Source organism: Stegodyphus dumicola, chromosome 3 (genome assembly GCF_044657685.1).
Source record: "Stegodyphus dumicola isolate Sdum_Otavi_A_Nest chromosome 3, ASM4465768v1".
Classification (NCBI taxonomy): domain Eukaryota; kingdom Metazoa; phylum Arthropoda; class Arachnida; order Araneae; family Eresidae; genus Stegodyphus; species Stegodyphus dumicola.
Window position 1 is genome coordinate 11,050,398 of NC_140770.1, and position 282,032 is coordinate 11,332,429.

At 32.7% G+C, this 282,032-nt stretch overlaps 2 protein-coding genes and 2 long non-coding RNA genes across 9 annotated transcripts; 2 read left to right on the top strand and 2 right to left on the bottom strand.

The window, feature by feature from the left end:
* The first annotated feature begins 361 nt into the window (after nt 1-361).
* LOC118204315 (uncharacterized) lies at nt 362-53,580 on the top strand. 2 transcript variants are annotated; one of them, XR_015040138.1, is made up of 7 exons: nt 362-550; nt 16,466-16,548; nt 31,578-31,661; nt 40,608-40,726; nt 43,158-43,200; nt 50,553-53,149; nt 53,274-53,580. It is a non-coding gene; the product is annotated as an uncharacterized LOC118204315 (long non-coding RNA). The 2 variants fall into 2 exon arrangements; XR_004760766.2 differs by having other exon boundaries at nt 52,779-53,149.
* On the bottom strand, nt 36,003-86,572 carry LOC118205202 (uncharacterized). 3 transcript variants are annotated; one of them, XR_015040141.1, is made up of 7 exons: nt 86,419-86,572; nt 78,328-78,440; nt 65,406-65,601; nt 56,520-57,082; nt 53,575-53,648; nt 39,097-39,216; nt 36,003-38,999 (listed from the first exon to the last, which is right to left on the bottom strand). It is a non-coding gene; the product is annotated as an uncharacterized LOC118205202 (long non-coding RNA). The 3 variants fall into 3 exon arrangements; XR_015040139.1 differs by lacking the exon at nt 56,520-57,082; XR_015040140.1 differs by lacking the exons at nt 36,003-38,999; nt 39,097-39,216; nt 56,520-57,082 and adding an exon at nt 53,143-53,413.
* Nucleotides 86,573-87,035: 463 nt separating this feature from the next.
* Nucleotides 87,036-101,723, top strand: ND-B17.2 (NADH dehydrogenase (ubiquinone) B17.2 subunit). Its single transcript, XM_035377495.2, has 4 exons — nt 87,036-87,203; nt 95,131-95,213; nt 98,643-98,715; nt 101,454-101,723. The coding sequence occupies exons 1-4, from the start codon at nt 87,109-87,111 to the stop codon at nt 101,617-101,619; spliced, it is 417 nt and encodes a 138-aa protein (XP_035233386.1). The 5' UTR covers nt 87,036-87,108; the 3' UTR covers nt 101,620-101,723.
* Nucleotides 101,724-101,836: 113 nt separating this feature from the next.
* On the bottom strand, nt 101,837-173,192 carry LOC118205437 (dual serine/threonine and tyrosine protein kinase-like). 3 transcript variants are annotated; one of them, XM_085812567.1, is made up of 18 exons: nt 172,856-173,191; nt 162,980-163,179; nt 156,444-156,572; nt 149,929-150,129; nt 148,389-148,765; nt 147,951-148,249; nt 141,979-142,131; nt 136,664-136,767; nt 132,443-132,505; nt 126,193-126,330; nt 117,290-117,520; nt 114,879-114,954; nt 114,184-114,340; nt 110,625-110,787; nt 106,391-106,474; nt 106,024-106,273; nt 103,407-103,562; nt 101,837-102,500 (listed from the first exon to the last, which is right to left on the bottom strand). In XM_085812567.1, exons 1-18 carry the CDS (start codon nt 172,977-172,979, stop codon nt 102,424-102,426), a joined length of 2,982 nt encoding a protein of 993 aa, XP_085668693.1. In that variant the 5' UTR covers nt 172,980-173,191; the 3' UTR covers nt 101,837-102,423. The 3 variants fall into 3 exon arrangements, with proteins under 3 accessions (XP_085668693.1, XP_085668692.1, XP_085668694.1); XM_085812566.1 differs by having other exon boundaries at nt 101,837-103,562; nt 172,856-173,192; XM_085812568.1 differs by lacking the exon at nt 126,193-126,330 and having other exon boundaries at nt 101,837-103,562.
* Between the last annotated feature and the right edge of the window lie 108,840 nt (nt 173,193-282,032).

Consider the following 282,032-nt stretch of genomic DNA (forward strand, 5'->3'; position numbering starts at 1 on the left):
AAGCACGAGGAAACCTGTGCACAAGCACTCTTCCTATCAAATTAAAATTTTAAGTTGCGAATTATTACAGGTCACTAGAGTGGTCTTCTTCTCAGCAGAAAAATTCTAACTTTCTTATTGTTGACGACGCTTGCAACGAAAGATGACGCCACCAGCAAAGAACCAATTCATGCGATCACTCCTAATTTTTAGTTATGAATTTTTATTATTTATACCAATGGTTAAATCTGTGTCTTGAAGACTGATTAAGAACAATTATTCTAATTAATTCCTTCTAGGTAGATTCGCAAAAAATTTTGCCGAGTTACCTGTCGGGCGTTCAACATTTAAATAAGTTTAACCTTTTTTGGCAACACCGGTTCCACCAGGTCATCTGTGAGAGAAGTCTGCTTTGTTTACATAGTTCATGTTTTCTTCAGTTAAGAAACTTTAGATATATCACACAAATTTTAATATGGCTAAGTATTTAGGTCTGGTTAATGTGAAGCGATGTTTGACATTATTAAGCATAATGTTGGTATTATACAGTCGGGTCTCAGCAGTAATGCAGGTAAACTTGCTTTTTCTTTTTTAATTCCATATTGTTTTAAGAACACGATAAATGATAAAGGAACATGCAGAACTTGCTCATATAGCTACAAAATTGTTGATTTTTCCCCGTTTATAATAAATATTAGTTGCTTAACTTTAAATATAATAAAATTCATATTTTTAGGTTACGTGCATGTAGAAATTTATGTTACCATCTTAGTTTTTGCTATAGTTATTAACTGTAAATGTAGATTGCTTTCAATTAAATTTGTTTTCAGCGAATTTTAAGATAATCATTTTTGATTTTAATGTAAATGAAGGCAAAATACAGTGGTATTACAGTATATGTTCTAGATCTTAGGACGTATACCATACGAAATTTTCCTATAACAGCGAAAATAATTAATATCTTTTTAAAAAAAGATTTCTTTTGCATAATAATCCTCTTATAACACTGTTTAATACCAAAATGCAAATACAATGAGTGAAATATGTACTGTGCATAAACGAAGCCCTGCAAATAATACTATGCATAAGTGTTTTTCTGCTATCCAGATGAAAAGCAGTTTTTCAATATGCACTAATTCTCAACCGGTTGTAGGGGGAGGAATAAAGTCAGCCTTTTACCTGTTATGTATTTGGTTTATAAGTATTAAAAACTACTTTTGTTCAAGTTTAATATACTTTTCCTTGTTTAATTTATAAATGCATTAAAAGATAATCTAAAGTTAAACAAATGTATATATATATTTCAAGTTTTAGAAAGGCAATGGAGATGATAGAATGATGGTCTAGCAATGGCGAAAGGAGTGCATGGAACAAAAAAGAATTGAGAACCCCTTACTCACTGATCTTTGTTTGGGTAATCGATTTATGACAAGTTAGAATCCATTAATTTCTTATATTTATAATTTCCATAGTTAAAATAAATCAACCAAAGTCAGTACTAGATTGAAAAGATTTTGGATGTTTTAGTGGTGTCTGAAGAGTAGAAATAACAACGGTCTCATCCTTTGTCTGGATTGTGAAGAATTGATTCTGTATGATTATGCAAGAATGTAGTAGTAATCACTCTATGCATTAGAACGTTGGTACTTTTATTCCTCATATTCTTACTAGAGTGAGCCCACAAGCAGGTGAGTGGTAAAGTCAATGAACACTGGTTTGGTCCGAGGTTTGAATCACAGCAAATAGACTGGATGCATGGACATTTTTGTAGTTTTTCTCCCATGTGTAACATGCATTCAAGTTAGTTTCTTTTAGGAAGTCTCCACACAGGCATCCCTGCCCTTAGGCAGATAGCCCTCAAATGCTTTGTCGTAATTAAATAAACTAAATCATCTTGCTTAAATGAATGTGTGTCAAAGATTTGTTTCTAATTTTCATTTTTTTGAAAGTTAAATACAACATAGTTACCTGTAGAATGTTTTCAGATTGCTCTTTAACTTTTTGGAGTTTGCTAACTTTTGCTAAATTGCTTCTGAATACATATTCTATGTTATTGAACTCTCTTCAGAAGCTATAAAAATGCAGCCTTTAAATATTTCATCTTAAATAGATAAAATTCCTCATTTTCACTTTAGATTTAAAATTTTAAATTACATATTTTTTGTGCAGATTGAGGGTCTCTAACCAGGGAGAATTTCATATTTTCCGGGAAAGGAATGCAATCAGCCTTTTACTCAGCTTATATATATATATATATAACTTTAGCTTATAAGTATAAAAAACTACATTTTTGGGTTATAGTATTTGTCGTACTTGTCGGGATGGCAGAGACATGACACAATACGTGATTGTAAATTTAACGCTTTATTATATCCAGAAACATGACTTTTATGTACAGAATATTTACATGCTGATACATTATGATTTAAGAAAATAACTCCGTTTTAACTCAAATGCCCTATCACAAGTTCTGCAGACAACTCTCGTGTGCCACTCACTCTGTCTGTCTCACCTGCTGGATTTTTGCCACAATGGGAGGCAGATGATTGGTTGACCATAGCCAGATAAATGACAGGATTTATCAATATTTTCTCTCTAAATCAATGCATACATATATATTTTGAATTTTTGAAAGTAGGGGGATGATTTTTGTTGTGTCTATGATAAAACCTATTGAAATAGGTCCATGGGTCACGATTCTGGCTATTGATAGCCAGAATTGTCATCGTGACCCATGTTTGAACGTTGTTTGAACAAGACTAATATTTTAAATATTCAGGAAGGATGGCCAGATAATCAAAAATTGTGTCAGTTCTGTGTCCGGGCAGCATCACAGTTTCTGTAGGTTTTCCTACTCTCTCTGTCAATTTTCAATCTTCTGTAATGGCCAGTTCTTAGTCTGACCATGGTTTTAGCCATAAGTCGATCTGCATTGATGTTACGGACCTGGTGCTTTATTGGAATTGAATGTTCCTTCAATCTGTATTTGGCCACGGCATTTGCATCCGAGATGGTGACATTTACGTTATTATTATTGTTGAGATTCCAAGTCTCTTTTACCGGTTTATCTGCATTCTCATTACCTGTGATGTTCACATGTACTGGCAACCATTGAAGAATGCAGACTTTATCTAACTTTTGAAACTTGCTTAGGTGAAAATGAATCTTGTTGATGAAGGGAAGATGGAGAATTTATTGTGATCGAGACTTAAAACTGCTCTAATATCTTTATCAAATTGATGACCATTTCAGTCTAGTACTGCCATTGTAGTTTTCAAAGATATTCGTAGCAATGTGTTGTGGTACGCTGTTTCTTGCTTTGTTTGTAAATTTTATTAAATTATACTCTCTTCTTTTCCAGGCCACATTCCTAAATTAGTTTTAAATTATTGGTGGAGGGTACTATACCAGTAATGATTTTTGCGGTGTTTGCCTGGACACTTTCTAATTTCCTCAAGACAGTCCTGGAAGTATGAGTCCAAATAGCAAAAGCATACTCTGTGATCTTTAGTGAGGTGTATGTTCTAAGGGTCCCAGGAAAATCTCTTAACTTCTACAAAGACTAAATGATTCTTAATCTTTTCTAAGCTCTGTCTTCACAGGTTTTAACATGTTCAGTGAATTTCAATTCTGCATCTAAGGTGATTCCCAAGTATTTTGGGCATGTTCGTTATATTATGCGTTATGAGGCAATATGATGGCATGATTATTATGGCTGAGTATTTTGCATGAACATGGAAGGCAAATGCATCATTATGCATAATGATGGATGTATAATTTTGAATTCATCATATCTCTATACAGTCAAAAGTCGTTAATCCGGACTCGTCGGGACTTCGCCGATTCCGGACTATCGATTTTTCCAGATTATAGATCATCAGTTTAAATCTGGTAAGATGGCATGCAGAAATTATAAAATTAAAAATATTAAACCGTAATTTATGAAATAAAAAACAATTATGATCTAAAGGGTATCAAAATTTACAAAAAAAAAAAAAAAAAAGCGTAATATTTATTTGTTTACTTTATTAAACATTTCTTTCAATGTAAGTTGTTTAAGTTGCTTCGTTTTTTATGTGATAATACATTCTCTTTAATTCTTTAAACAGACATAATTTCTTGTTCAGTTACAAAGTTCCACTATTCAAGTCCTATAATTGCTGTGTCGAGAATACCGACTAATTTGTCAATAGAAATTTTTTCGTTTTCAATAACCTTTGCTTACTTTCTTCGCTATCAGAAGTGAATCATAATGACGAGGAATTTGATTTAAATCATATCAAAGATGGAGTACATCGAGATGAAATACTATATTTAATAAGGAATTACAATCCAAATAAAATAAAAACATCTGCCCTGAAGATAAGAATAGTGCTGACAGATCAACTTCCAATTCATTGCGCGGCGCCGCGGCGTTACAGGTAAACAAAGTTTAGATAAACAAACGTTAAAGTTTAGACAAACAAAGGATATGCCTTTATCCATTTTTTGTAGCAATTCCACTTTTTGTTTAATGAACTTCGAAACATACTTTCGCTTTGTAGATCATTTACATATTAATAAATAGATATCAGAAATTCTATTTGACATAATCAAAAGTTCAAGCTTATTTTTATAAAATTGCTCTAACAGTCTGCAAAAAATGATAAGCCGGATCCAATTGGAAGATTAAGGAACAACGCAATCTGCAACATTAACTGAAATAGATAATTAAATAATTTTAGCTTAGCTTATACCGTCCGTTATACGTTAAACGTGCACTCGTAAACATATTTTGTGCACGTGTGAGAAGGGGGCTCAAACCTTACGGAACACCAAGGATTTACTTGCTCGTGCATGCACATCTGTTACACCATGCTTTAATTTTTCTGTCCCTCGAGAAATCATTTATCCAGATAAGGGCATTTTTTCCAATACAGTACAAAGTGTTTAATCCGGACTCATCGGGACTTTGGCGATTCCAGATTAGGGGTTTTTCCAGATTATAGATCATCAATTTAAATCTGGTAAGATGGTATGCAGAAATTATAAAATTAAAAATAGGAAACTGTAATTCATGAAATAAAGAGCAATTATGATCTAAAGGGTATCAAAATTTACAAAAAAAAAAGCTTAATATTTATTAAACATTTCTTTCAATGTAAGTTGTTTAAGTTGCTTCGTTTTTTGTGCTAATACTTTCTCTTTGATTCTATAAACAGACATAATTTCTTGTTCTGTTCCACTGTTCAAGTCCTGTAATTGCTGTGTCTTGAATACCGACTAATTTGTCAATTGAAATTTTTTCGTTTTCAATAACCTGTCTGTCACACTATTGGAAGCGGTACATCAAAACATCCTTTGGCAGCTCCAGAATCGGAAACTCTTTTTGCCATAATCGAAAGTTCAAGCTTACTTTTTATAAAATTGCTCTAACAGTCTGCAAAAAATAATAAGCCGGATCCAATTAGAAGATTAAGGAACAATGCAATCTCCAACATTAACTGAAATAGATAATTAGATAATTTTAACCTAGCTTATATTGTCCATTATACATTAAACACACATGCATAAACGCATATGCGCATGTGTAAATGCAAATGTGCATACAAAAAGTTTGTATCTTTGAGGTCCGGATTGTAGATCATTCCGGATTATGTATAATGATGTACTATATAAGTTTTATGAGTTCTTGTCTCCATACTCTATCAGATGCAGAAGACATGACAACAAAAATAGCAGTGGTCTTTTTGGTAGTCGTTCTTGGAAAGCATTGATCACAAATTTAACGAGATAGAATAATTGGTCTTCCGTATAATATAATTTTCTGTAGGCTGTTTGATAGAAATTTATCTTTTTGCTTTTTATGAGGACCATAGTGATTCTGGAGTGGATAATTCATTCCATCGCCTTATAAAGGATGCTGATGAGGACAGCAGGCCTATAGTTCTTGCTTTCGTAGCTAATTTGTTTGGTTTCACTAGAGGTACAACGATAGAAATTTTCCATGCGTTAAGCAGCTTGCCGAACTTCCACGATGTGTGTGTGTGATGTATAGATGGTCAAAAAGTATTATTTTTATTATTTACATGTTCTGCCCTGAGACACTGCACGGAAGGGAGGGATGCCTTTGTGGCTGCATTTCTAAAGGAAACTGGCTCGTATTAACAACAAAAAAAAAAAAAAAAAAAAAACCATGCAGCCAGCCCATTCATGGGATTCGAACCTTAGACAGAATTACCAGCGTTCAAGAATTTTACCGCTCGGCCACTGATGTGCCTGTCAAAAACTATTGTCTTGCTTTTTAACGAAGATTTTAAGCATAAATTAGCTGCAAAGAAAATTAACTTTTAGCAATGTTGAAAGGAATGCATGGAGCAAAATATTTTGCAAATGACTTGTATTAATTCATTGTGACGGAGTTCCGACTACTCTTGATTTCCTGCTATCCAGTTTGTAATCATTTTCTGATTTTTAACTTAAAGTTATTTTCTCTTTAATATTTTATTATTTTTCTGCAGGTAAATGTAACGGTAAATTTAGTTCAGTTAATATGCATGTGTTTTTTATCAATGCGTATTTGCTATAATCGACTCATCAGTACTTGTATATTAAATCATCAGTACTTGTAAAAATATCAAATTGTGCATTTACGTGTTGGAGAGTTTTTGTGGACACATTGCAACTGTTTTTTTTTTTTTTTTTTTGCTATCTGATGTTCAAACACCAAGAGCCATTTTCAAAACAGCCATGCACGGAGAATTTCGTATAAGAACAACAGAATAATCAGTATACATCAATAAATTTTAAATGTAAGAAATGTCAGTTAATAAAACACCTACCATTTTTGAAAAGAAAAATGTTTCTTTTTTCCACTGTTATTGTTCCCATGCTCTTAGTGGTCTGTTTTTGCATAAAAATCAGAGAATTGCATGAACTCGGCATCTGTGCAACTTTCGCATTGCGTACTAGCCTAAGCAGGCATGCTATGCACATACCTGGATGAATTGTCACATAATTATTTTGCTGACATACTACATTGCCTCATGAATGCTTTTTCACGACATTTCATTAGGGGTGCAAATAATCAGAAAAAACCCATTTTTTTATAAATTTAAAAATTGGAAAAAAAAAAATCTTTTGAATACTGTAAAGGCCCTTATTTTTGCGAGCCTGTCGTAATCGCGAAAATTTAAGCCTCGCGAAATACTTTTTTTTTCCGCCTCAAATAATAATAAAAAATCAGAAATTTTTCACTTACCCAAAATTTAATGATTTATTGCACAGTTACAAGCTTTTTCTTGACAACTTTCTTTCTTATAACTATTTTTTGAATAATATACAACTATATTTCTCGAATATAAAACAATAAAATTAATAGAAGACAGCTCGTTCACTTAGAATACTATTTATACCAGCTTCTTTGAAGCCATTCAAAATTATCTCATGTTTGGCTTCAATACCGTTAAAGACGCGCACAAGCCAAAAAGTGTAAATCGGTTTTAGTTGTAATATTTGCAAGTCGTGATATTCTTAAAATATTTTATGCAAAAGATGCACTTTTGGAATTTTTCAATACTCTCAACTTTACTTAGGTACTTTTGAAAATTTTCAACTTGTGGTTCTGTTCATATAAAATTCACGACATTTTCATCTCTCACGAAAATAAGGGTCTTTACATACATGATTAATATTTAGGTGTTTCCATATTATAACTCGGCCATAAAACTGTCGCCAAGCAGCATAATTTAACCCTTTGCGGCACAGTGTGTTCCGTCTGGACACACCTAAAAATTTCCTTCTGTACACACAGAAAAATTGAATGAAAAACGATTTACAGTTAAAAGTCGTTAATTAGGACTCGTCGGGCGATTCCGGATTACCGATTTTTCCGGATTATAGATCATCAGTTTAAATCTCGTAAGATGGCATGCAGAAATTCTAAAATTACAAATATGAAACCATAATTTATGAAATAAAGAACAATTATGATCTAAAGGGTATCAAAATTTACAAAAAAAAAAAAAAAGAAACAACTTAATATTTATTTGTTTACTTTATTAAACATTTCTTTCAATGTAAGTTGTTTAAGTTGCTTCGTTTTATGTGATAATACTTTCTCTTTAATTCTACAAACAGACATAATTTCTTGTTCAGTTACAAAGTTCCGCTGTTCAGTGATTAGACTGATTTTTGATTTTGCTGTAATGAGCATAGCTGTAAATTAACTATTATTGCTGTATTGCATTAAAAATGATTAAAATTTGGGACCTGCCTTCTATAGAACAACAAAGATTATTCCGTTATCAAAAAGAGCATGTATTAAAGGTCAAAATATGGTCAGCTAAACATGCTGATAAAACAGTTATAAATTGGAATAATTAGCTGTAGCAGTTTAATTCGCAACATTCTAAACAGAGCTTTACATAAAATCTCGAGTGTCTAACGAAAATAGAAATTGACAAAAGTCTTTTATGAAAAGCAGAAGTGAAGTGGGTTAAATATTGATTGTTTATTAAATAAGGAGGTATCAATTCTTCACACTTGTGCAGAAATTATTGCTGCAAGAGATGGGATGTCCACCAATCTTCATGATCACCTAGATTAAAGGTCTTCAATATGGCCCGCTGAAGGCATTTTAGTGGCCCCACGTTTGTATCTGGAAAAAAAGTGCAGAACTTTTAGAAATTTTAATTTCAAGAAAAATTGCTTTGTCAGCTTTTTGTCATAAAAAAAAACTTTTTTCTTCTTATTCTTGATATTTAAAACATTTTATTGACATGACTGATATTATTTTAGATAAAATTTTTTGAAAATGACGAATTTTTCAAAAAATTTCACTTTATCTTATGTAATTTTATAAATAAAAAATTTTATTACTCGTAAAATCTCAATTCCATAAAAAGGGTAGATTTATCTCAAAGAAGTTTGTAACAGATGTCAATCTTTTGTCAAAGGTGAGCTTGAGCGGGCTGCTACTGTAGAGGGGAGGGGGAATAAATTAACAGAATTCTATTTCTCTTAATGCTGCAATTAGTTGTCAAAGGGAACGGTGATCATAAACATCCTGTTTGATTTGGTGATAAGCAGATTTTCTACAGTTCATTTTAAGCTAGGTATGTGGATTAGCACTAGAATGTGAATTGAGCATGAGTACATGCTCAATCCACATTCTAAAATTCAGAAGTGATTATGGTTTGCATCTTTGAATGAGCTATTGTACATAAGGGTAAGGCGGTTTGCCTTATTTGCAACAACAGTGTATCTGTGATGAAGGAATAAAACATTAAGAGATATTATGATATTAAGCACAGTGAGAAATATTCAGCATTGGAAGGTCATTTTCGAAGTGATTAGGTGATTGAATTAAAATCAAACTAAATTTTCAGAAGTCTTTCTTCACCACAGCGAATAAAGAATCTGAAAATAGTGTTGACATTAGTTACATGATAGCAGAAAAAATTGCTAAGAGTGGAATACCCTTTGCTGGAGTGGAAAACATGCAAAAATTTTTTAATATTTCTACTCTTAGTGTTAGAATTCTTGGATATTTTAATTTGTTATAATCATTTTTACATTAAGTTGTAACAGGAAAAGACTGTTGATCAACTCTATTACATATACGCTTGTAAATAATATGAGCATAGTATCCAATTCCTTAAAGTATTCTTTTTGTGTCATATATGAATGTTAATTTACTTTTCATTTCCATTCAAAATTTACATGTATGCTATCTGTATTCAAAATTTATATTTATGCTATCAAAAATATTTTTGATAGCATAAATATAAATTTATATTTTTATTGGCTTTTCCGTATCAAACTTTAAAAAAGTTTTAGATATACACTCAGTCACAAAAAAATATATATGCACCCTGAATTACTATCACAAAACTTAACATTTATGTATTGTATGACGAGATAAACAAATGATTACAAATTCAGAAGAAAATGTCATTTTATTAAGAGGTTATGGTATGAAAGAGGCTACAAATCAGTAAGTAGTATAGCCACCTCTGGTGGTTATACAAGCTGAAACACGACATGGCATTGAATCAGGTAGGTCACGTCTGACTCCCTGTGGAAGATCATGTCTTAATCTTTGCAACCGGGCAGTTAATTTACCAATATTTCAGGGCAGCAGCAGTTGTTTTCCAAGCATGTCCCAAATGTGCCCTATTTGCGAGAGGTCTGGTGACCCGGCAGGCCACGAGAGTATGTCATATTTTTGAAGATATTGTTGGGTTTGGTTTTTGTGATTATGGCAAAGCCTCGAGGGCTGTCTGCCTTCGGCCAGAGATGCCTTTGAAAAGTGCTTTCTAAGGGGAACTGGCTTGTATACACATTACACATGGGGAAAACCACAAAAACACCCATACAATCAACCCATTTGGGGAATTCAGATCGAACTACCAGTGTTCAGTGACTTGGCAAAGGCCTTCAATCATGTATGTCTGGACACATTTACAAACTACACAACCTAGGCTTCTCAGGCTACATCATAGTTAAATCCTACCTAACTGGTAGACACTTTGTCATCATGTCTCAAACACATTATCAACACGTAGGACAATATTTGCTGGAGTCCCCCCAGGAGAGTCTGCTTGGACCCACTTTATTTACACGAACGACATTCCTACCACACAGAACACAACACTTGCAATGTATGCAGATGACACTGCGATCTCCTCACAAAGTGCATTCATTAGCCCAGCAATGCAACAACTACAAGACTACATAAACATACTCGAGACTTGGCTGACAAAATGGAAGGTCAAAGTTAATGTAGATAAGACTTAAACAATCCTTTTTACCAAGAAGAACAAATTCAATAAAAACCTGCAACTTTACAGAGAAGATATCCCATGGGCCAAGCAAGTCCTTTATCTTGGGGTGATCCTCAGTAAAACTCTCTCATGGTTACCATACATAACATATATCCTTAAAACGTTTCGAGTTGGTAAAGCTACACTTCACTCCTTAATTTCTCGAAACAGTGTACTTTCAATAGATAACAAGTTGTTTATTTATAAAACTGTATTGCATACCATACTATGTTAAGCTTGCCCGGTTTGGCCATATTCATGCAAATCATATAGGAAAAAGTTACGGTATGCATAAAATTGTGTCCTAAGACCGATCAGCAACTCGTCCTGGTACATTCGAAATCAAAAACTTTGATGAATTAGGCATTGAAGAACTGAAATATTTTTATTGTCGGCTTTCTCGGAATTTTAACCTCGCAAGTATCAACAACCCTGTTATAAGGGTCTAGGATTATGATGTAAATGACCCAAATAATAGTAAACGGCCTGTGGCCATACTTAGTACAGTCAAAAGTCGTTAATCCGGACTCGTCGGGACTTCGGCGATTCCGGATTATCGATTTTTCCGGATTATAGATCATGAGTTTAAATCTCGTAAGATGGCATGCAGAAATTACAAAATTAAAAATATGAAATCGTAATTTATGAAATAAAGAACAATTATGATCTAAAGGGTATCAAAATTTACAAAAAGAAAAAGCTTAATATTTATTTGTTTACTTTATTAAACATTTCCTTCAATGTAAGTTGCTTCGTTTCATGTGATAAAACTTTCTCTTTAATTCTATTAAACAGACATAATTTCTTGTTTAGTTACAAAGTTCCGCTGTTCAAGTCCTATAATTGCTGTGTTGAGAATACCGACTAATTTGTCAATCGAAATGTTTTCATTTTCAATAACCTCTGGGTCACTTTCTTCACTATCGGAAGCGAATTATAATGACGAGGAACTTGATTTAAATCATATCAAAGACGGAGTATATCGAGATGAAATACTACACTTAGTATGGAATTATAAACCAAATAAAATAAAAACATCTGCCCTGAAGATAAGGATAGTGCTGACAGATCAACTTCCAATCGGCGGCTGAAATTGATAAACAGATTTCGGATTTCAAAACATACTTTCGCTTTGTAGATACAAATTACATATTAGTAAATATATATCGGAAATTCTATTTGACATAATCTTTCTAATCTATCATAATCTAATAATGACGTTTCTGCCCCCCCCTCTGCCGCAGAGCAGCGTGAAATTGATAAACAGATTTCGGATTTCAAAACATACTTTCGCTTTGTAGTAAATATATACAGTCAAAAGTCGTTAATCCGGACTCGTCGGGACTTCGGCGATTCCGGATTATCGATTTTTCCGGATTATAGATCATCAGTTTAAATCTCGTAAGATGGCATGCAGAAATTCTAAAATTAAAAATATGAAACCGTAATTTATGAAATAAAGAACAATTATGATCTAAAGGGTATCAAAATTTGCAAAAAGAAAAAGCTTAATATTTATTTGTTTACTTTATTAAACATTTCTTTCAATGTAAAGTTGTTTAAGTTTTGCTTCGTTTCATGTGATAATACTTTCTCTTTAATTCTATTAAACAGACATAATTTCTTGTTCAGTTACAAAGTTCCGCCGTTCAAGTCCTATAATTGCTGTGTCAAGAACACCGACTAATTTGTCAATCGAAGTTTTTTTGTTTTCAATAACCTCTGTCACTTTTCTTCGCTATTGGAAGCGAATTATAATGACGAGGAACTTGTTTTAAATCATATCAAAGATGGAGCATATCGAGATGAAATACTATATTTGGTAAGGAATTATAAGCCAAATAAAATAAAAACATCTGCGCTGAAGATAAGGATAGTGCTGACAAATCAACTTCCAATTCATTAGGCGCCCGCCGCCGAGCAGCGTGAAATTGATAAACAGATTTCGGATTTCAAAACATACTTTCGCTTTAGATCCTTTACATATTAACAAATATATATCGGAAATTCTATTTGATATAATCGAAAGTTTAAGCTTACTTTTATAAAATTGCTCTTACAGTCTGCAAAAAATAATAAGCCGGATGCAATTCGAAAATTAAGGAACAACACAATCATCAACATTAACTGAAATAGATAATTAGATAATTTTAGCTTATACGTCCATTATACATAAAATGCGCACGCGAAAACGTATTCTGCACTTGCGCACACTCATATGCGCAGTCGTAAAAGGTCTTACACGCACGCGTGAACGCCTCTGCGCATGTGTCAACGTGGCGCATGCGCAGAAAGTTTTTAGTTTTGATGTCCGGATTATAGATCATTCCGAATTATGGGTGTCCGAATTAACGACTTTTGACTGTATCAGAAATTCTATTTGACATAATCGAAAGTTCAAGCTTACTTTTATAAAATTGCTCTAACAGTGCAAAAAATAATAAGCCGGATCCAATTCGAAGATTAAGGAACAACGCAATCAGCAACATTAACTGAATTAGATAACTTTAGCTTAGCGTATAACTCCGTTACACATTAAACGCGCATGCGCACAAACATATTCGCAGCCATAAGGGTCTTACGCGCTCTCGTAAACGCCTGTGCACATGCGTGAACACGACGCATGCGCAGAAAGTTTGTAGCTTTGAGGTCCGGATTATAGATCATTCCGGATTATGGGTGTCCGAATTAACGACTTTTTACTGTACTCGTATTGTTTAATTTGAATTACTGTTACTTTGAATTACCTGTACTGTACTTTATGACTTATGCTGTGATTTAAGTGCACCAGTTGACTCACACTGTCTGTATTGTATGCATTATATATATCTCTAGGACTTAGGTTAAAGCCAGCTCTTTTTCCCTTTCTCAGCTCTCCCAGATGGCATTTTCAGGTCTTTGTTGGAACTCGGCGCACACTTTATCCCATTACTCAAAAATATGATCATAATTTATTAAAAAAATATTATATCTTATGTTAGTTAGTCATCACAGCATTCGAAACAACCTGCGTGTTCGACAAGGGGTAGGGTCCTTGACCCAGGCACCCTGGTGTTACACTGCTTCTAAATGCGGCTTAGCCACTCGGCCAATGGTAGGCCCGAAGTTATTGTTGGGAGAGTAGCACGGTATGTGGATGAGCATTGTTTTGCTGATAAATGGCACTTGGGTTACTTGATAGCACAGGCAGTACAACCACCGTTAAAATGTCATCCACATAACTGCGAGGCATCATGCCTTGACGGATGACTAGAAGTGATTGTGTGTCCCAAAAAATCAGTTCTCCACATTGTTGCACCTTGTGTAATAGCCCTTATGTCACTCTACAGCAATTGCCAGATTGGATCGCTTTCCTTACCATCTCCACACATGTGTGCATTGATCATCATCACTGAGACTAAAGGGGATTCATTGCTGAAGATCACATGCATCCAGTCAGTCACACTCCAGCTTGCCTGAGTTTTTCAAACATCCAATCGATACTGCCTATGATGTAGGGTCTGTGTTAGTGTTGGCAGCATATACCAGCATCAGCCATTCATCTCCAAATGGTTTCACTTGATACCATCGGATGCCTGGAAAGGTGGTAAGTGGCTTTGAATGCTAGAACGTTGTTAATGCAGAAGTAAATGTTGTTATGATTGTGCGACCTTTGCACTCGTTTATATTCCCAGGATGCCTTGACACTTCATTATGGTAGATTATCCCTTCCATGATCCATTGTTGCCAACACCGAGCAACTACTACATCTCCCCGACTGAGGTGGTGCTGATCCATTTGTTCAATGAACCTGCTTCTCTAAGACCTACTATTCGCCCCTTCTCAAAGTCCAACAACTGTTCTTACTGCCACCAGTTATGCCTCAGAGGCATCTCTAGTCACAGTACAGTCCCTCCAAGTAAACAGATTTTTTTTAATAGCCCTATGGCACAAGCAACCATGTTTTTAAATTCTCACAGCTGAGCATCTCATACGTACATAGCACATTTACTCTTGTCTTATTGGTGTCAAAATTTAAAACATTTGCATATCTCTTACAAGACTACATTTCTGCCGAGTTTCTTGATTATTTCTCAATTTCTTCTGAGTGCATATAATTTTTTGTGATAGAGTGTATATTGAGTTAAAATATCTGCTGTCTCATAAAAAAATTATTAAAATTTATCAGTCGTACTCTAACTGTAGAGTGTGCAACAAATATTCTAATTAGGATGAATACAGATTTTAAAGCTTTGTTCAAGAAATCTGATTTATTAATAAAATTGGCATTATTTAATTCATTTTGTATTCATCCACTATAAAAGCTGTAATTATGTTAAAATATGAATATTTTATTAATTTGAAGTGTTACACAGACAACTGATTTTAATATAAAAATTGCTTGTACTAAATATGGACCTACAATAATCCTAATAATAATTGTTCTTTCATATGAGTTTTCTGATATGTAATATGATACTTAGCCTAACATATTAAAAAAAATGTTATAGGATATCAAGCTTAAAAGATAAAGCTGTATTCATTAAGTAAAACTTTGTAGCATTACTAGTAGTAGTTCCTAACAGTTTTCTTTTCTTTCTTATTAATTCTTTGCTATAAAATGTTTTAGAACCATGCATGCGCATATGCGTTTATGCATGCGATAATACCTATACGCATGCAATAATACCTTTACGCATGCACATAATACGTTTACGCATGTGCATTTAATGTATAATGGATGGTATAAGCTAGGCTGAAATTATCTAATTATCTATTTCAGTTAATGTTGGAGATTGCGTTGTTCCTTAATCTTCTAATTGGATCTGGCTTATTATTTTTTGCAGACTGTTAGAGCAATTTTATAAAAAGTAAGCTTGAATTTCGATTATGTCAAAAAGAGTTTTCGATTCTGGAGCTTCCAAAGGATCTACAGAGCGAAAGCATGTTTCAATGTACCGCTTCCGATAGTGAAGAAAGTGACAGAAGTTATTGAAAACGAAAAAATTTCGATTGACAAATTAGTTGGTATTCTCGACACAGCAATTACAGGACTTGAACAGTGGAACTGAACAAGAAATTATGTCTGTTTATAGAATTAAAGAGAAAATATTAGCACAAAAAATGAAACAACTTAAACAACTTGCATTGAAAGAAATGTTTAATAAAGTAAACAAATAAATATTAAGCTTTTTTTTTTTTTTTGTAAATTTTGATACCCTTTAGATCATAATTGGTCTTTATTTCATAAATTATGGTTTCATATTTTTAATTTTATAATTTCTGCATGCCATCTTACCAGATTTAAATTGATGGTCTATAATCCGGAAAAAACCCTAATCTGGAATCGCCGAAGTCCCGACGAGTCCGGATTAAAGACTTTGTACTGTAGTTCCTAACAGTTTTCTTTTTCTTTCTTATTAATTCTTTGCTATAAAATGTTTTAGAATAAAAAGTTGTATTTCTTAATTCCCCCCTCCCCAAATGAGAATATTGAATTTGACCATTCCTTTTATGCTGCATAAAGTATAAGAAATGTATTTAGTTATTTTGATTTCTTAATATAGCCTAATATTTCTCGTAATCCTTAATTTCTCATGCCTTGTACCTCTTGTAGCCAGATATTTATGTACTCTATTCAGTCTGTCAATAGATGCATCTTTCATTATTATTTATATTCTACTTTTTTTTTCTTTTTACAGAACAGATGAACTTTGCATAGGTACCTTGTTAGGTGTCTATGAAATTGGGAGCAAGTATTATGAAAATGAAATCTATTTTTATGGTAAGTATTTAGATTATTTAAGCAATGCAGTTAAAAAAAAATAAATCTTTATATGAAAAGTTAAGAAACAAGATTTAATCAGATTTAATGGATATGTAGGATATTACCACAAAAAGATTACACAAAGTTTATATTGGACTAGCAGCTGGTGAGTAAGACTGGTTGCAACAACTGATATGGTAATATTAAAGGGTGCTTAGGTATTAATTAGTATAACTATCTTTGTAAAAATCACAGTTTTTTTTTAGCAACAATGCTCCATAAAAATTCTTCAGTTATATTGTCTTTTTACTGTTTTTGTTATTATTATTATTATTATTATTATTTATTTATTTGTTTCAAGTTCTAATGATTTTTATTGAGAAATTGTGATATACTTTGTCCAAAATTCAATTTTAAAATACGTGCTTTGGGGATTTTCCTGCAAGGGAGGGAAAAAAGAAACTGTATTTTTCTCCAAAATTCCTGAATCTATACTTTAAGTGATTGCCCATTACATCAGATAGAAAAGTATTAGCTGCCCCAAAACCAAAAGTGTGGCTAGGATGAACATTAGTTGTATGGCCTTGTATGTTGTATGGTCAGTGTATTGTAATTTGGCCACAGGTTAATTCCCTACTTAGCAAGTGTTTGAAAGTGATGTGCAAGAATCACAGTTAGTTGAGTGGAAAATCACTCTTTTTGCACGCCTGTTTTTTTTTTTTTTTTTTTTTTTTGTGTGAGTTTTGCATTGTCCTTTCGTAGGCTTTACAAGAAAAATAAATTCTCATAAAAAGTATTCTGCTGATTGTCTGGAGATAGGACGTCTGATTTTCAGACCTACTTTGTTTATATATTTAACTTCATAAAAAGTCAAGTTAAGCTGTGACACATATAAGTCGCTAATATTTTGTTTTTTTAATAATATGAAAATTTGCAGAAAGTATAAAAAATTAAGCTTTAAAATTTAGTTTAATCCTCTGAGTAGCATGGTAATTTAGATCTGTGTGTGAAAAGCTGTATTTTAACAGCATTTATTAGCCATTATTATATAATTGCATATTTTAATCTTTGTTTTCATAAGCTTTCATTCATTGGAACGATATTTAAATTGCTGAAGAAACTAAGAAAACAAAATATTTTAAGTAACAAAGGAATATGTACCAAGTATGACAAGTTTCCTGACGAGATAAAAGTGATCATTCTACTTAAAGGACTAAAGTTTGCTTAGCGCTTATGTTTTTACCTTAAAAAATGTGAAAATCTCTTAAAATAGATATTTAAGTTGCTGTTAATTCTGCATTTTAGATTTTAATCATTATAAACATGTGGTTTACATAATTTTGATTTTCAGTACTTTTATAATATGTGGCATTAAATATTGTCTTCCATTGATTTTCTGATTTATAAAGAATAGAAATTGTTTTCAATATTAAGATCAGATTTAGAATTTGAATAATCTTTTTAACATAGCCTTTTAATTTAGAAAGTAATTACTATATACTGTTTTAGCCGCATAAGAGTACATATGATTTTTTCTTTTTATTTGATTAACTACTTTCCCTTTTATTTTGTACTGCAGAAAGACAAGTCATGATTCTATTTATATTTGATTAATTGTATATAATATCTAAGTTAAAATATTTGGTTAATCTTTACTGTACGGTTCCGTTTGGCGAATCGTTGATTTTTTGATGGCAACATGGGTGCCATGAAGGATTCGCATCAATTTCAAGATGGTGTCCATCCTTCCACCCCCTGTAGAAAATCAATACAAGAAATCACTTACACAAACTCGGTGTCCATGTACACATTGGCCTATTTTAACTTCAAGAAACATAAGAGAATTGTATAAACTAGGCATTGCTCACTAATTTAACTTTATCCATGTACACATCGACCTATTTTAACATAAAAAATTCAGAGAATTGCACAAACTAGGCATTGCGCACTAATTTCACTTTATCCATATACACATCGATCTATTTTCACTTAAACACATTTGGCAATATTCGCAGTTTTACCCCAAGACTAGTTTTGCCAACATTATCGACATTAGGGTTACCAAAAAATCTACTTCACGCAGCAGGCTTCCAGATTTCATGAACAATCAATAACACTTGGCTATTTTTTCAGACAGAAACCAAGCAGAACTATACAGTAAAGTTCAACCAAATATTTTAGTTAAACAAATGTTACTGTTATTCATATACATATTCAGCTGTATCTGTTTATATGTGAATATCAGCTATTAGCATTGCATAACTGACATACAAAATGGAATTTCATTATAAGTAACAATAATTTATGTAGGAGTTGCAATTCCCTGGTTTAATCTTTCATACAGAGTATCTCAGGAAAATTTCACACCAATTGTACAGATATATCTCGGGAAAGAAAACTACCAATTGTAGAGAAGCTGCTCCCATACAGAAATATGGTACTTTTCTGTTTCGCCGGCGCAAATCTCGCCAAGCAGAATTTATTGGCGACAACATACAGTATACACATAAAAAATATTAAAAAAATGTTAGTTCTAAGAATTCTTTTTTTTTAATATCGCTTAAAATTATATAAAAAGCCAATAAATAAAGACAATAAATTTGTAAAAAGACATCAATTTAAGAATTTACTATGTTTTCATGGTTCAACATTCTGATTCGCCGGTTCATATCACATGACCCTCAAGCGATCTCATCTCACGTAAACTACTCTACAAAAATCTAATGCTCTCAGTAATTATCTACATTAATTTCAAGTTAAATCTTAATTTGGAACACAAGTTTAAATGCAAGAAATATTTCAATTCGTACGAATAGCTTACTCAGAAATTATGTAAAACTGCAGTGCTTTACTTTGCTAATGCATTCTCATTAGAATTGATGAATTTAACCCTTGACTTTACCTTTTCTATATTTTCAGCTTCGGGTAAGCGCTGTGATTGCATCCTAATTGACTTAATTACCGAAAATGGCCTTTGACATAAAACTGAACTATCTGATAAAAATTCTATGTAATTATATGCCAGTATTGAAAGAAACAATCAATCTGATAAGAAAAGCTGCGACTTGTTTTCAAAATGAGGCGTAAAAGATTACCAGCGAGAATATTCCGTTTGGCATCGGTTGTACCATTATTGGCGACTTTATCGCTTGCGCCGGCAAAACGGAAAAGTACCAGAAATATTATACCTATTTTTTTTTAATGTTCTGTTTGATAACCATAATATCTTTCTGCACAGTAATTTTCAATAGGAGAGGTATTTTATCCCATTCCTCTTGAACAGCTTTCCAAAGTCCAAGCAGGGTTGTAGGTCAACATTTGGGCAAATGCTTTTTAAAAGTCCAAAAGCACAAAAATCCATGGGTGATACAATCCAGAGATTTAATAGGATATGAGTGAAGGATATGGCCTTGATACTTGTTCTATTTTTTCAAGAAAATTAACAGTAGATTTTGCCTGTGGCTGCTTGTATTCATTGTCTTGGTGCAATTTTACTGATTGATGGGACTGGGGTTAAAAAAAAAGAGTGTTTCATGTTTGAAAACTGGGTATAAAAATATGTTTCTGAGTGATTTCAACTTTTATCAAGTGGAGTTGATCTCAACTTTTATCTCCACTTTCTTTATATTTCATTTACCATTATATGAAAAACCAGCAGCAGTCATAAATCCCTTTGAAAAACTTTCTTTAGATTCTTTGAACCATGTTTTCATATTTTATCTCCTTTGATGATAATAAATGGATCTCTTTTTATTGCAGTCAATTAAATACACCCACTATTCATCTATTTTTTTTTAATTAAAGAAACACAATAAGTTCCCCATGTACCACATAGTATTACATGGGGCTTACAGAAGTAAGTATGAAACACAATACAAAATAAACAGAAGGAAAAACTGAAATAAAATTAAGGATGATTACAAAGTTTCACAACAAATTGACAAAAAGTGTTAAAAGCACTTCTCTGGGAAATAAATTGATAAAATTCTGGAGGCCAGTTAAGTTTTTCAGTTCCAGTTTCAAGACTTTTCTTTCGTTCTTATATTTAGGACATAGAAGAAGCACATGTTCAACATTCTCCTCTCCACCGAGGCTACAATCACAGACAGACTTGGACCTCAACTCAAATCTATTCAAATAACTTTTGAAATTTAACTGACTATTCATCTAGTGTGACATTTTTCATTATCCAGATAACATTTCACATATTCCAGATAAATATTTCTCACAAAAATTCTACAGCATGTTCTGCATTTGACGGTATGTCATGGAGAAAGATTAGGCACTTTGTTTTTTCACCTTTTTAAGATTCAAATCAGCATTAGTCACTTTGTTTATAGTTGACATTCAGCATTTTATTGATTTTGAAACTGTCTTTTGAGTTTGCAGATTTTTTTTTTAACGTTAACATACCTTTGCAACATTCCAAGCATTCCATTTTTTTCTTTGAATATGTATTTGGAGCCATTTTTCTACTTGAAGCTAAAATTTGATATTTTTTCCCATTTCTTATTGACATTATTTCCTATCATAGTTTTATATCAAAAATCTATGGCTTTCACAGCATTTTTCAATAATTAGATATGAATAATTTTCTTCGGAAAGAGCACAAACAAAGCCTTTCCCATATTTCTTCCTTAAAAGCACCATTTTGCATGAACACAAGTAGCAGACAATAATTTATACTTTCAGAAATAGAAATATAGTTGCAGTTAAAAGGAAATTTTCCAATTGATGATTTTTTATGACAAAGTAAAATCATCTAAAAAATGTGTGAATGCCCTCTGTATTACAATATATTTTAATAATAAATATTTTTTCAAGAATTAATTTTCAAGTTTGTTTTTAAAAATTGAAAAAAAAATTCGTGGAGTTTTTAATAATAAAAAAAATTATAAATATATTTTTAGTGGTTTATGGACATGATGGATCTGCAATTTTTTTTAAAAGCTTTCAAAATCTTAACAATTCTGTTCAGAAGTGAGATAAACTCATTTTGTGTGGTGAGGGATAAGTAGCTTGTAAATCTCTTGCCAGACTATTACTGGATTGATTGTTCTATCTTGATCAAATGTTCTCTTAATGCAGCCTTATATTTTGACTAGGAAATCTGAAGGAAGTAGAAAGTAATTTTTGCAGAACATTTTCTTTTTTTCCACCTGCATATGCTCTCTGTGGCTATGGAAGGGAAGATATTTAGCCAAACACTCTAGCAGTCTTTTTTTAAAGACCTTTCCATTTCCTTTATTCTTCAGATGCTGTCTGGATAACTTGGTCAATTATTCTGTTGGCAATTAGACTTGTTTTTAAAATTTTCCATTTTGCAAAACAAGCTTTGTGTTCTAAGGTTTCATGATTGTGAACTTTTGGACTAATCTTTCATCAAGCTTGAAAGCCAATAGCAGCTCTAGATGTATTATTCAAATTTCCATCTGTGCTGCTAAAAAGCCTACAAAAGCAATACAAGCTTCGATTTTTTTATTTGAGTATGCCATCCATGTTCTCAGAATTGTGTTACCATTTGGTTAACTTATAAGGAGTGTTCTTCGTTTCAGCATGCCCTTCATGGTGTAACTGGAAGTGCTCTCCATGTGTATTCAGGAGATCTGGAATTCAAATTCCAACAATAGCATTGTACATTTTTCACATCTTGAGCATAAAAAAAAAAAAACCTAATGACTCTACAGTAGCATCTGAATTGAAAGGCAGTAGACAGTATTTGGTCACCCTCCGAATTTGGCAAAAGGCCCTCACCCTTTAAAAAGGGGAGTTTGTAAGGAATTTTTCCCTCCTTTCAGCGTGCCTTCGTTGGGTAACTGGAAGTACACTCAACACATATTTGGGAGGACTGTAGTTCAAATCCCAGGAAGGAATTTTCACATTTTTCATGCCTCCAGCATAATGAAACCTAATGATACTACAAGCTGATATAGAACAAATTGATTGTCAATTGTCAGTTAACTTCTTTTGTTCATCCTTATATCCTTGTATATATTTATGCTGTAACTGAAATGAATGGTCCATCTTTGTTTTGAAACACTTCATTTCCTCTTTTAAGAAGTCAACTCTTGGATTTTTTGGAACAAGGAAAAGACCATTTGGAGGAGTCAAAAACAAAAAATATTACTCCTTCTTCATCATCATCTGATGTACAGTCTTCTAATTTATTTCCTTTTACATTATAATTACCTTGAGATTTTTATTTTCTTAATTTTCCAATTTCCAAATTCTATCTCAATATAATATTATGTCTTCGTCCACATTGTTCTGGTCTGTGGATTTTTAAACCTAATGTTGATTTCGTAAGTTTAAGAAATTTCAGCATCAACCTGGCCAGTAACTTGGACTTCCAAAACTTTCACCCACTATATTTTTCTTTGCTGTGCTTCACTAGGACAGTGTTACTTCATGCATATGAAATATGAAAAAAGTCCAAGTGTGTTGGTAGCATTAACCAAGTACTTCTAAAATCTATTAATTATAAACAACCTAGGCATTTCTAATAAGTAGATACTTATAATTTGTAATAAGTGTATTTACAAATAATAACCTAATGTTGATTAACCTAATTTTAAACCTAATGTTGATTTCGTAAGTTTAAGAAATTTCAGCATCAACCTGGCCAGTAACTTGGACTTCCAAAACTTTCACCCACTATATTTTTCTTTGCTGTGCTTGACCGTGATAATCTTCCAAATTATGGGAAAATGCTGTTGCACCCCAATTATCAAAAATATGTTTATATTTGTAAATAATCAGCCAGAACCATATGTAGGGTAAAATCTTGAATTATGTGCTTTTAGGGGGGGATGAAAGCATGCTTCCTGAATGTTTTTTCAGTAAATAAAACTGTAGAAAAAGCAATTTTGTCTATAAACCATTCAAAAATCAATATTTTCCATGCAAATGTAATTTTAGTGACAAACTATTTCAGTTTCTTTTTCTTAATTTAATTCTTCAATTTTCTTGCCTGTATTTCAAATTATTATTTTATCATTTATGATAAAATTGTTTCAGAAACTTTCAGCTGGGATGTAGGGAGTAAAAGAATACAATAATATGTAAAATTCAAATAAATAAATAAATAATAATAATAATGAAAGGAGTTTTAAAAAAATATTTAAAAAGTGCCCATGAAACACAGCAAACCGTTTGTTTTGGAAGTCAACTCGATAATAGGAATAATTTTTTTTATATATATAAAGTCCTGTCAAACAATGTTTCAAATAAAAGCTGTTGCTTATAATTTATGCTGTAATTTTTATTTGAAGACTGCAGGTAATATTAAAAATTTAGAAGAAACACAGATCTGAAATCACCAAAGGACCATTTGCCAGTTGACTTTGACCAAAATTTATCCTATTAATGTGAAACTGAAATATAAAGCTTCATTTAACCCTTTGAGGTTCGGTGCATAAAAAAAAAAAAAAAAAAAAAAAAAAAGGGAGGAAAAAATTTACACATAGATAATTAGCCCCTAATACAATGTTATTTCATGGGGGGGGGGGAAACAGGTAAACCTTTAAGGTGACCGTGGAGGGATACCGCTTGTCCCATCACACATCTAGAGCTGTAAAATGGCATCTTTGCCTGAGCGTAAATTCTCCTAACATGCTTATCTAAAGTGCTAGTTTTAGCAACCAAATGAAAATGTAAGATATAAAAAACGTTTTTGAATAATTATCTAGAAAATATTGATCATATTCATAAAATAAAAAATAGTTTTTTCAAAAAAAATTACATAATTTAAATAAAATCACTCTCTGTACGACTTTTTAGATATTTTTTAATGATTTCCTAATAGATTTGAAACAGAGGAGATTTTCGCTCCAATGCTTTATTTGCTACAGGTTTGAAAAGGAAGATATTTAGAAGGCTGTCATGTATTTATTTACATTTCACCTCTCTTTCCTCTGCTTAGGATATTTTTCTATGGTTTCTACACTCACATATCCATTCAGTATTCAATGACATTTCATGTTACAGAGTTATGTTTCATTTCTTTTGGAAAAAATACAAATATTCTTCAGTTTTGACATTATTGCAGTTTATTAAAAAATATAAATTTGCATTGTCCCACCTTTTAATTTCAACCATTCTTAATTAATATATATGAATTCAAATAATAATTTTTATTAGAAAAGGAAACTTTCACATCAAAATATTCATTCAAACACCAAAAGTTGTTGTTCTGACAATTTAAATTACATTAGAAATTAAGGGGGGGGGAACTGCTTCAGAATTACACCTGCAGAGAATTTTTATTTTACACTATTTCCATGAATGAATACTGGTGCTGCCATCTATTATACATTTAGAGAACTAAAAGGCATAATTGTATGTATTTTAAAATGGAATCTTGCAGCTTTCATCTCGGAGATAAAAACAAATAAAAAAGGTCATCCCACCACCCGTCAGAGGGTTAAATATAAATCCATTCATTCACTGTGCACATCCGAGTGGTGAAACAGATTGAAACAATAGGCATCATTTTAAAAAATATGATTCATGTTACTAAATTTGTAATTATGTATAAAAACTGATTTTTAAATTCACCTAACTAATGAAAAGTTTAATGCTACACGTAAAACAGTTTTTCAGTTATATATATATATTACATATAAAATTATTTTAGTCAATTAGAACAATCTTTCCTTGCTAAAAACAAAATAATAATAATAATTTGTTAAGTGAAATAAAGTAAATCTATTTGCAATAAATAGGACCCAATGGCAGCTGAGCAGCAAAAGCTGCTGAACACCGCTAGTTCCAACCTGGGTTCGAATCCCGGCGAATGGGCTGGCTACATGTGTGTTTTCATGTTTTTCCCATGTGTAACATGTATATAAGCCAGTTTCCCTTGAAAAATCCTTTGCAAAGGTGTCCTTCCTTTTTGGCAGATAGCCCTAGTGTGCTTTTCTCTAACCTAATAAGCCAATCAGCATTTGTAATGAAAAATATAAAACAATTCTGGAAAGACCACAAAACAGATATGTCCTCTATCCCCCCCCCTCCAAAAAAACCCCTCTTTTAAAGAATCACAGTGCTTTTTATTTATAGTATCTAGAAACTAGGGAGGAAAATATAAATATTGAATTTATTTTATTTTAGCACAAATGTCTGAGAATAATTTTTTACAGTTAAAGTAAGCATTTATTAAATGTCTCGGTTTATTACAAAAGTTTTACCATTAGTAGAAATGCTTAAAAATTTCAGTCTTTTCTCTTCTGCCGAAGGCTGGAAATTCAGCAGCTCGCTGCATAATATTGCCACTTTTTTAAAAGCATCACATCATTGGAGGAATTGGATATCTGTTGTTCCAAGTAGCATAAAGCCATTTCTAGTGCTTTTGCTGCATCTGTTTGTGATGTAATGGAGGCCACATTGTTATCAATGTTGTAGTCACATGATGAGAGTTGTAAGGAGTGTGTAATAATACAGTCAAAAGTCGTTAATTCGGACACCCGTAATCTGGAATGATCTATAATCCAGACCTCAAACCTAAAAACTTTCTGCGCATGCGAGGCGTTGGCACATGCGCACAGGCGTTTTACGCGTGCGCGTAAGACCTTGACTACTGCGCGTATGCGTGTGCGCAAGTGCAGAATACGTTTTCGCCTGCGCGTTTAATGTATAACGGACGGTGTAAGCTAAAATTATCTAATTATCTATTTCAGTTAATGTTAATGATTGCGTTGTTCCTTAATCTTCGAATTGGATCGCGCTTATTATTTTTTGCAGACTGTAAGAGCAATTTTATAAAAGTAAACTTGAACTTTCGATTATGTCAAATAGAATTTCCGATGCTGGAACTTCCAAAGGATCTACAAAACGAAAGTATGTTTCGATGTCCAACAAACAAAAAGTGAAATTGCTGCAAAAAATGGATAAAGACATGAAGAATGTGACAGAGAGGTTAGTGAAAACGAAAAAATTTCGATTGACAAGTTAGTCGGTGTTCTCGGCACAGCAATTAACGGGATTTGAACAGCGGAACTTTGTAACTGAACAAGAAATTATGTCTGTTTATAGAATTAAAGAGAAAGTATTATCACATAAAACGAAGCAACTTAAACAACTTACATTGAAAGAAATGTTTAATAAAGTAAATAAATATTAAGCTTTTTTTTTTTTTTTTTTTTTTTTTTTTTTGTAAATTTTGATACCCTTTAGATCATGATTGTTCTTTATTTCATAAATTACGGTTTCATATTTTTAATTTTAGAATTTCTGCATGCCATCTTACGAAATTTAAACTGATGATCTATAATCCGGAAAAATCGATATCCGGAATCGCCGAAGTCCCGACGAGTCCGGATTAACGACTTTTGACTGTACCATTAATGCACAAAGTGTTTCTTTTTTTTAAAGTTTGTTTATTTTTTATTTTGTATATAAAATATGTATTATAGAATTTTCAGTTCTTTTTTTTAATTTTTATTTTTATTTGATTTTCATACTTGGATTAATTAACGGCCAGTTATAACGGAGATCCGGTTAAACAGAGGCTGGTCAAGAGAGAATCTATTTGCAATCATGCAGCAGTTGCCTTAAACATAGTGACACATTGGTGTGGTTATGAAAAATTATCTTCAGTTTCCTCTTCATTTTTTATGAAATTTTCTGATTTCTGATAGATAATGCTTCCCTGTGATTATTTTTCTATGCCGAATGTAATGTATTATCAACAGCTATCTAACCTCTCAGACAGCACTGGTCATAGATTCCAACTGAAGCATTGTCATAATGATGTTAAAATCTTTAGATGATTCATTTTTATGTCTTATTTAACATTCAGGATAGCTGTCAGTCTATGACAATAATTTTGTCACTCTGTTCTATCAGTTGTTCATGTTGATGATTTTAATAAACACTATGTTTTATTTTCTTATAACACTTTGTGAATCAAAGTCTACAGTATATTTACAGAATTTTTGGGATTTATATTAATACCATGTTAAATCTCTCTTGTGACTTGTCACACTTAGTTGTGGCCACACCCTTCACTCTCTCAGAGCTGAAACTTTTTATTGTTTATAAATGGATGGCATAGCAACCTGTCTTTTTTTGTCTTGAAATATTTTTTACAAATTGATTCTTTGTTACCAAAATACACTCTACTAGTCATCTATTGACTTCACTCTTCTTTTGCAATCAGTCACATTTCTCTGACATCACTCTTCTTTTGGAAAGAATTATAAATAATTTCATCTGCAATTGGTGTAGGTGGAGGACTGGAGCATGGATCATTTAAACAGAAAATTCTGTTGGCTATTTTGCAGCAGTGAAGCTATGGTGCTATCTCCTAACATCTCCATAATTGCTAACTCTCCCAGTTTATCTCCTGTTAGTTCACTGATTCACACTGTTGTTTTATTTTTAGCTAAAGGAAATGTTTCTCGGCAATAAATGAAACTTAAATTGTGTCTTACTGAAAATTCTCCCATACTTAGTGTGTGATTTGAACTGTCTTAATCTGCTGTAGGCATTTGTAGAACGGAATTCAGCAAATGTTTAATCAGTTAATATTCCTATATAATTTTCTTTTGTACATGGTACATTATTAAAATTCATTCTCATTTATCTACATTTAATATTAATTTTATTTTCATTGAGTTTAAAAGTAATTTGATAAATAAAATTTTTCTTGCCTACTCGAGATTTTCTCAGATTAAAAGTTTAAGAGAATTAGCCAAAGAGCATAAAATTTAGAACATCTAATTAAATAGTAATATATTTTACATCAGAATCTTTAAATAGTTAAGTAACTTGAATTATACTAGTGAATTCAAGCTGATTTGGAATTTTTTTTGAAATGGCACTGCCACATGACAAGAAAAACCTACCAGAAACTCCCAGTTTTCCTTTCAGTCACCTTTCATGTACACTGCCTTCCAAAACTTAACAAACAGCATGTTTTCAAAGCTCACCGTTACAAAAATGTCATTTAGCATTAGTAATTATTAAGTAACATTTAAATTCACAGTTAATATGCATGATAGTAACAAAGCTTAAGAAAATATATGCAGAAACAATAGCTACCATTTTTATTATATAAAAATTAATATATTATGTAGAAAGAGTTGGAGAAAAATGCAAAACCTTTAAGTTTTCATGAGTGTTGATTTTCAATTGTTATTAGCAATATCGTTCACAGTATCCTGGACAATCTATCAATGTCCAAGAAATGTTATTTGCCCAATTCATTGAGGTGGTGGGTGATCAGATGGATGGAAATGGGGATGTCACAAGCTGATGGCATTTGCTAGGCATCTCAGTGTCGCTCGTAGTGTGGTCTGTCGACTATGGGATCAGTTTAAATCTGAGGATTCGTGTCTAGAAGACATGTACCAGATAGACCAAGTTACAACACTTGTGCGAGACCATTATTTAGCTCTTTCGGCCTAAAGGAGGAGCAATATTACTGTGCCTCAGCTCATGTTATATCATTTAGGGGCAACAGGAACAAGAATCTCAAATACTACAGTGCGCAGATGGCTGCACAATACAGGTCTGTATGCAAGACGACCAGTTGTTTGTGTCTCCTTGACCCGAGGACATAAAGGTGCTCGTTTATGTTGGCAAGATAACACGTCTCCTGAACTAATCAGCACTTCACAGACAAATCCAGGCTAACAATGGAGAGTGATTCAGGTCAACCAATCCTGCCTTGTGGAAAGACACATTTACAGAGGTGGTGGAATAATGGTTTGGGCTGGAATCTCTCTCAGTAGTCACACTGACCTGCATGTGTTCCATGGAGGAACTTTTGACTAGTGTGAGATACCAAGATGAGATCCTTGATCAATATGTCTGCCCATATGCCGCTGCTGTTGGTCCTGGATTTGTTTTGATGGATAGCAATGCATGACTATACTGAGCTCAGGTTGCTGAAGAATATCTTGAGGGTCACAATATGAAGCAGATGGAATGGCCAGCTCAATTCCCAGACCTGAATCTGATGGAGCATCTTTGAAGCTAACTTGGGGAAGAGGTTGCTGTTTTGAGTCCTCCACCAAAGCATTAGATAAACTTGAACAAGGATTACTCCATGGCTGGTCATTGTTTCCCATTTCAGTGGCCAACAGCTTGGAAGCATTGATAGCATGGAACATAGCTGATGCCAATGTATTGTAGCTAGGAGTGGACACATTCCTCATTAGAATAATGGGTACTTATTTATGTATTAATGCCACACCGCAGCTGCAGATTTGGCAGTTTTTAAGTGCTGCCAATCTACACCTAAAATTTTTGCGACAAATCATAAATCAAAACACTTTATTTAAAATCAAAGTAGTCAATCGGATTTCGGTGGAAAAACGGTTTGATACAGAGTTTAACATAGATTCAAAACAGTCTCTGTTTTCTTTGACCTGATGCTGTCACCATATGAACTCTGCTAAATAAGATTCTAAATGATGTCTCGCTGTTCCCCTATGCCTCTTGTTCATCCATTTAGCACTGCCCTGCATTCTCTCAACTGTTTGCGTATGAACTCCTATATCAGGATCAATAAAATTGTATTTATGATTAAATTTAGCATGTAAAAATACTTTTTCTATTCTATTTGTTTGGTAACCTTTCCAACTGTCAGAATAAATTGTGCTACCATCTGCAATGTTTTCAATAATTTTATTAAAAAGGGTAGAGCCACTTCTATCAGGAACAGTGACAACAAATGAATCTTTTGTTTCTCTACATATACTACCAAACACCCACTGTTCGGGTAATATTCGATCACAATTATTTTTATGCTTATTTCATCAATTTCCACAATGCAATCTGGTCCACCTACCTTCTTGTTTGGTTTATTCTCCATATCCAAGACACATAATTCACACATGTAATTGTTCCAATGTGTAACAGTTTTATCCAATAAATCAAGTTGCTTTTCACAAAATTTAATCAACGTCAACTCCCCGCACCAGCAGTATATGAATCTCAAAACTGAACAAAATGGAATTCTGCTTCTTTCAAACCAGTTGTCTTTCCTAAGTCCTACTTGCTGATCACACTGTCTTAAATTACATTTCCAAAACGTACGTTTACCAAGATAAAGTTTCATATCATGCGAATTTCGTTCATACATTTTTGTTTTTTGGTAAAATATTTTGCTCCTGAAAAAATAAAATTGCATCTTCTTCTGTGTTTGGCAAATCCCAAAGACGCATTTTTGTAGCACTAAAAAATGGCGTCAAAAATCAGCAAACAAGACGACAAAAAGGAATCCAAAAGATAACTGCGTGTGAACAACAGGATTGCTCTTTATGGGCGCAACTTCTGTTGCGGTGGCATTAATACGCAAGTACCGAATAATGTTACCATCACATTTTCCCTCAAAAAACTGCAATGTATTGTTTCTCCAAGACTAGATTTCTTTGTTTAGAGTGTAGTTTTTTGTTGTAATTCACGTTTGTGTTGAACTCTAGAAACATTCTGTGTCACATTCATTAAAGAACTGTTTAGTAAACATGTCTTGTAAATTTCTTGATTCGGTGTTGCTTCATTCTTAAATTAGACCCCCCCAAAAAACATGCCGTTCCTTAACTTTTGGAGGGCAGTGTATATTTTAAATTGTGAAATTTGTCAAAATGAGTAATTTACAAATGCTTTTATTGGAAGCAAAGTGATAAGTACAGAGTTAAGTTTTTGTCAAAATTTAAATACAAAATAGATCTATTTCCAATTGGCATGATTTTCAAAATGATTAATAATGATAAACATAATCTTATTTTTACAGCAGTACTATGCCTCACTTTTCATGTTTCCTAAAAGAATTTCAAGTGAATATTTATCAGTAATGCATCTTTACTGCAACAAAATTTAATGATATGTTTAGGAAATTGCTGATATAGAATGCCTTTTTGCAGTTCACTAAATCATCATTTTGTGTTGCATAGCCAATATATTATTTTTGTGCGTTATATAAGATACATTTTTCTCATTAATTTGTTTGTATTGAAACTTATTTAGTTATATTAAAAAAAACTTTAAAATTATTATTCATATGAAAATGTACTTTTTCAAAATTTGAAACTTTATTTCAGGTGCTTAATATGCAAAAATGGTTGTATTGAAGATATTAGCATGATTTTATTAAGAGATTGTATTAAGAGAATCAAGGCAAAAAGGTAATAAATTGTTATTATAATATAATATTCATAATATATTCTGTGTGACTAAAGTGTTTCTCTGAAATGTATGTTTGTCGGTACTCCCTTATCATAGCAGCCCTCAAAATTTAATCGCTAATGAACCGAGATGTAACATGTAACGAAGTATAAGAACATGAAGTTAGATATCTTGGTTGGTTGGATTTCTGTTTTGGGGGCCCCATTTCTGTGTTACGTATTGTTTCTTTGAAGTGCATGCATTTTAAAAAATGAATGCTTTGTTTAGTTCCAATGGTCGTACAATTTTTTTTTTGAGACAGATCGTTAATAATAAATAATAAAGAAGAATAAACATTATTTTGTTTTTGGTTGCTATGGGTTACCAGACTGGCGGCTTAAGACGGTCGATACTAATGACTTCTTTTTCGTTTACTATAATTTTAAATGTTTTTTCGTTTCGAGCTAGCACTTGATGGGGCCCTGAAAATTGTGGTACGAGAGAAGGCTTTAAATCATCACATCTGAGAAAAACATGAGATGAGTTTCTAAGTTCTTTATGCACGAACCCGAGTTTCAGTTCAGTTCATATTACTTAAAGTATTGGTTTCATAAAGCAATTAATTTGATATTAATACAAATGCTAGACATTTGGCCACAGCACTTGATGGGGCCCTGAAAATTGTGGTACGAGAGAAGGCTTTAAATCATCACATCTGAGAAAAACATGAGATGAGTTTCTAAGTTCTTTATGCACGAACCCGAGTTTCAGTTCAGTTCATTAACCCGAGTTTCAGTTCAGTTCATATTACTTAAAAGTATTGGTTTCATAAAGCAATTAATTTGATATTAATACAAATGCTAGACATTTGGCCACAGCACTTGATGGGGCCCTGAAAATTGTGGTACGAGAGAAGGCTTTAAATCATCACATCTGAGAAAAACATGAGATGAGTTTCTAAGTTCTTTATGCACGAACCCGAGTTTCAGTTCAGTTCATTAACCCGAGTTTCAGTTCAGTTCATATTACTTAAAGTATTGGTTTCATAAAGCAATTAATTTGATATTAATACAAATGCTAGACATTTGGCCACTAAGCCATTAGCCTTGATTTTGCTTCTGAGTACTTAATAAAATTAAAAGACAATAGTGCAGTGCATTTGTCAGTATGCTTCTTATCCATAGACTGTCTAGAGTTACAAAGACTACATACAGAAGAATCCTTAAGTCGAATTTAAAAAAGTTGGGCATTCAGACAATTGTGCCCAGTCAAAAGACGAAATAATTCCTTGGCTACAGAACGAGTAAAATGTAGATTAACTTGCTTTGAACTATTGAGATGCTCCCAGAGCTTTCCCTTACCTTTTTGATAGGTAGGAGGCAAACCTCCTTTTAAATTCTAATTTAATTAGGAGTTTTGCGGAATTAAAAGGTTGTACAATTATTAGTGGTTTGTAGAACAATAGGTTCCTTTCTTTGCCAGGAAATTGGCTCTTTCATTTCCCTCAATGCCACAATGAGTGGGAATCCACTGCAAGACAGTTGAGTTGGCCAGAGTCGAGAATTTTCCTACATTCTTGAATTCTTTCAAAAGTGCAAAATTTATTGTTGGAAATAGCCTGCAAAGCAGTTTTGCTATTGGACTAAATAAATTAATTTGATATAATTTATTTGAAAAAGCAAATCCTTTTATTTTTTCATTTGATTTTTCTCAAGGGGTAGAATCTGATTAATAAGATTTATTAGTAGTAGAGAAGCATCTGCCTTTTTTGAAGAAGACAACTGCTTTACTCTCAAATTCACATAATTCAGCAAATATGAAATTGACAAATTCACATCATTTGACAGTTGTTATCCAAAGTGTTAAATATGTTAAAAACCAGTTTTCATTATTTTATATCATTTAACTTATTTTATATTGCAAATGAATATACAATTTAAATTTCAAAAGTAATTTTTAAACTTCACCTAATTTATGTAATTTTTGGAAGCAGAGTTAGATCTATGGCTAGTTATTCTCATATTAATTCAAATAATATCTAATCGCTGTATAATTTCCAAAGTTGACAGTTTACAGTTAAATTGCTTAAATAATATTGTGATTATGTTTATTACTTTATTATGAAAGAATTGTTATCACATACATATGAATGCACCAAGATCAACTGCCTGTTTGCTAATTCAGAATTTCAGTTTACATATGCATGTTAGAGAATCAATTTGAAATTTACAATGTATGTTTGAGAAAAATTCAAACTGATGAAAATATTTGTGTTATCATTTACATTTTTTGAAAAGTTTAGTTTAATATTGTATACAAACTTGTAGTTATTATATTTTACTGTATAAGAAGTATCTGAAATAAACAAATTTTGTTAGCTCTTCGTAATATCGTCATACATTTCTTTTGCTAATATATATAGAATTATATAACTAAATTGTGCGAATATGAAACTGAACTGTAATTCCTTGAATCTATACCAAAATTACATTGTAACTGAAGTTTCTGATTTAGATCCATTTTGAATCAAATGGAAACTACTTTGGTCACAGAGATCCAATTTAACTATTGTATTCTATGTGTTTAGAATTTGTATATTATGAAATATTAAGCTAAAAATATTTTTTAAGCATATGTGTCCATGATAACAGTTTTATATTGCTGTGTTACAAAACTAAATTTCTTCTCAAATTATCTGATGTATATTTTCATTGGTTTCACAAATTTAATTTATTTTATTAATTTAATAAAATATTGTATTATCATAATTATAATTGGCCTGTTCAGAGCATTACCAAAATTTGGTAAATTTTCCGTTTTGCCGCTGCAGGGGATAAAGTCACCAGTAATAGTACAACTGATGCCAATTGTTGTACCATTACTGGCGACTTTGCTGGTATGACTTTGCTGGATGATTGCTGGTAACCTTTCATGCCTCATTTTCAAAACAAATCACAGCCATTTCTGTTGTTGCAGATTGATTGTTTCTTTCAATACTGGCATACAATTACGTATGATTTTTACCAGATAGTTCAATTTTATGCCCTAAGGCCATTCGTGGTAATTAAGTCAATTAGGATGCAGTCACACCGTTCAACCGAAGGCGAAAATATAGAAAAAGCAAAGTCCAGAGTTAAATTCATCCATTCTAATGAGAATGCACTAGAGAAGTAAAGAACTGCGGTTTTACATAATTTCTGAGTAAGCTATTCGTATGAATTGAAATAGTTAAAAATTGGCGATTTTTTTGCCCCATTCTTGTTTGCATCCAATGCCCTCCCCAGTAAAATGGCGTCCAAAATATAATGCAATAAACCATAATTAACATAAAAATATATAATCTCAATAAACTGCATTTTAAATCAAACAACAAAATAACATAAGAATGGAAATGCATGTTATGCAATCTACGTAATAAAAAAAGGAAGTATCGACTTAACTTTATTTGAAAATTTTTGTTTCTTCAGTATGCGAGACACACAGAACTTTATTTGAAAATTTTTGTTTCTTCAATATGTGAGACACACAGAATTCCTTAACAACATCCCAAAAACTATTTAAAATTATCTAAACTAGAATCTGTATACTGCTGTCGTCACATAAATTCATAAATGACCGTGATAATCCAAGGGGTACCATAAAATGCAGACTAACCCATCCTTGATGCTTATCCTCCTTGATGCTTTGAGAAATGCAGTGAGATGGGGTCCTTCAGTCCTGCTACATTCCATGGTAAAAACATTTAACCCCTTAACTGCTGCGGGCATATATATGTCTTGCTCAGCTGATGTATTAACTGCCCCGGGTGTATATGTACGCCCTACCAAACTACTATCATTTGCTTTGCGCTGCTACCCGTAAAATAATTCGCAAAGCTTTGGAATGCAACACCACAATGACCTTGACAAAGTATGCAAAGGGCGATACTATTTCAGAGAAGTGTGGGGAGAAATTGGAGAAAGGTGTGTGTCTAAAGCGGTGAGAGTAATGACTGCACGGTATTGGCTGGTGTTGTTTGAGTAAAATGTATTTTTTTTTATTCTGTGTCCTCCGTTTTCGTTTACTTTTTGTAGTAGGTTCCAGGAATAAAGAAAGACATAACGGATGTTTCAAACCCATTTATCTTTTTGGAATTATTTTTTGATGAACTGCTCATGCTTCATATTGTTACTGAAACTAACCGTTTTGTAGATGAGTACATGAACCAACACCTTGCAAATGAAAAATCAAGAACAAAATTGTGGCATTCAACCAGTTCAGAAGAAATGTATGTTTTTTTAGGCATATTGATTTCACAAGGTATAATGCTGAAACCTGATATTACACTTTACTGGTGTAAAAATGAATTGATCGAAACTCCATTTTAGGGATCTTTTTTATTATAAAAACATCATTTTTATTATACTTACATCTTTTTATTATACTTTTACTCAAAACATTAAATTTTGTGCATTCATTTTTTTCTTTTATTCTTTATTTTGTGAAAGTAAACAGTTTTTAGAAAGTAAAACTTGCACTTGTTTTTCCCCCAATAACTATGCGCGCCTGTGTGGAAAACCGTGGCACTGGGAAATGAATCTTGTACGTTTTCCGCTGCAGTTAAGAGGTTAAAACTGTATTCTCATAGTTACAAATTATAGAGACTTCAGTCTGAAAAATGTAATAGGATTAAATAGATTGTAACACAAGAGAGTTCATATGCCTTTGTGGAGGACTTTCCAAGGGAAAAAGGATCTTAGTCATGTCAAACAGTGTTCGGCAATTTTAACACTCGGTCACTGCTAGACCCAGGTAATAGAAAATGAATGATTCATTGAAATATAGGGACGAATTATTATAGTACTTGAAGTGGTATTGTATTTCTTTTCTTATCTCTGATCTAGTTTTTAATATACATGGAGAGAGCTAAAAGTCACCCAAGTTTGATGCTTTTTAAGGTCCATCGTATCAACTAATGCGAGTTCAGAAATCGTATTGCCATTATTACAGTTATTATGCTTTAGAATAGATTCTTGACTCATTTCTGGTTTATTGCATTTTTCCTTGAATCTTGATGAACACTTGATGACTACTTCTGGCTTGTTTAGACCCCAGCTCATTTCAAAGTTATTCATTAGGAATAAGGCTAAGTTTTGGATTGGCTAGATGTGCTTATCCAGTTGCATGTCTTCTGATCATGAAATCAAGGAACAAAAAATACTTTTTGCTGCATCAGAGATGCAGTCGTTGTTCAGAATACCTGATTTTTAAAAATCCAGACTTAGAAGAAAAATTAGAGCTGAATAAACAACACCAGATCATTTTGCTTTCACCGTCAAAGATTTGTTAGTGTAAAGCACTTCTGCAGATGCTTCCTGCAACCAAACATGTGCATCAGAATTTTACAATGATAGTCACAATGATATATTGTGACTCTCTAGCAATCTTGTTCATTCTTCTGCATCCCAGATTTCAAATGATACTGAGTATGAGACTTCTGCATTCCAAATGATACTGAGTATGAGATACATTCCACAAATAAAGAAGAAGAATAACCTTGTTTGTCTACATCAGCCACTCGTAAGTTACGTGATATCTGGGGTCATCAGAATGTATCTCATTATGTAATTTATCTTTGTAGCTGTGGTAACGCCATGAAAATCAAGTGTATTTATTCATTTATTAGTGAATAATCCATTTCTTGACTTTCATTCATGAGATACATTGGAAGTTACTTTTATCTCATGAAGTTTCATTCATGAAATAAAGTAATGCTCTGAGCATTGCTATGCTGTATTAATTGCATATTGGTTGATAATTTTATTTGAATTTCATTATTGGTTGATAATTTTATTTATTTTGTTTGATAATGATTGATAATTTTTATTTCTTTGTCAACTTCCTAGCCCTATAAGGACAGTTATTTGATGCTTCATCCATTTCGCCTTGCCAGTGGTCTAGTGGTTAAGACTGCTGAATGCTGGTAGTTCATCCTAGGTTCAAACCTAAGATAGTGGACTGACTGCAAGGCTGGTTTTAAGGATTTTCTCCATGTATAATGGAAATATGGGCCAGTTTTCCTTAGAAAATTTGCCACAAAGGTATCCCTGTCCTATGGCAGATAGCTCTCATGAGATTTGCCATGTTTCAACAGCCAACTGACGACCTTGCTTTCCCTATTTCATGATAACATAGAACAGTTAAACACAGGGTACAGAATTCTCTTTAAATATTGTAATTTGGGATGTCAGATATGCTATGTCCAGGTAGATTCATCTCTTATTCGCTTAACGGGACAGTAAGGTAATACGTATCCATACTGTGTTGCAGAATGATATTTCTAGTCCACTAGTTTATGAGTCGTGATATATTTTTGCATTTTCCACACTTTTCTACAATTTAGATATATTTGTTCACTATTGCTAATGGTTGTTCCAGTGAGACAGAAAAATATTAGTAAATTCAATTCATAAAAAACTATGAGTTTGCATTATGCATTTTTTAAATGAAATACTTAATAAAACTGATTATGTAGAATACCAATTAATTAATGTAAGTTGTATTTTGTATGTATATATTCCGAATACCTACTAAAATTGACTATTAGTGTTGCATCTCTTTTAAAATTTGGAGCAGAAGAGAAAAATTAATTTTATGTGTAATACTGAACTGTGTTCCCACAAGATAAATGCCTAGATTCAGTTTTTTTTTTTTTTTTTTTCATGAATTTAAATGGAATATTTAATAATTTGAAAATAATTAGTATTATTCTGTCATGTAGCAGAACAGTTGCTACTCCGTCATTAACTTGATCCGTTAAGTAATTGAAGCCTTATGAATTTATGGGAACTGCAGAAGTAAACTTAATTCAAAGTTATGTGAATGTTTTTTTTAATAATCGAATGAATCTATTTTGTTTTTAATAATAGAATCGAAATACCGATTGAAATATTCAGTGAACTGTGATAGTCTTGTAAACCCTTAATAAGTAGGCTTACCATTAGCATCAAAGTTTGGTGTAACTTTTGGCTGCTGGTTTGCTGATAATCTATACTATGTACGTCAGGGTATTAATTTTGAATGAAAATTTCTAGAATTTCTTCATTTTATGAATTAGATTCGCTGCTTTGATAGTAAGAAATTGAGATCATCCACTGTATTATCGTTGTCAGCAAAAGTGTTCATGCAGTCTAAAAAAGAACAAAAATGCTATATTTTTTACATTTTTCAAAAACATGTTATTGACCTGACTTATTATTATTACTCATACGATAAATGCTTGCATTTCAAAAATCATCTTCAATCAGATTCACCGTTTGGGGGTAAGAAATTGGGATCACCCACTGTATTATTGTTGACTTCAAATATGTTTGTGGAATCTAAAAAAAAAAAAAATTAGAACTATGTATTTATTTACGTATTTAAACTCATAGTTTTACTTGATTTATTATTAGTATTATTTATACGATAAATTACCTGAATTTTGTAAATCCTCTTTTGTGTTGCCTTCATTTTCGAAATAAGGTAGTGCAAAATAAAGCTCTACAGCATCATTGGTGGTTAATCTTGTCTTTTTTTCCAATGGGTTTACCTAAACTAATGTTTCATTACATTTAATTAGTTACTTAAAATTTGAAATCACTTGAACATACTGACCAAAATATTACCTTTATAGCATTCTAGCTAATGTAACATTTTAATTCTAATTTCTAAATATATAAATATTTATATAAGCCTAAATAAATGTAAAATATTTTCCATTATATTAAAAATAATTAATATTAGAAATAATTAATAATTGAAATGTATATAAAAATGTATTAAGATAAATATATGTACAAATAAATCAAGTACCTTGCCGAACAAAGTGCTATTTCTAAAATGAAACATTTTAGTAAAACTGTGGTTTGATGACGCAGTGGTAAATTATTTTACCACCTCTAAAATCACTAAGTATGCTGTGCTAAATATTTTACCACCAAATGCAAATATGTATAAAACAAAATATTTTGCTATAATCTTTTAAACACATAATAAAATTTAGCTATCATACATTTAAGGTACAAAATATATGAATGCATAGCTTTTAATGTATTAATACACAACAAGATAAAAAAATATATGTGTATAAGATAAAAAAATATGAAAGCGAACTTCTAAATTTAATTCACTATAACCTCTTTTATTTTTATTTCATCTGGGAACTTCATTTCTCTGTCTTAGAAATAGCGCTGTAAATCTAAACTGCATCATTCAAATTAATCATGCGATTTTACGCATCCCTCAATGCAGATGCCTCTTGACCAATCACCAAATTGTAAACCAAAACTTAAAACTGAAACTGTTTGACTCCCTCCGCTCTTTCTCTGCATTACTACTGCGACACTCTTTCTCTTTTCGCTTAAGCTTTCATGCTGTTCAGACCGCTGCTGCAATCACTCTTTTATTGGCATAGTATCAAAATTGTAAATTTTCTTTAATAGGTATGAGTAGAGTGCCAAGTGATTGTGGCTACAAGTGAATTTAAATAAATAATGAAATTTAATTTGGCTCGACTGTTTCTTCTTCAAAATGGATGGACACTCTAAGCATCAATTATCTTCGAAATCAGCATTGCTGCATATCTACTTCCGAGTGTTCTTACATCAGTTCTTCCAAATTTGTGTATTCTTTCAAAATATGTGCTATCATTACACATATACATGCTTACCCTCTCTATTTTACTTGAAAACCAAATGAATGCAGAGGTTTACATGGCCGCTGCTGCCATCTATTGGCAAAAATTTGAAGCTGTGATTCTAGAGAAAAATTTCTGATATCAGGTGCTGGTAAATAATTTTCGGTCTGGTGTTCTAAAACAAATTGCATAGTGGTAAGATATTTAGCACCGTATGTAAAAGGGTTCGAGAAATACTAGTTGAGGTGCTGTGGCTTCACTATCTGTGCACTTAAAGGTTAATTGGCTCATTATTTTCTTTTTTCTATAGCTTGAAGATGTTAATTATGCTCAAGAATGTATTCCAAAAGCTGCAACTCTGAGATAAACCAAAAAAGTTTCAAGAAGAAATTTAATAAGGAAGAAAGGCAGTTCAGTATATTAAAGACAGTAAGTAATATTGTGATCAAAAATGTACTGAATTAGTTTCTCACTTCTTGAATTTTTTTTTTTTTAATTGCAGCTCCAGAAAAGGGTATTAAAAGGATTATGAAACAAACAAATTAAACTGTGTTACTAGTGGTCACAACATATTAGCAATAAAATTTTTAATTAACATGTTTAAATTATAAATTGATTGTGGTGCTGAATATTAACTTGCATTAAAATATGTTGTTCAATATTCCTTTTATGATGCAAAGAATATTGGGATGATTTATGCATATAATTCACCCACTGATCTTAGACTTCTTGTTGAAACATGCCAGAAATGTTTGATTCTTATTTTAGGAAAGAAGGAAATGTTCCGAAATTTCTCTATTATTTACATGAGAAAAGAAATTTTGGAACATTTATTTCTTTAGTTCTCCTCAGAAAGAAAGACAGAACATTTTCAGTAAATAATGACATTCTTTATTATTTACTGGAAATGTTCCGATTTTTTTTTTTTTTTTTTTTTTTTTTTTAGGATTGCTGCATGCTATTTAATATTTAAAAAATGAGAATTGCATACCAAAGTATGTACTGAAGTATGAAGCAAACTAACACATCTCTGCAAAACTGGCTACTCTTTTTTTTTTTCCTATGCACAGATGCATTACAGGGATCAGCTTAACATGGGCAGACTGTTTTTAACCAAGCATTAAACCAAGGTATCCACAGATCTCCTGTGTGAAATTCACAATTATAGCGAAAACTCACAGATGTCGGGCGTGATTACATAATTATCTGTTTATGTGAAAACTAATGGCTGTTGCATAAGATTCTCTACAGAAGTTGACAGTAGAAGTTACATAGAATCAAAGCTTCTGGGTTGATATACTTCTTAAGAAAAAATTTTAATACTTTATTTATTAGTATTTCTTACTACATCGTTGTTTCACAATTCAATAGAAAGAATGGAAGTAAAGAAAAGAAAGAAATTAGTGATCTTATTTTTAAATTTAAAGAAATAATTGATTCTATATTTTATTATTATTATTATTTTAATATAAGTTTAAACACTTTTAAATAATATCATTAAAGACTTTAAAGTTGATAGAACAAGAATGGTTTATTAATCAAATTATACTTTTTATACAAGTTTTTTTTTTTTTTTTTTTCTTCCCTAGAATAAGAGCAAACGATTTCAGAAAATACTTATTTTAAATGAATTAATTTAACCCTCTCAGTGTTGGAAAATTCCAACTAGAACAGTGGCTTTCGTATTTATCACGCATGAAATTTTCTGCCAGCATTTAACATATCCGATTGCAGGTTGGATGTACACTGGAAGAAAGGGAATCAAGGTACAAAGTGAGAGTGTCATTTTTTAATTATGATCAAGAAAATACTATTTATTCACAACGTTTTGAGAAACTTTAAAATTTTAAGGCTAAACCCATAACGCTCAGAGGATTAAAATGTTAAATAGATTGGTCCAAAATAGAAGAAATGATAGTTTCAGTAAAAATATTTGCTCGAAAATGAATATATGACACCGGAAAATGAACTATTAGATGAAATATCATATTTGAGAAATCATGAAAAATTGAATAATGGAATAGGACGAAATACCTACCAATAAGTGTTGCATTTAAATTTTATTTCCCTGAAAATTATGTTCCTTATGTGCATCCTATAAAAGTTATAGAATTCACTTTCAAAGAACTTTGTTTATCTAATACCAAAGCAGCTACTGAAAGAGTGTTTCTATTATAAATAATTTGTTGGCAGCAGAAAATTCCCAGTTGAATGTTGATGCAATGATACCATGAAGGCAATTATTGTAACTTCAAATGCAATACCTGCGAAGAGTTCAAAGAACAAATTGAAAACTACAAGTACCAACTTAAAAAGGTTCATTTCATTTTAAAGTACAACTAATCATTTGTATGAATTATTTATACTTTAATTTTTTTACTGTATTTGTATGTTTAATTTTTATTTATTTACTTTTAAAATATTGTTTTGATAAAGAGAATGAATGCCCCAGAATGGCCTGTGAAGCAAATAGTCACCCTAATTTTATCAGATTTTGATAAAGCAAAGAGTGGCAGTAGAGCACATAGAAAAGTTATTCATACTGTATGATAAACAGACTGGTTTAAATCATAGCTTTGCTCAGTGTTTGTGATGTTGCCTGAAAAGAATATCAACATCAACATAAGTGTTATTAAAAATATATAAAACAATTTTCTTTTTTTCCATACCATAATTAGCACAGATAAATGAAATGTTAATGTATTTTAATCATCATTTTTGAATGGAACTCTGGTTTCATACTGTTTGTGCTTCTGATTTTCATATACTTAATGATTTATAAAGGTTATAAATAAAATTTTAACTGTATAAATATTATTAGTGAAATTAATCTTAAAATTTATGTATTTTTTTATTTCAGAATCTGGCATGGTGCTGCTTTTAATAATATCGAAGAAACTATGGTAAGTAATTATTTTATAATATATATATATTATAAATTCAAAATAAAGTAATTAAAAGTAAATTAAAAAGCCTATGACTTGCACTTAAGCTGCAAAGTAATAAACCAATAATTCATAATAATTTATAATAAGAAAACTTTCCATTTACCATCTCCAAAGAAGACAAATTCAATTTAAAACCATGAATGAAAAAAAAAATTTAGTCAGAATTTAAATTAGTATTTAAAAAATAGTAATTTCAATTTTTTGTTCAAAAACATAAAAATCTGCAAAGAAAAATCTTAAATCTCAAAAATACCAAAAGTAAATATTTTAAGTATTTAAAAAGTAGCTATTGCCATTAATCACAGTTTAATCGACTTATCAAGCGGATAAACCAATCTACCATCAATTAACAACAACTAAATTAGTAGAGAGTGTTTCATCTTACTTGGGAAAGTAAGCATCAAATTATTTGCTAGATCTAAACCATAAGTAACAATTAATACTCAAACCAAATAAAGGTAGTCCATTTAAGCCAAAAGAATCTTGTTAAACAAAATAGCAAATAATCTTGAAATTAAAGTTTCTCATTAAGAACACAATTAATCTGAAAGAGATGCTTACTTTAGAAGACATACCCCTACACTCTCTCTCTATATATAACTTAGACGAAGCACACAGATATAAAAAGTATGACTTAAAGTTTGTCAGACTTTATCATAAGTGATCATTTTTAGAAGTCCAGAGGCACTGTGTTATTATCACCACTGGTTGTTTTGGGACCTGACAGGTTTTGTGATGTTGTAAACCAGTCCTTATGGCTCAACTGGAAAATATTGGCAATGTTTCCCAATAGAGGGCACCTATGAAGGTTGCTGTTCATGTCTGAGTTTAAAATTCGGGAGCATAGGGACCATAAATTTATTGCTAAACCGATTTCATCAAAAACAAGCTGTCTGTGATGTGAGAAATTTGGGCAATATCATTCCTGCACAGTGAGCCCGTTGCCTCGGATGTTTCAGTTACCTAAAGTGAATGAAATATTTTAACTTCTCATTTAGAAATTTTCAAAAAATAAGCCCCTTATATTTCTGAAGCTAAGATGATAATTGAATCATAAAAAAGGTCCCCTAAATCTGAGGTTGTCTTATAGAGCAGTTACATAAAAAAATTAAATTGAAATTTATATAAATTTAAATCATTATAAAATAAAACATATTGCTTAATGTATCTAAAATCCTGCAAAATCTTGACATTCATCTCCTGAAGTACATCCTCACTTTTGTTGTTGATATATGGGTATGGAGTATTCGCTTGCTTACAGAATGGATCCATCATATGAACCCCATTCTGTAAGTAATGAGTTGATTTCTGCTTTGTCATCAGTATCGATAACAAATCGTCCTCAGTGTCATTAGCGTTAGAAATCCCACACTTTTTGAAGGATTTGATCACTGCTTCCACTTTCACCTTCCCCCCCCCATCATTTGATCACAAAATCATGCAGCACATAGAGTGATGCAGCCCACATAACTCCCTTTGGTGTATCATTTATCGCCACTCATCATCCAGTTATTCCATTGCTCATGCATGTGATCTTTCATGGTTTATTCAGAGAGACATCTAAAGGTTGTAGCATCGAAGCAAAATTTTTTTAGTGTTCTCAGTTTGTGAGACATGTCATGCGCAAACCATATTGATTTCATAGAGCAGCTGGTGCCTGTGTCACACATTTTTCATCCATAATTTTATATCATTCTCCATACACCCTTTTTCATGAAAATGCATGATAGGAATTTTATTCTAGGAAAACTTTCCTCTTGAAATTAATCATGGGTTTTAACTTTGTTCCATCTGCCATGCTTGTCACTACTACTGTAAACTTGGTCTTTTCATAGCATGCTGTACTCCTGACTTGAATAGATTTTATGCCAGAGTTCTTTTGTTTATATAGTTGAAATTATTCGTATTTCATCCATATTTCCAATATTAGATAACTGAAAGTTATATTTTTTTACATACCAATAACAAAACTTGTGATTTTGTGGTCAAGATCTTATGGTAATTTCTGAACAAATTTTGTTTTCTCTTGTACTACTAGATATTTTCTGTCCATGAAATGATTGCTTTAAATTCTCTGCCTTCTTCTGGACTGGCACGTGCCTACTCCAATTTATATGCCTTAATCATATTTCATGTAACAACATAATAAAGCCCTCCTGCAGCACAGTTAGATTTTTTAGCCTGTTTTATGACTTTTCCTTCTTTTCATTGGTTCTTATAGTACAAATTGTTGTCTGTTGGTAATTATACTATAAATAATTTGAACATGTGACACAGCCTACAACAAAACTCGTTAAAGGTATATGACCATTGAACTGTGGTGCTTAACCACCAGGGTGCCTGGGCACCATAGCCCTACTCCTCATCGAATAACATGATAAAAGTTTCGAATTATGAGTGTGCTAAATAATTAAATGAGTAAGAGTTTAAATTTATAATTGCTAATGGTTAAATACATATTTTTTTCCTTAAGTACCTAATTACTAACCCATACATAATTAACTATTTTTTTAACAACTATTTCACAGAAGAAAACATGTACACACAAGAGAAACAAAATACGAAGTGAGTTCATAATTCGGACCTACTTCTGTCGACAGTGCTGCCAGATGCAAGAAAATAAAACTGTTCCAGATGATGATTGTTGATCTAAACTGAAATCATATGATAGTTTGGGGGTCGTCTTCTAGGACAGATATATGCCAAAATTATAAAACTAACACAAAATTTATACTTTGAATTATCTATGGAAATATATGATATGTGCTAATTGAAAATACATGTTTCTATGGATGTGGATAATGTTCTTGTCAAAAAAAAATTAATAATAATAATAATAATGAACTGATTGGGAAAGAAATAAACTGGAGGGAGATTAGTTTCAAAATTCACCACTGGAGAAGTGCATCACTGCTTTATTCAAAATTTGATATTAAATTATAGTGTTGATTCACATCGTCGAGAGAGCAAAACATGTTCAGCAGGATGACCAGCACTGTCAGCTACCATCTGAAACCTTTAAATTGTATATTCAACCATCAAATACAATGCTCATGTGATGAGATGTGTTTTCTTTCAGATCTAGCAAAGATACTATTTCTGACAAGACATAACTTTCAGATAGCTCCAAGGCCAAAAATCACAGGAGACCTAATCTATGAGTGCTGATTGAATGCATTTACAAGGTGGTGATTCTAGCATTTAAGAAGTGACAATTGAGCGGTGTTTTAATAAAAAAAAATGGCTTTTGAACAGCTGTTTGGTAGCATTTAAGTTGTACTTGCATTTAGGAAAATTTTACACTCAATATCAAAACTAAAATACAAAAAGTTTGGCTTCAGTACAATAGGTGCTGAATTTCAAATTTTGGATATTTGACATTTTCAGCTTGTCTCGAGGGATCGGTTGATAAATACATTAGAATAATTCGAGGTTCATTTTTCACTCTTAAATGCCATCATTCAATAATATTCTTTTGTGATTGACTAATTTTTTAATTTATAAGCTTGTTACAACTGTTATGCCGGGAAAAATTTTTACATAAGTAAGTTTATAAGTTTTCAAATACTAAGTAATAATTATTAGTGTTAATAATGCTAAGTTTCATTCTTAAAGAATCATAATCTAATAGTCACAGAAAAAAATATCATTAACAAAAATATTTTTCATTTTTAAACTATAGATATAATGTTCGGAGATGACTTTGTTTGTAATGAAACTGTTTTCTAGAAAATAAGATTCTGTGAATAAGATCTCTTTTTAAAAAACTTTATATTAATCAATACTTTTTCAATAATCTGAATGGAAATGCTTGCCATTTAATAACATCAGACAAGTTTTTCTAAGCTCATATTTGTACACTATGTACAAAAATATTTTATATTTCAATCCCCTGAATACTATTTCCAACTTTCTGCAGTCAGTATGTACAAGAGTCGCACTTTTTGTATTTAAGTTTAAAAATTCCAAATATGAATTATTTATGTTATTTTTATAAGTGGTAGTATGTGTCTATGACCAACAATCGTAGAAGTAAATGGCAGGTAAGAACTTCTACAGAAACATTTTGTAAATTAGCATGTGCAGTATAAAAGGAAATGACAACTAATAGTAAAAGAGTTCAGCTAACTGAAGAATTAGATGACACATATGGTTAGAATGGAATGCCTTCCTGAGTGTCCTCACACACTAAGTAAGTCCAATTTGCATTATTGATTAATTAAATAAGCAGGGGTTGAAATAAATCTTTAGCACCTTTATGAAAAATGCTGGATTGACATAAAGGTCGTCGCTGTCAACCAGAGCAATTTCAGGTGGTATTTCTTGGAAGGGGACTCGGTTACTTATTGGCCCGAATAAAAGCCACACATTTATCCAAATTTAGACGGCAAAAAATAAGGATGCATCTTATACTTGCAACTGTCTAAAATTGTTACATTTTGTATGCAGTTCCATATTCGCTGTGACAGTAGTAATAGCAGAGAATAAGCAAATTTCATTGCCTAATAAGTTCCAGTAGTTAACAGAAAGCAACTAAAGTATGGCACACAGTTGTCTAGATTTAGATAAATTAAATTTTTTAATAACGATAGTGTATTTATGATAAAATACTAGTATGTATATACCTATTGGTAATTTCCCGATAGATAATTAACAGTAATATCTTTTCTACTCCCTCGAATTTCAGGCTGTGGCTTATGTTCGGGCCAATAAGGTATTTCAATAAATTAAATCTTATTTTTACATAAATAATAAACTGTTACATAGGTAAGAGGTACAAATACTGCATGTAATGTTTTAAATTTTCTTCTTTGGGTGTTGAATGAATATAGATTGTAAATTTATTACAATGTTTTATACCAAAATCTTCAGTACTTTGTCAAATGTACAATTTTTTATACATTATCTGTAATGATCTAAAATATCCTTTGTGTCTCAATGAGAGAGAAACACTCGAGAATTTTATTTTTGTTATTTCTTAGGGAGAAAAAGTGAAGACGTGGAGGGGACTTTCACACTTTTTGCAAAATGCGATCTCTAAAAGTTGTATCGTAATACAACTGTGTATTTTCCTCAGAATTAATTGCTCAGAGTGTTAACCAGTCACAAGAGGAGTTTTGTACTAAAAAATTAAGAATTGCCTAAGACCTACAAATGAGTTCATTAATAAAATCTTATTATACCGTAGAGAACGACAAGGTAATGCCAGATTTCAATTACCCCGTCGATTGTTTTGCCAACACTAAAACATTATAAATAGCATCCCGGAATATTGGAATCAAACAAAAGGTTTTAATTTAGTTCCTTGTACATTGTTTTGATGTTTAACAGCAATTTTGGTGTGTAGCGAGAAAGGCAGCAATCTTAAACCGCTCAAATAGAAAAAGCTCTATTTATGTCAGCGGTTTTACTGGTTCCTCATTTCAGGCCTGACTTGGTAAGAGTGATGTAATTAATTGTTTCGAGAACGATCACATCAATATTACTAAGGCTGTTACTAGAAAATATTAACAATTAATGCATTAAGCATGCTGTTGAATGTCTAGATATTTATCATTCATATATGCTTTTGTGAAATCAAAAATATTTTTTGTTTCAAATCGAATTTAGGTTAAGATTTTCTCACTCGGTGGTTGCATCACGAATCGGGGATTCCATGACCGTAAAACACCCTTGCGAAACATTTCATAAGCCCAAATTTCCAAATGAAGAAGCAGTAACATTAATTTATATGGGGGAAATCTACAGACAATCTCTCTTAAAATTTAAGATTGCAGTAAAAGAAATAACGATATAGATATAAAAATAAAGTACAGTATCCATATTTACGAAACTTCAGTTTTACGGAAGACCAATTTAACATGAAGCTCCAAAGAATATTTTCACATTTACAAAAAGAAAAGGTAAAAAGTAAATGTATGCTATGCTTCGGCTTTTGTCTGGTGCTGTTCGTGAGCAAAAGTACAATTAATTGTGACATAGTATATAGGTTTAAGTAAGTTTTGGGAAATAATTTGATTGCCTAACAAGAGTGATACAGAAAGAAAAAATGTTAGCAGTGAATGCTAGTCTTCACTGCTAACATTTTTTACTTCAAGCCTTTTGGTGCTGCCAAAGCACAAGTGATGCAAAAACAGAAAATATAGACACAGTGATCTAATGGATCCAAACTTCCGATGCTCAATCTCTGACAACTCAACACTGTCGTTACTACAGCACTTGCAACTTTTGGTGTGCTAGCTTTCTTTTCGGTATTGGAAGATAAAACTACACCTTGCACAGTTATTATAATTTGTATTCATGATACTTTTACATTTTAAAATTAATTTAATGAGAAAATTTCTGCATAAGCTAAGTTTCAAGAGTGCACAAAATGATAAATTTCTAGACATTCACACTCATAGAACTGTTGGATATGTTGATGATGACGGTGACTCGGCTCGAAATGGGGAACTGTCTACTTTGGTAAAACCTATGACCTTTTTTCGACCTGGGGCGTTTTCAGTTTGCTGTCACTATAATATATAGCTAAACACATCAAAATGACGTATTAAGGAAATAAAACATTATGCTTAGTTCCAATATTATGAATGCTATTTAGTCTCGGCAAAGTCATTGATGAGGTTGTCGAAATCTTGCATTACATTTTTGCAAGCTGTTTTATGGTAAAATTTCATTAATGCAACACATTTAATAGATCTTGGGTAATTCTTAATAACTTTTTATTTACAAAACTACTCAGAGTAATTCTGAGGAAAATTCGGTTATATTACGAAATGACTTCTACGGATTGCATTTTACAATGAAATGTGAAAGTTCCCTCCATGTCTTTACTTTTTCCCACAGAATAACATAAATAAAATTCTGAAGTCTACCTTTCAATCAAAAACAAGGATGTTTTAGATCATTACAAAGAATGTATAAAAAATTTAACATTTGACAAAGTATAGGTATAAAACATAGCAATAAATTTTACAGTCTATATTCACTCAAAATCCAAAGAAGAAATATATGCAGTGCACCTCTTGTGCTGTGTAGCAGTTTGTTATTTTGTGAAAATAAGGTTTCATTTATTGAAATGACCGAGTCCCCTTTCGAGAAGCCCGACTGGACGAATTGTTCTGGTTGACAAAAATTAAAACAGTTCAGAGGGTGGTACTAATCCAGGATTATACATAAAGGTGCCAAAGATTTATTCGAACTGCGAGTGAATAATGAGCAACCACCGAGGGATTACATATCCCCTTGTAAAAGGTGTTTCACTAAAACGTGTCTAAGGGTTTTTTTCTCTTGTTTGTTTTCTGTAGTACTTCTGAGAACCGATTTCCCTTATGCAAATGTGGCAGTTTCTATCTCTGACTCTTTCATGCCATGGTTTCTTGATGATTTCGGCTGTGTTCCATTCAATATCGAGTTTGGATACTCCAGGGAGTATTTAACGCGAGATGTTCTATTTTTGTTGTCGGCAGAGAATTGTAAATATCTTGCTGATAATTTTCTCAATGTAGAACTGATATATTGAGTTTTTGTGTTTGTGTCTTCATTACAGATATGAATAGTATACATACCTGAAATATCTGTTGTGGTAGCATCTGATTTGCGCGTTCTTAACAATTTCCAGATGAACGAGACTGGGGTTTTGGTGAGTTTATAACCAAATCTTTAAGAAATGGAACCGATGCATGAGGCAGATGAACGTTCCAATGAAATAATTTTCATTTGATTCTTCTCTCGGTAGCAACTTTACTTTTCAGAAATAACTGCAGAAGCTTATCTATTGATTTTCCTGTTGTACAGGTTTCCATCTTGGTGAAATCAATTGAGTTTTCCCGCAAAATTGGGAAGGTTGCAGTTTGTAATATGTACTTATATTTGTTTTCGCAAAGTTCGGGTGTAGAACAGAATTCGTTTGCTCCTTTTGAGGAAAATGAAAATTGGCTGGGCGAGCTGATTTAAGATACACAAATTTAAGTACACTGAAAAATGCTGCCATTTTTTAAAATCACATCAAGAAATAGAATGTTATTTATTAACTTCTCAGTTAATTGTAAACTGGTTGGGAAAGACTGCTTTCAATTTTTCAGTCACTGGATGAAACTGCTTTCAATTTTTACTTAAAATGAGTAAAGTCTGTTCTACACCCAAGTTTTATGAAAACGGATATAAATACTTACAAACTTCAAGACATTACACTATATGATCAAAAGTATCCAGACACTTATATTCTTGTTTTTCCCACAGATAAGCAAAAAAGTAATATGATGTCGGGCCACCTTTTGCTGCAGTAACACGTGCCAGTTGCCGCAGAAAGCTGTCTACTAGTTTTTGGAGTGTTTCAGCAAAAATTGCATGCCATTCCTGTAGAAAAACAGTGGTGAATGCCATCACAGACTTGGGACGATGTAGACATTGGAGTTCACATTCTAATGCATCTGATAAGTGTTCAGTGGGATTCAAGTCTGGGCTTTGAGCAAGATGGTCCAATTTCTAAACTCCCATGTTTCCAGGCCACCTCTGCACTAGCCATGTAGTATGGCCAGGAGCATGATCGTGTTGGAATGAGAATAATCCATTCCGAACTTTTGCCACAATGCAGGTAATGAGGAATTTCCTTATAGGTTTCTTTCCTGAGAGTGCCATTATGCTTGTACCTTCAAATTTCACTTGCAAATACAGTACAGTCAGATACAAAATGTTCACCAGGCACAATCTCCACAAATCCAAAATCGTTTAGCTCAAGTTTTCCTGCTATTGTACTTTTCCAAGATTTGAAATAAAGATTGCAGGCTTGTCTGGCTTCTTTTATACTTGCTGGTAGCTAGAAGCTCAATCTCACTGTCAGATCACTATTACGACGGGTGTCTAAATACTTTTGATCGCATAGTATAAATACACTCCCAATTTTATTGGAAAACTTGACAAGCTTCCACAGTTTTTTTTTAAAGTAAAGTTACTATTAATGAATCAAATAGAGTAAATTCATTGAAACACTCTCTCACTATTTCATCCCCCCACACATCTGCTACATTTTTAAGATTTGGTTATAAACTCACCATAGCCCGAGTCTCATTCATCTGGAAGAACAGGCAAATCAGATGCCACTAAAACAGATACTCAGGTGTGTATATTATTCGTATCCACAATAAAGACACAAACACAAAAATTCATTATATCAGTTTCACATCTAAGAAAATTATCATTAGAAAATGTAATGCATTAAAAAAAAAAAAAAAAAAAAGATATTTACAAGTTCTCTGCCAATCAGGGCATCAACAAAAATAGAACATCTTTGTTTAAATACCATATTTCCTCATATATCCCCCATTCTTTCACTAATTTTATCATTTGAAAATCAAGAGGGAAAATTATGCGAATAATTTAATTTTTTAAGACAAACCAGTTTCGGTAAGTACATAGCAAATGAAAAGTAGTCACTTCAGTCGATTTGATTTTAAAATATAGGAAAGATTCTTTCCTCAATGCACTTTAGAAAGCAAAAAAACTGCAAGAATATATTTTTTTTTAAATTTCAGGAATCTGGTGTTAAAAGCTGAGGGGCATATGCGAGGAAATACAGTACTCCCTGGAGCATCCAAACTCAATTATTGAATGGCCAAAGTCAAAATCATCAATAAACTATGACATGAATGTAGCCTTAAAAATGATAGAGGTATTAGAAATTGCCACTAGATCATATTGCATAAGAGACCTTTCAACTTACCAAGCATCTGGACATCGATTCAGAGAAGTACAGTTTTCAGAGAAGTTTTGGAAGAAAACTGGAAAGAGAGGAACTTGATCGAGCCATTCGTTCCAGCTCCAGCTGAATTCTTTCTCATCACTTCATCAACATGGATCAAAAAGTTGAAAACTTTAGCTTTCTTAACTGTAAAGAGCTTAACAGGTGAACTTTTATTATAAAATGTACATAGATAAAAACAAAAATGCTGATTTTATTAAAGCAAATTATATGTAGAAATTTTGTCTTACAAAATACATAACTAATGAAACTTTCATTTTTTTTCCAGCTGACTGATATGGCAGTTCGTTTACTATATATGTGAAGATTAAAAGAATCGCCATATTTTCTTGAAGGACGGTTTGTAGCAGCCCAACTTCATTCTCAAGATATGTTTTCATGTATGTACACTTTGAGTTGGAATACCACCTGCATAAATACGTTAATAACATTGAGCATAAAATACATTAAATTTCATTCATGTGTTATGATTTATAAACTGTGTTCTTATTATTATGCACAGAACATATACATTATGACAAAAAAGTATCTAAATAAAATCAAAGAGTAGTATCTAAATTCTCTCTTACAGCCAGGAGGTTTTGTATTTCCTATTCCAAAAAAGTATTTGTTTTTTAATTTCACAAAAACTGGAAGCATCACCCTAAAATAAAAATACATGAAAGATAAATGTTCATACCAATGATACACACAAAAATAAAATGAATAAAAAGTTGGTCTTTCCAATGATAAATAAATATTCCAGATGATAAATAAATATTAAATCTTATTTCAAAAAAAGAATTTAAAAAACATTGTTTTGTAGCAGTTAGACATAAAATGAAAACATATTAAGTAAAAAATAATTCTTATGTGGAGTATGACTGATATTTATTAACATTATTTATAATATAATTACAAATAAGAGATGACGTATTCTTTTCTATGAGACAAAAACATCTTAATATCAGTTAAATACATAATTTAACTACTTTTTCCTTAATCCAGCACCTCACAAATAGTCCTAATCGCATCAGCATGCCTACATTATACTATTTCATGATAGAAAAAGACTACGTTAGGTTATTTTGTTATATACGGTTACTTGTTGAACTACTAGTATTCAATGGTCTTAGTCATTGATGGGGCAACAAAATAAGTTATTTGATATTGCAGAGGGGGGATACCATTACAAAATGCATTTATTTTTTATTGGATACATTATTAAACATATCTAATGTGGACACCACATGACTTCCATCTACAGACTATTAAATTATACACATTTCCTCAAAGTGCAACATTTTTTTCTACACTTTGCTTAAACTATTTCAAATTCAATCAATTCAGGTCTCACTTTGTGACAAGGCAGCAACACTTAAAACTCAAATTATCTTCATTAAAAATTGTAAAATACAGAAAACATGAAACACCAAATATAGTTTAAAAAAATTTTTTTACAATTTTTACAATTAAAATTAGAGTTTTCTAGGTCAAAACATGGAGTTCAGCCAACAGGCAGGAAGACCATATTTTCAATATAAAATTGAAAATCAACTTTTGGTCCCATGGGGCAAAAAGACACTGAAGTTGGTGCACAAACTGACTTAATTTACTATTCTACTAAGAGATTCAAATACAGTGGAACCTCAAGATACAAGTTTATTTCATTCTAGCATTGAGCTCGTATATCGAATTTCTTGTATTTAGAAACAAACTTTCTCATTGAAAATAATGGGAAACCAGTTAATACATTCCGGACCTCCCCCAAAAAAAATCAGCATAAAAATCAATTTTTTCTAATAAATAACACTGGTAAATAATATAACCGTAGTTTGCCTTTATGACAGCTTCCGACACCAACCTTTTAACTGCTTCTCATTAATCCATACCAACAACAGCTTCTCAACATCTAGGAGTTTTGGACAGTGCATGGAAGTAACTGTAACTCCTTTGGCCACATCAAGTTTCTTAATTTCTTTCTGCTTCTTCAGAATAGTGCAAATCGTCAATGTCAAAAGGCCACAAGATTTCACCAATTCCGTCACTCTTACACCACACTTATTTATAATTTCTTTATTTTTCTTTGCAGCACTCTCTGAGGCAACAATCTCCTTGGGAGGCATTGTGAAATAATTATTTTCACGTTAAATGTAATAAACAATTGACTCACAAGCACACAAACATGTAGATGAAATAATAGAGTGATCTCACGAGGGGATTCCCCGAGTCAAGCCTGATTGAGAAATGGCACCACGCATACCAGCAATCTGGCTCATTGCTCCTTACTCAAATCAATGCTCATATTTAGAGGCAAATTTTTTGCTCATACTTTCCTCTTATCTTGAATTTCTCGTATATAGAGGTGCTTGTAACTCGAGGTTCCACTGTATAAACAAATGGTGGCTCCGCACCATTTACACTTTTAAATTGTTAATAATGCTACAACTATTGCATGCAGATTAACTAAAGGCATAACAAGCTTAACCAAAATATAAGAACAACATAATTCAACACTTGTAAACTAAAAATGCAAAATTTACCAATACGTAGGAATCAAAATATTAAGCTTGGCGAACCAGATAACAAGATGGGAATATAAATGCTTGGTACAGCTAATTGCAATAAGAAAGGGAAGTGTGTAATTACATGTTATAACATTCCCATATAGAAAGTTTCAACATTTTACAGCTACTTGTATTTGAGTTATGCGAGGTACGTACATGTGTCACAAATCTCTTCTGAATCCATTTTAAATAAATTTTACTATCCGTTTTGGAGAAACGAGTCCTTCATTCTGTCCAAACATACATATGTTATGCAAAAAAATTCTTCTAATGAATTCAAGAATAGTCAAAATGGCTATTTTCGTCAAAATATGATACTCAAAATTTTTCGCAATTACAATACTTTCTTTACTTTGTAGGTAGAATGTAAAGTAGAATGATTGTAAGGTAGAATGATTTAAATTATTAAAAAGTGCTGTCACTTTTAATTGATCAGTTTGTTAATCAGGAGCAGAATGATTGAATTTGAATAATAAATTGAAGATCTTATGCTTTGCCAAATAGCAACACCATGAGAATCAGCTTTGTGAGAAGGCTGTGTGAAAGATAAATTAAAAAGTTTTATTCCTTACACAGGAACAACATACTGATTTTCAATCAAAATGAATTAATCAAAGCTCTGAAGCTTTTCCAAATGGCAACATTCTGAGAATCCACTTGCTGCAGATGCACATGGAATATAAATTATGGCAGTTATATTTCATGTAGTGTTCATTGCCAAGGGTAGTTTCTACATTCTTTCACTATCTGTCAGTTTATAGAGTTTAACACATTTAATTATTATTTATTAATAGTGATGTTTTATTGTACCAAATTACATGCACATGTTGCTATGTGATATTACTGTTAACAGTAATTTACCTAGCTCAGATTATTTTATGTAAAAGGATTAAACATCTGACCTGAAAAGTATGTTATAACTGAACAAAAATGAGTAAGTGAAAAAATAAATCTTAAATGAAACTTACTTAATAAAAAGAACACTTTTTTTTTTTTTTTTTTTTTTTCATGCGTAACATGGACAGAAGCCATTTTCTCTTAGAGAGTCTAAATGAAAGTGTCTCTCCCCTTATGCAGATAGCCTGCTCGTGTTTCGTTGTAATCTAAATAAACCATTGAACTTTTAAGAATCTGTGATAATAATTTTCTTCCTTACATTTATTTTTCCTTCGACTCTTAGTGAACCATATCTTCTGACAAAAGCAATCAAGAATCTGCCAGTTTTACCGGAACAGTTGGTAGCAGTACAAGTATAGTTACTGCAACTTTATTTTCTTTTATCGAGTTATTGTATTCAGCAGACTACTCATAAAGTTTTTGGCCTGATTTTACCTCTTGATCTAAAATATAGCATAGCTCAACCTTCTTATTTTCTTTTCCTCAGTAATTAACCTGAATTTTTTTTTTTTTTTCTTATACTGCAAAGCCACATACATCTACATAGTTGGGGCACTAGATGAAGCAACTACAAGCATAAATCTGTGATGATAATAATCTTTGAGAAGAGTTAAATAAGTTATGTGGAAGAAGCCTAGAAAGAAAAAATCAAATCAATGTAAAGAAATGAGACAGGAAAATCACAGTTAGGAGATATTTCTATCATGAAATTTATTAATTAAAGAACAAACCCCAGTACCATTAAATGACATATTTTGGGATAGAAAATAGTTTTTAAGAAGGAAGATTAGACTCAAGTATCTATTCACAGCAAAGTGTAATATTACTATTTGTGCAAAGGCAGTTGACTTTGTGGATGAGTTCTTATAAGGTTGGTTTTCTTCGGAACATACTGGAAAGAACCGAAAGTCAATAAAAAAAACTGGAAGAGATTAACAGTGATCCATCCGTTGAGATGATATACAGGATAAATCTACTAACAGCTTAACTTATTAGACAATAAATGTTTTCCAGATACAGCAATCAAATGCAGAAATTTCTCAAAAAAAATTGTGATAGAAGGTTATCAGTGAAAGCTGTGATAGCATTCTTATCCATTTACTTATGATGAAGGGAAGAGATTATGTTCTGGGTAACAAGAAACAGAAAGTGACTCCAGAAGAAGGGAGAATCGAACTATTACTGTTTGTGTTCTTTTTTTTTTTTTTTTTTTTTTTTTTTAAATAGAAAGTGACCATTTTCAAAAACCTTACTTTACTGGTGCATTACATTCTGTTGTAAGGTGTGCAGTTTTTGAAATTGAACATAAACAACATAATACAGTCAAGAAACTTCTGAGCTGTTCTTCAGACTCAGCAGAATTACAGCAACGTTTCCATTAAAAATTACAAAATAAGTATACATGCAACGGCAGAATTTCTGAACACAGCTTTTCCTTCCTTCCTTCCTCAGTGACACAAGAGCCCAGGGTGGCACCTGGCCTTCTCAAGAATTTTCTTCCAGACCTCTCTTTCCTTGGCAATGGTCTTCTAGTAAATCACTCTTAAAGTGACGAAGTGTTCTAAGTTCTAATTGTCATATCCTTCAAGAATTTACCAGGTCGTCTCCTAAAGTTTGGTCTGCTAGAAGATTTACCATATTTGACGGCATATAAGACAAACCCTTATTTAGAAGGCCACACACAAGGAAAAAAAGTTTCAATAGTCTGCGCGATACCACAATAACTTAAAATGTGGTTTCTTTTAGTCAGCCAAATAAACAATTATTGAGTGCAATTACCAAACATATTTTTACTAAGGAAAATTAACAAATGGCAAGCTATTTTGAACATGATATCTAAATTTCAATAATGAATAAATGAATGAATGTCAAGCAATCAAACATAATACAAAATAAAGCAGAAACAATTAAAAATACAGATTCAAGGAAAACGTTGCCTATCGTGAAATTAGACTTTAATCACTTTTGAAACCATAAAAACCCTTTTCACTATCATCATCATTGAAAAGTCGACCGGTGGACCGAAATGCCTTGCTGCTGCTCTGTTTCCATGCACTTTGGCGTAGTTTAACACTCCTAGTTTATACTGAATTGTATATCTTAATCTCTTGTTTCCTGTAGTCATATTTTCCAGGGTATTTTTTTAAAACAAATAGTTTTAAGCACCGATACCATGTAGAAAAAGTTATGTGTGTCTAGACCTTTATCGGGGCTAAAAATAGCATTCAGTATTGAAAGTTAACCTGTGTCCTTCACGTATAAGATGCAGGTAACTTTTTTGAGACCAAATTTAGGAAAAAAAGTGTGTCTGATATGCCCTCAAATATGGTAATTACTTGAGATTTTGTAAGAAAGTTTTTTTTATATAGGGTAGAGTTGTTAGCACCATGTCCAACCCCCAAACTGGAAGACCAGGGTGTTGCTCTTCATCTGGTACTTTGCCACTGGTCTGTCCAGCTTAAGAGACCCTACCAGTAGCCAAGCAACCACCGGCATAGCCCAAGCGGGTTTTAAGTACACAGCAAGATGACAACACTGCTTTTACTTGATGTAAATGAATTGTGTACTTTAATTTCCTTTTCATTATGTTTGTATTACTTTTAAAGAATAATGTTATTTTTCTGTATAAGCTTAAATTCAGCTTCAGAATCTATCTAAATTCACAGATGTGAAAGAAAATCTCATAGAAACTGTGCAATATTAAAAAAAAAAAAAAGAAAGAAACATTATTGCAAGTATATAAATAAGGATAATTAATTAAATAGAAAATGAAAATACAGGATGCGTACACATTTCCACACATGAGAATTTAATCTTTTAACAAAAAAAATTTAATTCCCTATTAGCAAAAAGGAATTGAATAAACTAAAGCAATTATCTACACCAGAGCTTCACTTGCAATACCACTCTAGGTATAAAACCTGTAAGCCAGGTATATTATTATTAACCATAATCTAACATTTAACTTATTTATACAAAAGAATTCGAGAATAAATACATCTTCATAAAATGTTTCAAGTAATTACCATTAAATTATAAAATTTCTTGAAAGATTTATATTTTACATTTATAATAGTCAAACATATTTTAAAGAAAATTAGTGACTTTACATTTAAGCTTTAGATTTTATGTATAGTGGCATGGGTTAGATTGAGAAGTAAAATAATAATCAGCACGATTCATAAAAGACTGACGTTCACGTGGTAAGTGTTGTAGATTTGCTGGAGTAGTAACCCAGTTATTACACAATATTTAATATAAAGTTCCGACAAGCTGCCGAAGCACCAGAGATAAGTTGTTTGTATTATTTCAAGTCTTGTTAGATCTAAGGAATAATGTTAATGTTAGTTTTTAAATGTTTGTGTTGTATCTTGTATCCAAAATAATGCTTAAGCAAAAGCAGTAACTCACATCATACGTAGAGATAACTTCTAAGGATTGATTACAAATAATTAAATAACTAACCTGAGTACCATTTAATGACAAATTTTGCAGCAGAAATACACTTTTTAAGAAAATAGATTAAGACTCAAATATCTAATGCAAAGGGCACTATAATTATTTGTGCACGAATAGTGGACTTCGTGGATGAGTTTGTAACAAGGTTGGTTTTCTTTTGGAAGAGATATGTTTCTTCCACTATAGTCAAATTAAACGGAAGAAATTAACAGCTTAACTTATTTGAAAGTAAACACACTCAAAAGTCTTTAATCCGGACCTCAAAGCTACAAACTTTCTGTGCATGCGTTAACGCATGCACATAATACGTTTACGCATGCGCGTTTAATGTATAACAAACACTATAAGCTAAGCTAAAATTATCTAATTATCTATTTCAGTTAATATTGCAGATTGCGCCTGCTTATTATTTTTTGTAGACTGTTAGAGCAATTTTATAAAAGTTAAGCTTGAACTTTCGATTATGTCAAAAAGAATTTCCGATTCTGGAGCTACCAAAGGATCTACAAAGCGAAAACATGTTTCGATGTCCATCAAACAAAAAGCGGAATTGCTGCAAAAAATGGATAAAGGCATATCCTTTGATTCTCTAATCATTCCGAAATCTGTTTATCAATTTCACGCTGCTCTGCGAGGGGGGGGACGACGCGGAGCGCAATGAACTGGAAGTTGATCTGTCAGCACTATCCTTATCTTCAAGGAAGATGTTTTTATTTTATTCGGCTTATAATTCATTACTAAATGTAGTATTCATCTCGATGTAGTCTGTCTTTGATATGATTTAAATCAAATTCATTATAAATATCACGAATACACATCAAATAGTTTCTGGTTGCAATTTTCTAATTACGACTGCGTAATAAATGCTTTGCGCATGCGCACGTTGAAAGAAATGTTTAATAAAGTAAACAAATAAATATAAAGCTTTTTTTCGTAAATTTTGATACGCTTTAGATCATAATTGCTCGTTATTTCATAAATTACGGTTTTATATTTTTAATTTTATAATTTCTGCATTCCATCCTACCAGATTTAAACTGATGGTCTATAATCCGGAATCACCGAAGTCCCGACGAGTCCGGATTGAAGACTTTTGACTGTATTTTGTTAATTCTGCACTCAAATGCAAATTAATTAAATATTTTTTTTTCCCAGAAAATGTAGTGAAAGTGGTAAAATCTCTAGTCATTACAGATGATTAAAGCAAAGAGGTTAAGTTCTGACTAACAAGAAGCAGCAAGTAACTTGGGAGGGGTGGATAATGATATAGCACTTTTTATGATACTTTTCAAATACAGAGCTCAACATTTCCAAAAATCATACTTCGTCAATGCTTTTGCAATGCATTACATTCTGTTGTAAGGTCGAAATGAGTGCATACAGTTTGAGAAATGTAACATGAATAATGTAATAAATTTGAGAAACATCTGAACTGTCCTTCACGCTCCGTGTCACTGCAACAATTTTTTTTCTTCTTTTATATTTTATCCATTCAAAATTACAAAATAGAAATGTGGAGTGGAAAAAATTCTAATTTGTTATGATATGTTTTTCAAAGATAATGCAGATTTAGTCTTTAGCACTAATTAATTCATTCCTTCTGCTCCATTTTTTTCTGAATATGTTAATTTTCAATTGTTAGCTTTATAAATCAAAACTGAATTTCAAAATCCACCCAGACTGAGAGATGTCAAAAATGTATACCCATATGCCACTGATGGTTACTACAAGCATATAAATGAGGCACAATTTAAATACAGAATGAAAATATTAGTATCTAATAATGTTATAAGCGAATAAAATAAAAAAGTAATTATGTTAAATAAGTAACAATTTCTTCTGGCCAATTTTCCCTGGTATAGAAGAACTTGCCAAGCACGTTGCGAACACATCATTCCAAAATCTTGTTTTATCCTGATACCATTTGCAATATGTTAAATCTTGTATGGTAGACTGCTATGTTTCATTTCTGATTAACTAAGTAACATACCAAAGATTAAAGTTCAGTAGAATTAGAGTAAATTTATCCTCTCAAAATTACAAACTAAATTACAGCATGCAATAGCAACACTGTTCTGTCTTATACAGATTTGATTTAAAGTGGGAATTAAACTTTATATTTTAATTCCCACTTTAAATCAAATTTTCTTGTATTATTTCTAAATAATAATTATTTTTCTAGTTCATGTGAGCAGAAAGTCGGTTTCAGAACCTATCTAAATTTACAGATGTGAAAGCAAATCTTGCAGCAGCTAAGCAATATTTAAAAAAAGAAAAGGAAAAGTTATTTCAAGCTTATAAGTAAGGCTAGTACAAGAATAATAGTGATATAATGAACAAAACATAGATTATAATGATATAAAAAAATTCTGAAGCTCAAAAAGCAGTTTCCTAATTCTGGCTGATTTTTTTCAGCCATGGAAAACCAAGGGAAAATGTGAATGTGATTAAAGGGAAAAGAAACTTCAAGCAACCAGCCCTTCCAACGAATAAACACAACAAAACTAATGTGAAGCAAAACTGTTAGACTTCCATAACTTTATCTATTTTAGCTGCAGAGGAAGGAATAAGAGACACCTTCCTTGCACCAGGATTGATGCAGTGCTGCAAAGTTTTGATAGTCTAAGGGGGTGTGGCACTTTTGCTTACATCTGGAACACAGTACCTTGACAGTGACTTAATGGTACTTCTGCACAGTACAATTTCACACAAGTTGAAAAGCAGGAACACTTTTGTGCAAAGAAACATTCATTGCTGGATGGGCAATAGCAGTTTGTATAGTTTAATGGCATTTCTGCACAAATCACATCTTGGCAATCTTTTGATAGCTTGCAACAACTTTGATTATTAATGTTTTATAAAAGTCCAAGCTACTGGATTATAAAAATATAGAATTTTGCAAAATGTTTCTGTTATGGATGAAGAATGATAAATAGCATAAAATACCTTAAAAATATGCAAATATCACAAAAAAAAAAAAAAAAAAAAGACTTTAAGGCTCAATTTCCTTATAACTAACTGGTAAAAGCATTAAAATTTTTACATTTCTTTTGATGTCCTTGATAACGTATTTTCCACTTTTATTTTATGTTCCAAATAAGTCAAGTTAAATTTTATAAATAGGGTTAAGTATGTAAGCATAAATATTTATAAAATTATTTAAAAATATATTTGGAAATCAAGGATTTATTCATTGATAAACTCTGTGAATGTTACTGTGAAAAAATATAGTTATTAAATGCACCTAAATTTATAATGATTACAAATATTATCTAGATACATAATGTTCGCAGCATTTAATTATAAACAAATTAAAATTTTGTTGAAAAATATATTTATAAAACTATTTAAGCAAGAATTTTTAATACTAATAAGCAATCTCTTAAAAGGTGTCATAAAGCACGGTCTATGAAACACATACCTATAATACAGTAGAATATTTAAAATGTGTATTGTTGAATTCAAGGATAAAAAAAATCTGATAAGTATTAAAAGAATGATTTCCTTACATGTTATAATAATTCAGTTACAAGTTTTAAATAATATTAATAACCCTCTTTTTTAATACTTTCCCAAAATTCTCATAGAAAGTACATGGAAATCAGAAATTGGCATCAATATTTAACACATTTAACTATTTAAATAAAAGGTGCTCTAATTTGAAATGAAACAAACAGCATGACTATGATTTTTGGTTTTAAAGATGCCTCAGAAGCTGGGTTACATTAAAAAGAAAATCATCTGATATTTGAAAAATTATTTCAGAAGGAGGCTCTGTCAATATAAAAGAAATAACGCATGATTTTAAATCAATAATAAAGTAAACTTTGATTTTAATTTTTGCACTTGTTGACGAAACAAAATCGAATTACCTTAAAATTCTTTTCTAATGTAATATGCAAAAACTTATGGAAACATTTCATTCAAATTAAAAGTATTCTGAGTACTGGAAAAGTATAGTATTTAATTCAGTTTAGAATGAAATGCTCTTTAAAAATGCATTCTTTAATATAGTTACAACTCTGAAATATTGTAGCATAAGAAAATATATACATTTATACTTATATTTACGACATAATTACAAAATGTTTACCTCTGAACATGTCAAAACTTATAAATCCTTAATGGTAAATCATTGAATGTTTTGATAAACAAGAGGGCTATATCACTGTTTCAGGGAAGTGTATGGGAAGACCCAGTTTGGGCATCTCCTATCCTTCCATCCTGCAGGACTTGAATAAAAATGGCTCTTTTAAAAATCAAAATGAACCAAAACTTAAAAGCCAAATATGTCTGGAATCTTCACAGAATAAAACTGTGTGTTTTATTTTCACACTGTGCATATATATATCATTTTATGGTACTATTCAGTTTTAAGGGCCATAAAAAATCGCCAAACTATTGTTGATGCCAGTGCTGCCAAAAATAATTGTGGCAGCCCTAACGCAAGAAAGGAAGTATAATAGTAAATAACTACCTAAGATTGATATTTTAATCGAGATGAAAGGTTAATTTCATATAATACTTTTTATTATTATAACTTATATGAAAAAGGCTAAACATGACTGAATGGAAGCGTAATAGTAAATAACTATTTCAGATCATTATTATAATTTATTATATAAAAATTGCTAAACATAACTGAATGGAAGCCTGCATCGCTATTTCGCTACTGAGTTATCGCTAAAGCATAATTTCATCTCGTTGGTTGTTCAAGCATAATTTTATATAATGAATAATGCCTTTTCTTTGAAAAAATTCTCAGTAAAATGCAGAATCGCCCACTTATTTGTTTGCCACTTTTTACACAGGTAAAAACAACTGGATTTTTGTCCATTTTCTTTTACTTTTTAAGTGAAAATAGGTCAATGTGTACATAGATAAAGTCAAGGTGGGCACAGTGCCATTTTTGTGCAGTTCTGGGATTTTTTTTTTTTTTTTTTTTAGTGAAAATCGGTTGATGTGTACATGGATATGGAGCATATGCAATTCTTAAAAACATGATTGGTGATTCTTTACCCAAAATTCTGTCACAGACTCTTAGTCATGGGCAATTTCCAAATTGTTAAATCCATAGGATATCAAAAAAGGATTTAAAAATTAAACTAGTATTTCAATGGCGCCTTAAGAAATATAGAACTATATAAACTTATGCAATCTGAAATCAGTGCGTATGCTAGATTTGGCGCGCTGTTAAATGGGCGCGTTTGCTAGATTTGGCGCTTTTGCGCATATATTTTTGCTGCAATTTTTTTACGGTCCTCAAAACGGAATAGTATCTACAAACAGAAAATTTTATTTGTCATATCTAGATGTTCATGATTTTAAACACACATACAAACATATGTATGCATAAACAATTAATATATGCTATTAATTAGAAGGATCATCCACTTATCAATAACTTTATAGTGATAACTAGTAGCAAGCATAACTGATATTTTTAAAAAAAGCAATTTTCTTCATCATATAGCAAAATTTAGAATCTCAATTATTACCTTGTATTCTTCGGGTTCAACTTGAAAGATGACGAGTTTGCACTATTTACTGGCAACGAAAGTTTCCTCTTCTTCTACCTTTCTACTCTTTTCTTCTTTTCAGATTTATCAAAGGTAAAGATATATTGTTTGCACTTATCGATGATTCCTGAAGATCGAAGCATGCTGTCTCTAATGAAGCTCAACCAGGAACTTTCTAAAACACATAATATATTAATTACACCATGAAAAATTATAAACAAAGTATTTATATGTTATTAAGAATATATCTATGTAACAACAGCGCAAGATGTTACATCAAGTTATCTTTCTACTCAGTACATTAGAATTTTTCAGTATCATTTATTTTGTTGTTTATCCAATTTGAAGGTTTCTCAAAGGAATCGTAGACTAAACAAGTCAGTTTAAATATAATATATATATATTTACAAAAGTTATTTTAAAAGGTTTCTGAAAACCTGCAAAACAGCATGAAGATAAATATATAAGTATGTTGAAAACTATTTTAAAATAAATTCCTCACTATTTTTTTAAGGGAACATCTGCAAAGATCTGATGGATAGTGTTTAGTCATGCATTTGCACAGCAATACTGTCATATTTCTATTTAAAACAGGAAGAAAATCAATAGCAAAGTGTTATATAGTAAAAATGTAATCAGTAAAACAGGTAAAACTTTTAAAGATATGGCAACAAAAACTGTAATTCTGCTTTAAAAAAAAAAAAAAATCACTAGTTGCCTTGAACTAAAAAGCATCAGCTTTGTATAATAAACTTTATTGTTATTCTAAAAGATGAAATATTTAAGAGAAAAATTGCCTGCAGCGCAGTGCGGCTAAGAACGCTATTCTACTGAAACATAAACATGAACAACTGTTGCCACTCACACAAACTTAATAGTAAATAAAGCACGTTGCCAGTAACAAGATTATTGCAAAAATTATAACATAAAATTAAGCAGTGAGGAAATAAAATATACAAAGAAAAAAAAAAGGAATGCAAATATTAAATATGCATCCAACAATCACAAATCACTTTTGTAAACAGAAGCAAAGGGAATTTCATTTGTTATCAAATTGGGTTTCAAATTAGAATTTGGAAGATCGCAAAACTTGCAGATTCTCAATCACATAATTTTTTAAACAGTTTAAAGTTCTGATTGTGGCTTAAGCTACACTGATCGAAAGAAGTCTGATGGTATTTTCTCAAAGCAAATTTGCAATCAACGATAACCATAAACACATGATAAAAAAATTGCACTAATTGCAATTTTATCATAAAATTATCCGATCTCCAATTGTTTTTATCTTTTGCTCCAATCTGCTTCTTTCATACGACAGGTATCGGACATTTTCTCCATAAATCCTGAAAATGTTTCCATTCAATTCAAAACATAAAAATGCTGCAATTTTTTCTGTGAAGATACACTGCTAACTAAGCATATGATAGAAGAAAAGACATGGAAGATCAGAAGAAATCTAATTTTCTCATAACACTTATTAATTATCTTTCAGCACTACATTTTACTTCGTCTTCATGAAAATGTTGTTCAGATACATGAAAGAGTTCACCGTAAAATACACTGATGAAGTAATTTCAAGCTTAAACTGTGAAGAGGGAAGTGGTATGAAAAGCCATACAAGATATTCCCATTCATAGTATTATTTCTCATACAAGAGATTATTACCAAACATGCATGAGCAACCTCTAAAAGCATTTTATGACAACGCAACAACTGTATGGTCTCAAAAGTTTGTCTATCATGTTTTGGGAATAATATATTTTCAAAAGAACAAAAAATAATTACAAAAGTTACATTTATTCCACATGTTTTCTGTCTGCACAATCATGAGGCCTTCACACCCATAATTCCAAAGTGGAATAATATACAATTTCAAAATGATTAACAGCAAGCACTCTGCTGATCTTGTGTTCTTTTTGAAATAAATATGCTTTAAATAAATTAAATTTTATGGCATCCAACATATTAAAAAAAATACATTTATTATAGCACGTACCATTTTGATTTCTGCTCCGCATCCAATTCTCATATATTTATCAGAACATATTCATCATTGTCCTTTATTCTTCATATTCAAAATAAAATAAACCCTGTCATGACAGCCACCCAACTTCACATAACTAATTCTGAAATTTACCAATATTTCTAAGATCATAAATAAACACTATATTGAATTTCTGGTAAATATATATTTACAGGTGCCCCTTGGCAAAAATTGCAGATTTTTGGCGGTACATGTGGATACCGAATTTGTTCAATTTCATGCCAAAAATAACCACAACATAAAGCCAAAATAACAAATAAATGAATTCCACAAACTCAGCATCCATGTACACAACGACCAACTTTCACTTAAAGAAACATCAGAGAATTACACACTTCTTTGACATTGCCCATGCACACATCGATCTATTGGGTTGGCAACTAAGTAATTGCGGATTTCATTCATAGATGGCTTCAGCCGAATTTTTAGGTTACAGACGTAGTTCAAATGTAAAAACCATTTTGTTATTTGATAGTTAGCAATTCTATCAATCAGTAAAAAACGTTTTTTGATCGGTTGCGTAGTTTTCATTTGGCGTTCGTTGAAAAATGGAAAATCAAAAGGAACATTTTCGTCATATTTTGCTTTTTTATTTCTGCAAAGGGAAAAAAGCATCGCAAGCTCATAAAAAGTTATGTGCTATTTATGGTGACGAAGCCTTAAAAGAACGGCAGTGTCAAAATTGGTTTGCCAAATTTCGTTCTTGTGATTTTTCACTCAAAGATGAAAAACGCTCTGGTCGTCCAGTTGAAGATGATGACGACCTAATCAAAGCAATAATCGATTCGGATCATCAGAGTACAACACGTGAGATTGCAGAGAAGCTTCATGTATCACATACATGCATTGGAAATCACTTAAAACAACTTGGCTATGTTCAAAAACTCGATACATGGGTTCTCACGAACTGAAAGAAACGCATTTAACACAACGCATTAACAGCTGCGATTTGCTAAAGAAATGTAATGAAAATTATCCGTTTTTAAAATGACTGATAACTGGAGATGAAAAATGGGTTGTTTACAACAATATCAAGCGGAAAAGATTGCGGAGGAGGCCAGGTGAACCAACTCAAACAACATCAAAAGCTGATATTCATCAAAAGAAGGTTTTGTTATCCGTTTGGTGGGATTACAAAGGAATTGTCTACTTTGAACTCTTACCACCCAACCGAACGATCAATTCTGATGTCTACATTGAACAACTAACGAAATTAAACAATGCAGTTGAAGAAAAGTGGCCCGAATTGACAAATCGAAAAGGTGTTGTATTCCATCATGACAATGCAAGGCCACACACATCTTTGGTCACTTGGCAAAAATTATTGGAGCTTGGTTGGGATGTTATGCCACATCCACCATATAGTCCTGACCTTGCACCATCTGATTACTTTTTGTTTCGATCTTTACAAAACTCCTTGAATGGTAAAAATTTCAATAATGATGATGATGTCAAATCGTATCTGATTCAGTTTTTTGCTAGTAAAAACCAGAAGTTTTATGAACGTGAGATTATGATGCTGCCTGAAAGATGGCAAAAGGTCATTGATCAAAATGGGCAATACATTACAGAATAAAGTTATTTAGTTCCATGAAAAAATTGTCTTTGATTTTCTAAAAAAAATCCTCAATTACTTAGTTGCCAACCCAATATTTTCACCTAAAAATTCAAAGCAGCCAACGAAAAATATATAATCTCAATAAGCTACATTTTAAATTAAACGATCAAATAACATAAAAAAGGAAATTCATCTTAGCACTACACAAAGGAAATATCCACTTACCTCATTTAGAAATTTCCCTATCTTCAGTCAAATAAAATTCGTTAACAGCATCAAAAAACTTCCTAAAATTATCTGAACCAAAATCTGTATACTGGCATCGCCACATAAATTCACAAACATAAGAGTAAAAAATATCCTCTTTAGTACTGGTATCCTCCGACATTCAACCATACGCATTTCCTTCTTATAAAAGGGGCACTTATAATAGCTACTAAGCAAACCTTTATTTATGCACCAGTCAATTAATGCTCTTTTCCTCTTTCATTCCAAATCATACAGAAACTTCAAATGAATCTTACCACATTCAGCCATTTTACCATCTAAACCACAAAACAAGCAACAAACTTCCTAAACAACACACACCACAAGCCCTTGCAAATCTTTTCCCATCATTTAAATTCACTGCAATCACACATTCAATTACGTCATAATAGGGTTTCCATAACATTCAACTACTCAGGTTACCATAAATGAAACAACTTGGCGATATATAAACAACAACTTCGTGAAAATACAAGGGGCACCCTTAAATCTACTCTAACCGAACTTCTCTTTAAGAAGACCCTCCTCCCACACACACTGGCTGCGAGTGGTTATCTTAGAATAATAATTTATCTTCACATACCTAGAACCTTTTATAGACACCAAAACAGGCCACCACTATTAATACTTCTGATCTTACAAATGCAAGCTTTTATTTCATTGGTACAAAACCACTTGTCTATCAATGCTTATCAATGCCACTTTTGTATTGAATGGCACTTCTGAAACGTGTTTCGAAAACAAGTTCACGTGTAATTAATGAATTTATTTTTTCACCTTATACAGTCAAAAGTCTTTAATCCGAACTCGTCGGGACTTCGGTGATTCCGGATTATCGATTTTTCAGGATAATAGATCATAAGTTTAAATCTGGTAAGATGGTATGCAGAAATTATAAAATTAAAACTATAAAACCGTAATTTATAAAATAATGAGCAATTATGATCTAAAGGGTATTAAAATTTACAAAAAAAAAAAAAAAGCTTAATATTTATTTGTTTACTTTATTAAACATTTCTTTCAACGCGCGCATGCGTAAAGCATACATTATGCATAGCCGAAATTAGAAAATTGCAACCAGAAAACTATTTGATTTGTATTCGTGATATTTATAATGATGAGAAATTTGATTTAAACCATATCAAAGACGAAGTACATCGAGATGAAATACTACATTTAATAAGGAATTATAAGCTGAATAAAATAAAAACATCTGCCCTGAAGATAACGATAGTGTTGACAGATCAACTTCCAGTTCATTGCGCGCTGCCACGTTCCCCCTCCCCCCCACGCAGAGCAGCGTGAAATTGATAAACAGATTTCGGAACGGTTAGATAAACAAAGGATATGCCTTTATCCATTTTTTGGAGCAATTCCACTTTTTGTTTGATGGACATCGAAACATACTTTCGTTTTCGTAGATCCTTTGGGAGCTCCAGCATCAGAAATTCTATTTGACATATCGAAAGTTCAAGCTTACTTTTATAAAATTGCTCTTACAGTCTGCAAAAAATAATAAGCCGGATCCAATTCGAAGATTAAGGAACAACGCAATCATCAACATTAACTGAAATAGACAATTAGATAATTTTAGCTTATACCGTCCGTTATACATTAAACGCGCAGTGAAAATGTATTCTGTGCTTGTGCACACGCAAATGCGCAGTCATAAAGGTCTTATGCGCACGCTTAAACGCCTCTGCGCCTGCGTCAATGCGGCACATGCGCAGAAAGTTTTTAGCTTTGAGGTCCGGATTATAGATCATTCCGGATTATGGGTGTCCGAATTAACGACTTTTGACTGTATTATACAAAAGTTCTTCTGTACAATAGATTCTATTTCTGAAAATTTGCAGATAACTACTGCCAACAGCTTCAGTAATTTTTCCATAATTTTTGAAAAAGAAACCAGAGGTTACAACAGAAAGAGGAAGAGTTTGCACAAGGAAGAAAGAGGAAGAGTTTGCACCTGCCTAACAAGCAGTGGCCATGTTTACGAGATCAAACAACCATTCTATGCCAATGAAAAACAATTGCTTCTAAGATGTTCCATGTATGGATTTTTAAGTTAAAATGTATTAAATTTACAATTAAATTCAGCTTAATTGTCAAATTTTTGCTGCAAAGTAATAAAGATGATATATTTAATTTACCAAATACAGGAAATTATTAAGAAATAGTATGAAATTTAAATGCATATATATACTATAGCTAAATGCTGTTACTTTCCAATTTTTCCTTTAGAAACAGATACTTCTCATCTATTTACAATATTATCATAATTTAATAAAAAATTATTTCATGTAAAAATGTTTTCAAGAATAGGAAAGTTATTATTCCAGTATACTTTATAATTCAGCTTTAAGCTGCAATAAACTAAAGTAATAAACTATGTAATTCACATATTAAGTAACATATCATCAGTGAGGTATAAATATTAAAGCAAAATAAAATAGTTTTATGTAAATTCAAGATTTTCTTTTATACTTATTTCAAATTTATGAATTTTGATCAAAGAAATTAAATTCAATTTCAATTAAAGAAATTAAGTACATAAATTTTTGGATATATTTTTTCAAATGTTAAATTATAATAAATATTTTACTTACTTTCATCATTATACTGAACAATAAATGTATAAGTTTTAAAAATACACACACTTTACACAAATATCATACACTTTATATTTTACACAAATAATTTATAACAGAAAATTTATCTTGAGTAAATGCACAAATCATATTCATAACAGTTCACAATCCACAAAAATGCATAATAAATAAGAAAAAAAAATACTTTATTTAATACTTTTACAATTCACAAAAGTAGCAAAAATTAATTTCTAACTTGTCATGAAGTTTGTCGACAAACTCTTTAAAGGGTTCAAATAGCACAGTTTAAATTCTAGCATATATCATTGCACACTGATATTATTAGAAACAGAAAAACATGTTTAACATAATTGAAGCCTCTCTTTCCCCCCCCCCTGCCTGGAATAGAAAATGCATGACACAGTGACATTTTAAAACGTATTTACTAAATTCCATGAAAAGTAATCCAAGGAATCATCTTAGACATTCTATTTCTGGCATCCATATGCAACATGATATCCCATACTTCAAAATTTTTTTTAAAATAAAATTTACTCTGACGAGACCTAGAGGTCAGAGAAATAAGGGACAGAGGATTCACTTTTTGAGTTGAACCCTCCCTCCTATTCTAACTTTTTTGAAAAAAACTGATTACTTAGTTTATATGTGCAAGTGCTGGTTAGAGTAGAAAAAAGGATACCCCTGTATTATCGTGAAATTGTTGTTTCATTTATCGCCGAGTTGTTGTTTCATTTATCGCCAAGTTGTTGTTTCATTTATCACCAAGTTGTTGTTTCATTTATGGTAGCCCGAGTAGTTGAATGTTATGGAAACCCTATTATGACATAATCAGTTGCATGATTGTGGTAAATTCGTAAAGGCTTGTGTGTGTGTTGGTTAGGAAGTATATTGGTTGTTTTGTGGTTTAGACCAGAGTTTTTTAAACTCTTTTCAGTTGCAACCCCTTTCTATCAATTGCATTTTTTCGTGACCCCCCAGAATCCCATAATATTTACAAAAATTTTGTGGAACCCCATATTGCGCAAATCCAACAAATATGCAAGTGAAACTGTCAATTTTTTCAGTTGTACTGTAATATACTATTCCAGTTTTAGGTCATTAACTTTAATTTCTAATTTTAAGACATAGAACGATGTGAAATGTGAAATAAGTAACAGATGAAATGACAGCATCATGTGCAAAGCAAGGAAAATTAATGTTTATATTATAAAAAGAATGCGTCGAAATGTTTCTGTTTTTTACCTTTGTCTGTATCGTCTTATCTTTATCTATTTTCACCTACATTGTGTAAAAATATTTGGTAATTGTAAAATTATTATAATAAGTTAAAGAAATATCAAAACTGCTGAAATTTTTGACGACCCCCTGCTGCAAGTCGCACGAGTTACAGTTTAAGAAACCCTGGTTTAGATGGTAAAATGGCTGAATATGATAAGATTCATTTGAAGTTTCTGTACGATTTGGAAAGAAAGGGGAAAAGAGCATTACTTGACTGGTGTGTAAATGAAGGTTTACTTAGTAGCCATTATAAGTGTCCTGTTTGTAGGAAGGAAATGCGCATGGTCGAACGTTGGATGATAAACGGCGCTACGGAGGATATTTTTTACTCTTATTTTGTATATTTATGTGGCAATGCCAGTATACAGATTCAAGTTCAATAATTTTAGGAAGATTTTGGATGCTGTTAAGGAATTTTGTTTGACTGAAGACATGTTAATTCGTCAATAAGGTTAGTGGATATTTCCTTTGTGTAAGGCAAAGATCAATTTCCTTTATTATGTTATTTCATTGTTTGATTTAAAATGTAGTTTATTGAGATTATATATATATATATATATATTGTTGTTGGCTGCTCCTTTGACTTTTTGAGTGAATATAGTTCGATGGACAAAGTCAAGGAAGTGTGCAATGCCAAGTTTGTGCAATTCTCTGATGTTTTTTCTAAGTGAAAATAGGTCGATGTGTACATGGATAAAGTCAAGGAAGTGTGCAATGTTAAGTTTGTACAATTCTCTGATGTTTTTTAAATGAAAATAGGTTGTTGTGTACATGGATACCGAGTTTGTGCAATTCTTTGTCTTGTTATTTTGACTTTGTGTAGCAGCAATTTTTGCCACAGAAATCACCACTACACAAGCCAAAGAATTGCACAAACTCGGTATCCATTTACCGCCAATTTTCGCCAAGGGGTACCTGTAAATATATTTTTACCATAAATGCTTAGTGCTTTTTCAAATTTAATCTCCAACAGTATACTAGTTATTTTGGAACAACTATCCATAGCTGTCAACCTCGTAATATGATAAACCAAGAATTTCCAGCAGGTTTTCAAACTGCATGGCAGCACCATTTCAAAAGAACTTGAAATTAACTCACATCTGTTTTCTGATGCATGACTCAGGTTACCCAACTACACTCGTGTGCAAAAGTTAGAGGAATTGCAAATTACATATATTTTTATGGAATGTATTACACTAAAAATATAAATTATGCCGCCGAAGAATTATACAGATATTCAAATTCAAATACATAAGTGTACATGTGTTTGTCTGCGGAGCTGTCAGTGTAGAGGAGATATAAGGAATTTCCAGCAATTTGTGTGCTCATACTGCTTCATGACATTCACCATGTTTCTTGCTAGAGTTGGGTAAATTCTATAATGTATCAGGTAAAATAACACAAACATATGAATGATGGAATGAGATGGAGAACTGTCACATCCAAGCCAAATCACAAGTGCAGGTTGTTACAAAGCACATGCGTCTACAGTGCTCAATGTAATGCCCAGTGTCATCTGCTATTTGTGGAAATTTCAGACACTGGATCCACATGGAGGAAACCTGGCAAGATCAACCAAGATTCACGATTACAAATGAGGAGTGTTATTTGACACTTTGAGCATGGTGACACAGGACTGCAACAGCTTCACAGCTCTCACTCAGCTGTATGCTGCCACTGTAACCCAAGTTTCACAATCTATAGTTGCCTGAAGGTCTCATGCGTCTCGCTCAGTGCAGTACACAAGAAAGTGCATTTAGCATGGCACAGATAACATGTGTTTTGTACCAGACTTCAGTAGAGGACTGTACTTTTTAGAGATGAGTTGAGATTCAACCTGGACACCGATTCTCAGCATACCTGTATCTGGAGACAGTCTGGAACATCATACCATCCCTACTCATCACGGAAAAAGATCAGTGATGGAGGGATAATGGCTTGGACTGGCATTATGATGGATGGTCGCACACCACCGCATGTGTTTGACAAAGGTTCTTGATTGCTGTGGGGTATAGAGAGATCTTATAGCCCTATGTTGGACTCCCCTGGAGCACAAATGATCCTGGGTTTTTGATAAAGGGTGACAACCTTCATCCACATAAGGCTCAGCTGCTCAAAGATTACCTGGAAAATGAGAATATTTGCTATTTGGATTGGCCAACCATATCTCCTGACCTTAATCCTACAGAGCATGTGTGGGACGCTATTGGGAGAGTAATTTCATCTTGCTATCCCTCTCCAAGAATCATCCCGGCATTAAAAAACTGCCTTTCTGCAGGAATGGGATTGACTACACAGATACTCCTCAACTGCCTCCTATGCAGTACGCCATCATGCTGCACGATCTGCGTAGCTCTGAGAGGGGACCATATCCCACATTAGACTCATTTTCAATTCGATGTCACAACATGAATTTTCGACATCCCTATACTATGTGCTTTACTGATAATCATGTGTACATAAAACGACTTAAAATGGTACATTTCTTTCTATGTTATAAATATATATTAATTCTAAATTGCATTAAAATCTATCGACTGGTTTTTCCAGAAATTCAACATCATGCACAGATTCTCTTAATTTTGTAAACGAGTATATTTATAATATGATTCTGATGTAAAATATATTAATATTTAATGAGATACTCTAAAGTTTATGTTCTTTGGTAAATTTCATTTTGTAATTTTCTTACACTTTTATACTGAGAAAATCCCAAGCTAAGAAGAAATGCTTTAATTTATAAAATTACTTTCAAGCAGGAGGAAAATAACATTAAATAATCAATCAACATAAAATTTTATGGTTAAACTGAGTAATGCACCATATGTTGATGTAAAACAAAATTAAATACAAATATTTACTGATTAATTACTGGCTGAAACTTCCTACAGATGTCAAAAATAGATTAAATCAACTTAGATCAAATGAAATTTAACGTGAAAAATTGGTGCTTTTATGTTAATTGAGCATCAATCATCAAATGTGCATCAATGTGCCGCTGCACAATCTGCATTTCATTACTTTGATGTGAATTACCAATAAATGCCATTTCATTCAAAATGGAAATATCAGTTGACAAAACAACTTTTATAATAAAAGTTCAGATTCTCAGAAGTTTTGAATTTAATGGAAAAATTACCTAAATTAATAAATTCACTTTAATCAGCTCCCAATTTTGGGCGACAAAAATGTGTCATTTTTTGCTTTAGGCCAACTAAAACTTAGTAAATATTTTAATAGTTTAAATTTTTATTTTTTAAAGAATATGTAAAAAGTTCGATTTTTGTTTTATGGAACCTTCTACTGATGGTTAGAGTTTTTTTTATGAAACAAAATAAGTATCTTTTTATAAACTTCTTCACTTTATTATAAGAAATTTTGTAACTGAAAATACATGCCTAGGATCAATATTACCACCTTTTTCAAACACTCAAAAAACATGTACTCTACATATAGTGCTTGACAGAGAAAATATCACTCCATGGAGAAGCAATGCATTGCCATGCAATTTTGTATCAGCAAATTTTATTGTAGTCATGAAAATGGTTGTATTTGCAAGTCAATTAAATGATTAAGGCCTGTATAATATATAAATGGTAAAACACTATGTGAAATTATGTATTATAACCACTACGTTTTGGAAGCGCGATGGTTATAATACATGAGTTTTTCTGGTACATCCAAGTTGGGAATGATAAAGGCAACATAATGTCTTTTAAATGTCATCATATTTAGTATCAGCAAATGGACAAGTTTACGAGTGGTTTTGTGTTAGACTTCTGTGTTGCTGATTGGACCAAGGGATTTTGAATGTGTATCTTTTTTTACTTTAAATTTTTTTTAATATTTTCTGTGTAGTGCTTCAGTATGAGCTACATGTGGCAGATATCTGTAGAAAAAAATTAAGATTTGAGAATTAAATCCTATTACCCCCTACATAGCCGCTACTTCATCCATAATGGTAAACACGGAACTGACTGAAAGCTTACAAAAACAGATTACTGAAATTAGCTTTTAAGTTTCAACTTTATCCAGACAATGGTGCAGTTATCCTTATCATCATTCCCAATCCAAATCAAGAAATAGGGAATTACAGTGGTAACAAGTCCAGTGATATCTATTACTATCACAAAAAAATTCAGCAAAGAATAAATAACTTCTCATCAGGATCACAGACAAACATCTAGAAAAGAAGACCCTCTTCTCTCATTGATGACAGAGCGACAAGGGGTGGAACTGTCATTTTTTCATCAGCGGCAAAGAATCAACTACCAGTTTTTTAATAGATACAGACGCAGAATTATCCATTATTCCTCCATTACATGTAAATAAGAGAATCATCTTAAAATTAAAATTGTTTGCTGCAAATATCATAAAAATCAAAACATAACTAGCTGAACTACTAAATTCAGCTAACTCAGATACAAAGAACAGTGAGCAAAGAACTAGAAGTGGAAAAATGATTAGAAAGACGGCGAGGTATTTGGGCTGATTTTGGACTCTTTATAAAAACTTTTGAACTCTTTAAAATAAAGAAGATGTAGCATTTAGTATTTAGTAATTTGTAAATGGTACATTTAACATTTAGTACTTTGTGAATAGCAACTGTTTGGATGCATTTAAAAATAGAACTATGTTAATATTCCAGTGCTCTGTAATATATATTATTCTAGGTATCTAAATAAATAGTTAAAAGTGCACCCTCTTTATTTTATATGAATTAATAAATTCTTCATTTGATTCTTCTCATTTTTTATTTTCCCCAAGAAAGTTTATTATATAATATGTTTATCATGCGAGATGTTATTTGCCTAAAAAGTAGTTCAGAAATTTAAAATATTAATTTCCAAATACTTTCTTTCATTAAAATTATCTGAATTAAAATAATACTTGAGATGCATACCAGAAAGCAAAAGTCAAAATAGATAAAAGACTTGAAAGTTCTTAAAAATCCAAAGTCTTGAATCTAACATACAATAAAAAATAATAATAATAATAATAATGGCCAATACACAAAGCCGGAAATCTATCAAATAAGGAAAATAAAAAAATTCGGTCTGTAATAAATAATTAATGCTATTTAAGGTTAAATATTTTTATGTATTCCTTTTCATTATCAACATAAATCAGAACAAGACTTACCACTATTTTTCACATAATATTCTTTATGTAGCCTTCTAACTTTATCACTGCTACAGTATTTTCCACATGAAAACTTCTACGTACATCCTGTGTCAATCTTTTAAAAAAGTCATCTGAAAGGCAAAAAAAAAGAAACATCAACAATTAAATGTTTGTAACAAGATTAAACTAATTCCCATACTGAATTTATCCAAAATAGGTTCACAATTTTCCTTGCTCAATGATTTTTTTAAATTTTATGATTATTTGCCATTAATTAAACCAAACATATTTATCCTGTCTTAGTTTTTTGTAAATTCTTCCTGGCAGACTTCTTCCATCATCTGGAGTGGATTCAATGTCCATTTCCTTTACTCTGTGCTTCAAATGAAGGTGCTTTCGTATCATCACAACCATTTTAGTAGAAATTGTCAGAATGCACCCAACTCTGGTAACCATGCACATAACAATTATTCAGGCAACCATGCGCATGATAAATATTCAGTTTTCAACATCGCCATTTTCGTAAGCATTTTGTTGTATTCCAAGTTCAAACAGCTTTTACAGAAAAATTATGATTTATTTTTATCATAAAACTCAATTTTAAAATTTATGCTTGTAGGATTTTCTTATAGCAGAAGAAAGGCAGGTGAAATTTCTGCAGGAATACATTATTTTACCTCAAAATCGTTAAAGGAAAGATGCTTTGAATTCAATTCTTTATTAAAGCAATCACTACAAAATTTCCACCACAACAAAAACTCGTATGCAATTAGGCTTACTGACTGTCTTTTGGGATAAACATATAGTTGAAACAAAGATTATGTATGTACATGATACATAATTTGTTTTTTAAATAAAAGTAATTTTATTTTTAAAAAATTGAATAATGGTACAAAAGAAAATCTATTCAGGAGAATACTCTGTTGTCATCTATTCAGAAGATTACTCGGCTTTTCTTCAATAAATATGCTAATTTTAAGATGCAAAATTATGCAGATAAGACACAACATGCGAGCAGTTTTACTTCAAATTTTCTTACACATGTGTAATCACATTTGTTACATACTAAATGTACTTAAAAAATTCAAAACACGTTAATGTCTTCATAATTTAATAAAATCAAATGACTTATGAATTGTGTAATACAAATCTCTTAGATATAGAACACAATTATCACTATGGTGATTTTTGAATAGTTAAAATACAGACATGACTACTTATAATAAAGAAAAATATAATGTAATCTATATTACGTACTTCCATTTAACCCTCCAATCATTACGGGTTTAGCCCTAAAAATTTCAGAATTCCTCAAAATGTCAAGAATAAATAGTATTTTCTTGATAGTTATCAAAAAACAGCTCTACCACTTTATACCTTGATTCTTTTTCCTTCAATATACATCCAAATTGAAATTGGATACATTAAAAGCTAGCAGAAGTTTTCATGTGTAATGAATATGAAAGCCACCCTTTCATACGGCCAAAGCTTTTTATGTCCATAATGCTAAGAAGATTAAAGGACAGTCACGCTTGGTTGCCAAAATTCGCAAACATAACCTCCTGATCTATTATGCAAATTTTACATGTCACCAAAATCTTATGTAAAGGCTACTTAGATAGCACCTTGTATTATTTAAGTACCTTGATTCAGTTAATGCAAAAAAACGCAATAAAGCTGTAAAAAGGATGGCTATTTCAGTACCTTTCAGTAATTGTTCAGATTCAAGTAATATAAATATTGAACCTTTATGCATTAAAAAAATATTTATGAGTAGACTAATGAGTTACATCTCGCAGTAGCATTTTTTACACATATACACTGTAGTGACAAAAGTCATGGGATAGCAATATGCAAATATACAGATGGCAGTAGTATCATATAGAAAATGTATAAACGCGAAGTGCTTTGGCAGGGCTTTCATTTGTGTTCAAGTTATTCATGTGAAGAGGCTTTGACGTGATTATGGGCGCACGACGAGAATTAACAGACTTTGAACACGGAATGGTAGTTGGAGCTAGACGCATGGGTCGTTCCATTTCGGATATCGTTAGGGAATTCAACATCCAACAACATTCAACAAATCCACAGTGTCAAGAGTGTGCAGAGAGTATCTAATTTGAGGCATAACATTCCACCATGGACAGTGCAGTGGGTGACCACCTGCACTTAATGACCGAGACCAGCGACGTCTGCGTAGAGTTGTCAATGTTCACAGACAAGCGACATTGCGTCAAATAACCGCAAAAATCAATGTGGGACGTATCCGATAGGACAGTACGGCGAAATTTGTCTTCCTTGGGCTATGCCAGCAGAAGACCGACTCGAGTGCCTTTACTGACAGCACGACATCGCTTGCAATGACTCTCGTGGCCTCGTGAGCGTATCGGTTGGTCCCTAAACGAATGGAAAACTGTGGCTTAGTCAGATGAGTCACGATTTCAGTTGGTAAGAGCTGACGGTAGGGCTCGAGTGTGGCGCAGACCCCACGGAGCCATGGACCCAAGTTGTCAACAAAGCACTGTTCAAGCTGGTGGTGGTTCCATAATAATCTGGGCTGTTTTTACATGGCATGGACTCGGTCCTCTGGTGCAAATAAACCGATCATTGACTGGAAATGGATACCTTCTACTTGGAGATCACTTACAGCCATTCATGGACTTCATGTACTCAAATAACGATGGGATTTTTATGGATGACAATGCGCCATGTCACCAGGTCACAAATGTTCGCGATTGGTTAGAAGAAAATTTTGGACAATTCCAGCGAATGATCTGGCCACCTAGATCGCCCGACATGAATCCCATCGAACATTTATGGGACATCATCGAGAAGTCAGTTCGTACCCAAAACCCTGCACCGTCAACACGTTTACAATTATGGACGTCTATAAAGGCAGCATGGCTCAATATTCCTGCAGGGGACTTCCAACGATTTGTTGAGTCCATGCCACGTTGAGTTGCTGCACTTTGCCGGGCGAAAGGAGGACCGACAAAATATTAGGAGGTATCCCATGACTTTTGTCACTTCAGTGTATGTACCTTGCACATTGAAAAATACAGAATACAGAGAGTTACAAGAACAAATAGCATAACTTTTTTTCAAAATGGAATTTTATACGTATGTGGCTATTTAACCATAGTGGGACTTTTGAACTCTTATTTACTTTGTTTATTTAACTTCACTATTTCATGTACCTAAACTATAACTTTGTAAAGAAACCATATCTATATACTATTGTGTTCACATACAGATGCAAGCAATGTCGCAACTTCTTTTTGTTAAATATAAATGTTATGTCATAAAGATGATGAGTGATTTAATTAGTTAATTGCTTTCTTTCCAGTATGAGGAACATGTTATGTGAACACCTATTACACTATTAGTCATGTATCCGACTATCATCTATGGGACCCAAAGTAGGTCATTTGCCTTTGTCATTCCAATGTGCTTCCAAGATATTAATAATGGAAATTTCCATAAACTTAATATCTCTATTTTCACTAAAGGCTTCTCCTAATTCCTTTTCATTTGCATTATGCAAATAACTTTGGGAAAACCCTTTACATCATAATCATGTCAGGGTCACCACTATGCTAAATCCAGTACATGATTCTAATGTACCGGGTCATAACACATGTTTGTTATACTAGAAGAGATGTAATTCACTAAATTAATTAAATTGCTCATCACCTTCACAACATAAAAACTTTTACATTTAACAAAAAGAGGTTACAAGAAGAATGCTCTGCAAGCGAGCATGATCAAGGACTACTTACTAACTGATATATAGGTACAGTTACATATGTAGTTTCTTTGCAGTTAAATCTACAGTTTTAGATACATGAAATTGTGCAATTATATACATAGTTAGAAAGTAAATAAGAGTTAAAAAGTCAAGTTATGATTAAACCACAACACATACATAGAAGTGCAAAGTAACCAAATTTCAGCATCCATGTAAATGCTCAAACTACCGCAAAATTTAAAAATTATGGCCAATCGTTTTTTAGAATTTTTGGCAAAGAACCTATCTTCTTACTTCTTCTAAAAACAAGCAAACCATCATTTCATTCTAAAATGCAGAATCTAAATATATCTCAGATGAGCAAATTATCTGGCAGCAGAGAATCAGGAAAATAGCTACGTAAGTTCAATGGTCAATATTTAATTAAAAACAGAATTATGTTTAAATAAATACTGGTCAAAGCCAGCAAATCTCCCACTAAATGTATAGGAAGTTACAGCTCAAATGATATAAGGTACTTGGTAGAATCGCCTATGCTGAAATGAAATGGACCTCTTTGAAGTCAAGCTATACTAAGTCTGGAGGTTCTTTAACAGAATACACATATGATAACATGTTAAAAGATAAAAGAAGTGTTTGATTTTCTTAAATTAAAGTAACTCTTTCTTTTTACATTTATTCTTTCAAAACTTGTTCTACTCATCTCTTACAATATGAGATATTTAAGTTTAATAACATCAAGTGTTTGTGACAGAGAAATGTTAAACAAGCTGAGAGATTATTGCAGTAACATGCTTAATACACAGCTAGCATTTTCTGCATTATTTTTTTTAATAACAGATATTTTTACAAAACATTGACAGATATGAATTATTACACTCATTAAAAATTAACAGAAAATCAGATTTTTCTCATTTTTATTGCATTTTCTATCAAAACTTTCCCAGATGGAGTCATGCCACTTGTAGTCCAAAACCTTTACAGAACAAAGGCAATCTCAAAAATTGCATTGAGATAAACTCATAATGTAAGAGAATGAAAACACATAAAGATGAATAGAAGAAGGAACAATGATGATCACACTAGGATTATACTATTACACGGCTTTTCATATGCAGTGAGTGAGTACCAGCTAGCAGAAGGGTTGAGCTAAACTTGCAATGTAAGAGAATGAAAACACATAAACATGAATAGAAGAAGGAACAATGATGATTATACTACTATTACACTTTCCATATGCAGTGAGTACCAGCTAGCAAATGAGTGATAAAAATTAAATAGCACATACAGCCATTATAGTGCTATTAGATTAAATGAGTGAACAATATAAGTTAAATTTTAATGACACAGAAGTTTTGTGCACCACTTACAACAGTGCCTGTACGTATATCAGCATAATTCGATGACAGTAGGTATATCAGTACGACCTCAATTTCTCCTCTCTGAGAAGGGGGAGGGAGAAAAAGAAAGAAAGAAATACAGCAGATTTTTACTAGAAGAAAATCAAAATCTGCATAAAATGTATAATTATTATAACTAAATCATGGTTATAACACAGTATATGTTCAATTTAATAATTCCAAATTTCTGAATACTTTATTTTTATGATATCCGATATATTATTTTCAGTTTTACAGCACCATTTTTGGTTTATCTACATTTCCTAGTTATCTATAGGTTCATTTGCACATGTGATAAATAAATCAGGTTATACACTCTTTACTGAGATTAAATATGATATATAAAACAAAAATGGTACATCAGCCATCCTGAAAGAAAATGTACAAACACCAAATGTGCAATATGGAGGGAAGATAACCAAGCAGAAAACAAAATTTCACTTGTCATAACATAAAATTTAAAAAAAAAAAGAAAAAGAAAAAGAAGATTAATTATACTTCATTATTAGAATTACAAAAATTGCTGAAGTGGAAAAGGGTCTTTTATTTTAGTATTTTAAGTTCTCTTGCACTCGTGTTTCTGCACTGTTGCACTTGAATTCGCATAACTCACAAATTGCAAGTTAGAGAAATTAAGCATGGCATTTACAAGAATAAGAGGATCAAATATTTTTTAGAACAAAATACTTCATATTCTAAAGATCAAATTTATGTTATTATACAGTGTCTCAAAAAAGTGATGGGACACTTGTGCTTTACAAAAGGAAACTGCAATAAAATAAATTTTAAAAACATGTAAAATTTTTTGTGGGTGTGTTTCATATTTAAATTTAGTAACAATTATTACATAACATACATTTTCTCAAAATATTAAAATATTAATTTAATAAAAATACAATTGTTTAGAACGGAGCAGAAAATGGCTCACTTAAGTGATGGGACACTACGTACTATGCAACAAAAATCGTCTGAAGTAAGCAATAAAAATATCTTTTGGGGTATTTATTTTTACTCAAAAGCAATTGCCAATAATTTATAAAATCGTCTGCAGTATTTCTCTCCAGTTTGTTTTGGAATTTTTGTGTTTTTTAGCTCTGTGCAGCCATGAATGCTAAACGAAAAGAAACTTTGCCTGGAATTCGAAAATTAGTTATTAATTTGCATATTAAACATGGAAAATCTATTAGAGAAACTACTGAAACAGTTAACTTCAGTCATATCAACAATTTTCAATATCATTAAACGATATAAAAAGAATCACATGATTCAGGATAAAAGAAGACTTGGCCGACCATCAAAGCTATTCAATGGAATAAAGCGAATTATCGTTCGAAATATTTTAAAAAAATCCAAGAATGAGTGCTCCTAAAGTTGCTGCTGATTTGCAAGAATTATATGGAGTAATTGTTAATTCTGAGACTATTAGAAGAGTAATTCGATCTACTGGATATCACAGTAGAGCAGCCAGGAAAAAATTCTTCGAAAGTGAAAAGAATAGAAAACTCAGACTGGCTTTCGCAAAATCCGACATAAATAAGAATTCTGATTACTGGAATGAAGTTATATTTGCTGATGAGAGTAAATTTAATATATTTGGTTCTGACGGTAGAATCTTGATGTGGAGAAAACCCAGGGAAGAATTTCGCAAACAGAACTTGGTGCCAACAGTAAAACATGGTGGAGGAGGAGTTATGGTATGGGGGGTGTATGTCGTCTGCTGGAGTTGGTAATCTTGTTTTTATTGACAGTATAATGGATCAGTACAAGTATATTGACATTTTAAATCAAAATTTGAAATCTTCAGCACGAAAATTGAACCTTCATAACGATTTTAAATTCTACCATGACAATGACCCCAAGCACAGTGCTTTGAATGTTAGACTCTGGCTGCTGTATAACTGTCCTGAAATAATGAAAACATCCCCACAATCTCCACAATTAAATCCCATAGAAAATATTTGGCAAGAATTGGAATCAAGAATTCGCAAAAACACCATTTCTTCAAAGCAACAATTAAAATCGGTGCTTTAAGAAGAATGGGGTAAAATCACTCCAGAAATCACAAAAAAATTAGTCAATTCCATCCCAAGAAGATTAAATCATGTTTTAAAAGTAAAAGAAAATCCAACAAAATATTAAAACCTTTTAAAAAGTACAATTTTTGGATAAATATTTGATGGAAAAGTAAGTGTCCCATCACTTAAGTGAGCCATTTTCTGCTCCGTTCTAAACAATTGTATTTTTATTAAATTAATATTTTAATATTTTGAGAAAATGTATGTTATGTAATAATTGTTACTAAATTTAAGTATGAAACACACCCACAAAAAATTGTGCATGTTTTTTACATTTATTTTATTGCAGTTTTCTTTTGTAAAGCACAAGTGTCCCATCACTTTTTTGAGACACTGTATATGTTTAACAATTAATAGTACTCTGATGGAATATACTCACTTGGTATTCTTCTGTTATCAAGACCAGATTCAGAAATGTATGTATGTATGTATGTATGCACGAGTATATGTATGTATGTGCGTATATACGTGTGTGGATACACACACATACATACATACATATACACATACATACATGAACACATACATCTCTACACACGTACCTGAATTCGGTCCTCATAATAGAAGAGTACCCCTCATTGCTCTGAAAGTATATCTTTATTGCCTAAATACCTTACCTATGTATTAAAATATAGGCCTCATAAAATAAAAATTCCTTTAATTACATATTAAAAGGCATTTAAATTAAGTCATATTAACTGCCATACATCGCATAAAATGTAATGTTACATTAAAAAAGAATCTTCAGAACCTGAATGAGAGGGGAAAAAAAACCTCTTTTTTAACTCTAACTCAAAACTACTACTCACAGAACCTACAAAACAACTTTCACAAATATTCTCTATGCTGCGAAACTATGCACATAAATATATCATTTATCAAATACCTATTCAAATTATACTCTGATTTCAATACGGCAAATACCGGCTGCTCCAAAACTGATAACAAAATTTGATACATTTTTCACTTTCCTACTGCTTCTACCGACGCAAAATGTAAACAAAATAGGAGCAACGTGTGGTGCATCTTAGTTTGCGTGTTTTAGCCCGAGAAGAAAGAAATATAAGGAGGCAAGGAGAACTGGCGCAAGAACTAATAAGTATGAGCACAAGCCACTAAGGCTCCTCTAAACCTAAATATCTAAGGCTAAATATAGGAGCCTTACAAGCCACTATCACTAAGGGATGAAAATTTTGATTTGGTAATTATAGCAGTTCACAAAAATGTTTTTTAACTGAAGACTTGTTCTCCACAGAAGAATTCAGTATTTTTTATGACGGACGATACGTGATAGATGGCACCGCATCTTTCGACCACTCCTAATTTTTCGTTATTAATTCCATTTATTGTTTATAATATTTGGTGAAATCTGTGTCCTGAAGCCTCATCAAGAACATCTTCAAGAAATAGAATTCTTCTAGAAGCCTGCAGAAAATTTGGTAGTGTATAATTAATGCGTTAAACATTTAAATAAATTTAACGAATATTACTCTTGGCAACACTAGTGCTGTAGGTCATCTGTGAAAGAAGTCTGCTTTGTTTACATAGTTCATGTTTTGATCAATTAAGGATAGATATGGCTAAGTATTTAGGTTTGGATAAAGTGAAGCGAATTTTTGATATTATTAAGCATAATGGTGGTATTATACGGTCGATTCAGCAGTTATATAGGTAAACGCGTATTTTTCTGTCTAGTTGCACATTATTTTAAGAACACGGTAAATGATTAAGAAAAATGTGAAACTTACTCATTTAAGTACAAGTTTGAATGTTTTCTGATAATTAATTAATTGCTTAATTTAATAAAAATCCATATATTTAGAAATATGTTAGTTATTCCTAAATATCTGAATTAGTTAGAAATTTATGTAATCTTAATTTTTTTCACTACTTATTAATAGTAAAATTGATTCCAATTTAATTTGACTTTTTGAATTTTAAGAGGAAACTGCATGTTTTTAAGGTAGATGAAGGCAAAATACAGTAGTACATTAGTATACGTCATGAATTCCTTTCCAGATCCTCGGACATATGCCAAACTAACTTTCCCAGTAGAAATAAACGAGAAATAATTAATTCTTATTAAAGATTCCTGTATTTATTATTATTATAACACTGTTTAATACTAAAAATCCTTGAACAAATCTGTTTCAAGGATTTCTTTTTTAGTTTTTTCTTTGAAATTTAAATACAACATAGTTACTTGTTGAATGTTTTTAAATTGCAAAAGCAAATTAAATTTCATAGTAATTTTGGTAGGTATTTATTAATATGAAACATTTTAAAAGTGAGATATATTTTTATTTATAATTATTTTAGAAATTGAGCAGGGATTTCAATTATTTCCTGATTAAAATTTTTGGTACTTTCTGATTATCTGCACCTCCACTGGCAAGCTGCAATGTGCAGAGCCGGATTTACACTTGATAAGGCTCTAAGCTATTTGAGACATGGGGCCCTTTATAAGTCTGCTATATTATATTTTAATTTTGGGCCCTCCTTCCCAAGAAAGTTAGGGCCCTAAGCTGTAGCTTATATGTAAATCTTGCACTGACAATATTGTTGCCAACTTCGGAAGGCATTCTTGGATGCATACCCAACATTCACCACCTAATGCATGAAATTCAAGAGCCATTTTCAAAATAGCGATACACTAAGAATTTCATACAACAGCAATACATCAATAAATTTTAAATATAAAGAATGTCAATAATAAAACACCTTTGTTTGAAAAGGAAAAATCCTTTTTACAACTGTTGTTCTTTCCATGTACATAGTGATATGTTTTTGCTTAAAAAAATCAGAGAATTGCAGGAACTTAGCATCCGTGCAACTTTGGCATTGTGTGACAACCAAAACTGACATGTTAGGTTAGCCTATATTTTAGGGTGCCCCTTGGATTATTGTCAAGTTGTTTCATTTATGGTAACCTGAGTAGTTGAATGTTATGGAAACCCTATTGTATGATTGCGGTGAATTTGACTGATGGGAAGATATTTGTAAGGGCTTATTTCTGCATTGAATATCAGATAGGAAGTATGTGTATTGTGTGCTTTGCACCATAAAATGGCTGCCGGTGGTAAACTGAGTGTTAAGTGATATAAAACTAGAGAGAAGGTTTTTTTTTGGGGGGGGGAAGTGGTTGAGGAACAGAAGAGATGAAACTTTGTTGGATGCAATTCAATGGAATTATAAGTATCCTGTTTGTACGAAGGAAATGCGTATGGTTGAACATAAAAATTGTTTAGATGCCTTTGAATGGGTTTATCGCAAGAAAAGTTCAAATGCTCACCATAGTGTTCCATTAGAAAGGGAACATGGTTTGAGGAAAATTATTTTTGGATGCTGTTAAGGAATTTTTTATGCCACAGACTGAAGACACAGAAATTTCTAATTAAAGAAAGTAGATATTTCTTTGTGTAGTGTGTAGTGCTTTTTTGTGTCATTTCATTGTTTAATTTAAAATACAGCTTATTGAGATAATACATTTTTTTGGGCTCTACTCTTATATGCGCCCTAAGATCACCAAATGTGGTGATATGTGTTCTGTGCTGGTTTTTGGCGCGATTCCGTGCTGTGGGATGGTTTGGTGGACAATGCTGTTTGTATGACAACCCTTTTGATGTTAAAACTTAACTCTTTAGCTGCAGTGTCGTGCAGTTTTGAAATGGCCTATGTCGCCATGATAGACGTGGATGGAAGGTTTCAGTCGTGTATTTTAGATTGTGTGGAAAGTAAATTTAGCATTAAATGGTACGATGTTGGAGTTGTTAACGAGTCTTTTGTTTATGAGAATCGAAGTGTATTTTTGGAATTTCTATGGTACTTTTAAAACGGAGTGCGAAATGCAGAGGTGCTGTGAGAACTTGGACGAAGAAGGGCATTTCTGATAGTTCTTGTATGGATTTGCAGTCAAATGCTTGCTGGTAAAGTATATGGCTGTCAGCGGATTTGAAGATTTGGATTGTGGTTTTCATGTAGTAAGTTAATTTTGGAGGAAGTTTCTATCGTTACTTTCGAAATTTTGAATCACAGAAAGACATGTGATGTAGCAAAATGGTGGTGGCACTTTTGTTCACAGACGTTGTGTGACTGGCGAAAGTTTATTAACGAATGTATTATGGTAAGTGTATTTTATTTTGTAGAATGTTATGTTCATTGTTTTTACTATGAATTTCTGTTATTGTCATTTTTTAATTGTTTGTAATGTTAGTTATTTTAGTTTAACTTGTTGATTTGTGCGCAATGCCTACATTGTGCAATTCGTAGATGTTTTTTTAAGTTTAAACAGGATGCTGTGTACATGGTATTCTTTGAAATTTATTGTTGTTATGTTGATTTATTAAAGCGAGGTGCGCATAGTTTGTAGATTCGTTCCTTGTCTAGATTGTGCAATTCGTAGATGTTTTTTTAAGTTAAAACATATCGCTGTGTACATGGATTCTTGTCAAATATTTTTGGTTAGAAGCTTTATGTTTTTGCTATCTAAATTTTTTGTTTTTGTTTCCAAAATGTGGGTTTTTTTTTTTTTTTTTTTTTTTTTTTTTTCCCATGTGCAAAGTTGCGTTTTTGGAGACATTTTAGGCTTAAAGTCTGAAATATAGACAAAAAGTTTAGATAATAATTGCACCGTGGAGTTCCTCGCCAAAAATGTCTCGCGAGAAATTTGTAGCCGCATTTCGTAACTTGAGGGCGCATATAAGAGTAGTTCCAGTGAAAATAGATCATTGTATACATGGACACCGAATTTGTGTAATTCTTTGACTTGTTTGTTATTTTGGTTTTGTGTAGGGCTATCTTGAAATTGTGCCTTGCAGGCCAGTCGCCAATTTTCACCAAGGGGCATTCTTTAATATATTTTTACCGACATGCTGTGTTCATACTTGGATTGCCACATAATTAATTTTGTGACATACTGCTTTGATTCATGAATGCTTTTTCATGAGTTTTCATCAGGAGTGCAAATTATCAGGAAAAAAAAAAAAAAAAACCTAATTTTCTTATAAAATGTTTAAAATGAAAAATCCACTTTTAAATATGTGATTAATATTTAGGCACTTACATATTATCCTGTTAGTCAAAAAGCAGTTGAGAAACACCATAATTTAAAGCCAATTTTTTGATAAATGTGATGTACCTCTGATTGATTCTTGATAAGTTACTTTTTTTTTTTTTTTTTTTTTATGTAATGAACATGGAAAAAGTTAACTTTTATTGCTGTATTTTTTTCCGTTAAAAAATATGATTAAAATTTGGGACCTGATCTATAGAACTACAATCAGTGGATTATTTTCAAAAGTATTGGATCCCACCATCAAAAAAGAGCATTGGACAAAATATGCTCAACTGAACATAACCAATAAAATAGTAATAAATTGGAACAATTAGCTGTAGAATGTTTGGTGTGCAGCATTCTAAACAGAGCCTTTAGTAAAACCTGCCAAAAGTAAAATTGATGAAGGTCTTTTTATGAAAACCAGAAGTGGGTCAAATATTTATTGCTGTAGGAATAAAGAGACATCAGTTCTTTAGAATATTAAATAAAGAGACATCAAGAATATTAAATAAAGAGACATCAGTTCTTCGGAATTCTGCAGAAACAAATTTCTGCAAGTTTGGTGGGATGTTCACCAACTTTCATGGTCAACTAAATAATATGCAAGTATCGATAATTATTTGGTTGATCTTTAGATTATGGTAACTTGGCGATTTTTTGGCAAAAATTTGGCGACCAACTCTCCTACAGCAACACTCTATTTTTTTTTCCCGCCGCCATTTTGTCTTCACGAATTAAAGACATGTTTCTTTTCTTTTTATCTACTGAACACTTCTTCCAACAATCTACTAGCCGAATTACACTTATGCTAGAAATTTTATCTAACAAAACTGCTTAACCATGACAAATATTCACTGCAAAATTGGGAAAAAGTGCACAATACCATACTCCTTACGTGTTTTTCACAATAACACATACACATAAACCATGTACACGTCGACTTATTTTTACTTAAAAAAACATCCCAGAATTACATAAAAATGGCATTGCGCACACTCTTCACTATATCCATGTACACTGCTTTTTTCACATAAATTAGAAAAATTTCACGAAAATACATGACAATTTTCTGAATCTTTAAACCCGGTAAAAAGAACATATATGAAATTACCTGATCGCGAAAAAGTATATACCCTTTCCAAATATGAACATTTCCACATATAAAATAAATAAAATATCCAAAAACTTTTACCTCTAAATCATCTATTATATTATAAACGTCACCAACGAATTCATACCGCAAGCATTACAAATACTTAGTGTCAAATATTTAAATTATTTCCATGCACATTTACTTCAACTAAAACGTATACCAAATTCCTACAAACATAAAATTCACAAAATAACTATCATTTAATTGAAATATAATTAAATTCAAAAACACTACTTAAAATATAAATAAGCACATACATTAAATTAATAAAAATTAGCTTACAATCCTAATTACTTTAAACTAAATCATTGCTAATAACAATTTTCCCAATAATACCAAATTACTTTACTTCCACCTTACATTTAGAACAATGCATAAAAATAATATCCTCAAATAATTAAAAATACTAACTTACCTAATCTTCTTCAGAATCTTGATTACGTGTCCGATAAACTTTTCTTATTTCCTCCGCTAAATAAAAAGCAAGCGTATGTGCGCCTGTTTCAGGATCTTTAAAATCATACTTATAGTTCACAGCAAGGTACCAGGTAAAATAAATAACTTAATAAAACATCTTTACTTCTATCTCGCACAACCTTAAAGAAACACTTATTACTACCCCTTTCAATCCCACTAAATACCCATTTCGAATTCACTTTAGTTAGGGCCATGGGGTTCAAAAATTAACGAACACTGTTTCACACAACACAGAATAAATATATAATTTCCAGATTTTTTTCCCGATTTCCCCCCTTTTCCGATTAAAGAACCATAATTCATCCATTAATATCACATGACATATCCCATGATCTCTCATTTCCCTCACACAAAATAATGCGTAATCGGAACTGAGTACTGCTCACATTATTACCAAAGTCCCAAGTAGTAACCTTTATCACCTCCAAAATGTCACCAAACTACCAGTTACCATATTCTAAAGATCAGCCAATTATTTCATTCACCATAATTATTATGGTTTTTAATTTAATGACAAAAAGAAAAGTTGAAATTGCTTTCTGTCAATTTCTTCAGTGCACATAAATCTTCTAACATATAACCAATTTAGGATGCCTATTTACTGATCTAGACGTTATTAATAATATGTGAAAGAAAGATTGTTTTTATATATTTATTATCACCAAATGAATAAAATTGGATGTTTTCAGGTATCTGATCTTGTAACTTGATATTAAGTTGAAAGAAATGTGGCAGTATTTGCCACTTTAGACAAGAGGTTTATAATTATTTATTTATTTTTATGCAGCTTGACTCAATCTATAATGGATGCCATCTCACTGGTGTGCTGCATCAAGAACTGTGAAAGAAAATAAGATTTTAAACTAACTCAAATCAAAAGAATCTTTTGTGAAACAAACAGCAGATTAAAAATTTTTATAGTCGTACCTAATATTCTTTTATATTACACATCTGCAAACATGCAAAACTCTTTTAATATTTCTACTCAGTTAGTATCGGAATGCTTGGATATTTTAATTAGTTATAGTCATTTTTATGTAACTTGTAGCAGGAAAAGACTGTTGATCAACTCCATTACATACGCACTTGCAAATAATATGAGCGTTGTACCATATTCCTTAAAGTATTCTTTTTATATCTCATGAATTTATATGAATGTTAATTTGCTTTCTTTCAAAATTTATATTTATGGTATCTGCAAAATCAAATACTATTTTGTTTCCATACCAAATACTTTAAGAGTTGTAGTATATGGATTAGAATCGGATTAAAATATCTGGTGAAAAATTATCAAAATTTATCATCCATATTGCAGAGTGCACAACAAATATTTTACTTAGGGTGAATACAAATTTCGTAGCTTTGTTGTAGAGATCTGCTGATCTAGTAATAAAATTGGCATTATTTAATTCATTTTGTATTCATCTGCTATAAAAGCCAGAATTATGTTAAAATTAAAATATGAATATTTTGTTAATATAAAGTATTATAAGACAAATTTTAATATTTAATTCGCTTGCACTAAATATGGGCCTACAATAATTCTAATAATAATTGTTCACTCATATAAGTTACCTGTTATGTGATGCGATAGTCTGATTAGCATATAAAAAATATATGGTATATTTAGCAAAACATATAAAGCTGTATTAAAATTGACTAAAATTTTATAGTGTTACTAACTTAGCAAGCAGTTCAACCCCCCCACCACCACTTTTTTAAATTCTTTATAGTGTTTGCTATGAAATGTTTTAGAATAAAAACTGTATTTCTGAAAATAATTTCTTAATTTTTTGAAAAAAATACTTAATTGTGATTTTTTAATGTAAATGTAGTTATATATATATGTATATATTGTAGCCCATAATTCGGTACTATTTGGTTTTGAGGGCCGTAAAAAAATTTTCAAATTATTGTTGATGCCAGTGCTGCCAAAAATAATTGCGGCAACCCTAATGCAAGAAAGGAAGTGTAATAGTAAATAACTATCTAAGATTGATGTTTTAATTTAGATGAAAAGTTAATTTCATATAATACTTTATTATTCTAATTTACATAAAAAAGGCTAAACATGACTGAATGGAAGCATAAGAATAAATAACTCTTTTCAGATCATTATTATAATTTATATAAAAATTGCTAAATATAACTGAATGGATGCCTGCATCGCTATTTCGCTACCGAGTTATTGCTACAGCATAATTTCATCTCATTGGTTATTCAAACATAATTTTCTATAATGAATGATGCCTTTTCTTTGAAAAAATTCTTGGTAAATTACAGAATCGCCCACTTATTTGTTTGTCACTTTTTACAAGGCTAAAAATAATTGAATTTTTGTCAATTTTCTTTTACTTTTTAAGTAAAAGTGTACATAGATAAAGTCAGGGTTGTGCGCAGTGCCATTTTTGTGCAATTCTGATATTTTTTTTTTAAGTGAAAATAGGTCGATGTGTACATGGATACCGAGTATGTGCAATTCTTAAAAACGCATCAAGCAGGGGGTGATTCTGCTCTTTACCCAAAATTCTATTGCAGACTTTTCGTCATGGGCAATTCCCAAATTGTTAAATCCATAGGATATTAAAAAAGGATTTAAAATCAAAAAAAGGATTTAAAAATTAAACTAATATTTCAATGACATCTTAAGAAATATAGAACTACGTAAGCTTACGCAATCTGAAGTCAGCGTGTACGATAGATTTAGCACGCTGTTAAATGGGCGCATTTGTTAGATTTGGTGCTTTTGCGCATACATTTTCGCTGCAAATTTTTTACAGCCCTCAAAATGGAATAGTACCCATAATTCTTAATTATAGCCAGATATTTATGTGCTTTATACAGTCTATCAATAGATGCATCTTTCATTATATATACATTTTTATTTATTTATTTATTTATTTTTTTAACAGAACAGATGAGCTCAAAATAGGTACCTTGGTAGGTGTGGACAAATTTGGAAACAAGTATTATGAAAATAAAATGTATTTTTATGGTAAGTAATGAATGTTATTAAGCAATACAGTAAAAAAAATAATGTTCATATAAAAAAATAAGATTTAAATGTGTCAGATTTAATGAATATGTACGGTATTACAGTAAAAATATTACACAAAGTTTAATGTTGCCTCACTGAATATATACAGTGGCAAAATGGAAACAGAGTGTTCTGGGAGTAGTTAGACAAGCAGAATCTTTTTGCTAGGATGGCTACATTTCTAAATCTGCTACAGATACTTCTCATAATTAGTTACTGAACAACAACAACAATGGAAGAAAAACTGTGTCGTATTTGAAGTTCTATGCAGTTTAGCATATTTTTCTTCGAATTTTTTTAATGTTCCATTCGTACAAAGTTCAAAGTGAAATTAAAGTTTCATACAAAGTTACTTAAGTATTGAGAACTGAAAGTGAATGATTTCCAGAACTGCATGTAATCTTTTACCTGAGACAGGGCAAGGCACATGAAGATAAAAACGTCCATTCTTTTTGTTTTGAATAAAACTGCATAAAGACCTGTTTAATGTACACATTAAACAGTATGTTATAATGCAGAAAAATAAGATAATTTTTTAATATTCATAAGCAATTGTATAATTATTATGTTATTGAAAAGTTAAAAAACATTAAAACAAATTGTATTTTGAATTACTAGGTAAATTTTGAAACAATTTGCTAAAATTACTGAAAATACTAAAAAACTTTTAAATCATTGAATGATGATTTACTAAAGTAAGAGTGTATGACATTAAATTAGTTGTTTGCTTAATTACTGATTCTTCTATTTAAGCAATTCTTTCTCTTAATCAAATAAAATCAAAGCTTCTTGTTGCATTAAAATAATTTTTAAAGAATTATGTTATCATTTATCATTGTTTCAGCAAATGAATAATAAAGCAATTCATTCAATAAAATCTGTAATATGGTTCCACTTAATAATCTGTTATATGGTAAAAAAATTCAGAAATTGTATTCCTTAAACAAACTTTAACCATTTGAGGATTTAAAAAAAAGAAAGGAAGAGGGAAAAAAATCTTTCTGTGATGGCAGTAAGAATAGGCAGAGCAGATAGCACTTTAAACAAATGTAAATACTAAAAATAAATTTTACGTATAGAGTTGCACGACTAGGAGTTTTCAGGATGTCCTTTTTACTTTTTAAATGAATTAATCTATTAACTGCCATGATCTCGATTTGGGGATTTGTCATAGTAGCAGAAATTTGGTAACTTTAATTAGGTTGGCAAGAATGATTCCTTTTTTACATTGTTATTTAAACCTTTCTCAAGCTTTTGCAGGAGTTGTTGAGTAGTAGTTCTTAAGTGGGTGAGCTGAAGAGTGTTATTTGTGAGAAGAAGTAAAATTTCTGCGAGTTTCAAGATTTCAACATTTTCAAAACGCGATATGTCATATTATTATTACGTACATCATTTCCAACTCCTATGTACTGCCATGTTCTCTAATGCTTTTAGAATATGTTTACTAACTATTTATTGCAAATGTGAATGTTATTTTTTGGTTAGGGCTACTTGAATGTGGATCCCCATTTGGGGCTTATGTCAGATTCCATTTATATTCCAATTTCCAGTCTCTATGTCAATCTAAACACCTAGAAATAAATGTAAATTGGGAGGAAAAAATTGGCAGTTAATGGGTTAACTTTGAACTGTAAGTTTTTCTTACATAAAACATCTCTGAAACTACAGCTGATGTCACTTTACCATCAATTACGATTAAAATCAACATCACAAATATGTCTGAAAATTGTTAATATTTCTGAGGCAAACCATTTATTTATTATTAAAATATGCAATCAAACATGATTATCTAATGAATATTACCATTTCTAATCATATTACATATTCAATTCAAATTGTTGTTTGTATATTTAGTAACTTGTTGAAATATCATTCAGCATAAAATAATAATAATAATAATAACAGTGTTCAACATTTTTGTGATGATTTTTTCGGATGTTTTGAGAGCTAATGAATTTGCAAATTTTTAGAGTATGAATGGCATATAGCAGGAATACATTTAAGAAGATCAAACATTTTTTTTTCTTGATGAGTGCCACATAACATCTGGTCCTTTCATGTGAATACTCCTGACACATACCAAGTGCTAGTATTTTCTTCTATTAAATTTATGATATGAAAATTTGAAAGTGTGAAAAATTAAACTTATTAAAATTATTATTAAAATCAAATTAAGCTTAGAGTTCTCTTGAGTAGTATGGTTTTTTATATCTGCCTGTGAAGAGATATATTTAAATCTGTTTTTATAATCTTTCATGCATCAAAATTGCAAAAGAAACTAACAAGACAAAATATTTTAAACAACAACGTAATGTGTACAAAGTGATGACATGTCTCCTGACAAGGTAAAAGTGGATCATTCTACTTAGAGGGTTAAAATTCACTATAATTGTGTTTTTACTTAAAAGAAATATGAACTATCTCTAAAAAAAACTATTTAAGTGACTGTTAATTATTCATTTTAGACTTTTATCATTACAAGCATGACTTTTATAAATTTTGGTTTTCAATACCTTAATATGTGTTTTAAACATTGTCTTTTATTGGCTTTCTGGTTTATAAAGAATGGATATTGGTTTCACTATTAAGATATCCTCTGATTAGGTTGGATTGATTAAATATGTTAAAAAATATGTTTATGAAGTGTTAGTGCTAACATTTTACTATTTGCCTGAGCAACTTCATTTCTAATAACACTGATTTAGAATTTCAATAATCCCTTTATTTTAGAAAGTAATTATATAAAGAACTGTTTTATCCATTTAACACAATTTGTTTTTAAAATCTGATAAACTACTTTTTCTTTTATTTTTTGCTATAGAAAGACATTCCTATCATCTTACTGGTTATATCTGATTAACTGTATATAAAAGACATGATTTAGAAGAAAATATTTTAGTTAAATAAATGTTACAATCAGAAATACATATTCAGCTTTATCAGTCAATATACCATTAGCACTGTACAACTGACATAGAAAATAGAATTCCATTATAAGTTACTAACTTATACAGAAGTTGAAATTCTCTGATTATAATCTTTGCTGCAAAACAATCTCTGAAAATTTCACACCAATTATGAAAACTACCAGTTGCATGACAACACATTTTAATAATAAATATTGTTTCTTCAAGAATTTAATATTTTTATCATTTGTTTTTAAAAATTGATAAATTTATGAAGTTTTTAAAATAAAAGGAATTATAAATATATTTTTAGTGGCTTATATTCAAAAAATGTATGAATAACTGTAATCAACTATATGCTGCAAATACGTATTTTATAATTGAAAATAAAATTGTATATAAAACACAATATATACTTAACTGTCAGAATGCAAACAAAGTAGTGTATTTTCTAAAAGCAATTTTATTGTAATTATTTCAGCTCGAAATCGATGGGTGGATTATACTGAAGCTGTTAATTTAGATTATGATGGCAGTCAAGTCCCACCAGAATGGTAATTTTTTTTAAGCTTTCAAGATGCATGTTTTAGTACATCATTTAAAATTCATAACCCATCAAGAATTAGGATAAAAGTAAATATATATATATATATCAAAATTTATATTAAAAAAAAAGTCATTGCATGTCTCCATACTAAAGAGAATAATTAGCTTATATTTGGCATTGAAGACAGAAATAAAATACTACTAGCATTGTAAAGTAAAATTATATATTTCAGTATACTGACATATGTAATATACTATATATTTTGTAATTATAATAATTAACTAAGATAATGATAAATCTTTTGGTTATTAGTACTCTTTCGTCTCTTGAATTACACAATATTTACTTTGCTGTGACCTGTTTGATCAAGCTAGTTTTTTTTTTTTTTTTTTTTTTTTTTTCCCAATTAAAACTGCTAATTTTTGTGGACATTATTTTTTTAGCACATTTTGGGTGAAATAAGCTTCAAAATCCATTTTATAAATTCATAATTTCATTTGAAATTGATAGTAAAAATGGAAAAATATTATTATGACAATTTTTATTATTGTTATTAAAATTTAAATTACTGAATCAGTGTTTCCTGTAATGAAATTAGAAAATGCACGATGAATATTAATAACACTGCATGTAGCCTGAATTCGTGATTATTTAAAAAAGGGTTAAAAGCTTAGTCTGTAAACATCAGATTTCTCGTTTTCCATATAAAATGACATAAAACTATTACAAAATATATTACTGTTTAAATAAAATTAAGAAAGGGAAATAATGTAAAAAGTCTTGTTTTTTGTAAAATTTCAGAATAAGAAAAAATATAAAATTTCAAAATAAGAAATTAGACTTTTTTTGATTTAGTTGTTTTGTATCAATGGCTTTGCTGAAGCTACCTGATAATGATTTAAAAGTGATGCTCCTTGCTAGTAGTTTTTGTGGAAATAGGTGAATTCAAGAGAATATTTGATTGTTTATATATAAATTTATATATGAGTTTTTTTATAATTTCAGTAATAATTCCTTTATGCTTTTTGATAAAATTCTCTTGATACAGAACTGAAATACATTAAATCGATAATATTTCAAGAAAGAGATGTTAAAAGAATTCATCTGTAATGCAATCAGCCTTGCATGTTTCATCCACTGAAGCTGTTTCTCACTTTGATTTTGTTATTTTAATCAGTTAATAAAGTTAAAAAATCTTCACTATACAGTAAAAATAAAATCTTGTGACATATGGAAAAATATATCTATAATATGAAATAATTTTAAAATCCTGACATCGTAGATGCTTAAAAAAGTTCGTATTTGTGTCCTATTTAAGCATTCCCTTTCATTTTCGCTCATAAATATTTGCAGTTAATACAGATAAACGAACTTTTAAACTAGATCTAGAACTTTTTATATTTTTGAAGAGAGCAGGCTGCAGGAAATTGGCAGTCGTGAAGTAGAAAAGCAAATGCAATATGTTCAGGATGAAATCTTAGTTCAGAGTGAACGAGTTTCAATTTTGATGTATTCTGATTGACTTGTTATAATAACCATTTAAGAAATGACACAGTTTAGAGAGATTATAGGCAGTTATTATTTTCAGGACAAAAAAGCAAAAATAGCCAAATTAAAAGGGACAATTAAGAGACTATTGTAAATTCAACCAATTTATTGTAAATTCAACTTTTTTTAAAGACCTAAAATTTAATGTAAATTAAACCTCAGAATTTTAACCTATACTTTCAATCTTATGTATTTCTTTAATATATTATTCTATGTTATAACTGAAAAAACATTTGCTGAAAAAATGTGGAAACAAAGGAATGCATAACAAAATAACGTACAAAAAATAATACGTCCTCCAAATAAGTCTTCACTACCGAGCTTATGAGGAAACATAAGCATTTACTTCTCACTAAAATGGAAAAGGGATAAAATAACAGTAATAATTAATCATTATTGAAAATATATCGCATTCTGGAAATGAAAAAATACTTTTTTTTTTTTTTTTTTTTTTTTTCCCCACATGTTAAATTCCTTTTAAAGTGTTGCACTATAGTCTGTAGTTTTTCAGAAGTCTTTATATTATGTACATAAATTCATTTATGTGAGAAACATGATCATTTATGTGAGACTTTTCTTACTCAGTTGTACATTCGTACCATACATATTACCATATCAAAAATGACAACATTAATCACTGAAGGAAAAAACAATAGAATTTTGAATACTACATGCCACATGAATGCCCATAGATTTTGTATTTGATGAAAACAGTGTATTCATCCATTTAAAACCTTCACATTCAATAGGAATGGCTTATTTATATAAAGTCTTTTTTTTTTTTAAATAGTACAACCGTCTCCATTGCTTTATTTTGTATACTTTTAAGTAATCAGTAAAAAGAAATAATTCTTTCTAAATCAAATTTTTAATTCCTAAATCAAATGCGTATCTGCCAAATCACTTTTCTCTAATTGTGAAACATTTTTATTTAGTTTGAGGCAAAAAGTTTTGTACTGCCAATATCTAACACCATTTTGAAACTGAAATAATTTCTTGTATTAGAATATTATAAATTGTTGCTAGATTCTGGCTTTGAATTTATCTTTCAATTATGTAATTTTGTTTTTAAATTGCTACACGATATGGAAATAAAATATTTTAAAATTTTCTTAAATATATGATAGTTGAATTTAAAGTAATCACTAATTTATTTATTTTCTAAAGTTCTTAACTTATTTAATTTTTACTTTTTAGGCATCGATGGTTACATTTTATGACAGATGATCCACCAACTGTGAAAAAACCTGTAGAATACAAATGGATTATGGACCATACTCCAAATATGTCTGGAACAAACAAAGCTTATATGCCATATTCAACAACAAAACCCAAAGTTCAACCTTGGGTTCCACCTAAATAATATATTAGATGATTGTGGACTGAACTCATTTCGTGCATAGCACGAGATGTTTACTTTTCGTAAATTTGTTAGAATTCAAAATATAGTATATTTACTACCTTGCATTTAATTGTGTTTTACTTACAACAAATGGCAACACTTTATTTTATTGTGTGAGACCAATATGTCAACAATTTATGACATGATTCTACTTGTGAAGTCAATGTAATAAAGAAAGTAGGTTTAATTTTTTTAATAATATATAGTTGTAAACTATAACAAGAAGTTTATACAATGACACTATAAAATGCTATGAAATTAACACAGTAAAAACAGTATGGTACATGATTGAACTTCTAGATAAAGTGCATTAAAAAGTTATATAAAATACAGTTATTAGACAGGTACATGAGAAAATAGTATGCTTTCTTATTAAACTTTACAAAATAGATTACAAGAATTCATCACATAAATTGCAGATCTTGCTTACCATTGCTAAATTTCTCAATCTGTAGGCCAAAAAGATTTCTAAAATTTCACTATAATATTTACATATTTTACATCAATTTACAACTCTATAAACATTTTAAAAATTCATTTTAACAGCTATAAACATTTTACAAAACTATGTAAATACATTATAAACAATGTTATATATAACAAAAATCACATTCTATCTGAAATTATAACACATTTGTTTTCCAGTGCACCGAAGACAGCATAAAGAGAGGAAAAGTCATCTTTTGGAATATTAACTTCCTGCTGTACTTGGCACAATTATAAGCAAATAAATGCTTAGAAAATAAGAACGAGGAAGAGTAGAAACTATGTCGGGGCAAATTCCAAGTTGATATAGGGACTCGTCGAAAGGATTGCAACTTCCTTTTGCTCCACACCTCGGCCTACACAGCACATCAAGGGAAGGATCGACACAATCAGTACACATTAAAACAAACACATACACAGAATTCACACACAAAAAAAAAGGACATCACAAAAGCAAACACTATGAATTCTTAAACTGTTAAAACATGAAAAAATATATTAAAAACAACATCCTTGGTTATTCTATTAAATGATTATTCTCTTTTATTAAATATGAACAATTTTAAAAGGGAAATATCCTAACTTTAACAGCTGTTTCATTTAGTGTAAATTAATGTTCATAATAAAGTTTAACATAAATCGTTAATTCACTCAAAAACTGAAAATTTCCTAAACACATGCATGAAAATTAAATCTAAAAATTCATTGAAGACATTTTTTGGGGGGGGGGGGTTGTAAGTTCTATGGAGGAGAAATCATTAAATTTTTGTACAAAAATTATATTTTATTACGATTTTATATCATTACTTGCATGTACAGAAGAGAGCTAGAGAAAGCACACTAAGCTAGAAGCACTTACACCACAACTAATAAAAGAAATTCTTCAGAGATCCAGAAAGTAATGCAAGTTATATGTTAATACAGATGAATACCATAAACAACAGCAGAAAAACTTAGATATTTTATACAGTTAAAAATTTAAAAATATGCATATTAAGTTGTTAGTAAAAGAAGTGACTGCTATCAGCTTAAAGCATCAGTCTTATTAGGTACAAGTTTATCTGAAAGAAAATCGAGTTTAGCCGACACTTCACCTAAAATTTCAGAAAACGGGCAAATGTCCGACATCACTATGCTGTCGGGCAAGCGCAACAGTCATGCGTGCGGATGCGCGGTGTTTCGGCGGCGTGGGGTGTTAGATTTAAGTGCACGCCTGTTACGCTTAGAATAAGAATTGGATTTAATGAAGGATGTAAACCCACTTGGTAATGGATTATGCTCGTAGTAATCGATTATTTCCATCAGTCGAGGCTCCACTTCTCCTAACAGGGGCCTACGTGCAGGATCTCCATTCCAGCAGTCTTCCATGAGACGCCAGCAGTTTTCATCAAACTGAGGTAGACGTTCAGGTCTGGCTCCTATAAGAAAAGGATTCATCAGTGTAAATAAATCTTAACTGCATAAATAAACTCAAACTAATATATGAAAATACGGTATACCTGTAGTGTTAGACTGCTAAAATCATGTTTAAACATAAGTAAAATAGGAGCTTTCATAGATGACTCATCTGCTTTTCCGGATGGAGCTGAAATTAATGGCTCAATTAAGCTTCCCTACTTTTATTGCTTTTACAGGTTTCTTGTATTCAAAATCAGCATCCAGCTATTTGATAGGTTGAAAGGAAAGTCTCTCTTCTAATATGATCTAGTGGCAATTTCTAGCATTTCTGTGATTTTAATGCTGGTTATACAGGGGTTTGCTGATGATTTTAGCTTTTTCTCGCATGTTGTTGAGTTTGGATGCTTTCAGGGAGTATTTATGAAAGATTTACTGTATTTGTTAATGTACTCGTTGACCAAGAGGTTGGTATTTTTTAGCTTGGCAATTCTCACTTATAATTTTCTGGATTTCTGTTATCCAGAAAATTATAAGTGAGAATCTTATATCTTCATTGCAGATCGGAGTAGTACACATGCTTGAAGTATCTGTTATGTTTTCATCCAATTTGTTCATTCTTTATGATTACAAAATAGATGGAGCTGGGGTTACGATGGAATTTAAGCATGTGGTGATTAGATAATAACACTTTTTATTTTTACATAAGAGAAGACATACACCAGATTTTCATAAAAATATGAATACATCCTACAGATGAATATAAATACATCCTACAAATTGCAATAAACGAATACATTCTGCCTGATTTTTGCTGAAAACTTATCAAGAAAATCAAAAGGTAAGCTTCTGTAGTTATGTCTGAAAAAATAAAGTTGCTACTGACACAAGAATTCATTGGAACAATCCCCATTTGAATATGGAAAGTAAAGTGGATTTTAAATGTAATTAAATACTTTTAAAAACTGAAACATTTAGGAATATTAAAATAAATTATTCAAAAACTTCTTGTTCTTCAAGTTTACACATAAAATTTCCCTAAATTTAGGAAAGTATATTGCCACCCAAATTTGATGAAAATTTGAGTTCATATTTAACCACTTGCGCACAACTAAACTTCACAGTTGCAGTGCCATGCGCTACAATATAACAAGCGGTACAGTGTCTCATTTATGCTGCTCCTCGTCTGCGAGTGCAATCCAAAGCTTTAACTGGAGAAATAAACAATCTCGTTGTTAAGCGACGTGTGCACCACGTTATTTTCATTTTTGCACACGGTTTGAGACTAAAGCATCTCGACGTGCGTGCCAAGTTTTCTTAGCGCAAGTGGTTAATAAACACGCAGAAATTTTTTAAAGACAAGCTTTTTTTTTTTTTTTAAATTTTAATGCAGTATAATTCAATTTATTATCTAATTTATATATGATTGTTCCTACAAAACAGTTACATATTCTAATGGATATTTTGAATTATTTCTAGACAATTGTAAAAAAATTAAGTATCCATAAATGCTCCTTACAGAAGTATCAAATTAGCCAAGCATTTATAGGGCAGTCTTTACATCTTTTATATATGCTACATTTCATTACCAGGAATGCATGGCCTGGCAAACTGAAAATTCTCAAGAAGTGTAGCCATATGACATTCCATAATATCTTCATTTTCATCTTTCAGTTTAAAACAGTATACTGAGCAATTTAAAAGTAATATACATATTTTCTAATGATTTATTTCATTTTCAATAATATCTCTAACTAATGCAATTTAAAGTTATCTCAATTCATGTGATTTGTAATACAGCTAATTCTCTAATAATGATTCATGTGATTTGTAATACAGTAATTTTCTAATGATTTATTTCATTTTCAATAATATCTCTAACTAATGCAATTTAAAGTTATCTCAATTCATGTGATTTGTAATACAGCTAAATGATAATTTTTACAAGTATCTGTACTATTATTCCACTAAATAAAAAATGGTCTTCTGTGTTAATATTTAAATAATGTAACCTGTCTGTCTGGCTATGAGACTTCATTACCAATGATTTTGTGTATCCAATGAATATCTTCTTCGTTTAATATATAGCTTCATATATTTTTTATTATCCCTGCATTACACCATTAATCTTCTAAAATTTTAATCAATGAATCTTTAAAAAAAAATACATGCATTGGCCATATTTAGAGGGATAACAAAATTCATGAAATGAAACTTTTTTAAATTATTAACTACAGAAGTAACAAATTAACACAAGGCATTCCTGATGAATAATAGAAAATACTGATTAGTTACAACAGTATCATTTAAAAATGCTATCAGATACATCAACTGGACAGGAAACAACTTAACCATTCTATATAGAACTAATGAATTTTGAAATAATACATTTTGTATTTTATTCAAAATTAAAGAACCGAATGACAAAAATGGTCTGCTAATGAAAAAGAATTTTTCTTAAGGATTAAAATTTCTGTATTTTACCTTTTTTTACAGAATTCCACAACTGATCCTTACTCTGGCATTGTTCATATACATATGGGAGTCTTACATGATCAGCACATATGTACCAGAAAAGTATCCCAAAAGCATATACATCCACACTGTTGTCATATCGTCCACTGAATAACTCTGGAGCCATGTGAATTGGTGTACCCACGATGCTGCCAGACATCATAGCTTCTGGTTTGCAAAAACCTAAATCTGTGATCTTAGCCCTATTATGCTTGTCTAACTATATTCAGAAACAGAAACAAAAAAATTTAATTGGATTTTTTTTATAAGGACTCTAAAATAAAAACTGAATAAATAAACAACTCGCAAAGGAAAAATATAACAAATATTAACATACCAAAACATTTTTTAATTTTATATCTCTATGTACAAGACCTTGGCCGTGAAGAAAACGTATACCCTGAACGACATCAAGTGCAACCTGTTTAAAAATAACAAAAATTTAATAATTTTTTAAAGTGAGCAGACATTTAAAAATGTATCTGATCTAACAATATATCTTGAATTTAATCTTTCTAGGCAACAAAGCAATGCAGTGCTTCAAGTCTATAAATATGTGGCAGAGAATGGTGAGGTTTTATGAAGCTTCTGTGATGTATGTGTTATATGAAATAGATCAAACATGCTTTTCTTTAATCCATTCATGCAAGAAGATTACATGCATGTGTTATGTACACAGTTTGTACTGGCTCAAGCAACATTTCATACAAACAGTTGTATAATTTGCTACAGAGGATGGATTTACAGATCTGCATTTGACACAGAATGCATCTGAGTTCTTTTAAAGTTGATGTCTACAGCTTAACAAGTAATTAGCTTTAATCCTATTTCATTACCGAAAATAATATTAACTACACTGTATACTTGGGCATAATACAGATCTTTTTGTTTCATCAAATGGAAGCATTAATTTTAAGGATGGTGGACCGGTAGACATGAATCTGTCCCACAATCCACAAGAAATCTTGATCTCATTCTGTATTTCCTAAATTGGTCTTTCATCAAAATTGAGATTTAAACTGAAATAATTGATAATCTTTATCAAAGAGAAAATAACACGACTGCAATACATTACATTAGATGTTTGGTACTTACATATTATCACAACTTCCTTAGTAGTCAAATTATCAAAATGTGCCCAACTCGGGCAACTATGCTCATAACAATAAAGCAATCTCACTATTTTTTTTTTTTTTTTTTTTTTTTTTTTTTTTGTTCTGTTATCGGCAACGTTACAACAACTTTTATAGACAAACTGTGATATTATTTGCCTTACACTCAATTCTAAAGTAAGTGCTTGCGGAATTAGCAAGGTAACATTTTTGCAGGAATATATAGTGTTTGGCTGCAGAATCGCTGAAAGGGAATAATGATGATATATTTTTAGTAGATAGCCAGCGGGCAACGCTAAGGTTATACACAAAGCCAACTTTGTGTAACTCTCCATTTTTGTTTAAGGTGAAACAGATTGATCTGTCTGTCAGGAGAACAATGCCCCCCTAAAAAAAAAAATTACAGAAGGATATCACAAAAAATTTTTTGTTGATAATGAATGCCCACTTATGATAAACAACATCAGTTTCTCAATTTTTTTTAAAGAATATCATGAAAATCGCTAACTTGCACCTGATAAATAACTTTTACCTTTTCATATGTAAAAAACTATCCGATTGCACCGACGTGGTTGTGTTATAATCATAAGTACCAGGTGTTCTTGACATCTATATGGACCAAATATGAGTGTGTGTGTGTGTGTGTGTGATTATGGCAAAGCCTTGAGAGCTATCTGCCTAAGGGGATGAATGCCTTCGTCAGGGTTGCCACTCAAACAGGAGAATGAAATTCCCTGACTTTTCCAGGCATGTTTCGAGAAAATTCCAGTCTATCCGCATAATGTACGTTGGCTGTGCTAAGAGGTAAATTAATTATGGTATTACTTGTACTGTGTAGCAAATTCACTTTGTTTGATAATTTTGTTTACTTTTCCGCTTAAAAAACTTAATAAAATTTAAGAACATTGGATAACAACTGTGTGTTTTATTTAATTATTACTCATGATCATCCCCAGTTCAACACGAGGCTAATCCAGTTCTTATAAATCACAACGCAATGCTAAAAGTTAGGTTAGATTTTAGGTAAATTTAATTTGTGTGAGGTGTATTCTTAAAAGGCACCTTAACACTTGAAAACACAAATATAATTATATTAGGAGTTGTTTTCTCCACTGAAGATTGAGATTAGAATCTGCCCAATCTGGAATAAAATAAGGCTTTTTTTGCAGACATTCTGCAGCTAAACGAAAGAAAGAAATTTATTTAATGATATTTTTTTACTAAATTGAGGTATTTTATAATTATTTCGCAGCATACATAAGGAAAAAATATGTGCATTAAATTTCGTGATGTCATCATACTGCTAGAATTAATTTCAGAATTATGCCAGAGAAAATTTCCTGAAATTTGGAAATATTATTTACTAATGATAAATAAATTTAGAGGGAAGAAGCAACATTAAATGATATGAATAACATAAAAATAAAGATAATTACTTAAAAATTTAATTAGAATAATCAACAATATTTTAGCGAATATAATTATATTACATGGTTATCCTAGATGATTGATTACTATTTTTTTATTTTACTGCAAAATGACATGGTATTTATTAAAAAGAAAAGAAAAGAAAAAAGATTTTGCGGTAAAATCCTAGTATACGATACGGCCTTCCCATGATTTTGAAAACTGTCGCCAAGAACAAAATGACCCGTTTACTGCTCATCATCATGTCGCCAAATCCCGCTGTACCATACATGGAGATTATTCTCACCAAAGAACATCTATGTAAAAAGCAGAGGGAAAATTTGCCAAGGGATTTGACGACGGAACGGCCAGGATTTCCCTCTCCGCGATGTGTACAGGAAATTGAGAAACACGTGTTAGAAGAAACGTTCTTTGACAAAAAAGAAAACTACGAAAATCCGTTTTTTAATTATTGTGAAAAATACAAAAAGAAACGTTTGTTCTTGAAGTTTTCGCAATAATTTTTTTTTTTCGTAGATTTTCGTAGATTTTCCTCCCCTCAAAATAACTAATCCATGAATTAATTTACTTGCGCCATAAAATATTTTCTTTTCCTTTACAGTTTAAAGACATTTTAAACGATATTAATTTTATGAACTCTTGATAACGTGACCTTCGAACTTCGACACCGGTTTCGAGCTTTGGCGACAGATATATCGTGCATGCACAGCTGTTTCCCGCTATGATGGAACCGAGCCACGTCTGTTGCAGAGAGGTTTTCCTTCTTTATAATACATATTTTTTTAATTCTAACCTTCATGGTACTGTATACTAGGATTAAACCCATTTTGTTTTATACGAGAACAGGTACTTTCTTTAGTTCATGCACTGCACATGCGATTCTCGAGGTTACTGGAAACCAAAAGTTGTGGGAAACTTGCTTTGCCTTTCTAAAAAGGCAATCAAATTGGAGCTGCGAAAATTGGCTCTATGCCAGCTGCCCGAATGACACTCACATGATACACAATTCGCCAAAAAAGTGATCTCTTCCAACGTCGGCGCAAAACTCGCCTTTTTTGGCAGGGATCGTTGTATAAAATTCCCTGACTTTTCCAGATTTTGACTAAAACACTTAAATTCCCTGACTTTTCCCTGAATTTTTTGGTCAGTTTCCGAATTCCCTGACCTTTTCCGGTTTTCCAGGTAGCGTGGCAACCCTGCTTCGTGGAGGACTTTCTAAGGAAAACTGGCTCGTATATACGTTACACATGGAGAAAACCACGAAAACGCCCATGCAGCCAGCCCGTTTGCGGGATTCGATCCTTGGACCAAACTAACAGTGTTCAGCGACTTTACCGCTCGGCCGCTGGTGGGCAGACCAAATATGAATATCACTATGATGTCTGTTATGCTATTAGCAATATACATATTGAAATTTATAGATTTTGTTCATTATATTTTTGACTGACTGAGTTAAATAAAATTACTTTCAATCCAGTTTGTATAATACATACTTCACAGAGATTTCGTGAAACCTCGTAATTCATTCTCATAAATCTTGCATAAAATTAGACGCAAAACAACCTGTGTTGACACTGGTTTTGTAGAAAAGTATTAATTTTTTAGAATGTAATCGATGAGATCTTTTCAAGCAGAAAAATAATCCATAAATACTAACATGCTTAATACAGGAATATGAAAGGTCTTTTCAAATAAACTCAGTTCATGCTGTAGAAATTCTTTGTATATTTTACAGCAATTTTTTAAAAAATATTTACATTTTTACAGGTCAAACATTCAAGTTAACCATCAGTTTTTGAGGGGAGGAATTAAATTGAGAAATCCAATATGAAAAATTATTAAATTCTCTAATAAAATATTTATGCTAAAAAATAATGATTTTAATTTATATGGTATTTTATTTCTTTTTATGCAAACAGTACAAGTCTCCCATCATCTTCAAATATTGAATAATTTATTAGCACTATAATAATTTATTGATTTATGAAGCTGTGAATCTTTTACATTACGTAAATTAGGAAAAGAGTTTACCTGCAAACGATTTTTCCATGGCAGACTCATTTTTAAAGCAGAGTAAAGATCCCTTTGCAACCTATCCATGACTAAGAGGACAGCAGGTGTACTCCCACCAGCATATGTCAGATCAATAACAGAACCTCGAATTTGTACTATACGATCGTGTTCTGGAATGCTCCTTTTGGAAAAATAATTAAATTGTTACGATCAGAGAAATAAACAGTTTATGCATTTATCCAACATTCAGTAAAACAAAATATGACTATAAAATAGACAGTAATATTTATTACTGGAAAACTCATACATCATTAGCAGATTAACAAGTACTGGATCAGACCCATATGGCATACAATAAAATCATCAGGAAGCATTTTGAGCCTAATTAAATGCAAATAATAAAATGTTATATACAACTATTAGTATTTTTACACTTTTGTTCTTGACTGATATATTAAAAGTAAGATTCTGATAAAACTTTGGCAAATAATTTTATGTTACATTTATTACAAAGCAATATATTTCTGTTCCTGGGTTCAGCTATTATTATTCAGTTTAAAAACATGCCAGTGCCAAAAGCTTGTTTTTTTACTCATTCAAAGCTCTGTTTAATAATATAAAATGCATCAAAATGAAAAAAAACAGGACATTAATATGACTTGCATTACCAATTGAATTCATTCATTTTTAAAAACTTATATTTCACACATTATCCATCCTAAAAAGAAAAGAGAAAAGAAGAAAATCTGATGAGGACACATAACTCCCTTATATGGCCTATTAAGTTATACACAATTTTTTGCCGCACTTCTTTTAAACTTATTTCCTCAAATTATTCTAATTTAATTGGCTAATCCCTCAAGCAAGTTGAAAGGACATCAAAAATTGCAAATTTTTAAATATCCCAGTCAATTTTTGTTGTAAAGGAGTCAAACTTCTTATAATTTTATTTTCTGATAACAAGAATAGAACTTTCCCAAATATAATTTATAGGAACTCGGAGACTGCATTAAAAATTACATTTTTCTATTAATCAAAAGTTATTTTTTTAATTCGTCATTGCCATAACATAAATATTTTTGTCATTTAAAACACTTTTATAACTTAGAGAATATGAGTACAACTGATGATTGTGAAAATAAAGGCCAAGTAAGGGGGGTGGGTATCTATATGTATGTTTGTTACTGCTGACTGCAATAAAAAGGCAGATGTACAATTGAATGTTATAGCAGTCCCATACACAAAACTTCAGTGGTCTACCACTAAGTTTTGAGCTATGCAAGATGTCATGAAAGAAAAGAAAAGAAAAAAAAAAAAAACGATTTTAAAACCGATTTTGGAGGGGAAAAGTGTTCTTTATCCTGTCCGTGCGTACAGATGTAAAAAAAAAAAATTTCCAAATAGATTCAGCTGGCAAAAATGGATATTTCTGTTGAAACACGATACCTTTTTTTTTATTACATTACTTCGTTTATTTTGTATAAGGAAATAAAAAGAGCAGAAGCAATAATAAGCATTTTAAAGAGTTAAAGTAATATTTGTTTTACAATTTTTATTTCAGCTTTCTGGGGAGTTTATACTTCCCCCCTTAAAAGTTTCTCTTGCACTTAATTATAGAAATTTAATTAGGTACATGATTTCTTCTAAAAAAAATTTTTTTTTTTTTCAATCCAATGGTGGACACTTGCCTATTCAGCATTGGCCCCTCCTAAGGCCATTTTGGCATAAGGTCAAAATGGCGGCTATTTTATTCATCTAACAGGCAGGCACTGTTGCCTTCCTATGAAGGGACGTCTACAAGCATGCCTTCTGCCGGGATTCGAACCCTAGCTCTTCTTCTAAAAAATAATCTGAAATATGTCTTCTGAACGTATCATCGTTAAATAGTAATTAATGTTTAATAAACTCTTATAAAAATCTATGACTTAATTTATCAGAAAAATAACATGATGACTTAATAAAATGTCAGTTTTCAAGGGGGGAAATACAAGATAGCAAATATACATTCTAGTCATGCAAAGACAATCACAGAAATTGGAATACACTATTGACAATTATCATTCATCTTTCTATTTTTAAAACTAATAATATATACTTTACCAAATTTTATAATTTAAGATAAAAGTAAAATAATAGCTAAGTTATCTATTAAAATTATACAATTATCTTTTAATAGAAGTCATTCACATGAATAACATGAAGTCAGCAATAAATTATTTTCAAGTGTCTTCAGAGGTAACATTTGGTACAAAATTAATACTCAGGGACTACCTGAAACATCATTTTAATATTTTTCATTAGTTAGCTGTCATTAAGTAAAATTGGCAGCAAGTGATTTGCAGAACTCTGAACATGGCCTGTGGAAATTATGGTCAGAATGTGTTGCAAGCAGAAAACTTGGAGGATTTTGACACTTTGCACATTTTTTATTATCTATGATACTGTATCTCTTGGCTTACGGTTGATCAACAAAAGTGTGGAAAAGTGTGGAAGTGTTCTCCAATTAAGTCAACAAAAGTGTGGAAGAGTTACTTGAGGACCATAAAGTTGGAGTTAGCAAGAAAGACTTGCAGAAACTTTAGAAGCCATATCTAAAAGTGGTTGTGAAGGAGAAATGCCTGCTGATGAAGAGGAAGGAAACAAAAATGATCTTAAATTTTTTAACTTATAACATTTTTATAAAAGGAGAAAAAAATGGAAAGTTTTCACTTAATCTTTTGCTTATTTCTCTTTTAAAGTTTTTACTTGTCACACTTTAATAGAGTAGTAACACATACACTTGATATGACAATGCCTAATTCACTTTGTAAACATTTTAAAACATCAATAAATCACATGGAATAAATTTTGAATGAAAGTCCCACTCAGTATCAAGCAGAGTTAAGTGGTGCTAATTGGGGAGGGGGAAGATGAAAGAAGATGTCCTAGGAAAAGATATCCAATGTTTTTACAGAAAGGGAAGCATCTCTTCCTCAACATTGCACTATGTCATTTATTTTGCTTCATACAGATATAGTAAAATAAAATGAAGTGTCACTTTGTTTTATCAGTTTAACACTGTTTTTTTTTTTTTTTTTTTTTTTTTTTTTTTTTTTTTTTTTTTTCTTAGATGTAATACTTTCTTAGATGTTTGTGTTACGAACTTGCCAAGAACAAAGTAATCCATTACACATTAATTCCTATGTGAAAAATGTTTTCGGTTTATGAACAGCCTACAGTAATAAGTCATATCCATGAATGGAGGTTTCCTGTAATGTGAAAAAATTGATAAAAATAAATGTGAATTCCTACATAAAATTTGTGTTTAGCATCATTAAAATATGAAATACAGAAATAATTTCTATGCATGAGTGAAAAATCTTACCTATTATAAAACCTTACCTCTTTCACAGCATTAAAAAATATTAATGAAAAGGACACTTTTTTTAAATAATTGAAAAAATGAATTTTCAAAATGACGATTAAAAATTTGAAATTTTTTAACGAAGTGAGCTATATATGGTGCATTTTAACATTACAACTACAATTTTTATAAAAGATTAAAACATTAAAATAATGTGTTTTAATAAAATCATACCTGGTATAATAAAATTCCATTGCTAAGTCATTCCAGTGTTTATCGTCAGGAGGAACTACAGATTTTATAGCACATGGAGAATATCCGGCCCAAGAGTCACAGGAATACACTACTCCATACTGCCCCCGACCAATTTCACGTCCAATTTGAGGCATGCCTGTAATAAAAATATGTAATCCATCAAATGAGATTCTAGAATGTATAACTCATACCATTTTTAAGAAAGCAATAAATGAAATTACTCAGCCTCAAAATTTTAAGCTAAAATTTAATTTAAAAAAATCTTGCATAACAAATTTCTAATCATGCACCCAACTATTTCTCAAATCTGCATATGTAATTTTATTAAAGAGAAAATTCTACAGCAAAATATTTCGGTAATTGAGATATGAAGTATAAAGCATAATGACCAAGTTTTATACACAATAACTCTAATAGTTATTTTTAAAAGAATAGGGGTAGGAAATTCTTGACAATTTTTTACATACACACGATATCAAAAAAATTGTACAAGGTTTACTTATACTAAAACTGATTATAATGAGAATTTTTGAAAATGGGATTAAAAATTGTGGGATTAATTTCTCTCTTAGAAAAGTCACAAAGAGTAGACAGACTATACAGTAGATTTATCTAATACTACTTATGGAATAGCCTTAAATGCTGCTACAAAATATCTAGAAACACAAACTTACCATACAGTATGATATCCCTGAGAGAAGTACTTTCTAGAGCGAACTTTGCCAATTTAGGTGCATGCAATTTGCGAACCTTTAAAAATATAAATAAATAATATTTAACGAAACAGACACAAAAATTCTTTAAAATTTTCCAAAAAAATATTAAAATTAAAAATACACATTTCAATTCTACCCCTGCAAAAAAGTTTTAATGTAGGGCAAATTAATTATACCTAAACAGAAAATTGGCTTAATATATTATTAGACTATTCAGAAAGTAATTTCTTTTTTACACCCATAGGAATGAGTTCTATTTTTAATTAGTATTTTTACTCTTTCTTGAACATCTACAAAATCGCTCAGGGATTAAATTTGTCAAATTCAACCATTTATGATAATGGGAAATGACATGGTTCCAATTCAAAGCTTAATATATGGGTTCCATGCATTCTTAAAGAAACATCTGCTCTGTTGCATTAAAATCCATAGTTTGCTTTGCTAACATCAAGGAAATAATCCACTTTTCAAATGAATCATAACTGCGGATGATAAATGAATTGTTTATTACGATTTTCAATGCAAGCAATGAAGAAGAGATCAAGCAGCTCAAAGCACTTCGAAAGCCAATATTTATTTTTTTAAATATTATGCTCTTCATTTCATGTGATTTTAAGAGGAACATTTTTTTTAACTTCTACCAGACTATCACACAATCAATTTAAAAGCATACTATCACTAACTGGACAAACTGAGTGAAGCCATCAAACAGAAAAAGCCAGAATTGATCAACAGAAAAAGGTGTACTGTTTCACCATGATAATGCCAGACCTTACACAAGTTTGGTAATTTGTCAGAAGTTATTATAATTTGGATGGTATGTGCTACCACACTCACCATATTCACCAGATCTGGCACCATCAGATTATTATTATGTGTTCTATTCTTTACAAAAAATTTTATGCAGTAAAACATTTATTTCAAATGAGGATGTCAAAAATCACTTGGATCATCTTTTTGTAAAAAAAAGATTAGAATTTTTATGTGTATGGAAATCATGATGCTACCAGGATGACAAGAGGTACTGGACCAAAATGGTTCGTATATAATTCAATAAAACAGTCCCCTCCAACAGGCATACACATAATAATAGAATTTCAAATTATTTAATAAAATTCTGCAAGTAACATTATAAGGATAAATGTAACAGCATACTGATGAATCTAGTAAATAAAAAACAGCATATGTAACATCTGATAATAAATAACAGCTAATTCAAAAATGACAATTTTAATTATGATATATATATATATATGCAAAATACAAAAGCTGCCTCAAATTGTATCAACAGCATTCTATGCTGTTCCTTTAAATATCATCTAGCTTTTACAATCTTGAATATTTTGCTCAATAATACCTGAATTATGCTGATATCCGTGTTTTAAAATTAGCATTACAGACTGAATTCAGAACACCAGGAAAATAAAATTATCTAATATTTCCTAGCACATCATCATACATATTCATGGCTCATAAACAGCTAGTAATAAATTCTGCAAGTTTCTCAATATTGTATCAACTACAGCAACTCTCACATTCCCTTCCAGAACATTACAGAAATACTTTACTGGGTTTCAGGCATGCAAATTTGAAGGCTAAACAAATATTCTAAATTATTTTCTAAATTTCTCCCATCTTTCAGCAGTATGCAAGCCTGATATAACACTGTTGTCTTAGTAGAGATTTGGCATATATAGCCATATATGGTCAGTTAAAAAAGGATTAATCTTCAAAGTTTTCGTGGAATGACGGTACTTGAGGCGTGACATAGGAAAAAAATTCTAGATATGACCACCACTCTTATCAGTCTACTGAATACTGGTCATAACATAGGACTTGATTGTGCGTAAGTCATCTGTGAATTCAGTGTATAGTAGAAGAAACTAATTTCATCATTTCAGCAACCTTTCCATCTGAATTATTGTTACTATTCTTTGGAGGTATTTGGAGGTATGGAATTATTCATGTGAGGAATTTTAAATCTCTGAAGATTATGATGGCTATTCTTATTTAATTGTAAAACCCTAAATGACATTAGATATGGCTTATGATTTATGTGAAACTGCATCACAGTCATACTAAAAGTTAAGCTATACGACTTGCCGAAACCGTCTTGCATGCATTAAATATAAAAATAAAGTAGTATTAAAATTCACTGTTTCTCCCCTGCCTGGAAACAGACTGTCTTTTAATATAATAAAAGAAATACCTTACACATCTTTAAATAAAAATGGCCATTGCAAAAGGCATTAAATATGGCAACAGAATAATTATATTTAAGATAAATTTATCAAATTTTTTCAGTATGTTTAAAAATCAAATTTCTAATACAAAAGTAAAAATTGAGCTAAACAAAATTCTGAATTTACCTTTAAGCGTTGCTCTTCGGTGCGTTCTAATCGGCCAGAATGCATTGCCTCGAGATGACGCAAAGAAGCAGCAAACTGGTCGTGAGAAGCTTTTAATCGTTCTCTGAACTGTGAACAAATAGAACGAGCAAGCCGAGATTCACTGAGGCTCATAAGCATGTCATGTGCAACACGTCGTTTCCATTCAGCATCAATCACGGGGGGAGCTTTCCACGGTAGAGTTTGTACCAGCTTAATATATAAATTTAGAGGGAAAAAATTACAATAAACAAAATCACTAAAATAGAATTTATTTAGAATTATAAATTGACAAAATAGAATACACAGTCAAGCCAATCATTAGAAATACCGAAGTATTTATAAATTATTTAATATGTTATTCTGAGGTATTCTTTCAGAAAAAATACTCTATAATCTTCTAAAAATAATACATGCAATGCTTACTGCTACATACCAAAAATAAATTAAATACTTTATATCATGAACAAATTCAAAGTATACAATGAAATGCCTTATAAACATCGAGAAACTTATTGCAAAATGACACAGCTATTGTAAATAAACAATGAAAGTAAATGAATAATCAAGACACAATAAAATGCATATCTGAACATGTGCAGTAATTTTTGCACCGCAAAAACTAAAACTGCAATACAATCTCATAATGCAAAAAAATATATCACTATGATTCTTAATTTAATTATTTAAAAAAAAAACATCTAGTGAGATATAGGTTGGCAATAGCTGAAAATCAAAAAATGATTTTTAACAGCGGACAGAAATCATTGCAAGAAATTGTTAAAGGTTTGTCTTATGTAATAGAAAATTACAAATAAAGTATTTTAAATTTCTAGAATGACTACTTTTGACAATTTTATCTCTATTTTCAAAGCTCATTTGCTTTCATTTTATTCTATTTTATTTCAGAAAAATAATGATTTATAGCATTCTTATAAAACAGCTAATAAAGATAAAAGAATAAAATCCAGAATAACTAAGGGGGAAAATCCTCCCCAATTTTTTCTTTTCTAAGCCTTCATCAGAAAAGAAATAATATTAGTGAAAAACATGTTTAGCATTCTTGCATAGGGTTGAGTTATAACAGACAGAATGGAATTACAGTTTATATTAGAGGTGATTTTACAGATTTACTTTACAGCAGTGCGACCCCATAATAATGCAAACGATCCCAAAAAACAATTTTACAGCCCTGGTCACAAACCACAGTTTGAGTACAAGTTTTATGGGTTAGATGGGTTAGTGGTTAGTTAGTATAGGATTATAGTTATTTGAAAATTAGGTCTTCTCACAAGTTAATGCTTGCAAAAATTCACATATGGACAATAGCAAATACACTTGCACACTAAATTTGGATGAATATGATGACAAATATATTATCATTTTTATTAATAATGACTATTATTATAACTACACATTTAGTTCACAAATCAATGAAGGCAATCCTAGTATAATTAAGTTCTAACTGCATGATCTTCTATTATCTGATATTCTTCTTTTTATCTAACTAATAAATTCATACTCAAAATTTATATTATTGGAGTAGTAACACTGGAGAATACACATTAACTGGCTTTACTTGCTAAATAATTTGTTTAACTTAACATAGTACATTACTTTTCTTAATTGACTACCACACATACATATTTTTATGGTATAAATATACATATATATTTAATGCTTGCAAATATAAATATACATATATATTTATACCACACATACATATGACTAATACATATTTTTTTTTTCTTTTTTTGCTGTTGTACAGTTTTTATACAGTGTACCACATTATAGCAGACCAGTCTTTCAAAGGTTGTTTTACTATTATAGGCATGAAAAATTTATTGGCTGATTTCCATGTATAGCAATTATGCCTGCCTTTTATTACACCAGCTTTAAAAACAAAATGTTTATGATTTCAGAAATTCTATTTTAATAACCAATCTCAGCATCTTTATTTTATTTGACATTTACCAATTATTCAACCATCCCCCTCAATTTCATTCATATCACATTATTGGGACTCTAAGTGTACATGATATATATATGAAACAGAACATAACAAAATGTCAGAATGCTTTAGTGATACCTTATAAAAAACTTTGGTGGTCATCATTTGATTAATGGCATGATCATGTTTTAAAATAATAAATAAAAACTAATACATGCAAATAAACAGTCTAAATATGATTTTTTGTCATTTAAGCAAAAAATTGCAAAACTTCAAACTCCAGCCAATTCTATTTTTAGAATCAAATGCAGAAAGCAAGTACAAATATTTTACAACTGTCAGTCACTCTTGTGATTTCCTCCCACCCCCAAAAAAAAGAATTATTTGAGAAAATGGTATGATTTTTACACATGGTTTAGAGTTTTATTTAGTTCAAATGAATAGTGTCTCCTTCATCTATAATAATTTTAATAATTTGTTTACAAAAGGTGATTCATTAAGAAATGCAAAATATTATTAGAAATCTTAATCAGTTTGCAACCTCACGTACTTGTTACAGGATTACAAAGCCTATGTTCTAAGCAATCTTTATTTTACATACAGAAGATAATTACGGTAATATCTTGGTATAATGAAGCTTGGTATAATGAAGACAGTGTACTCCAGGAGGATATTCAGTATGAAAGTCACTGCTAAGCAGGATGCTTTTCTCATATAAATACACTATGTACATATCTAGTCTTGCAGATTTTTTAGCTCAGTTTGAGTTTCCCACTGAAAATAGAAAATTTTTCAATATTCTCACACACTGGCTTTCAATAATTTGATTCTTCCAAGTTTCACAAAATTGTCTGAAGTGTCTTAGAGTAGTGCACACTGTTATTGAGCAGATCTATCAATCTCCTCATCTCATTTTGATTAGGATGTCATTACCTGGCAATGTTTATGACTTCTTTACACTTCTTTCAGAAGGTTCTCGATGTCTGCAGTGGGTTGAGTCTCTTTGGATTCTCCTTCACACTAGAAGAAACTTTCCTTTGGGCTTTCGCATGCTCATTTCCCCATTTGCAGAGTTTGTAGCTCTTCAGTTGTGAACTCATTTTGATTCACTTCATCCACTCCATTGCTGTGGTATAACAATCTCCATCATAAATCTCCTCTATCTTCAATTATCATCCACTGTTCACCTTTCACATATGCAGAAAATAAACTTCACCAAACTCAGCTGAAGATCCTTTGACTTCGAAATATTCCGTCTGCAATAGTCTGATAACGTCTACAAGATTGAAATCATCCTTTCAGAATTTTCTAGATATTGTGTCAGATAAAAAATTATCAATTTCAAAACAGCTATTATGAGTAGTGTCTTCAAACTGGCAGTCCATTGGTTGAAACAGAGAAGTTGTTTTGGGAGATAAGTACTGGATCATTAGAATTATACTTAAGCCATACCAGTTCCTTCTCCAGGTCTTTAGAGATGACCAAGGATATTATCACACAAAACACAGCTTTCAATGGCAAATCTTTCGCTATCAGGCATTTTTTGGCACAGGATGCAAAGACTTCCACTTTCCACTCTGTAAAGATCGATGTGGTGATCCAAATGTTTCGGTTTGTACAAAAGAAGCAATACCATTAAGTAACAAATTAATAAGGCTCTAAGTGTAATAAACTAATATAGATCTAAGCTTCACAATGAGAAAGAGACACAAAACAATATTAGATGCCAATCTTTGAGGAATGCTATTAATAATACTTAATGGTATTATAATCACAACACTTGAGAACTATGAGATTGGAGAGAAGAGGTTTAACAATGTAAACTGGATGTTACACCTAATAAAACACAAATTACTTACAGCTTTATAAAAGAAACAAAAGGTTAAAAAATAAAAAATTAAGATATATTTTCCCATGTTACTGTTTGACCTGACAAGGTCAACTTTGCTGCACATTTTGCTGCTTCCAATTCTTCATGGATACATTTATTTTAATAACAAATAGTGTTGTGAGTAAATAAATCTGCACAAGATGTAAATTCACTGCGATAAATTTTGTATAAACTGAGTTCGATTCTTCTGCATAATGCTGAAAATCCTTTCAGGCAGTGCATTCATATTACAATGAGCTATCATCGGTAACCAATGCAAATAATGCTGTGATGAATTCGAAAGACAAGAGGTAGCGTAAATAAATTTATTTGGGTTCTTTCTAGGCTATATGCAAAAACAAATAAAAATAAATAAACTCATAAAATATTGTTCTCCCAGTAGGGTGAGGGGAAAAGAAATATAACCAGTTCCAGATGGTGTGAATAAAGTTCCTGTTTAGAACTCAGCCAAGATGAAAGTTCTTCTTTGGAAATAGTTCAAGATGAGGCTGTGTTGAATTAATCGAATCTCTAAGCCGGTGGTTGTGGACTGAACTGGTTCTGAGTGGGGTGCTCCTCCGTAAAGTAGCGGCGAACTCGGCTACCTCACTGTAATCAGAGGCAGAGGTACCAATATTGCCCTACGGAGAGCGAAAATAAAATTTGCTCGTAACCGAGCTGGAAAAACTGAGAAAAGGTTTCTCTCTCTACTTACTGCAATTCACTCTCACTTGCTCTCTCTCTCTCTGGAACTGCATTCCATGATTTTGTTCAAGTTGTTCTGGGCGTGTTGGAAAGAATCCCAGGATCCTCATTTGTCTGTAATTTTTAGAAGTGCCTCTTAATTGGCGATAGCACTTTAATTAACAACTGGAAATGATGAAGACAGCCTGGGAAAAAGTCCATGAGAACTTTTCGGTTCCAAATGTGAACTCAAACCGGGTGGTCTGAGACACTGAACCTATAAACTAATGAAAGGAAACGGTACAATGTCTCCCTTCGAACAACTATAAGAGAAACGAAAACCTGAGATTGTTTTGTGACTGCTGATCACTTCCTCTTTGCAAGAATTCGTTAAGAAATACTCTGTCCGTGGGAACTTTTGAGGAAGTTATTCTTTTTCTCAGAACTTCGTGGTGGTCGATAAAATAGCTTAAGACGTTACAATGCATTTGTAATATGCACAAAATTTCATACCACAGAAGCTGCCATGCATTTACCCAGGACAATCGCTTTAGTTGTTCTGCATGCAATTTTTTTTGGGGGGGGATGGGAGAATAAGGAAACACTGACCAAAATAAAGAATTCCCATGGATAGTACATACAACTGGGTATACTGTATTCCACCAGAAATGAGAAGAATAAAACCTCTGCACTTGTAACAGAATTGCCATTGTTTTTTTAGAAAAATTACAATACTATCTTCCAAGCAGGCTTTATTTTCTAGTAGTCCCAGTATTTATTAGATTGCATGCCTGCAGTCATCACAACAGCCATGCATGACTGAGAAGTCACAGTGGCACATACAACACAACATAATGTTTTGAAAATTTTGATCCAAGTAAATATGGCCTCTTTGAAAAATTATATTTATCACAAAAGTTTTGAATAAAAATATACACGAGCATCTATACATGTATTTACAACATCAACAAGCAATGTATACACTAAAACTTCACATAGCGATACTGCTTACATAACATGTACACATGATGTTCATACAAAACACACGATTTAGGTTTACAAAAATACTATTCCTAAAAACTGTAAGATTAAACTATTATTATTGATGCATTATGTATTAGAATGTAGATGGAACCAAAAAGTGTTGAATATAGAGGAGCAAACGATTTTAAGACATTTGAACTAAAAAAAAAAAAAAAAAAAAAAAAAAAAAAAAGTGGCCTTTTTCAGATTATTTTAAGATATTTCAAATAGATTTAGTTACTTCTTAGATATTTATTCTATACTAAAAGATTAAAAACTAGCTATTTATTAATAATTTAAGAAACATCTTAGTAACTATTAGTCTTTTGGTTCTATGTGTCGAATAGCTCTGCTGTATGTGAAGTTCAGATTTTCCAACAGAAGAAAAACTTTTTTTTACCAAAACTGTGGAGCAATGTCAGCTGTGTGAATGGCCCCTTAAGAAGTCTTGAATATCAATCATAGCAATCATCTCCAGTGAAAAGAGCTGTCCCCCCCCCTCTAGTCATTTTCCTATGCATTGCAATTACCAAATCTGATAAAATAAAAAATGTGTTCAAACAATTAAGTACAGTCAAAAGTCGTTAATTTGGACACCCATAATCCAGAATGATCTATAATCCGGACCTCAAAGCTACAAACTTTCTGCGCATGCGTCACTTTGACGCATTTACACATGCGCGTAAGAGCTGAGCGGCTGCGAATATGCGTGTGCGCATGCGCATAATACGTTTACGCATGCGCGTTTGATGCATAACGGACGGTATAAGCTAAAATTATCTAATTATCTATTTTAGTTAATGTTGCAGATTGCGTTGTTCCTTAATCTTTGAATTGGATCCAGCTCATTATTTTTTGCAGGCTGTTAGACCAATTTTATAAAAGTAAGCTTGAACTTTCGATTATGTCAAATAGAATTTCCGATCCTGGAGCTCCCAAAGGATCTACAAAGTGAAAGTATGTTTCGATGTCCATCAAACAAAAAGTGGAATTGCTGCAAAAAATGGATAAAGGCATATCCTTTGTTTCTCTAACCATTCCGAAATCTGTTCATCAATTTCACGATCCTCTGCGCGCGGGAGGGGGGGGGGATGTCACGGCGTGCAATGAACTGGAAATTGATCTGTCAGCACTATCCTTATCTTCAGGGCAGATATTTTTATTTTATTTGGCTTGTAATTCCTTACTAAATATATTTCATCTCAATGTACTCCATCTTTGATATGATTTAAATCAAATTCCTCTTCATTATAATTCACATCCGATAGTGAAAAAAGTGACACAGAGGTTATTGAAAACGAAAAAATTTCGATTGACAAATTAGTCGGTATTCTCGACACAGCAATTATAGAACTTGAACAGCGGAACTTTGTAACTGAACAAGAAATTATGTCTGTTTATAGAATCAAAGAGAAAGTATTAGCACAAAAAACGAAGCAACTTAAACAACTTACATTGAAAGAAATGTTTAATAAATATTAAGCTCTTTTTTCATAAATTTTGATACCCTTTAGATCATAATTGCTCTTTATTTCATAAATTATGGTTTCATATTTTAATTCTATAATTTCTGCATGCCATCTTACCAGATTTAAACTGATGATCTATAATCCGGAAAAATCGATAATCCGGAATCGCCGAAGTCCCAACGAGTCCGGATTAACGACTTTTGACTGTATATGTAATTTCTACCAAGCATAAAAAGCTGGTGTACAAATGTATTTATTTTGTTTATCAAATGTATTTATTTTGTTGGACCAGTAATATCCTGGCATACACAATTATTATAGTTTAAGAAGAATCCAAACAGGTGATTTTCATTTCCTTGAGTCTTTGAAAATATGCATTATCAACTTTTACAATTTTACAGCTGTCACTTTTCCACTCCATTTTTGTTATAAGCACTCGTCCACTTTTGTTAAGCACTTTTGAGCAGAGTATGATAACTTTTACTAACCCATATCTGTAATGAGAGGCATTCTGACACAAGCTTTTGTTCTTTGGGAACTTTTGCAAAAAAAAAAAAAAAAAACTTTCTTTGGTCTGCTTCAATTTTGGGTAAGTTTTCTTACAAATCTGCATATAATAGTCAAAATTTCTGAATGAATTCAATCATTCAGGATTTTCTTGCACAATTATCTCATAAATTCTTTAGTTATCCTTGGACTCTGCAATCTGTTTCAAAACAACACTTTGAATGTAGATTTTAAGCATGTTTCAATGTCTGCAGAAGAATTAATTACAAAGAATTTATTCCAAATGTATTTATATAACTTTACATTATACTAAGAATGCAAGAAGTGAAAGAAATTTTGTCCTCCTTTAATAACAAGAATAATTAATTTTTGCTAAAAATAATCTCTTATCTGTAGCCCATCCAACAACATCCTTACTGCAAACCTACAAATAAACTGCTCTATCTAACAAAAACGTTAAAAGAAGAATCTGATTCTTTATATATGAGTCTAATAAGCAAACATAAAAATAATGCTGCACTCTGTGATGCATTTTCGTAGGTCTCATTAAAAGTGATTATTTTTAATTTATATACATATATATATATATATATATATAAATGAAAATATTTGTGGATACTTGAGTTAAACTTACAATAAATTAATAGAAAATAATAATGTAACACTACGATACGAAATAGCATAGCTGTATATAATGTACGAGAAATGTACGAGTTTGCGATTTGGATAGACAAAATCCCTTTGTTTGGAACACCTTTTTTTTTTTTTTTAACATCATCAGAGTTTTTGTTATTCTAAATTTAAACAAAACTACCAAATGGACCAGGTGCAGGGGTTATTTTAGTATATTTTTAAGTTCCTTTAGTACTTGTTGTTAACAAGTCACTTGATTTTATCAAGCTAAAATGAGTATTTTGCCATGTGTGCAACGGTTTGGGTTGATATGGCATATTAATTATTATGTCACTGGAGTTAATACGAAATATCAATCACAACAACAAAATACAACAACAATTCAACAACACAATTATACTACATCATTCAATTTGCTCACTCGCACAAAGCAACCATGCAATTGAAACCTGCCATTTTCCAAAGGAATATTTATCACATCCATAATTCCATAACAGAGAATAGAAATCAGCAATAATTACATAAAACCCTGATAATTGGCATCTCTAAAATTTTAAAATATCATAATTACAACATCAATAATCAATATGATACTAACTTGAAAAAGATAAGAGTAAAGCTAAAATAACCTAATATATATAAAATTATTTATCCATTTATATTACCTATATTATTTATAGTATCTTATTTGTCTAATTTTGTGCATAAGTGTAACCCTAAGAGATTTAATAGCCTCATATTGCCTTACCAAAGATAAGAAATTGTCAGATGTAGATTTCTTTAAAAATGGGTATTCAGACATAATCTTCAGTGTATGAATATCATAACCCCATAGTTTGTTGGGCTGTTTGGGGGAATCTTTAGAGCACTGAAGAGCAGAAACTTTCTAAAGGAAGACAATATCATTAAAAGCTAATTTATGCCAGTGATGGAAATATAAACCACAGTATATAATGAATACATAACTGTTCAGAACACAACAATCAAAAAAAGGCTTATTAATTATGCCAATTTTATGCAAAGCATCGATTATGGCTTCCAAAACAGTGTCATGGAGCCTCAGCACATAGTAACAAAAAACTCTGCCAAAAAGGATTGAAATTGAATTTTAAGAAAATAAATCAACCCGCTCATTAAGCATACAGCTAAAATTCAAGCAACAAAAAGTTAGGTTTGCTAGTTAAAAATTCCAAGCATGAGCTTTTAGAGATTTGTGGCCTACTAGACAGATACGCTCAAAAGACAATTTTTCTAATATAAATATACCCAAATTATTCAGACACAAATTTTCAGAGATTTTTTAAAACAAACAGCTTGTGGCTGTTTACTGAAGGCATATACCGAAAGTGGCGATATACTGAAGGCATATACAGAGTAACATTCGAAAACGAAAATAGATGAGAAAACAAAATACCACGAAATATTTGAAATATGAATGTATTCAAATATATAGAAAACAGCAAAATAAGCTGACAAAAAAGTCTACAGTATAAAATCGGAACAAGAAAGAACTCTAAATTTAAGAGTTCCTATTGATAAAATGTTTATTAGGTAAATAAATTATTATTCTAAAGAATAATTTATTTATTATACACAAAAACAGGCGTCAAATATAGCAGCTGTATTTTTAAAACTTTACTTTTTTGTTTTGCTTGAAAAAGACAAATTTCCCTACAACAAATCTGAAATACTGAATGTTTTTTTACAAATAATCAATTTACTGAATGACATCTCATTCAACTAATAATGCCCTGTAAGCAATAAATGTTTAAAAAAAAATCAAAGAGATTTCAAGGAAAATTAATAGACTTTTGTATAACAAGTCAAACTGAAAGAAAGTCTGAATGAAAAAGATATTTATTAAAATGAATAATTCTCTTTTCCTATGGCATATCTCTTTACAAATTATTTCCATAACATTGTGTAACAGAAGATATTTTAACAAACATTATGCATAAATTATTTATGCTTCCTAAACTTTTATATGTTAAAAAGTGAAAAAAGGAAAAAAAAAACTGTAGGCTTTTTAAAAACAATTTTGAAATGTATTTGTTTTACACTTCTATGAAACATTTCAAAATGTGCAAAGAATTATTTAACTAATAGAAAATAACCTGGAAGCATTATAAATACATAATAAATATTTCAGAAATATAGCTCTTATGTAAAATTAACAGAAAGGTCAATCAAGAACTATGCAGAAGTTCTTATGATTAGCAATCATTTATGCTACTACTAAAAGAAATCAGGAAGAACCTTCTAATATAGTACATACTACATATTTAAAGAAAGATGCAAGATAAACGCTTTAAGCATACCACCACTCACCTTATTAGTTCAAAAGCATTTAACAGTGAGAAGAAAAGTAATGATCAGAGAAAACATCCAAATTGCATTCATTTATGCTATTACTAAAAGAAATCTGGTAGAAGCTTCTAATACAGTACATACTAGATATTTAAAGAAAGGTGCAAGATAAATGCTTCAAACTTACCACCACTCACTTTATTAGTTCAAAAGCATTTAACAGTGAGAAAAAAAGTAGTGGTTAGAGAAAACATCCAAATTGCATTCAAAAGCACTAATTATTAACTATTAGAAAATGCCTTTATATTCTATAAAATAAATATAAAGAAACAATTAGAAGAACTCCAGTATTCAAATATTTTTATGTAATTATACATACAGGAACCTGACATATTAGGAACTCGACCAAGTATAAACTGAAATTTGTAAATATTTGTAGCATTCAGGCACCAGTAATATTGCTTGTAAAATCTCTTCACTGCATTCTGACATTTTGTTACAGTATTATTTAATGATACAGACCCCCCTCCCATAAATTATCAGTAAATTTATTAATTACATCTAATAAACGAAAGCCTATGTTACATTTTATATTAAACATTTCGATCATCATTTGAAATCCAGCTGAAAATATTAGACTGATAGTAAAAAATGCCAATCTGTGGCATTTTAGTAGTCTTGCTCTAGCACAATGAAATAATTGAATATACACAAAAAAAAAAAAAAAAAAAATCCTCTCCCTTCTGGAGATATCAAAATAAATAATAGAAACTCATCATTACTATTGCCAATATTGCATTGCTACCTCTGCATGAATCTTGCAAAGGTAACAATACAAAATACTATCACAAAATGGTGCAACATATTTGAGAATGGATGTACAGATATTGACGATGCTGAGTGTGAGAGAAGACCATCAACTGCAACAAATTCGGAAATCGCTGCTCGCATGAATGAATGCATTCTTGCAAATAGACGCATCCCAATAGACGAAATCTGAAATGAACTAGATATTTGTCATGGAAGTGTGCATAAAATTATTCCTGTTCACCTTAAATTTCGTAAAGTTTGTGCTCGAAGGGTGGCACATCTATTGACGGAGGAACATAAAGGAAAGCGTTTTGAAAGTGCATTTGCATTTCTGCAACGTTACCAAATGGAAGGAAATGAGTTTTGGGACAAAATTGTGACTGTAGATGAAACTTGGATTCACCACTTCTCACCTAAAATGAAACGCAGCTTGCTCGAATGGAAACATTGCACGAACATGAACAAAGTGTCGAACTGTTTCATCTGCAGCAAAGGTGATGATGATGCTGTTTTTCGACAGAGAAGGCGTGGTGCATACAGAGTTCATGCCGAAGGGTGCAACAATTAATGCATCTTCTTATTGTGAAACACTAAAACAATTGCGACAATCACTTAAAAATCGACGGCCAGGTTAACTGTCGAACGGCATTGTGCTCCTGCAAGACAATGCAAGACTGAATGCAGGAAAACAAAAGTGTGACTTTCTGAAAAAGTTTAGTGTGGAATCACCCTCCTTACAGCCAAGACCTTTCACCTCCTGACTTCCATGTGTTTGGTCCCATGAAACAAGAACTTTCAAAGCGACGGTACCATTTGGATGCCGAAGTGAAAGTTGCAGCTCAACAATGGTTATTGGACATTGGATGGGATTTCTTTGCAGAAGGCATCGAAAAACTTGTACCACGCTTTGACAAATGCTTAAATAATGGAGGTAATTACATTGAAAAGTAGATGTTGAATGGAAAACTTTAAGATATAAATAAAGTTATTGTAAAATTTTGCTTCTGTTTTGTTTTCTTAGGCAGGGCAACTATCTTTTTGATTGACCCTCGTATGAATTCTCAATTGCCAAGAAGATCGAGCTTTCTTCTGTTTGCAACTCCTCCTTTCTCAACATACAAGAAAAAGAACAATTTCTTCACTAAACTGTCACTGAAAATGAGAAGTTTTATAAGTTAACAACATATGTAAAAGCCAATGGTTTTTTCAGGTCAGGTGTAACACCTAACAGGACTCCGCATACTTCAAAAACTTTCATTGAGTGTTTGACAAAAAATTGCCCACAGAGTTCATTTTGAACTAATAGAATTTAGACTAGCACTGCAAACCTCAGTTGCCAATAACTCAATCATCCGAATCAAGCTGTTTAAGTTAGGCATCCGATGATAATCGACCAAAAAAAAGTACTATCACCTCTCCGCCCCATCCACCAGAAATTATACTTATGACCATATGTTTCAATTTTTCAGAGCATTATTGATTAGATTAAAACAACTCTTATAATTTTGAATTCAAACCACATTTTTTTTAAAAAGAGGGTTTTAAACAGTTTCATGATGATGAACCATTACTGATAATGATAGTAGTAATGTGATTGATCACAACATTAAATATTTTCAAAATTTGTTTCCTTTTTTTTAACCAAGTTATACTTTTCTTTTGCATTATTTAATATTTTAAACATAATAATTTAGCTTTATTTCATATTATAAACAAATTAAGTGTTTTAAAATAAATGTCATTTAGTGATACATGGCTAATATTAAATAAACAATAAATAATTATAATACGTCATTCTATGAAAATACTCAATATTTTAAATTAGACTGATAACAAATTAAATGCATTTTTATTATTTAAATCAATTTGATTCAAAAATACGAAATTGAATACTCTTAAGAACTGCATCTATTGCTTTCAAATAACTTAGTTTTTTAATCTACAACATAGAAATTCTATCTGAAATTCTACATGGGAAGAAACACTGTACCCTACATAAAAATTAATACTAAAATTTGCAACCATATAAGTCCTTAAATTTAACCCTTTGCTCATTCAAGCCATATATATATATATATATATATACAAAAATATTTTAAAAGAGTCCAGGTTATATAATGTTCTTGAGATATTTTTGCATTACAACCAAGAAAATATATCTTTCTCACAGCAATTCGGGAAATTTGGACTTTCTCAGACAAAAGCTTGGCCACTTGGGTTAATATGCATTACTTATAGACAATTTCAAGAAATATGCAAGAACTGAGAATAATTTGCATGCAAGAAAAGAGAATAACTACTCTAATGGTTAGATTAATCACATGCAAGAAGCCCGTACAATACTCAGAGACAATCACTCAATTAAATTAATTAAACAAAACATACAAGACAAAAATTACACAAATTTTCAGATTACAAAATATTTTTAATAATTAAAATAACTAACAACATATGTATTAGGAAATACTTACTTGGGCATTTATAAAATGAAATTGGGAGAAGAATGCACTTTATAGCAAGAAGCGTTTTTTGCTTGTTTGCATAAATGAAGACTCACTCAAAATGAATAACGATGTTTTCAGAGATAAATAATTTCAGAGATGCATTTTGAATATCTTTCAAAAGAATGAAATTAATTTTTTTTTCAATGATTGACATTCTAAAAGATCTAAAGATCATGCTAACAAGGCAACAAAAAATTTGCTACATCTCATAAATAGCAAGAACTGGTTTGCATCAAAATACGTGCAATGAAATACAGACCCATGCACACACATTAATAAAATATTTGCTATGCAAGATTTTCTATTAGATATAATTTTATGCTATGAACAGAGTTTAAAAATGATAGCTAACTAACAAGTATCCATTCCTTTAACCATTTCAAAAGATAAGATATTTAAGAAATGACTTTGGTTTTTGGTTTATTTGATTATGGCAAAGCACCTGAGGCCTATCTGATTAAAGAGAGGAATACCTTCATGGAGGACTTTCCAATGGAAACTTATTGGTATACACGTTACACATAGGGAAAACCAAGAAAACAGCCACGCAGCCAGTCTGTTTGCTGGGATTCAAACCCAGAAATGAACTATCCATGTTCAGCGATTTTACTACTTGGCTGCTGGTAGGCTATTTATGAACTGATAGACATATTTAAAAATGACAAAAGCATATTTTATATCATTTCTTAATTCTGACAAATAGTTAACAACAAAATTTTATGAAATTACAACCAACTTCATATGAAACTTGTGCCACAAATCTTAATTATGGAAGGAACTATTATTATTATGCAACTCTCATAATTATTCTGTACGCATGTTTGTGTAACTGCATGCATGCTTTTCCCAAATTCCAAGCAAGAGTGACTATAAAATCAATTAAAACTGCACACTAAATTGATATACTATAAAAAGTATCTTTTGGTAACACAAAGACTGTAACATCAAAGCATTTCTTTACCCAGCATAATAAACTGCTGACTATTTAATTCAGCAAAAATATTGTCAGCAAAATACTGCTGTACTTTTCAGTTGATTTACAATTTTAAAATGCAAACTTTATGCAATTTAATATATATACATGTGTGTGTGTACATAAAAAATTTACCTAAGAAAAGACTGAAATAGCAACACATAATTTTTAATGTTGTTATCAAGGAGAAAAAAAATAAAAGGGCAATTATACATAATTTACTTAAGGAAAGAAAAACTTCAAACATTTGGAAAATTTATATAAAATGTAAATTCATCTTAAAATTTTTGGAGTAATTGTTTTAGAATAGCAATACAGTTTAGATAAAAATAAAACTGACATATAATAACACATTTCTTTTACTTTTCCAGCAATCAAAGATACGAATTTTCAAATCAAAATACCTGTTTCATTTTTTCAAATAGTACTCGTAACAATGAAGAACTTGTTCGCACTGTGACTTCAACCTAAGAAAAAACAAACAGTCCATGAAAGTAACATTACAACGTTTATAGAAAGTGAAAAGGATAAAACAGATAAAATTTACAATAAAACCATGAATAATTTAACGTTTAAAAAATATTAGCCTTGAAAGTTGAAAATTTGTTTAATCAACAGCAACAAAATTTAACCAACATAAAATTTTCAGGGGGGTGAATCCCTTATAAATTTATCTGAAAGAACCTTTTTATCCCAGAATTACTTTGGCAACACTTTTTTTTTTTTTAAATATATATATATTTGTAATAATAAAATTCCATAGTCAAGATTATACTTAAAGTTCTAACTGTATGTTCTTTTCATTTTTTAATGGTGACGGTCTCTTATATGAAAGTACGTGGAATTAAATCCACAGCCCCGTAGTCAAGTTGTTTTTCCCGCCTTTTTCTACACGTACAGTTATAGAATGTTCTGGAAATATTTAAAGCGAACTGGATTGGCTGACGAGGTTGACGTCATTACATCATTTCTTGGAAGCTCCTTCTTTCCAGAGGCTATAAAAGGACTTGCAAAAAAATATCGGGGGCTTTTTCTTAAATGTCATGATGCAGTAAACTTCATACAAAAAGTTATTAGTAATTCTTTTTATTTACTCCGGATATCTGATTTTGTAACTGCTATTTCTACTGAATAATAATAAATGGATCCTGTTTTTTTTTTTAAACTTATTGTCTGATAATTTAAGCTACGACTAAAGCTGGTACATCACATATATATATATTTAAAAACAATGATCAAACATTTAAAGAAAAAATTCACTCAGAATAAAGGTTTGGATTAAATTGTTATTTGGAAAGAAATCAGTGGCAGCAACAATAATAATAAAAATTTAAAAAATGGGTTGGCATGACAAATAGTTATTGTAAAATTCACAAAAATATTATAACTCTTGAACAGGATGTCAAGCCCTCATTATTTTGGATGCCTTCTCCTGTTTTCTATTGGTATTGATATTCATCCTTCAAATATGCCGCAGAGACTTCTCAGTGCTGGTCGCAAGGCCAGAAAGCCAATTTAAAAGCCACTTTTTACATGTCAAATGAAACAAAATGATTACTGTGGGCCAAAACATACAAATCTTGGACCACAAATGACTGGAAAAAGGTCCTTTTTAGCAATGAGACTCGTTTCTTTGTTCACGGTTACACATCTAATAAAGTTAAATGAAGCAAGGGTGAATCAATAAGACTTCAACCTATCTAACAAACTGTAAAATAACTCTTAAAAGCAAATGTTTTGGGGTTTTTTACATTACAGATGGCACTGGAAATCTAGTTCCTACTGATGGAATGATGAATTCATCAAAGTATACAAACATGTTAAAATGTAAGATTATACCATTCTTGAAAACCCTGCTTCCTGCCACAATTCAAAGTCTGTCAGAAGGTTCATTTTGAGAAATAAAATTATTGTGCTAGACTGGCCTGAAATTCACCAGACTTAAATCTGATCGAAAACTTCTTCCACATTCTTAAATCTTAGCAAAATGGATTATACAGCAAAAGAGTGCATGATTAAAAATGCTTTAAAAGTGTGGTTTGCTTCCATTTTGCTCAATCCTTAAGACCTCAATATATCCAACAAACCATAAAATACACTAAAAACAACTACTCTTGGGATACTTCCACTGCTGATGGCACTGAATATCTAGTTCCTAGTGACAGAATGATGAATTCAACAAAATACACAGAAAGTTTAAAATGCAGGATTATGGCATTCTTGTTCAACATGACACAGATCCGTGCCACAATTAGAAGGGTCATGTTGGAAAGTAAAATTATTGTGCTAGAATGACCTGGAAATTCACCAGACTTAAATCTCATCAAAAACTTGTGATGTATTCCTAATGAACATCTTAGTAAAAAAAACTGTATGACAAAAGAATGCATGATTAAAAACAATTAAAAAAATGTGAATGCTAAAATGCTTAATGTAAAAAACATTAATGCTAAATGCTAAAAAGTAAAAGTGCTTAAGTGCATTCTAGGTTTCATTTCTGCTAAAGAAGGGCATATCTCTTATTATTATCACTGTATATGAACATTCATACATAAATTATCAAAAAATTACTTTGTCCCAATTAATTTGCACATTATAGTAAGTACATGCACATATAATTAGTCTTCAAAAAACCAATCAGAGATTGTGCAAGTGACTTAATACCTACTAAACTGCAAAGCATAACTACTAAACTGGAATGCAGGTTACAGATTTACAAATTTTCACTTATGGCTACCAAGTCTAGCTTCAGTGAACTACAGTAAAATGTTAACACTAGCCCTACATTATTTCTACGATATTTAGTGTAGCAGATATTATGGAAAGGTATTTATTTTATTACTTAACATAACTAAAATAATAATTTAAAGATATATTATTTTAAATGACTAAACATTAATTTCCTTTATTATTATTTTATTTTTCGAAAAAATCTGATGTGGATACAAATTTTTTGCTGCATTTCATTTAAACTTATTTTCTTGAATTTCTTCAAAGATATATTTGCCATTCAATTAATTCAGTTCTCACTTTGAAACAAGGCAAAAATACATAAAAACTCAAAACATCTTCCTTAAAAATTGAAAGATATAGAAAAGCCATAAAACAACAAATAGAGTTAAAACAGTTTAAATTTTTTTTCTTACAATTAAAATTAAAGTTTTCACACAAAAGCAAGCAATTTGGTGAGCAGGCAAGAAAACAGTTTTTTTTTTTTTTTTTTTTTTTTTTTTTTTTTTTTGCGTACCAAACTGAAAGTTTACTTTTAGTCTCACTTGGCAAAAAGGCACTGAAGGTGCAGAAACGGACTTAATTCACTGTTCTGCTATTTCAAATGCAGTGGCGTAGCTAGGGTGGGGCAAGGGGGGACATCTGCCCCCGGGCGCAGCATCCAGGGGGCGCCAAATTGATGGTGTGGCATTTTAGAGTAAAGTGTTTTCCATTCGTGGCTAACAGAAAGGGCGCAAAATCTCCAGTTGTCCCCGGGCGCTGAAAACCCTAGCTAAGCCTCTGTTCAAATGTAAACTAATGGTTACTCCGTTAGGATTAGCCACATTTAAAAAACTTTTAAATTGTTGATAATTTTACAACTATTGCATGCAGATTAACTTAAAGGGATAAAAACCTTAACCAGAACATAAGAACAACATGATTCAATAACTCTTAAAGCAAAAAAAATGTGCAATTTCCCAACATATAATAAACAAAAACTGAACTCCGCCAGGTAACGAAGTGGATATATATATATATGTATATATGTATATATTTATATACTTTTGGTGTGGCCAATTGGCAACCAAAAAGGGAGGTGCACAACTAAATGTTATAGCAGTCCCATATACAAAATTTCAACGTCCTGAGGATACTCAGTTTTGAGTTATGCGAGATACATACATGCATACGTATGTACAGATATCCCTAAACAAATCACTTCTGAATCCATTTTAGGAAAAAGAAACCTTTATTCTGTCCATACATACAGATGTCATTCAAAAACATCATTCAGATAGATTCAAGAGCAGTCAAAATGGATATTTTCATTGAAATATGATGACTGAAATTTTTCCCGATCACAACACTTCTTTTACTTAGTACACACACTAAGTAAAAAGTACAAGGTAAAAAAAGCACAAATATTTTTTTAATAAGACATATAAAATATCTCATTTTTTATATAATGTTTGTATTATTTTTAATTCAGGGCTATAAATTTGGAAATATTATAATACTACTATAGAATTCTCAAAATACAGCTTTATTTTTTTAGTATTAAATTAGGCAATATCACTGTTTTCTATGTCATTCTTTCAAAGTCCCTTAAAAGCATTTATGTTGTTTGAAAAATTATATTATATTTTATATAAAATATATTTCCTTGCAAAATTTAGTAGCATATACTACCAAATATTTTACCTGCATATTCAATCAGATAGTTATAATCAATAAAGAAAATTGAGCATTAATTAAAAAAAAGAACATAAAATAAGAGGGAAAATATTTTTCCACATTGACTTTACATTTAAAAATGTGATCAAATAAAGATTATGTAAAATTAAAAGGGGGAAATCAGCATTTCTTCACATCAACTTTACATTTTTAACTTTGCACTTCCATATTCCTCTTACCTGATATGCAGCATTTAATATTTGTTTTAATGCATTGCTAGCTTGGGATGGCTCTGAGCCTTCTTTTTGATTTTCTAAACTAATTAAACAACGCTCAAGAGTTCCTGCAAAAAAAAAAAAAAAAAAAAAAAAAAACACTTTATAGAATCTAATTTCCAGTAAGAATCAAAAAAAAAAAATTTAATGCATCAAAATAATTCAAAATTTTAGCCCACTGAACTTTCTTCAGTTATGAAATTAGATCTATGAAAAAATTTAACAAGCAATGCACATAAAAACTACTAAAATTAAAGTCTGAAATTCAGATCTCCAGAACAACAGTCAAAAAATAAATATCATATAAAATATATTTTTCTTTTAATTCCCCCTATACAGAATCTAGGAATGGAGAATATAATACTCAAAAAGAAGCAGATGTGCCATAAATGTTTTACTCCACAATAACTGAAGATTTCAGCATGTCACTTTCGAACACCTGTTGGTTAAGGAATTGCATAGTGGTTAGTAACAATACATCAATTGGTATTGTATAGGATCACACTTTTGGCATTTTAGTAGGGTTAGGACCAGCACCATGCATTTGCTATCCTGTGCAATCCGCTTCCCTGAGGGTACTAAATTCTGGTGCCTGGTACCTTCCTAAATCCTAAAAATTTTGCTACCCTCAAATTCTGCTGCACAATTTTTCCATACCTAATTTTCGATGTTTGGTGCTTCTCTAAATTCTAAAATTTTTGCTGCTCCTGAATTCTGGCACCCAAACCACCAGTCCTGTTGGTGGGAGGTAGCATTCTTCTAACTGACATAAACAATAATCAAAGCCGCAAAGCAAAGTCAACATGTCTGCCTGTTGTCTTATTTAAACTTCTGATCTAAAATCTGGAATTGTTTAATCCAGACCTCAGAATTTGTTCTATATAATTATTCTAAATGTTTAAATTAACTGCAATTAATTAATTCATAAGCAAAGTGAAAAACATATTAGCCCTTTGGGGATAGCAAGGTTTTAAGCAATTCTTTCTTCCCAAATATGTGCAATATCTATCAGTCACATATTTGTAATGCAAGCTTAGTTCATCTGGGCAGACTTGTTGAAAAATCCCACAAATGATTTTGTATTGCCATTCAATAGCGCTTTTCTTCTAAGAAAAGAATGTTGGTTCAATTTTACAATGTAGAAGAAAAAGAACCACCGATGCATTCCGGATTTGTTTTTGTAAATAAAATGATTATTTTTGTAAAATGCTTTGAAGTATTGGCTTCTATTAGTACTAAATATGGCCAACTCTCTCTCATGAAGTCAAAATATACTTTTTTCAAGCCACTGCAGAGCGTAACTGCAATGTAAGATGAGCTCATTGAGTTAAATAATACATAAGCGATATTTATTGTATTTCTAAACTCTCAGTCTGTGAACAAATCCCTATTTGAAAGTAAATCTTCTTACATAGTATATGTCTACACATATGGTTGTTCTCTTGAAGAAATAAAGCAACAGTGAACATAACAATCAAACTTATCGTTAATTATTTATGTATTTACAATTTTTTCAATGAAATAATATAAACATTGACAATTTCAGTAATATAAAAGTTGACAATATAGTATGAAATACATTTTTAAGTAGCAAAAGAAATTAATATATGTGAACACATATAGCATTTGCTTTTATAAACTACAAAATTAAAAGCAAATGTTGTAACAATTAAGAATCAAGTTAAACTCTAACCTACCTTTCTTCACTTACGCTGAAATATTCACATAGACTATATAATTCTGTAAATTTAATGGCATGCAACATAGTTTGAAAATAGGAGGCTAATATTAGCAATGAGTTATTGGAGTTATTGCCGCTGTGTCTTGCTGAATATTATTCTTTGATATGTTTATGAATAGCTCTAGTCTAGTAATCACCATAAGCATTTTATGAATTTAGAGATACAGCAGAACTAAGAGCTTAGTTCTGAGTTTAGGTATTTAAATCTTAAATACGTACCTTTCTTCATTCGTGTTGAAATATTTAAATCTTAAATACCCAAACTCTTAAGATATGCATATACAGTGTCTTGCAAAAATGATTGGGCGCAATAATATTTTCACTTAATAGAAGAAAAGCTTTGCAGAAAAATAATAAAGAATATCTTCCCTTTGAATATATATTTTCTTAGATCTCTCCTTGTACTAAATAATGAAAAAATGAAATAGTAAATTTAAAAAATAATGTTATAGGCTGAAAGGAAGAAAAAGATACCACAAAATAAATCAGACTTTTTTATAATTTCTAGTTAAAATCATCTGTAAAAAATAAAAAAATGACATTTTATGGAATTAGTTTGGATAAAGAAGCTAGGCAAAAATCTAAAAATTGTTTGCTTTTATAATTCAAATTTTCTTTTTAGAAAATATTCGTTATTTTAATGTTTTCTTGCAATAGCTCGGTTACGAAAGGAAAGATCATTAAAAGCCCGCAGATTAGTTATTGATTTGCATCAAGAGAAAGGGAAACCTATTAGAAAAATTGCCTATTCACTTAAGTGGCTGTACAGTTTTTGATATTATTAAGCATGATATGAAACAGAATCACACTCAAAACAAAAGAAGACTGGAAATCCATCTAAGTTATCTCATGCAATGAAATTCTTTATTCTAAGGAATATTAAAAATAATCTAAGACTGAGTGCTCCTAAACTTTTTGCGGAACTTTGTGAATTATATGTAAATCCAGAAACTGTAAGAAGAGTAATGTGATCTGCAGGATATCATAGGCTAGTAGCACGAGAAAATTTTATGTCAGTAAAAAAAAAAAAAAAAAAAAAACGAAAACTTCGACTCACTTTGGTAAAATCGATGAAACAAAAGACAGCTGACTACTGGGAAAAAGTGTTATTTGCTGATGAAAACAAATTTAAGATCTTCAGCTCAGATGGACAAGCGTTGGTGTGGCGAAAAACCAAAAAGGAAATTTGGAAGCAAAACTTAATACCAAGTGTTAAACATCGCAGAGGAGCAGTTATGGTATTGGGATGTATGGCACATTCCATTGTTGGTAATATAGAGTTTATAGATGAGTATAAATATGATATCTTGAAGTGAAATTTGGCATCGTCAGCACAAAAACTTAATATACAAAATAGTTTTAAATTCTACTACGACAATGATTTAAAGCATACTGTGCCCAGTGTCAGACTCTGCCTGTTATATAAGTGTCCAGAAGTAATTAAGGCACCACCCCAATTGCTAGATCTTATTGAACATATTTGGCAGGAACTAGAATCAAAAATTCAAAAATAGAGCATATCTTCACGGCAGCAATTAAAAGCAGTGATTCAAGAGAAGTGATATAAAATAGTCCAGAAACAACAAACACACACAAAAATAAAAAAAACTTACAGAGTCAATGCCCAAAAGATTAAATGAAGTGAACAAGTGTAAAGGTTATTCCACAAGATATTAAGAAGCAGAAGCAGTGTAAGTTTTTGTCATTTTCGGCTGTTACTAAAAATGTCCGATTACTTTTGAGAGAAAAGTTTTCTTCTTTAAACAAACGATATTGATTTTTGAATTTAATTTTCATCTTTTCAAAAATGTATTTGCTATAAAAAATGTTGAATTTATATATAATTAAAGAATATGAAAATTTAGAGTGCCCGATCATTTTTGTGAGTGGCTGTATACTAAGATATGTATTTAAATCCTAGCAACAAGTAGACTCATTTTATAATATTTTGAGTACTTTTCTATCACCGGGATCAGAAACAGAAATGTATGTGTGTGTGTGTGTGTGTGTGTGTGTGTACACATACCGACATACATACATTTCTGAATCTACTCCTGATAACAGAAAAGTATCATATTTTGTATATGGCAAATCAATTGTTCAATTCCTGTTATCATTTCATTTCTGTCAATTGTTTTAGTTTCTGTTATCATTTTAGTTGTTGTCAATTGTTTTAGTTTCTGTTATCATTTTAGTTTTTGTCAATTGTTTTAGTTTCTGTTATTATTTTAATACAGATTTTCATTTTGGATAAATAAAACCTTATCAGAGATTAAATTGCACCAGAGCCCGGCTCTGGTACTTCTGTTTTCGATATAAATTATAATTTCAGCCGAAGCCCTAAATAAAAGGGCTCCTTTTATGTAAGTGAACCACAGTTTTAGCGCATAAATTTTGTTTTAATAGTAAGAATGCCTTAAAAATCTATTACTACTCCTGAATGCAAGCCTGTCTTTTCCTTGCACTCAAACCTTGCATTGAGGTTTAGACTTTTAAGGAGAGAAAAGGCTTATTCTCCAGGCTTATTAAGGATAAGGCTTATTCTCCAGGGTATGCAGTGAATTTATGACAGCGGGCAAAGTTTGTACTCCTCAAAGAACTAAAAGTGATATCCTGGTCGTGCACATTCCATGTTAGTAACTTCCTACTGCAGAGCTCCTGTAGACTTTCTCAATGATGTAACCAAATGGGGAATGGGAAGACCACTGCTGTCACCTGTACAGAGAAGTCTTATGCTTATTCTTAAGTTGTATGCAGGAACAATTTCTGCTTGACGGCTAGTTGCCCCGAGTAAGACAAGGTCCAATACTTTTTTTTTCCATATAACTATTGAAAATTAGTCATTTATTAGATTTCTCTTTATCTCTTTACATTTTTCTTAATTTAAATTAATTAAATAATTATAATTAATTAATATTAATTTACATTTATTGTTTTAACTTTTAGCTATTTTATTTACTCATTTCTCCCTTTTCTTCCTCACAATCTTCCATAGGGCTCCAGCACTTCTAATTTTAGAAATTAAGCTCTAATCCTTTTACTGATTTCAGTTTGACTTGCATTTGTGTTGACACTTAAATAGCTGTTAAGCGACTGTGGAAGTCAATAAATTAATATTACCCTAATGTTGCCTATTATGTGGATTTTAAGAGGATAGTTTCAAGGATTAAAGGCAAAGCACTTTACTGCTCAGCCACTGCGGGCCTGCTATCAGAAGGATAAGTATCTTAAAGCTATCACGAATAGATTGATATAAAATATTTTTGATACTAACAAGAATCACTTCTTACATAAAAAAAAAAAAAAAAAAAAAAAAAAAAAATCACATAAAGGATATATTAATTTTCAGGAAGATTATATTGAAAAACAAAAGATGCTTTACTGTTGTTTTCTGTCAGACAGTTATGTTTTAGATCATCACCCACTTCCATATTTTAATATCTATCAGCAAAATTAATGAGAAAGTAAGAAACGCTTTAACATTTTACTGTCTTGAATTTTAAAATTTTCATATTAATAGCAAATGTTATATACTAACCAACAAAGCTTTCTCTTAAATAATCTACAGAACCAATAAGTTTCCCAGCAACAGCACTATTCAAGGAATTCAGAACTAAGGCTTGAATTTCTGTTGTACAGATCTGAAGTTCTCTTGCTGATGGAGGTTCACCTTCATTTGATAACTGAACACCTACAGATTTTATAGAAGATTACAAAAATATCTATAAGGTATTTCAAAATCACACTGAAGCATATAAAATAATTTATATTTAAGATACTATTTTCAATTTATTAAAATAAAAATATCTATATAAATATATAAATATTCATAATAAGACATGTACTTAAATCAGAACCCTTTTAAGGATAAAAGTATGAAACTATCCTTTTTAACTGCAATGCAAGTTCTTTAAACTGAAAGTAAACATGCATGAATAAAAATTGTGAATATGATTTGAAATCCCCCCCCCAAGAAAAATACCAAAATTACATTCGTTCTTCAAGAGAATTATAGGCATTCATACACATTTGAATACACTTTAATTAACAGCAAATCAGTTTCTTTATATGATAAAATTGAGATGAGATGAAATAAATCTCTCTTGCATTTTATAGTCATATCTTAGAATGCAGTGGGTTCAATTCCAGTTCACTGCAATAAAGTGAATATGCAGGACATCTAATTTTATTTGAGAACATTCACATCTACATGGCACCCAAACCTTAGTTTTCATCTTGTACTATTTTTCAGAGTGTCTTCTTTTAGATTAATAATTTGCAGCTTTTGTTTGAAATAAAAGCCATAATTTGTCACCAACAAATTTACAAATGCTTTCCGAAAATACCGATAAGTTCGATACTTTTTGGTGGAAGGGGACAATATTAATGAAACAATAAAAATAAAGCACTGAAATTATTCCTCCGCATCATGCATTAAATGATATCATTTCCTCTTCCATCACAGCATGCATGTTTCAATAAAATTCAAAATTTTAATAACAATTTACAGTACTTTTCCATTTCGCTTGCGCAAACCTTGCGAAGCAGACTTTATTGGCGACAACATACAATATACATATAAAAAATGTTAACAAATGTTAGTTATAAGAATTTTTTATTTTGAAGGCATAAACATTTTAATAGCATTTAAAATTTTATACAAAGCCAATAAATAAAGACAATAAAATGGTAAAAAGACATTAGTTTAAGAATTTACTACGCTTTCATGTTTCAACATCCTCATTCGCCGGTTTGTACCACCACAAAACCCCAAATCATCTCATCTCAAGTAAACTATGCTACAAAAATCTAATTCTCTCAGTAACATTACATTAATTTCAGGTTAAATCTTAGTTTGGAATACAAGTTTAAATGCAAGAATTATTTCAAATTGCAAGAATAGCTTACTCGGAAATTATGTAAAACCGCAGTGCTTTACTTTGCTAGTGCATTCTCATTAGAATTGATGAATTTAACTCTTGACTTTGCCTTTTCTGTATTTTCGCCTTCGGGTGAGCGGTGTGATTGCATCCTAATTGACTTAATTACCGCGAATGGCCTTAGGGCATAAAATTGACCTATCTGGTAAAACTTCTATGTAATTGTATGCCACTATTGAAAGAAACAATCAATCTGATAAGAAAGGGCTGCGATTTGTTTTGAAAATGAGGCATAAAAGGTTACCAGTGAGGATATTCCGTTTGGCATCGGTTGTACCATTATTGGCGACTTTATCGTCTGCGCCAGCAAAACAGAAAAGTACCCAATTTACTATCATTAATTTTTGATAAATGTAATAATCAGTTTTATAAAAAGTACTTTATTCAAATTATTCCTCCTGCATTTCCATATCACGCACAATTTTTAATAAAGAAACAAAATCTTAACATCCTAATTATGAATACTAATAACTAAGAGCAATATACCTCTCTTCCTAATATTCCAGTCAGGTTTGTAAGAAATCATATAAAAATAATTCAAGCATAATAAAAATTTCCTAATTAAATTATTTCTGTAAACAAATAAGGAAACAGCTTTTTATCAATACTTTTGTTGCCAGTCGCACCAGGACATGATGGAGTGTTATCATCTAACAGCCTATCGTGCAACAGAGTGTGTTGAAATCTTAGTTAACATTTCATTTTCATGTTCTGGCAAATTTTTGTTTTCATACCCTAGCAGTGAATATACACTAATGATTGTGAAAAGTGCAACACCATATAGGAATTGTTGAAAATAACTGAAATTTATTCCACAAATTACTAATAGTGGTACAAATAAACAATTAAATTTAAAAGACCAAAAAAAAAAAATGAACATCAGAAATCGGTACTTCAAGGTGTCTGCCATGCTGAGCTACATGACGACAGGATGCTATACAATCAATCCATCACAGCCATGCGGATGAGGTGTCTATTGTTCCATGCCATTGTGCAATTGCGTGCCTCACTGCTAGCATTTCACTTTGTTTGATTCTCCTCTGCCCATTTCTTCCAAACACGGATGGCTGTTGTGGCATTACACTGCATGCGGGCTGCGATTGCTCGATACAAAAGTCCACCCTCTCGCATACTGATGATGCGGCCTTGTTCAAACTTCGTTAATTGTTAGTATGGCACCCTCCACTCTTAAAGAGACATACTGACCACTAATTGAATGTTCATCACAGACAGAGGATGATAAACAATGTAACTTTACAGTGTCCTTTATATACATCGAACAAGTGGCCAGTTCTCATTCCATGCATGTGCATTCACTTTGTATTTTTACTCATTTGCATGTCTTACTTTACGTTTCCTGTAAAGTTAGTTCAATTTGCATAATTCCTTCATTCTGTTGCAATTTTCACAAATATTAGTGTATTAACAATAAAACAACAGTTAAGAAGAAAATGATGAAAAGCGATATTTTTGCGAATGACAAGTTCTATGAAAAATTCTATAGTTATATCTTTAAACATACTTTGCATTTGCTTAATAAATGTCCATGCACTATTTTCATTCATTAATTATTCACATTTTACAGACAATATACTAAATACTAATAAAAACTCTTAGGAAACATTTTTTAAATCTTGCTCTTATATGAAATTTATATTTACGAAGTAGCCGTAAATAAAAGTGTTTTTTTAAATCCATACATTGCTTAAAATACAGTGGAAGGTATATTCCCACCTTACTCAAATTAAACAAGACAGAATGGGAATTTTTAAAATGATCCTATACATTACATCGAAAATGAAACAATATTTAAAATACCAAAATTCAGTGAAATTACTTCATGACTTCACATGTCACACAGAATACCCAATATCATTTCTTTCACATCAACTTGAATTCAAAGAAGACTAATTCAACACACTTAAAGAAATAACATATACATAATCAGACAGACTCGAAAATTAAAGCACAACAAGACAAATAGTGTTAGTGATTAAAAAACAAGAGAAAAATGTGCAAAAGATGTTCAATAATGAGGCTTGGAATCTTCTAAAATTAATACATTTTGATTAATATTGAAGAAAGAAATCAAATTCTCTAATATTTAGCATCCAGAAAGCTTGCATTTCAGGAGTTACTACAAAATCCTAAAGTTTAAGTATTTAACACTGCTTTAAGAGCAGGAAAACTGGTTGAGAAAATGTGGTATACTACTAATCGCCATAAAAAAAATTGTTAATTTCTCATACTTATTTACATTCATGTGGAATTTGAAACTTATCAATACAGAAAATAATTCCATTCAAAAAAGAAAAACTAATTAATCCTTATTCTTAATCTTTTTGGCATTCAGTTTTTTCCACCTCAAAAAGCTTCAAAAACTTCAAATGGTTTATTAAATTTTCTTGATGCTTTTTAGATTCATTAAAATCTGATGAATTTAATTACTAATTACAATTGAAGTCTTCATTTTAGGTCTTAATACGCTTTTCCCAAGAATTAGTTTTTATTTTTCAGGAGATGTTGCCAAATAGCATTAGTCTGAATATTGCTACTTTTTAAAGATTGCAGGATATACTGGATAAAAAGATATATCATATTTCCTAAAATATTTTCCCCTCATTTTTTAATTTTAATAGTCCAAAAATTCAGAGAGGAAAATTATGCAAGTAATTTATGAAACAACAAGTAAAAAATAGTTATGATAACAACAAATGAAAAGTAGTCAAGGATAAACTACTCAAGGTAACTACCATAATATTATTTCTCTAAAAGAAACCTACATTCCAATAAGAATACACAGCAATATTAGCATTACAATAATTGACGGTAATTGAGCCGTACATGTTATGCTCTTGCTCAATTACTTTATAAAGCCCAGAAGCACCTCATAAGAATGAGTCTTGACTGAATTTCCCAAGAGGAACATGGAGGAATGAAGGAGAGGGGAACAAAGAAAAGATCTGGATTTCGAAAGATTGAACACAACAACAGTAGATGAGACTAGAATGAGCTGGAACATAAACAAGAGAAGTAAGGTGAAATCATATGTTTGGAAAGTTTCTTAAGGGTGAGAACACCTGCCACGTTCGGGTAGCTTAATCAAGAATCTGCATAAAATATGTTTCAAATAATAAATTCCAGATAGTTATGAATGATATCCTAACACAAAAATGCAAGTACAAATTGAATACACTGAATAAAAATAATAAAGGGAATACAAGTATTCAACAAAAAAAAATGCTAAAATTAAATGGGTTCTTTGTGATTATCTACAGCTCCTTGCAAAGTGTTCATGACGTGACACACTATGTCACCAAAATGCATTGATATTGCAATCCACAAATGTGTGGCTGCAGCTTACAAGTGAGTCATTTCCACCTTCAAATTCAGCATTCACTTTTTATAGTGTTTGTTTTTGCATCCATTTTTTTCCCCATTGTAATTAATCATAATGGAATTGTGGAGTTGCCAGCTGATGGCCAAAAAAAAGGGGGGGTTATTTCTTCAGAAAAATTGTGTTTTGCATGACAAACACCATACTCTAACAAAAGAAGAAATACAAAAATATAGTAGTAGAAAATGCAAAAATTTACATTCTATAAAACTGTACTGCTTAAATGACAGAATTTTATGAATGGAAATTCGACCATGATGCTGAAGTTGTGTAATTCTGTCAATTTTTTTTAAGCAAAAACAGATGACTGAGCATATCAGCAGAACAATGGTGTGTGCTAAATTTCTGCAATTCTATGATGTTTTAGTACACTAAAATAGTGCCCCCCAAAAAATATATAAGGGTTTCTAGAAAAAAAAATTGTTTCATTACAAACATTTCTTATTTTTCTTCTATTATTACCGAATAATTTCTCTTTTGTGGAGTGCACTATTATTTTTAAAAATGGCTGCTGCTTTTCACATATTATGGTGAAAATGACTTTTTGGAAAGGGATGCAGATAATCAGGAAATATCATTAAATGCTTTGGATATATAGATAAAGAGGGTTTTTTTTTTTTTTAATTACAACTTTAAGTTTTATACTATATATTCAAACCCATAATGTTAAATTTAAACCAATCACTATTTTGTGAAAATGGGTTATATTTTAACAGGCTACGTATGCATAAAAAATATAATGTTTTTTATGCAAATTGATCGCTTGGTCATTTTCTGGTAAATATATAAAAATATATTTGCTAAGTCTACATATGAAATAAATGTTTACATCTTTTCCTTAGTTTATTCCCCCCCCCTTTTTTTTTTTTTTTTTTTTTTTTTTTTTTTTGTAGTTTTTACTGAAACATAACACAAATAGCAGTTATCAAACACTTCTACTAAAAAAACTATCTACAACAGTTTCATCTCCTTAATACAAAAAGAAATAATCAGTTTGGCACACATAAAAGCTTTAAATTTAATTTATATTACTTATTATATGAAAATATTACTACATTAAGTTTGTTAACAGCTGAAATATAAATTGTTAAGGTACTATCTGAATAAATAGTTATGTAATAATATCTAATATATGTTTTATGTGCAAATATGAAAATATTTTTAAAAAAATACCTTGAAATTCGTATTCTGAAGCTTTAGCCAATAATTCCTCTGTCATACCATCAATTGATTCAACTATAAGCTGCCTTATCTCTTCCTGTTTACAGTTCGCAATAGACATTAAAGATTCATAAAGCTCAGTTTCACGTTGCCTAGCGTAAGCAATTCTTTTAGGAGTAATTAACATGTCCCATGTCATATCAAAAGCACTTAAAATAAACATGCGCAAGCATGTATTGTGAGCTTCATTCAGTGTTGTTGCAACCTGTACTAATTCTGCTTGTAGAATTTGACGTATATGAAGCAAAATGCTGAAATATATAAATACAGGGAGTTATACAAAAAAATATCATTAAGAAAAATGACAAATGATACAATTAATTTTCATTTCAAGACAGAATAAGTTGAAAGCTCTAATTAAAAATTTTAAACTGAAATTAGATTACATACCTTGAAAAGTTATCAAAATCTTCTATCAACTTGCTTTCAACTTCAATTGCCCCACTCTGCTGCCTGCACAATTTCTTTTTCAAGTTTGGAGATAACATGTTTAAAAATCCTAACCCGCATAACTGTTGGCATAGAGTTAAAGATGTTGAACTTAACTTAGAATCAAGAGATTCTCTTCGCTTCAGAACAGTATTTTGATAAATAGGAGAAGTCTCATGATAAGAATGTGGTTTGAACATTGGCCTTCGCCCATATAAAGTTATATTTCGTGCATGCTGCTCTGATTCTGTGAGTTCAGAAGCTGGTGGAGGAACACAAATAAAGAATATGGGTAGCTTTGGATATTTTTTCTTCAATTCCATAAGTTCTGTAACTTCCTATAGAAAAATAATTAACATTGAATTAAATATATATCAGCAATTTTGATTTTGTTCACTAAATTTTAATATTATCTGATGCAATATATATTTAAGTAAAGTGACAGGAAATTAAATCAAAATATATTTTTCCAGTAAAACAGAGTGGTTGCAAGAACAATTTGGAACATGTTTTACACGAACATGTTTAACTTGATCATAACACCTGGTTAGACTTGCCTTTTTAAATTTTATCAAATATACTGCAGAATAATTTTAATTTCCTGAAATAGAACATGCAATAAATGGTGCTTAATAAGTACGAATTTTAAACTGAATTAAAAGCTTAATTTTAAAACTGTTTTAAATTTAACATTAAGTAATAGAGAATTAATCAGATTTTAAAAAGAAAAGATATTTCAGTTTTAAATAAGAATTTACAGCATAGAAAAATACTAAACAAAAAGATAATGGAATGCTATCTCTGTAATAATTAGGGCTCAGTTTAGTTCAAAAACCTATTGGTGCTATGAATACATGGGTGTAAAATAAAATTATGTTATTTTGTAGCAAATTACATTACTGTAGTGAGCAAAGACACAGTGTCACATTATTGCATTCAAGTCCAAATTTGTTAAGGTTTAGTTGGAATTAGCACATTATTTTTTACGTTAGTTCATTCCTGCTTTTCTACTATTTTGTGATTTTCCAACGAAAATATAACTGAAGTAAGTTTAGATAAAAAACAAAAATCTAAGTTTTGACACAAAAAAAAGAAAGCTCCAGCAACTTAAATCTGGTACGCAACAATCCTGTTGGGGTCAGTGGCAGGACAGCTACATAATCAAAGGTATAGGCCATTCCCAATGAATACATCAAGTTAAAAGCAGGTTAATTAAATTACATGTAAATAAAGATACAGAATAATTTACTAAATCCCCTTATTTAAGCACTGGCCACACTGGCTAGGTAGCACAGAATGGCACTGTAGCACAATGCAATGTTAATGGTCTGAGAAGTCTGAAATAAAAATGCTTCTACAATCACTTTTTTCTCTTAAGCCTACAAAATCTATTCTAACAAAAAACATGATTTTTAAACTAATGATACAGATAATTATGCAACTAAATAAATATTTATGATTTAGTTATCCTACTGCTTTAAGGAATATTAATATTTCATACTTTTTGTGACAGAGTATTATTTGCAACAGCATATATCACAATTGGTGTGTAACCTTCCATGCAGACAGCCATGATCTGTTCAAAACTTGCATTCACATTTGTAGGTGAAACCATTACCACAACATCATCTCTTAGCAACTGATGCCTTAATTTGATATCAAGAACAGCAGTTTCAAAGGCTGGATCCTCAGAATCTTTACCCTATAAGAAAACACTAATTAAACTTAAATAAAAATCTCTATAATTATTTCATGTTTCTGCGATAAAAAAATATAGTTACTGAAAGGAAGAATTTAAGAGAAGCAATCCATTTAGCAAAACTAAATGTCATCCAAAATGCAAATACAACTGTATATTGTTGCCACTTACATAATAATTACATTCAAGTTCAAAAAGTAATTCTGTCAGTCTACATAACCTACAGATATTATACATGATAAGAATACATTAAATTTTAAATAATTAATTTAATTTAATTCATTAAAATAATTTATAAGATTTCATTAAATTAAAAACTGGCCTAAAGTAAAATACGAAGCAGGCAAGTCTCAAATTAAATGGTACATTTAAATTTATATTCCTTAGTAGATTTAAGTAATGTAAATCATGAAAAACAAAGAATAATAATTTTTCAATGGAAAAAAATTAGAATAGTGATTTAAAAGAATGGTTTGTTTCATCGCTCCCCTTGCATTTTTCTCTCAAAATAAAGCAGATAACATAATCTTACTACAAATAATAAAACATAAAACATAAATATAGCAATTAGACTAAGAATATGAATAGTTTTAAAAAAAATTGTTCATTAGATTTACATTTGTAAGCCAACGGTTTTCAAGCATGTGGTCATGGAAAAACATAGTTCAGAAAATGATAAATGACAACAGTAAGGAAAAGCTTATAAAAAGAAAGCGATTTTTAGAAAAACTAAAGCAGTTTGATAACTGACAGTTAGCAGTTTTGCTAAATGATAAAAATATAAGGATAAGCAATGTTTTAAAAGGCTTTTACATGACTGCTAATGCTTTCTTTTTATAAAGTGAATATTTTGACAATAAAATTTTCTATTATAATACCATTCAGTGTTATGCTAGTTTTAATGAAGAAGAATAAAATATTTAAGAAGCTAACAATGCTTAGATTTATGGCATTTTTGTTAAGCATTTAATTATTTTTAGACCAAAGGAGCATTAGCTCAGAAGAGCTATTTAGTCTTGAAACGGCATTTTGGATCGGTTCACTATAAACAGCATATCACTTTTTAAATTGTTGGCACCAAATATTATCACACTATACTATATTTAAAGAAATTAAATAATGAACAATCTGCGCAATGTTTCTTGCTAAGAAAACAAGAGTACCTAGAGCCATCAATTCTGAATAACGTAATCCTTCATCCGAACATGCGTACCTGGAAGCCCGAATTTTTTTAAGTTTTGAAATTGTTTTATTATTTATTTTATATTTTGTTAAACTTTAATGACTTTTTGAATAACAAACTCAACAATTTCAAAGCAAGCAGTGACAACACTGTATGGGAAAAACACCTTTCTATCTCCAGGGTGCGAGACTGTGTATCGGAAATTCTAAACATTCTAAAGATAATTCTAAAGCCATTTTTAAGTATTTTGTGATATTACTATTGAATTCAATTTTATGTGGTTTAAGTGCGAAGAACATGGTAAAATTACATTCAATAAATACAGATAACACATGAAACATTAAAAAAAAATCCTCTGGGAAATCCTTTGGGAATCTTTCTGAATTTTTGTTTGTATTATTATTGCTTTTAATTTTAAAAATATAAACAAGTTTCCAGGGGGATACACATTTGATCCGTGCAAAAATTTTATTGCAACTAATGCGCATGGGATGCAATTTTTGGAGCTGAATTATAAATCTGCTTAATTTAATTCTTAGATCACCTCATTCAAAAATAATTCAAATTATTTCTAGTTCTCCATAGTATATTATTGACTAGACTAAAGCTTCCTTCTACTAGGTAGCAAGGGAAAGTTAGTAAAGATGGTTTGATAATTTGTATTTTGGGATATTTCTCCTGGATGACTTTTCAATTCCAAAACTTTGGGTATTGATGTGTTTGTGTTTTAAATAGGATTTGACTTTGCATGTTATTGAATTAAATCAATATGCAATTAAATTTAATTATTAATTTCATATTTTTTCTTTAATCAATGAGATATTCATTATGCAAATCAACTAACAGTACAAATTCAGCTATCGACCCCAATCACATCCCTGGTCACCACTGGAAACCCTTTTAAAATTCCATTCGACCCCCCAGGCGGTCAATACCAACTCTGCGGAAAACTCTTGCTTCAGAAGAAAGTAGAAATGCGATGAAACTGAATTATGTGTATTAAGTAGGCGTTTATTAAAAAATGCAATAAATAAAAAAAAAGTGAAAATAAATACTTATCATCATTAATAATACAAAAAAAATCAAACAACAAATAAAATACAAGAATATAAAATACTACAAAATTAAACTACATGTTTATGTGAAAGTACAGTAAAAAAAACTAAAATAATATGAAAATATACGCTTAAAAAAAAAATCTGATGTGTACACCACGACTTCCTTGTACGGAATATTAAATTATATGCATTTTTTCTTGCATTTTATTTAAACTTATTAGATTTAATTAAACCTACTTCGCTGAACAGCGCATAAACCACAATAGAATAAATGCATTCTTTAAAATTCACTTTGTTTACCATAGCGACACTCTGGCGCTAGGTTTACTTAACAGTATTATGGTTCATTCATATTATAACTCAGAATGCACAAAATGTATATCAATTAAAGAATTATCTAATCATTGCCACATGTTCTATTCAAATACTATAATAAAGCTAGAATGATGTACAAAAGAAATTAAGCAAATAAAACAAAAAAGAAACAGTTTTTCACAGACGATTGAGTATTTCTCATTTAATTAATTCAGTTCTCACTTCGCGAGAAGGCAAAAATACATAAAAACTCAAAATATTTATATTAAAAATTACGAAGTAAATCTCAAACGCTTATTTCCTCGGAAACATTCCAGAAAGAATTAAGCATGATTTAATTGCCAATAATAAATGAATGCGTTATCTTTGTTGTTGCGAAGCTAAGTTTCTCTAGATTGGCAACAAATCCACTAGTCTCCTGTTTCAAATGTAAACATCAATGGCCGCCATTAAAACAGGCTTAGCGGCAATTAAACAACTTTAAAATTGCTGATAATTCAAAAAATATTGCACACAGATTTACTAAAGGCATAAAATCCTTAACCGGAAGATAAAAATAATATAATTCAATCATTTTTAAAGAAAATAATGTACAATTTACAAACATATAAGAGTAAAGAAACTGAGATCACTGAGCCGGGTAATAGAGTGGATATATATATAAATATATTTATATACATTTGGTGCGGCTGATTGAAACCCAAATACGAGGTCCACATCTACATGTTATACTAGTCCTATATACAAAATTTGAACGTTCTGAGGCTACTGGTTTTTTAGTTATGCGAGATATGCACGTATGTACATACGTTCGTACAGACGCCACGAAAAATTCTCTTCAGAATTAATTTTAAAGCAGTTTTATAATTTTTTTGAAGGAAAAGAGTCTTTTATTCTGTCCTTACGTACAGATATCACGCAAAAACATCGTTGAATTGCATTCGATAGCGGTCAAAATGGATATTTTCGTTGAAATATGCTGCCTGAAACTTTTCGCGATTACAATACTTCCTTTTTACTTCGTACAAGGAAGTAACAAGAATATGTACTGCCAATACATAACGGTGCAACAACTACTAGCATTTCAACATTATCCCCTTCCCGACAGCATGTTGCTGAACTGAAAACCCACTGCAGATGGGTGTGTCATATATGCACTTTCAAAAATACATGTTCTTTTAGAATGTTTTTTATATCACTACATGGCGTTTCCTATCCATTACAGTTAGCTTATTTGAACATATAAATTGTTGACCTTGTGCCCGTGAAGTACTTTCTGGTGATTCATTTAGATGTACAAGTTGGTATAAAGTAAACAAAATCAAACTGACCCACAGTTGAGGCTTCAAGTGATATAAACATTGAATAATTTCTCATGCTTCAATTTTTTTTTTTTTTTTTTTTTTTTTTTTCTATAGGAAGATTTGGAGCGGAGCTGTGGTTTCCGGAACTCTGGTTTATATTCAGTTTGCATCTTCTTTAGATAGCAGACTAAATTTTTTGCATCAATTAAAAGAGTTAAACTAATAGTGTAATATCTAAGAGAAAGAAGTTTTTAATGAAAGAAGAGTATATTTGCATTGTAAAACCCATGAATGACCATTTCGACACCAAAGACTCTTTAGCGATTTCAATATGAAATTTTGTCAGAGACTGAACTGGAGTTTGTTTGGCTTCCACCTCACAATCCAGCAGAACAGAGGCTACTCCATCATGAACTCAATCTGTTAAGTAATTGAAGCCTTAATAATTTAGGGGAAATTGCAGAAGTAAACTTAATTCAAAGTTATAAGAATAAAAGAGAGTTTTTCACTTTTTTTTTAATAATTTGTTTGATGAACATAATAGTTGAAGAAACTAATAATTTCTAAGAAAAAAAGATGAGTGAAAAACCCATCTTCATCCAAAATCAACATTTTTTGTAGATGTGCCTAAAATGAGGGGATTCCTAGGATTCATTACAGTGGGTGATCGGTTAACGAACAGTTCGGACAGCGAACAAATCAGACAACAAACACTTTCACAAAAGATTTTTGTGTTCGAACAATGAACACACATTCAGATAATAAACTATAATGAATTCTAACGAACACTTCTCAGCTCTCGGATAAGGTGCAGTGTTGCCAAATCCAATGGACCAAAAATCGTTTTTCATCTCTCTTGAATTATGTTGCTTGTCTATTAAACTTCAAATTTCTATGTTGGATTCCCCCCCCCCTCCAATAGAATATTTATAGCCAAAGTAGACCATCAGTTTCGGTTTTGATTTCGTTCAAGTGATCAGGGAAACACCTCTGAAATTATGGATGAAATTTTGACAACTACTAGAGGTCTGGAATTGGAGGTGAACGAGGATTACATAGAAGAGCTCATAATGAAACATGAAGATGAACTGACAACACATCTCCAACAAATCTTGAATGAAGAACAACAAGAAACACAGCGAAATGTGTCTCCTTCTGAACAAGAGAAAGATGAAACAGGACCAATGCCGACATTTGCCATTAAAGACCTTTTGAAGAAGTGGGAGGATGTCAGAGCAATGGTCTTAAAATGTCACCCAAACCAAGCTGATGTCAGTAGGGTTGGGGACTTTTACAATGACAATGCTATTAACCACTGCCCGAAAATCCTGAAAAAAATAGAAAAGCAATCGACATTGAGCATGTTCTTTAACGCCTCATAAACAAAAAATGAAAAGGACTTATTAACCCCTTAACTGCCGCGGGCGTATTCATCCATAATTTCAGGGGTGTTTCCCTGATCACTTGAACGAAATCAAAACCGAAACTGATGGTCTACTCAGCCGATGCGTTAACTGCCCCAGATGCGCCCAGATGCGCAGCCGATGCGTTAACTTTGCGAATAATTTTAGGTGTAGCAGCGCAAAGCAAATGATAGCAGTTTGGAAGGACGTATATATACGCCTGGGGCAGTTAACGCATCGGCTGAGCAAGGCGTATATATACGCTCACGGCAGTTAAGGGGTTAATATGCAAGACTATAGGTATGTATTATTTTTTAATAAACTTACTAAGAAATTAAACACCTTTTTTTAAATTTAATTTTTAGGGTCACCAGAACAAATTAATCGATTTCACACAGAAAAAAAAAAAAAAATCTATGGTAAATCGATGATTGGTTAACGAACAATTCGGATCGTGAACATAGTCTTGTAACAGATTATGTTCATTAACCGATCACCCACTATATTCTGCTAGGACTAATTAAACAGTTCAACCTGAAAATGTGTTTCATAACTAATGAAAATGATAGCAACTAGATTATCACACACTGTCTCCTTTCTCAATGATTTATGCTATAATAATCATATATTTTATTATTTTTATGTATGTTTAGATATAGATTTAAATAAGTTTTTTACAACATTTCATCAAGATGAGTCAAATATTTTATTTGCATTTAGATTTTAATAAAAATTTTTCCAGAATCTCTTGATAGTTTGTATTTATGATTATATTACTGTTTGATAACATTACAGAAAAAATCAAAACAATTGATAAAAAAAATATTTTTAATGAATTTCTTTTAAAATCAAGCTTAACGACATGAAATCCCCAGTCTTGCAAGATCATACCACTACAGTAACATACCATCTCCAAGGTGAGTTGCACTAAGTGGCATGCCATCAGGCAAGAGCATTAAGAACTGATGAATGATACACCCATTGTAATATTGCTAGATATATGATACATCCATTGTAAAGGGGTTTAAAAAAAACATAACATAAGCATACATACTTTCAGTGCAAGATCCTCAATTGGAACAGTATGCCATTGTTGGTCATGAGAAACAAGATGTTCTAACAGTTCATAACTATTAGGAAGAGCTAAGGTAACTTGTGTCTGGACTCCATACATAAATCGTACCTTAAAGTGAACAAGAAAAACAAAGTTTTTTAACACATAATACAAAAAAGTAATAATAATAATAATTTACATAGAATTTTTTTATACAGTTAAGTAAATTTTTTATTTTTATAAATTAAGTAACATGTAAGGAAAAACATTCTATGTATCAATAGATTTAAAATAACAGTAATAAATTAAAAAATCATATTTATGTGGTAAAAATGTGATAGATTTAATCACATTATTAATTAATTTTACTTCCTGCAATAAAATCTACTTAATCTAATTAAACTAAAACACTAAGTAAATGGAGGTGCAAGCCAAAAAACATTTACTTTATTTTCATATTTCCCCTCATTTATAATGGCAAATTTTACCCTGCAAACAAATACTCATGGTAAATTTGTGAAATCAATAATCAATCAAAATAATCAATGGTGAAACTATGCAGCTAATCGTTAATATACATTTACTGATACTTATGTTTAAGGCAATAATTTTACTCTGGTGCAAGTTTCTGTAAATTTTGGGATTTTCTGAAATTTAGCAATTATGAAGTTTTTTCACAAATATCAAATAAGTAGACTAATTTGAGTTTTTTCCTTACTTTCTTTAATTTGTTTTATATTGCAAGATTAATTTTCATTTTTATAAAAAAAAATTTTAGGATTTATAGATACTTTCTGATTAATTGTACCTTCCCTTTCAACATGCGATAAAATATTGTATTTTTTGCATATTTTTTAATATAAATGCGACAATAGCCAACTGATGCATATGCATACCATAAACATGTTTGAACGCATAGGGATTTATATCTGTCATTTCACTAATCAGTATTCATGGCTGTAAATTATGTAAATATCAGCCACACAATTTGTTTTCCCTCATAAAATTTGTTTCCCAGAAATTACTTCTTTTCTTATTATTTATGAACAGACCAGTGCCCAAAAGCTGTAAAGAAAGCCAAACATATGTTTTTTACCATAAAAGATGTCACAGCTACGGCTCAGAATTAAAAAAGTATAAAATGAAATGCCAAATATAAAAAAATAAGTTGCCCAGCTTTACTTAAATGTGCTAAAAATTAAAAAATAAGTTCTTTAGCTATCATTATATTTTTTGTTATATGCAACTACAGTTAAAATCAGGTATACTAATAAGCAGACTGACAAAGATTAAGAATATGAATTTGCAATATGTGGACTATAACTTTTTTTTGGGGGGGGGGGTGTCCTAAAAAATTGCTGCTTTAATTTTATTCACTGGTAATCTTCACATAGTGATTTAACCTTGAATAATTTTCTTTATGCAGTAGAATAACAGTTATATATTAGGTAAAATTTCTCGGTACTTTTCCGTTTTGCCGGCGCCAATAATCGTACAACCGATGCCAAACGGAATATTCTCGCTGGTAACCTTTTACGCCTCATTTTCAAAACAAGTGGCAGCTTTTTCTCATCACATTGACTGTTTCTTTCAATACTGGCATATAATTACATAGAATTTTTATCAGATAGTACAGTTTTATGTCTAAGGCCATTTTTGGTAATTAAGTCAATTAGGATGCAATCACAGCGCTTACCCAAAGCCGAAAATATAGAAAAGGTACAGTCAAGGGTTAAATTCATCAATTCTAATGAGAATGCAGTAGCGAAGTAATGCACTGCAGTTTTACACAATTTCTGAGTAAGCTATTCATACGAATTGAAATATTTCTTGCATTTAAACTTGTATTCAAAATTAAGATTTAACTTCAAATTAATGTAGATAATTACTGAGAGAATTAGCTTTTTGTAGAGTAGTTTGCGTGAGATGAGATCGCTTGGGGTCACGCGATATGAACCGGCGAAGCAGGATGTTGAACCATGAAAGCATAGTAAATTCTTAAATTAATGTCTTTTTAGAAATTTATTGTCTTTATTTATTGGCTATTTATAAAATTTTAAGTGATATTAAAATGTTTATGCCTTCAAAATAAAAAATTCTTAGAACTAAAATTTTTTAAATATTTTTTATGTGTATACTGTATGTTATCGCCAATAAAGTCTGCTTGGCGAGATTTGCGCCGGCGAAATGGAAAAGTACCAATTTCTCTTTAACAGTGAAGCAAACAGTATCAAAACTATTCAGATTTGTCATATTAAGTAAATTGTTATAAGTGATATACAAGAAAATGTCATAGAAAATGAAATTGAATCACTGTACATTAAGGAAATGCAAAGAAATGCCAATGCTGAATAATATATATTTTGAAAATTAAAAAACATAACATCAATTAAAAGAATGCTAAAAAAGAATGAAGGCGCCATTAATGTAATGTAAACATATCAATAAGGATAAAAAAAAGTATTACAGGTGTAAGGAACAAAACCTATTTTTCAGAAAAAAAAAATATATATTAAATACAAAAAACAAATGGTAAAATCAAATAAAAACTATGTATAATAAATTTTCATGAGTTTATTAAACCTTCAAATTATTAAAATACCGACTTATGAATTTTTTGCCTTCTCATTTGTATAATACTTTTCATTTTTTTAGGCATTCAATAATTAAAGCAAGTATGCACATCTAAATTAATTAAAGTGGATGATGAACCTGTTCAGTTAAATTTTAAAACTTGAAAACTATTTGCTTTTCAGTGAAAGCAGGAATTACAAGAAAGAGATTTCAGCTTGAAAATTAGCAAATGAATACAGATTTTTTAAATTTTTCTTACTAGAGGATGTTATTATTGAACAATATCATTGGCTGGCTATTAATGGTAATAGACTATATGGGATGGGAAGATTTCACCATTTCCTAAAGTAAATATTATGATTTTCATAATATTTCACTTGAGTAAAGGCCACTTATTTACAGAGAAATATGTTGCAGTTTTAAAGACCTTAAACACACACATACACAGACTTATTTTAAAATATATATATGGCAAGATTTTAAAGGTTGATAGAGGGGACTGAAATAAGATTTTGTAATGGAAAGTACATACGGAAACAGGAAGTACAGGCATCTGGTAAATAGTAGGTAACAGCGTTCTGTTGGCATAAATCATTATTCCCAATGTGAATTTCATCTGGACACTTTATTTCAATTAAAGATAGTAAATGTCTTTGCATTTTATTATATTTTCTCAAGCATATTAACTTCATCAGAATGATTTCGATTAAATCATCTAAATTTATGCTGCAAGTTCAAATATTCTATCGAGATTAAGAAATGTGCATGAATTCTTACTGTTAAATAATAAATCGAAAAAAGGGCCTAACTGCTGCCTATGCCCACATGATTCAGAGCTGCACATCTTGTTGATAAAAAATTCATCTCAAATTTTTGTCTGATAAAAAAAAATACAAGGAAAGTGATTTATGTGGAGCCTAGAAAGAACCTGCACCTAGGGTTTCTAACTAAGTTAATCATAGTCTGATAAGTAATAATTAACATTGTCCAAAATGATATGTTAAAGATGTCATATGCATTACTCTGGTTACAGACAGCAATAGGATGTAAAAAATTTCCTTCAAAAAACTTTCTTGTATCCATCTTTCTTATATTTATAGCACCAAAATTTGAATATATAAGCTAAACTATTATGAGTCATAAAAGTTCATCTTAGAACGAATGATTGAAAAACAAAAATGAAAAGCACTAATTTTAAATAAATTTTCCTTATGTAGAAGACAATAGAATATGCAAGGAGGTAAGCACAAGCAGGAAGAGGGGATAAGTGATTTGCACTGAGCAGATGACCCCTTCTTTTAACTGACTGGTTGCCACAAAGCTTTGAGCCCCACGTGCAAGTGTTTTTTGAAAGATTCAATGATTATACTTTACAACATTTTTTTTAATTATTTAACATTCAGCACTTTGATAAACTTAAAGAACTATAATGACTTAAATTATGAATTGAATCGCAACAATTTTCTTTTCCCTTTCTATTCAATCCAAGAAGGAGATCAAAGACAAATATCATCATAGTTTTTTACAAAGAAGCCTCCCTTTAGCCCCAGAATATTAAAAAATCATACTCATCTGCCCAATGAAAGGGCAAAAAGGGAATGTCTGTTTATATGAAATCCCTACAACTAACAACCAGATACCTGTTACAGATTTATGTCCTTTAAGATGAGCATAAACAAAAGGCTGCCATGGTCCTCAGTGGCCGGTCGGCAGTTACTTATCCGTATGCCCGCCTGTAAGAATCTTTGGGGTTGAGAAAAAATTTAAATTGTTGGCCCAGAAGTTTTCCACAAAAAGGGGAGGGGGAATGCAAACTGTTCGCCAAATTCGATTGGTTAAAACATTTTTTTTTTTTTTTTTTTTTTTTTTTTTAATGCTGTTTAGAGAGGTGCAAATACATTCCTCTGCAGATCCCTGGCTGCTCCATTCAACCAATGCAAAGCTTTATATACATAATACATATAATAGTATTAAATTACTTCTATGAAAGAATCTTCATCAGACTTGCTTCATTAAAGAATTCTGAAGGAAAGTAAGAGTGGAGAAAAACTGTTTAAAATAAATAATTCTAGAATTTTTTATTATTATTATTATTTCAAAAGAACTTTTATATATAAATAGCCTGTCCAGAAAGTTTATGGATAAATGTCCAAAATTATATGTGGCTTTATTGAAGTACATCAATATAGTAAATTTCAAAACAATATTCTCAGCATATCAGTACTTACCCTAACACAATCTCCATTAGAAGCAATATTGCAAATATATCCAAAAGGTCCTTCAATCACTGCATTACTTTACCTTCACATTTTTTCCTTTTCCCAAACATTGCAATACCATTCTCATTTTTGGATTAGAAAAAAATCACAAGATGACACATTGAGGAAACAGAGGAAGTATTCTACAATGATTTTCCCATTTCTGATTTTTTGACTAAAATCAGGTGAATAATTCTCAAACAATCATTCTAACAATTTGTTGTCAACCAAGCTATATTCTAGCCAAAGTGCATCAGAGCCCTAAATAAGAAGGATCCAGTACATCTTTTATGGAATTGAACAACAATTTCAGTAGAAATTGGATCTCGAAAATTTTATTTTTAGCAATAAAATTATATTCAAAATGACTTATTAGATTTATTAAAATTAGAGATAAAGTTTTAAAAAAAATCTGAAAGGTTTCAGAGTTTAAATTACGTCCAAAGGGGTGTTTTTTTAACATTCTGTGTGTTACCTTTACTTATTAAATATCCTGTTCTTTGCACCTAAACCATAAAATTCAGTTCAAGATCAATAATCGCAAAATAATTTTAAATTGAGCATATCTTTAGTATTTCCGATACACAGTCTCGCACGCTGGAGATAAAAATGTTTTTTTCTGTGCAGTGTTGCCATTGCTCGCTTTGAAATCGTAGAGTTTGTTAATAAAAAATTCATTAAAGTTTTACAAAATATGAAATCGATAATGAAACAAATTTCAAATTTGGGCCTTCAGATGCCCATATTCTCAATAGGATTACGTCATTCAAAATCGGATTGCTCTAGATACCATTGTTTTATCACAATGCGAAAAACATACATACATTTATACAGATTCTTCATTATTTAATTTCTTCAAATATAATACAGGGCGATAATATTTGGTAGCAACAGTCTGAAAAGTTAAATGGACATTCAGAGTGATTCAACGCAAAATCGCAAAACAAAAACAATAGTCCCTCAGGGACAAAGCCCCTTTGGACTAATAATCTAATATATAAATATTTATTAGATTAAATTATATTTCAAATCACTTAAGAAATTTCAATATATTTCTTTAATTATTACTCACTTTAATCATTAATTATTTTAATGATTAATGATTTTATTTATTTATTTCTTCTTGTTCCTCTTTCCTGAGGGTCTATGGTAGGGCTCCGGCTCTTCTAATTTTAGAAATTAAGCCCTGAGCAAAATTATCTTATATAGTACATAAAAATAGCTATCTGGCACTAATAAAAAATAACAGAAAGAAGAAAAAAATGGTGGGTTTGGAAGCTGAGAAATTATTGAGAATATGTGGCACCTTTAATGTATGTTTTCGTTATAATAGAAATGTTTTTAAACTACTCAGTGGCAACAGTAATCTTAAATATAATATCTGCCTTTTGAAAAGCAGTTTTATTTTTGCTGCTAAATAATAATATACTTATTTATAAATACTTATCCTAAAACTAAAGGAATGAAATGTAATCATAAAATTAATGCTGCCCTATCAAATTAAGATAATCTACATTAGCATGTTTTTCCCCTTATGGAAATAGTCCCTTATGCTTTTCCATCATTGATTATCTGCCTATTTTCTTTTTCAGAAAATCCAAAGTGAAAGGATTTACCAGAAAAAAGTAAAAAGATTTTAAAAATAAACACCTGATTATAAGTAATATGTTATTGACCATTTAAGAAACAAAGAATTTTCCTCACCATACGCCAAGATAATTTGGGATTTTCACTTTCAGCATCATGAGGCTCAGTGGGCAGTATTTTCTGTCCAAATAATTCATTTGCTATAGCTGCCTTTGCCCAACAGTCTTGTCCTAGGATAGTAATGCCAATTGCACTGTAGATGATATCATTTACTGCTTGCTCAGCTTCAAGTTTTAACTGGATACTTAGTATCTGTTCTAAAATTCAATAGTATAAATTAAAACATAGTAAAATGTCTATTATAAAATTTACTTTTTATCCCCATACAAAATATATTATAATTTAAAGTTCTGACATACATAAAAAAATGTAATGCTTGCATTTTAATAGTTCATTATTTTAATAATAAATCAAATAAATTAGTAATAAAAGAAATAACTCTTATTTTCATGTTCCTTCCAACATCATTTTAAAAATTAGCAGGGTAGCACTGAATTAATACAAACAGTTTAATTAGCATTAATTAGTTTTATTAGCATTAATAGTAGCACTGAATTAATACAAACAGTGTCTTTTGAAATTAATATCTGCCTTTCATATTGTAAAAAAATCATAACATATCATCATTAGTTTCTATAAATTAAATTAAAAAGCTTCTAAAACATGCATTTGAAAAAGAACTTGAATATAGAAATTCATCATTCTTATATTTAAATGTGGAACAAGTTTGATAACTTGTACTTGATAAAATAAAATATCTGATAAGTCAAACTAAAAAACAACAAAAATGAACGTCAACTATTATTGATGACTGATGTAAACTATTACTGATGATTATTTGAATTTTTAGCTCAAAATGTTTATTAAATGAACTATTTTTGGATTATGTCAAAATTTTCTTCTTTTCTTTATGGATAATTTAAAATTTTTTATTATCTTAAAAATTTTAATTTATCTTAAAAACATGAATGGCACAACCTAAGTCTCATTTGCACAATTCATAAATGCAACGTGATTTGCTTTCTGATGGTTTTAAGTGTCGTTTAGTTGCTCCTGTTAGCAACTGCTCTCCCTTTATGTGCAGTTAAAAGTGCCCTTTAAAAAATATCATAATTTATTTTGAAAATGCAATTTATATTTTTATTTCAAATAAAGTAATACCTTGAAATAAATTGTTTCACACAGCATATTTCTATTCTGTGCTTTAAAATATTCAACATGTAATGAAACTTAGGTAACCAATTCTAAAACAACTTCTATTTCTAACATAATATATAATAGTGATACAGGATATCAATGACAGTATTGTTTCCTAATAAGACCATCTCCACAGAAAACCAAAATCTTCTGAAAGCATATGCAGTTATTTTAGGGAACTATATTTTAAAAAAATCAGAAGATATATAAAATACAACTTTTAGTGTTGGTTACATTAATATTTTCATGCAATATTTATTAAATACAAATAAAACATTTTACAAAATTTCATTAACATTTTGAGTCTATTTTGTCTTCTAATTTGATTTTGATGTCATATGCTGTGCCATTTCCATCAGATGCATATGATGTCATGCTATCATTACTTTAAGTAACACTTGTCTAATGATGTTCTATTACATAATTGAAAACCTTAATGAATTCCTTTTTTAATTTTAGCAATGCTTTATTATTTCTTTAATAATTTTCATCAATAATATTTCCTGTATATATGTTTCCACTGTTTTCAATACATTTTATAGCAGCAATTTATTTGTTCTTTATATAAGAAGAAAACAAAAAACTAATTCCATGTGAAACACAATTAAAAAAATTCCTGAAATGAACAAGTTAAAAAAAAAATTACACTGAAAAGTGATAAATTAACAGTAAAAAACTTTTTAACTAATCTAAATTATACTGATAAATGCATTAAAATAATAAAAATAATCACTTTCACTAACAATTATGAATTTTGAAACAATCTTGCCAAAAAGAAATTCAAACGAAATAAATGCAATAATTTTTAGATGTTATTTCTATGCTAAAAGATTTACTGCTGCTTCAAATTCTGTCAATATACTAATACTATTCTTACATTTGACACCATGGTTTTATACTCACTTTTATACATTAATAAGCCAAAATATTATGACCATCCTTGTATTTTTCAATGAACTCATCTGGATAACAAGGAGGACATGTGAATGGTCGATGGTCATGACATGTTAAGTGGAATGGTATTTAACTGCTGCTGGAGAAAGTAAGGCATCATTCTTGCACTTACTTTTGCGAGTGAAGGGAAAGTTTCCTGATCTAAGAGAATTTGACAGAGAGCCGATTGTAATGGCCCAAAGACTCGAAATGAGTATTTCCACAACTGCACGACTAGTAGGTTGTTCATGATCTGCCATTGTTAATATTTATACAAAGTGGATAAATGATGGTGAAACCAGCAGTAAATGCCAAGGTATTGAATGTCCATATGTCAGCAAAGAAAAAACACATCGAAGACCATCCCGTTTTGTACAGTAAAATTGGCGCCAGACAATGGTTCAGCTGATGGCCCAATTCAGTGTAGATCCAAATGCAAGTGTTTCAAAATGTACAGTTCAGCAGACATTGCTGGATATGGGACTGTGCAGCACAGCAGATGACTCACTTGTGTGCCTCTGTTGACCAAGCAATCATTGTCAACTATGCCTATAGTAGGCCTGAGAACATCAAAACTGGACCATGGATGAGTGGAACACAGTTGCCTCGTCAGATGATTCATGGTTTCTTATTTATCATGTCAATGGTCAAGGCAGCGTACACCCTCTTCCAGGTGAACAGTTGCTCTCCCCCCCCTCCCTGTACAACAGGTCATACAGAGGCTGGTGGTGAGAGGGAAATGCTAAAACAGACCATGAAAGCTGAGGACCATCTGAACATAACTTTGGATCAGTTGCACCCTTACATGGAGTCTGTCTTCCCAACTAGAAATGGAATCTTGCAGCAGGACAACACTGCATGTCACAAGGCTCGAATTGTGTTCTAGTGATTTGAAGAGCATATGGATGAATTCCCATTAATGTCCTGGCCATCTAACTCAATCTTAACCTGATAGAACACATTTGGGATGTCATGGAGCGACAGCTCACAGAACAAACACCAACATGTCAGAATATCTCGAATTTTCATGATCGTTGCTTACACTTTTGGTACAACCTGTCTCCAGTCTTGTGGTATCTATGCCAAGATGAGTTGCAGCTGTTTTGTGGGCCAAAAGTCACGTAATGTGTTATGAAGTAGGTTGTCAATAATGCTATAGATCAGTGGTTCCCAAATTGGTCCCTACTGAGCCCCAGGGGTGCCCAGTATCATTCAGGAGGTCCGTGCAAAGTAAAATTGATTTGCGGGTCCCTGAACAACATCAGGGGATCAACGCAAGGTGTAATATAAATAATAAAATTGTGATCCATTTTTATTATTATGGAAATTAAAAGAAATAACAATTAACAAAATAGTAGCAATTTTTACATCCTGAGTAAAATAAAAATATAGGTGAGTGTTTAAAATGTAGTATGTTTCTTAATAATGAGCATTATGTAATATCTTTTGTGAATGAACATTAACAAAACTTATTTCCACTGATTTGTCACTTAGAGTAACAGTGGTGTGTATAACTTGTTTTAATGTTATTACTAAAACTTAGTTATTGTTCAATTTACTTCAATAAATTTAAGCTTTCAATTTCCATCAACATGCTAACAATATAAAAAAAATGAAATAACAATTAAAAAAAACTGAGATAATACCTCAAAATGAAAATTTAAAAAAAAAAATCCACCAACACATGCCTAAGATTTAATAGTTTTAGATGGTGCTAGCTGCTTAAGTTAATAACAAAAATGGCACAGTGCAAGACAGATTTATACAGAGAAGCAATAACGCTGCTATATGCCGTAACCTGTCTACAATATAAACATAAACTATAAAAGAGTTGTACATCTAATCAACAATTTAGTTCTATGTTATGCTGATACAAAGTGTATAAACAAATTTTCCCTGTCTTGGACAAAAATAAGTTTTGTATTGTTAGTTGAAAGTTTTGGTATAGTTGCATTTTTTGTATTGTTACACATATAGTGTATTCTTGTTACATATGCATACTTGAATAAAACTGATCTCTTTTAAAAAAATTATATATCATATTTTTCAAATAGCCCTTAACTAACATTTAGGGATTACTATTTTTTTATTAAAAACCTAGAAAGAGATCGTAAGTTTTTTTTTTTTTTTTTTTTTTTTTTAATACAGATGTTTTTTGAAAGAAGTTAACTATTGAGAATTGTATTTTATTCAAAAACTACATGAAATTTTATCCCTCTGTCAAATAATTAATTCAAAAGGGCTTTGCTACAGCATTCCATTGCAAACATTAATAATAATTAAAAGCTTTTTGTTGCAAATAAGACATTTGATATACAAATTTTCTCATATCCTTTTTTGCCCTTATTAACAGATAACAGTATGAGTGAGCCGAAGAAAAAATGCCGGCTGAATATTTGGAAGTACAGCTTTATTTCATCATCAGGAAATAGTACTTTACATCTCTGTCTACTACGTAATAAAACTATGCCAAATGATTCAATGAAACCTTCCAAGCTCGAGAAACATTTAATAAAAAACGCATAACAACAACAAAACAAAAACAAAAAAAAAAAAAAAAAAAAAGAGGATTTAATGTTTTTTAAAACAGTCAAAGAAAAATATCTGAAAACACCATCACTGCAAAAACTCGTAGGGACAACATCTAAGAGAAATGATGATGGACTGTGTGCTTCTTATAACATTTCTTTATTGATTGCAAAGTCTGGAAAGTGAGGTAATACGCATTGTGCTGCTTTCGACACTATAAAAAGAATTCCACTGAGTAATAAATACAGTACAAAGGAGGACTGACGAAAGGGCTCAATGCATAGAAAATTATTTATGCGAGTACTTAAAAACATCTCAACTTTCTATACAGCTTGACGAGTCCACTTTACCAGGAAATGAAGTTTTACTTTTAGCTTATGTAAGATTTGTAAAAGAAGAAAAGTTTTGCCAAGAATTGCTATTTGCTAAATTTTTGGAAATCAATACGAAAGGTGAAATGTTACTTACTGAATTAAAAGGATTTTTCAATGCAAAAGCTACACATTTAACTAGGAAGATACTGAGGCTTTCTGGCATACTAAAACAAGCTAAGTTGTACCGAAGGTATTTTCAATACACTGTGTCATTCATCGGCATCATTTAGTCGCAAAAAAGGTTAGTGAACATTTGCGTGGGTCACTAGATTATGTCATTAGAGCAGTTAATAAAATCAAAAGGAATGCCTTCAATGAGAGATTATTTGCTCAACTTCATTTGGAAAATGATGAAGGATAATATTGTTTATTACATCACACAGAAATACGTTGGTTATCTAAAAGTGCTTGTTTAAATCAATTTTATTCGCTCTTTGATTCAATGTTGAGATTCCTAAAAAGCAAAGAAAATGATTTGTGACACAATTTTAATTAACACAAAAAAATGACATAGCCTATATGATTGATTTATTTGAAAAATTTAACAAAGCTAATTTGAAACTACAAGGTGACGAATTAAATTTAATCAAAACTAAAAGCATAATATCTGCGTTTGCTGCGAAACTTTTTCTGTACAAACAAAACTTAGGAAGAGGAGGATGATCTCAGTTTCCAAATCCTTTGAAATTGCAAAATAGAGAAACACCTAACAGCTCTTCATGCAGACCTGAACTAAACATTTAAAGACATTCTTTATTTGGATATTCCCAACTGAGTGTTGAAACCTTTTGCATGGAAACAAACTCAGATCCCAAACACAGAATAATCCATACTAATTACAGGAGTAGCTTATTGAAATATCACAAATGAGAAACTTAAAACAATGTTTGAACAAGGATACACAAATTCTGGTTACAAAAACAGATCCCAATTTTATGTCTTGTATTATGGGTTATTGTACAAAAGTTGTTGACTGCTTTCCTGTCTTCTTATATGGTAGAATGGATTCAGTGCTGTTATGAACCTCATCATATTTAAAAAAAAAAAAAAAAAAAAATCTGACTAGAAATTTTTGCATTTGCTACTCACATTGAGCCGGACATAAATACACTCATAGCATCTCATCAAGCTCATCCAAGTCATTATTTTTTTTTATTATTTTAAACAAAGGTTAGAATTCCAATAAATACTTCAACAATTTTTTTTTAATTTATAATTTTTATACTATGAATTTATGTAGCTTTTTCACTTGGAGGTCAGTGGGCACGTTTTGACTATAAAAAGGGGTCCATGGGTCAAAAAAGTTTGGAAACCACAGTTATAGATCTTCAACGCATAACCAAGAATACTGATGCTTTAACCCAGTGTTTTCAAACGTGGGGGCACATGCCCCACAGAAATGCCTAAAGAAAAATATTTTAAACTATGAACTAACATATACCAAGTGACAAAAATCTCATGATAGGATAAAACCAGTTATGTCCTTCAGGTGGTTAAAGCAATTATATTCATACAATTCCAAAGAGTTATTATTAAACTGGTTTAACTTTTAAAAAATATTAAGATTCTAATCATCACAAAATGTGTAAATTTCACCAACTAAGGTAACCAATCTCATTAAGCAACATAAACACAAAAAATTTAGAATTTTTTATGAAATTAACAAAAAGGTTAACATGTAAACTAAGCACAAACTAATATTTATTAAATAATTTTATTTAAAATACAAAACTGAGTAAATATTCTGTACTATAATCTAACAAAGTATATCTATATTTAAATTTATTTTTTAGTGACAAAAATTAGCATTTTATATAATTAAGAAATTTCATTCTAATTTGCTAAATAAACATTAATAAAAACTTACATCATGATGAAAGTTTCTTGGAAGTGTTTTTTTTTCCCTTACTTGAATAATACTATTATGAAGAGTTACTGTTAAATGTTTCCCTTACTTGAGAATTACTTTTAAGAACATTTCTACTATGGATGAGAAACAGATGAAACCTGTACTCATTAAGAGTGAAATTATATATACAGTCAAAAGTCGTTATTCCGGACTCGTCGGGACTTCGCCGATTCCGGATTCTCGATCTTTCCGGATTATAGATCATCAGTTTAAATCTCGTAAGATGGCATGCAGAAATTCTAAAATTAAAAATATGAAACCTTAATTTATGAAATAAAAAACAATTATGATCTAAAGGGTATCAAAATTTACAAAAAAAAAAAAGCTTAATACAAGTATTTATTTGTTTACTTTATTAAACATTTCTTTCAATGTAAGTTGTTTAAGTTGCTTCGTTTTATGTGATAATACTTTCTCTTTAATTATATAAACAGACATAATTTCTTGTTCAGTTACAAAGTTCCGCTGTTCAAGTCCCGTAATTGCTGTGCCGAGAATACCGACTAACTTGTCAATCGAAATTTTTTCATTTTCACTAACCTCTCTGTCACCTTCTTCATGTCTTTATCCATTTTTTGCAGCAATTCCACATTTTGTTTGATGGACATCGAAACATACTTTCGTTTTGTAGATCCTTTGGGAGCTCCAGCATCGGAAATTCTATTTGACATAATCGAAAGTTCAAGTTTACTTTTATAAAATTGTTCTTACAGTCTGCAAAAAATAATAAGCCGGATTCAATTCGATGATTAAGGAACAATGCAATAATCAACATTAACTGAAATAGATAATTAGATCATTTTAGCTTATACCGTCCGTTATACATAAAACGCGCATGCGAAAACGTATTCTGCGCTTGCGCACACGCATATGCGCAGTCGTAAAGGTCTTAACGCCTATGCGCATGTGTCAACGCGGCGCCTATGCGCAGAAAGTTTTTAGCTTTCAGGTCCGGATTATAGATCATTCTGGATTATGGGTGTCCGAATTAACGACTTTTGACTGTACTTTTTTTTTTGTTGTTCTTGTTCTGTTATCTATCCTACTTTGCATATGTTAAATATATTATAAAAGTAAAAATACTTCAATACAAATTTATTAAATACATAGGATTAGAAATACCCTTCATGAGACAGCTATTTGTAACTCAACATATGTAAATTGTACCTTAAACAGTTGATTTTACACACATATCTTATTAACAAAAATTTCAGTTTGACAAATTTAATCTGTTACAGCTGATTTTAGACTTTTATCATAAACCTTACCTTAAACAGTTGATTTTAGACACATATCTTATTAACAAAATTTCAGTTTGACTAATTTAATCTGTTTGAAATAAACTGAAAAATGGTAATATTAACATGTTTAACATTTAAAAAATATATATTTTGATAACAGATATTATTCATTTTACGAAATATACTTCTTTTTCATCTATATATAGATTGTGTTCAGATCAAATCAAAAATAATCTAATTTTCTGTATTTGAGACAAAATTTTGTATCTCTGACATATTAAAAAATATGCAATATTCTGTAATTTCAGTACCAAAACATTGTTATACTTTTTTAATATGATTTTAAAAAATCTCTTTTCAATTAACTTGTTTTCATTTGAACACTTTAATATATCTCAAATCAGGATACCTGTTTTTGGCATCACTATTAAAACAAATTTCAAATGTTATGAGAAATTCAAAACAGTGCAGTGACATATATAGTGAATAAGTGCATGTGTGTGTGTATGCATTAATATATCACTCCCCCATTTCCTGATTATTTAAATATCATAATCAGTATAGTGACTCCATTCATATTTAAACAGTGTGCAGGAAGAGAAATTTTTATACTGCCATAAAGATATATGTAATTGCAAATGTGTCTGAATTTTAAGATTTACAGAAAACTCAGAAATCATGAATTGCTTACTTTTAAGGTACCAAATAGCACTACATATTGATAATCTCGTAATCCTGAAGAATACCATAATGAAAATGCCAAATAAACAATGCACTACAAATTAATTGGTTTTTGTAGTTGAGCTATGCATACATAATCTCTGTATTCAGGAGTGGTAGCAAAAATAATGAATGTTTAAATCGACATAAAAAATTAACAATGTAGAAATTTGAATATTTTCAGGTAAATTTTAAAAATAAATCCCATTTAACTAACCAAATAATCCAAAGAGTATAGTTACAGTAAAAAGAAATTTAAAAAAAGAAAAGAATTAAAAGGAAAAAAAAAATTAAGCTCTTATGGCATTCTTAAGCACTCCTCTATGTACTTTTAAAAAGATATTTTTCGACACTACAGTATTAAAAAAAATATCATGAAATACGGTAAACGCAAAATTATATAAGACACATAATGAATACAGCAGAAATTAGGACTTTCAAAATAACCCCACTTTGCAATGTTGGGATAATACAAAAGTGATGCGGCAAATTAAAATAATTATCCGGCTTATGTAAACAGAGATCAGCACATGCACCTGTAGCTGCTCTGAAAAACACCTGACGTAGGAAGTAACTTTACTGAAAAACTTCAAATTTCATGCACTTGTTTTACGACATTCTTGCTTTTTACAGAATACGTACGGCAGAAAAGCATAACGATTCCAGATTTCATAAATTCAGCATGAGGATTTGCATCATACATGCTTCGTAAGTCGAACAAATCCAATATAAACACAATATCTACACAAAATTATACGTGCCATTCCATGGTTGAGAATTTATCAGAGCTGGTACTTGTTTACAAATTGCTAACAATTGTTTGCTTGAAAAACTTACGTCTCATCAAAATAAGTAATAATTATGTATTTATATTTATCGAATTTACACATTTATTTATGAAAACTTCTGACAATCCATAGAATTTCATCAATCTACGCACGGAAATAAATACGCGGATGGAGGAAAACATTGCATAAATCAAATACCAGCTACGTTTCTCATATTGGTTTCTTTTTGGCATATTATTTACCTTCATTAAAGTATCCACTTTTCTCTATGTCTTCAAGAGATTGTTTTGTGTCGCGTAATATACGCCTGAGCTGTCGGCAATGATTTCTGAACTTCGAAATTTCATACGGAAGGCTTGCTGCCATATTAATGTGTTTACATGAACATAGAGCGGGAAACACAATTTAGATTTTGACAACTGTCAGAACAATGGAGTATCCGATGATAATACAAAATTCAAGGCACAAAATTCAGATCCACAGCGATTTTAAATTCCAGCATCCCATTATCTACACTCAACCCAGAAGAGAATAAAAAACACTGTCCTGCAATAAATTATCAGCTGGAAGACTGCTTTTGCATTTATGAAACGGTTTGCGGTTATGCGATAATATATGAAAAAAAAAAACATATTTCCAAAGCGCCAATTTCCTGAAATTTTAAATTTCGTCTCAATGTAATTTTTCATGCAATAATTAAGGAAAAGTTTTTTAAGATGCAAAATTATTCCCCAAAAAGAGGAAAATATTCCGAAAATATGTAGAAAAAAAGAAAAAGAAAGAAAGAAAAAGAAAATAAAGTAATAATAATTACACTTTATAAATAAATGGCATAAGTAATAACTTTCAAAGTAAATAGGGCATATGATAGGCTTTAGAAAAACCTGCTATAGTAAAAACTGATTATTGTTTTCCCTTAGCAAAACAGACAGAGTTACTTTTTAGGTCTACTTTTTATATGGCCACTTTGCACATTAGCTTCAGATTCACAGTTTTTAATACCGTATTAACCATCGTCATTATAGTATTGCTCATCGTCGGATTGGTGAGGTATCGCTCATCGTCGGAAGAAAACCACACAGCATATAATGCAAAAATACAAAACGGGAGTTAGAGTGAAGTTAAAAAGTCTCATCATCAAAAATATTCCCCAAATTTAATTCAACTTTTTACAAATCCATTTAATTGTCACAGTTGTCAACTTCTTCCACAATTCATCTTTCTTCATATCTTTCTCTATCAATCTTTGAATTACGTCAGCACATTCACCACAAAAACTTCTAATTTTAGATTGTCATTAAGCATTTGTTGACCATTGTGATACTTCTTTGACGAAATGAAGCAATTCCAATGATGGAACACAGCAATAACTTTTATTTAACACTCAAAAAAATGGCGACATACAAACAAGAAGAAGAAAACATATTCTAACATTTAAAAATAAATTACATTCTTCGTGCGAGAGTCGCACGTGGCACTCGAGTCTGGTTTCGAATATTGCCATTCACAAATAACTTAATGTTCATCTATTTAAATTATTTAAACTACAAGATTTTAATACTATTTAAAGCTGTTACAACCTCTCCCCCAACGGAGAGACTTTTTCCGAAGGGAAAAGTTCTGTAAAATTTGACAGTTTAATAAGCTCGGCTTGCTCATTTGCTTAAAGAGCAAAGGTTATTTCTCTTATAAATTTCTAAATTTCAGGCCAAAAAATTTTAAGTTTTAAACAATACTTTTACACTACATTTAAAAAGAAAGAAATGGAGAACGTTCAAATACATTAGTTGAGCATACATTAAACAATAAAATTAATTCTAAACGTGGTTACATACACTAAGAGTTACATTACTTAATTCTACTCAGAACATCTACGTTCTTGTGCAAAGATCCTTTGCGATGAATGACCTTAAAATTATAAGGTTGTAATGAGAGTGCCCAGCGCATCAATCTAGAGTTACATTTGGCGTTGGATTGTAGCCAGACCAAAGGATTATGATCAGTTTGAATCAAGAATTCTTGCTGACCATCCAGATAAAAATGCAGTTTCTTGATAGCGTAGATGATAGCAGCGCACTCCTTTTCAGTAGTACAATAATTCTTTTCAAACTTAGTAAATTTTTTGCTTATATACAAGATAGGATGTTCACGTTGTTCATCATCTAATTGGCATAGTACTATACCCATGCCATTGTCTGAGGCATCGGTTTGTATAATAAACCTTTTATCAAAATCGGGAGCATACAGAATTGGTTTCTTGCATAGCAACTCTTTTAAATTTTTAAAAGCTCTGTCACATATTTCAGACCATTGTATATTTCCTTTTTTTGTTACCCCCTTCAAAGCGTCCGTGAGGGGTAAAGCAATTTCCGAAAATCTCGGTATGTACTGGCGATAATACCCTACCAGTCCTAAGAAAGCACGTACTTCTGTTTTGGTTTTAGGTGTAGGATACTCCTTTACAGCCAGGATCTTTACTTCATCCGGGGTTCGTTGTCCTTGTCCCACAACATGGCCTAGGTATCTCACTTGATCTTGTGCAAATTTACATTTTGATGGTTTTAGTCGTAAATTTGCTTTCTGTATTCTCTCTAGAACAGAAGTTAAGTTTTTAAGGTGCTCTTCCCAGTTTTTTGAGTAAATGGCAATGTCATCCAGGTATGGTACAGCGAAACCTTCGCATGCAGCCAGGACTTTAGTCATAACTTTGCTAAAAAAATATGGGGCATTTTTTAATCCAAAGGGTAAACGTAGAGGCCTGAAACTTCCAAAACTAGTTACAAATGTTGCATATCTTTGGGCTCTTTCTGTTAACGGAATTTGCCAGTAGCCTCTAGATAAATCTAATAGGGTAATATATTTTGCTTTTGCTACAGTTTCGATACGTTCTTCAATATTAGGCAAAGGATAGTGTTCAGTTTTAGTAACAGCATTGAGTTTACGATAATCAATACAAGGCCGAGGATCCTTTGATGAAGATTCTATCAAAATCATGGGAGATGTATAGTCCGATTCTCCCGGCTCTATAATTTTAAGATCGAGCATTTTCTGTATTTCCCTTTTGAGAATTTCAGTCTGTCGGGGTGACAGTCTGTATGGCTTTATTTGTATTGGTTCGTTATTTAATAGCTCAATATCGTGACAAACTAAGTTTGTTAGTCCAGGATTATTTGAAAAACAACCAGAATATTTCCATAAAATCTTTCGTAAATCTTCTATTTGCTCGGATTTCAACCTTTTCTCGAGTTCATTCTCTTCTATGATGTCCGAGAAATTTAATATACTTGGATTGGAAGGTAAACGAGGAATATCCATTTCTAAGTCTCCTTCCACTTCAGTTATCATATTAATCATTTCTGGTCTTTTGTAATATGGTTTAAGCATGTTAATGTGATATACTTGATTTGGCTCATTTTGTTCCTCGAAACTTACAATATAATTGGTTTCTGAAATTTTCTGCTCTATTTTTCCAGGTCCTTTCCACTGTACTTCTAGTTTATTTTGACGATTCGTTGATAAAACAAGAACTAAATCTCCTCTAGCAAATTCTCTTTTCACTGCGTTTCGATCGTACCATGTTTTCCTCCGTTGTTGAGCTTCTTTCATGTTTTCCACGGCAAGTTCCTGGCATTTCTTCATTCGATTAATAAGTTTGAAAACGTAACTGACAACATTATTACTTTCTTCAATCGGTTCTAGCCACTGCTCATAAAGTAAAGTGACTGGCGTTCGTAGGTTTTTGCCATGAACTAATTCTGCTGGTGTAAAACCAGTGCTTTCGTGTGTGACTGTTCTGAGAGCAAAAAGAACTGATGGTAGATAATTCTCCCAATCCGAAGTCGCTCCTATACATACGACTCTTAACACCCTTTTTAGCGTTCTATGGAATCGCTCAACGGGATTACTCTGCGGATGATACACAGAGCTTCTTACATGTTTAATGCCGAAACGCTCCAAAAATTCCTCTGTCAAAGCACTGACGAAAGAGGTCCCCTGATCTGTTTGGAACACTTTTGGGAAACCCATACGACTGAAAATCTGTAAGAAAGCATCAATCACAGATGGCGAAGAAATGTCTGTCACCGCTACAGCATCTGGATATTTGGACGACATACACAGAGCTGTAATAATATATTTTTTTCCAGTCTTTGAAATAGGTAGCGGACCAACGGCATCGACATTTATTTTAGTGAATATTTCGGAAATTACTGGTACTAATGTCATTGGAGCCTTCTTTTTGTCATTTCCTTTTCCAGCGCGCTGACAAGCATCACAGGTTCTTACAAAATCTTCAGTTTCTTTGTAACACCTCGTCCAGTAAAAATATCTAGCAAGTCTGTCTTTGGTCTTTTTGACACCCAAATGACCAGAAGTTCCTTCGTGGCACATCTTTATAATTGACGGCTTGAGTTTTTCAGGTATAACGACAAGCTGTCTTTCAAAGCCCATTTTATCCGTCGTTTTTTTAACTAAAAGTTCTTTTCCTGTCAGACTATAGTTCTCATTTTTGCATGTACCTTCTTTAACTTCTTGGATGATTTTAGACAGTTCCTTATCAGCAAGCTGAAGTTGTGCAATTTCTTCTGAGTCAATTTTTACCAGTTTCATGAGAGCTTCATCTTCCGTATTTAGTTCCGGTAAATTATCTTCTTCTTCAAAAACATATCTGGATGCTTTATTTTCTTCCTTCATCGGTTCCAAGAGCTTCTCTTCAGCTATTTCTCTTTTCCTTTGAGCTCTAGTAGAGACAGCATTAACCTGGTGAGGACAACTATCAGGCTCCTTTCTTTGTTTATTCAACAGTGCAAAAGTTCGATTGCCTAATAAATACCTTCCTTTGTCGAGTTCATTTCTAATAATGGCAGCCTTAGTTATTACTCGCCCAAGATCGCAATTTAGTTCGATCTCAGCCAATGGTAAACAGGTTGGATTCAAGTCTAATGGCTGTTGCACCCACACATTTTCACCTGTCAGCATTTCCGGCGTGATGTATTTGCGACAAACTATATCAATACTAGCACCTGAATCCCTTAATATAGGAATTTTATGACCATTTACGTAACCCATACTAGTATAAGGTAATAGAAATTTATCCTCTGGTTTTGCACTAATTCTGTTAAGATTAGCAGGAGATTCAGTACTATTCTTAAGTTTTGGACATTGGGGCCTTAAATGTTGATAGGACCCACACTGATAGCATTGTGGCGTCTTTCGTTTTTCATATTTATCATCTGGACGTGGACTTCTAGGTCTATGAAACAAGCTTTGCGTATTAAATCCTGATGACATTTTGTTTTCAGTTTTATTTTTATTATCTGAACTCAATTTACCTTGAGTTAGTGCATTGTATCTTTCTTTCTGCCTATCCACTACAGGCTTTTTTTTAAAGTTTCCGCAAACGTTTTCATAGGCATCAAGTTTTTCAGCTAATTTTTTAGATGAAATCATCTCTACCCACTCATCAAGAAAATGATCTCGAATTTCAGGAGGAACTCGACGCTTAAGTTGGTCAATCACCATCAAATCTAGCAACTGATCAAAAGTCTTAACTCCTAGACCAGTCACCCATTCCTTGCAATAATTTTCTATTTCATAATTGAAATCCACCCATGTGGATTCGGTACTCTTTTGATGTTTCATAAGTTTCTGCCTAAACTTTTCCGGGCTTAGTTTAAACCGTCTTAACAATAAATTCTTTACGTGTTCATAGTCTTTAGCTTTATCGGAGGGTTCTCTAGCTATTAACTGGGTTACTTCGTAAGGAAGTAGTCCTAGTAAATGAGATACAAATTCTTCTTTATCAATTTTAGCCCATTCTGCTTGCCTTTCAAACAATAGCAAATATAGACTGATATCTCCTTTCTTGTCATCGAATTTCTGCATAAGGTGACGCAGCTCCGTTTTCGGCCGGATCTGTCCGGTATTTTGAGACTTTGTCTCTGCTTCAAGTCTTAATCTCTCTAATTCATACTGTTCTTTCCTTCTCCGCTCTTCCGCTTCTTCCTGTCTCCTACGTTCTTCTCTTTCCCTTTCCTCCCTCTCTTTCCGTTCTTCTCTTTCCCTTTCCTCCCTCTCTTTCCGTTCTTCTCTTTCCCTTTCCTCCCTCTCTTTCCGTTCTTCTCTTTCCCTTTCCTCCCTCTCTTTCCGTTCTTCTCTTTCCTCCCTCTCTTTCCGTTCTTCCCTTTCCTCCCTCACTTTCCGTTCTTCTATTATTGTGTCTAAGACTCCTTTGACGAATACTTCATCATAATCTCTACTTTCAACAATTTTCTGTTTTAAATCGACTATTTTCAAATCTGCAGTCACATGAACTCCCAGTTCAGCCGCGAGATTTTGCAAATCTTCCTTACGAGTTCTTCCTAAGTAAGACATTGTTTCTATGTTTAAAATTAACGAACACTGTTTTCTTTATATTTCCTCAAAATAGCTCAATTCAATTACTTTAATTAATTAATGCAGTCAGGAATCACGAAATTAAATGTACTTTGTTAAGTACGTATACCTCAAAAATGAAATATTTAAATTATATGAAGTTCATTCTCTCTACCACATTAATTGTGATTAAAATAAGAATAATAACATAGAGCAATATATATATATGTCTACCGTCTGCACAACTAAAATGAATATTAAATATAATATCAAATACGGTAATAAAATAAGACAATTTAATATTAACAGGAAATAATAATCTGGTATCGCTAATATTGCGTTCAGTGATGAACTAATAAAATAAAGCAATTCTATATGAACAGGAAGTAATAATCTGGTATCACTAATATTATGTTCAGTGATGAACTAATAAAATAAAAATACGCACGATTATTCGATCTTGGTCGGTGCCTCCAAAATAATTATGACTGTGATACTTCTTTGACGAAATGAAGCAATTCCAATGATGGAACACAGCAATAACTTTTATTTAACACTCAAAAAAATGGCGACATACAAACAAGAAGAAGAAAACATATTCTAACATTTAAAAATAAATTACATTCTTCGTGCGAGAGTCGCACGTGGCACTCGAGTCTGGTTTCGAATATTGCCATTCACAAATAACTTAATGTTCATCTATTTAAATTATTTAAACTACAAGATTTTAATACTATTTAAAGCTGTTACACCATTTTGAATTGCTGCTGCTACCATTAAATCTATGGAGGTATGATTCATATGATTTTCTCAAAAGCTTCAACAAACAAAATTGAACATCTAATTCAAGATTTCCATCTTATTATAACTAGGTATTCTGGTGGATGAAGCCCAACGATTTCGCGGTACGAAAACTACGATTAAAAGAATACTACTTATTTAATGGTAGAAACAATATCATTTACTCGATTATATTCCTACCTGATAGTTTCATACAGCTACCAAAACCCCACGTGAAATGCATGATACATATTCCAGGATTTTTAGCTGTTGGAAAACCGAAATCATTTGATCGCGAGCAAAAGCTTGAGATTTTGCATTGTATGACTTCTCGTTACAGCTTCAGGCAAGAGTCACGGAATAATTTTGTTACACTACAAGTAATTGGTTTGTCCAGTTAATACACCTAAAAATGACCAGATAATAAAAATATTGACCATTGACCAGATAATAAAAATACCAGTATTTTCAAGATATATCCCTGTAGTTCACCATTAATTTCATTCAGCATGAATTGCAATTCTTGATAGAAAATTACCTGTCGAAAATCGTCTCGTAAATTTGCTTTATTTGCTCAGAGTCCTTTTATTTGTTATTGATCTTTGCCAGTACTTCCAAAGGAACTATATAAATGCAGGATTATTCATCCAGTAAACTAAAATTCCTGATTAACTAATGCCATGATGAGATCTACAGTGAACTCAATGGACGACTCCTGATGAAAACGCTTACGAGGGTAGTTTGCTTAACTCAGGATGCTCAGTATTCTTTGCATGCTTTTTGTAAGAAATCTGCCTATTGTTTTGATGTTTCTTGTCAATCCCATTATTTGCATCGTAGGTGGCACATTAAGGAAGTAAACCACCCATTTTGATGAACTCAAGTGAAGGACATGAAACTTTGCTTTTGTACTCTTTGTCATGCTTTTTCTTTTTCTGGCGAACCTCAAAAACGGCATTTTGATGAAAATCAGCAATAATTATAACCCTGTGAACTGCTATTTAGTATATAAACATTATAGCCGGGACAGTGAGTGCACAGCAAAAGGTTCCATCGAAACTCGAAATGCAACCTGGTTGCAGCCACGTCTCGAGACAATGTAATGCAAAATATATGGTTAATTTTAAAACTTTATATTTTAATTTAAAAAAAAACAATAAATAAGTACATAATACCCAGTTTTAAAACAATCAAAATATTTTTAGTTCCTTATTACGAATTAGATTGTGAAAGTTGGAATCTTATTCTGCCTTCCTTTCGTTCTTCGGATTCAAAAAAAAAATTAACAGGAGTATTTACATAATATTTTTAACGAACGGACTTTTTTCACGGATCTCTGAACCACGAGCATTGATTATTTGACCCTATTTTTACTTTTCCAAGTATGCTGTTCAAATATTTTAAGGATATACTGTTTAAAGATAGTTTGCTTCACACCTAGGCAAAGCATTTTGCTAGAAAAAAGCTCCGCCCAAGTGCGATAGTAATTAGTCAGTCTGACTATCGTACCAAAGACCTCGGGCTTGAATCCTAGAGAAGGCTTGCATGTTTGTAAATGTATAGTGGTTTCGTGGCATGTGTTGCACTCTAAATATATGGTGAACCGAAAAGTCCTTTCGTGTGGTTTGGTGGTAGGAGAAAAGGACAGGGTGACTCTTGGAACCCCCCCCCCCTCGAGGTGCTGTCCATCAAAATTGGAGGGAAACTGGGTGCAGACTTTTACAATTTGGTGCTCCAGATTCTTGCCAATGACATTTGTAATCTTGTACTGCTTGCCACTATGAATTTCATGGACTTGTTTTAATGAAGTGAGATTTTTGAAAAACTTGCTTTTTTCTCAGCTTTTCTAATACAAAAAACACTTTAACTTAAAATGTTACAATATTAATTTACGAAACTTTCCACAAATATTCTATGAAATATTGTGAATTAAGGTTTAGGTGTATGTACATATCTAAAAATTTTTCAGACAATTTTGTAAATGAAAGAGAGAAATTTCTCGAAAAATAGTTACTTCATGTACTCAAACAGGTATATTTAATAGCTATTTTATTCTATCACTTAGATTTTAATCTATTTAATTCTTTATACATTATAAGTGGCAAATATAACAGTAAAATATTAATAAATATTTGATGGAACATATCTAATAATCCTGAAATTTAACATATTTTTAGTCCAAAATGCAAGAAAAAAACCTCCAAATTATCCTTTAATCACCTATTTTTATCAATTTAAGCACTATTCTGCAAAATAATACCAATAATAAGTTTATTTGTACTATTTTCCAAAATTCGGGTGCCGAAAATAGTCAGATACCTGAAAAAGGAGCAAGATATTAAATAAGGTTTCGATAAATTTATAAAGATAACGGCTTATACTTTTGATAATGCAATTTGGATTAATAGATTTCGTTATCTAGGTGCCCATGCCTTTATTGTATACGAGATATAGAATTACAGAGGAATTTTGTGAAAAGATTTATTTAATCTCCTGTATCGGTTAAACTATATGATAAATTACAACATTTCTCAATTTAATTCATTAATGATTTTATGAGTTTTTGATAAAAGCTTGTTTTATAAAAAATTTTATGTATTTTAATTATTAGCCGAAAGGCTATTAATTTCCTTTGGCATTTTGTGGCGTTTCACTTTTCATATTGTCACCACCAAATATTATCGCCTCGTATTATGTTCAAAGAAATTAAGTAATGAAGAATCTGCACAAATGTATAGAGATATTAGGTACTTTTTTTTTTTTTTTTTTGAAGCGAGACAGTAAAAAATTAGCAAACCACGGACCTCTGCAATACGTGCCCACCGTGCAGACCATTACACCACGAAGGCACACTAAGAAGGCGGGAGAAATACCTTATGTACTTCCCCTTTTAAAGGGCGACTGGTGTTTCTAGGGGATCGAATGGCCAAATCCTGGATGTGGAGAATCATTACCCACCACCCTTTTAGTTCGTGCGCCACTGTAGAGTCATAAGGTTATTTCGAGGCCGGAGACATGAAAAATATGCAACGCCTTCGCCGGGAATCGAATGCGGACCTCTGGAATACGCTCCCAGCGTGCAGACCATGAAGGCACGCTAAGAAGACAGGAGATATACCTTATAAATATATATTTCTTACAATGTGATACGACAAGGGTACCTAGAGCCATCAAATTTTGACTAACGTACGCCTCCACTCGAATATGGGCAACTGGAAGCCCGATTTTGGAATTTGGAAATTTGTTTTATTATCTATTTCATATTTTGTAAAACATTTATCAGTTTTTTATGAAGGAACTCAACGATTTCAAAGCAAGCAATGGCAACACTGCACGGGAAAAAAAAAAAAAAAATCTGAAATGTTTCAGATTTTAAATTGCGTCCAAAGGGGCGCTTTTTAACATTTTGTGTGTTACCTTTCTTTATTAAATATCATGTTCCTCGCACTTAAACCATAAGATCCAGTGCAACAGCAATATCGCAAAATAGTTTTAAAACGAGCCTATCTTTAGAATTTCCGATACAGAGACTCACGCGCTGGAGATAAAAATGTTTTTTCTGCACAACGTTGCCATTGCTCGCTTTGAAATCCTTGAGTTTGTTAATCAAAAATTCGTCAAAGTTTTAAAAAATAGGAAATCGATCATAAAACAAATTTCAAATTTCAAATTGGGTCTTCCACATGCTCATATTCGTTGGAGGATTACGTTATTCAAAATTCGATGACTCTATGTACCGTTGTTTTATCACAATACGAGAAATATACATACATTTATGCAGATTTTTCATTATTTAATTTCTTCAAATATAATGCAGGACTCTAACATTTTGTGGCAACAGTTTGAAAAGTGAACCGACATTTATGAGTCCGACGCAAAATGCCAAAACGAAACTAATAGTCCTTCGGGATTCAAATCCCTTTGGACTAAAAACATTTATTTCTTCAGCGATCTGGACTGTGTATTGGAAATTCTAAAGCTATGCTCTTAAATTATTTTGCGATATTGCTCTTGAACTGAATTTTATGGTTTAAGTGCGAAGAACACGATATTTAATAAATAAAGATAACACACAAAACGATAAAAAAAAATCCTCTGGGCGTAACATAATATCTGAAAACTTTCAGATTTTAAAATATTTTTGGTCATTTTATTTATTTACTTTTATACTACGCCGTCCGCTGAACTTCTGCGGTTAAGCGACGAGCAGCCCAGTAAAATGAAGAAGAATCAAAATGACAATCAAAACTCGCGTCAAAAGAGTTGTCATTAAAAAAATTTAAAACAAGGTGGGCAGTTCTTGAGATGGTCGCCATCCATGTCACCCTGCTGATATAAAGGGCAACAAGCTGAATCCTTAATTCCAATACGACATAAATGCTTTTGTAAATAATCATGTCCCGTTAGCATTCGAAAACAAGCAACTCCAACAGATCGAGGCAAAGAATAGTCTTCAATTCAGTAAATTTGTCATGAGTTAAACCTCCAGCGTTCGAAAAAGAAATCTTAAAAGCAGGTTTAGTCCTAGTCTTAGAAAAGTCTTCTTGTTTCATTTCTCTCTTTACTTCTAAAAACCCTAAAGAACTTGCTCCTATCACCAAGTCAAAAATGCTTTTCTACGTCTTCATCAATGAGGGCTGCTTAAAGGTGATAATATCAGTCGTTTAGTTTAAACAGGGGGCACCAGTGAAGGCGACCCTTTGGTCATTTTACAAAACAAACTCTTCAGTGGTAAAAACATTAAAACACAGTCACTCTTTTATTTCTGACAAATTTATAACGTGTGTGTATGTGTCTTTCGTTCGTGCTGCGGGTAAGCTAATAAACACAGGGCATGCGTGCGTTGGTACATGCGTGCATCTTCCAGTGCACCTCGAAGCGATTTTTTTCAAAATTCGAATCAGATTCATTTTACTTTATCTATTTTGATGAAATGGCATCATTCTGAATAGTTTCATTCTTTTAGAAATGTGGTTTTTGGCAACAGTTTTTTATTCAATGCTTTGTATACTGGACTGCTGACTGTTGAAAATATGAGATAAAATATTTATTGCTTATTTCATTGTTTTTAAAATACTGAAAATTTCAGCAAGAATTTTTTTTCACAAAGGGAAGTTGGTTAATTTATTTATTAGGATAATTAATATTTGTATGAAGTGATATTGCTTATTAGTTCAAAGGGGCTTTGTTCCTGAAGGACTCTTGTTTTCGTTTTGCGATTTTGAGTTGAATCACTATAAATGTCCGTTTCACTTTTCAAACTGTTGCCACCGAATGATAGAGTCCTGCATTATATTTGAAGAAATTAAATAATGAAAAATCTGCTTAAATGTATGTATATTTCTCGCATTTTGATAAAACAACGGTACATAGAGCCATCGAATTTTGAATGACGTAATCCTACTGCGAATATGGGCATGTGGAAGACCAAATTTGAAATTTGTTTTATTATCGATTTCATATTTTGTAAAACTTTAACAAATTTTTTATTAACAAACTCAAGGATTTCAAAGCTAGCGATGGCAACTTTGTACAGAAAAAAAACATTTTTATCTCCAGCGCGCGAGACTCTGTATCGGAAATTCTAAAGATTATGCTCAATTTAAAACTATTTTGGGATATTGCTGTTGAACAGAATTTTACAGTTTAAGTACGAAGAACGTGATATTTAATAAATAAGAGTACCAGACAAAATGTTAAATAAGGTCCCTTTGAACGTAATTTAAAATCTGAAACCTTTCAGACTTTCTTTTATTTTTCTATTTATTTATTTATTTATTTATTTATTTATTTTTATTTTTTTTTTCATTGTAATTTTTTTTAATGTGTGATACATTTTATTGAACTTTTTTTTTTTTTTTTTTTTCTTTTGATAAAGTTGTTCTGCAGAGTAAAATTCTGTGCAGGTTTTTAATTTAATGTTTGGAATTTTTAGGCATTTTTACAGTATATTTAAAAACCAGACGAAGGCTGGCCGCGTAGCGTCTAGCTTGTTTTATAATTTTTATTGTTCAGTGTTAATTATTGACAATATTCATTTTTTATTATTTTGTTCTCCCTTACCATGGGCAATGATAACAGTATAGGAACTCATATGCACATAAAATTTTTTTAACCTGAAAGCTTTCAGATTTTACATTATGCCCAAAGGGGTGTTTTTTTAGCGTTTGTGTGTTACTTTTTATTTGTTAAATGCCATGTTCTTCGTACTTAAACCATAAAATTCAATTCAACAGCAATATCGCAAAATAATTTTAAAATTAACATATCTATACAATTTCGCGCGCTGGAGATACACATGTTTTTCTTTTCTGTGCAGTATTGCCATTCCTCGCTCTGAAATCCTTGAGTTTGTTATTCAAAAATTCGTTAAAGTCTGACAAAATATGAAATCGATTATAAAACAAATTCCAAGTTAGGGCTTCCAGATGCCCATATTCGGAGGAGAATTACTTAATTCAAAATTGGATGGTATCATTGTTTTATCACAATGCGAGAAATATACCCGCATTCATGCAGATTAATTATTTAATTTACTTGTGCAGATTAAGATTTATGCATTATTTAATTTCTGTAAATATAACACAGGGCTATAATATTTGGTGGCAACAGTCTGAAAAGTGAATCAACGCTGAAAGTGAATCGACGCAAAATACCAAAATGGAAATAAATAGCCTTTCTGAGCTAACGCTCTCCTTTGAACTAAAAATCCGAAAAATTTCCTGCACACTGAAAATCTCCGCTTTTTTAAATTCTTTTCTTATCGTATTAATGATTTAACTTCTTAAGATCACTTAGGATGCAAATGCTCGAAAATAAAATGCGCATCTCGTGATTCATTGTTGTCGAAGGTAGATAAAGGCACCACAAATACAATCAATTTAGTTCTTTCGCGCAGGATTAGTGCTTTTGATGTGTTGTCCTCCAACAGCACCCAGTTCGTTCTTAAGACATTCCGAAGTTGCAAACAACTTTGATGAGATTTCGAAATAATTTCGGCGAGATATGTTATTCACGTACCGAGGGTTACTGATAATTCTCTCATTTTGCACTCCGTATGCCAAGGCTAAGGTGTGGCTGAACAGATAGAAGTTATCTCGAAGCAAGTTCCCTGCTCTCTGGTTGAAAGAATTATTTGTAGCAAAATATTTGAACAAGATAGACGGTATGTACAATTTGTCCACAGTAGCACGTTTTTAGATACAGCTGAAAGCGTGTATGGGTGCTGATAAAATTCTTTTTGATCAGCCCGCTAGTGGCCGAGTAACTAGGGCGGTAATTAATTTAGGGTTGAATGGACAATTGAGTAGATGCATGGAGGTTTCTTGAGACTTTTCTAGTGTGTGACGTGTATGCGAATCATTTCCCTTAGAATTTTCCGCGAGAATATAAGTTTTTTCGGCAGATAGATCTTCATAATTAGTAAATTCAAAGCCTTCTCAGTTGATAAATGTTAACCAGTATTTGAACAAAATACATAAATCATTTACAGAGGAACAACAGAAAAACCGATTAGGCGTACAACGTTGAAATTTTGTGAATGGGACTGTTATTACATGTAGTTGTGCACCTCCCTTTCTCTTCGCATATATAAGTATATATTTTTCACCCTGTTACTCGGCTCGGTGAGCTCAGTATTTTTATTCTTATGCGTCGGTAAATTATGCCCAGTTAAGGTTTTTATGGCTTTAGTTAGTCGGCATGCAGTAGTTGTAGAATTATGAGTTCAGTTGAGTTGAGAGCAGAATCTGGACACCCGTGCGGCTTACTAAGACTATTCGGGTCTAGTCCAGGTTCCGCAACTATCCGGGGCAACACCTCATGGGGCCTATAAGGGCATACATTGGTCCTGTATACATGCTCACATAGTTCATAACATATGCTTATAGTTACATAGTTCATAATATATGCTTACATAGTTACATAGTTCATAGTACATGCTTATATACAAGTAGTTCATAATACATAGATCTTTCATAATACTTGCTTACATAGTTCATACATATACATGCTTACATAGTACATAGTTGCTTACATAGTTCATACTTGCTTACATAGTTCATAATATATTGAGCCTGTTACATACCGTATATACCCGCGTATAAGTCGAGATATTTTGGACAAAAAAAAGACTTCAAAGTGGGGAGGGGGTCGACTTATACGCGGGGCCATAAAAAATTAAAAGAATCGGAAGTTCAAAAATTTCTTTATATAATGCAGTTGTTTTCTTCCCGCACTCAAATTGGACGACTTATCAAACAAGTCACTTACTTGAAGTAATTTCATGACTTAAATTATGTGACGAACTAATCACAGAGTTTCATACTTTAACTAAAGTTTCGATTAAACCAAAGAATTTTCGGCTCCCGAACAACCGATCAATATCGAGCAATAAAAAAGTTTCGCCAACACGCCAAGAAAAGAGAAATGCAGATAGTTTTCACTTACGTATAAGTCTTTATAATAGTTATTGTTCATTCACGAAATACTTTTGTTAACAGGCGTTCGATTGGCTTAAAAATGTGTGGGATAAAAGACCGGGAGCAGCTTTCAAAAAACCTTCTCTTTTAGTGTACGATTCGTTTCGTGGACACTTTTCTGAAGAAGTGACAAAACACCTAAAAACGACTGTGGCCGTAATTCCGTTGACATCTAGGGGTTGAATGACATCCGTCATTCAACCCCTAGATGTCTGCCTCAATAAGTCCTTCAAAGTAAATGTTAGAAAATATTGGGGAGAGTGGATTAGTTCCAGTCGACCAACATTTACAAAGGGAGGCAACATAAAAAAGCCCGATATTACATTAATTGCTCAGTGGGTTAAAAGATGCTTGGAACGAAATACCCTCTGAAATGATTATAAAATCATTTAAAAAAAATGTATTAGCAACGAACTAGACGGCACGGAAGATGATACTGTTTTTGAAAGTTCAAATGACGACGAAGGCTCTAGGAGTGATTGTAACAATACAGAGTTCGAGACTGAAAATATGTATGACGACAGAAGAGTTCTATGAAATGTTTGGCGAATCTGACCATCGGACGTTGAAGGATTTTGATTTTGTTTATTTACCAAGGTACTTTTTATCGTATATTTACTTTTTTTTCTCAGATGATTTTGAATAAATGTAGTACTTAAAAAAAATTTTTCGAAGTTTCTCGATCGATTTCGGAAGTGGGGGATCGACTTATACGCGGGTTTCTTATTTTCTACGAATTTTTTTTGTCGAAGTGGGGGGGGGGTCGACTTATACGCGGGTATATACGGTAATACATACATAGTTCATAATAATTTTCATTGGCCATAGTACATACATGTTTCATAATATATTGAGCCTGTTACATAACACATACATAGTTCATAGTAATTTTCATTGGCCATAGTACATACATGTTTCATAATATATACAGCGGGCCGTAATACATACATGTTTCATAATATGTACAATAAAAATTTTAAAAAAATCATAAATTTAAAAAAAAAAAAGATAGAAGAGAAAGAGAGATATAGAATTTATGAACAATTCAGAAGTTTATGTTGCACTAAGTCTAATAAGGCTTAGCGCCACATATACTTCAAATGGCGATTTGTTTACTTTTTTCGGCCAATGGCGGGGATCAAGGATCAAGGAAGTGCAATTTACGGAGTTCATAGGCAATTACGCCTTTACCTCCACATCTTCAAAGGAAATTTAATCATCCGAAAGAGGGTATTGTCAAATAGGGTAACAATTTTGATAAGCCGAATGACTTGGAGTAAGTGCCTTCACACTGAGTCAAAAAAAGGCAAAAAACTCAGAAGGTCTTAATTTTGCGCCGAAAAAGGGCCAGAATAATTTAGATAGGGGCAGCCATAAAAATTTTGACTAGAAATATAAAAGGTGAAGTTTCCTTGAACATTGATAATCATTTTCTTGGCATACGTCAGATGAAGGGCACGCAGGGGAATTCCGATGCGCGCTCTTCGAGGTGGGGGGGAGGGGGGAACCTGTTTACAGGTCGAAAAAGTGGTTCTGTCAGTGATCAGCTGGGAGGGAGAAGTTTCATTTTATTTTTGACCGCTAGTCATTGCGGTTTTTAAAAGCCAAAAAGGACGCTGTTAAGCGCCTAAGAAAGTTCCTTCTTAAAAGAAGAGAGAAGTTAAAATTTAAAGAATATTTTTCAGTTTTAGAGGGAACTTTTTCAGTTTTATTTTAGTTGAAAGATGATAGTAAGTTAAAGCAGTCCTATTTGACTGTGATGTTTCTTGTTAAAGAAACGTTAAAGAGGTTCCTCGAGTTAATGCCGTGTGCATTAAAGAACTTTAGAGGCGGGGGGGGGGGTTAAGGAACGAGAGGTAATTATTCACGTGGTTATCGGTGTGCTCATATCTAGCCCGTTTAAAAGGCAGAGCCGAATATTCCCTATTGAGTACCGCTCTGGGTCTCTTTCGGGAAGAAGCAACTGCAGGATCGTATACGGGTAGCATATGAAGCACAGGATTAGCGACACGTTGAATATTTTTGAAAAATTTTTCCGAAAGTCGCTGTATATAGCGATTAATGGGCATAATTTTGAGGTCGTTATGAATCTCTTCGTTCCGTACATACCACGGAGCTTTTAGAATTTGCCGAAGCATTTTAGATTGAAAAATTTGGACATGTTTTCTGTTAGTCAGTGCGCATGGGCCCCATACGGGACACGCATACGTAAGAATCGGCCTAATCATTGATTTGTAGAGCAAGATTTTGTTATCAGTTGACAGGTCGCTATGACTAGCTAAGAGGGGGCGTAGGGCGGTCTTGACAGCTGTCGCACCCGCTATGATTTTGCGGATGTGAGGCTGCCAAGTTAATTTTGAGTCTAGTAAAACACCTAGATATTTGTAAGAAGAGACCCAGGGAATAGGTTCACCGAAGAGCATTAAATTGGGTAAATTTGGGATATTTCTTCGGATGAACATGGTGGCAGCACATTTTGCGACATTAATTTTGATTTTATACAGACCGAGCCAGAGTTCTAAGGTCGAAAGGTAACTCTGCAATTGTGAGATTACCTGGAGGGTGTTGGAGTGTTGAGAAATGATGGCTGTATCGTCTGCGTATAATGCAAGATCGATATTTGGGGCCTTAGGAATATCATTTACATAAAGGTTAAAGATTGCGGGGGCGAGGAGACTTCCTTGAGCCACCCCAGCATAGATTGGGCGGGGAGAGGAGAATTCGTGGTTAACTAGCACGCGGAAACTGCGTCCGGTCAAGTACGAGTTAATAATTTTAATGAGATGAGCCGAAAAACCAAGCCGCATGAGCTTGTAAATAATCCCGTCATGCCAAGTCCTGTCAAAGGCTTTGGCAACGTCTAGATAGACAATTCCAGTTCTCTCTCGCTTACGAAAGCCTTCATGAATGAATTCCACTACACGGAGTAACTGGTGTACCGTGGAGTGTTTAGGTCGGAAGCCGAATTGTTCCGGGATTAGTAAATTTTGATCCCGACAGAATTCATTCAGGCGATTAAGTAAGACAAATTCATAGATCTTAGAGAGAGAAGATAACAGACTGATGGGTCTGTAATTGACGGGCAGGTTTAAATTTTGTCCCGGTTTTGGAATGGGAACGACTGCTGCAATTTTCCAGCAGTCGGGGAAATAGCTTCTCCTGAGCATTAAATTTATGAGGACCGTGATCCATACGATAAACATAGGGGGGAAGTTTTTGATCATGCGATTCGAAATAGAATCTATGCCAGGTGCTTTGTCAGGTTTCAGTTTGTCAATGAAAACCATGACTTCAGAAGGGTCCGTCGGCCTGAGTTCTGGTGTGGTAGGTTGTGATAGAAAATCTTTAACCCGTGCTTGTATGCGCCCCTGTGTAACCGGACGGTTACAGTAGGAGTCGTGGTTTGTTGTGAATTGAGTTGCAAGGCTGTCAGCTATGACATTTGCCTTTTCTGAGTCAGTGTAGGCCATCTGCGCGCCATCGGCCGTTTGAAGGGGCGGAATGTGTGTTTTATGTTTGCGTAATCGGGCGGCTGCGCGCCAAATCGATTTGTCTTCAGTCGTTAGGGACTCAATGAATGTTTTCCACTCCGCTTGTTTTAATAAGCGGGTTTCGGTCCTTATCTCGTTCTGTATCTTGCGAAATTGGGCACGGATATTGGGATCTCGTGACCTTTGCCAAATTCTTCGCAAGTAATTTCGCTGTTTAATTTTGAATTTAGTCTCAGGTGGGAGCCTAGCACCTGGATGTTTACGTGGCTTTGAAGCCGCAGCTCTCGCTTCTTTCAGTAAAGACTCCAAACTTTTGATATGCCTGTCAAAGTCCGAATTGCTGGAAATTTTGATGGGAGGGAGTGAAGTTTTTTCCAAAATAAATCTAAAGTCGTCCCAATTTGTTGAGACTTGCTCCTCTAATTTTGAGTATCGATTTTGAATATCTAGGGATATCAAAACGGGGTAGTGATCAGAGTCCAATTCCTGAATCACTTTTGTCTCATGCCGAAAGAATATGTTATAAAAGGCAGCCAGATCAAGAACTGCAGGGGACCCTCTATGAGGGTAAAAGGTCGGGAGGGTAGGAGCAATGATCTGTACATGGTTACTCTGGCACCATGAATTTAGACTAATACCATACCTGTTCCTGTTAGAACAAAACCATGCGGTATGGCGTGAATTTAGATCACCAGCAATTATTAGGTGATTTGAAATATTCAAAATTTTATCAAAATCACTGACAGGAAAAGCTGGCCTTCCACGTGCTGTAGACAGTGGAGGTAAATAAGCTGAGACTATTGTCAGCGGGGAGGAATTTTGAAGGAAAATTTTGATGATAGTCGCTTCCAAAAAATTTAAATCAGGGGTCGGTATCATGTGGTGCTTTAACGAACGCTTCACATAGATACAAGTGCCGCCACAGGGATTTCTGCCCTGTGACACCCTGTCAGTACAATAAATGTCATAATTCCCAATTTTGGGAGTATTCCCTGGGGTAAGGTGAGTCTCTTGGACTAAAAACACGTCAATATCGTGCTCTACTACAAAATCACGAACTTCGTGAATTTTTGAAGTTAAACCATTGGCGTTCCATGTGCAAATGGTCAGTTCTCTGATGGTGTTTGAACTGTTATTTATACAATTGAATTTTATGCCGTTGTTAAAGGTTCATCACTGAAAAAACAGAAGACATGGGTCTAAAAAAGCCTAATTAGGTTGAAAGCTCAACATAGCTTTCATAAATATAAAATGCCCTCATTAAAGCATCTGCATGCCTGAGTTTAGGCATTGCTTTTTTGAAGGCAAGGAGCAGAATATGCTTATCTACCGCTGGGTCGCGGGAGATTTCAATTAAGCATTTTAGTGTAGATGAGAAGACGTCGTCTGAATCATTGCTACACTCTGCTGTGGCTGACACTGCTGGGGCTGCAGGGGCTTCTGCAACCGGCAGTCTTGGATTCGTGGATTTGAATCCGTGCTCGGTGGTGTTCTTCACCATCTGTGCATAAGATGGTGAACTGACGTTGCTTGGGGGAGCAGGCATGGGACGTATTGTCTCAGCAGTTGCTGGGGGCTTAGAAGAACCCTGAGGGGGGGGCTGTTTGAGCAGCTGCCCTAGTCCTAGGCGCGGAATTTTTACCGCGAGCCCGTTTGTTGTCTGGGTATCGGGGACAAGATTTGTATGAAGCTGGATGATCTCCACCGCAGTTGCAGCAAGTGGCTGGTACATCTAATCCTTTGGTACACTCACGTGCCCAATCCAATGGCGGGGGCTTGCCTATGCCGTCATTGGCCACTCCTACTGTCAAATGTGGTAGTCTCTTTGTAATGGAGGCACCTAATAGATGGGACACCTTTACCTTCTATGAAAGGATAGACAATTAACATCCATGCCTTCTGCGAGATTCGAACCCAGGCTTTTCGGTATCACAGTCAGGCTCTCTATAACGTCTGGGGGGGGGTGCGATTTGTTTACTTAGGAAATGACGATTTATTTAAGTTTGAAACAAATGGCGATTTATCATGGCCATCGAACAAATGGGATTTGTTTCGATCGAACATGGCGATGGCGATCAAATGGCTATCGAACAAATGGCGATTTGTTTATTTTGAAACTCTTAGTAGAATAGTGAATTAAGTCAGTTGGTGAACCAATTTCAGTGTCTTTTTTCTCAGTGTGACTAAAGATTAACCTTCAATTTTATGCACCGAAAATTTTGTTATCCTGTTCGCTGGTCGAATTGCTTATTTTTTCGTAGAAACTCCAATTTTATTTGTAAAATAAATTTTTAGTTGTATTTTGTGTTTTAAGTTTTTCTGTGTTTTTTTACAATTTTTAATGATAATTGATTTTTATGTATTTTTGCTTTGCCTTGCCGCGAAGTGAAAACTGAGCTGATTGAATGAGAAGTATATCTCTAATGAAGTTCGGGGAAATAAAAGTTTAAAATGAAGTGCAGCAAAAAAATATGTATAATTAAATAAGCCGTACAAGGAAGTCATAAGATGTACACATGAGATATTTTTGTTCTTGAGTTACAACAGAGTAAATATACCTGGAAATCTAATATTCTTCACTTATCTCTAAAATTTTTTGTTTATTGTAATATCCTTTAAGTAATTGCAGCACCAGAAGAAATCATTAATACTATTTTAGATCTATTATTTTTCAAATAAGTTTCAATATTTCTCACACAGCATTTTAAAACTATTTCTCTATCTTTATATACTAAAACAAAATTTTCAAAAAATGATAATGATTCAATTTAAATACTGATAAGGTATTTTTTGTGTTTATGAAAATTAAAGCTAGAAATATGATAAAAATTTTTATCTATTATACTGTTATAATCTTTAAAAAATGCCTTAAACAGTTGTTTGGGTATTTTAAATTTCGTGCAATAAATAAATAATACACGGGTATCAACAAAATGTGTTTGCTGAATTAACAGATTCTTCTTTCCATTTTTATGGTTTATATCTAGTTATTTTATCTTTATGCGATATAAGTAGCATTATTTGTCATTAATTCAGCATTTTAAAGAAGCAGATAAAGATAACTGATATAAATATTCAGTCACTGTAGTGTTTTTACAGTTCTTCTAATTCGATGCATCCGGATTTCGGTAATTTGCTGTTATTATCGTAAAGTATAACCTTCTCAAGAAATACAAGCATTTGAAAGTTTTAAATAATAGCATCGAAAATCACTTTCGACGAAAGTAATTAAATATTTTAAACTTTGCAGTTTCTGCCAATTTTTAAGCATGTACACCAAGGATGTCAAACTCGCGGCCCACAACAAATATTTTTGCGGCCCGGCCAATATATCGGCAAATAATAATATATAATAATAAAATAACATATCGACGAAGAAAAAAATGAAACGTTTACTGTTAAGTAATTAACGATAATTTATTCAGTGTTGTTAGATTACTCACAGCGAGCTGACACACACACTACTTAAATTACAAATGCGTGTGAGTAGCTTGCGTTCAGCCAACACCTCCTTCTATAAGGAGGTGTTGGTTCAGCTACCTTCGGCTTTTGGGGGACACGTGCACTCAGAACTTGTACCCATCCCCCGATAGCCGAATGTGGCCCAACTCATGGTCTCAGTTTTCCAATCATAGTTTTGTACGATATATTGGTGCATGCATGTGCATGCACTTTGCTTTATTATTAGTTATTACTTAATTCATATTGTTACGGATTTCATAGTTATTTATTTATTTAGTTTTTTTTATTTAGAATTGTAATTAGATTTGCTTCATGTTGCCTTAGCAACTAGTTCTTTGGGAAAAACAACTTAAAAATGAAGATTTGACGCACTTCCCGACGTGCAGCATGAACAAATCAAGTTTAGATGATACTTGTTCGTATCAAAAATACACAGAAAAAATTGCAAATTTAACAACTGAATTTGAAATGAGGTTTAATGATTTTAGTTCCCTCGAAGACATTTTTTTTTTTTTTTTTTTTTTTTTCCTTCGATTTTTCTCAATAAGTACCCAGCCATATGCAAATGGAGGTGATCCAGATTCAATGCAACTCAAATTTGAAAGCAAAATTCATTGAAGTGGGCGTGCCTGAATTTTACAAATATTTACCAGCCAGGTTTGAAAATACTCGAAAATTCGCATATGAAATTATTTCCATGTTTGGTAGCACTTATCGGTGCGAGCAGTTATTTTCAGTCATGAAAGGTAATAAGTCTCCTATTAGAAACCGTATTAATGATGCTCACCTTGGGTCAGCGTTGAAAGTTATCGCTGCAAACAATATTTCTCCCGAAATAGGAAAGATAATAGCAGAGAAGAGATGTCAAGTATCAGGACGTAAACATTAAATTTTTCTTCTTCTTTTCTATATAAATATATATACATGTTTATTATTGTATTATTCGAAATAAATCTACGTTTCTATGAATATTGATTTTTTTTTTTTTCGGCCCGCCTAAAGTTAAACCTTGTTTGTTTGGCCCAAGTGTACCTGTGAGTTTTGTAAGGATCTTAAGTTTTACTAACGTTTATTTTATTTTAAATCTTTACTATCACTTCTTATTTTCTACTTCCGGCCAGAATTATAAGCGTGAAGGAGTTTATGCAAAGTTGTCTGGCGAACGCCAAGTATTTAAGTGTGGCCTTTTTGCCAAGCAGAAGAGAGGAAGCCGTGAGTTCGAAGCAGGCCGCTTACCTTAGAAGTTACGCAGTTGCTACTTTGCCTTCCAGGCTAGAGGTTTTAATCCTCTTGATAAATTAAACGTATTGTAGTGTTCACAGTCTCTGTGCTACATACGCTTCCTGTTATTATAAGGCCAATCTTATTCTAAAGTTAAATTAGAGTTTAGTTTTATTTTGATATCTTTTAAGTTAGACCCCGAGTGGAGGGTCATTGTATTCCGAAGTACGGAAGTCATTGTATATAAAGAAAAAAAAAATAAAGGGTTTTGTATACCCTTCGTCTGTATCCTGTCTACTTACTACAATTAGTGAACATAGCTTTAGTAAGCTCTCTGTTCTAGTCAGGTCATTGTATGTTTCCGAAGAAGGTTAGAAGAAACATTGAACCTGATAGTGGCGCCCGACGAAGAATAACCATGGCCGAGTTTCAAGAAGAACCTGTGCTGCCTGCAGAAACAGCTCAGAATCCAGAAATGCCAGCTGCCGCCCTGGAAGGATTTGGGTATATTGTCCAGACCATGCGCGCTTCGATGAAACCAGAAGCAACGTTTAATGGAAACTCACAGGTAACCAGTTTTTTGGAAAAATTGGATGACCACTTCATGCTCTACCCCGTGCACGAGTTTCAAAAAGTTACCTTAGCTACCAGCGCTTTGAGGGGCCAAGCGCTTAACTGGTTCAAATGTATCGGCAGAAGTCTCTTGGGTCAAGCAGGAAGTCCCACCTATACCTACGAAAATTTCAAGACTGCCCTACTAAAAGCCTTCCCTGTTGTAAGGGATCGTGCGAAATTAGAAACGGAACTTTTCAGTATATATCAACAAAGAATCGAAAACCTCTCGAGCTTTATTTTAAGAAAAATTCACGTTTTCAAGCTCTTGTATGGAAACCGTCCGGATCCTGAAATAATTCAAGTGATTTTGCCGAGGTTACTACCCCAAGTGCAAGACTTTATTGAATTGAGAAATCCGACTACACTGGAAAAATTATTTGAGCTAGCAATCCAGTTTGAAAGTAGAAGAACGGCGGACGTCGAAAGAAGACGCCAATATCAACAGCGAAACCAATTTGGTACGCCAAGACTACAGCAAACTCAAGCACATGGCTACGGAGAAAAAGCGAATCAGTGGGCAAGGAAACCCGAGCATTCAAAAACAGCCGGCGAACGTCGACAGTTCAATAGCAACCCAGGAAAAAAGTCTCAAGGCCAGTGGAGGAAGAAGGAAAGCACCGAAAGGAAAAATAATTTAAACTAAAACGGATTTCTGCTGACGAGAGGGTGCGGAAATCCGAAGGCCACGAAAACCCCTCTTCCTACAAGTTAAATACAGTAATGGTGAAAAATTTAACTCTTCCGAAGATTGAAGTCTTGGTAAATAATATCCCGGCCACCGCACTCCTGGATACCGGCGCGCAGTGTTCCTGTGTGGCAGAAGTCTTTTTTAGAAAGTATTTTCGCAAATACCGCATATATAATGCGGATAATACAACAGTATTAGCGGCGCAAGGAGAACAATGTAAGTGCGTAGGTAAAGTACCTTTGTACATCCGTATCAAGGACGAACAAGTAAAGGTGATGTTTTTTATAGTAAAGAATTTGCAAGCACACTTAATACTAGGAATAGACTTTCTTTCAGACGCACAAGCTACACTGGATTTTAATGAAGCGTCTCTTAAACTGACGATGAAACCAGTGCGTGTAGAAAAGGTTGAACCGCCAAGGGTAAATCTCGACCACCTGCCTAATGACGAGCAAGATAGAATCCGACAAGTGGTAAGTGAATTTGCTTCCTTATTTAGTGATATTCCAGGATTTACCCAGGTTACTAACCATAGTATTGACACCGGAGATGCATTGCCGGTTCGTCAAAAACCATACCGGTATGATAAGAATAAGGAAAAAATTATAGAATGGCATATTACCGATATGCTACGTAAAAAGATCGTAACGCCTATCTCAAGTAGTTATGCTAGTCCGGTGGTTTTATGTAAGAAAAATAATGATTATCTTTTGGAGCATCCAAAAAGGTGGAGATTCGCTATTGATTACCGTAAATTAAATTCCATAACGAAATATCCGGTATATCCGTTACCGATTATAGAAGAAATTTTAAGGAACATAAAATCAACCAAATTTATGACAACTTTAGACTTAACGAATGGTTATTTTCAAATAGGGATCAGGCCTGAGGACGTGCCTAAGACTGCTTTTATAACCAAGTCTGGCACTTATGCATTTTTGCGAATGCCGTTTGGCCTTTCAGGCGCCCCAGCAACATTTCAGCGATGCATGGACATTGTGTTAAGACCTGTTCTCGGAAAGTCCACATTTATCTATTTAGACGATATCATTATTACTAGTGATAATCTAGACCAACATGTACAGGATTTAAGACAGGTGTTTTCTTTATTAAATGAGGCCGGTCTAAAAGTTAATGTCGAAAAATGCAAATTTGCAGCCCCTGAATTAAAATATTTATGTTACAAAATATCGCAAAAAGGGATCGAGACAGATGAATCAAAAATAATCGCTGTACAAAAGTATCCGACTCCAAACACGGCAAAGAAGCTCTCTTCTTTTCTAGGACTTTGTTCATATTATAGGTCCTTTATAAAAGATTTTGCGGCTATCGCTGAGCCATTGTTAAAATTAAAAAGGAAAAAGGCAAGATTCTCGTGGACGGCCGAAGCCAATAGTGCTTTCGAAAAATTAAAACAAGCATTAACGCAAGCCCCTGTGTTGAAATTTCCTGAAAAGGATGAAAATTTAGAAATTTCAGCGGATGCTTCGGATTATGCGGTAGGAGCGGTACTTTCGCAAAATCAGCAGCCAGTAGCATTTTTTAGCCGAACTTTAAATCAAACACAAAGAAACTATTCCGCGACCGAGAGAGAGGCACTTGCAGTTCTGTTAGCAGTGCAAAAGTTCCGAGTCTATTTTGGAAAGGCGCCGTTAACAGTATATTCTGATCATGCGGCGGTAACTAGATTGTACTCTGGAAAAAATTTATCCCCAAGGTTAATAAGATGGGCACTCAAGCTGCAAGAATATAATCTGGTAATCAAGCATACCCCCGGAAAGGAAAATATCGTAGCAGATGCCCTGTCACGAATTAAATTAGACGAACAAGGTAATACCGTAAAAGTTTCAATGCTGACAGCGTGTACAATAAATTCCCGAGAAACTGTAATAACCGAACTGGGTAAGGATCCTGAGTTTGGAAGTATTTATGAGTATTTGAAGGATCCTGAAAATTTTAGCCACCAAGATATTGTGGCGATAAGAAATAGGGCGGCCCATTACGAACTAATAGATGGTCTATTATTTTATACAAAAACTACGAATTCCAACAACGAATTTCGACCTGTTATCCCAGCTAGTCTTAGATTAAATATCCTGCAAGAGCTCCATGACAGCCCTTTAGCTTCTCATGCTGGTATTCGAAAAACTACTCAACGCGTACGCGAGGCAGTCTACTTTCCTGAACTGCAAAAGTTAACAAGGGCGTATGTCCAGTCCTGCCCAACATGTCAAGCCGTTAATTATATTAATTTCCGCCCGGCCGGGTTTCTAAATAGTATTAAATCCGAATTTCCAAATGAAATAATCGGCATCGATTTATTGGGCCCTTTCCCAAAAAGTCAGTTAAACAAAAGTCGCTATCTCCTTGTTATAGTTGATCATTTTAGTAAATGGACCGAAATTGTTCCCTTAAAACGAGCCTCCGCGAAATTAGTTACCGATTCTATTTTAAATAAATATATTTTAAAATACGGGGCGCCCCTAAAAGTTATATCGGATAATGGTCCTCAATTTGTAAGTAATATATTTGAAGACATGTGCCAAAAACTGGGCATACGTCATTTAAAAATGGTCCCGTATCGGCCGCAATCAAATATAGCGGAACGGGTCAACAGAAATATAGTGAAAATTATCCGTAGTTATGTTAAAAATTTTCATAAAAGCTGGGATAACTATGTCAATGAATTTGCTTTCGCCCTTAGGACCGCAAAACATGATACAACGGGAAAAACTCCTGCTGAGTTATTTCTAGGCAGAAAGATTATAACACCGTTAGATAAACTATTTTATGTGCAACAAAGAGCCCCAGAATTTAAAATGGGTGATATAGAAAAACTAATAAAAGAAGCAAAAAAGAATACAGAAGTAGCACAAAGAAAACAAAAATTGTATTATGACTTGAAACGACGGGGAGTAACTTATAAAGTAGGGGATGAAGTACTAAAAATTAAGCATTCACTTTCTTCAGCACCAGAAGATAAAACTGCCAAATTTTTCCCACGCTTTGAAGGACCATATGTTATAGAAAAAATAACTCACGCTGTTGTAGTATTAAAGGCAAGAAATGGTGAAACCTGTTCCGCAAACATTGACCAGATAAAACCATTCTATGACCGTAATAAAATGCAAATCTTTTCAGATCTTTTGCAGGATCCGGTACGGCAGACACCGCAGGTACAAGTTCCAGAGGTGGGAAAACGACAAGTACAAGGGCAAGCCAATGAGAGACAGAAGCAAGTGAAAAGAAAATTGCCCCGCGGAAAAATTGAAGGTACAAAGAAAAAGAAGCCGTTCCACCGTCCAAAAAACAGAGTTCACGAACACCCCCAGAATGAAGAAGGGAGAAGGACGACGTATGTGGAAAAGACCGGGAGAAAGGACGGCAACTATAACCCGGCTGTGAAACGGAAGATTGACTCATCCGACAGAACTCTCCGCAGCAAAAGTCGCCGAACTGCGGAAGGGCCATCAGCGGCGGAGGAAAAAGTACAAGAAAAATTTGAACGGCCAACAACGAGGTCCAAGCAGGATCACGACAGAAGTTTCCCGGTTCCACCAAGACCAGCTGCCTTCAAACGGCCAAGACCACAAGCAGAGGACAGAAGGAAGATGTTCAAGGGTGGCCGTAGTGGTGAAAAACGGAAGCTTCCAGAGGAAAGCACTGAAGGGCGAGCCCGTACAAGAAGGAGGATCAACCAAGCTACGGTTTGCAGCACCTTTAAAGACTGGGCCCAGAAAAGGATGTCTGAATATTACAAAGATAAGTAAAATTTTGTGTTACTTTACAAACTTAAGTTAATCTTTCATTCTTACTGCAAGTGGCAGATTTGAAGAAGTTTTACCTCATGCGAGGTCTACCTTTATCGCCAAAAGGGCGAGAAATGAGTTGTGACCGATTTTCTTATTATGTTTTTCAATTACTCGCGCGTAAAACTAAAGTTGATGTATAATAGCGTTGTCTAAAGACTTAAATATTGTAAAAAGTTATTGTATAAATTTTATTTAAAACATTCTAACAAGAAAGAAGTTTTAGTCTGAAAGACTTTTTGAAATGTAGTATTATTTCAATGTAGAAAGAATTGGCACTTGCTTTGAAAAGAATAGAAGTTAACAATGTACTACTAATGTATGTTTTCAAATGTGTAAAATTAACGGCATCTTGATATGTTCTTGTATACATGTGAACTGTTATTTTGAATGTTTAGAAATAACGTGATATGGTAAAAGTGAAAGTAATGTTAAAAAATTTGTTATTCGTGTGACTGTAAAGATTAAATCATGGTGAATATGTGTTAAAGGTTGAATGATGTAGTTAGGCTCTCTGACGCTACACTTTAGAGTTAGCCACTTTCAGAATAGTACCTCAGGGTCTAGAGTTGAAATTAGGGTGTGTTAAGAGGTCTCGTATGTTGAATTTTAACACGTTAGTGTTTTGATTGTAGGAGGAAGTGTTGAACACATAGACAGAAACACATTCGTGTTTGGTGTTTTTACAACACATGTCAGAGAGCACGGGGAGAGATAATTAAAATAGTCATGAATGAAATAAGAATGTTAAGAAAAGTATATTCTATATGTTATTTGCAATGTCATTCTGTAACATTTCATTAAACTAGTTTTCCTTCCAGATCTCTGGAAGGAACCAGAATTGAATAAAGCTCCTGTTTTGATGCAGTACAGATGAAAAAGAAAAAAGATTGTTGTATATTCCGGGAGCTGCTATTGTAACAAATTTCTTTCTTTTAAAATTTTCTAGTTTCTAGCTAAGTTATGTTTGTAAAAGTTTGGCCTCGCGTTAGTTTCTAGAGCTAAAAGTTTTCAACAAGGTCGTTTTAGACCTCAGTTTCAAACTAATTAACTCTGGCGGGAAGTATGTAAGGATCTTAAGTTTTACTAACGTTTATTTTATTTTAAATCTTTACTATCACTTCTTATTTTCTACTTCCGGCCAGAATTATAAGCGTGAAGGAGTTTATGCAAAGTTGTCTGGCGAACGCCAAGTATTTAAGTGTGGCCTTTTTGCCAAGCAGAAGAGAGGAAGCCGTGAGTTCGAAGCAGGCCGCTTACCTTAGAAGTTACGCAGTTGCTACTTTGCCTTCCAGGCTAGAGGTTTTAATCCTCTTGATAAATTAAACGTATTGTAGTGTTCACAGTCTCTGTGCTACATACGCTTCCTGTTATTATAAGGCCAATCTTATTCTAAAGTTAAATTAGAGTTTAGTTTTATTTTGATATCTTTTAAGTTAGACCCCGAGTGGAGGGTCATTGTATTCCGAAGTACGGAAGTCATTGTATATAAAGAAAAAAAAAATAAAGGGTTTTGTATACCCTTCGTCTGTATCCTGTCTACTTACTACAATTAGTGAACATAGCTTTAGTAAGCTCTCTGTTCTAGTCAGGTCATTGTATGTTTCCGAAGAAGGTTAGAAGAAACATTGAACCTGATAGTTTGACATCCCTGATGTACACCTTTCATAAAAAAAAAAAAAAAAAAAAAAAGAGGCGATAATTCTATATCTATTCTATTCTATTCTACTGGACCGATTGTCGAAATTTAACTTGCGTTTTCCATGTCTCGAAACTTAGGATATATATTAGATTTATATATAGGGTATCCCATAAATGTTGCAACAAACTTCTGGGGAAGGTAGGGCCCATCATAAGGATTAAGTATTTCCTAATTTTTTTCTGAACTGGGCAGTTTCTAGATTAATCTATGTCAAGACGTAGCCAATTCGGAGCTTGAACTCAAAATTTTGAGAACTGAAACCTTTCTAACCTAAACCCAAATATTCTGTTGGTGACCTCGCATATTGGATTAAGTGCGCACTTCAGCTTCTACCTCTGTGCTGTTTGGACGTTATTTCACTGTGCTCTCTTCCTATCGAAACAATGTCAAAAATGTAAATGTTCTTGAATAGGCGCGATTAGAGTGCCAAATACATTCTAACTACAAATATCATTGAAATAGGAATGAATATTTAATCTTACTCGGCTGCCAAGTTTCCTCTTCAATATGGATCGAAGTTCTGTGCTATCTACGTGCTTAGCCCTCAGTATATCTAAGTTTCTGCAGCATCACTACTTCTAAATTTGTTTTTATCACACACACACCTATAAATTTTAATAATTAACTTCAATTTAATTTATCCCCTAAGAAATGATAACAAATGCTAATATAATGTGATATTTTATATAATCAAGCTATAATAATTACATCAAAATTGATGGTTAACAGCCTAACAGGAAGAACGTACATAAAATTTTTTTATTAATTAGCTATTAATTTGCCCGATTTCAATATAATTGGCCCTCCGGCTTCTAATTTAGAACTTTCTGTTTTATGCTGTTCAGCTTTTTACAGTATTTGTTGTTTAGGGTCACATCAGAGAAGATTATACCTTGATGATTTATTAAAATTTTCTTTATTTATACTTTGTTGCATTTCTTAGTTTTTTTTTTTTTTTTTTTCCTTTGAGAACATACAGACTCCCCGTGCACCACATATGTACAACACGGGGCTTACAGAAGTAAGTTAACTAGAACATTAAAGGTTACATGTATAAATAAACATTAAAAATTACATGCATAAATAAAGCGAACAAAAGCAGAGAACAGCAGTCTGGACTTCACGAAAACAGATAAGTTCACTGGCCAAGTCACTCCGAACATTTTCAAATCGTTCTGTAAGCATAATCTAGGGCCATCAAATGTAGGGCACGAGAAAATCAAATGTTCCACATCCTGAGGAACTCTTTTTGAACATTCACATAAATTGTTTGATCGTAGATTAAAACGAAACAGATAACTTGCAAATTTACCGTGACCAGATAAAAACTGAGACATTTTAAAATTTAACGAGAGGAAAGACTCGGAATTCAGTCTATGGTAAATAGAAGGAAGGAACTTTTTGGTGACTTCAGCATTACAAGATGAAATGTATTCCTCATTCCACATAGCTAAAAGCTTTTTATAATGAAAGGACTTCCAATAATCTTTGGAATGCTAATGTTGATATCAATGGTATTTCTTAGTATTGAAAATTTTTTTAATGGCTTTACATAATTATTTTAAATTACTTGTTTTATATTCGGCAACTACTTTTGAATTATTTTAGGAATTCAGATATAATCATCATATATCAACCGGCTATAAATCAGAAACGTAGTTCTGTTGAAATTTTTCCAGCTGCTCCTCGATAAAAACGAAAGAATTTTCAACTAATTCTTATATTATTTTTATTGTTATTTTATTGATATGTTTTATTTTGTTTCAGTTTTGATATGTGTTCTTCCTGTTAGGTTTCTAACCATCAATTTCGATTTAATTATTATATCTTGCTTTTTTAATTAATTTCAAAGGATACTTATGCTTTGATAATTTATTTCTCACCTTAATGCTGAAATTTCTAAATTGTTGTTTATATACGTAGAAACCAAGTGTTCGTATATGAATATTTGAAAATTTGCGTATATATATGTGATGTACCAGCTTTAGTCGTAGCTTAAATTATCAGACGATAAGTTTAAAAAACAGGATCCATTTATTATTATTCAGAAGAAAAAGCAGTTACAAAATCAGATATCCGGAGTAAATAAAAAGAGTTACTAATAACTTTTTGTGTGAAGTTTACTGCATCGTGACATTTAAGAAAAAGCCCCGATATTCTTTTGCGAGTCCTTTTATAGCCTCTGGAAAGGCGGAGCTTCCGAGAAATGACGTCAGCCTCGTCAGCCATTCCAGTTCGCTTTAAATATCTCCAGAGCATTCTAAAACTGTACGTGTAGAAAAGGCGGGAAAAACAACTTGACTACGGGGCTGTGGACGTACTTTCAAATAAGAGAAAGTCGCCATTAAAAATGAAAAGAACATACAGTTAGAATTTTAAGTGTATTCTTGACTATGGAATTTTATTATTACATATATATACACATTCGTTTGGTCTTTTTAGGTTTTTTAAGAATTTTGTTTTTTCAGGTTTTTTTTTTGTCCATTTTTTTTTCTTTTTATGTTTTTTAGTTTTGTTTCTACTTTTGTATATTATTTCTGTAGTCCAGGGGTTGCGAATACATGTAGGGAAACGTCTGAATATTTGAGAGCCATTAAAGTATTGTTTTAAAGTGAAGATTTGATTCTAATATAGCGGTTTTGTGTCTCAAAGGATTCAGAGGATCGAAACATGTATTTGGAACTCACTAATCAATTTAGTTCAAGGCTTCATAACACTTTGAAGCGTTAAACAGAGGAGATTAATATATAACTTGTGTTTATTGTTCTATTTTGCATTAAGTTTAGTATACGAATTTGAAGTTTCTTTTAATTTTCCATGTGCTCCTTTTGTGTTACGTCTTTGATAGAGAAAGAATTGGTTAGGGCCTTCGTGAAGAAGGAATTATAACTTGTCATTTTAGTTCCGACTTTTGCTTCTAATTATATTATTCTCGATCTAACAGCAAACGCGCAGATTTTTCTCTTAAAAATAATTTTAAGAATTCTTTTTGGACATTCTTAAGAGTTTTATATATATAATAAGAATAAAATTAAAAAACAGGAATATATATATATATACAATACAAATTCTAACTGAAAGTTTAAAAGACAAAATTATTTTTCATAACCATTTCTTTTTATTGCAGTTCTTTTGGAAGCTATAATCCTCATTAAACATTAAATATACAGTGTCTCACAAAAGTGATGGGACACTTGTGCTTTACGAAAGGAAACTGTAGTAAACTAAATTAAAAAAACATGTAAAAATTTTTTTGGGTGTGTTTCATACTTAAATTTAGTAACAATTATTACATAACATACATTTTCTCAAAATATTAAAATATTAATTTAATAAAAATACAATTGTTTAGAAAGGAGCAAAAAATTGCTCACATAAGTGATGGGACATTTACTTTTCCATCAAATATTTATCAAAAAGTTCTACTTTTTAAAAAGTTTTAATATTTTGTTGGATTTCCTTTTGCTTTTAAAACATGATTTAATCTTCTTGGGATGAATTCGACTAATTTTTTTGTGATTTCTGGAGGGATTTTACTCCATTCTTGAAGCACCGATTTCAATTGTTGTTTTGAAGAAATGGTGTGTTTGCGAATTCTTGATTCCAATTCTTGCCAAATATTCTGTATGGGATTTAAGTCTGGAGAGTGTGGTGGTGTTTTTATTATTTCAGGATAGTTATACAGCAGCCAGAGTCTAAAGTTCGAAGCAGTGTGCTTGGGGTCATTGTCTTGGCAAAATTTTAAATCGTTATGAAGGTTCAATTTTAGTGCTGAATATTTCAAATTTTGTTTTAAAATGTTCATATACTTGTACTGATCCATTATACTGTCAATTAAAACAAGATTACCAACTCCAGCGGACGACATACCATAACTCCTTCTCCACCAAGTTTTACTGTTGGCACCAAGTTCTGTTTGCGAAATTCTTTCCTGGGTTTTCTCTACATCAAGATTCTACCGTCAGAACCAAATATATTAAATTTACTCTCATCAGCAAATATAACTTCATTCCAGTAATCAGAGTTCTTATTTATGTTGGATTTTGAGAAAGCCAGTCTGAGTTTTCTATTCTTTTCACTTAGGAAGAATTTTTTCCTGGCTGCTCTACCGTGATATCCAGCAGATCGAATTACTCTTCTAATAGTCTCAGGATTAACAATTACTCCATATAATGCTTGTAAATCAGCAGCAACTTTAGGAGCACTCATTCTTGGATTTTTTTTAATATTTCGAACAATAGTTCGCTTTATTCCATTCGATAGCTTTGATGGACGGCCAGGTCTTCTTTTATCTTGAATCATATGATTCTTTTTATATCGTTTAATGATATTGAAAACTGTTGAATGACTCATGTTAACTGTTTCAGCAGTTTCTCTAATAGATTTTTCACGTTCAATATGCAAATTAGTAACTAATTTTCGAATTTCAGGCAAAGTTTCTTTTCGTTTAGCATTCATGGCTGCGCAGAGCTAAAAAACACAAAAATTCCAAAACAAACTGGAGAGAAAGACTGCAGACGATTTTATAAATTATTGCTAATTGCTTTTGAGTAAAAATAAAAAAACCCAAAAATATTTTATTGTACTACGTAGTAGTATCTAATGGTGTCCCATCACCTATGTGAGCCATTTTTTGCTCCGTTCTAAACAATTGTATTTTTATTAAATTATTATTTTAATATTTTGAGAAAATGTATGTTATGTAATAATTGTTACTAAATTTAAGTTTGAAACACACCCACAAAAAAGTTTTACATGTTTTTTAATTTATTTTATTACAGTTTCCTTTCGTAAAGCACAAGTGTCCCATCACTTTTGTCAGACACTGTAAGTATGTTTTCATTTCTTTTGAAAATGCATTCAAACAGGTTAAAAGTAATGTTTTTATAAATGGTTTCATATAAACGAAACTATTTTGTATAGTTATAACTGTTAAGAACCACATGCATCTGTATTTTAAAAAGAATCTTTTGCTTTTACACCTATCATCATTCGTAATTCATTTACGAAGTAAGAGAAAATTTCATATTTTGACAGCAAACGATTTTCATGCAAAGGATAAAAAATTTAACAAACGATAAATATTTCTCGAAAAAGGACAATATTTTATCCGATCTCATGATTGGTTCCTTCTCCATAAAATCTAATGCAATTGTGTAACGCAAAGAAATTATATTGCGCTTTACTCTTTCTTTTCTATTTGAACAGCGGTAGACTGCTGATTTCTGCAAAGCATGTTTGCTACCACTGCATTCACTTCCTTTCTGTTACCTCGAATAGCTATTTTTAATATTTTATCGTGTTTAATGTCTCTCACAAATATCTATTCTACTCAGTGATTGGTTAATCAAATTTTCATCATTTATTTATGTTTTATTTTTTTATCATGGACTTCAGAACTTCTATTTTTGTAAATAATAATGTATACAAATTCTTGCAGTTACCAACCAAATTAAAAATAGCATCGGTGCGTAAAATATTGCTTATTGTTTAGATTAGAAATAAAAGGAGAAAGAGGAAATCTTTGGTAAGATGAAATCTTATATATTCATTTAAATGGAAAATTATACATACAGTAGACGCCGAAAGCTCGTTCAGTTTGTTGATTATGCATTGAATCATAGAATTTTCTTCAAAGTAATCGTGTTTATAATTTGGTTATACACTTCCATCCTTTTATTTATGGTCTATAGCACTGTATCTTTTGATCTTTCATAAAAAAATCTGATGTGTACACCACCTGACTTTCTTGTACGGAATATTAAATTATACATAATTTTTCGTGCATTTCATTTAAACTTATTTCCTCGAATTTCATTAGAGGTATATATTTCTCATTCAATTATTCAGTTTTCACTTCGCGGCAAAGTAAAAATACATAAAAACTCAAAACGTCTTCATTAAAAATTGAAAGATATAGGAAAACATAAAACACCAAATACAGTTAAAACAATTTTAAAAAAAATTACAATTAAAATTACAGTTTCTACGCAAAAAAAGAAGCGATTCGGCCAGCGGGTAAGAAGGCAGAATTGTCGGTGCACAAATCTAAAAGTTTCATTTTGGTCCCACTCGCAAAAAGCACTGAAGGTGCAGAAAGATTTAATTCACTATTCTGCTCTTTCAAATGTAAACACATATGGCTGTGGTACAAAAAACTTAGGCTTAGTAGCAATTAAATAACTTTTAAATTGTTGATAGTTCTACAACTATCGCATGCAGATTAATTAAAGACATAAAAAGTTAACCGAAAGATAAGAATAACGTAATTCAATCATTTTTAAAGCAAAATTCCACAATTTACCAACATATAAGAAACTAAAAAACTGAACTCACTGAGCTGAGTAACAGAGTGGTTTGGTGCGACCGATTGCAACTAAAATAGGAGGTGCACAACTACACGATATAGCAGTCCTATATACAAATTTCAACATTCTGAGACTACTCGTTTTTGAGTTATAGGAGATACATACATACGTACGTACAGACGCCACGAAAAAAAATCTATTCTAAATCCATTTTGAATCTTTTATTATTCGTTTGGGCGAAAAGAGTCCTTACTATGTGCCCTTACGTACACATCTCACGCAAAAACATCGTTAAATTGCATTCGATATAGGTCAAAATGGATAATTTCGTTGAAATATGATACACGGAATTTTTCGCGATTACAATACTTGCTTTATTTCGTACAAGGAAGGAAGTAAAAATAATTTTCTTTTTTATAGGAAGAAATCTTTTTCACCATGCTCAACTGATGCGAAAAAAAAAAAATACTTGATTTTTCTTGAAAAGAAGATATGCCTGCATTTTCCTAATTCGTAGTTGATTTCAGTATTTTAGTAACAATGTAAGCAGGCCTAGATCTACCTTTCATACAGCTGGACTCTGGTGTATGTTAAACATACTAATAATTAAGAGAAAATAATACCTTAAATTAGCTGTCGTTAGTGAGACAACTTAGTTGAGAGGCTACAAAAAATAGCGCTCTAGGATGCTGCTGTGTCGTCTATGGTTCTTTTCTAAGCCTATGGAAAAGACATGAAAGCTACTCCAAACTACCAAAATTCACATTCGATGGAATAATTTCATTCTAAATATTTGACTTAATTTCTTGACTTATGATAACTTTGCGTTTGAATACTTCTGAAACAATCCCAACATAGAAAATCCTACCGAACTTTTAATTTTAAAACTATCCGGTTAACTTTCTCAGTGTGAAATGCAAAATAATATAAATTTAAAAAAACATTTTATTACACAGGTGGAAGAAGTATGGTGTGCCATTTGCTGTCAGTATTGCAGAAGCTGTCCCGGTAGTATGCTACGACGCTAAAGAACGCAACAGCAAATGAAATGCTATTACGTTAGATACCCATACAACAAAGGCATGTATGAAGCTTGTAGAAACATTAGGTATTTTTGAAGCAAGTGAGATGAAAAATAAGTAAAGCTTTCGCCTTGAATCGAACCGAGGACTTCTGGAATACGCGCCCAGCGTGCAGACCATTGCACCGCGAAGGCACGCTAAGAAGGCGGGGAAAATATACTCCACCTTTTAAACGGCGACTGGGGTTTTAGGGAACCCAGTCGCCTAATTCTGGGTGTGGAGAATCATCATTCACCACCGTTTTAGTTTGGTGTAGAGACTGTAGAGACATTAGGTATTTTTGAAGCAAGTGAGATATGGTCACTTTACTTACCTGTTCCGCCAAACTAAGTTAAGGGGACTCATACACCTTAAAACCCATAAGATCTTCGAATATGTGACTGTTGCAAGAATTGGGATAACTTATTTATTTTAAAAGCAATTACTTCCAGCCTTTTACAGCTGACTACATAATATAGCTGCTTTCTAAAATAGTAATCAGAGAAAGTTTGTGTTGCCACAAATATTTTTATAATTTAATCCGCTTTGTGACAAAATTTTTCGTCAAGTTTCCACCTTCCGCGCACAGTTTAAAACATTCTGTTGCATAATTTAATTCCATATTTAATACATAGCTTTTATTTGGAAACTACTGTAAACCTAAAATTCTAAGAATTTCATTTAAAATCTTTATTCTATTTGGAGTTGAGTTTATAAAATGTATTTTATTAAAAATATCTGTAATGTTTTCGTGCATAAATTTTTTTAATATTAAAATATTTATCAGATTTTTGGTTCAATTAGAAAATAGTGCCCGTATAAAGAATTCCATCCAATTTCAAGTATGTACCATTAACCATTTTTAAATTATCATGCGCGCAACGTGGAAACATAACGAAACATTTTGTCACAAAGTGGATTAAATTACAAAACTATTTGTGGCAACATAAACTATCTGGTCACTAGTTTCCAAAACAACTATATTATGCAATCAGCTTTAAAAAGTTGGAAGTAAGTGCTTTTAAAATAAATAAAACATCACAATTCTTGCAACAGTAACATAGTTCGAAGATTATAAGGGGTTTAAGGTGTATGAGGCCCCTTAATGACACTACTGGGTTAGGAAGTCATCTTAGTCATTGCTAGCAAGCTTTCTGACGGTTAGGCCGCCTTTCCACATTTTACATTAATCTTTAGTTTCTTACATATAATTATTTTCATTCACTTGTTTCATTATCTCTAAGATGCCCTTGTTGCAGTAATAGTCCGTGAACAGTCTATTCACAGGATATGTGATGTAGTCGGAAGGAAAGAACTGCTGTCGAAGGTGCACGGTCAGAGGGCAGGACAGCAGGTAATGAAGTGTGTCCGCTTCTTCCCCGCGAAAACCGCAAGAACAGTTGACGTCCCGTCTGAGGAATCGTCTGTAATACGCTGGGAATTTATCGTGGTTAGTACAGGCCTGAAAAGTCGGTTGCTTGGGAAGATACTTGTAAGTAAATCTTCCTGTCTCTTCTTCCTGCCATCGTGATGACCATGTCTCTTGGAATGTTGTCTTGGAGCCTTTTTGCAACTTCTGCGGAAAGAGGAATTTCCTTGTCAATTTCTGATTTAAGAGCTGTGGTCTTAGCTGGTTCATCCGCTCGTTCGTTGCCTTTCTGCCCGATGTGCCGTTTTATCCAGTTGATCCTTAAAGGGATGGAGGGGTCTAACGTTAAGAGGATCTCTCTAAGTGCTGCCGTGTGCGGATGTTTTGGAGGAAAGGAATTCAGCGCATTCAGAACGCTCATGCTATCTGTGAAGAATGAAGTGGGAGCTGCTGGTTGCGTTACTTAACCATAGTGCTGCTTCTTTGAGTGCGAGGGACTTGGTTTGGAAGACTGAAGCGTGGTTGCTTAGACGGAATTGTGCTTGATAAATTTCTTCATTGTTCGAAAAGACCGTGAACGCTGCCCCTACTCGTCCTGAAATTTTTTATCTGTCAGAGAAAATTTCTCTTTTTTGTCTTGAAGATGGCGATTTGCACCAGGAAAGGGTAGGTAGATCTCTTGGGTGTAAGACCTTGGAAGCTTTCTATGCTGGCATAAGATAGATGTAAATCTTCTTTAGTGTGAAGGTCCTCTTTGTAGTGTCGAAGTCGGTAGATTTATCTTCCTAGTTCTGCTTTTAGGTCGAGTGGGAGCGTGCCAGCTAGAACCTGAAGTGCTGCGGTTGATGTGGTGCTATAGGCACTGATGATTTTCACCAGGATTACTCCCTGTATTTGTTGTTGTTTTGGACATATTCTTGCTGTGCCAGTCATCCAGACTGGGCAGCCGTAGAGGATCATGCGTTCAATTGCATTTAGGTATAGATGTTTTAACAGGCTCCCCTTTGGCTCCACTTGTCTGTGATTATCCTGTTTAGTTTATTGATGTTTCGATGCGTTTATTGATGATTTGATGCGAAGCAAGTGAGATGAAAAATAAGCGACGCCTTCGCCGGGAATGGAACCACGGACCTTTGGAATACGCGCGACGGGAGAAATACTTTATAAGCTTAAAAAAATACTTTATACAGCGCCTTGTTTTGATAGCAGACTTCCTTACAACACTACGTTAACATAAAAGTGAGCATTTTTATTTCGTGGTATTGCTATACATAAGATATTTGTTTGTTACTTAGAATAATAAACCGTAATGAGAGATGAAAATGCTGCTTGCTTAGTGGTGCTTTAGCACAATGATGCCTGTATCTTTATAAATGCTGCATTCTTCAAGTTATAAGCTGAACTTATAAATATGCCATCATTGTTAGGATAGTTTCTGCCTTGTCAAACACTAGTCGACTTGCACAAACGATGCCTTTGGAACACAAACAGCTGTATGGTGGTTCCGTTCAGAGCTGAATTAACTTTAAATAAGCCCGCGTTAAGGGCATCAAGGAAATGGTGCAGCAGAAAAATTTCGCATTGTACATTTTACTGTGCAATGTATAGGAAAAAGATAGGGTTTATACCGTTAAATGTATGTGGAGACACAAAATATTTGTCCAAACCTTAAAACGCTCTTGGTTATATTACATTCCTCAACTGCCACACTCACCAGTTCTTGAATTTATAATTTCTTCTTCTAAATATATCTGAAAGCCCAAATGTTCGACTGCCATGCCCAAATCTTCGACTGTCAATTCCTTGACTGCCATACTCACCAGTTCTTTAATTTATCATTTCTTTTTCTGGAGAGATCTGAAAGTCCAAATCTCCGACTGCCAATTCCTTGACAGCCATGCTTACGAGTTCTTGATCTTACATAACCCAACCACTGACGAATTTATGGACGAAATGTAGATATTACCTGAACACTCGAGATTCGAACAAGTAACTTGGCAACAAATCATGCTCCAAAATGCAGTCCGCGTACTGGAGGAAATTTCTTCAGAAGAGAAGATGGAAAGAAGGATGTTCGTAGTTACTTGATCTGAGAAAATGTTTGCAAAATATAGTAAGGTGCAAATATTTATAGAACATTATCACACCAATAAAGCAGAAGTAAGCCATAGCGCAAATTTTTGCAACAACTAATAATGCCATTTCTTGCTTTAGGAAGATTTTAAAAAGTAGACGGGAACAAATCGCAGTGGGCAAATTATTAATGCGGCAAAGGCCCAGCGATTCTCAAGTAGAGGTGAGTGGTATCAAGAGAAAGTAAAAAGCAAAAGGTCACAGAAAGACATGGGCTAACTAATATTTTTAACGAAATAGGATTTTCCTTTCAAACAATAACATTTTGACATCTTTGGCTTCTTCGTGGTTTTAGAAACGAAACCCTTTATTTTTCACTATTTACAATAATTTCCGTACTTCGGAATACAGAGACCAACCACTTGTGGTCTGAACGTAAGAATATAAAAATATTAACTAAACTCTAACTTAACTTTGGAGTAACAAACAAGGGCCTACGTGGAAGATTGGTCGTATATTAACAGGAAGCCGTATGTAGTACAGAGAACTGTTAACACTACAATACGTTTAAAATTATTACGAGGATTAAACCTCTGGCCTGGAAGGCAACCAGCAACCGAGTAAAACTGCTAAGGCAAGCGGCCTGCTTCGACTAACTCCTTCCTCTCTCTCGCTTGGCAAAAAGCCACAACTTAAGTACTTGGCGTTCGCCAACAAATTTGCATAAATAAGTTAAAGCTTTTAATTCTGGCCGGAAGTAGAAAATAAGAAGTGATAGTAAAGATTTAAAATAAAATAAACGTTAGTAAAACTTAAGATCCTTACAAATTTACTTTTTATTGCTGTGGAGAAAATTGTTTTGGTTTTTAGTTAGGATCTATCTTCCAAGAACAAATTAAATTCGTAAACAAAGGTTTCAGTGCACACGTAAAGCTGCGTGGAACTTCAGAGTAAATATTAGAAGTGTACACCCTTTAAAAAGCAAGTCATCGAAAGATATCATTAAAAAAAAAAAATGATGCAGTTCCACCACGTTGCCAGCACAGTGTTTACATAATGCGATAACAACGAGTATCGATACGTAATCACTCGAATACAGTGATAAAAAATCTGATGTGTACACCACATGACTTCCTCGTACGGAATATTAAATTATACGCATTTTTTCTTGCATTTTATTTAAACTTATTAGATTGAATTAAACCTACTTCGCCGACAGCGCATAAACCACAATAGAATAAACGCATTCTTTAAAATTCACTTTGTTTACCATAGAGACACTCTGGCGCTAGGTTTACTTAACAGTATTATATTTCGTTCATATTATAACTCAGAATGCACAAAATGTATATCATTTAAAGAATTATCTAATCGTTGCCACATGTTCTATTCAAATACTATAATAAATATGTATAAAAGAAATTAAGCAAATAAAACAAAAAAGAAACAGTTTTTCACAGACGATTGAGTATTTTTCATTTAATTAATTCAGTTCTTACTTCGCGAGAAGGCAAAAATACATAAAAACTCGAAATATCTATATTAAAAATTACGAAGTAAATCTCAAACGCTTATTTCCTCGAAAAAATTCCAGAAAGAATTAAGCATGATTTAATTGGTAATAATAAATGAATGCGTCATCTTTGTTGTTGCGAAGCTAAGTTTCTCTAGATTGGCAACAAATCCACTAGTCTCCTGTTTCAAATGTAAACATCAATGGCCGCCATTAAAACAGGCTTAGCGGCAATTAAACAACTTTAAAATTGCTGATAATTCAAAAAATATTGCACACAGATTTACTAAAGGCATAAAATCCTTAACCGGAAGATAAAAATAATATAATTCAATCATTTTTAAAGAAAATAATGTACAATTTACAAACATATAAGAGTAAAGAAACTGAGATCACTGAGCCGGGTAACAGAGTGGATATATATATAAATATATTTATATACGTTTGGTGCGGCCGATTGCAACCAAAATACGAGGTGCACATTTACATGTTATAGCTGTCCTATATACAAAACTGAGGCTACTCGTTTTTGAGTTATGCGAGATAGGTACGTACGCACGTACGTACACACGTTCGTACAGACGCCACGAAAAATTCTCTTCAGAATTGATTTTAAAGCAGTTTTATAATTTTTTTGAAGGAAAAGAGTATTTTATCCTGTCCTTACGTACAGATATCACACAAAAACATCGTTAAATTGCATTCGATATCGGTCAAAATGGATATTTTCGTTGAAATATGCTGCCTGAAACTTTTCGCGATTACAATACTTCCTTTTTACTTCGTACAAGGAAGTAAAAAACAACTCTGTATTACAGTGAACAAATTGTATATCGTGCGTTTTCGTTTGAGACAATGTTTTGCACATTATATTTCTGTTGTCTTTGTTATTTTCATTTTGTACTTGAGAGTTTCTTCTGCCACACCCTCTATAAACGCTTAGCCGTGAATCTCAACTCAGATGCATAGGAATCTCTTTACAGTAAAATATTTGAATTCGTCTGAAATCTTAAAACAACATAGTCTAGTATTTCCCATTTTAAAACCATACAACCGTGCAATAGTTTTCAGGGAACCATACAAAGTTTCCTGAAAAGCCGTAACACAGATACAATTTTATATTATTATTTTAAGTTTAAACTGCCCCATCAGCTTTTTACCGTTTTCAAAATGCCCGTACAGGGTGTAGAGACATTCGGTTATCTTTGATGCCGGATACGTGAAAAATAAGCAATGCCTCGCCGGGACTCGAACCTGGACCTCTCGAATATGCGCCAAGTGTGCCAGTCGTTACACCATGAAAGCACGCTAGATGGGAAAAGGTAGGTTACAGTATACATTACCAATTAACATTAATGGTAATTTAAAGGGAGGTTCAGCAATGTATTTTATATGCCCTTTGAAGTTATGACTGAAGATGGAACCCTCTCAGAGGATACGTGCTGACCTGTTCTACATGTTTTTTTGTCTTTTTGCATTTGCGATTTCCACTTCCTGAGACTTTTATTCTAAGGAATTCTGAAATTATGCTGTTCATGTTGTGATACCAAGAGATCTTAAGGACTTCTATCAGCGGAATAGTGATGCCATTCAATCCGTGCCTATCGTTATGTATCTGTTACCGTGAAAGACCGAAATTGGAGAATGTCGACTTTCACCGGAGAATATCAACATTCACCAAATACGTCGGTGAAAGACCGAATATTTCACTACATTCTTGTATATTCGGACCCTCACCGGTGTATGTCGACAATCACGGATATGCTGTGGTGAAAGTCGAAAAGAGAGGTCATAAAGTGCCATTATAGTTTCAGTTGTTGCAATAAATAAGATTTGAATCACATAATTTAGTAAGTTTTTTATTACTGTTATTTTATTTTCTCACTTAGAACGTACTGTATAATTAAGTATGTTTTTATTCTATTATTTTCCTTTTTTTAACTTCTATTATTTTCCTTTCTCATTTTGAATGTATTGTGTGTTCTCACGTTCTTAAGTTCTTATTTCAAGTTTCAAGTGCGTTTATTCGCGACTGAATGACGGAGAAGAAAATATAATATTGTTATATGTTGAACATTCACCATTAGTACATGGTGAATGTCGACGTTGACCGGTGTAAGTCAGAAATAAGAGTATTTGGAAAATATTTCGGACATACACCAAGAGACTATGTGAATGTTGACATTCACCGGTGGAAGTCGACATTCTCCAGATTTCGGTGTTTCACCGTAACATATCAGTATCATAGGCAACATGATGTACACGTGGGTGACTAGACAAAAGCCCACTGGACGAAAGCGCACGCAACAAAAGCCCACAAAAAAGACCCCACTGTGATTATTGGCCACGCAACAAGTACCCACACCAATGAAAGCGCACATTGATAAAAGTCCATGCAGATGAAAGCCCACATTAATAAAAGTCCACATTAATAAAAGTCCACACAGATGAAAGCCCACATTAATAAAAGCTCACATTAATAAAAGCTCGCATAGATATAAAAGCCCACGCTGATAAAAGCCCACATTCACAAAAACCCACACCGATATATATGTTAAGTTAAAATTAATATTTTCCCCCCTTTTTTTTTCAGCTATATAAATCAGATTCATGAATAAAGGTAAAATAAAAAATAAATTAAATTAATAATAATAATTACTAAAAGCCCGTAAGTCGCTTTCGCGTATTTCAGGATTTAACTCCACATATAAATACTTACCAATTTTAGTTGAATGAGCTAAAATATTTATTTAGAAGACAAATATATGATAAGATATAGTTTTTATTCTTATCAATAGAAAATAGCACTTGAAAAAAATCTGAAAGGTTCCAGATTTTAAATTACGTCTAAATAGGAGTTTCTTTTAACGTTTTGTGTGTTATCTTTATTTACTTATGTTCTTTATTTACTATCTTCTTCGCACTTAAACCAGAAAGTTCAGTTCAACAGCAATGTCGCAAAATAATTTTAAAATGACCATATCTTTAGAATTTCCGATACACAGTTCTGCGGGCTGGAGATAATTTTTTTTTCCCCCGTAGAGTGATGCCATTCCCCGCTTTTAAATCGTTGAATTTTACAAAATATGAAATCGATAATAAAACAAATTTCAAATTTCAAATTCGGGCTTTCAGATGCCCATATTTGCAGTAGGATTACGTCATTCAAAATTGGATGGATCTGGCACAATGCGAGAAACATGAAGACATTCATGCAAATTCTTCATTATTTAATTTCTTCAAATATAATACAGAGCGATAGTATTAGGTGGCAACGATTTGAAAAGTGATACAGCCTTTTAAAGTTTTCAACGCAAAATTGCAAACGAAAACAATAGTCATTCAGAGACGAAGCCCCTTTGGACTAAAAAATAATTGAACAATAAATTTAAGTAGCGGAACACATTTCATTTTGGGCTCCGGCTGAATTAAAACATTGTATATATATAGAACAGAGATTCAATCAAAATAATGTAATTAAAAACATATACATGTATGTGTAACTTTCCTATTATCATCTGGAAACCTGGTCTGGGTTGAAGACAATTATTGAAAAGAAGTAACCTGCATCCGTGTGATACCCTTTGTGTCATTGTTATATCAATGTATACTGCGCGCGCAAAAAAAAAAAAAAAAAAAAAAAAAAAGGTCCACCCCTTTGTATAATTCTCTATAAAGGTATTTTCTCCCTGCTTCCGGCATGCCTTCATGGTGTAACGGTAAGCACACTCGGCGCACACACGAAAGGTCCAGAATCGATACCCAGGAAGAGCATTGCTCATTTTTCACATTTTCTTCCTCCATAATATCCTAATGACTGTACAGTGGCTCCCGAAGTAAAAGATAGTGGATGATGTTGACTTTTCGCCATCAGGATTTAACGACTAGGGCCCCTAATCCCTAGTCGCAATTTAAAAGGGGGAGTATATAAGGAATATTCTCCCTCCTTCCGGCGTGGTTTAGTGGTGTACAGGTTAGCACACTGTGCGTGTATTCGAGAGGTACGGGTTCGAGCACCGACGAGGGCACTGCTCATTTTTCACTTCTCCAATGTCAAAAAAACCCTAATGACTCTACTCCTCCACCGTTTATAATATGACTGGGGAGGTCAGGACACAGTCGCCAAACGTAGTGTTGATGAATTATCGTCCTTTTTCCGGACGCCACTGGTAGAAACTGTTAGGTTTTTCGAAGCATGAAATGGGGCCCTCCAGCGGCCGAGCGGTAACGACGCTGAACACTGGTAGTTCGGTCCGAGGTTCGAATCCCGCGAACGGGCTGGCTGCATGGGCGTTTTCGTGGTTTTCCCCATGTGTAACGTGTATACGAGCCAGTTTCCCTTATAAAGTCCTCCACGAAGGCATCCCTCCCTTAAGGCAGATAGCCCTCGAGTGCTTTGCCGTAATCTAATAAATACAAATACAAATACAAATACGAAGCATGAAACGTGAAAGATGTGCAATTCCCTGGCCAGGATTCGAACTCAGGCCCTTTGGATACTAGCCGGTCGTATTTTCCATTTATACCACGCACTCGGTAAGAAGAGAGAAATACCTCGTAACATGCATCTACATTTTATACGGTTAGAATAATGGATCTCAACTAGGTTATTCTTCCTACTTTACGCAAAGCTATTTCTCATGCGGAAGTGATAATGTTTCTTTAGATATTGGCAGAAACTCTCCGAAAAGAGAGAAAGAAAAAATAAAAGGATTGCTTCTCCTAATTGATATTTTTGATATGATAAAACATATCTCTACATCAATCAAAGCAGAAAATTGGTCTTTAAAATCGCCTAGTTTCAACAATGTTTATTTAACCTTTTAAACTCTAATTGATAAACAGTGATATAAACTATTGCCCTACAAAAGCCTTGAAGTTTGCAATAAATCGTAGGCGATGTAAGCTCTGGTTCTTGATCAGCCGATTTCCTAATTGCGCCGATTTTCGGAAATGGAAAATCCGAGTAGTAACTGTGGCTATACAGACGAGCCTGATGCTATCCTCCTAATAATTACATTTATTTGTTTAGCTGCATCTTAAATATAATTTCAAATTTTGTCTTCAAAATTATCGCTCAGGCCAAAGTCTGTTTAGTCAACTAGCAAACAACACGACTGCCGTCTCTCGGAGCTTCGATTACCGGTGATAAACTTTAACCCTATTTTCAGGATTGTGCAGATTAGTCTTTCAAGAGTGTCAACGAACTGTAAGGAGGAAAAAAAAAAGAGTAGAAACGTAAAAGTTGTTTATATCATTGGATCTGTATTAGCATTCTTTGCAAATATACGAATTTCTGTGAGAGATAAATGAAACTTATTCGAATATTTCGGATGACCTTCCTCCTTTTCTTCATAGCATGAGAATAAGATGCTTTAAAGATAAGTTAAAACATTCGAAACTATTTATAACACTATATATAAAGCTTTGAACCATCATGCTAGATTTTGCTGTTAAATAACATGGTTGTATAATAAGCAAAATTGCTGAAAATAGGGTCTATATTTAATCTAAATGGAATGGCAGAATTTACTAAATATCTAATGCTTCTAAAAGGTCAACCTACGTATATTTCCGATCATAAGCCCATTCGTATATTTGTTGTGGTTGTTGACTTGTCTGAGGTATAGTCAGCCCGAGCCCAGAGAATTTCTCGTGGCAAGGAGAGCAAGATTACGCCTGCCGTTGGCAACAGCTTTGACCTCCTGAGAACCCATATGAGACTGGTCCGAGGGTTTTCCACCCCCCCTCTTAAACTACCACCAACCTCTCGACAGGACTTTCGGCTCGCCTATATTTAAAGTGCCCCCATGCCGCAAGGACACTATACATTTACAAACATCCATGCCTTCTCCAGGATGCGTATTGGCAGACTGCACATTGAGTTGAACAGTGTTAAACGAATGTCGCATACTGCGCATGCCCAGAAAACAATTTGGCGTAATTACTATGTTGGCGCGATTTGAAAAGAAGATAAATACGGTATATGGTAGATATATCGCCATCTAATTGTAAACAAATCTGGCGTTTAAATCTTCGTAGAGTATAATGTAAATTAATTACTGTGTTAAAATGCTATTTTTTGCTGTACTGCTCAAACAACTAGAAAGCTGAAATTATTGCGAAGTAATGTGAAGCAGTGTTTACATTCAAAATGTAAAATATAATACTTATGAAATTCTGCACATTCCTTCGGAACTGTACAAATTTTCCTTCAGAAAGAGACTGAAATTTAGTATATATTAGTTGAAAATTTATTCATTATACTTTTAAGCAATAAAAACAATTCAGGATTTAACATACGTTCCATTCGTACATACATAAAGAAACTCTGAGGAATATAACAAGTGCTTGCAAATAACACTGAAGAAATTTCACAATTCCTTAATGCTAGTTATAAAATTCTTTGAAATGAGAAAATAAAAGCCCGAATATACGCTAACAAACTAAGCGAGATACTCCAGTTTACAATTACTGAATTATAACATGTAAACAAATTACATTTAAATAACGAATTATTACGAACATATGTTAACAAATATTAAATGCACTGTTATTGACAAATTAAAATGAAACATATATTAGAAAAATAAGCAAGTGCAATCGGTATGGACGTTAAAATAACTAATAAGCAAGTTCCACAACATTGCAATTTTAACCATCACTCGAACACACTCGACAGCCATGGAGATCACGAATAAGCTAGGGTTGCTTAGTCGCCAATATTTCTCCCCGCGCCAAAGGTACACCATCAAGCATGCGCAGTAAGCGAAATTCGCTTAACACTGTTCAACTCAATGTGCGGTCTGCCATTACGCCTCCGGAATTCGAACCCTAGCCCTTCGGCCTGACTATACCGGTTGGGCGGCCCCATTCGTAAATAGTTTGGTTATATGATTATGAAAAGAACTCGAGTGCTATCTATTTGAGAGGAAAGGTATCTTCGTGGAGGAACTTCTAAGTGAAATCGCCGCGGATCCACGGTATACATGTGGAAACTACGAAAAAGCATATGCAGCTAGCCCGTTTGACAGGAATCGAATTCAGGCCATGCTGGTGGGTCCAGTTCGTACATAAGCCCAAAGGTAAGATTTTGAAGCCAAAATTCAGGCAAAATTGAAAGCCTGAAGCCTATAAGCCGAATTTAAAATCGTCCTCTATATCCCAAAATACAGAGCCGAAATTTCGAATAATTAGCCTCTAACTTAGATAGAACTATCACAGAAGCTAAAAGTGAGTACCACGTCTTCATAACTAAAAAATAAGCCAGAAAATGTAGTCCAGTAGCTCAAAACATATTGCATGAGCAAGGCTATGGTAAGAACTGAAGATGGAACCTATGAGGCATATGACAATCATGTTAATGGGGAAATGGAGAACACGATGTTGTTCACCCAGACCCTGGTACCAACAGAGGAAGACATCCGGGAGCTCCTACAAAATTTCGAATAGGATACAGATATTGAGAAATTTGATTAATGTGTATTAGGCTTAAATAAAATAAAAATAATATTATTTCAGTTAATTTTAGTTATATATATTTTTCAATTATTCCTTACCGTGATCGAATTAACTGTAAATCATTTGAACTCTTATCTAAACCCACTTCCAGATTTCCGTTAACTAAACATTTTTCTAAAATTTCTCGGTTTACATGATAATATACGCTGATCTTTCCATAGTTTCTACGGTTTTAAAGTTATGCAGATAATTAGTTACATATCATGTTCGAATTAACTGTAAATCATTTGAACTCGTATCTAAACACACAATCTATAATATATATATATATATATGATGTACCAACTTTAGTCGTAGCTTAAATTATCAGACGATAAGTTTAAAAAAAACAGGATCCATTTATTATTATTCAGGAGAAATAGCAGTTACAAAATCAGATATCCGGAGTAGATAAAAAAATTACTAATAACTTTTCGTATGAAGTTTACTGCATCGTGACATTTAAGAAAAAGCCCCGATATTCCTTTGCGAGTCCTTTTATAGCCTCTGGAAAGGCGGAGCTTCCAAGAAATGACGTCAGCCTCGTCAGCCAATCCAGTTCGCTTTAAATATCTCCAGAGCATTCTAAAACTGTACGTGTAGAAAAGGCGGGAAAAACAACTTGACTACGGGGCTGTGGACGTACTTTCAAATAAGAGAAAGTCGCCATTAAAAATGAAAAGAACATACAGTTAGAAATTTAAGTGTATTCTTGACTATGGAATTTTATTATTAGAAATATATATTATTTAGTATGTTAGGTGCGTAGGAGGAATCCGATACTTTTAACAGCTTGCAGTCGTCATGGCCGAGGATGGCTATTTTGATACGCTGTAGTTGAAGTTTACGTAGTTTGGTTTGGTTTGTGTAATTATGGCAAAGCCTCAAGCGCTATCTGCCTAATGGGAGGGATGCCTTCGTGGAGGACTTTCTAAGGAAAACTGGCTCGTATACACGTTACGCATGGGGAAAACCACGAAAACGCCCATGCAGCCAGCCCGTTCGCGGGATTCATTCTGGGCTAAACCGGTAAAAATTCGTTCCAGAAGGTTCTCCATCCGTCCATGGCATATCGCCAATTTTGTCTCCAAATGTCGCCAAATGGGCGATTTCTCGCCGAATGTGGCAACCCTTGCATTCCCTTGCCATTTTATGGTAACCTTAAAACTGCTTTGCGGGAAAGCCATCTTATCGCGCCTGCACATTTCGTAACAATATTAATCTAATAACATACGAAAGTTGAATTTATTTTCATGTCTTTTAGCTTTGTTCAGTAATAAAATTACTACACAAAATGAAGTAATCCAAACACATTTTCGTGGTAGCTGAATATTAATTACATACATACATACTTTTAATTACTATTAATTAACGTAACTCTCCTCTACAATACGTAGGCAATACTGATTCAGTGAATGAATGAAGTGTAGCAAGATAAACAAGGATTTTAAGATGATAAATATGCTGCCCCAGTAGTTTTGAAGATTGTGTAGTTTCTGTAAATTAGATTCCTCTTTATGGAATTTCTGCAGCGAAATAAAACTACAGAATAGACACTCAGTTTTCTTTAAGCATGGGATTGTTTTGTTAGAGTATCAAAGAATTGTTCCTTGGAAAAAAAAATAGCTTTAAACAGCATCGTGCTTTTTGCCATTTCGTGAAAATAAACATATTATAGTTTCCCGATTGCTTCTTGACTTATTTGACCCGATTGCTTGATTGTCATTTTATGAGATCAATAGCACACGCATTTCGTTCAGTGACCTTTTATCAGCCTTGAAAGGTTCAGGGATAGAAAAAGTTCTCCTCTTATTGATGTCCATACAGAGAAGCTCTGTTGGTGTTTGTTGGTTTAAAGTGTTATCTGTTTTATTAGATGAAATGTTTATCGTTTCGTATACGCATTGCGTCTATTTTTTTTTTTTTTTTTTTTTTTATGTTTTATATTTAGGTTTAGTTCAGCGTTTTAGTCCACTTGTAAGGATTTTAAGTTTTACTAACGTTTGCTTTATTTTAAATCTTTACTATCCTCTCTCATTTTCCATTTACGGCCAGAATAAGCTTAGTTTTGTTTATGCAAATGAGCTTGCAAACTTTTAGCCAAAATAGAAAGAGACTTCTCGCTGCCTTACCACGCGCGTGCTTTTCAGTCAGTTTTTGTCTGCCTTTAAAAGGCCAGAATTTAATTCTATTTGATACTTGAAGACTTATTGTAGTTTCCTGCATTCTGCTCACTACATACGTGGCGTTAAAAGCCCAATCTTTGCGTTACTAATATTTGTAAAGTCCGTAAGTTTAGTTCTTATTTAGTTAAGTTAGTTTTACTCCTTATTTTCTACGTTTAAGACCATAAGTGCTGTATCCCGAAGTGAGGGAGCGGCTGTAAACTGTGAGAAATAAGGGGTAATTTAACCCTTCTCATTCTTATCGTATCTTCTACACACACACACGGCCGAGCGGTAATAACGCTGAACACTGGTAGTTCGGTCCGAGGTTCGAATCCCGCGAACGGGCTGGCTGCATAGGCGTTTTCATGGTTTTCCCCATGTGTAACGTGTATACGAGCCAGTTTCCCTTAGAAAGTCCTCCACGAAGGCATCCCTCCCTTTAGGCAGATAGCCCTCGTGTGCTTTGCCATAATTAAGTAATCCAATCCAATCTTTCTACACACACACGAGCATAGTTTCAGTAAGCTCCCTGGTGCCATTCGGGATTTTCAGATGTTTCTAAAAGCTATTAGACAGAACAGGAGTCCTGATACGCTGAATATGAAAGACTGAAGAAAACAACATTTTTGCTTCTTTCTTCTATCGAGTCCACTGGCAGCCGAGCGGTAAAATCGCTGAACACTGGTAGTTCGGTCCGAGGTTCGAAACACGCGAACGGGCTGGCTGCATGTTCGTTTTCGGGGTTTTTCCCATATGTAACGTGTATACGAGCCAGTTTCCCTTAGAAAGTCCTCCACGAAGGCATCCCTCTTCTTAGGCAGATAGAGCTCGAGGCTTTGCCATAATCACACACACATACTTTCTTCTATACGCAATCGCTTGTGAGTCTGTTCGACACTTAGCACAATCATACAACTGCTTGATTAATACAGTAAACCCTTGCTGAATGCTGCCCTGGGGAACGAGATTTAGCGTATACACGTTATCTTATTTATCTCCATTTACTTTATCCAACGCGAGAATTTTGAGTTAGCGCAGTGTGGTTGACACTCTTGAATATTCATTCATTAAAAAAGTCAAACATTGCTAGAAAACTAAAACCTGAGATTTAAGCTCTCGTAATTCTCGATAAGGCTCCAGGACAAGGTGCTGAAACCCTCATAATATTGTATCCAAATGTTGAGGGTTTTTTTTCCTTCCGCGGAACACCTTCCTTAATCTACAAATGAGGTACAAATGAGAGGAATACGACCTGATCCACCTGGTCTAAAAATAGACCTTATGATATTAATTCAGAAGTCAAACAACAAAAATCAGCGTTATATTTACAACATTTTCACAGGACTAGTTTCGATGGTTTTACCGAACCACCATCCTCAGCTGCAAAACCGCAAATGAACAAGATAGGAAATAATGATTAGATAAGATAAGAAAGCCTGGTCAAGAATAAGCAAATGGCGCCATCTGTTGGTGAAACCAGAACTAAAACATAATTTCTTTAAAGGCCGAAGGCAAATTGAATATTCATTCATTAAAGAAGTGAAACATTGCCTTCGGCCTTTAAAGAAATTATGTTTTAGTTCTGGTTTCACCAACAGATGGCGCCATTTGCTTATTCTTGTCCAGGCTTTCTTATCTTATCTAATCATTTTCTCCTATCTTGTTCATTTGCGGTTTTGCAGCTGAGGATGGTGGTTCGGTAAAACCATCGAAACTAGTCCTGGGAAAATTTTGTAAATATAACGCTGATTTTTGTTGTTTGACTTCTGAATTAGTAGATATTCGGCGTGTTATTGTGTCTTAAGACCTTATGATCTTGTTTGGGTCGAATTTAAGTTCACTTCAAAATAAGGAATCCAATCACAAAACCCAACTCAAGCACAATCGCAACATTAAAACACAAACTATAAACGGATATCAAAGTAAAAAGAATCAATCGTATAGAATTAAAAAATTCGCAGGGCATAAAATTAGATATCTGAATAAGTCATTATGAATCAAATTATAAGTAAAATTTCCAAATCAAATCTATAAAAATTCTAAGATCACTAAAATGCAAATAAAAGTACAATAAAAGACTATATTTAGTTATTACAGCTATAATTTTGATTATATAAAAACACCACATGCAGTCAGTTTACCGTTAAGAAATCCTATAATCTCTTTGGCAAATTTATTATAGCTTATGTTTTCAAAATTTGCAACGAATGTATTAAGGAATCATAAAAAAATTAAAAGCCACACATGTTTACATCTGTATAAATACCGTTCAACTGGTATAGCGGTTAGTGTCGCTGACTGCTGTGCCGAAGGGCCCAGGTAATGGCAAACCGCACATTGAGCTGACCAATGTTAAACGAATTTCGCTTACTGCGCATGCCCAAAAGACCTGTAATGCATATTCTTTTGAATTCTTTTGAGAATTCTTTTGAGAATTTGGCGCAGTTACGATTTAGCGCAATTTTAAAAGAAGATAAATATGGTATATGGTTGATACTGTGTTATCTTGGGCGTAAACAGTTCGAGGTTTTAAAACGTGTCAGGTTGTAAGTTGCTTCATTACTTGGAGTGCAAATGTCGATTATAAACTACCCGAATTTTCTTTTAAAAAGGATTACAAAACAGGAAACATTAAAAGATGTATTAGCTAATTATACTTCTGAGGAATAAAAACAATTGAGTATTTACAATACGTTCCTTCATATATACTTTAACAAATTAAGCATTAAATCTAGTTTAAATTACTGAATTAAAGGTCAAATAAATTACTTTAAGTAAATGAAATAGATTGTTGCAATTGTAAGCAGTCGATAAGACCTACATGACGAACAGGCTTGTGTAGGGTTGCTTATGCTTAGTCGCCAGTATTTTCTCCCACGCCAGTGGTAGAGCATTGAGCATGCGCAGTAAGCGAAATTCGTTAACATTGATCAACTCAATATGCGGTTTGCCATTAGGCATCCAGGAGAAGGTTTGGTTTGGTTTATTTAATTACGGCAAAGCGCACTAGGGCTATCTGTCTAAGGGGAGCGATGCCTTCGTGGAGGACTTTCTAATGGAAACTGACTAGTATACACGTAAGAATTGTAAGAATTGGAGGCTCCCTTCAGTCCACCTCGACACGAGTGTCCCCATAGCTCAAAAGAAGGGGCTCCGTATCTCCACAAACGAGGGCAGCCAGTAACCCAGCCACCCCCAAACAACAAACAAAAATACTAAATCAAAAATAAATAAGCACATCTAACACAAAATTACAGACTAAAAAACAAACAAAAAAAAATCCATAAACACAAATTCACAACATAGAACACCACAGATATCTAAAACCCATATAAATACAAAATTCAATTTCCTACTAGCGCCCTATTTTCATTCATAAACTTCATTAGAGCAATAGAATATGATTACACGTTACACGTGGGAAAAACCACGAAAACGCCTATGCAGCCAGCACGTTCGCGGGATTCGAAACTCGGACAGAACTACCAGTGTTCAGCGACTTTACCGCTCGGCCGCTGGTAGGCCGCCTACCCGGCAGAAGGAATAGGTGTTGTATAGTATCCGTGAGGCGTGGAACACTCTAAATATGCAGCGAGCAGAAAGTAATTAAAATTAATTAAATTAAAAGTAAAAAATTAATTTAAATTTTAATTAAAATGAATGTTAAACACACAGGGTACTGTTGCTTGGTTTTAGAATTATTCTGGAAGAGATAAGTATTGAATAATAGTTTTTTTGCAACGGTATGCAAAGACAATCTAAGGTTCAAATCGCGTTGTAGGATTTTATGTTAATTAAACGGTTATTATGAGCTGAACTATTATTTTAACTTCTTCTTTCCGTAGTCCCCACAAGAAAGCAGATTAGTTGTCTGTGTATTTAATCTGAAGATATAGATGTTATAGAGCAGTGATGCCAAACCTTTGGTCTCTCGCGAGCATATTTTGGCCTATCGCGAACACATTTTGGCCTATGGCGAGCACATTTCCAAAACATCAACATTTTTGTTAAACATATTTCCAATCTTATGTAATACATCTGAAATATTAATTTCGGCAAGTGGGTTTGAGATGAATAATAATATTGGTTAAACTTTATGGAAATTAGAGAAGTGGAGTTCAAAATTATTTTTCAGTGCATTTAGGTTTTCCGAGTATTTCTCTGTTTCAATTGACTTGTGGTTATTAATATGGCTTGATAAATTCTGAAAAATGGGTGAAATTGTTTTCTTTCATCTGATTTATCCACAAATTTAACTTTATCTGAGAAACAGTTACAATTCCAGTCAATTGAAAAAGGGTTTTTTTCTTTTCCCTGGAGATCTTCGTTCAGTTTGTTCAGTTTAGCTGTTATATGCGTGAGAAAATACAGATAGGATAACCAATTATTATCGCCCAATTCTTTATAAATTTCATTTTCGGATTCCCAAAACTGCTTTATTGGCGAAAGAAATTCTACAAATCGTTGAAGTACTTTTCCCCTGCTGAGCCATCTAACATCGGAATGGAGCAAGAAGATTCCATGTTCGCTATCAAGTTCATCAATACCTTTGTATTTGCTAACCAATAAAATCTACTGTCTATTTATTAGTTAAGACATTTTTTATTAAATAAGAATGAATCATTAAAAGAAGAAGGGGAAAATTTTACAGGAAGATGTTTTATTAAAAAAATAGGGAATAAGATATTAAGTTATTTATGAAGAAACAACGAGGACGAGAAGAAGATGAAATTAATGAAAAGGGAAGTGGGAATTTAAGAAGAAATAATTCATAATGACGGATTTCATATTTGTCCTATATATGAAGAATGAAAGGAACATGACGGAAGTTACAGGAAGAGAAGAAGAAGCTGCTGAGTACAAGAAGTTTAAGGAATTGAGATATAGATGAAGATACTCCATAGTAAAAGGATAACTAAAGATTTAGGAAATAAGGAATAGTATTCAAGATGATATAGCTAATGAAGGACTACTTAATCGTTTATGGAAAGGCAGCAGAAGGAGGCTTCAAAGGAAAAAGATTTTAAAAAGAAAAGGTTTAAAATTACAAATAAAGGTGTTAAAAAGAAAAGGAAATTTTTCTGTAGAAGATGGAAATAATATCTTAACAAGTAATTCATAAAGATGGATTTCTTATTCGCTATATTAAGTAAAAAGATAAAGGATATGTAGGAAGAAAATACATGTAAAATGGAGGAAAGAAATTAAGATAGAAGAAAGAAAGATTTAAAGAAGATTAAATGAAAGGAACTTTAAAGGAAAGAGAAGAACGAAGAAAAGAAGAAGAACGAAAGAGAAGAACTTCTTGAAGAAGAACGAGGGAATAAGTTTCAAACGTTTTTTACTAAGGACAAATTTCGACATTTTATAAAGAATTACTTACAAAGATACACTTCATGAAGGACTATAAAGTACTACTTTAAGATTTTTATTTTTATTTATTTTTTTATATGGCACACTATATGGCAATGTAAAAACCTTTGATTTATTAATAAATACTAGATAAGGACGAACGTGGGCAGAACCGATTAACCGTAATGGTAGAAGGATGGCGCCCACGTCCTCCGTTACTACTACTACTATTATTTAGTTCAACAGTCAACAATCAATTACTTTATAACGTCTTGCAAGATACAGTGCATGGACAAAAATATGGAAACACCTTGTGAAATGCATGCTTGAAAAGAAAGATTGATTTTAATGAAATATGTAGGTGGCGCTGGCGTTTTTGACTACTGACGCCACCTATACAACTTCGTAAATGTGCTAAACAGTTCAGTTGTTGTCGGAGTACTGTTATGTGAGGTTGTCATTGCATTATGTCAGAGTTAACAGATATCGAACGTGGGCAAATTGTTGGAGCACGTATGGTAGGTACTTCCGTAAGCAAGGTAGCCGAGGTGTTTAGTGTTTCAAGAGGTACTGTATCGAAGATTTATTCCGCATAATTAAAAAGCGGAAAAACATCATCTGCTAAATCACAGCACGAACGAAAGTGTGTCCTGAGTGATCGTGACAGACGATAATTAAGGGCAATTGTGACGAAAAATAAGAAGACGACAGCTGCAAAAGTTACTGCTGCAATGAATGTTGTATTACCGAACCCTGTGAGTACCAAAAAAATTAGAAGGGAGCTTCATAAACAGGGAATTGCTGGCCGTGCTGCAATTGAGAAGCCACTCATCAGTGATGCTAATGCCCGTAACACGAAAAGGTGGTGTTTAAGTCATAAAGCCTGGACTATAGAGCGGTGGAAGCGAGTAATATGGTCTGACGAGTCTTCTTTCACATTGTTTCCCACTTTTGGCCGAGTTTACGTCTGGAGAACGCCATCTCAAGCCTATAATACAGACTGCTTGTTGCCAAGAGTGAAACATGGCGGGGTTCTGTTATGGTTTGGGGAGCCATATTGTGGTTCTCTGCTAGCCCCATGATAACTGTGTCAGGGCACATGACTGCCAAGACTTATGTGAACATTTTGGCCGATCAAGTTCATCCCATGGTACAAACTTTGTTCCCCGATGCTGATGGTGTCTTCCAAGACGACAAAACCCCTGTTCACACAGCTCACATTGTCCAGGACTGGTTTCCTGAGCACGAGGATGAGTTGTCCCATCTCCCCTGGCCACCAAAGTCACCAGACCTGAATATTATCGAACCTTTGTGGTCTACATTGGAACGGAAAGTGCGTTCTCGTTATCCACCGCCAACATCGTTATCTGAACTTGCCACCGTTTTGCAGGAAGAATGGTATAATATTCCCTTGGAAAACATACAGGAACTGTATTTATCCATTTCGAGAAGATTGCAAGCTGTTTTGGATGCCAACGGGTTTCCTACACCATATTAAGCAAAGAAACATGTTTTTTTAAAGGTGTTTCCATATTTTTGTCCAACCCCTGTATCTCTTATGACTGTAAATGCTTACCATATTTTAACAATTAAGAAATATAAATGAATGGTTATTTTTTAAATGTTTTTTGTTCGTAGTACTTAATCGGGTTGGCGGGCACAACAAAACACTCGGCAGCACACTTTTGCTCGCGAGCACAAGGTTGGGCACCGCTGTTATAGAGCTTCCGGCAATCTCGCTTTGCAATTATGTATTATCACCAGCTCTGCCAAATCTATTCCTGTTTTAGCATAGTGCTAGCCAAAGTTTAAAATAAACGTCCGATAACTATCTTTCGCTAGCTTAGGTAGTCTATTGTGCGTGTAGTTGTCAGGACTTGTGTTTCTCTTGATTTGCTTTGGAAACATGATGTGTCCTGATTAGGAACAGGGAGCTTACTCAAGCTATGTTCAAGATTTGTGTGTAACAGACGACACAAGCAGGAAGGGTATACGAAACCCTTTATTTTCAATACTTTACAGGCCCTTCCGAACTTCGGAATACAGAGACCAACCACTTGTGGTCTGAATGTAAGAATATGAAACTACTAACTAAAACTCTAACTAAAAGCTAACTTTGAATTAGTATACAAATGCCTAGCACTAAGACTGGCCTTTATTTAAAAGGGTACGTATGTAGTACGCCGAGCTGCTTAAACTACAATACGTTTTCAAATATCAAGAGGGCTAAACCTCTGGCCTTAAAGGCAACCAGCAACCGAATGGAAACTCTTAGAACTGCAGTGGCAAGCGGCTTGCTTCCTAAATCTCCTTCGGTCCACCAGCGGCCGAGCGGTAAAGTCGCTAAACACTGGTAGTTCGATCCGAGGTTCGAATCCCGCGAACGAGCTGGCTGCATGGGTGTTTTCGTGGTTTTCCCCATATGTAACGTTTATACGAGCCAGTTTTCCTTAGAAAGTCCTCCACGCTTCGTGGCAGATAACCCTAGTGTACTTTGCCGTAATTAAATAAAAACAAACAAAAAACCGAATGATTAAAAAATTAAATAAAGATTTAAATTAATACGAAGTGCGCTTGTTTCTAAATTAATTAATTTGTTAATCAATACCAGATTAATTTGTTTTACGAGCCAGTTTCCCTTAGAAAGTCCTCCCCGAAGGCATCCCTCCCCTTAGGCAGACAGCTCTAGTGTGCTTTGCATATTTAAATACACCACCACCTAAATCTCCTTCTCTCTCCCTAACTCTTGGCAAAAAGCCACAACTTAAATACTTGGGCGTTAGCAAGACAGTTTGCATAAACCAGTTAAAGCATTTAATTCTGACCGAAAGTAGAAAATAAGAATAGATAATGCAGTTTTAAAATAAAATAAACGTTAGTAAAACTTAGGATCCTTTAACCCTTTAACTGTCGAGTTATTCTGATGATTTGGGTACACAAATTGTCAAATTTTTTTATTGCAAATATCAAATGTTTAGTACAAAATAAAATATACTTAAGTAGTTAAAAATTGATATTTTGAAGTACATGGGTAAAATTTTTAAAGTTTTGTAGCCACTGCGTATTTGCTTGAGGCGGCTGCCACTCAACATGGCAGTTGTAAAGTTCGCTTCTAGTGAAGCATTATTTTCTAAAAATGAAAAAAAAAAATTATTATTTTCTAAAAAATAAATAAATGAAAAAAATAAATAAAAGTGAATACCTATTAGTAGTTCATAATTCAGTCTTGTGTGGTACAACTTGAAACAACTTTTCCAAGCACAAACCAACTCCCCAATCACTACACCAGAATCGTGTTTCCTTCCTTATCTTTTTCCCATTTTTATCCTTTTTCGAACAACACACTTTGCACTGCCCTGTAGGCTCACGTTTCACAGGAGTAGGAGGAGTATAGGAAATAAAATGTCGTTCAGTAAGACGGGCAGGGTTATCTATTGTAGGTGGTCTGCCACCATTCTTTTGTCCAGAAGCTGCATCATCATATTTATGTAAAAGCTCTTCTACAACTTGGATTCGAAATTCTAAAAATGTAATACGTTTCCCAATTACGTTTTTATAGAGTAAATATGAGTTCCAAAGTACTTTGTCTAGTAAATGTAAAAATATCTTTTTATAATATTTTTTCTGACGTTTTCGGATCACAGCGATCTACACCACCCATAGTTAGACTGTAGTCCGAAACAATCTTCGGCTTGAGTATATCTTCATTTTTTTATTTTTGAGGCTGACCATGGAAGTATCATGAATACTGCTCATCAGACACACATCCTTCATCTTCGGTTGAAGAATCTAAAATCATCTATATAACGTTTCAAAGAAGTGGACGCCATTTTACAACAAAAAGATCCCGTGCACTTTGAACCAAAGACCATGACAGTTAAAAGGTTAATAGTTACCTTACATTTGAGTTTAATTTTATCTTATGTTACTTTAAATACCCGGAAGTAGCGGAAGTTCACCTGTCGCACAAGCAATGCTTTCTATGCATTTGAAGAATTAAATAAAAATGTTATTGTAACCTTCTGAAGACTTGGTCATTTGTCACAGGCTACACTTCCAGTGTAGTAGGGTCTGCAAGCCAGTAAAAAGCTTATCACAAGCTACAGCGATTACTCACTTCCAGTGTAGTAGGGTCCGCAAGCCAAGAAAAAGCTTATACACATACGAGGACTTTACACAATTATACACGTTACTGTACACAGTAGTCACAGGATATCTTAAAATATGAGCGTTTGCATAAACGCTTTTGTGATTTTCATAACATATTGCTACGTTTTTCCTTTCTTCTTCTGACACCAGTTGTTGCTTTATTTTCTTCATTCAAGTTCGTACGAGGTTTGTGGATTTGGAGTGAATAACGACGACACTTGAAGAAGTATCGAAATACACTTTATTTAGCCAATCTTAATCAGGACAGCCCTAATAACACTTTTTACAGTCGTCGGAGATCTACTATACGTTGAAACTACTACTACACGTTGGAACAATCAGTGAAACAGCCTTCACACTGTCAGGCAATAACGGTGGAGACAGCTTCACTGCAAAGCACCAGAGTACAGCTCCCGACTCTGCTCGGTTGTTCTCGAAACTCCACGTACTCTCGAGACTCTCGCACTCGACGACACACAAGAGTATAGCTCTCGACTCAGCACAGTCTAAGACAAAACTCGACGATGCACTAAAAGACTCTCTCGATGCACTCGACGATCAACTCGGCACTCGCTGCCCGGCTGTCAACTCGATCGACTCCGCAGGGATTGACTCGCTAGACAAGACACCAACTCGATACTAACTCTTGATGAGGCACTCTGATTCGCCCTTTCGATGAAGCACACTCCTGATGAGAGACACACACTAACTGACTGCCGACCAGCAGGGTTTATATAGCTTTCGGCTTGTGTTCGAGAACATTCTGGGCTAAGCCGGTAAGAATTCGTTCCAGAAAATTCTCCAACCGTCCATGGTATATTGCCAATTTTGTCGCCAAATGGGCAATTTCTCGCCAAATGGGGCAACTCTGCCTTCCTTTGCCATTTTATGGCAACCCTAAAACTGCTTTGCGGGGAAGCTATCCCACCGCGCCTGTACATTTCGTAACAATACTTCCCCTTTTAAAGAGCGGAAATCACAAAAGTAAGAGTTTCTCAACAAAATCACAAAAGTAAGACTTCAAGACACTCGCTCAATGACTGACTATCAGCTCGCTAGACGAGGCACACACACACATTGACTGCGGACCAGCAGGGCTTACATAGCTTTTGACTTCTGTTCGAGAACATTCCGGGCTAAACTGGTAAGAATTCGTTCCAGAAGGTTCTCCAACCGTTCATGGTATATCGCCAACTTTGTCGACAAATGGGCGATTTCTCGCCAAAGGTGGCAATTTTGCCCTCCTTTGCCATTTTATGGTAAACCTAAAACTGCTTTCCGGGGAAGTCATCTTACCGTGCCTGTACATTTCGTAACAATATTAATTAATGTTTTCAGTTTTCAAGCATTTATCGGGTTTCAAAGAACATTTCCTGGCACTGCAAACATCATCTGTGCAAACAGTTCGCAATGGCGTGTTTAATATCATAACTTGTCGAACGCGTTTTCTCATTTGAAAGAATGAGACTTGCTTAAGAACATTGTCTTGAGAAATTTCGTAAAAGAATGTCGTTATCATTAAGTACAAGGTGTCTGAAATGGAACTAACTATCACGCTACGAGATTAGAACCATCAGTTACTTCCAGTTCTGTTGCAAAAAGTCAGCTACAGAATATCACCAAATCATGTGTACAGCATTGGGTACTAATGGTTGTAGCATATGACATTGTGAAGGTTTGGTGTCGAAAGTTCAAAAACAAGGACTATGACATTCAAGAAGCAGACCGCTTTGGCCGTTCTGCTGATGTTGATGAGGCCCGCCTGCAAAAACTTCTGGATGAAGATCAGTACGCAACCATTCGAGAGCTTGCATTCGAGAGTTAGATGCTGGTGCCCTGTCCATTGTCGCGCTATACATCGCACATATGTGAGAGTGACGTCTTATCATCAAACAGAGATCACTCTCATGATTCAAAGTATCAGGTTTTTATTCCTGGTTCATAGAAGAAAAGATAAACGGAATGAGTATGTACAAATGGATTAAATATGTTAAGAGAGTAATCACAACACTAGATCCAGTATGGAAATGTAAAAGTCACAGCTGACCACCTACGTGCGGCGGTCACTTTAGATACGCTCCAAGTCCGATGGTGTCCGCTGATAACATCCCTGACGAGAACGTTGCGGAGAAAACAACGCAAGGCGAAAACGTCGTGCTAAAAAACATCGTGGAAGAAAACATTGCAAGGAGAAAACATCGCAGTTCTAAAACATCGTGGTACAAAACATCGTCGTCGAAAATAAAGCGGTCCAAAAACTTCGCAGTTTAAAAACATCGTCGTCGAAAATATCGTGGTAAAAATTAAAGTATCTACAAATCATCGCATGACGATAACATCGCAGACATGCTTTTTTCAGGCTTTAATAACTGTAAATGGATTTTCCCATAATGATTTGTGAGCGCAAGATGTAAAGAAGGATAATTTTTACTTTCATATTTTTTATTAAATATTAAATTTTTGCTGAGAAAATAAGAAGAAAACTTAAGGCATAGAAAATTAATGCAACTTATAGCACTTAATAGAATTTTAAATCGACATAGTTAACTAACAAAGACCATTAATAAATCATTTTTATAAAGATTTTACAGGTAATTTTTCATAAAAAGTATAATCTATTAAGTTGCATTTGATTTTCTATGCTTAATTTCCTTCTTATTTTTTCAGCAAAAATTTATTAGTTATTAAAAAAATGTGAAAGTAAAAATTATCCTTCCTTACATCACTTGCGCTCACAAATCATTATGGGAATATCCATTTACAGTTATTAAAGCCTGAAAAAAGCATGTCTGCGATGTTATCGTCATGCGATGATTTGTAGATACTTTATTTTTTACCACGATATTTTCGACGGCGATGTTTTTAAACTGCGAAGTTTTTGAACCGCTTTATTTTCGACGACGATGTTTTGTACCACGATGTTTTCTCTTTGCGATGTTTTCTCCCACGATGTTTTGTAGCACGACGTTTTCGCCTTGCGTTGTTTTCGTCCGCGATGTTTTCGGCTGTAACCAGTCCGATCGTCCACGCGCGACCAGTAAGCGTCTAGTTGTAGCTCCTTCGCGAGCGTTCTGTTAGACCGCTTCTGTCGGACTTCTCGAACCAAGTGAAGATGTATTTACCTGGAGAGTTCCTACAGAGTAGAGATAGATAGCGACATCTGGTGCTTCGTTGAGGCACAATTCCCATACATATAGTCGCACAAGTTCAATCGCTGGGTGCTGCATGAGCTGACTCAAGCAGGTAAGGACAGACGTGTTCGAGCCTGCAGTAATCTGCTCGAATACCAACAAACGAATAAAATTCTGGACCGGATCGTCACTTGTGATGAAAAGTGGATTTACTTCAATAGCACAGAACGAAAAGGGGGTTCGTTTGCGTCCGATCGGCAGCGTCGCAAAGAGCAATTTGAATAAAATAAGATAGTACTTTGTATCTGTTAGTACTGCCGTGGTATCTGGAAAGTACTCGTATTTGGAACACACAACCACAAAGAGTATCTGGAAATAGGTAAGCCTCGGCTGCAAGGTAATACAGTGAGATGCTAAGATAAAGTGAGATAAAGTGATAAATTAAATAAATAAATAAATAAATTAATTAATAAGATAAAGTGAGATGCTAGTCCGCGTTGACCTTTCCATAAAGGAAAAACATCGAACTGAGTTCCGGCGCAAAAAAGTAATGTTCCATGAAGATAATGCAAGATCACATGTACGTGCATTTAGCTGCCGGACTCTATACGAACTCGAATGGCATCTTTTGTTACACCCACCATGTAGCCCTGACTTCGTTCCTTCGGACTTCTACAGTTTTTCCCCCCACCAGCAGCTATATCTTGCTGGTGTTATCATCTATTCTGCACATGACGTCCGAAATGAGGTTGATCTGTTTTTGAACTGACGCCCACCAAGTTTATGGGGCGAAGGCTTTGAAACACTACCAAAACGTTGGCAGAAAGTCATAGGGTGGTGATTGTTACCCACGCTAAAGGTACTTCTTTCATTTTTTTTACTTTCTTGTACGAAGTAAAAAGGAAGTATTGTAATCGCGAAAAGTTTCAGGCAGCATATTTCAACGAAAATATCCATTTTGACCGCTATCGAATGCAATTTAACGATGTTTTTGCGTCATATCTGTACGTAAGGACAGAATAAAAGACTCGTTTCCTCAAAAAAAATTATAAAACTGCTTTTAAAATGAATTCTGAAGATAATTTTTCGTGACGTCTATACGAACGTATGTACGTACGTATCTCGCATAACTCAAAAACGAGTAGCCTCAGAACGTTGAAATTTTGTATATAGGACTGCTATAACATGTTAGATGTGCATCTCGTATTTTGTTTGCAATCGGCCGCACCAAACGCATATAAATATATTTATATATATATACACTCTGTAACCCGGCTCAGTGATCTCAGTTTCTTTACTCTTATATGTTTGTAAATTGTACATTTTTTGCTTTAAAAATGATTGAAAATATGTTGTTTTTATCTTCCGGTTAAGGTTTTTATACCTTTAGTAAATCTGTATGTGATATTTTTAGAATTATCAACAATTTTAAAGTTTTTTAAATGCCGGTAAGCCTTTTTTTTCATGGCGGCCATTGATTGTTTACATTTGAAACAGCAGACTAGTGGATTTGTTGCCAATCTAGAGAAACTTAGCTTCGCAACAACAAAGATAACGCCTTCATTTATTATTGCCAATTAAATCACGCTTAATCCTTTCTGGAATTTTTTCGAGGAAATAAGTGTTTAAGATTTACTTCGTAATTTGTAATATACATATTTTGAGTTTTTATGTATTTTTGCCTTTTCGCGAAGTGAGAACTGAATTAATTGAATGAGAAATACTCAATCGTCTGTGAAAAACTGTTTCTTTTTTTTTTTTATTTGCTTAATTTCTTTTGTACATCATTCTAGCTTTATTATAGTATTTGAATAGAACATGTGGCAATGATTAGATAATTCTTTAATTGATATACATTTTGTGCATTCTGGGTTATAATATGAACGAAATATAATACTGTTAATTGAATCTAGCGCCAGAGTGTCGCTATGGTAAACAAATACTAGAGTGGATTTTAAAGAATGCATTTATTCTATTGTGGTTTATGCGCTGTCGGCGAAGTAGGTTTAATTCAATCCAATAAGTTTAAATGAAATGCAAGAAAAAGTGAGTATAATTTAATATTTCGTACAAGGAAGTCATGTGGTGTACACATCAGATTTTTTTTTTTTTCCTAACATTATCAAGAACGTTTTTTGGCGCGAAAACTTTCGTCACAATCAGATGTTTTTGACTTCCTGAAGAACTAGTGTCATATTCACGGGATGGGTTTCTCTAGGATTTGATTCTTCAAAAATTGGTTGGTCAAGAAATATTTCATTTTCTTGCATTATTCAATTAAATAATCGAAATCTCCACTGAATTCTTGTTAAATTAAAAAGATGTGAGAGATTATATTCTTATGGCACTGACAGTATTGTTGAACTGCATGTAAAATTCATATATAGACAACCACAATATTTTAATAAGTACCTAGATATCGAATGCTTTGGAGTCACATAATAACTCATCCCTTCATCCATTTACATTTACTGTTGCTGTCACAAATATCACTTGTCTGACGAAAATCAGCACAAGCCCACGACATCATCGTGACAAAGAGTCAAGTGCTCCTGTCATTGGCAAGAGAGCATCCTGGAAGCGTAATGGCAAACTGCACATTGAGTTGATCAATGTTAAACGAATTTCGCTTACTGCGCATGCCGTAGAATTTGGCGCAATTTTAAAAGAAGATAAATACAGTATATGGTTGATATTATGTTTATCTGGGCGTAAACCGTTCGGGGTTTTAAAATTTGTTAGGTTGTAAGCTACTTCATTACTAAGAGTGTAAATATCGATTGTAAACTACGCAAATTTTCATTTAAGAAGGATTACAAAAAAAGGATATGTTACAAGATATATTAGCTGAATGTTTATTGATTATACTTCTGAGGAATGGAAGCAAGTGAATATTAACCATACTTTCCATTCGTATATACACTGGTGTGCAAAAATTAAGGACGAGACGGTTTTTTCAATATAACTTTGTACAAAAGCTTTCCAAATGAACACATTTAATACCGTAAGATCCCCAATACGTAAGGGCATGAGTAATGTAAGCAACACTTACTAAAAGAGAAATCAGAGGGATAAAAAGAAGCTTTATTGAAAAAGTAGCATGGAGCGCAATGCGACTGAAGGCCGAAACATCCCTGTGATGGGTGTCCAGCAAGAAACATCCGGTCTTTAATAGGGGATATGATCTCCCCTGACTGCTAGGCAGGTTTCACAGCGTCTGCCCATGCTGAGAATGAGGGTGTCAATGAGTTGTTGAGGCATTGCTGCCCATTCGTCTTGCAGCGCCAATCGAAGCTCCGGAATCGTTACTGTTGGTAAGGTACGAGCTGCCAAGTGTCTGCCTAGAAAATCCCATACATGCTCGATGGGATTGAGATCCGGAGATCGTGCCGGCCAATCCATACGTTCAATATCCTCACTCTCTAAGAGCTGTTCGGCAGCTACTGTGCGATGACATGGTGCATTGTCGTCCATGAAAAGGAACTGCGGACCCATAGCGCCTCTAAAAAGACGCACATATGGAAGAAGAATCTCGTTACAATAACGGATCCCGTTAACTGAACCTGCGTCGAAGATGTGAAGGTTTGTACGACTACCAAGCATGATGCCTCCCCAAACGAGAACACCGCCACCTCCATACCTGTCCCTTTCAATGATGTTCGAGGGATGATTGCGGCTTCCCCGCTCTCTCCAGATGAGTATGCGATGAGAATCGCTACTCAGACTGAATCTGCTCTCATCTGTAAAGAGTACTCGTCCCCACTCATTGTCTCTCCAATTCCGGTGTTCCCGGCACCACAGAGAACGCCCTCTCCGATGGGCAGGCGTTAGAGGTACACACCGTACAGGGCGTCGTGCAAACAGACCACCACCGTGCAGTCTTCTGGCCAAGGTAAAACGCGATATCGGTCGTCCAGTCGCCTGTGTCGTGTGTCTAGCGATTTCTCCCGCTGTCTGCCGCCTGTTTCTTCTGGCCTGTAAGGCAATATACCGGTCATCTGCGGATGTGGTTCCTCGTGGACGACCACTACTAAATCCCCGGATAGCTGTTTCTGTAGTTTGAAATTGTCTCCAAAGTCCAAAGTCGTGAAACAATGCTGTGAGCAATTCTGAACTCTGCAGCCACACTTGTCACACTGCGGCCTTCCTCCAACTTTCCAATGATTCGACCTCGGGTAAAAGCATCCAGATGTCGTCTAACAGATTGATTATTCGCCATTTCTCGCTGAGGCAGCGACTCGGTGTGATTTTAACTGCTATACGGCGTGCAATCTCTTTGCCAGAAATACTGATCTTACACCGACAACATGCTTTATACTACTCAGACACTCCCCCATTACGTCTACCTGCATATCTGCGCATGTGCTACCGTACATCACCTTACTTAATCTCCTGATTGGTCTTTCTGTCCACTCTGCCTCTTCGTTCAGCTGATATGCTAATTTTTCGACTTCGTCCTTAATTTTTGCAAACCAGTGTACTTTCATAAATTAATGAATAAATCTACTAGTTTAAACTACTGAATTAAAGTCAAATAACTGATATTTAATGTAATGTTTATGAACAAAATAAACCAAAATGAAATGAAACAGAAGCACATGCAATAAGCACACAACAAATTTCCGTAGTATTGCAATAGTAAAAACAGTAAAACCAGCATGTACTTGTGTAATGTTGTACTTGCGTACTTGTGTAATGTTGTTTATTCCCCTCCCTTAGTCGCCAGTATTTCTTCCCACACCAACGGTACACCATTGAGCATGCGCACTAAGCGAAATTCGTTAACACTGATTGACTCAATGTGCGGTTTGCCATTACGCATCCTGGAAGGACCGGTACGTGAGTCTCCCACCCCTTTTTTCCTACCATCAACCTCTCGAGAGGACTTTCAGCTGCTGCATATTAAGAGTGCCCCCATGCTGCAGAGATACTATACACTTACAAAAGTCCATGTCTGCTACGGGATTCGAACACTGGCCCTTCGGTACGGCAGTCAGAGTCACTAATCACTATCCCGGTTGGTTGCTCCATTTACGCTTTCATTGCTTCATAATTTCCTATGTTTAAATACACGATTACATTTATACAAGGAAAACGGGATATTAATCAGAAAGCTGCAATATAAAAATTACAAATTATTCGACGAAATTAAGAATGCTCCATAAATTTTTACACATAATATTATAAATATTGTGGCTCATATTATAGAGATTATACCATGTTAAAAAAATTGTATTTCTTTCATTAATTGCATAGAAAAAAATGATCAACAACAGTACTTGCAAGTTGATTTCCATGCATCTCAGCTGATATCTGAATATTTAATGATTCGTCATACTCTGAAAACAAAAGGATTCTTCAAATCTATTCTTAACGGTTTTACACTATAAAAGAATGCTATTCGTTGGTTTATTGACACCAAGCCAGCTGAACAACTCATTCTGGCACGAAATCTCATAAAAGAATAATTTCGTCATTTGTTGAATATAGCTGGAAAAGAGTGCAAGCAAACCGACCGAGGAAACTTTTAAATTTTTTAGTTCTGACTAGATTAACTTGTCATAACCAGTTTCAGAATAAAATAACTAGTTTAGTTTTTAAAATATAATTCAGTGAGTTAATTTTCGTGACGCATATGGTACTTCTTTGAGCATGCTTAACATAGCAATGTATTTAGTGTTTATCATGAATATATTAACATATTAATGCAAGAATAAAAATTCAGAAAGTGGTCCTTTATCAGCCGATTTTTACTTCCTTGTACGAGGTAAAAAGGAAGTATTGTAATCACGAAACGTTCCGGCTACCATATTTCAACAAAAATATCCATTTTGACCGCTATCGAATGCAATTTAACGATGTTTTTGCGGGACATCTGTACGTAAGGATAGATAGAATAAAGGACTCTTTTTCCCCAAACGGAATAATAAAACTGATTCAGAATGGATTTAGAAGAGATCTTTTTGTGGCGACTGTATGAACGTATGTGAGTTATGTAAACTCAAAAACGAATTAGCCTCAGACGTTGAACTTTTGTATGTGGGAGTCTTATAACAGGTAGATGTGTATCTCCCGTTTTGGTTCCAATCCAAAAATATATAAATATATGTATTTATATACCCACTATGTTGCTCAGCTCAGTGAGCTCAGTTTCTTTATTCTTATATGTTTATAAATTGTGCATTTTTACTTCCTTGTACGAAGTAAAAAGGAATTATTGTAATCGCGAAAAGTTTCAGGTAGCATATTTCAACGAAAATATCCATTTTGACCGCTATCGAATGCAATTTAACGATGTTTTTGCGTGATATCTGTACGTAAGGACAGAATAAAAGACTCGTTTCCTCCAGAAAAATTATAAAACTGCTTTAAAATGAATTCTGAAGAGAATTTTTCGTGGCGTCTGTACGAACGTACGTATCTCGCATAACTCAAAAACGAGTAGCCTCAGAACGTTGAAATTTTGTATACAGGACTGCTATAACATGTTAGATGTGCACCTCGTATTTTGTTTGCAATCGGCCGCATCAAACGTATATAAATATATTTATATATATATACACTCTGTTACCCGGCTCAGTGATCTCAGTTTCTTTACTCTTATATGTTTGTAAATTGTACATTTTTTGCTTTAAAAATGATTGAAAATATTTTGTTTTTATCTTCCGGTTAAGGTTTTTATGCTTTTAGTAAATCTGTATGTGATATTTTTAGAATTATCAACAATTTTAAAGTTTTTTAAATGCCGGTAAGCCTTTTTTTTTATGGCGGCCATTGATTGTTTACTTTTGAAACAGTAGACTAATGGATTTGTTGCCAATCTAGAGAAACTTAGCTTCACAACAACAAAGATAACGCCTTCATTTATTATTGCCAATTAAATCATGCTTAATCCTTTCTGGAATATTTTCAAGGAAATAAGTGTTTAAGATTTACTTCGTAATTTTTTATATAGATATTTTGAGTTTTTATGTATTTTTGCCTTCTCGCGAAGTGAGAACTGAATTAATTGAATGAGAAATACTCAATCATCTGTGAAAAACTCTTTCTTTTTTGTTTTATTTGCTTAATTTCTTTTATACATCGTTCTAGCTTTATTAGAGTATTTGAATAGAACATGTGGCAACGATTAGATAATTCTATTCTTTAAATGATATAAATTTTGTGCATTATGAGTTATAATATGAACGAAATATAATACTGTTAAGTTAATCTAGCGCCAGAGTGTCGCTATAGTAAATAAATACTAGAGTGAATTTTAAAGAATGCATTTATTCTATTGTGGTTTATGCGCTGTCGGCGAAGTAGATTTAATTCAATCCAATAAGTTTAAATGAAATGCAAGAAAGAATGCGTATAATTTAATATTCCGTACAAGGAAGTCATGTGGTGTACACATCAGATTTTTTGCTTTAAAAATTATTGAAGTATGTTGATCTTATCATTCGATTAAAGTTTTTATGCCTTTAGGTAACCTGCATGTTATAGATGTAGAATTACCCAAAATTCTAAAGTTGTTGGAGTGCGGCTAAGCCTAATTTTTTTACCATAGCTGCCAAATTTTTTTTACATTTGAAACTTGGCAGAATAGTGGAAGTAGAAGTGAAATAGTTGTCAATTTAGAGAAGCTAAGCTTGGCAAGAACACAGTAACGTCTTCTTTTAGTATTGCAATTAAAATTATACTTAATCCATTCTGGAATTATCATTAAATTTATTAAATTATCCCATATATTGACTCGCATAGCGTCCACAACGAATTCAGTTTCTACGCCTTCAGTGTCTTTTTGCCAGGTGAGAGCAAAAGTAAACTTTCAGTTTTGTGCACCGAAAAATCTGCCTTCTTGCCCCGCTGGCCGAATTACTTGTTTTTGCTTAGAATTTGTAATTTTTAATTGTAAAAATTGTTTTTTTTTTAATTGTTTTAACTGTATTTGGCGTTTTACGCTTTCTATATCTTTCAATTTTTAATAAAGATATTTTGTGTATTTCTGCCTTTTTGCTAAGTGAGATTTGAATTAATTGAATGCGAAATGTATCTCTAATGAAATTCGAGAAAATAAGTTTAAATAAAATGCAGTGAAAAATGCTTATAATTTAATATTCCGTACAAGGAAGCTATGTGGTGTACACATCAGATTTTTTATTCTTTATTTTAACATTTTACTAACATTTTACTTTTAACCTCTTTTTTTAGTTTTAACCCCAGCGGATATATTCTGTTGTAGTCATTCTGAAAAATCTGACCCGTCAGCTGTTTTGAGATCCTGCATTCTGCCCACAAGCAATTTGAGCTCAAAAGCAATGGTCTAGTCCAGCGGTTTTCAACATTTGACTAACGCGTACCATCTGAATAAAAATTGAAAACCTTTAGTACCACTACTACAAAGTATTACCACCACCACTCTTGAACAAAGCTCAGATCACATAAATTTACGAGTGTTAGAGAAAAAACTCAATCAGGATGTTGGGGTTTAAATTTTTGAATTTAATAGTTAAAAATACTTCGCATCTTTGTGTACCACTTATTTTTCTCTTGCGTACCACCGGTTGAGAACCCCTGGTCTAATCCATTTTGCTTCGATTTGGTTTCTCTGTAAAATAAATGAAATAAGTGCTTTATTTATATTTCTCTGATGAATTGCAGCTCAATCAATAAATATTCGTCGAAATCTTTTCTCCTTCTAGATTCTGCGAAGCTCTTAAAATTTTAAACAATAATTATGGAATAATAATTATGCTGTACGTTTCCTTCGAAAGTCTACAAAATATGAAATATCGTAAGATTCGTGAGTCGCTCGTCTTATTGAACAAAAAATGAACACTTTTTCTTATGATAATATCAGGTTTGAATTCTATACGCATTCGTCGATTTCTTCAAGAGCATTTGCTAGATCTGCAAAGGTGCTTCACGCTGATAAGAAACCTCCATCATTGTTACGTGGCTGGTGTGTTGACATCGTCTCAAGTTATTTGCAGTGATAAGAAACAGTGTCCACTCGAAATTATCATTTTGTCTCCTAGTGTATCGTATTTTGGATACTATATTGTATATGATGTAACATGAACTTTAGTTTCACTCTTTGACTATATTGACGAGCTATAAAGAAAACGTCAGAAACCTATTTCTATCAGCGGAAAATTATTATATATTCTAGATTTTGAAATACGAGTAAAAATCCGATGTGTACACTACATGACTTCCTTGTACGGAATATTAAATTATACGCATAAATAGAATAAATAGAACAATAGAATAAATGCATTCTTTAAAATTCACTCTAGTATTTGTTTACCATAGCGACACTCTGGCGCTAGATTCACTTAATTATATTTCGTTCATATTATAACTCATAATTCACAAAATTTATATCATTTAAAGAATAGAATTATCTAATCGTTGCCACATGTTCTATTCAAATACTATAATAAAGCTAGAACGATGTATAAAAGAAATTAAGCAAACAAAACCAAAAAGAAACTGTTTCTCACAGACGATTGAGTATTTCTCATTCAATTAATTCAGTTCTCACTTCGCGAAAAGGCAAAAATACATAAAAACTCAAAATATCTGTATTAAAAATTACGAAGTAAATCTTAAACACTTATTTCCTCGAAAAATTCCAGAAAGGAATAAGCATGATTTAATTGGCAATAATAAATGAAGGCGTTATCTTTGTTGTTGCGAAGCTAAGTTTCTCTAAATTGGCAACAAATCGACTAGTCTGCTGTTTCAAATGTAAACAATCAATGGCCGCTATATAAAAAAGGCTTAACGGCGCTTAAACAACTTTAAAATTGTTGATAATTCTAAAAAATATTGCATACAGATTTACTAAAGGCATAAAAACCTTAACCGGAAGATAAAAACAACACAATTCAATCATTTTTAAAGCAAAAAATGTACAATTTACAAACATATAAGAGTAAAGAAACTGAGATCACTGATTCGGGTTACAGAGATGATATAATATAAATAAATATATTTATGTACGTTTGGTGCGGCCGATTGCAACCAAAATACGAGGTGCACATCTACATGTTATAGCAATCCTATATAGAAAACTTCAAAGTTCTGAGGCTACTCGTTTTTGAGTTATGCGAGATACGTACGTACACACGCACGTACGTACATACGTTCGTACAGACGCCACGAAAAATTCTCCTCAGAATTCATTTTAAAGCAGTTTTATAATTTTTTCGGAGGAAATAGTCTTTTATTCTGTCCTTACGTAGAGATATCACGCAAAAACATCGTTAAATTGCATTCGATAGCGGTCAAAATGGATATTTTCGTTGAAATATGCTGCCTGAAACGTTTCGCGATTATAATACTTGCTTTTTATTTCGTACAAGGAATTAAAAAATATACAAAAATGTTAATCACAATTTTACGAATTTTGTACAAATGTTGTTGTTGTTATTTATGCTCACTTATCTGATGTAGATAGCCCAAGCCTATGAAATTCCTCGTGGCGAGGAGCGCTAGATTATACCTGCCGTTGGCAACAGCCTTTAGCATTATTCAGGTGACAGTGCGATTTAGACCAGTTCCGCCCCCCCCCCCCCCAATTTTGATGGAGAGCACCCCGGAGGAACGGGTCTGAGGGTCTCTCACACCTCACCTCTCCCCTTCCACCAAACCACACGAGAGGACTTTCGGCTCGCCGCATATTTAGAGTGCCGCCATGTCGCACCGACACTATACATTTACAACATCTTCTCCGGGATTCGAATCCGGGCCTTTCTGCACGGCAGTCAGCGACGCTAACCACTCTACCGGTTGGGCGGCACTTGTAAAAATGTAAATAATTTTAGTGAAATTACATGTGAAATGGTCGCCAAAGTTGGCGGCGACCATCTGGCGACATTTGTGTCCGGTTCATGTAAAAATGTAATTGGTATTGTGATTGAATGAATGTAATTAATTAATCTATATATGTAACAATAACCGTATCCGGCCCTCATATGCTTTCCAGTGATTTCGAGAAGTGGAAGGTACTAGAGATTTCTCGGCGACTGGGGAAAAACTATGTAAGATCGGGCAAAGTATCCGTTTTTCAAGGAATTGCTGTTAGTTCAGAGCTGAATGCGGAGTAATGAGATATCCGTGAGAGCTTTGTCTTTTAGATGCGCTTTGCATTGCGTTTTGTTTAACGTTCTTTAGTTAGTGACCCAGATTTCGTTGGAGTTTTTCGCATTCGTAAAAATTTATCTTGTTTTCCTAATGATATTTGTAAGGATTTATACAGAGGCTGTTCGCACATTTTTTGGACGATTTTTGTAAGCGGTAATAAAAAATCGTTTCCTGCAAAAGAAGTAATTGCAATTGTACTATGTTTTTAAAAGTCAAAATTATCGTCTGTGGCTTGAAAGGTTTGTTTTTATTCAAAATGGCGAATTTAACAAAGCAGTGGTTCGAAGGCTACATTGACGCTCTTTCCGAAGAGAAATAGGCATACTCCGTTATTCAAAAACGACGTGAGCATCATGGTTTTGTGATATCTAAAGTGTCGATAGATAATATCATCAACAAGAAAGGAAAAAAACGTCAAATTGGAGCCTCAAGTGGGACAAAAATTCCAAACAAGTATCCAAGGAAAAAACGGACATCTTCGACTATTGCAAAGGTACGTTGTTTAATGCTAAAAGAAAATGCCCCTAGTAAAAGGACAGTTGCAAAATCATTAAAATGCTCGGTGTCCACTGTAAAAAAAAATGATAAATGTTCATTTAAATCTTAAGAAAGCGAAAAAACGGAATGTGTATCGTCTTCTTCCAAACCATATCGGTCAACGCAGGACACGCTGCAGAATTCTATATGAGAAACACTTATCCAAAGAAAAATGGAAAACAATTGTCACAATAGATGAAGCATGGGCGTATTTAAATGATTGTAAGAAAAAAAGAGCCATTTATTATCATAAAAGGGGAGGAAAAAAAATTTAAGTACATGGTTCAAAGAATCGAAAGAAAGTTTTTCTAAGCGATTCATGATTGTTGCTGGTTTTTCTTATAATGGCAAGTTAAAAATAAAGAGAGTGCAAACAAATGTCAAGATTAACTCCAAATACTATCAGGAACATATTTTATCGCCAACTTTTCTGAATAAAATACCATCGCTTTATCCACTGTGCCATCCATCCGTGAGACTCCATCAGGACAAAGCTAGCAGTCACACATCAAAATCCACTGTGAATTTACTAAAAGAAATGGAACAAAAAACTGGTATCAAGGCCATAACCTTCACTGATATCCCTACTGAATCTCCCGATGTGTCACCTTGGATTTTTGTGCTTTCGGACTTTTAAAAACTGCTTTATCCAAACGTTGTCCCAAAACCCTAACAGGACTCCGGAAAGCTGTTCGGGAGGAATGGGATAGAATACCTCTTCTGCCACTTCAAAAGGCATTATTATCCTGAAATTGCGGTGTCGAAAGATAGTTCAGAATAAGGGATGTCAAATAAAACATTTAAAATACAAGAATTTTATGTAATTTAGTTTTGTGAATACAATACACATCGTCTAAAAAATGTGTGAACAGCCTCTGTATTCATTTAATGTAGCAAGTTCAAGTTTAATTTTAAACTCTCCTGTAAGCCTTCATTCCTAATTGTCATTCCTAATTGTCAGTAATTAATAATTCATTCCTAATTGTCAGTGCCAGAATATTTAAATTTTGTAGCACGCGTGAAGAAATGCGAATTTCCACTTTGAAGAATTAGTTTAAAAACCGAGTTTCGGCAGGAAAGAAGAGAGTTAGGCTACAGTCGCCACCTCTGCTGTTTGAAACTTTTGCTTAGTGCAGCTTCACGTGGCATAATTGCATTTGCTTGCTGCCACTAGTTTCGAAGGGGGTTTGAGATACGGGATTTCGCTGAGTCCTGTTGTTTAGTTCTATCACTCGTCAATATCATCAAACGTTTAGTTTCGTTATCTGATTTTCAGTTACCGCCAAGTTTGTTAGCGTCGAGTTGACGCATTGTAAATTTTAAAGAGTTAATAAAGGAAACTCTTTTAACCCTCCCCTTGTGTAGTTAATATCATCCCAGTTTTCGTACAGAAGCGGACCTGCTGAACTCTACATATTAATTACACCCAGTCATTCCTAACACTTTTAAATTCTAGTATCCTAACTTTTTATGTTTCGTTGCTATTTTCCTCATCAATAGCTCTGTACGGGTTCGCTTTGCTCTTGCTCCGTCCATTGCTTTCGGTATAAAAACGGTTGTTGCTGCCCCCATTTTGCAAAATTTTTCAACCGCGTGTGGCATGAGTGGCTTTAAAAATCGATCCATTTGAACTTCTCAAGAGAGCTGATTAATATTTCTGAAGTCATACCTTTCGGACAGATTTTTCACAGTTAACTGCGGCAATATTTGCTCTCCTAATCGGAAGATCATGGCAGCTGTCCCACAAGGCTCCTGCGTTGTATCTATTTTATGCTGCGAACTTTTCCAGGGAAAATCTTGACATGAATATGATACTAGCTTGCTATGCACATGAGCTGTGGTAGCTGTCAGATCTATTCAGCCTCACAACGCCATTCACAAGCTTCAAGACCTCATGCTGGAAATAAGAGACTGGTGCTCTAAATGGAAGGTTGCTATTAATGCAAGTTCCAGCTGCTAATAATCAGACGCAAGTGCGCTAATAATGTGATTGTAAAGCCACTGTACCTCTTTGGACAGGAAATGCCAAGAGGTCAACTATCTGGGAATTCAACTTAATCAACACCTGGCGAACACATATTTACTGCATCTCCGTCAAAACCATGGCTAATAATCTTCAAGTTTTGTTGGATAAAGGTTCAGACTCCAGTCTTCTCAAGAATAGACAAATTTGCATTACAGTCCTGTGCCCTATTATGTGCTACGCCTTCCCAGCATGGGCTTCTGCATCGACTAGTGATATTATCAAGTTTCAAATTGTTCAGAACAAGATTCGGAGGTAGATCTCCAGCGTTCACTGACTGATCAGAAACAAGCTTTTGCATGACGATACGAAGGTAGACTATATTTCCGACTACTTACGAAAGTGAAGTGAGTAGTTCAGATAAACATTGAACTGTGCCAAAGAAAATTTTAGTGATTCGCTTCGATCTGAAGGTGTTAGGATTCGACCTTTTACCGTTCATGGGATGCAAGATCAAAATTTCATGACGAGGCTCTCATTTTACTTTGCATTGATTGGATTTCAAATCTTTTTAGAATAAACTTACTTATATTCCATATTTCCTGGTGGTTCTTCATGCCATACTGCATTAAATAAAAATCCTTCATTTCTTCTAACTACTTTATGAATCAAATATATTTACAAGTATATTAGGGATTGGTTTGAGTTACATGATAACTGTTTAACAAAACATCTCTCTATATGACCACAATCAACCGCTCTCTTCACTCGCTCAACTTTTTCTGACGAAGCTCTTCAGTTAGCTAAACATCACCTCTCTATATGACCACACTCAAACACTCTCTTCACTCGTTCAGCTCTCTCTGACGAAACTCTTCAGTTAGGTAAACATCACCTCTCCATATGACCACACTCAACCGCTCTCTTCACTCGCTCAACTCTCTCTGACGAAACTCTTCAGTTAGCTAAACATCACCTCTCCATATGACCACACTCAACCACTCTCTTCCCTCGCTCAACTCTCTCTGATGAAACTCTTTAGTTAGCTAAATATCACCTCTCTATATGACCACACTCAACCACTCTCTTCACTAGCTCAACTCTTTCTGACGGAGCTTCGGTTCAGTCGTTCCCGGTGCTTAACACACTTACTCGACGATGCACTAACCGCGATACACTACGAGACTCTTTCGATGCACTCGACGACCCACTCGGCACTCGCTCGCTACCCGGCTGTGAACTCGATCGACTCCGCAGGGATTTACTCGCTAGATGAGATACCAACTCGATCCTAACTAAGTCTCCGCGTACCAGCAGGGTTTATATAGCTTTTGGCTGGTGTTCGAGAACATTCTGGGCTAAACCGGTATGAATTCGTTCCAGAAGTTTCTCCATCCGTCCATGGCATATTGTCAATTTTGTCGCCAAATGGGCGGTTTCCCGTCAAATGTGGCAACCCTGCCTAATCTTGCCATTTTATGGCAACCCTAAAACTGCTTTTTCGGAGAAGCTATCTCACCGCGCCTGTACATTTCGTAACAATACTAAATAATAAATTCGAATCGCTTCGCTCTATGCCCTTCTAGGATGTAATTTCGTGTCTTGCTTGCTATCGCTATAATATTAAAAGTGTAAATGTTCTTGAAAATAAGCACAGTAGAGTGCCAAGTGAATTGTGGTCACAAACATCAAGTGGAAAATAAAAATGGAATTAAAACCGCCTCGACCTATTTCTTTAGATATTACGAAGTCAACATTTTTAGAATACTACGCAATCAGAATTCTTCCTCTTCAATGTGGATCTACCGTACGCATCAAAAGTGTTCTGGCTTTTCCTTTCCTTGTGCTAATATATCATATATATATATATATATATATATATATACCTTCATGTACATTCACTGATCTTATTTATATTATTTTCTATATTATTTTTATATTATTTTTATGTTTTCTTTGATTTGTTTTTACAAAGTTTGCATTATTTATCTTTTTTATAATCTTCTATGTTTATTTCAACTTTACTTTGAATTCGATTTCATAATGACAATTTCCAATGTTTAATTTCTACAAATAATATTGTACTCAAATACATAAAGATGATAGTGTCGGGGACGGTTACTCGAGTTTTACAGGATTTCTCTACAGTAATTGATTTTTACTCCAAATTGAACTGACTAAAATGCTTCATCAGAATAAGTTCTTTGAGTAGCAACTATTCGCGGAAATTTTTGGCCTGACTAGAATTGCCGGTTTGGCTTTAACTTATAACTCGAGTAAAGACGAAACACTTTCATATTTACGTATTTTTATCAATTATTGTTCATTGAACGGGAGTTGGTTTGTTCCCCTTGAAAAGTCAACTAATTTCCGATCAATGACAATGATTACATGTTTTAATTTTTCCTTTTACAATTGATATATTATTCTTCGTGATGATTTAACTCCAGTCCCCGTTAAAACATTATTAACATTTTGCTTTCAAATTACTTCAAAACATCTTTCAAAATATAACTTACCAGTATGGATGCACACTTTTAAAATAATTCTACTTTCATTAAACTTAGGAGATAATATAATCAATTAATCAATACTGTTTAGGAAATATATATATATATATATAATAAAAACACAATTTCGGAAGCACTGATGTAAAAACACCGAGACGTAGATGCATAGAAATGCTGACTGCGTAGATGTTTGATGCTTAGAGCGTCCACCCATTTTTAAGAAGAAGCAGTAGTGCCGGATTAAATTCCATATTTATTTAAATTCACATTTGTGGTCACAATTCACTCGGCACTCCAATTGTGCCTATTTTCAGAACATTTATAATATTGATACTATGGCGATAGAAGCGATCATAGCAGCATGTATATAATTACAGCAAAGCGTCTGGCGAAGAGGGAAACACAAGCAAAAGTGACGCATCAGTTCAGAGGAAGAAGGGAGGGAGTCAAAAAGTTTTGGTTTACAATTACTTTGATGGGCAAGAGATATCTGCATTAAGAGTTAAATAAGATCGAACGATTAATTTGAATGACGCAGTTTACACTTATGGCGATGTTTTTAAGATAGAAAGATGAAATCTTCAAATTAAATACAAAGTAAAAGAGGTTGTAGCCGATTAAATTTAGAAGTTTGCTTTCATATTTTTTTCTAACATACATATGTATATATACTTCTGGTGCCAATAAAAAGGGAGGTGCCTAACTAGATGTTATAGTACACCCATATGCAAAATTTCAACGTTCTGCAATTAATCGTTTTTGAGTTATGGGAGATACGTACGTACTTTAGTATAGAAGTCACAAAAAACTCCAGTTTTAATCCATTTTACCATCCGTTTTGTGAAAAAAGTCGTTTATTCCGTTCCCTACATGATGACGTCACCCAAAAAATAGTCAAAATGGATTCGGGAACGGTCAAATTTTATATATCCGTTTAAATAAAGTTCCCGAAATTTTTGCGGTTGCAATATTTCCTTCACTTTATAAGAAGAAATAAAAATAACCAAAATACTGTAAAATATGTACTCTAGCTATCTCTCTTTCGGGTAAAGGTTGATTTAAAAATTTTCCTTTGAGCCTCCCCTCCCTGCCCCGAGTTCCAAATTGATCATGTGTCAGTGTGTGACTCTCGCGACGTATTTTTGAAATTCATTCTGTTTATTAATATCATTAAGAACTAAGCCGATAAAATGACTTAAAAAGCAAAGCAGTAACAGTTTCTAAATAACACTACAATTAAATTTAACAGTCAAAGCAGACATCTTTTAATAACAAACAGAATCTGATGACATGAAAGAAGCTTAACCGTAACTTAAAATCTTTAATAATTTGAGTTGTAAGGATCTTAAGTTTTACTAACGTTTATTTTATTTTAAATCTTTACTATCACTTCTAATTTTCTACTTCCGGCCAGAATTATAAGCGTTAAGGTTTTTATGCAAAGTTTGTCTGGCGAACGCCAAGTATTTAAGTTGTGGCCTTTTGCCAAGCGAGAGAGAGGAAGCAGTGAGTCGAAGCGGGCCGCTTACCTTAGAAGTTACGCAGTTGCTTGTTGCCTTCCAGGCCAGAGGTTTTAATCCTCTTGATAAATTTAAACGTATTGTAGTGTTCACAGTTCTCTCTACTACATACGCTTCCTGCTATTATAAGGCCAATCTTCCACGTTTATTATTCTAAAGTTAAATTAGAGTTTAGTTTTATTTTTATACTTTTACGTTTTGACCCCAAGTAGCGGGTCGGTGTATTCCGAAGTACGGAAGTCATTGTAAATAGAGAAAAATAAAGGGTTTAGTATACCCTTCTTGTGTATCCTGTTTACTTCCCACAGTTTTGAACATAGCTTTAGTAAGCTCTCTGTTCCGAGTAAGGTCCTTGCATGTTCCCGAAGAAGGTTAGAAGGAACATTGAATCTGATAAAGTAAATCAAGAAATAATGAATAAAAAATCTGATGTGTACACCACATGACTTCCTTGCATGGAATATTTAATTATATGCATTTTTTCTTGCATTTCATTTAACCTTATTGGATTGAATTAAATCTACTTCGCCGACAGCGTATAAACCACAAGAGAATAAATGCATTCTTTAAAATTCACTCTAGTATTTGTTTACCATAGCGACACTCTGGCCCTAGATTCACTTAACACTATTATATTTCGTTCATATTATAACTCATAATGCACAAAATTTACATCATTTAAAGAATAGAATTATCTAATCGTTGCCACATGTTCTATTCAAATACTATAATAAAGGTAGAATAATGTATAAAAGAAATTAAGCAAACAAAACAAAAAAGAAACAGTTTTTCACAGACGATTGAGCATTTCTCATTCAATTAATTCAGTTCTCACTTCGCGAGAAGGCAAAAATACATAAAAACTCAAAATATCTATATTAAAAATTACGAAGTAAATCTTAAATACTTATTTCCTCGAAAAATTTTTAGAAAGGATTAAGCATGATTTAATTGGCGATAATAAATGAAGGCGTTATCTTTGTTGTTGCGAAGCCAAGTTTCTCTAGATTGGCAACAAATCCACTAGTCTGCTGTTTCAAATGTAAACAATCAATGGCCGCTATCAAATTAGGCTTAGCGGCAGTTAAACAATTTTAAAATTGTTGATAATTCTAAAAATATTGCATACAGATTTACTAAAGGCATAAAAACCTTAACCGGAAGATAAAAACAACATAATTCCACCATTTCTAAAGCAAAAAATGTACAATTTACAAACATATACGAGTAAAGAAACTGAGATCACTGAGCCGGGTAACAGAGTGGATATATATATAAATATATTTATATACGTTTGGTGCGGCCGATTGCAACCAAAACACGAGGTGCACATCTACATGTTGTAGCTGTCGTCCTATAAACAAAATTTCAACGTTCTGAAGCTACTCGTTTTTTAGTTATGCGAGGTACGTACATACGTACAGACGCCACGAAAAATTCTCTTCAGAATTCATTTTAAAGCAGTTTTATAATTTTTTTGGAGGAAACGCGTCTTTTATTCTGTCCTAACGTACAGATATCACGCAAAAACATCGTTAAATTGCATTCGATAGTGGTCAAAATGGATATTTTCGTTGAAATATGCTGCCTGAAACTTTTCGCGATTACAATACTTCCTTTTCACTTCGTACAAGGAAGTAAAAAACAACTACCTCAAAAGAATTATTACAACAATGTTAATAATCCAAAAGTGAGAAAGCATCTAATAATGGATATCAATAAATTAACTGGAAAATAACATCCTAAATTAACTTAGAATTAATAAAAGAAGAAATGGAAATTTGAACAATGGAAAATTACCAATCTTTTTTCAAGATTTTTATCAAAGCTAACATTAATGTAAAAAACAAGAATCGGATTATGATCTGTAAGCTATGGAGACTATGGAAATATGTAATGATATCAAAGCTCACGTGAGTGATATCTCACGCCATGTGCTACATTTTCGATTTTACGATTCTTCTCTTTCTAGTTTAGCTCAAAAACTTTCTGGCTGGCAACACTGATTCAAATCTGCTTAAATTCTGGAATGAGCGAAAATCACGGGGAAATGAGGAAATGGGAAATATAAGTTTTGTTTGAGAAACTCAAATAAATTGCCATAGAGAGACCCGTGTCTGATCGCCCTTGAAATCGAAACTTTTATTCAAATTCTAAGCAAAATTATGACCTTTTTTGGCCTACTTTTAACTTTTCACTGTCGTGTTTCTCTTCTAGCAATTTAGTTGAAAAGTTTTTTTTAAACTCTTTTGCATATAAAACGCATTACCACGAGCTCAAAGAAAGCATGCATATTTAAAGGAAAACAGCTTATATTCAGTCCCATCTTTTAGTTTCACATAAATATCGTAAACCTGTTCAAACTTATTAAATTTTCGTTACCTTAAGACATACTGATTTTTCTTTACGTTAATGAAACAGCATTCAAATTGTTTCCCTTACTGGTCCCTAATTTTCTTAAACACTTCTACAACTTTTTAGGACTTTTTTACTTTGTTGAGTGAAATGTGTATTAACTTAAAAACTTCTGGCATGATATATCCTAAATTTATGTCCTTTTTGAATTCTAGGCTTCTGAGCAAATTGCATATGGATCAAAATTTTAGTGTTCCAGACGTACATTGAGAAACTCTTACTTTTGTGATTTCCGCTCTTTAAAAGGGAAAGTATTGTTAGGAAATGTACAGGCGCGGTGAGATAGCTTCCCCGCAAAGCAGTTTTAGGGTTGCCATAAAATGGCAAGATTAGGCAGGGTTGCCACATTTGACGGGAAACCGCCCATTTGGCGACAAAATTGACGATATGCCATGGACGGATGGAGAACCTTCTGGAACAAATTCTTACCGGTTTAGCGCAGAATGTTCTCGAACACAAGCCGAAAGCTATATAAACCCTGCTGGTCGGCAGTCAGTTAGTGTGTGTCTCTCATCAGGAGTGTACTTCATCGAGAGGACGAATCAGAGTGCCTCATCGAGTTGGTGTCTCGTCTAGCGAGTCAATCCCTGCGGAGTCGATCGAATTGACAGCCGGGCAGCGAGTGCCGAGTGGGTCGTCGAGTTCACCGAAGGAGTCTGTTAGTGTATTGCGGTTAGTGCATCGTCGAGAGAACGTGTTGAGCTCCTGGAACCGAAGAGTTGGGAGTCGTGATCTGAGTGTCGTCGAGTGCATCGCGAGTTGTAGCGTGGAGAGTCTCGAGAGTACGTGGAGTTCCGAGAACGACCAAGCAGAGTCGGGAGCTGTACTTTAGTGCTTTGTCGTGAAGCTGTCTCCACCGTGATAGCCTGATAACTTGAAGGCTGTGTCGCTGATCGTGTCAGCGTGTTTGTAGTAGTTCATCGACGACTGTAAACGTGTTTTGAACTGTTCTGACAATACTGGCCAATAAAGTGTTTTTCGATACTTCATCAAATGTCGTCGATATTCACTCCAAATCCACACGAACCCCGTACGAACGTAACAACTGATGTCAGAAAAATAAAAACGCAACAGTATGTAACCTCCTCCCTTTCGCATTCCACGTGATGTAACGGTAGCACACTCGACGCGTATTGGAGAGACCCAGGTTCGAGTCCTGGCGAGGACATTGCACATTTTTCATGTCTCCTGCTTCCAAAATAACCTAATGCCTCTAGAGTACTATCCAAACTGAAAGGTGGTGGATGATGATTCTTTACCGCCAGGATTTGGCAATTGAGTCCTCTAATCCGCAGTCGCTCATTAAAAGGGAAGTATATAAGTATTTTATCCCTCCTTTGCGCATGCTTTCTGGGTGTAACGGTAGCACACTCGGCGAGTATTTGAGAGGTCCAGGTTCAAATACCAGCGGGGCACTACACATTTTTCACATCTCCTGCTTTAAGAAACCGTAATGACTCTACAATGCAATTTACTCTATTTGGGCAAACAGAAATTACTTACTTGGTAACGCAATATTCTGAAATTAGATTAAATGGTGCATTGGAAATAATATTTTAATGCATATTTAGTAAAAGCCTGATTTACAGTCAAATATCAGCATTTGTGTTCGTCGATCCGTTATGATCTCTTAAAAAGTAATACTGATGATCAGAAAATATTAAAATAAGCTCACAACGGAAACATGCAGATATCAAAATTCATGAAAATGCAAGTATAAGAAGGTCATGGGAAGGCATCTAAGTATAACGTGCTCAGCTCTCACGTTTTGTAACTGTAATTGTCATGTTTAGAGCTGTTGAACTTTGTTCAGTTGCAGCTGCCATTAAAATAAAGGGAATAGGAAACGTGACAGTAATGGGTAGTAGTAGCCTAAGTGAATTAATCCAGATGTAGATGATATAATGTGAATATGACCCTTCAAAACTCACTTTGGTATCATTTATGTAAGGAGAATAAATTTATAAAAAGATGGTCGGTAAAATAGAAATTTAAATCTTACCACTTTGCATCTACCTCTACGTGTCTTCCGAAAATACCTATACATTATCCGAAAATACCTATACATTTTTAAAAAATATAATCTGTGCATTCCAGGTCAAATTTCAAATAAAAATTTATCTCTAAAAATTTCAAGAATTAAGAAATATGTTCATATATTTAAAATATAAGTCATCATAAAAATTATAAGAAAAGGATTATGCACAATTCATCTTTTGCTAATTGTAGAAGGCTACAAACATTTAATATTACCAGTTCATTATATTAAATGTATTTTAATTTATATCTATTGAACGAATGATTAAAAAAATGCGCCCACCAGCGGCCGAGCGGTAAAGTCGCTGAACACTGGTAGTTCGGTCTGAGGTTCTGTTGCTTTGTGCATTAGCACTGAAGACATAATGAGTAAGTTTCCTCACCCGCAGTTTTCATTAAAGAATCATAAGTCAAAAAATTAACTACGAAATCTTTATTTAATAAAATAGGAGAATTTTGCTTAACTTAAGCATAACAAAAAAGTAATAATCTTCACAGACATTAAAACATTGAATTATCGAATGGGAGATAACTTACATACAAATATAAGTCATACATCTTCAAAGCATACCTCAAATATACTGCATTGCATGCGAACTTTACTTTCTCTCGCCAATATATATCTTGGCGCACGTTCGTTTCGTATGCCTTTCGAGTTTCATTCTGCAAAATACCTAAATTTATGCTAACAGGTTCGAATCCCGCGAACGGGCTGGCCACATGGGCGTTTTTGTGGTTTTCCCCATGTGTAACGTGTATACGAGCCAGTTTCTCTTAGAAAGCCCTCCACGAAGACATCCCTCTCCTTAGGCAGATAGCCCTAGTGTGCTTTGCCGTAATTAAATAAAAACAAACAAAAAAACCGAATGATTAAAAAATTAAATAAAGATTTAAATTAATACGAAGTGCGCTTGCTTCTAAATTAATTAATTTGTTAATCAATACCAGATTAATTTGTTTTCTCTAACACACACATACAAATTCTTAAAAATTTAAATCAATACGAAATGTGATTGTTTCTATATTGCTTAGTTTTTTAATCAATACCAGATTAATTCGTTTTCTTTAACACACAAAAATTCCTAAAGATTTAAATTAATGCGAAGTATGAGTGTTTCTAAATTGCATAATTTGTTAATCAATACCAGATTAATTATTTCTTGAATACACAGAAATTCCTAATGCACCACAAATGCTGAATGAATGTAAGTTAATTACATTTTACGCATATTAATGAAGCAATCAAAGACAGAGAAAAATGTCTAAACCTCACAAAAACAGATGAGTTCACATAAGATATGGGCAAAACTGATTTTTTACGGGATTGCATAAGAACCGTTCGCTTATTTGAACTGATTCATTTTATTTTATGTCGCTTTTACTAACAACATCCTCCATGAAAAACATCGGGAACGAGAAGTGAATTAAGAGCAATTAGCGAGGATGGATCGGAGATGAGCTGTGGGGGATGGAAAGAAATGGTTAGCGAAGCTGGAGCTAAGAGCGAAAAGAACAGAACAATCAGTGATATCGAGAAAAATCGACTTAATCAACCACTCAAACGGTAACTCCTAGAACTGATTTCTTTAACTGCAGTTTTGAGACTCCATAAAATGTTTCTGCACAGAACTATTAATAGAATGATACAAGAAAAAATTTTGAGAACGCCGGGAGATTGAAAAAAAATTAAACACACTCATAGCACTGGAGAATAAAAGATATTTTCTCAATTAAAATGAGAGTCCAACTTTCCTGGCACGCTTCAAGCATGAGGTCCGCTCTTTTTTGGCGACATAGGCGTTTGCTCGCTCATTAAAGTGAATCTGTTTGCGAACGAATAGCACATTTCTATTCCTGGCAGGCGTCCAACAAGAACTCTCCGTGAAATGTAAAAGAGCTACAACTCCGTTTTTTACTTCCTTGTACGAAGTAAAAAGGAAGTATTGTAATCGCGAAAAGTTTCAGGCAGCATATTTCAGCGAAAATATCCATTTTGACCGCTATCGAATGCAATTTAACGATGTTTTTGCGTGATATCTGTACGTAAGGACAGAATAAAAAACTCTTTTCCTTCAAAAAAATTATAAAACTGCTTTAAAATTAATTCTGAAGACAATTTTTCGTGGCGTCTGTACGAACGTATGTACGTATGTACGTATCTCGCATAACTCAAAAACGAGTAGCCTCAGAACGTTGAAATTTTGTATATAGGACTGCTATAACATGTAGATGTGCACCTCGTATTTGGGTTTCAATCGGCCGCACCAAACGTATATAAATATATTTATATATATATCCACTCTGTTACCCGGCTCAGTGATCTCAGTTTCTTTACTCGTATATGTTTGCAAATTGTACATTTTTTGCTCTAAAAATGATTGAATTATGTTGTTTTTATCTTCCGGTTAAGGACTTTATGCCTTTAGTAAATCTGTGTGCAATATTTTTAGAATTATCAGCAATTTTAAAGTTGTTTAATTGCCGCTAAGCCTTTTTTAATGGCGGCCATTGATGTTTACATTTGAAACAGGAGACTAGTGGATTTGTTGCCAATCTAGAGAAACTTAGCTTCGCAACAACAAAGATAACGCCAATTTTTAATATAGATATTTTGAGTTTTTAATGTATTTTTGCCTTCCAGTGAGAACTGGAATTAATTAAATGAGAAATACTCAATCGTCTGTGAAAAACTGTTTCTTTTTTGTTTTGTTTGCTTAATTTCTTTTATACATCGTTCCAGCTTTTTTATAGTATTTGAATAGAACATGTGGCAACGATTAAATAATTCTATTCTTTAAGTGATATAAATTTTGTGCATTATGAGTTATAATATGAACGAAATATATAAGTTAACTGTTATATAATTATTAATACTGTTAAGTGAATCTAGCGCCAGAGTGTCGCTATGGTAAACAAATACTAGAGTGAATTTTAAAGAATGCATTTATTCTATTGTGGTTTATGCGCTGTCGGCGAAGTAGATTTAATTCAATCCAAGAAGTTTTGATGAAATGCAATAAAAAATGCGTATAATTTAATAGTCCAATTAGTCATGTGGTGTATACAAAGGAAGTCATGTGGTGTACACATCAGATTTTTAGAATAAACTGTTCGTTCTGTTAGTAAAGTAAATCGGTCCTCTAAATCAGTTCGGAAGCGGATCGTCCAACTCTAGTTCACAGATAAGTGAAACCTAACTTTTAAAATCGTTTGGTAGGTATAATCTAAAGTCCTAATATGTAAGATAGTTAAAAATTAAATGTTCCGTTGAAATATTTTTTTAACAACTAGTACAGGTTACTAGTATCTTAGCGGGAAATAGAACAGATAATTTGCAAATTCGGCCGTGATCAGATCAAAACTGAAATCCTCTAAAATTAGTGAAGAAGAAAGAATGTAGTTTTTGATTAATTAAAAAACTCTATGATTAATTTACAAAAAATTATAATAAAAATAGGATTTTGAATTTCTTAAGTATGTAATCTTACATTTAGTTTGTAAAGACATTAGGAAATTTTTTTGAATACGAATATTAGTGTTGGTGAGTAAAGTTAAAGCATCTTTGTGTAAGAAATCTGCTCTTTCATTTGCATAGATGCCAAAATGACCATGCACATAAGCAATAGAAATATCAGCTCCATTAATAGAACTTACAGTTACATGCTTCAATAAGTAACAAATCGCTAAATCCACGTTGGCTAAGGAAGGATAATTATCTATTCGTTCCAGAACAATGTTGAACGTTACGTGCAACATTACGTGTTTTCTGTTGAAAGATAGCTCCAGATAAGTACCGTAGGAGTAATATGACTTCTAATTCGAAGATCTCGTTGATGTACTATTGACTGTTTGTTAATAGTTTGAGATTTACAAACGTGAAACCTTAAATTAAATACGATCATTGGTCAAAGTCGTTGATTGCCGTGCCGAAGGGCCCGGGTTCGAATCCCGGAGAATGTAAATGTATAGTATCCGTGCGGTATGGGGACACTCTAAATATGCGGTGAGCCGAAAGTCCTTTTAAGAAGTTGTTAGCAGGAGAACAGGGGTGGGAGACCTTTGGACTCGTTCCCCCGGGGTGCCGTCCATTAAAATTGGGGGCGGAACTGAGCTAAATCGCACTGTCAGCTGTAAGGTGGTCAAGGCTGTTGCCAACGCCAGGCGTCAACTTGCGCTCTTTGCCACGAGGAATTTTGTGGGCTTGGGCTGACTGGTCAGACAAGTCAGCACTAGCAACGACAACAAATGCGATCATTTCAAACCATGACGATCAGCCTAGGAGCATTATGATACTTTGCAATGCAGCCTTCCACTTGCTGTGAACCATTCTCTGCCACTAGCCACTGTAACTGTGAGTGAATTTCCGGCAGTCATGAATCTAGACATTACACAGCGATGTTCGAAAAGATGATTTTCACCCATTAAATCTTCTGTGTTTTCTCTCTTTACATGGTGCAAAGAGAGATAAAGAACTTGAAGTTGGAAATGCCTTGTTGAACAGAAAGAACTTGTTGAACGCCTGAGGATCAAAGCACGTAATAGAACCCAACACGGTGCTATAAATCTTCATTCCAGAAATCTCCAGCTAACAGCGCTGGTAGAAATCACTGTTCTTCATTGTTGCGAATGCAGATGTTGTAAGACGATCCACCAATGCCGCCTCTATCTACCTCTTTGACACAGATCTAGTTGCTCTATATCTTTCCAGTCGATGCGTAAAATCTTCTTTCGCCCATTGTTTCTATGCGCGTATAACTGTGCTTGGGTTTCACCAAATATTAGTTCCAATATCACTTTGCAAGAAACCACCTCCTCTCAATCCCCTAATGTCCTTCAACTATTCATAATGTCTCGTTTTATTCCGAGGCTCGTTTTCATATATATCAATCGAATGTTTTCATGCATTGTTCTGGATTTGCTTTTACAGGTCTCGTTGATATGCACTGTTTTCTCTTTCAACCCCCACTGCGTGCATCCTACGTGCAAACGCAATTGAAAACGCAATTATAATCGCGTGATAAATGGCCCATCTCTCTAATGTCTGGGCTATATGAAAACTGTTCTGGATGTTGCAGTCTCATTGAACAGGAAACTAATTTAAGGAGATAAACATTTTACAGAAAATTACATTCAAAATGGCATTTTGTGTGTAATCCTGCACTTAGATTTTATGGTATTATATATATATATATATATATATATATATATATATATATATATATATATATATATATATAAATTTTAACAAACATGTATATACGTAAAAAAGCAAATTTAAAGTTAAAATAATTTTTAAAAAATTGTGCAAACATATGAAAGATTTAATTTACGAACTAGTCTACAATATCATTTAAATTCAGATAGCATAAGTAAATCAAGTATATATATATATAATATTATATACAATTTATAAGAATTAATTCGATGTAATTTTATCTTTAATACCTTGAAATAATGTGTATTTGTTATTTTCAAACGTATTTCCTAATATTGGTTAAAAAAAAAACAACAACTTCTGAATACATAAAGCTACAGTTGTAAAATTTGTGTTTCTACCTACAGTATGAATTAACTATGCTTTATCATATCATATCTCATACGATGATCATTATCATCATTATGAGATCGATTACAGCACCTTTAGAAACAAATTTTTGCTTTTAGATACCTTATCGCTAAAATTATGAGAGATAGAAAATAAAAATTTAACAGCAGAACGTCCTCGATATAATACGAAAAAGTGTCTTAAATGCATTGTTAATCTGAACAGAAGCTTTAAACTTCAGATTTCTTGGCATCCGACCATTGACGTAAGTACAGAGGGTGTTTACGCATTTTTAGAAATTCCGTTAAGCTTGTAATGTCATTAGATTTGGAAGCAGAAATACATGAAAAATGAGCAATGCCCTCGCCAGGACTCGAACTTGGATCTCTCGAATAAGCATCGATTGTTCCAACTGTTACACCACGAATGCATGCAGAAAGGAGAAAGAAAATACGTACTATGGCTATAGGAAGGGGCTACCCAGTCACAATGAATGAATTCAGGCTTAGAATTCGGTCACTTAACGGATCCAAAGAACAACGTCGTTCAATCCGTTTAGAACTGTGTAAGGATCATCCCAAGAGGAATGTAGTTTTAGACCAAATCTCTTCCCTCAACTTGGATTCGACAATAATATTGTTACGAAATGTACAGGCACGGTAAGATGGCTTCCCCGCAAAGCAGTTTTAGGGTTTCCATAAAATAGCAAGGGAAAGCAGGGTTACCCCATTTGGCGAGAAATCGCCCATTTGGCTATAAAATCGGCGATATCCCATGGACCGATGGAGAACCTTCTGGAACGAATTCTTACCGGTTTAGCCCAGAATGTTCTCGAACACAAGCTGAAAGCTATATAAATCCTGCTGGTCCGCAGTCAGGGAGAGAGAGATTGTGCCTCGTCGAGAGGGCGAAATAGTGAGTATCGAGTTGGTGTCTCGTCTAGCGAGTCAATCAATGCGCAGTCGATCGAGTTGACAGCCAGGCAGCGAGTGCCGAGTGGGTCGTCGAGTTCACCGAAGGAGTCTCTTAGTGTATCGCGGTTAGTGCATCGTCGAGAGAGGGTGTTGAACTCCGGGAACGACTGAACCGAAGAGTCGGGAGCCGTGCTCTGTGTGTCGTCGAGTGCATCACGAGTTGTAGCGTGGAGAGTCTCGAGAGTACGTGGAGTTCCGAAAACGACCGAGCAGAGTCAGGAGCTGTACTCTGGTGCTTTTCAGTGAAGCTGTCTTCACCATGATAGCCTGATAGTCTGAAGGCTGTGACGCTGATTGTTCCAGCGAGTGTATAGTAGTCTGTGTGTGTGTGTGATTATGGCAAAGCCTCGAGTTCTATCTGCCTAAGTGGAGGGATGCCTTCGTGGAGGACTTTCTAAGGGAAACTGGCTCGTATACACGTTACACATGGGGAAAACCATGAAAACGCCCATGCAGCCAGCCCGTTCGCGGGATTCGAACCTCGGACCGAACTACCAGTGTTCAGCGACTTTACCGCTCGGCCGCTGGTGGGCCCCCGAGTGTATAGTAGATCTTCGACGACTCTAAAACGTGTTTTGGAGCTGTCCTGACAATACTGGCAAATAAAGTGTGTTTCGATACATCATCAAGTGTCGTCGTTATTCACCGCAAATTTACGAACCCCGTATGAACGCGAAGAAAGAAAGTAACGTAACAAGACCTTGTCACATTTACTGAATCGATGCCCTGTAGGTATCGTTTCGTATCGGGTCTGTCACCAAGTGGACTCTCTCTCTCGTGCGAAATTGTGCATCATCTCAAACTGTGCCTGAAAGTTCATCCGGAGGACTACCAAACAGGAGATTACAAGGCAGACAAAGGTCAGGATCGAACAGCATCTGGGATGGGGAGTAGCTGGTAGTCTCGTGAACAGCACTGGAATATTCCGGTAAAATCAGACGTAACATTTTATCTCAGTAGTGTTGATTTCTGGAAACACCAGCGAGAGGTTATTAAGAATGGTTCAATTAAACCTCTCCACCATGCCATCTGACTGGAGATGTAAAGATGTCGTCTAAGTTCTGTCAATGCTGAGTAGCTTGCAGAGTTCTTTAAATACAGCCGATGGGAAATTTCTTCCTTGATGGGAATGTAAATGCAGAGGTACTGCAAAGGGAGACTGGGTATTAAGGAACACAGTCGCCAAATCCTGGTGGTGAGTAATCATCCTCCACCATTTTTTTTTAGTTCTGGCGCCACTGTAGAGTCGTTAGATTATTTGAAAGCAGAAATACGTGAAAAATTAGCAATGCCTTCGTCGGGACTCGAACCTGGATTTGTCGAGTACTGGCCGAGTGTGATAACCGTTACACCACAAAGGAATAAAGAAAAGAGGGAGAAAATAACCTTCTAAATTAACGTTTAAAGTAATTAAGACACAATAACACGCCGAATAAATACTAATTCAGAAGTCAAACAACAAAAATCAGCGTTATACCTACAAAATTTTCACAGGACTTTCACCCAACATTATTAATCAAGCAGTTAAAAAATTCTCATCTCAACACACTAAAAGCCACACTCTTATTTTAGGAGATTATAAAAATTCTGTTGTCATTCCCTTCTTTCCATCAATTAGCTATAAAGTTGCACATATTTTGCAGAAATTTAACTTTCGGGTTGTTTTTTCTCCCATCAATAAAATTCCAACTTCTATACTCAAGGACCCAATTCCGGATATGAATTCCTGGGGTATTTATACTTTTCCTTGCCAGTGCGGTTTAATTTACATTGGCCAAACTAAGAGAGCTTTAAAATTTCGCGTCAAAGAACATGAGGCATATGTTAGAAAAAAGGAAACACAGAGGTCTTCTGTTGCTCAACATTGTTGGTCCGAAAATCACACTTTCAATTTTTCTGCTGCCAAAATTATTCAAAAAACATCTTCCATTGGAGAACTGGATTTTCTAGAGGCATTTCACATTCATAAAAATCTTTCTGTTCTAGTTAACGATCCTAATTCCAATCCAAATTTGCCTTCGGCTTTTAGAGAAATTATGTTTTAGTTCTGGTTTCGCCAACAGATGGCGCCACTTGCTTATTCTTGTCCAGGCTTTCTTATCTTATCTAATCATTATTTCCTATCTTGTTCATTTGCGGTTTTGCAGCTGAAGATGATGGTTCGGTAAAACCATCGAAACTAGTCCTGTGAAAATTTTGTAGGTATAACACTGATTTTTGTTGTTTGACTTCTGAATTAGTAACGTTTAAAGTATAAATGATATTTTTTTTTAAATGTTCGATTTGATAGCCTTTTTTCTGGGCTATAATTTTGTATCTGGATTTCCATGATAGAAGGGCTTTTCGTAAAATTTCCACGGGGTTCCAGGCGTATTTAATATTCTTATACTTTCCATCGGTAGCGGTCCGATTACACGTAGAATCAGCTCTTTGCAACACACCAGAGGCACGATAGTCTATTAAGTTAAACATCAAGGGACTTTGCAGGAAAACGTCGAAACGGTGTATATGCAACACCTGTATCAGCCTTCACTTTTTAATAATTAGTAATTTAATTTTTAATAATTAGTAATTTTTAATACAGATATTTTGAGTTTTTATGTATTTTTGCCTACTCGCGAAGTGAGAACTGAATTAATTGAATGAGAAATACTCAATCGTCTGTGAAAAACTGTTTCTTTTTTGTTTTGTTTGCTTAATTTCTTTTATACATCGTTCTAGCTTTATTACAGTATTTGAATAGAACATGTGGTAACGATTCGATAATTCTTTAAATGATATAAATTTTGTGCATTCTGAGTTATAATATGAACGAAATATAATACTGTTAAGTGAATCTAGCGCCAGAGTGTCGCTATGGTAAACAAATACTAGAGTGAATTTTAAAGAATACATTTATTCTATTGTGGTTTTTGCGCTGTCGGCGAAGTAGATTTAATTCAATCCAATAAGTTTAAACGAAATGCAAGAAAAAATGCGCATAATTTGATATTCCGTACAAGGAAGTCATGTGGTGTACACATCAGATTTTTTTTTTCAAGCCATGCAGTGGGTAATTTTCGAAGTATGATTTGCTGTTTTGTCTTGATCAAGTTTCACTTCTTGAAAGTCAGTGGGATAAGGAAATGGAATTTCATTTGTAAATGCAGGACGTAAAACTTTCTGTTAATAGCACGTTGAGATGATTTTAACATTTTTTCCACTATTTGCATTTTAAAATTCTTTTGTAAGAGAAATCTGAGACAATCATAAACTTGCTTTACATCGACAGAACCATGTTTGTGCACTTTTTCTCTTCGTTTTCAATAATAAAAAAACCTGTTTTTATTGCAGTCAAATTAGTAAATATATGCTCCATTGAAGGTCATAATTCATTTCCACTTGTATCATACCAAGCATTCTTTAGACAAGGCTCTATAAATTGTTCTGCGTTCAGCCACAGACCTCGGCTGAACACTTCATTTTAGCTTAAGGAGCTCATACACCTTAAACCCCTCATGATCTTCGAATGTGTGACTGTTGCAAGAATTGTGATGTTTTATTTATTTTAAAAGCAATTACTTCCAACCTTATACAGCTTACTACATCATATAGCAGTTTTGGAAACTAGTAACCAGAAAGTTTGTGTTGCCACAAACATTTTTGTAATTTAATCCGCTTTGTGACAAAATATTTCGCCATGTTTCCACATTGCGCGCATGATATTTTAAAAATGGCTAATGGTACATATTTGAAATTGAATGGAATCCTTTATATGGGCACTATTTTCTAACTGAATCAAAAATCTGATGAATATTTTAATATTAAAAAATTTTATGGACGAAAACATTACAAATTTTGTTAATAAAATACATTTTATAAACTTAACTCAAAATAAAATAAAAATTTAACATGAAATTTTTAGAATTTTAGGTTCGCAGTAGTTTCCAAATGTTATAAAAGCTATATATTAAATACGGAATTAAATTATGCAACACGATGTTTTAAACTGTGCGCGCAAGGTGGAAACATGACGAAACGTTTTGTCCCAAAGTGGATTAAATTATAAAAATATTTGTGGCAACACAAACTTTCTGATGACTATTTCAGAAAGCAGCTATATTATGTAGTCAGCTATAAAAAGTTAGAAGTAATTGCTTTTAAAATAAATAAGCTATCTCAATTCTTGCAACAGTCACATATTCGAAGATCTTAATGGGTTTTAAGGTGTATGAGTCCCCTTAAGTTGTAAATCTTGGTTTATTATTTTACTTTTTGTTGTTGCAGATGTACATAAAACATTGCAATTGATTTCTGCGTTGGCGAATTTTTCTGTTCTTACCGATTATTTAACATTAGAAATATTAGAAACAGTCAGTAACTTTTTCTGGTATTCAGTCGGAGTCTTCTTTCTGAGTAGAACTAATGACTGGCGATTTTTCTCTTTCCGATTAGTGATATTGCTTATTTCACACTTAGAAATTTGAATACCATGCATTTCACAACGTTTCCTCCTAGGATTTAAGAATATTAATATTTATCTTCTGAAGGCGCACAAACGTACCCATCACTTCATAGCTTGCTTACATACCAGATTTTAAAAGAATTAGTTTAAAGATTTCTCAGTTCAAATCATAAGGTATTGCCAGAAACGTTTTTTCCCAAACATATTTTTTTTTTCAATTCTTTATCGAAATTATTCTAAAAAGGGGTAAATACTATTATCTGTATATCACTGCTTTAATAGACACATTCAGTGGACATAACAGCTTTAAGGGGGATGTTTTCGTATTGAATGTTTTCGAGGGAAATTTGACATTTCCTTTAGATAACATATAAACAAATAATAATAATAATAATAATAATAATAATCTGTATAACCAATCCGTTCCACAGTAGCCAAACTCCGGTAAAATCTACATACAGTGTTCTGCGGCTTTAAAAAACTTACGCTGGTAGGTTAATAAAGATTTGATTTGGTTTATTTAATTCCGGCAAAGCACATTAGGGCTATCTGCCTAAGGGAGGGATGCCTTCGTGGAGGGAGGGAAACTGGCTCGTATACACGTTACAAATGGAAAAAAACGAAAACGCCCATGCAGCCAGCCCGTTCGCGAGATTCGAACCTCGGACCGAACAACCAGTGTTCAGCGACTTTACCTCTCGGCCGCTGGTGGGCGGTTAATAATGAGGTTTCAACTGAAGTATTATTGTATGCGTACGGTTCGTAAAAGATTAAATGCACACCGTACCGATAATAAACAAAACAAAACGAAAAAAAAAAAAAAAACACTTTACAGTTCTGGAACTTTCCACAAAAATACTCGGACTGCTCTCCTCATCACAGAGTACAATAAGTAGTTACGCTGAACAAAAAAACTGCGAAACTCATGCTTTCTTCGGTCTTATATAGTTTTCTCCCGGCCACCGAAAAATCACTAGTACTTTTCATTTCGCGAAGAAGACGTGTGAGGGCCGGATACGGTTACAGATACATATATAAATTAATTACATTTATTTAATCACACTATCAATAACAGTTCGGACCAAAATGCCACCGAATGGTCGCCAAGTTTGGCGACAAAAATTACTTACCAAAATCAAGGTCTGTTGGGCAATATTTCGCCAATTTAGCGAGATAGTTTTTTACTCAATGTTAAATATACTTGCTCTTGTATTCTTATTTTTCCGACAAATCTTCAGGTATTCTTGTTACATTATATAAAAGATACTACAATTGTACGTATAATTTCACTAAAATGTATTTATGTATATACAAAATTCGTAGCAGTAAAATATTTGATTCAAGATACCAGAGAAGTGGTTAAGAAACACGATAATCATAGATAGATAATGCTGTTAATTTACGGAATCTAGAAATTTTTATGGCACGAGTTATTGAAGTATATAATAGAGAATGTAACATAGACCAGAAAAAAAGAAAAAACTCAGTAAAATGATTTTAAATTTGTTATTTTAATTTAAGAAAATCTATTTTTTCTAAAAGAATTATGGCTAATATATCTGCTATAAGTTTTTTCCCAGACATTTCATTGCTTTAATATTTATTAGCCCAAGGGGCAATTTCCCAAAAAGGGCTCTTAATTTCGTTTTGCCATTTTACGTTAGTTCACTATAAGCGGCGTTTCACTTTTCAAATTGCTGCCACCAAATATTAGAGCCCTGCATTATATTTAAAGAAATTAAATAATCAAGAATCTCCATAAATGTATGCATGTTTCTCGCACTGTGAAAAAGCGACGGTACCTAGAGCCATTCAACTTTGAATAATGTAAGTCCTCCACTCGAATATGGGCATCTGGAAGCCCAAATTTTGAATTTGTTTTACTATCTATTTCATGTTATGTAAAACTTTAACAAATTTTTGATTAACAAACTCAACGATTTCAAAGCCAGCAGTGGCAACATTGAAAAAAAAAAAAAATTATCTCCAGCGCTTGAGACTGTGTTTCGGAAATTCTAAAGATATGCTCTTTTTAAATTTTTTTGTGATGTTGTTTTTAAACTGAATTTTATGGTTTAAGTGCAAAGAACATGATATTTAATAAATAAAAGTAGCACTCAAAACGTTAAAAAATAACGCCCCTTTTGGAGTAATATAAAATCTAATTGTTTTCAGACCATTTCTCTCTTTTTTCCCTTTCAAAACTGCTGCCTGTGAAATTATTAACAATATGTAAAAAGATTAGCTTAGCTTTTGAATGTTATATAAATATGTGAGAGTACTGGAAAAAAATTCCGCATTTAACTTTGAACACTGCTCTTGAAATAACAGAATAAGGTGTAAAATACTAAATCGATGTTACTTTTGACCAAAAATATTGCATGGAAACTCTTCAAGTTATTTTCTCCGTCTTTTCCGCATGCCTTCCTGGTGTAAGTGGAAGCATACTCGACGCGCATTCGAGAGGTGCAGAGTTCAAGTCCCGGCGAAGGCGTTGCACATTCTTCACATGTCCAGCATCAAAGACATACTTTACAGAGGCGCCCGAGCTAAAAGGTGATAGATGATTAAACGTCACCACTAGAATTTGGCAATTGGGTCCCCTCATCCCCAGTCGCCCTTTAAAAGGGGAAGTATATATGGCACTTTCTCCTTCCTTTCCACATGCTTTCGTGGTGTAATTGGAAGCAAACTCGACGCGTATTCGAGAGGCAGTGCATATTTTTCACATCCCTTGCTTTAAAAAAAAAAAAAAAAAAAAAAAAAAAAAAAAACTCAGCAAATGTTTCTTGAAAATAGCTATTTTTGTAAACTTCGCTTTTATTTTTAATTTGCTCGATTAAATTCCAACGAGGTCGTTTAATCTTTAAAGTGCAAAATACTAAAGTTCTTTGGATTTTGGACTACGAAATGAACATTTTTAAATTTCGAATTAGTTATTTTCTACCATGATACGCACTGAATCTTCTGACTTTCAATAATAAAAAAACTGGTGGCGGACATAACTTTCAACAACCTTTATCCAGCTTTGATGGATTTTTATCTTTTTCAGACAATTCTTTCAACTTTTCTATTGCTATCGAAAATTGGACAGATAAAAACTCGGAGGCAATTCTCTTTTTGTAAACACTGATCTATGTGCTCAATTTATATCTGAAGTAGGGGAAACTTTGATAAAACCACGTGTTGGGCTCATAAACAAAGCCAAAAATGTGTATTTCCTGCTAATGTTGAAATGTTATTTGATGTTTATGATATAAATAAATTTGAAGATCGGAAATAAAGGATAGATTGTATCATTCATGTGGTCACATTCTGTAATACAAACTGGGCTGTTTAGAGCAATCATGAACTGGAATAATGGAATTATTGCAGAATAAAATTTAAATATTCCATACATATTTCCAACGACTCAACAAGCGAATGTTAACTTTTTTCTAGTCATGTAGTGATATCCACTCATGTACAACTCATAGAAACTGCACAAACGCGAAATCTGAGCTTTTAAATCCCCTCGTAATTAAGAACATAATTTTACATAAAGTAATTTATAGTCAACTCCCAGTTACCTGGAAAAGGATTGATGGAATTGGATCATTTTCAAATTTTGCTTACATATGCTGTCCCAGAAGACATGAAAGAAAATTAAGATAAATTATGTTTAAAGTTTAATTTGAGCAATGCATTGCATAAAGATATATAAAAAAATCAATTGAAATTTTTTAGATATAAATCTTAAAATGTGTTGTAAGGATCTTAAGTTTTACTAACGTTTATTTTATTTTAAATCTTTACTATCACTTCTTATTTTCTACTTCCGGCCAGAATTAAAAGCTTTAACTTATTTATGCAAAATTGTCTGGCGAACGCCAAGTACTTAAGTTGTGGCTTTTTGCCAAGCGAGAGAGAGGAAGGAGTTAGTCGAAGCAGGCCGCTTGCCTTAGCAGTTTTTACTCGGTTGCTGGTTGCCTTCCAGGCCAGAAGTTTAATCCTCTTAATAATTTTAAACGTATTGTAGTGTTAACAGTTCTCTATACTACATACGGCTTCCTGTTAATATACGGCCAATCTTCCACGTAGGCCCTTGTTTGTTACTCCAAAGTTAAGTTAGAGTTTAGTTAATATTTTTATATTCTTACGTTCAGACCACAAGTGGTTGGTCTCTGTATTCCGAAGTACGGAAATTATTGTAAAGAGTGAAAAATAAAGGGTTTCGTATACCCTTCCTGTGTATCTTGTCTACTTCCCACATTTATTGAACATAGCTTTAGTAAGCTCCCTGTTCCGAGTCAGGTCTTTGCATGTTCCCAAAGCAAGTAAGGCGGAACACTGAACCTGATAGTGTGATCGTAGGCAAAAATGGCTGTCCCTTTCAAGTTTCATGTTATTCAACCTGTTTGTTTTGTAACCTAATTTATTTTTTTAAATAAAGAAGTTTAATTATTTTAAATATGAACTATTAGTGTGTTACATTCATAATAAAAATTAATTACAGAAGTTTTTTTCTTTAACAAATCAATAGAAAAACAAAATTAGTTTGCAAATCTGTCTAAAAGAGGCAGTACATATTCAATGACATAGATAAACTAGTCAAGCTAAGTTTGACTACTTTGAATATGGACTGCCCCCTTTAGGCAGATTTACGAACTAACTGGGGTGTAAAATAATTTCAAGTTAACGTACCTGACATGAAATGGAAGACAAATTATTTTTTGATTTGATAAATTTTTATCTAAAAATTCTCAAATGATTTTTTTATGTTTTAAATTTTAGAAATATTTTTATAGTCGTTTAATGCAATGCATTGCTCAAATTAAACTTTAATAATAATTTATCTTGAATTTTCTTTCTTTTCTTATGGGACAGCACATGTAAACAAAATTTGAAAATAGGCCAATCTCATCAAATGGGCCTTTCATCTTGTCTGTTCGAAAAAATACCTAATGTCTCTACAGTGGCGCCCGAACTAAAATGGTGTTGGATAAAGCTTCTCCACACCCAAGATTGGGCGATTGGGTCCCCTTAAAACCCTAGTCGCCCTTTAAAAAGGGAAGTATATAAGGTATTTCTCCCGCTTTCCTAGCGTGCCTTCGTGGTGTAGTGGTTCTGCACGCTGGGCCGGTATTCAGAGGTCCGTGGTTCGATTCCCGGCGAAGGCGGTTGCTATTTTTCATCTTTCCTGCTTCCAAAAATATACCTAATGTCTCTACAATGGGGTCCCCCAAAATTTTGTAAATATTATGGGATTCTTTTAAATTCCGGACTGGATGTATTGTTAACAATAATGTAATGAAACTTTAGTCGCTTTTCTTATCAAAGATTAATTTTAAATTCCGGACTGGATGTATTGTTAACAATAATGTAATGAAACCTCAGTGATAAAAAGGGGTCGCGACTGAAAAACGTTTAAGAAGCCCTGGTCTAGACACAATTTCAATTAGTGCTACAGAGACTTAAGAAGGTTTAAAACACCCTTTTATTCATTCAAAGAAATAACAACAGGTGGCTTCTTCTCGGGCTTACAGGAAAGCCTCCACTCGGGCTTTTAAATCAGGATAAGAAAATAAGAAACCAATCTAATACTAAACTAAATAGACTTAGTCGAAGCTAGACACAAATACCTAGCGTAGTTGGGCCTTAAATTAAACCAGCCGGCCATTCTCAACAGGCATGTACAATACGGCCGAGCGTAATAGTTTCAAGAATGAAATAGCCAGAAGGCAAACGCGCATCACTAAGGACTCCTAAACACTCTCTCAATCGAAGTAACTGGAAATTCCTTTAAATACTTCTAGTGACTCATTTGCATTCAACGTGATTCAAAAACTCAATCTGGTAGGGATTTGTAAGCGGGAAACAAGTACTGAAAGGAAAGAGCTTCAAAATTATAAATGTTATAAAATTAAAATACATCTTATAAATCCACTCCAAGCATTTCAGCTCATTGCCAACAAAAATGGTGCGTCCTATAATTGAACGTAATAATTTAAGCTGAAGATAATTTTATAGTATGGAAATACGAAGTAAGCATAGTTTTATTTTTATTGCATTTTAATACTATAATTTAACTGATTAATTGAATAAAATTATACTGGAGTAATAACTATTTTAACTAACTCATTTTTAAGAAAACATTCTAGCAAAATTAATAGTTTAACAGCTTTTATTGAGATAAAAAGACTTCAGTTTAGTTCAGTTATAAATAGAAGCGTATCTTTGGAGAAAAAGAGTGCTGTTTATTTGTTGCCATAGATACAAATAAATTATCTCTTTCGTCGCTTTTCTTATCAAAGATTAATTTTAAATTCCGGACTGGATGTATTGTTAACAATAATGTAATGAAACTTTCGTCGCTTTTCTTATCAAAGATTAATTTTAAATTCCGGACTGGATGTATTGTTAACAATAATGTAATGAAACTTTTCTCACATAAGAATACTACGTTGTCCTATTAATATCCTTCTGTCTTCTTACCCCAAGCAGTATACAGAGGAAAATTTAAAAGTAAAACGTACGTGCGATTGGCGAGAAACCCGATCGTATAAATTACTTTAAAATTTTATGTAAAATACTATAGAAAAATCGGGTAAAAATAAGAACTTTTACCAAAAAAAAAAAAAAAAAAAATCTGAAATGTATTAAATATCATGTTCCTCGCACTTAAACCATAAGATCCAGTGCAACAGCAATATCCCAAAATAGTTTTAAAACGAGCCTATCTTTAGAATTTCCGATACAGAGACTCACGCGCTGGAGATAAAAATGTTTTTTCTGCACAACGTTGCCATTGCTCGCTTTGAAATCCTTGAGTTTGTTAATCAAAAATTCGTCAAAGTTTTAAAAAATAGGAAATCGATCATAAAACAAATTTCAAATTTCAAATTGGGTCTTCCACATGCTCATATTCGTTGGAGGATTACGTTATTCAAAATTCGATGACTCTATGTACCGTTGTTTTATCACAATACGAGAAATATACATACATTTATGCAGATTTTTCATTATTTAATTTCTTCAAATATAATGCAGGACTCTAACATTTTGTGGCAACAGTTTGAAAAGTGAACCGACATTTATGAGTCCGACGCAAAATGCCAAAACGAAACAAATAGTCCTTCGGGATTCAAATCCCTTTGGACTAAAAAGTTTCATATTTTAAATTACGTCCTTTAGGGACTTTTTTTAACATTTTGTGTGTTACCTTTGTTTATTAAATATCGTGTTTTTGCACTTAAACCATAAAATTAAATTCAAGAGCAATATCGTAAAATCATTTTAAACTACACAATCTCGCGCACTGGAGATAAAAATGTTTTTCTGTAAAACGTTGCCACTGCTCGCTTTGAAATCCTTGAGTTGGTTAATCATAAATTCTTTAAAGTTTTACAAAATATGAAATTGATAATAAAACAAATTCCAAATTTCAAACGTGGGCTTCCAAATGCCAATATTCTCAGTAGGAGTGCGTCATTCAAAACTGGATGTCTCTGGGTACCGTTGTTTTATCACAGTGCGAGAAACATACATACATCGATGCAGATTCTTCATTATTTAATTTCTTCAAATATAAATAATTTTAGGGATAATAGTTCGTGGCAACAGTTTGTAAAGTGAAACGGACATTCAATGATTCGACGCAAAATCTCAAAACGAAACAATAGTGCCTCAGAGACAAAGCGCCTTCAGACTAAAAAAAACGCAAATTGCACAAATGAAATTCAGGCTTTTTTCCCTATCAAAATGCACGCTTACGCATAAAACTTCGATTCAAACTTTACATTTTTTGGCATAATTTCCATGTATTTAATATATTAAAAAATTTGTCCTGTTCTTTTTATGGCATTTTTTTTAGCATTTAATTGCTTCTTTTCATAGCAGATGTACAAAATATATATACTGTTAAAGTCATTAAAAGCAAATAAGTAATTAGCATGAATTGCATGATGTCAAAAATATTACGAAAAATTTCATAAATATAGCTTTACTTTGGTCTAAATGAAATATATATATATATAATTCAAGCCATCGTGAATGCGAAATTTTCTTACAACGGATACACAGGATTTTTCCAAAGTTCTAAGAATTTAGGTACTATAATATTTTGTTTCGTCAGTTTTCATCAGTATTACAATGCAGTTTTTCAACATAACCCCCATTTTATTGAATGCACTTATCTCAACGAAATGCTAATTTTTTTAAGCTGTTCTCGAGGAACCTTTTCAGTGTCACCTCGCCCGCCTTTTTATGGCATTGCTAAACTCTGAAATCGAACATACCGTAAGGACTTTCCAAATGTGGGCAACACCACAATGATTAATTACATTTCTTATAATGTATGTCGCAATTTAAAAAAAAATTAACGCTAGATGTAAATATTTCGGTGCTGCAAAGACTTGTTTCTCTATGTTAACGGCATCACCTTTCTTGAGTAAATTCTATCTAGAGTTACATATTTACATGCATTTAGAACAAGATACTTAAACAGAAGCTTTCAGAACTAAATCATTGCGTTTTTACTACGATTAGTTCAGAAATTATTGGGGGTAGCAGCCGATTTTTCTACTGACCAGCAGTGACTGTGTATAATTGGCAGAAGTAATGACTAAATAATGGGTGCCGAAGCTTTTCAAGGAAATGTGTGTGTGAAAACAAATAAAGCTTTTTTGCATTCTTATTTCAGTCTGAAATACATGAGGATGGATGATTATTTGCTTTTTGATCTCGTACCATTGTTAAATTCTGTTGTTATCATCTACCCTTTTCGTAGAACAAAGGGCGAAATTCGTTATCATATCTAAAGACGCTTAGCGTAATATGTTACTGTGCAAATAGGAATAAAGTAAATAGTTTTTTTTTTTTTTTTTTTTTTCTTCCGAATTTGGTTGAGTATGGAATTTTTATTTTTTATTTTATTTATTTATTTATTTATTTTTAAGGGGGGACTCGTACACCTTAAAACCCATAAGATCTTCGAATATGTGACTGTTGCAAGAATTGGGGTAACTTATTTATTTTAAAAGTAATTAATTCGAACTTTTTACAGCTAACTACATAATATAGCTGCTTCCTGAAATAGTAATCAGAAAGTGTGTGTTGCCACAAATATTTTTATAATTTAATCCGCTTTGTGACAAAATGTTTCGTCACTTTTCCACCTTGCGGGCACAGTTTAAAACATTATGTTTTATAATTTAATTCTATATTTAATATGTAGCTTTTATAACATTTGGAAACTAACCTAAAATTCTAAGAATTTCATGTTAAATTCTTATTTTATTTGGAGTCGAGTTTATAAAATGTATTTTATTAAAAAAAAATCTGTAATGATTTTGTTCATAAAATTTTTTAATATTAAAATATTCATCAGATTTTTGGTTCAATTAAAAAATAGGGCTCATATAAAGAATTCCATCGAATTTCAAGTATGTACCATTAGCCATCTTTAAAATATCGTGCGCCAAGGTGGAAACGTGACGAAAACTTTTGTCACAAAGCGGATTAAATTACAAAAATATTTGTGGCAACACAAACTTTCTGGTTACTAGTTTCCAGTCAGTTGTAAAAAGTTGGAAGTAATTGATTTTAAAATAAATAAAATATCCAAATTCTTGCAACAGTCACATATTCGAAGGGTGTTAAGGGGTTTAAGGTGTATGAGCACCCTTAAAGATCTGTAACAAGGTTAAGTACATTTAAACTTGCGAATTTGGTTGAGTAAGGAAAATTATGGATAAACCCGTGAATTCATCTTGAAAATATCTTAAATCAGTAATTCACAAGGGATATTCAGTTTCTATTGTTGTTTTCGAACACTTTTTTTTAATTCCATAATTTAAAAAATATCTACTAGATATTAAATAACGGACTTCAGAAATTTTTCCATGCACTGTTCTTTTACCTGCTACGAAACTTACTTATATAACCACAATGTTATAAATCTAAGCGTCGTTAGCTTCTTACATATTTTTCCCTTCACCTTTAAAACTAACATATGTATTTTGGTATTACGATAGAAGATCTTGTAGCTAAAATGCATTCACATTTTATTAGTCACATCATAAAAGAAAGAATTACCAGTCATATCAAACCCCCAAATAGAAGACATATTATGAACATCTGTCGCATCGTTGACACTTGCCGTCCAATGTCTGTCCACTTCAACATCGTTAAAAAATCTAATGTGTACACCACATAATTTCTTTGTACGGAATATTAAATTATACTCATTTTTTCCTGCATTCATTTAAACTTATTTCCTCTAATTTCATTAGAGGTAAATTTCTCATTCAATTAAATCAGTTCTCACTTCGCGACAAGGCAAAAATAATAAAAAACTTACAATATCTATATTAAAAATTGAAAGATATAGAAAAACATAAAACACCAAACACAGTTAAAACAATTACAAAAATTATTTTACAATTCAAATTACAGTTTCTACGCAAAAAGAACCAATTTGGCCAGCGGGCAAGAAGGCAAATTTTTCGGTGCACAAAATTGAAAGTTTACTTTTGGTCTCACTCATCAACAACACATGAAGGGGTAGAAACCCACTTAATTTATTGTGTCAATATATGGGATAATGTAATAACTTAAACTATAATTCCAGAATGGATTTAGCATCATTTAATTTACAATAATAAAAGAAGTAAAGAAGTTACTTTGTTGTTTCTAAGCTTAGTTTTTCTAGATTGCAACAAATCCACAATTCTGTTAAGTTTCAAATGTAAACAAATATGACTACTATGGTAAAAAATTAGACTTAGCCACACTTAAACAACTTTCAAATTGTTGGTAATTCTACAACTATTGCGTAGGCGTTAACTAAAAGCACAAAAACCTTAATCAACAACAACATAGTTAATTCAATGATTTTTAAATCATTTTAAAATTTAACATAATTCAATCATTTTTACAGACATATAAGAATAAAGGAACTGAGCTCACAGAGCCGAGTAACAGAGTGAATATATATATATATACACTTTTGGTGCGGCCGATTGCAACCAAAATGGGAGGTGCACATCTACATGTTATAGCAGTCCTATATACAAAACTTCAATGTTCTGAGGCTACTCGTTTTTGAGTTATGCG

Excerpts from the sequence above, each read along its gene's own strand:
- ND-B17.2 (XM_035377495.2), top strand. The coding sequence starts at position 87,109 with ATGGCTAAGTATTTAGGTTTGGATAAAGTGAAGCGAATTTTTGATATT. Across the intron at positions 87,204-95,130 it reads TCGATTCAGCAGTTATATAG|AACAGATGAGCTCAAAATAG; the intron begins GTAAACGCGTAT and ends TTTTTTTAACAG. Across the intron at positions 98,716-101,453 it reads AGTCAAGTCCCACCAGAATG|GCATCGATGGTTACATTTTA; the intron begins GTAATTTTTTTT and ends TTTACTTTTTAG.
- LOC118205437 (XM_085812566.1), bottom strand. The coding sequence starts at position 172,979 with ATGGCAGCAAGCCTTCCGTATGAAATTTCGAAGTTCAGAAATCATTGC. Across the intron at positions 148,766-149,928 it reads ATAATACTCTGTCACAAAAA|GAAGTTACAGAACTTATGGA; the intron begins GTATGAAATATT and ends ATTTTTCTATAG. Across the intron at positions 126,331-132,442 it reads TATTTGAAAAAATGAAACAG|AAAGTTTCTGCTCTTCAGTG; the intron begins GTATTTTGATTT and ends GTCTTCCTTTAG.